Source organism: Vipera ursinii (assembly GCF_947247035.1).
Source record: "Vipera ursinii genome assembly, chromosome: 2".
Lineage (NCBI taxonomy): Eukaryota > Metazoa > Chordata > Lepidosauria > Squamata > Viperidae > Vipera > Vipera ursinii.
In genome coordinates, this window is record NC_139513.1 from 55741448 (window position 1) to 56020829 (window position 279382).

General features: G+C 41.1%; 2 protein-coding genes across 2 annotated transcripts in view; both read right to left on the reverse strand.

The window, feature by feature from the left end:
• The window catches only part of CELSR3 (cadherin EGF LAG seven-pass G-type receptor 3), a gene marked incomplete at its 5' end in the record, with an annotated part of 105128 nt that extends 58372 nt beyond the window's left edge, over positions 1–46756 (reverse strand). The window contains 2 exons of the mRNA XM_083353345.1: positions 14740–15372; positions 42652–46756. Coding sequence (XP_083209471.1) covers positions 14740–15372; positions 42652–46756 — 4738 coding nt within the window. The remainder of the gene's footprint in view (positions 1–14739; positions 15373–42651) is intronic.
• Positions 46757–79630: 32874 nt separating this feature from the next.
• On the reverse strand, positions 79631–194069 carry NCKIPSD (NCK interacting protein with SH3 domain). The gene is made up of 13 exons (XM_083354318.1): positions 193812–194069; positions 131178–131290; positions 129972–130167; positions 123379–123466; positions 119995–120593; positions 105134–105304; positions 104375–104461; positions 103286–103424; positions 94150–94230; positions 92203–92331; positions 85975–86067; positions 82926–83098; positions 79631–81261 (listed from the first exon to the last, which is right to left on the reverse strand). The coding sequence occupies exons 1-13, from the start codon at positions 193980–193982 to the stop codon at positions 81058–81060; spliced, it is 2244 nt and encodes a 747-aa protein (XP_083210444.1). The 5' UTR covers positions 193983–194069; the 3' UTR covers positions 79631–81057.
• Between the last annotated feature and the right edge of the window lie 85313 nt (positions 194070–279382).

Here is a 279382-nt window from a genome sequence, read left to right on the forward strand (position 1 = left end):
AGACCTGACTCAGGTAATTCAAGGCCTGACTCATGTGGGGGGTCACACTCTCGACCTGGTGTTCCTGTCTGGACAGTGGTTGGATGATTTGGGAGGGGGTTTACTGGTTGTTACTCCCCTGTCATGGTCCGACCATCATCTCCTGCGGCTGGTCTTCCGTTATGCCACCCCCCCGCTGCTGGGCGGTGGAACCAACTAGATGGTTCCGCCCCAGGCGCCTAATGGACCCTGAACGGTTCCAGATGGCGCTTGGGTCTATACCTATTGCCCTCACAACCCAGCTGATACCTTGGTGGATGCCTGGGAAAGGGCAGCCACTGAGGCACTCAACTGTGTTGTACCCTTGCGACCTCTGACCTGGTGCAGATCCCGTTGGGCTCCATGGTTTTCTGTGGAGCTCCGGGAGATGAAACGTCGGAGATGGGGTCCAGAGAGCGGTTGGAGGTCCAGCTGTTCCAAATCTGACCGATTGCAGTTAAGAACCTTTATAAGGTCTTATCTTGCTGCGATGAGGACGGCGAGGGCTAATTACTTCACCGCCCTCATCGTGTCCGCAGATAATCGCCCAGCCGCCCTGTTTAGGGTGACTCGCTCCCTTCTTAACCAGGAGGTGAGGGAGGATCCCTTGCAGGGATGGGCCAAGGAGTTTAGTCATCATCTGACGGACAAAATCGCTCAGATCCGGGCCGGTTTGGACTCTGACTGTGGAGGAATCGGACGGTCTTGAGCATGTTATCTGGACTGAGTTCGATCCTGTTTCCCTTGATGATGTGGACAGGATCATGGGGAGGCTGAGCTCCACCACTTGTTTGTTGGATCTGTGCCCCTCCTGGCTGGTTTATGCAGCTCGGGAGGGGACACGAGGCTGCTTCCAGGCAGTAATAACTGCTTCTTTGAAGGAGGGTGTCTTCCCCGCCGCCTTGAAGGAGGCGGTGGTGAGACCCTTCCTCAAAAACCCTACCCTGGACCCGGCTGTTTTAAATAACTATCATCCAGTCTCCAACCTTCGCTTTCTGGCGAAGGTTGTTGAGAGCGTGGCGGCGCATCAGCTTCCTCTGTTCCTGGAGGAAACTGATTATCTGGACCCATACCAATTGGGTTTCAGGCCCGGGCACAGCACGGAGACGGCATTGGTCGTGCTGGTGAATGATCTCTGGCGGGCTCGGGACAGGGGTTGCTCCTCTGTCCTAGTCCTATTAGATCTCTCAGTGGCTTTCGATACCATCGACCATGGTATCCTACTGTGGCGTCTCAGGGGGTTGGGAGTGGGAGGCACCGTTTTACGGTGGTTCTCCTCCTACCTCCTGGGCCGCTTGCAGTTGGTGTTGACAGGAGGGCAGATATCCACCCTGAGGCCTCTCGTTTGTGGAGTTCCTCAGGGGTCGGTTCTCTCACCCCTCCTGTTCAACATCTATATGAAGCCGCTGGGCGAGGTCATTCGTGGTTTCGGGGTGGGGTATCATCAGTACGCTGATGATACCCAACTTTTTTTATCCACCCCGAACCAACCCAGCAATGCCCTCGCCGTGATGTCCCATTGCCTGGAGGCGGTCCAGGTCTGGATTTGGAGAAACAGGCTTCGTCTCAATCCTGCCAAGACTGAGTGGCTGTGCGTATCGGCATCTCGGGCTAACCAAACTATTCCACCTTTAACGATGGGGGGTGAGGTGTTACCCCCCGTTGATAGGGCTCGCAACATGGGAGTCCTCCTGGACTCACGGCTCAATTTTGAAGATCATATAGGAGCCATGACCAGGGGGGCTTTTGCCCAGGTTCGCCTGGTGCGCCAATTGCGACCCTATCTGGACTGAGATGCCCTATGCACAGTCACTCATGTGCTCGTGACCTCCCGGTTAGACTACTGCAATGCTTTCTACATGGGGCTGCCCTTGAGGACCACTTGGAGGCTTCAACTGGTGCAGAATGCGGCCGCGCGAGTTGTGATGGGGGTTTCCCGATACTCCCATGTAACACCTCTACTCCGTGAGCTGCATTGGCTTCCGGTTGCCCTCCGGGTGAGATTCAAGGTGCTGGTGATGACCTATAAAGCCCTGAATGGCTTGGGTCCGGGATATTTGAGGGAACACCTGCTGCCAGCATCAAGTTCCCTTCGTCCAGTGCTCTCGCATAGGGAGGGTCTTCTCAGGGTGCCGCCGGTAAAAGATTGCCGGCGGATAACACCCAGGGGGAGGGCCTTCTTTGTGGGTGCACCTGCCCTCTGGAACCAGCTGCCCGTGGAGCTCAGGACTGCCCCTGACCTGCGTTCATTCCGCCGGGACCTGAAGACCTGGCTCTTTGAGCTCTCTGGCCCAGGCTGAGAATTTTAACTGGGGTTTTATTTTCAGAGATAGTTTAATCTTTTTAATTGTCTTTTAACTTTTGTATTTTGTATTGGTGTGATTTTAAAATGCCCTGTAAACCGCCCTGAGTCCTTCGGGAAAGGGCGGTATATAAATCTAATAAAATTAAATTAAAATTAAATTTGTGAAAAAAATGATGGATAAAACAATGAGGGAGTTTTAAGTTGTTGGGTAGCCCTAAAAGGTATCATTTTCAAAGACAGTGCAGTATGACAATCATACTTGCTGACTGTATAAATGGTTTGATTTGTTTCTGGCACTGGCCATTAACAGTGATACACTCATTAAAAGCTCCACTGTAACTGCAATCTACAGACTTACTCTAAATATATAGCTTCTAGGGCAACTTTACCCTATGAAGTGGAGCTGTATGTGGTGGAGCTAGAGCTCCAGAATTCCTAGTCATGGTGGCTAAAGGAAACTCCAATATATCTGGAGGATGTCAAATTGGGGAAGACTGTGCTTGGATCATTTAGCCCTGGCTATATTGTCATTTGCCTAAACAGCCATGTGATGGCACTATTTACCATTCAGTATATGTGGAATTTGCAACCAAACCTTCAGCACTCACATGCAACATCCTTCTGACAAGCCAAACTCTTTATTATCTTCACCAGTATAAGATGTCAGGTTACCTTGCTATGTTTCCTTTCAATAGGAATCAGAGTGATAGAAAGGAATTTTCTCTTTGCAAGTGATGAATTAATTACAGTGTGCTGACAATGACTTATTTTTGGCCAACAGACAAAGTCAAGAAGGTGGCTTCATTTTGGCAGTCTAAACTTTGATCTAGACAGAAGGAGAAGGAGAAGGAGAAGGAGAGGAAAGGAGGAGGAGGAGGAGGAGGAAGAGGAGGTGGTGGTGGAGGTGGAGGAGGAACACAAGAGACTAAGGCTCTTTTATACAATTGAGATTTCATTCTTTCAGACCATGCGCTGGGAAGCTTCATTCAGCATCGTATAGGTGAGGTCAGAAAACTGTTTGAATTCCTAAAACTGAGAGTTTAGTTTTCTTTAATTAAACTTACATTTAACTGACTCAAACCCATGATTAAAAATAATCTACACAAGATAGCAAACACCTCAGATTCCTTGTCTCAGAACCTATATGGAAATTCAACACAGATCTAAATCCAACAGGGAGAGAGGGAAGAATGCCTGCCTGCCAGATTTTATCCTAGGAAGATCATCAGAGAGTAAATGCAAAAACTCTTCCTCTTCACCTTCCCTGAAGCAGATGGATTTTGCCCCATTTTACAACCTTTCTTGCCACAGTTGTTACGTGAATCACTGCAGTTGTTAGATATGAATGAACCTTTACTGTCAAAGCACAACCATGTATACATTGAGATTGGCTGAGCCTCCCTTCGTGCCCCCCCCCCACTCACAGTGACAACAAACCCACCATCTTGTTACACCATGTGAGCTAATTGCACAACACACCGGTCTCGCAAGTCAGTCATACATAAAATTATAAAATTATTTCCCGTTCAAGAGCCTAACAGCCCATGGATAAAAGCTGTTCTTCAGCCGGTTGGTATGGCTGGCTATACTCCTATATCTCCTACCCGATGGTAGGAGAGTAAAGAGATACTGACCAGGGTTAAGTTAGCAATACAGTTGTTTAGTGAATCTGGCTTCCCCATTGACGCTGCTTGTCAGAAAATTGAAAAGGGGATCACATGACCCCAGGACACAGCAACCATCGTAAATATGAGTCAGTTGCCAAGCAGCTGAATTTTGACCAGGTGACCAAGGGGATGCTGCAACAATTGGAAGAGTGAAAAACAATCATAAGTCAATTTTTCCAGTGTCTTTGTAACTTCGAACGATCACTAAATGAACTGTTGCAAGTCGAAGCCTACCTGTAGTTATGGAAAGCCTAACCACAATCTCTTGGTTCGTTAATGTATTTACTAAACCTTAAAAATCTCCTAAGAAAATCAGTTCTGGCAAATACTTAAGATGGCAGAGATAGGAATTGTAAGAAGGCAGCTGCAAATCACTTTCATATTCCTGAGAAGGAAACCACATAGACATGTCCACTGAGTAGTAAAATTAAGCTTGACTTAATGGAATATTAGAATTTGGAAGTGACTACTCACGATGACGTGAGATTTTTAAAGAGTCTTCCAGAGCACAGAGGCCACAACAGAAAAGGCTCGTGTATTTCCAACTGATAGGATATTCTCAGAAAATTCTCCTTGAGATATTCAGATAGAACAGGCAGAATCAACTTTGGCAAGGCTGTGCCTAAGAGTAATTAGGTTGGTATCAATTTGCAAAGAAAAGCAGCAATGGTAATGGGACCAGTTAATGTCCTGTTGATTAGCTTTTCAGAAGCACTTAGCTGAGAAACTGTGATGGACTAGATGGGCCTTTGATCAAATAATGCCGACTATCTTTCTCATGCCCTTACGTTAGATCATTTCTAAGCAACCTGCCCAACTCTAGCACCATATAAAGCAACCCAGATACACAGGCTCCTGGGGCTGCTGGGTCATAAAGCACAGCTCTTTAGGAAAGGTGGAAGAATGAGTGTAATAGCTTTCATTCCTGTTTTGTGCTTTTCTCATCTACAGTAGCTTGCCTTACTCAGCATGATCCCACTGAGGATAATAGAAAAGGAGCAGGTGATATGATCCAGAAAGGAATAGGAATTTATATGCCATGATTTTATTGTCTCCTACCGCTTAGCACATTAAAGATGTAGTAACATTTCCAATTTGCATCCTGGCAACTGTAAGAGTTTCCCTGCTGCCCTACAGCAATCCTTCCTGAACTGCTAGATCTTATTGCCGGGCTACTGGCGGATTCTCCCAGGCTTACAGAGCTGCAGGGTTTCAGCTATTATGGTACAGAATCAAAATAACAGAGTTGGAAGGGACCTCAGAGATCTTCTAGTCCAGACATGTCGAATTCGCGACGTCACGTGACATCGTGCAATATATCAGGACGGTTTTGATATTGCTGGCAATGGGGTGGGCGCGGCTTCTGGGCCGGCAGTTTGACGCCCTGTTCTAGTCCAACTTCTTGCACAGGCAGGAAACCCTGTATCATTTCAGACAAATGGCTGTTCAGTCTCTTAAAAACTTCCAGTGTTGGAGCGTTCAGAACTTCTGGAGATAAGTCGTTCCACTGATTAATTGTTCTAAGTGTCAGAAAATTTCTCCTTATTTCTAGGTTGCTTCTCTCCTTGATTAATTTCCATCCGTTGCTTCTTCTCCTACCTTCAAGTGCTTTGGAGAATAGCTTGACACCCTCTTCTTTGTGGCAGCCCCTGAGATATTGGAACACTGCTATCATGATCTTGGGATGGTGTTCGGAAGAGCTCAGGATTGCATGGCTGTGGCAATCCTGAATTTGTCTCAGATTATCTCAGCTGTGTCTACTGCAGCCACTTGTTAGAACTAATGTTTACTTTAGAGCAGATGGCACAAGATCTAAAATGGGAGGCATCATCACTAGTTCCTATCTGCATTCAGATCATTTGCTGATTAAGATGCACATTACTGCAAATTCTGATCTCTGCAAGGATGATGACCCTATTTGAACAGTCAGCCCCAGCTGCTTGATAAATCCAGATGGCTTTTTTTGAAAGTGCTTGGAGATTTTCTCAGCAGCCTGGTAAACAGTCCCACTCTGCATCTGGAATAAGAAGATGACTAGGGCATTGGATGTGATTGCTTCTCTCTTGGGTGACTGATCCTGAGGTGCAAACTGGGTTTATCAAGGAATTCTGGGAAAGGAAATAAGTGAAGAGATGATCATGGAAAAAAGCAGATTTCTTTCAGTCTGAATTGAGGCTTAGGAACTCAGTTTCCTCCATTTTGTTCTTGATGTCTTAAGTCAGGTCCACAGGGGACTGTCAGGAAGTGACAGGAAGGAAATATATGAGCCTTCCTCTATGCCCTGAAAACCTCTTAAGGGTTCATTATTGCTGGTTTGGTTATCGTTTCATAAGACCAGTACAGAGGCAAGCCTTTTCCTCCTGTCAGTGGCAATCTCAAACGTCCTCTTGACAAGGGGAGGTACAGTTTCAGAAAGTGGTCTCTTGTTTGCTGTTCCTTTCCACAAAGTGTATAATTTTTCCTTGTTTGCACAGTAAATATGGGAAATAAATTCCCAAATGATGCTTAGTCTGTTCAGTGATATCTCAGTAGGTTTCTCTGCAACTAACATCATTGAAATGTGCTTGCTTCACTTTCTCTAATTTTCAACAAATCTAGCATTTTTTCAGAATGCTAAAATGGAAGAAATTCTATCTTTTAAATACCCTATTATGTTATTATTGTATACCTTAAGCATTTTAAAAATATACATTTAGAATTAAATAGAATATAATTTAGAATGTAAGTGGAGTTTTTTTTGCATTTTTTATTTAAAGGCAACGAAATTTCATTTTAATGTATGCTGATTTGTGTACATTCAAAGTGATAATAAAGCTATTATTCTATTCTATTCTATTCTATTCTATTCTATTCTATTCTATTCTATTCTATTCTATTCTATTCTATTCTATTCTATTCTATTCTATTCTATTCTATTCTATTCTATTTTGGTTTTTAAAGATTTTTTGAAAACAAGTTCTATCTTTCTTTTGAAAAATATTTTATTTCCACAGGTTCGTTAGTACGGGATTTTTTGTTCTTCTTTTTCCTTACTATATCATTTTTTATATTAGGTTACTTCCTTAAAATTTATTTATATATATAAAATATTTCACAGTCTTTCAAATTTATGTGAAAACTGAATTGTCTTTTTAAAATACATTTACATATACTACAGTATTTGATTTTAGATTTTTTTATTAGAATATGCATTTTTGTAAAGTTTTTCCTGGATTTGTTCTTGCATTGTCTTTTTTAAAAGAATGCCTCCATAAAAAACTATGTATTTTCTTATCATATACTTGAAAATTTGTAATTTTGCAGGCATTTCCCCTGATACATGCCTGTTTGCAAATAATTTTCCCTAATACAGTATATGTCTTTTCCTATGCAATATATATATATTTGATGGGGAACTGCATTATAAAATACAATTTACAGAAGGGTGAAAATGGATGAATAACTGTATTGTATAATATATACTAGTTCAAAAAGTAAAAATTGTATGTGTGTTTTAACATGCAAACCAAATCAATTTTCCTTTCTTGCTGAAAAAACAAGTAGCCATATTAGCAGTATTTAAGTCAATTGATTTGAGGAGCTCAAAGAAAGACATATTTTGCTTCTATACAAATTATAACATAAAATGCCAACATAAAGATGCTCTAATCAAATTGTTGCTCTTCTCTGCACACTTTCTAGAAACTCAATGTCTTTTTTATATAATGGCAACCAAAACTGGATGCAATATTCCAAGTGTGGCCTTACCAAGGCATTATAAAATGGTATTAACACTTCACATGATCTTGATTCTATCCCTCTGTTAATGCAGCCTAGCACTGTGTTGGCTTTTTTGGCAGCTGCAGCACTGCTGATACATACTGAAGTGGTTATCCACTAGGACTTCAAGATCCCTCTCACAGTTACTACTATTGACTCCAGTATCCCCTATTTTATATCTATGCATTTGGTTTCTCTTATCTAAATGTAGAACTTTACTTTTCTCATCTAACAAAATAAAATTCAGTGGTAAGGCCCAGTGTTCAAGTCTGTCAAGATCACGGGTGTCAAACTCGCTGTTTCATGTGATGTGTTGTGACGTATCACAATTTTTTTGCATTGCCGGAGCTGGGGTGGGCACGGCCTTTGCATGATGCAACTGGCCCGCAGACCAGCAATTTGACACCCCTGGTCAAGATCCCTCTGTATCTTGGCCCCATCTTCTGGAATATTGGCTATTCCTGCCAGCTTGGTGTTGTCTGCAAATTTGATAAGTTCCCCATGTATCCCCTCATCTAAATTATTGATGAAGATATTGAAGAGTACTAGGCCTGAGTCTTAGGGTATCCCACTGCATACTTCTCTCCATGTAGATGCAGTTCCATTAAGGAAAGAATTTGCAAAGAAATTAAGAGTTAGTGATAGCTGTAGGGCAGTTTAGAGCTTGTAGGGAAATTAAAATCATGGACCTCTATTCAAATGAGGTTTCTCCTAAGGAGCAGGGAGGCAAAAACAAATTCCAGGAATTAATAAAGACATAAAAATAAGATGTGGAGTTGAATGCAAGAGACACATGCCTGGGTGAGGGGAAGGGGCAGAATGGAACAAAAGATATTTAGCCTGTGGCCACGATTGGGAAAAAGAGAAAAGGGTTTCCTTAGAAAGGACAGTCTATAAAGATCAAGTAAAAGAGTCGAAGTTGAGATAGCCTTTTCTCTCTCATAAAAATGGGAGGAAAAAAAAGTCTACTTACGAGTATGCAGAAGTTATAAAAGGCTCTCCCTGCCTGGAGCCTTCTGCCCAACCAAGGTTTCAACTATGTCTGTAGAGGTTGGGAGTGTCAGAATTAACCGCTTGAGGAACAGTGTGTTGTGATATAAATCACCCAAGGGTTGGGCTTCTATCGTGATGCTTCATCCATCTTCTTGCCAGCTCCTCCCCACCTTCTACACGGGTAAATGCTGCTTCAGGAAAGCTGGGGGGGGGCTACAAAAGAACTCAGGTATATTGCTTAGCCAATGGAGTGAGAAACAGGGGCTAGCAGGTTTTCACCTGTGAGGAAATTGCCCAGTAAATTGATTGGGGGAAGACTGATGCTTGACTGGATGAGACAGACTAGAGTAAAGGAGTCTGAATCCAGAAGGAAAGATCCCTTAAAACACTGCTGCAAGATATCTTTACACTACTGATGGGCTGGGCAGGAGAATTAATTGGTTTATATCTGTATTGTGTCTTTTGAGCCTTGAAGGTTCTAACAAGGGAGCACAGCCATTGTCTTATTTTGTTACTGAAGAGCATTTCAACCCCCTCCCATGACACTCTGTGGCAGACTTCAAAGTGGCCGTTTTGGAAAAATAGGACTTTCGAAAGCACCACGGAGAGAGAAATTGCTGAACTGACATACATTAAAAGGTTTTCAGGCAATCTGAGAAGGTCTCAAACACAGAGGACTTTATCAATTGTTAATTGATAAGATATTAGCGGTCTGCCTCATATGTAATCCACATGGCCAACTTATTTCTGCTTCCTAGTCCCGCCTCCACTTTCCCCATATCTCCTCGGTGCAGCCACTCCAGGCAGATGATGGCATGAAATGCAACTCGTGACAGCCAATGCCTTCTCATAAAACGTTGGACAAGGTATTACCAGACTTACTCACATGGGATTGCCACCGTGGACTAATATTGCTCTTCTCATGCCTAGGATGGTCATCCTCTTCCATTAAGTGCACCGTTTATGGAGCAATGGAGGGAAAAAGGGACATTGGCCTAGCCAGCCTGCTCAGCTGAATCAAGTCTGTCGATCAATGGAATGACAGATGTAGCAGCCAGATGACTGCCCCTTTAAAGAGACTGCTCAGTCTACTGGGGGGTGGGGGTGGACACGTGTGGGGGAGGGAAAAGGCTGTTGGTTTCTCAGTTTGGTAAGACTGTCAATGAATTCAATAATAGCTTAATGTTGTTTAGTTCTTTATTTGCCTGGGCTACGCAGCCTATTATATACCTGTATGTTGTTTGTTTTCTCCTTGGCTTACAACAGGCAGCTATATAAATATTTTAAATAAATGAATGCAAAGATTGAAGTTCATAATTAGAGCCTTGGGGTTTTTTCTTATTAGGTTTGCAAAGGTTGAGAGAAAAATTGCCCTCCAGCCTAGAGCCTCTCCCTCCAGCTGGAAATTAGATTTATTTTAAATCATCTGCAAAGAGGTTAGTTTGCAGATGGTTATGGGAGCCAGTTTACTGAACCCAGAACAGCTGTACCGTATTCTACAAACAAAGCAGGTTGCCCAGTTCTGTTTGGGCCTCTTTGAATTGCAGAATACATTGCCATAGGAAAATACATAGGTCAGACATTACCAGTGGTGGCAGAACCGGTAGCTAATTTTTTTGTTGCCCAGGCCCAGAATGGACTTCCAGAAGCAGAATCCACACAGAGAACTGGTTGTTCACATATTTGAATCCCACCACTGGACAATGCCCAGTTTCTGTGCCAAATGTCACGAATAGTAATTCCCTCACCCACCCGCCCTCAGAAAAATAACCCCACAGGATGAGAGGTAAATTTTGCTATATATAAAGTGTTTACTAATTAATTGCAGACAACAACTAGGGAGAGAAAATGGCACTTGGAGACTGCTCTTCAGAACCATCAGATGTTCGTTTTGATAGGCAAACAGGTAGATTAAAAATATATCTTGGGCTTCCTCTGCTGCTGCATGAGTTGTTGCGTCCCCTACAAACAAAGGTCAAGAAAGAGGCATCTACCCTTTGAAAAACCTGAAGCACAGTAACCTCCTCAGGGTGATCAGGCAGGCCATTATTGTTTATAGGTCCTACTTCCTTCCCATCACAGCTTACCTTTTCGCTTTCTTAAAATTTGGGCCCTGCTGCCCTTTTGCACTTCTACCAGCAGTGGCAATTCAACAAGTGGGCAAGTCTACAGGAAGGTTGTCACATTTTAAGCAGACTCCCTTTCCTCCCTTTTTGTCAAACAGCATGTTTGGCCCTGTTTTTGTTCCTCTTGCACTGGTAGAAGAAGATAGGACGATACGTAAAATGGAAAGATGGCCAAGATTTCTCTCCTCCCTCTGTGCAGGGATCATATTAGTTAGAATAGGCTACTATTCAAAAGTCAAATTCAGTGTAAGTTCATTATGAATGCCAATAATGGCATTTTTCCCGTTTCATTAGGAATAAGTATACAGTGAACAAATTGGTAAAAAAAAACAAGTTTATGCCAGAACTTAAAAAACTGTATAGCTAAAGTCTATACCCTTTTATGGATTACTGCCTTGTTGCAGCGAAGGGGCTTGCGTAACTCAATGAAGCTATGAGCTACGCCATGCAGGGCCACCCAAGACAGACAGGTCATAGCAGAGAGTTCTGATGAAAGGTGATCCACTGGAGAAGGAAATGGCAACCCACTCCAGTAACTTTGCCACGAAAACCCCATGAACAGTACCAAAAGGCAAAGGCCTGGAGAAACGTTGTCCATGGTCGGACACGACTTCACAACTAACAACAACAACAAAAGACTATACTAAGAGCTAGGCTGTTTTGGCCAAAAGATTCAACTAAAGATAGTCCTCGATGTACGACCATAACAGGGGTGAGAACTTCTGTTGCTAAGCAATGCAGTCACTAAGTAAATTGCAGTCCAATTTTACAACTTTTTTTTGCCATAGTCATGAAATGAATTGCCCTGATTATTATTAAGTGACTTTGGCTTCCCCCACTGACTGTGCTTGTTGGAAGCCCACTGAGGAGGCTGCAAATGGCATTCATGTCCCTGCAGGAATGGTGCAATGGTCATAAGTATTAGAACTGGCCATAACTCACTTTTTTAGCACCATCATAAATTGGAATATTCATTAAATGAATGGTTGTAAGTCAAGGACTATCTGTAATCCAATGTTCATTGACCTCATACTGTAGTGCAGTGATGGCGAACCTTTTAGAGACCGAGTGCCCAAACTGCAACCCAAAACCTACTTATGTATCGTTGGGTGCCAGGTGGGCATGGCCCATTGTGTTGGTGTGGTCCATTGGGTGGTTGTGGCCTATTGGGTGGGCATGGTCCATTGAGTGGGCGTGGCTGCGGTGGTAACGGCAGACTAGGTGGGACTGAAAAGTTCAATCAATCAATTCCAACTTTGTGAGATTTTTTTTTCCTGTGAGAAGTTGAAATTGATTGATTTTTTTTGCACACGGTGGCGGAGGGCTAAAGCAAAAAGGTTTTATAAACCCAGCTGAAGGCCTAGGACTGTGGTGACGGCGCGTGTGCCCACAGAGAGGGCTCTGCGTGCCACCTGTGGCACCCGTGCCGTAGGTTCGCCACCATGGCTGTAGTGGGTAGCCTGGTCCATCTGGGAAGTTCCAGGCATAGAGAGGAAGGAGGCTATATTTCTTCCAAGCAGCTGGTATATAAGGTCTGTGGAATGACCTTATATCAACTACCCATTGATAGTACTGCCTCGCTTCAGCTTTGCTCTATACGGCCACTACTCATTATTTTCCTTCCTTATTTCTAGTTGTATTCCTGAGAAAATATCACTCAACTGAATATTTTTTCCCCCCAGGCAAAACCATGTAAAGGATTAACTCAGCAAACAGAAACTAATTACGAGTAGCAGTTGGAATTTATATTGGCAACTGGCAGGTATTTTTGCTGTGAAAGATGAGACAGGTTGCCAACTGCTGAACATGCTTTCAAGGGAGACTTAGAAGTATGAATCTTATCCTGCTAACGATAACCTGAGTGTTTCTATTCCTCTGGTACTTTATTTTCACCCTTATAATAATGAAGTACTCAAGAAAAACACAGTTGCTAAGATTTTGAGTAAGGACAACTTTGTCTTTTCAAGTGTAAGGCCAGGGCTTTTTTGTCACAGAATCCTCAGAACGGAGTTCTGGCACCTTTTTTGGATGGAACCTTGTAAGGTAGGCAAGGTGGGTTGTATGACCTGTCTGAGTTCCGGCACCTTTTTCTTTTACGAAAAAAGCACTGTGTAAGGCTAGTTACTTTTCCAGATCACTGTTAAGTCCTTGTGTAATTTAACTACCAGCCAGCCCTGTTCTACCCACTGTAGTGATACGAGATGAAATTAACTTATTAAGGCAGATCTTATTGTTTGAATCAATTATAACAGCCCCATTTATTTGGATATTTTCAAATAAAAAATAGCAGAAATCTCAAATGATCATCATATCTGCTGATTTTAAAATGAGAACAATGTTATCTGTCAAGATTTGATATAACTGTGTTCCCCTATAGCCAGACAGTTAGAAGCCGCATGAAATGGATGCAGCTTTCACCCAGCGTGGCATTGATCTCATCCTTTACCCCAATTTCTCTTGCCATGCTATCTTGGACAGGAATTTTTATTTTATTTTAACAGATAGCATCTACAGAGGTCATGCAATCACTGATATATAAATTTAGTTTAAATATAGCATTAGCAGATAGATAGATAGATAGATAGATAGATAGATAGATAGATAGATAGATAGATAGATAGATAGATGATTGATAGATAGGTAGATAGATAGATAGATATAGACCAGGGGTGTCAAACTCAATTTCATTGAGGGCCGCATCAGCATTGCAGTTGCCCTCAAGGGGCTGGGTGGGTATGGCCAGGTGGGTGTGGCCTACTGGGTGGGCGTGGCTAGAGTGCGTATGGCCTACTGGGTGGGCATGGCCAGCTCTACATGGTTCGCATCAAGGGTGCCTATGGGGGCCTGGGCAGGAGTGGAACAGATCTGAGGGTCTCTGGCAGAAGGAGGGTCTCTGGGCCAGGGCCAAGGCAGTGGAGGCCGTTCCCTCACTGTTTCCAGGATGGCTTCGCGGGCCGCATGAAACCACTTCGCGGGCCGGATCTGGCCCCCGGGCCTTGTGTTTGACATGTCTGATATAGACAGAGATAGAGATATAGAGATAATACAACATAGGAGATAATATATTAAATTAAGATAAAATCATAATAGAAACACCACACTATGGAGCCATACAATTGCAATGGCATAGATGTTATAATTCAATATTTAAAGAAGCCAGCCATCTAACTGCTTCTGACATGGCTGCGCTGAGTTCATCCCAGGTGCCTTTAAATTTCCCGAGGGGACATTCTTGAACTATTGGACAAGAAGAAAAAACTAGTCTAGAAAGCAATCTGAAAAGTTTGCCCTAGTTAAAAAAAAAACAGTATTTAGTGAATGTGGCGCTTTTCTAGTAAGATGTAAAAAGCAGCTATGGACAATTGCAGAAACACCCAATAAGACTTTCTATACACAAAAACAAACCATTATGGAAAAGCAAAAGGAAAACAGTCCTGCCTACAACAACCGGGACCTGAAAAATTGTGTAACAAATGTTTAGTTAAGTTACAAATCTATCACGAGTGCTGAAAAATTTCTTGACATGAAGAAAGTGGTAGACAACTATGCTTCTTACCATGACTCCACATTCATCTTCATTACTACATGACTTAATTAGCTTCTGCTTATAGGTATCTGATGCACAGCAAAATCCTTCCCTTGCTAATGCATTTCTGACCCTCTCTTTCCACCAAAGAGGGGCAGAATTAGCTAATTGCCAAATTAGTGGTTGTAGAATTAGCATTGTCGGGGTCACTACTCAAAGCGAGCGGAGCCTCTCCTTAACAGTGGGTGAAGTCTCTCACACCCACATAGAGCCATGACATATGGAAGCATTTGAAAACACGGAGCCCATAGCCCGCCTCCAATCACAGCAGAATTAAGCCCTGACCTGTGAAGTGCTGGCGACAGATGCAGGTGTAACCTCCTTCCTTGCGCGTGCAGATTCCGCCATTGAGGCAGGGGTTGGAATAGCAGAGGTTAATCTCCATTTCACAGTAATCACCAGTGAAGCCTTGAGGGCAGCGGCAGCGCAAGCCTGTGATAGGGTGGATAGGTCGGAAGAGGGTGGACAGGGAGGCGATGAAAGGAAACGAGCTGTCGAACCTGAGCACTGAGATGCACTTCATATAGTTTTGGCAGGGCTCCCGAAGGCAAACATTGTCATCAAAGGGCAATACTTCCAGCATGGAGACTGAGGTTAGGGTCATGCGTTTCATGTACAGCTGTTCCTGAAGCTCTTCTGAACTAAAAAAGTGGCCGCTCCGGGGCGACATTGCCGAGAAACTGACATTCAGCACTTGTCCTCCAACATCTGTGTCATTCTGGATGTTGAAGATGAAGACATCCTCCTTGGGCGTGGCCAGCACAGTAGCCACGCCCTCTAGAAAGTTGGCGAGAAGAGGTGACAAGAAACGCTCCTCCCACATGTTCTCTAGGCGCACCGTGATACTGTTGGCTAACATGTCTTCTGTGATGATAATGACCCGCAGGACACATTGGGCTGTCACACTGTGGATCCCATCTGCAAAATGGAGAGGAGGGATCATAAAAATAGTGTTCTCAAAAATTTTATATTTTTATATTCCTATACAGGTAGTCCTCAATTTACAACAGTTCACTTAGTGACCATTTGAAGTTACAACGACATTTTAAAAAGTTACATATGACCATTTTTCACATTTAGGACCATTGCAGCATCCCCACGTTCATGTGATTTACATTCAAATGCTTGCCAACTGACTCACATTTATGACGGTTACAGTGTCCCGGGGTCATGTGATCACCTTTTGCAACCTTCTGACAAGCAAAATCAATGGGGAAACCAGATTCACTCAACAACCACATTGCTAATGTAACAACTGCAGTGATCCATTTAACAGATGTGGCAAGAAAAGTTGTAAAATGGGGCAAAACTCAACAAATTTCTCGCTCAGCAACAAATTTGGGGCTCAGTTGTGGTTGTAGGTTGAGGAGTACCTGTAATACATTTTAGTATACAAGAACATGAAACTATCATTTGTCATGCAAACAACTGAAACTTTTGTGTTAGTGTTCATGTGCTGAAACCAATCATATGGTGGGGAAAAAAATATTACGCTAACTCCAAGCTAGCCTCTTCCAGAGTGTAGAACAGGGGTCTTCAAACTTGGCCCTTTTATGACTTGTGGACTTCAACTCCCAGAATTCCTCAGCCAGGCACACTGGCTGAGGAATTCTGGGAATTGAAGTCCACAAGTCATAAAAGGGCCAAGTTTGAAGACCCCTGGTGTAGAACATTACTCAAACTCAACCATTTCAAAATTTTGGTACTTTTCTGATTGGTGATTATTGGAACTGTAAATGACTGATCAGGGCAGCTACCAGGTTGGAGAATTCTGGCATATGCTTGCATAGACAAGTTCAGCCAACGCATGCAATGATATGGACTTTATGGATAAAATGGTCAGGCTTTATAGTGTTGCAAAGTTGCTGCCCTAGGATAACTTCAATCTGACCTAAGGTTAAGGTTATCACACTACACTATTTCAAGGTCTTTGAACAAAAGACTGTTTTGAAGACTGGCTTACTATGGAGAGATACATATTCAGGGTGAATTGGCCACATCAAACTGAGCGGAAACTGTGATATGAAATTTCTTTAAAATGGGATCCTCACTGACGACCTTCTAAAGTCATTAGCCACTGTGCTAATATAGCAATAATGAAGATAGGTTTTATATCACCTCAATATAATGGTTGAGTGGTGCTAAAAAAAATGTGATCGTGTCTAATGGAGAAATTGCCTGTGTATAGAAAAACTAGTCAAAGAGACACTGGTTGAAGAAAAGAAATAAAAATAAAAATAAAAATATACACAAAAAGGGAAAGTTCAGAATTCTGGTGAGTGTAAAATACCACTTTTTCTGATTAGAAGGATCGCAGAGAGGAAACATATCACAGAAAATGCTTCATCCTCTCAAAGGAAAAAAATAATAATAATCATGAAACAGAATGCATTCTTCTACATAACATTTTGTGTGGATTGATTTTCCTAAATTTCAGAGCCCAGTATTATGTCCACTATAAATTGTTGGTGTTAAAACCCTTTTATGGTGCTGAAATTACAACCCTATCATCAAATGGGGAGGTGTTTCTTAGGACATGCCCCCCCCATCAAAATCTACAATTACCAGATCAGTGAATTGTTCGCTTTATGTAAGGTAAGCTATTTTCAATGATTTTTTTTTCTGCCCACCCACGGACAGGACTGTTGGTTCCAAGTGTCTACTTTCCTTCCAAAATACAACTCAATGACAATCTAGTATATAAGAGAACAGAACAGAAACAGTGAATTCCCAGACATAGACTAAAGGTTGTTGTCACCTATATAAGCAAAGAGCATTGGAATGAAGGATGGACAGGAGAAAAGAGTGTAAATTATTAGCAATTAATTTTACAGTGACCAAACTGTCAACCCAAAATAAACTGACCCTGGCTTGCTGGTCAGCGGCTAAGGGCAAATTCTACAAAAATTCAGTTACAAAAGTTTGTGATCCTTCAAGTAATTTAAATCCTAAGACATTTTTCATCTGTACCATTTTTCGTGGCTGGGATATATTTTATTGATTCTCAGCAAAGGGCTGGGGAAATTTACAGCACTATATAAATGTTTTACAGCAACCCTGCAGGAATTTGCCATTCACCACTGAACTGAGTGCTCCATCTTCAGACATAGTAACTTGTATGCAGTTTGTCATTTTGTCTTATATAGAGAATGGTTCTTCTCCTAATCGTATTTTCCTGCCTAAGGATTGCTGGTTGGAAATTATATTTGGGGAGGGGACATAGAGTGTGCCAGGAGAGGAAGAGCATAAGAAGTCACACTATTTACTTCAACACAGGCATTCCTAGATTTATAAATTAATATGCACTTTGGATACATTAATTCAAAAGTTATATATTGATTACATTTCAAACTAATGTAAAATGCAAATAATCAGCTAGATGGTTTAGTTCGGCAATCTCCAAATTAAGAGCCTATGTGATATACAGTAGTAGTAAAGCTAGCTAATGTATTAGATTAGGATCAAAGGAATGCATTTTCAATAACTGGTAGATAACGTTATCTCTGGTAATTAGTCATGGTAGATAATTACCCATGCCCAATTAGTTATTCCTTTGAGATGTATGATTTGAAATATTCAGGAACCTCACCCAACCATTTTTCGCAATCCTTCTCTAGTTTTATTATTTTTCTGAATGTACATTGATGTAAACTGATTCCTGTTGTTAACCACCAGGTCTGTTGTCAAAATAAAAAATGGAAAAACTAAAGTATATTTTTTCTTTGACTCAAAAGTGCTTAAAGATGTGGAAAATAGGCTTTGATAAAAAATAAACAAAACAGCAAGAGCTTAAACATTTAATTAAAGATTGTTTTATTTAAACATGTTTTCTGCCAGATTAACTTTGGGTAGAAATATTTAATAGAGGTGTTCAAAACATTTGCAGTTTTTCCATAAAAGCACACCTGTTTGTATATGTATGCAGGTGTGTGTGTGTGTGTGTGCAGGTGCACGTACACACACATATCCATATTGATATCTATATTGAAATTAATGTATTGTTGCCCATAAGCTCCACATGGCGACATTGGATTTGCTTAGCAGGTAAACAAATGAAAGGGAATAAGAATAGTAAACTGCAGCTGCACAGTGAATATGTGCATTGGAGATTGCTTCTATGCCATTTCTTTTGGGACCTTTACTAGCTTGCCTTCTTCAAGGAAGACCATGGAGTTGCGGGCTCTGCCTACTAGCCTATGCAACAGTTTATATAGCCGGGCTCATCAACACAATTATTTAGGAATCCTCCTAAGGTATGAGCCTTGGACTATCTCCGGGGTACCACTGGGTAGAGCTGGAAAAAAACTCTTTTTCTAAAACTTATGCAGAGTTTAGTGCTGGCCCCAAACATGTCATTGCTTGAGGTGGAGAAACAAGCTGGACATCTCCCTTAGCTTTTGGCAATGGAGTCACTTTTTTCAATGCTAGTGATGGGAGCACAGCTTTCACTGCCTCTGAAAAATGATAGGCTACGTAGGCGGTGCAAATTGTGTCAGATGGAACTGTCAGCTGGCGTCACCCATACCTTGCTTCTCTCTACCTGCATCTGCTGCTGAAATAGGGCAAGTATAAAGATAAGGCTAGTTCCTGGAGCAACCTTGGACCAGAGAGAAGGCTGGTAGTATAACTGGAACATTGGTTTTACTTGGTCTGAAACAACTTCTGATGTTCTTCCTTTTGAGTGGCTATGTGCACAGACGCATTGTGACTCTTTCTTTGCTGGGTCCCTCTCAAAGCTTTCTCTCTATGGCCATAACAATACCTGACATCAGTCACTGTGTGTGTGTGGGAAATAGGATGGGGGTGGAAATCCAGCTCCAGGATTGACATGTTTGTGATGGAACAGTCCCTCTCTGGGAAAGAGGTCTTGGAAGAGAAGATGTCAGTCTTCAGACCATATATATATTTACCTTCTTTATACTGTTAGTTAGACATATTCCTTTATTTTTTCCTCCAGCTGAGAAATGGAAAGATGTAGGTATTTATTATCAAACTGCTTTCAGCACTTTGGAATACCCAACTGGCACAAACGCTGCATTATCAGGGCTCTGCAATCCTACATACCAACAGCAAACTTACATTTCTTAAGTTGTGGTTTTTATGTAGCTAAAATGATGGTGTACAAGAGGGAGACATCTATAGGATTCAGAGATGGAAGGAAGGAAGGAAGGAAGGAAGGAAGGAAGGAAGGAAGGAAGGAAGGAAGGAAGGAAGGAAGGAAGGAAGGAAAGTCTGAAAAGCAGAGAGGAGAGAAATTCACTGAAGACCTGATCTATCAGATCTTGATTAACAATGAAAAGGGGGGAAAGGGGGGGATTGAAGAGAGAGGACAGAATCTGCTAAATAGACCCAAAGAGGAGAATATTCATTAGAAAGCCTTGCTCCAAAATAATGCACGGTAGATGTTAAGTCCAACATGTATGGGTAGCCCTCAACTTACAACCTTTCATTTAGTGACCATTTGAAGTTACAACAGCGCTGAAAAAAGTGACTTATAACCATTTTTTCACACTTACGACTGTTGTAGTCTCCCCAAGGTCACATGATCCAAACTCAGACCCTGGGCAACGTGCTCCTACTTATGACTGTTGCAGTGGCCCAGGGTCACCTGATCATCCTCTGCGACCTTCTGACAAGCAAATTGGATTCACTTTACAAAAGTGTCACTAACTTAACAACTGCCATGATTCACTTAACAACTGTGGCAAGAAAGGTCATAAAATGGGGCAAAACTCACATAGCAACTGTCTTGCTTACCAACAGAAGTATTGGGCTCAATTGTGACCATAAGTCAAGGACTACCTGTATAGGTATCGTCGACTGATTATAACTGAGCCTGAAATTACAATCATAAATCATGTTGGTCATTAAGTGGGTCATCACATGAATGTGCCCGATTTTATGATTTTTTCTGCAACAGTTGCTAAGCAAACATGTTGTCTGTTAAGCAAATGTGGTGGTTGTTAAGTGAACATCATTGCTGTTAAATTGAACCCATTGTTCACAATGGGCATTTTTTGCCAGAAACTGGAAGTAAATGCTGGTTTCTGACAAAAAAATGGTACAAATTGATGTCACATGACCACAGGATCCTGGAAAACAGCCATAAATGCAATCTGGTTGTGGAGCATCTGAACTGGGATCATGTGACCATGAGGGGCAGCCACTGAAACCTCAAAATTGGGTTGTAAGTACCTTTTTTATTTGTTGTAACTTTGAATGGTTGCTAATTGACTAGTCATAACTCAAGCACTACCTGTAGTTGTAAACTGGGTAGGTTAAAGCCACCTTCAGCGTAAGGTAATCTCACTTTGGCTAATGATATTTAAGGGCTGTTAGTCTGCCATAAAAAATTCTCATTAACATATCTATCTGTGTAAAATATCTAACGGGGATTAACAGTGGAATCCCTCTTAAAATATATATTAATCTTGCTGTAATATTCATTTTAATAACATTCATCTTACCCCAGAGGCTTAACAGAAATTTCAATCATCACGTTATTTCTACTGAAATTGCATCTACACACTTAACCCGTTTAATTCAACATATGGTGATATATTTCAGGAAAGATATAAAGCCAAGTATTTTACCGAATCTGTACAATTGTAAATCCTAATCTCTTGCAGTAAGGGGTAGACTGAAAATAAAGCACATAATTAGAATTTCATAAAAGTAAAGAATTAAGGCAACAATGAAAATAAATTCAAGGCAGGCAGCAGGGGAGAATGACCAACAAGACAAATGTGATTTTTATGCACACACTCTGAAGCAAATGAGGTTCTCAATAATTGTAACAAATGAAGAATCAGAATAACATACAAACAAACTTGCATCTCCTTAAACCGTGATTGATAAACTGCAAAAAAGCAGTGTGAAATTTTAAAGCATTTCTCTGATTAATTCCTAAAAAACGGCAATAGCTCAAGTCAACTAGCCTGGTTCTTACTCTGGGCAAGGCATAACTAACAATGCATCCTTTGCAGGCAGAGTTTTGTAGGCCTGGGGCAGAATGGACATGCCTATATAAATAGACAGGCAACAAAATGATCTATCATTAGTGGATATTTGAGTAGCTACCTTTCATCCTATGATGAGATTTGCTGTTATTTTAGCTCGTCGCATGCTACATTTTATTATGTAACATGTAGTATTGTAATTATTTTCTGCTTTGCATCCATATCCACATGGAAATTTGTTTCATTGTTTAGTAATGGATTTCCTCCATTTTGGTGAAGAATTTATGGCCATCTGAGAAAATCATGTGAGAGAATGAATGGATAGGAAGACCAGAATCTAAGGGTTTGGGTGTGCAGTATTCTTGCCTTGATTCTAACAGTCTCTGAATATCAAGCAAAACATTCTCTGCACTGCACAGCTGGAAAAGGCCCAAAGAAATTTTTCAAGTTTAATAAACATTTATGTTGAAATTAGTGTATCTAAGAATGAGTAATCAAAATGGGGTGGTTTTTTTTACACCTAAAACCTTCTAAAGCACATTGTTTTCAATCTACTTCTGCCTCTATCGGCCTCCTCTCTTCTGTCACCTTCCTGTCCTAAATTTTAGTTTATAAGATCTTAGGCAAGAATTTACAATCTTATTCTACGTTATACATTAAGGGCTAAATGAGCAACCATGAATGAAATGAATATGTTAATGCCTTGCTTCAACATGCAACATCGACATGCTCAATGTGTAGAACATCAACCAGAGCCAGTATGATCTAGTCTTTAGATGTTGGTCTAGGGCCTGGGCACTCAGGTTCAAAACCTTTCAGACACAGAAGCTCATTGGCGACTTTGGGCTAGTCACTCTCTCTCAGCCTAACCTATCTTTCAGGCTAGTTGTGGTAAGAAAACATTGGAGGAGGGAATGTTAGATATGCCATCTGGAACTCCTGGGAAAAAAGTAAGGTATGAATCCAACAAGCAAATAAATAAATGATTGTGATTAATAATCAAATGGGAATGGAAAGAATGGATGGTAGATATTGCCCACACTTTCTTTCTTTTTTTTTTTACAAAACAATGCTTCTGTGTACATTTGATTCTAACATACTAGGATGACCAGTGGGACTTCAAGGCATTTTTGGCAAGTTCATGGACAAGTCCATGCACTTTTCTTTGTCAACCATTTCGGAATATTTTCTTCCTAAAGCTGAGAGAGAGAGTCACCCAGCTGGCTTCACGCTGAAGGTTGGACAGGAAAGTCTGGAAAAGGTTCAAACTAAACACTGCAAAGTAATATTTATTTAGTGTGGGATTCAGAAACCAGTCATCACAGGGTGTCCAAAATGTCTGTCTGCCTATGCAGAGTTTATTACTTTTATACAGTTTTAACAAGCAGCAAAGAGCACACAGCAACAGTATTGTTATTGGTATATTCCCTTGTCAATCTTTAAGAACATCCCAGCTAGGGTAGAGTCTCACATATCTTGATGGTTCCTGGCAGTCCTTGGTAGAGCTACCTGGAGTGAGCTCATAGACATGAGGTAAACAAGATACTGAGGCATGGCAGTTTGCTGCACACGGCCCCTTAACCTTGACCCCCATCTCTACAATTTAGGAAATCATAACAGTGTATGTGCATTAGCTATGCTCTCCTTGTGTTTTAGAGATGAAACTTAGCAATGAAATATACCTTAAAAACTTAGCAATGAAATATAGCTTAAGATGACATCCTGGGTTCTGTCACCTATCTTTGTTTTCACAAAAGATTTGTGACTGGAAAAACCCTAGGGTTATGAGAGCAGAAGAAGGAATATATTCAGGGCAGCACAGCAGGTGAATCCCTTTAGTCCTCAGGCTGACCTTGTCTGAGCTCAGGTTGTAATCATGGTTAAGCCTAGTTAGTACATGGATAAATGACCTCTAGGGAACACTACAGCTAGGGGGACACTAAAGCAAATACTTCTGCCCTGGTTCTAAGAAAATCGCACAGACATATTCATAAAATCTCCAGAAGAAAAAGACCAAATGTGGAGGAGTCTTTACTTCAAATACGGGAGCTGCAGAATGACAAGGAACAATAAAGAATTTCTCAAACCTAAACTTTGAGGCAAAACACACAATTGTGTCCATTGGGATGAATGCTTTGTTGGTCACCTTGGACAGCTCCCTTTGGATCTGACTGGAGTTGCAAGAGAGGTTCCTCTGGACAAATTCAAAATACTTTTTCCCACAGCAATGTGTGCAAGGGCCCAAAGAACTCTCACACACTGTCCCCATGGTTTCAGAACAATCTTTTTAAAGCACCCTCTCCAAACTGGAGATGCGCTAACATTGGTTCTCACAACTTGACAGTCAGCCATCTGAAGATTACGGCTGGCAATAGAGACTCTTCAAAGAACGTCAGGTGAAAGAAGATGGTTTCTGATTAAGATTCTGTGATTCTGTTGTAGTCTGTGGTGGCCTTCAAATCAATGGAAGTTGTGAGAACTACTGTAACAAATTTGGCCCAAGACATGATGTAAGCCGCTCTCTACTACAGTATATTGAAGGATCTAGTGCAGACAGAAACAGCATATAATGATTACTTTGGGGCAAGGCAAGCCTAATAAGCAAGGTTGCCCCCCTTTCAAGTTCTGACAGGAAATGGTCTCTTTAGAAAAAGCTCCTTCTAAAAGAGAGAGGGAGAGGAAAGAAAAGAAACACTGACCCCATAACAGCCATGTCTTGCTGCGGAACATCCTTATATTATTATTATTATTATTATTATTATTATTATTATTATTATTATTATTATTATTATTATTATTATTATTATTATTATTATTATTATTATTAATTTTATTTGTATACCACCCTTCTCCCGAAGGACTCAGGGTGGTGAACAGGGCAGTATATGTTAAAAGACAAAATACAAAAATTAAAAGAGATTAAACAAAATGCCCACAATTCTTACAATAAGTTAAAACACATTAATAAAACCCAACCCCATCCCATCAGGCCAGGCCAGCTTCTGACTTAGATCTGATTGTCTCTTTTTCTCTTTGCAACTGCTGGGCCAGACACCACCAGCTCTTTGAATTTCTCCAGTAGTTTACAGAACAGAAGGATTTAATGATTGCTGCTGTTTCCCCCCCCCACCCCCCTCTGTTGCTACAGTTGTTTCTGTTTGATTTTTGTTTGTCCTTTAAAGACGAATATTTCAACCCTGCAAATATCCCTGGTGGTGACACCAGGGACACTGGAACTCAGGAGATAAGACTGGGGAGGGAGGAGAAGCAGAGAGAAAACAGAAGTAAGGACCAGTGTAATGAAACAAGAGCTAATCCCTTTAGTAGCAGGCTGGGCTGATGTGTGGAAACTCAGAGCATCAAGGACTCCACATTTCAACCCTGAGCTACAGATATTCTCTTCTATAGGCTGGTGTGCTTTGCTCTTTTCCATATTCCTCTTGGTTTCATGCCAAGGATTGAGTGATCTTTCTGGCTCAGGGACAAAGCTGGAATGTCCATATGTTTGGACCCAGAAATGGAATCAGCTATTATTCGCTCCTGATTTGTGCCTGGATTTGCCTGAATTTGATTCCAAAACCGCCAATTTTCAACCAGAGGCCCCGTGCAGTGGTGGGATTCAGCCAGTTTGCACCAGTTCGCCAGAACCGGTAGCTAATTTTTTGTTGCCCAGGCCCAGAATGGACTTCTGGAAGTGGCATCCACACAGAGAACCGGTTGTTCACGTATTTGAATCCCACCACTGGCCCCGTGGTAGAACATTTTAAAAACAGATTGAAGAATTTTTGAGCATACTCTTTAAATACACAGAGGGAGAAGGATTTTCTAATTAAAAATCAGCATTTTGTACATTTTAGATCACTGCTGTTTATTACGTTATTACCTCTTCTTTTTTGCAGCTATGGAGTAAAGTCCTATACATTGCTTGAAATGTGGGGAGTTTCCCAGGTCTGAAGCAAATGCTTTGGTAGGTGTTTGGCATGCCAGTTGCATTATTTCTTTTGTGTGAATTGCAGGACATTGGACCTTTAAATGCAACTGAATTATAACCTTTCACAGCCTCCACCAACATAACTAATAGGGAAAAAGGCTAGGACATGGGTTTTGATTGTATAGGGAGGGCCACATATTTTTTTGTACATGATAAAAGATAGTGTTCAGTACCAGAAGATTCACCACCACCATAATAAGGGCTCTATTACTACCAAGAGAACTTCTCAACTTGAATTTTATAACATGTGCTTCACTGAAGGCACTTTTGGGACTTTGACCTTAACAATATTTCAAAATGGAAGGAGCTGTGGTTAGAATGCAATATTGCAGGATAACTCTGCCCACTGCCAGAAGTTTGATTCTCACCAGCTCAAGGTTGACTCAGCCTTCCATCCTTCCGAGACCAGTAAAATGGGGACCCATATTGTTGGGGGCAATAGCCTGACTCTGTAAACCGCTTGGAGAGGGTTGTAAAGCACTGTGAAGGGGTATATATGTCTAAGTGATATTACTATTGCTAAAATTTTCAGATGACTCAGAACATGACAGCTGTTATTTAGGATCAACCTTATGGAAACTCTCCTAAAGTCTAGTTAGCTTTTAGGTTAAATTCAAAATTTCAAACTATAAATTCAATACAATACCATTATGCTTCACCAGAATTGAAGTGATTCAATTGCTAGAATGCTTGGTTTCTGTATCTTAAAAGGGAAGGGAATTGCCTTGTCATTCTTAGGCAACCAAATGACTTGACTTAGGTCATCACAAGCATGGGGACAGGGTTATAAGTGCTGCCCTCCATCTGTGGCGAACAAAGCCTTTTAAAAGAGAACATCTGATGTGGTAGGGAATTCAGGGCCAATGTCTCTTGCTTGCTGATTCTTTCTGAACCATCCATGACTAGTTCCTATCCTTTAAAAGTGCAAAGTCCAATCCCTCAGAGCAAGTCAATAGCAAGAGTTGTTGGAAACACATTTTCACTGTCAGGACATTTCAACAAGCCAACAATTCACTGTCTTATTTCATCTGTGCTTTTGATTAATCTGTTTCTTTATTGCTAGTCTATTTGATTGCTGTTTGTTGATAAAAAAAACAATTTCCCAAAAATATTATTAAGTGTAAATGCTGTACCTGAATTGCTTTTTTTGGTTTTAGAGTCTGTTCAAACTAGGAGGCTCCAAAAAAAAAATCAAACCAGGGTTTCTAACATTTTAGAGAAAAGAAGCTGTGAGATCCTGGCATTTAAGGTATAAAAAGTAACATAATTTATACTTATAATTGGCTAAAAGTAAGACAATTGGTAGATATACTGTAAATAAATGAAACTTGGAAAGCACCCAGACAAAGAAGAAAAAAAAGCACCTCAAGATTCAGAAGAAATTTTGATCCATCCAGATTTGAACTTTGGGCCCTGATACTGAAATTACTCACTATGAGAGAATGAACTGAAAGAGTGAGAGTTGTTTCAATTGATATTAGATCTACTATAATTGAGCTGCAAAAATCCGGTAGATCATTGTTGGCAGCAAAGCATTACGATTTCCTGTTCAGCTGCTGCCCATGAGCTGAAAGTGGAGGAAATTCTGTAACTCTGCTGTCCCATGTCTGTTGTAATCTGACAGCTGCTGTAAACCTCAGCAGGGGTAAAGAAGTGGTTAAAATGATCCATCCCAATGATCCAATGGTGTGTAATGAATCCAGTTTTCTAAATGCACTTGGGGAATTTTCTATCTTATCAGCTGACAGTACACTGCTAAAGCCTTGGCAATCTGCCGAGGAGGCCTGGGCAGTTGACATTATTGGTCCTCAGTGCCTCCTTTCCTCTTTAAAGAGCTCAGTTGCACAATGGTGTATCAAGGAGCTACAAGAGATGAGGCACATTAAGTAAAAGGCTAGCATAGAAAGGGAGGAACTCTTATGATGGATTGAACGTGGAATGGGCCCCTCTTAGCATCCTACACTGTCGTGGTAGGTGTAGAGAAAAGGGATACTTCTCTGCCTTCACTGTGTCAGCACAGAATAGGCTGCCAATACTTTTTTATTATGTGCAGTATCTCTTCCATCAAGATGCTGGAGGAGGGAGCCGGAACAGTTGGAAGCTCACTGTGAACAATTTATATCAATCAATCAGATTCAGCTTAATCTAGACTCCAGCGTTGGGTCAGGTCACAGGAAAATAACCTTGGCAGCTGCTTGTCAGGTTCATCTTAATTCTTTTCAGTTTGTAGATCTTATGGATGGAGATGGGGTACATGGAGAGAATGAAGGGCCATCATTTGCCTGCTCAGGCTTTACCCACCTGAGCTAATTTCTGGTACATTATTAAGGAAGGTGCTTGATATCTTCTTGAATGCAGGATGTGGCCCTGCATACCTAAAGTTAGCAGCTAAAAGATATCTACTGAAAAGGCCTTCTCCTGACCCAAAATACATTGAGATGGGCAGTCATATAAGTAAATTAATAAATAAATCTGCTACTTTCTGTTGGGACATGCTCAAAAGGTGTCCAAGGCATCCACTGTTTTACATTTAGGTGGTTGACCTAATTTTAATTTTAATTTAATTTAATAATATTTGTATACCGCCCTTCTCCCTGAGGACTCAGGGCGGTTCACAGGGCAGAATAAAATACCAAATACAAATGTTAAAAAGAGATTGAATGATTGCCCATGTTAAAACAATTGGAATAGAATTCTAAAACACCAAGTTAAAATTAAGACACCAAAAATAAAAAAACCCCACCAATCCCCATCAGGCTAGGCCGGCTTGTACAAACAGAAACGTCTTGAGATCGCGACGAAAGGAGCGAAGATCGGGCGCCATCCGGAGCTCAACCGGCAGCTGATTCCACAGCTCCGGAGCGCCCACAGAGAAGGATCTCCCCCTGGGGGCCACCAATCGACATTCTCTGATCGGTGGCACCCTGAGGAGGCCCTCTCTGTGGGAACGCACAGGGCGCAGGGAGCTTGATGCCGGCAGCAGATGTTCCCTAAGGTACTCCGGCCCCATGCCATGAAGGGCTTTGAACACCGTTACCAGTACCTTGAATCTCACCCGGAAGACAACTGGCAACCAATGCAGCTCACGGAGCAGAGGTGTAACGTGGGAGTATCGGGAGACTCCCAACACAACTCTCGCGGCTGCATTCTGTACCAGTTGGAGCTTCCGGGTGGTCCTCAAGGGCAGCCCCATGTAGAGAGCGTTGCAGTAGTCCAGACGAGAGGACACGAGCGCATGAGTGACCGTGCACAAATCATCCCGGCTAAGATAGGGCCGCAACTGGCGCATCAGGCGAACCTGGGCGAAAGCCCCCCTAGTCACAGCTCCTACATGATCTTCCAAGGTGAGCCGTGAATCTAGGAGGACTCCCAAGTTGCGAGCCCTATCTACGGGGGGTAATAGTTCACCCCCCATAGCCAGAGGTGGAATATCCGAATAAACCCGGGATGAAGGTATGCAAAGCCACTCAGTCTTGTCGGGGTTGAGTTGAAGTCTGTTCCTCCCCATCCAGACCCGAACCGCCTCCAGGCACCGGGACATCACGTTGAGGGCATCACTGGGGTGGTTTGGGGTCGAAAAGAAAAGTTGGGTATCATCAGCATACTGATGATACCCAACTCCAAAGCCACGAATGATCTCACCCAGCGGTTTCATGTAGATGTTGAACAGGAGAGGCGAGAGGACCGACCCCTGAGGAACTCCACAAATGAGAGACCTCGCGGTCGACCTCTGCCCTCCTGCCAACACCGACTGCGAACGTCCCTGGAGATAGGAGGAGAACCACTGCAAAACTGTGCCTCCCACTCCCAATCCCCTGAGACGCCGCAGCAAGATACCATGGTCGATGGTATCGAAAGCCGCCGAGAGGTCTAATAGGACTAGAACAGAGGAATATCCCCTGTCCCGAGCCCTCCAGAGATCATTCACCAGCGCGACCAATGCCGTCTCCGTGCTGTGCCCGGGCCTGAAACCCGATTGGTACGGGTCTAGATAATCCGCTTCATCCAGGACCAGAGGGAGCTGATGCGCCACCACACTCTCAACAACCTTCGCAAGAAAGCGAAGGTTGGAGACAGGACGAAAGTTGTTCAATACAGCTGGGTCCTAGGGCGGGGGTCTTCAAATCCTCAGCATGCTGGCTGAGGAATTCTGGGAGTTGAAGTCCACAAGTCATAAAAGGGCCACGTTTGAACACCCCTGACCTATGGTATCCCTCAGGACACTGTCTTGTCATCTTCTATGTTGCTTAACATCTAAATCAGACATGTCAAACTCGTGATGTCACATGATGTCGCACAATGTATCGGAGCTTTTTTTTGCCATTGCTGGCAATGGGGTGGGCATGGCTTCCCGATGATGCGTCTGGCCTGCGGGCTGGCAGTTTGACACCCCTGATCTTAATGAACTTGCTGGGTATAGTTATTTGGAGTTTGTGAATGGTGCATTATCAGTATGCTGATGACAGCTGGTTCTATTACTCTCTACTTACTAACTTACTTACTAAGGAAGCAATCAGTACTCTTAAAAATAGCCTAACTTAATAATGTGCTAGATGAGCACATGAGCAAGATGAAATTAAATTCAGGCAAGATGGAGGTAAAGGAAAAGCTGGAATTTTGGAAGTGTGGTAAAGCTCATAGTGTATGAGTTGTACTTTCTCAGAAAGAACAGTTGTCCAGATCTGGAGTGTTTCTTGGTCCTGAGCTGTCACTAGGTTTGCATGTGGCTGATATGGCAAGCTACATAATTATAGTTACTGCAGGAATTGCAATGGTTATCCATGTTTTGGTTACAACACTTCCAGACTACTATAAAATACATTGCATGGGGCTTGAAATATGCCTGGAAATAGAAGTAGTCACTAAGTATGGTGGCCAGGCTGCTGACTGTGGAAATTATGGTGTCACAGATATTTATATTGACTACCAGTTGCCTTCTGGCCTCAATTTGAGGTATTGTTGACCTTTAAAGCCTCAGATGGCTTTGGCTTGATTATCTCTATGATCATGTTTTCTACTGTAAACTTGTTAGCTACCCACCTGTCAATAGAAGCAACGCTTCTATTGCCAGAAGCTCAAATCTCTTTTATACAGAACATGGTTTTCTGCTGTGTGACTCCCAGGCTTTAAAATGCACTCCCTAAGAAATACGTTTCCCGATATGGTAACAATACATATCTTTCACCAAACGTTTATTTTTTTAATGATTATTTTAACAATACTTTAATTCTGGTTTTATTTTAACCTGTATTAAATTTGTTCTAGTTTGCAATTTGCATTTTTATTATTGTATGAGCCAGCCTGAATGTTGCATTAAACAGAAAAGGTAGAGAAGAAACAATAAATCCTAAACGTTACATTCCATACTCAGTGCAGAGTTTGCTGAAAGTTTTGGTATTCTAGAAGTGTTTATATGTTGAAGGGGCTGAGGCCAGGGCGTGTGCGTGTGAGAGCGGGAGACTAGAGAACGAGACATGGTGGCAACAGTGAAAAAATGAAAGGCTATCTGATGTGACTGTTAGCTCTCCTCCCTCTAAGGAAGCAGGCTATAGTTTTTACCAGGGGTCTTCAAACTTGGCCCTTTTATGCTGGCTGAGGAATTCTGGGAGTTGAAGTCCACAAGTCATAAAAGGGCCAAGTTTGAAGCCACCTGGTTTTTACTGTTACATTCCCAGTTCTTCTCCCCCTGATTTCTGGTTGTTTCATCTATTTTTGATTAGTTATGCTAGCTGGGTTATATATTCCTGAACTATTACTGCTTTCTTTGGATAAGAAAGGAAAATGTGCTTAGAGTTTAGTTTAGTCTGCTGTCAACACTCCTTTTTTGTACTATATGATTACTTGGTCAGTCTGAATTCTAAACTTGGCTTTCTTGTTTCATAACTTTATTCAAGGAAATGGTTAAGAACCGAGCTATCAAAGATACCAATTGTCCTGTTCTCCACATTGAGTGAACTGTGTAAATGCACAATAAAAGGTTTGCCATTTTCTTTGACCTGTCATTAGAATGTGGCTATTAAAACAAAATTCTTAACTAGGTAGCAGGTTGACAGACAAAAGCTCTTGTTAACTTTAAATGGAGAAGATGAAATAGCACATTTGGGAAACTCTCTGCCCATACTAAGCACTGCAAAATAGTAATTAACCATTTTCAGCAAAAGGTAGCATCTGACTGGCCTCAGACTGTGAAGCTAAGCAGAGTTTGGTCTTAGTTTGATAGGTGTCAGCCAGGAAATATCAGAGCTGTAGGCTAGATAGTCAGTTTAAAAAAAAACACCATAAAAGACAGCAGCTGCAAATCTCTTCAGTATTATCAAAAAGCAGTGAGGTTAGCAAAAATGTTTAAAACATATCTAGCAACTGTTGGAAATGTAGACAAAAACCAGGCACTTATTACCATCTTTGGTGGACATGCCCCAAAGCCAAAAGGTTCTGGTCAAGAATACACATATGGTTAGAGAAAATTACTAAAAACCATATAGATTTTAAGCCAGAATTATTTTTGCTAGGCATAATTGTAGGAAACTATGAGAAAGCGTGTATATATCTAATTTTACATGTATTAACTGCAGTGAGAATTGTATTCGCTCAATATTGAAAAAATGAAGGTTTACCAATGAAGAGTTAATTAAAAAAAAATTTCGATTGTGCAGAAATGGATAGATTGACATTGAAAATGAAAGAGAAAGAAGATTCAGTATATTTTAGAACATGGGATACCTTTTATCAATGGCTAGAAAAACGAAGTAGAGAGAAAGGAATTTAACATGTATTAATAAATTAAATGTTGGAAACCCAGACAATATGTTGCTGATAAAATATTAAGCATTTGTGATTATAAAAATGTATATAAAAGCAGATATAAATATGCCCATGAAAAATTAGGCATTGAATTTGATTTGAAATACTAATTGCAATTATACCGAGAAGCACCATAGTCACTGTTTTTTTATTTAGGGCCTGATGATCAAGGAGCTATTTTAATTGGCTCCCTGGAATTCTTAGAAACATAAACCATAAAACAACCAAGACTGAAACTCTTGTGATCACCTTCCATGGGGTTCAAGGAACCCAGAATACTTTACAGGTTCAAGAGTTAAAGGAGCATATCAAATGGGAGTTCACAGTCTTAAGAAGAAATGCTGTTCTTGCCTCTGAGAGTTGCCCTTTAAGTGAATAGAATAGAATAGAATGGAATGGAATGGAATGGAATGGAATGGAATGGAATAGAATAGAATAGAATAGAATAGAATAGAATAGAATAGAATAGAATAGAATGGAATGGAATGGAATGGAATGGAATGGAATGGAATGGAATGGAATAGAATAGAATAGAATAGAATAGAATAGAATAGAATAGAATAGAATAGAATAGAATAGAATAGAATAGAATAGAATAGAATAGCTGGAAGGGACCGTGGAGGTTTTCTAGTCCAGCCCCCTGCTCAAGCAAGAGAACCTATACCATCTCAGACAAGTGACTGTCTAGTGATGGAGTGCCCACGACTTCTGGAGGCAAGCTGTTCCACTGGTTAACTGTCCTCACCATTAGGAAGTTTCTCCTTAATTTCAGGTGATTTGGATATTTAAAAGATCCCATACTTGTCTAGTCCTGATGAGGGCAAATGGCTCACACAAAGCCACCCAAGGCATTGCATTCGCTACTCTTTTCTTTCTTATATTAAAACGAATTCACAGTATAGAATAGATGGAGAAACTTTACCTAGAGCAGATGAAATGAGATATTTGGAGGTAATGTTTTCAAACATTAATTAAAAAGTGCTATCAGTTCTGAATATTTTGGGTTTTTTAAGAAGTCTCCTGGAAGTCTCCTAGTCAGCATTGGGCTTGCTGAGATCTACATAGGGTTTTTTGTTGTTGAAGCAAACACCTTGATGTTACTGCTGACTGAAGAACATTGGCTAATGAACCACAGAAAAGAGTACTGCTACTGCTGCAATTTCTTAAGCTGATTACAATGCAAAAGGCATATTTTTCCCTTAGAGATTTGTAATATCATACCAAATATGTCACTGCACGTTTTTTTTTGTTCGTCAGAAAGTTCATTTCTAACTGTACATTTCCCCTGCTCTCTGCACCTGTTGTGATAACTTATCTGGTAACCATAGTGAATCCCATATGACTAGCTATGTTATGGTTTCAGTCTGTTTAGTGCGCATGTCTAGAAAAGGTTCTCACAGAGTTTATCTCTATTGTTCTTTTCACTTTGCTGTTACTGTCTGTTACATTAGGATGTAGTCAGCTAGCTCTCTTTATAATATATATTTAGTTTTTATATTTATTGTAATTAAAGGTATTTAGTAAGATTATGCGTCGTGTTTTTATTGCCTTCCTGCATGCACATCATGCATTCTCTGAAGCACGGTCCTTCGCCCTCTACAAAGGTGATTTTTACCTTGTCAAAATAAACTATCCTATTAAAAATATCAAGTGACTAACGGTGACATTTGGCTGCAACTAGGGGTAGCAAAATGAGAAGATTTGTTTCATAGGGCACAATCCGCCAGAAAGTTTTCCCACTGAAATACACTAGTTGTGTTCAAGAGTCATTGTGTACTGGATTTGCAAACTATGGTTCTCTCTATGTTGGTGTCTGTTAAAATGGCTATCATTCTTCTGCCACCAGCTGAGTGAAGAATTAAAATGGTAAAGGAAAGGCTACGTTAGAGCAAGAGAAGTCTCAGACTGTCCCACCAATGGATTATTCCTTCCTACACCAACAGGGAAAACAAGCATTCACTGCTGGAAGAAGCCTAGTGAAGTTACATTTTATGTTGAATTAGCATAACTTTATTAGTGTATTTTTAAGAACTTGTACCCCTTAAAAGAAGATATCATAACCCAAAAGCTAATCTTTACCTAGGAGTGTTTTGTTCAGCAAAATCTCTCTGTCATTTAGCATTGGCCATTATATTCGGAGTTACCTTTTCTCCCCCTAGAATACTGCTTTTTAATAAAATTTCCTTATTGTTTCTTCCCTAATCAGACAAATTCATGAAGTGAACAAATGACCTCCAATAAGGAGGAAAAGGTTAATATGGAACAACCTGCATCACCTTGGCTGTAAACACTCTTATGAAATGGGGATAAATTTGCCACATATTTATACCTCAACCAGGTTCGCCTGGTGCGCCAGTTGCGGCCCTATCTAGACCGGGATACCTTGCGTACAGTCACTCATGCGCTCGTGACCTCTCGGTTAGACTACTGCAACGCTCTCTACATGGGGCTGCCCTTGAGGACCACTCGGAGGCTCCAACTGGTGCATTATGCAGCCGCGAGAGTTGTGTTGGGGGTCTCCCGATACTCCCATGTTACACCTCTGCTCCGTGAGCTGCATTGGCTTCCAGTTGCCTTCCGGGTGAGATTCAAGGTGCTGGTAATGACCTACAAAGCCCTACATGGCATGGGTCCGGAGTACCTTAGGGAGCACCTGCGGCCGGCATCAACTTCCCTCCGCCCAGTGCGCTCCCACAGAGAGGGCCTCCTCAGGGTGCCACCAGTCAGAGAATGCCGACTGGTGGCCCCCAGGGGGAGGGCGTTCTCTGTGGGTGCGTCTGATCTGTGGAACCGTTTACCAGTTGAGCTCCGGATGGCCCCCGACCTTCGCTCCGTCCGACATGATCTAAAAACCTATTTGTTTGAACAAGCCGGCCTGGTCTGATGGGTTTGGGTTTTAATTATTGTTTTTAAGTAATTTGTTTATTGTATTTGGGCACTATGGCTTAATCTGTTCTTAATTTTGGTATTTTGGTATTTTGGTATTTATTGTCCTGTTCACCGCCCTGAGTCCTTCAGGAGAAGGGCGGTATACAAATTAAATTAAATAAATAAAATAAAAATAAATTTCTTTGGAATTCAGGGACTGGAAAGTCCTCCTTAAGTCTGAAAACTAATGTGCCGTGAGAATTATACTTCTCTACCTAGATAACTGATTTGTATACCAGACCTATGAGAGAGAGGGGGGAGGGAGGGAGGGAGGGAGAGAACCTTTCCTTGAAAATGTTTTTTAGTATCTATGATATCATCTAAAATACTTGCAATGCAATCCAAGCAATAGCAATAGCTTTCAAGTAACTCGCAATCTGTTCTGTAAAAGGGCAACAGATGGTTCAGAGAACGGCCCTTCCCCCTCCCCACCTTTCAACCTACATTCAAAAGGCCCCACGTTGTCTGGAAGCATCAACCCTCCCCCGCCCCTGCCCCCCCGCCCCGCCAAGAGTAATTTTAATCAGCTACTCTGAATAAGTGCAGTGCCTGGCAATTGATGAAGAGGTAGAGCTGGTGAATATTCACGCTCTCTGGTAGCCTGGAGATTTCCTCACATGTAGCTTACGAGTGATAGCAGCAGTTGGTTTGGCACATAACGGTCAGCTTGCAACTAGCCTATCCCTCTTCCACTATGAATACATTAGCGTGACAAAACATTCTGAGGCTTGTGGGCTATCCAGTTTAGAGTGCTGGGCAAAAAAGTCTATTTTGTGGCTCTTTGACGGCGTTTCTGCCAGGAAGGAATCTCTTCTTGCAGAAATAACATTTTAATCACATAGTTCATATAGTGTAGGATCCACACAACCAGCTTATTCTCCACTCTGATATCTCCAGTCAACTCTTGTGTCACGAGAGTTAACTGGGTAGGATCAGATGTATACCCAACTACCATTTTTAGCTATTTTCATAATGTGTCTGCGGCAGCTATTTTTTTTAAAAAAATCCAATCCAATCATCAAGATGAACCTCTGGTCATTGATTAGGGTGAGCCACCTGGCACATACTTCTTTAATGCAAATGCAGGGAGTAGCATAGAGGTCTTTGGGGTGCCTTTTATCATTTTGCTTTAGCAAAGCAAGTTGGAAATGTATCGCCGTTCAGCATCCTGACCAAAACTGTTTGGGAAGAGGCACTTGGGATATGCATATCTATTGATTGACCTGGAGGGCGCATCCAGGCTCCTCCAGTTTCTGTCTCAAAATATACACACATAAAAAATAAGAAAGGTAGTTACCTGTCAGGAGGGGAACAGGGCCTCATATAATGCAGGCTTCTGGGTAGATGACAATATTGTACAGTGGGATTGCCAGATCTCACCCCTCTGTGGCACAATCCCTTGTAGTCAGAGAGGGGAGGAGCTAACTCATGAGTAACACAAACACACCTGACATTTAAGATGTAGAAAACCAGCTAAAGTTTATTCTTCCCAGATCCTTAAGATTCCAGGTCAGAGGTTAACAACAAAGCACTCTTTGGAATGCCAGTAATCCAAACCATGAATACATAAGAATTTTATTTTTAAAAAAAACACAACCTAAAATAGAACAGTCAGCATAATTTGAGGCTTGATATCCTACTTCACACCAGTAGACTCAATTCAGTTCAATTCTGGCAGAACAATTGATTGATGGAATAGCTTGCCTCCTGGAATTATTTGTGCTCCATCCCTGGACGTTTTCAAAAATAGATAGGGATTTGATCAGGATGGTATAAGGTCTCCTGCCTTAAGCATTGGGTTGGACTAGAAGACCTCTGAGGTTCCTTCCAGCCCTATAAATTCTATGTTTAACAGACACCCCAGCCTCAGCAAAACAGTGAATGCCTCCTTGTTGAAACTCTAACCCTGTTTTTCCCCACACAAGGAATCCCAGGACAGGAGCAGTTCTATTTTATAATATTGTACAGTAGTGCGTGATAAATGAACTAGGTCCCAACCAGCTAGTATAGCCAAGTGGGGAATCTGTTTATACAGGTTATGTTAAGGGAATTTCCAATGTTTCCTCTGCAGGTTTGTCTTTGTCATTATGCTCTGGTATTTGTCATCTTTACCCATTTTCTTCTCCAACCCCCACACCTGCTTTTTAGGTACAGCAGCCTTTTAGCTTAGCCAGACCTAAGTCCACTGGCACTTACAATCAGGACCTGTTGCCTTACTTACAGGGAGGCTGATGTTCTCCCATAACTTCTCTCTCCAATAACACGCCCTTGACAACTGATGAACCCTGGCTACATCTACACCTGTATTGTATTTATGCAGCACAAGTTCAGTCACACGCCAAGCCTTCCTAAGGCATTCAGAAATAATTGCAGAGAAAAGTTGACTAAATTTAATCCTGTATAAATACTTGTACTCATGAGTTCCTTTCTCTGTAGTTCACATGCAATAGCAATAGCACTTAGACTTATATGCTGCTTCACAGTCCTTTACAGCCCTCTCCAAGTGTTTTTACAGAGTCAGCCTATTGTCCCCCAAAAATCTGGGTCCTCGTTTTACTGATCTCGGAAGGATGGAAAAGCTGAGTCAACCCTGAGCCGATGAGACTCGAACTGCTGGCAGTGGGCAGTCAGCACAGTTAGCCTACAGTACTGCATTCTAACCACTGCACCACCAGGGCTCTTGCAACAGTCATTTGGGAAATTCTAGTTTTGGGTCACCGAAATTTCCGTATACTGAATCTGGTAAATTATAGTTCACCCAGGACCATCTACATAGAAGTTTATTTGTGTGTTTATGTAAATATAAATTTTGCATTGCAGAATATCCAATAGTTTTTAAGACATCAAAAATCTCTGCTGAGAAGATTTATCTGGGACTACAAGCGTGAGCCTTAGGGCATAGGCTCCTCAAGCAATTTTCTTAATTACTAGAGATATCTGCCAAAGCCAGGTGGATGCAAATGAAACAAGAGCTACTTCACATCTACTGTTGTAGCTGCATTAGTTAAACAGGAATTGGATTTGGCCCAAGAATCGGAACCAGCCTTCCAGCTTTACTTGACCCAGCTAGATAGATGACACCAAAAGCAGAGTGGAGCTTAATTGGTATCACTCTTTTGAAATAGATCGATATACATATTAGCTGCTAACCATGGTAATTCTAGTTGGGTACCGGGGTGAAATTGATGCCATATGTCCAAAGCACGCCCAGAGGCTAGAATTAATGAAGGGATTAAAAAAACCACCTACATTCTCATATCAGTATTGCCTTTTAAAGGAAAACAAAAATTTGACTGCATCCTGTTTTGCAAGCAAATGTATGTATTTCTGTTACAATCTAAGACTGTCATGCATAATTGAGTAATGCAGTAAGGCTAGGATTTCCACCCGTTAGGATCCATTTCACAAACTAACCCCCCTTTCCTTTCTCTCTAAACCTGACTAATTGTTCATTGATTTCAACCATCAGGTTGGTCCTGCTTTCCACTGTATCAAATTAGAACAGAAGCTGTTCCATAAACCCCCACTGAATTAAAACATAGCAATAATAAGATATTTAAATCTGCAAAGAAATTGGTTGTTCTCTAACGGAAGGGCCAAAGCATCCCGAGTAACTATCAAATCCAAACAGAGGCACAGGGCTGCCCCCACCACCTATTCATAGCCTGAGGGGTGCTTTCTTTGCCTAATTCTCCTACATGCCTTTTGCCTTCCCGAGCTAAAGCTTTTCTTTCCTCATTTTCACACTGGAAAAATGATAACATCCTCATTCCGAGAGCTGTGTTGTTCTGAGTGAATTTAATGCAAAGCCTGAAAACGTGATTTCTTCCCGCCTTTGTGCAAGGCTTTAAGTGCATTCAGAGGTTGAGTTTACTTGAGTGCACCCTGGCAGACTCCTGGAAAGGTCAGTGTGGCTCCCCAATCATCAGCCTCCACGCCTGTCCCTCCTCCCCCCTCCCTGGGGGGAGGAACGAATATAATATTGCACTACCCTGCAGTTACAATTAACCCCTGAGGAACCTTAATCGAGCATTGAGCCTGAGTTGGCTACCCTGTACATGTCAGCCTGGCCTACCCCTATCTTCGGAAGGAACCGGGGCTTGCCTTTTCCCAACCATTTCCCCTTATTAATCTCATGGCAGGAAGAAAAAGGAGGCAGTTAACTAGGATGTGGAGACGGCTATGAATAATGCAAGACTCCCTAGAGACAGCTGGGTAACTAAGGCTGGGCGATATAGATGCAACCTTCTCTCCTCTTTCTCCTTCTAGAGGACCTCCTTGCACCTGCTTTCTTTAAGTCACCCTAGGATTTTTATTTTATTTTTTTTAAGCATCATTAGGGATAAGTTTTAAAACATGCCACTTATTTTTTTCCCCTAAAGTGACATTTCCCCTCACATTCTATACAACATCTCAAAGCAGCTAACAACCGAGCCTGCAAATTAAAAATGCAACAACATTTAAACTCTTACATGCTATTAGGCACCACGGTCACTACCTGAAGAATGCAAATGCTGGTCTCATCCTCCATCCTAGCCCAAAGCTTAAAGAAATAAAGGTAAAGGTAAAGGTTCCCTCGCACATGCGTGCTAGTCGTTTCCAACTCTAGGGGCCGGTGCTCATTTCCGTTTCAAAGCCAAAGAGCCACCACTTGTCCGAGGATGTCTCTGTGGTCATGTGGCCGGCATGACTAGACGCCAAAGGCGCACTGAACGCTGTTACCTTCCCACCGTAGTGGTCCCTATTTTTCTACTTGCATTTTTATGTGCTTTCGAACTGCTAGGTTGGCAGAAGCTGAGACGAGTAACAGGCACTCACTCTGTTATGTGGCACTCGGGATTCGACCCGCCAAACTGCCGACCTTCTGATCGACAAGCTCAGTGTCCTAACCCACTGAGCCACCACTTAAAGAAATAGCTAGGACTTAATAGCTTTCTGGAAGGGAAACAGGATATGAGTTCTCTACAACATGGGTGTCAAACTCACCGCGTCATGTGATGTGTTGCGAGGTATTGTGACGTTTTTTACATTGCTGGAGCTGGGGCGGGCACGGCCTCCATATGATGCAACCGGCCCGTGGGCCGGCAATTTGACACCCCTGCTCTACATCTTGGAACCACAATGGAGTGGTGCCCTTATAGGAAAGAACTAGAAGTCCTCAGGCTATTAGAATCCTATTATTGGTCTTGCATACATTTTCCCTGACTGCATTTGGCTATTGGTGTAAACCAGACATGTCAAACACAAGGCCCGGGGCCCGGATCCGGCCCACAAAGTGGTTTCATGTGGCCCACGAAGCCATCCTGGAAACAGTGAGGGAATGCCCCCCACTGCCTTGGCCCTGGCCCAGAGACCCTCCTTCTGTCAGAGACCCTCAGATCTGTCCCACTCCCGTCCAGGCCCCCATAGGCACCCTTGATGCCAATGATGTAGAGCTGGCCATGCCCACCCAGTAGGCCACACCTACTCTAGCCACGCCCACCCTGGCCATACCCACCCGGCCCCTTGAGGGCAACAGCAATGCTGATGAGGCCCTCAATGAAATTGAGTTTGACACCCCTGGTGTAAACCCTTCTGACGTAATGTAAGAAGTGGTTGTAACAGCTATTTCCAAAGTAAGCCAATTTTATAGAGATATATGTATTTACATCAATGCAGTGCTGATATCTTGTAAAGATAATCTAAAGTTCTAACAGCATTCCCTCTCCTCCCCCCCTCACGATAATTTGTTGGTATTTACAAGAAGTGGTATGTAAATCTATTTTCTAAATAGATTTTAGAAAAAATGGACAAGGCAAACCAACAAATGATTATTTTGCATGTAACGTGAAATAGAATCAGATGAATAGTGAGAGTGAGCAGAGGACAAGGAATAAATTATAGTCAAGACATAAATATTGACGTGCCATGGTAATCAGACTCATCACATTATTTAATGAAAAAGGGTTAGTTCAATGAAATCTAAGCAAGAAGCCAAACCTTGCTTATGAGATAGTTGAGGCCTGGGCTAAATCTGCTAAGAAACCTAATGGTGGAAACTGTTTCTTTCTTGCAGTAAAGAGGAGTGATAATTCAAGCATTTGGCTCACTGGCTGAATCCATTCAGTCATCTGGAGGGGGGTGTAATCAAATTATCTTGCTTTTTTGGAAGATAAGATAAAATGAAAGACAATGGCTTTTGAAAAATGCACCTGATACAGAAGCTTTAGATACATTTGGCAGATATATCCAGCACTTCATTCTTAAAAGGAAATGCACTGGAGCTATAAATGTGCCTTGAAGTTATGTTCCATGTTCCAAAAATCTTTGCTCCTTAGGGAGAAGAAACTGTTGAGACATTATCTTCATTATGAATTTATGTTTTGGGGCTCAGCCTTTCTATTTAAGGAATTTAATGCAATGCATTAAGCTCAGAACTGTTCAGCCAAACTCCCAAACACATTGAATAAGTGGCAATAAATGTGTAGTATATGATCATGGGAATACATTGCATTAATTGCCTTGAAGAGAAAGAGCAGGTTATAAATGGTTTTAAATTGATAAATCCTTTCATGCCACCCAAATACTTCAGGGGTGTGTGTGTGTGTGTGTGTGTGTGTGTGTGTGTGTGTGTGTGTGAGAGAGAGAGAGAGAGAGAGAGAGAGAGAGAGAGAGAGAGAGAGAGAGAGAGAGAGAGAGAGAGAGAGAGAGAGAGAGAGAGAACATAACATCTAAGAACAAATCGCAAGGTTTCAAATCTATATCAAGGCGTCTTCCCATCCAGACAAGGAATATTTAATGATATCTATCTGCCTGATATCCATATGAAACTCTGATCACCTTCATATTATTGGCTAGTCCAGTGGCAAAATAGGGAAACATAATCCAAAATGGCAATTTTAGCTTAAAAATACTTGTTAATACTTCCCCCCCCCTCAGAGTAATTCTTTTTGCCTTTTCCGGAGTTCCAATTATCTTGTAGGCAGAGAAAACTGCAGTCAAACGCCCAGTTTCATCACTTGTTGCTAACTTATGCTTCCTCTCTAGCTCAAAAGCCACAGAGGATCATTATAACTTTCCAAGTGTCCATATTTGGTTTGACTATATTGCTATTGCATGAAAAGAAACAGAGAAATGAAGCAGGAAGCATCTCCATTCTCTTCGCAGCAGGCAGGTTTAACTTATCAATTTACAGCCTTTCTCCCTTCCTTTGTGTGCACTTTAATCTAATTTAGACTGAAAACTCTTCAGGGCAGGAACTTGGCTCTGTCTAATATATTATGAAATGAGTCTGCCATGAGATAACAGGAAGCAATCAAATCTTGCTTTTTTGGTGCCCACTGAATTATTACACCCTAAAGGAAACTAGGGAAAAATAAATAAAAGATCTGCTAACATAATTATCGAAGTCACTTTACTTGCTTTTTCCTATCTCTGGCTTCCATAGATTTAGCAAAAGCAAACAAGCTGTTTAATTTTTATAATTCAAGGTAATCCAACTTGGATACAATATATTGAAAAAATGAAAATCATCTTTACCTGTGACAGTCACCAACATGGAGGCCACTAAGGGACGATTGTTGTCCAGTTTACGGTTCAGTCTGAGTTCCCCACTAGTCTGATTGACAATTAACAAGTGCAGCTCATTTCCTCGTTCAAAGGTGTAAAACAGTCTATCAGACACATCTGGGTCATAGGCAGGGATCTTCCCTATTACACCGGAAGGAAAGGTGTTGGATTTGTTGGAGATATAATTGTTGAAGAGGATCTGGAAATTTTTCAGAATGGGACTGTTATCATTCTGGTCAATGAGTTTGATGTGGACTGTAGCTCTGCTGACAAGAGGGGCAGAAGTGGCATGAACCACAATGACAAACTCGGGCTTCATCTCATAATCCAAATCAATGAGGGCAGTGAGCTCACCCGAAAATATGTCCATCTGGAAGATTTCAGGGATATTGCCTTCCACAATTTGGTACATAATCTGGGCATTGGGTCCTTCATCTGGATCCAGGGCTGTGATCTGGGCCACGACAGAACCCACAATGCTGTTTTCCTTCACAAAGACTTCAAACTCCTCGGCTGGAAAGACCGGAGCGTTGTCATTAATATCTTGCACCGACACTTGAATATGGACAGGGGTTCTTTGGGGGGGCATTCCCCTGTCCACAGCATAGGCAGTAAGTTCGTAAACAGGAATGCTTTCTCGGTCCAACCTGCGGATGGTTCGAATAATCCCAGAGGTGGGCTCGATAATGAAATCCCCATCCCCGTCCTCTCCATTCTGGAACGTGTACTGCACCCGTCCATTGGCATGGGCATCCCTGTCAGTGGCAGAGATCTGAAGTACACTTGTGAAGGGGGGGCTGTCCTCTGAGATGACACCTTGGTAGTGACCACTCACAAACTGAGGGGCATTATCATTGACATCATTCACCATGATTTCCACATAGGTGGTGTCTGCTTTCTGGGGGATCCCATTATCTTTTGCTGTAATGGCCAGTGTGTAGGTAACTTGGTCCTCATAATCCAGCTCTGCCTGCAGGGTGATGGCACCGGTGTTTGTATCAATCCGAAACTGGGGGATATTGTCTTCCAAGTAGTAGGTAATCCTGGCATTTTCCCCAACATCATCATCTGTGGCACTGATGACTACCACTGTGCTACCAATTGGACGGTCCTCATTAACACTGACTGAATAATGGGCACTCTGAAACACTGGCCTGTGAGTGTTGGCGTCTGTAATGTTGATATGAACGTGGCAGTTGTCATGCAGGGTCCTATCAGAGGCTGTCACTGTTAACACAAACCGCCTCTCTTGTTTGTAATCCAGGGGCAAAGAAAGGGTGATTAATCCCATTCCTCCTTGAGTACTGATAGCAAAACGGTTCCGTGTATTCCCACCTGTTATCTGATAGCTGATGGCACTATTCACATCCCGGTCAATAGCTGTTACACTAAGAACACTAGTCCCCACAGCAGCATCTTCATTGAGGCGGATAAAATATTCTTTCTGGGTAAATTCGGGTCGGTTATCATTTACATCCATGACAGTGATGGTGACACTAGCAGACGCAGATAAAGAGGGAGAGCCGTGGTCCCGGGCTTCCACCCCAAAAAAGTAGTGCTGCACAGTCTCTCGATCCAAAGGGCCACTCACAGTAATCCAGCCCGTGGCACTGTTCACTACAAAGGGCGTATCAGAAGAGACGCCAGCGAGCTTGTACTCAATGCGCGAGTTCTCTCCATAATCTGCATCCACCGCCTGGATGTGTATTACTGAATGGCCCAAAGGGGCATTTTCCAGTACAGATATTTGAAAGGGGGTGCTGACAAAGATAGGAGCATGATCGTTAATGTCCACTACTTGGATGCTAACCATGCCTGTGTTATTGGACAAAGGAGGACGTCCTGCATCCTGGGCACGGATCCTCAAGGCATATTCTCGCTCAACTTCAAAATCCAAAGGAGCTACCACCTGTATTTCCCCAGTCACACTATCAATTGAAAATTGCCCCCTACTATTGCCGCTGATGATGTTATAATGAACTAAAGCATTGTTGTCTTTGTCTAAATCAGTGGCAGTAACTCTTAAAATTTCTGAATGGGGCCTTATATCTTCTCTTACCTGGACTATATACCGCTTTTCACTAAATTGTGGGACATTGTCATTTTCATCAAGAACTGTTATATACACTCTAACTGTGGAGGATAGAGGGCCAGGCTCCTTACCTTGATCATTTGACTCCACCACCAAAGAATACTTCTCCATTTTCTCCCTATCTACTTGCCCACTTGTAGTGATCAGCCCTGACCGTGAATCTATCTCAAAGACAGAGTGAGCAGCTTGTTCATTTACAAATCGATATCTGATATGGGCATTGGGTGGAGAGTCCACATCGGTGGCCCTCAGCTGCAAAATGGGATAGCCTTCTTCTACGTTTTCCCGGATTGTCTCTCTGTACTCACTCTGCTCAAATACTGGATTATGATCATTTCTGTCTGCAACTGTGATTGCAACCATGGTGGTGGCAGAAAGACGGGGAATCCCATGATCCATAGCAGTCACTCGGAAGTAGTGTAGGTCCATATTTTCCCTGTCTAAAACTTCAGTGGTACTGATGAGGCCATTTTGGGAATCAATGCTGAACAGTTCCAGAGATCTGCTGTTCATCAGAGCATCCATGGAATAGGCCAGCCGCCCAGCTTCCCCGGAATCAGAGTCTTGGGCTGCCACCGTTATCACTGGCGTGCCCGAAGGCTGGTTTTCAGGCACCTGGACTTGGTAGTTATACTGAGGGAAGAGGGGGTGACGATTGGCTGCCCTCCGAACCCTCAGCAAGGGCAGAGGCGCCCCTTGTCTTCGTCTCCTTTTCTTGGCACACCTGGAATCGGTTATCTCACTCTGCATAGCTGGATGAGTGGGTTTTAACGGCAGGGAGGGAAAGAATTCCGGGATTGACGGACTCCTAAAATTCACCTCAAAACAAAGAGTTTGTAAACAGCCTTTGGTAGAGTCAAAGGGATGGAAAGAAAAGAGGAGATCGCGCCTTCTCCAATCTACGTTGGGATTGGCTCCCAGAAAAGCACAGGGAGCTGTCCGGGCTCCTGAAACGGCCGAAGCAGCTCTCGCCCAGCCTTTTCTGGTCCAGGTACAAAGGCAGCATTGCTCTGGGCTGCTCCCACGGCACTCGCCGGCGCAGCAGCTGAGGGAAATTCCACGGGGCGCCGGTTGCCCCAGGCAGAGCTGAAGGCAGGTCAACAAGGTGAACCACCTGCAGAAAGGCGGACGGGCTCCCGGGCGGGAAAAGGAAGCCAGTCGCATAATCGGGAACCAGGAAGGCATGGCGGGACTGCCGCCTTTTCTCCTAGCTCTGGCGGCGGAGCGCTCGGAGCTCCTCAGTAAGGAGCGGTCGGTGCAGTTCTGCAGGCGGCGAAAGGGCTTCGTACACAGGTGGACCCGCTGGATGCAGACCGCAGTCCTGTTCAAAGGGGCTGGGTCCCGGCGATTTAGGGAGGGAGCCTTCCTCCCGCTGGGCAGCCCATTGTCCGGCTGGCTCGCCCCCCTCCTAGGGCGTTGATTGGAAGGGCTTGAGTAGACGCCCATCTGCGCGGCATCCAGCCCAGCCACAGCCAGCCTCACGAGACATGCCCAGGTAGTCCGCGCACGGCTTTCTCTGAGCCTGGCCGGACTCGGGGGATCCGGCAGAAGTGCGGAAGCGTTGGTAATCCACGAGCAAGAGGAAGCGCTGCCTGGATCTCCCAGGGCGCCAACCGGGCAGCGGATCGTCCTCCTTTCCCAAGGTGGGGTCAGGGATCCACCAGGAGAAAAGCTGTCCTTCTTCCCTTGCCCCGCCAGGGCTTGCGAGTGGGAGCCCGCGCAGCCCCGATCGTCCTCCTCCTGGACACTGGCGGACGGCGAGCTTTCCTTCAGTTCCCCGAAGAGAGCGCAGCCCGGCCAACCACCGCTCGGCTTCTCCGGCTTCGCCCGGCGGACGCAGCCCAAGCCCCCTCTGCCCGCTGGCTTTCCCAAGCTGAAGCGAAACAAAGGGAGAAGCAGCAGCAGCAGCAGCAGCTCCAGGCGGCGGTCCTGGCGCGGACGGCGCTGGTTCGGTCCCGGAGGCGGAGGCGGCGGTTCAGCCATGGTCCCTCGGCCCTTTCCCCGCCCCCCTGCCCGGCTGCCCTGGCCTGGCGCTGCTCCCCCGGCCCCGCCTCGCCTCGGGCTCTGCCGCCTTGCCAGGTTCGGCTGCCGCCACCATCTATCTAGACGCGGCGGCGCTGCTCTCTCCGCGGCTCTCGCTGCTCGGTGGCGACGGCGGAGGCAACAGCATCGCCTCCTCCCGCAGCCTCAACATGGCTCCCGGCTGCCCCGGTGGTCCGTTCCGCCCTCCTACCCCCCTTCTTGTCGCCCTGCCGTGGTAGCGCCCGCCCGTTTAGCGTAGACGGGTGAAGCAAAGCCCTCCGCCATCTTCACTGTGGGCAGGTTGGGTCGGGAGGAAAGAGGCAGGGAGGGAGAGGGTCGGTCGTCTCGCTAGGACTGGCGAAGGGACGGGGGATTACGAGAGGATCGCGCCTGGATTCAATAGGGGCGTTCGACAGTGGAGGGAGCTGTCCAACGTGTTGATTTAGAACTCCGGGATCCAATCAGGGATGCCAAAGCAGTTGATGGCGAATCGGTAGAGGAAGGCTGTGCGATCATCCAGGAGGGTGTTTGGTCGCATGGGCGTGTCCTAGAGAGCCTACCCAGGCCTCTTAGGTAGGCCCCCTTCCAGCTGTGGTAGTAGCACAGGTACCAGAATCCGCAGCCAGCATGGTTGACTTAGTCCTCTGGAGGAAACCCAATGGAGCGACGCTGCTTTAGCGCTATTTATTCAGTTTATTTTGCACACATTGTCAGGTTAAAGAGAGTTCCCCTTTCTTTAATGTATACATGTGGGCAAAGGAGCTGAATTTTATACAGTAAATTAAATTAGTAAGGATTTATAGAAGAAAAGGGTTGAACTATGGGGTCCTTGGTGCTCTCTGAGCTTGGCTGTTTTCTTGCAGACGTTTTTATTACCCAACTAGGTAACATCATCAGAGCTCCTGTAAGGATTCAATTGAGAGGTTCTTACTCCTGTTTTAGAAGATATAATTTTTACCTCCTGTAGGTGTTATACTGCTAATTACTTGTTAGAAAACAATAACTATTATATCTTCTATTTATTCAAATGCCTACATCTTTTTTTTCCAGTTTCCATATGAGCCCCAAAAAGGGATGATGGTGAAGATGATGATTCTAAGGGTTGTGTTGAAGAAGCATTGTTTTAATTATTTGTTTTGTTAAAGCAAACATTTTTTTCTGCTTCACACAAAAGCTGGAAAAATGACAGGCTACTGTAGTAGGAAAGGTGCAATGTCCACAATTGGGCAAGGTCTAAAATTTTTTTTTGAAATAACATTCAATGCTTGCATACTTCATTTGGTTCTGTTTTATTGTGTGTTCTACTAGCAATAGTAATTCAGGTTCCAGGATTTGATCAGGGAATCAGCATACTGAAAACAAAGTGCAGTTGATATGAGTTGTTATTAATAATGTTGATTAAATGAAGCAACAGCGCGAAGCATAGTATAAAACATGGAAAGTGTAGAATAAGCAGCTTAATCTGACTTGGATTGTTAGAAACCTCAAACAGCAACTTCTCTTTGATAAGTTCTGCAGATCTTAAGCTGTCTCCTCTAAAAACACTCACTTTTTCAGGACCCTGGATACTGAACTCACTCACAATATTTCTAAGGACATTAAGAAGTAGTAGCTTACTCACAATTTGCTATTATGAGTGAGCTACTACCACTTAACATCCTTAGAAATATTGTGACACCTACTTCAAAGGAAGACAGAGTCAGGCTGCAACCCTTCTAACAACATTAGGTTTGTATTATCTGCAAAATACAGATAAGGTTATAGCAAGCATGTATGGGTTAGGATGCTGAGCTTGTCGATCAGAAAGTTGGCAGTTTAGCAGGTCGAATCCTGAGTGCCGCGTAACAGGGTGAGCGCCTGTTACTCGTCCCAGCTTCTGCCAACCTAGCAGTTCGAAAGCACGTAAAAATGCAAGTAGAAAAATAGGGACCACTACGGTAGGAAGGTAACAGCGTTCCGTGCACCTTTGGCATCTAGTCATGCCGGCCACATGACCAGGGAGACATCCTCGGACAAGCGCTGGCTCTTTGGCTTTGAAACGGAGATGAGCACTGGACCCTAGAGTTGGAAATGACTAGCACGCATGTGCGGGGGAACCTTTACCTTTTAAGTAACACATAGAAGGCTGACAAGAACATCTTTGCTTCTGTCTGAGTTAATCATATGGTCTGTTTTTTTCTTTCTTGTTTGTTTCCAATATTAGGGCTATCTGCTGCAGGTTGAAAAAGTTTGAATGGCTACCACATGATAGCAAAGGAACTTTCATCTCTTCAGATCTGGATTTTAGTAGCCCAGGTCTGACAGTCTTAGTAATATTCCTGTAATAATTTTTCTCTGTGGCTGGGAAAGAGGGAGGAACTGTGGAAAATATTGAAGGTTCACCACATGTAGAAATTCTTCCCTTATCTGGTACATCTCTAGCTGCATCACCTATTCATCAAAGAGAATGAAAAGAACTCCACCCATGTAAACTTGGAGATAAAGGGGACTCTAAAAATATTTAATTGTCAATGGTATTTATTTGTGTGTGTGGGGGGGGGGAAATCTGAAAGTGACATCTGAAAGATGTCAAGGATCCTCAAATTAGCGCAGAGGAGATAACAATCCTGATGTTAAGGCAGAGGAAGTAGAAAGAGGGACATAAGAAGATGGTGAAGAATAAATGTTCAGTGAACCAAACTGAAAATAGATGCTTCCTGGTCATGAGCTGTAGGCTATGGGTGTACCAAATCTTATTTTGGGTTACAGTGGCAAAATAATTTCAGTTCCCATTAAAGAATTAATTACAGTTCTACATTAAATTGTTTTTGCATCAGGAGCTGGGAATTAAGAAAAGGAACAATGAGAAGCAAAGGGGACAAGGGGGGAGTTTATATTGCTGCTTTCAGAAAAGGTGGTAAAATATATATAAAAAGATGCCGTGCAGGATGGAAATAGTCCTGAGAATATGAGTATAATTCGGCTAGATTTAAAGCAGACTAATTAAAATCAATCTATCACATCTGTAGACTACTCAGAATGACGCTGGGCAACAGTCATATTAAAATCATAAATAATCAATACAGAAACTAAAACCACAAAAAGGAAAAGATGCTCATAGAAAAAAGACAACAGATATGATCAAACAGCAACAACCACAAACAGCAAAATCAACCCACAATGGCTCTAGTCTATACCATACCTTAGCCCAATGGCTAAAGAAAGGTCCAGGCCTTAATGGTTATTTAAAAGAGAGCAGAGTCAACGCTCTTTGGATTTCAGGCCCACCTCCTGGGCCCCATCAGATGAATTGCTTTAATAGACAGCACTTGAAGTATGCCAACTCTCTCAGATATTACAGGATGGGTAGACACTATAGGAGAAAGATGGTCCCCCATGTAACAAGGCTGCATGTTATGAAAAGCTTTAGGTAACACCAGCATTTGAATTGTACTGTGGAAGTATGCTAGTAACCAGTGTAGCTCACAAAGCAGAGGTATTCTGGGGGCATATCATGACATGCCCAATACTGCTTTTGCCACTAGAACCTTCCAAGTGGTCTTCAGGGGCATCACTATGTAGAACACAGTGTAAGCTCCTCAATCTAGGCCTTAGCTAAGGATTTTTATATGTTAGTCTCTATTTTTTTTCTTTTGGATGTCAATCTTTGTTTTATAGTTTGTATTGTTTCTAATGGCACATACCACCCAGAGACTTTATGGAGTTGGTGTGCATCAGTTCTGTCTGGAAAAGTGCAACCCAGTAGACCTAAAAATGGAGTAACCCCTGGAGTGGGAAGTCCATGAATCTAGAGCCACTTTTTCTCCATCTGGAACTTCACAGCTTCCAAACATTGGGAGAAGACTTTGACAACATCCCTTGGTTGACCAAGAATCAAGATATCCAACTGAGGATCATCAGCACATTGATAATAGCTGACCTTGGTTAACCAATGCTAAGAATTTTAACCCTAGCCTTAAAGAAAATAGAATGGAAAGAAAGAATAAAAAGTTCAGGAAAAAAAGAGAAAGGAAAGGATATAATAAAGAAAAAGAAAATTATATAAAAAGTAATTTCCAACCTTCACCACAAGAAATATAAATAAATTTAGTAACTTCATCCCATGTAAGGTTAAAAATAGATATCCCTTCATCCCACAAATCAAACCTGGCCCTTTTATGATTTGTGGACTTCAACTCCCAGAATTCCTCAGCCAGGCACACTGGCTGAGGGATTCTGGGAGGTGAAGTCCACAAGTCATAAAAGAGCCAAGTTTGAAGACCCCTGCTTTAGTGGGCATATCTCACAGAGGGGAAAATCCTCTTCTGGTTCCACTAGGTCTTGGTTATACACACCAGGTTAGCTGTCTCAGTCACAATCAGATTATGAATTACAACAGAACTCAGATTCAGCTCCACCACTTCCTGTGATGCTCACCAAGGCTGTGTTCACATGCTGTGATTAGTCACAGCTTGCTGAACCAACGTTTGCTCAAGTAATCAATTTCCTGAGTTTACACAACATACATCAAGTCAAATATTAAGTACAGGGTCTGATTTCAAACAGCACTCTTGGTTAAAATAGTTGACCAGTTTGTGATTTAATATGCTGTGAGAAAACAGACCAGTATCTGAGGCTATCTTTTGCTATCTTAAAATGCCCAACCTATAGTATGGGTGTATGATTGTGGTGGTGTAGCAGTATATATGAGATGAGATGAGAAAACCATGGATGATTGGAGGAAAAATATAATAAAGGGGCTTCAAATAAATTCTTGTCGCACATAATTAATAAGTATTGCTCACTAGATCTAGAATAACATCAGACAGTTTTGTGCTTTCCAAATGTATTGGTCAACATCTTACATCATGGTGATGTGGATGATGGTGGAGGTTAAGCTGCTTTTCCTGCAGCAGCTAAATTTGGTGTATTTAGTATTCCATCCTTCAATTTCTCCCTACAACCATAATCTAAAGTCTCCCAATGGGCTTCTTATATCTGAAGCTGGATTTGAACCTGGATCTCTCTGATCCTTATCTAACATCTAACCTTATCTAACCACTACATCACACTGTCTCTCTGCCAGCACATTTCAAGAGCACTAACCTGAGGAGGGTAGGCACGGAATATCTTGATGAAACTTTAGCATCCTTAATCTGTCTTGAGTGCCTGCATGCTGCCCAGCTTATTCATTCCTCTCCACCACTCCTTTTTTAACCTTGTATTTACTTTTTGGCAAGCTAGCATGCAAGGAAGATGCCAGCCACTACCAGGTTTAGCTGGAGCTTCTCATTTTATAGTGCTGCAATTGGATTTCTCTTCAAAATAGATTTGAAGTCATCAGAAAAGATGGGGGCGGGTAAAAATTAACTTTCCAGGAAGCTCATTTTCAAATTAAAATAGGGAGGGAGAAAATTGCATTTAGAATGACATGTGTACCGTATTGATTGAATATAGGAAGCACGGTATTTTTTTTCACTTTGTTCCTTTTTTGCTTACTAAAATTTATATTCAAAAGTAGACTGAATTCAATTCATTTGGCATCATTTTTATATGTGCATTCTACAGTGAACCATCTTCTCTATCCAGAATGACGAAGGGAAACAAATACTTCCGCATTTAGTGCAATAAAGACACAAACAATTTCTGGGGCTTTTCTTATTGCTTACCTGTATTCAGGGTTTCTTATCCCTGATAAGGCTGATGTACATGCACGATTGTAAATAAATGTATACTTTAAGCCCCAAATGAGGAATATTAGATGGAAAAAGAATAGAAAAAAATTCAGTTACAAAACAGAAATGGGATATCAACCAACTTAGTGAGCAAGTATTCTTGCACCCTTAGACAGTAATTTAAAAGCAAGAAAATGATTTTCAAAGTGGTTATCATTTTATTGAGCTTGCCCAACATTTTTGGACATATACTCCTTTTTTATGGAGTTATTTTAAAAGATGACTGTTTCCTTCTTTTTTTGTTTGAGAACTGGACTCTATCTTTTTTTTTTTTATTGAAATATGAGCAAGGGGACTCCTCAGCATGGCTGGGGCACTCTACCTAAACTTCTGTTTAGCTTATTGACCACTGTCTGGTTCAATAGGTAAACAGGAAGGAAATTATATTAGTCTATATTTGTCTAAGATCCCTCCTATCCACACTGGCAACTAAATCTTCCTTTAGTTCTTATAATACCTTCCTTGCATTTGTGTGCATCAGATAACTAAGAAAACAAGATGTTTCTGTCCTGTATTTTGGAACTTCTTTTTGTCCTTAGCAAAGATCACCTCTTTCTGTTTCCCTCAAGTTACTTTTGACTTGGGGGTGGGGGGGGGGGAATACGCTTGTAACTGTTACACCCTCTCCTCATTTAGCCAATTGAGTTCTATTCTAGCCAATAACATGGAGGTGATCAAAGTTTCACATGGATATCTGACAGATTGATGTAATTTGCCTGGTACTTAAGCCATCATGGTTCCAAGCTAAGATGAAACAAAATCAGAACTCCTCAAAGAACATGTTTATTGGTTACAAAATATTAGCATGGTCAAAAGTGAAACTCTGAAATTCCCTCCAAAGAGTTAACACTATTACAAAGTCAAACTTCCCACTCCCGTGCTATGCAATTGGCTATATTCCCCAATATGATTAGGCGGCCTTTCTAACAAAATGCCCCGCCCTCCAAGCTAATTGATAGAATGACCTTGGTTTCCACAGGACCTAGAATTTAAACAATTCTAGCGAAAATACTCTGCACCCCCTCCCTTTCTTGTGGCAACCTAGAACGATCAAGATGGCTTCAGCCAGGTTCGTTGTAGAGTTGACATAAACATTCTTTGTCTTGATGGGAAGAAGCCTTGAAAGATTTGAAAACTTGCAATTTGTTCTTAGATGTTGTTCTCTCTCTCTCTCTCTCTCTCTCTCTCTCTCTCTCTCTCTCTCTCTCTCTCTCTCTCTCTCACACACACACACACACACACACACACACAGTATGAAAATCACTGGTAACTGCTGTTTCATTACAGCTATGATAGCATTATTCTTATTCTCAAGTGCATTTTTGTTAGGCATACAAAATTTAGTCATAAATGCATGCATTGGTTAGCAAATGATTTTTATTACGCATTGTATTTGCAAATCTAGGTGAGATAGGTGATATAGAAGACTAATCAATATACAAATAAATAAAAGCTGGAATCACATCTATATCTTATTAGTTACAACACCAACCTAGGTTCTTTCATAGCTATATGGCACTATGAAGAGCTCTCTTCCTTTTAATTTTCAAGAAGCAATATTCACTTGTTATAAGAATTAAATTTCAACTTTAAAAATCAGGAGCTTTTTCTGGAAGAATTGCCAACTCCCTCAAGGCCAGTGGAGACCAGTTTCATTTACTTGCACCTATCTTCTCCCCTTGCTCCAATCAGGAACTGATCTTGGTTAATGACCACATCTGCTGACTCCAGTAGAAGGGGGCTAATTTACGTATTATTCTGAGCTCAGGCTTCAGTGACATCAGATATCTCTTGAAAAAGGACTGTCAGACAAATTGTAGTATGAACATACCACCTCTTTTCACTCTTGTTCCTAATATGGAATTTCACTACTCTTTTGCAACAGTGCTAAGCGCTCATTTGCTAGGTGCCAGCAACAAAACTACAACAAAAAAGCATTCAAGAAAAATCAATTGAATAAAAGATGTTATATTTCCTGAGCCATTGTTAAAAATGAATCAAGCATTTGGGAAATCTCTTTCATTTATGAAATGTTCCACCTCTGAACAGTGATTCTGGTTTTATGCAGCCTGTGCAGCATTTTTAAATTATAAGTGGGGATTCTGTTATTTGAAGAGAGTTGGGTACTTCAAATTTAAGGGCAAGTCTATTGACCACAGTGGGACTTACTTTGGAATCCTCAAATATCTACTCAATATAAAACAGGTTTTGAAGCTACCTCTTCAAAAACATTCCTGGTGTGGTGACTGACAAAATCTTTGAATTTTGGATTTCCCATTTGGTAATTCAGATTCTTGTGGACCAGTTGCTGGATTGGGGCAATCAAGAGAGAAATCAGAAGGCGTCCTTCACTATGGATAGACATCTAATGGTTAGAAACAATCTATAATATTGCCATTAAATGTCTCTAACCTGCAGTTGAGTTGCAGAATTGCACAACCTGGATTTTTAATCAATTAAGAGACAAAAGTAATCATAGAAATCAAGAGATTTTACCTTCATTTCTGACTTAACAGACTAAATTTCCAATCATTCAAAAAAAATAGATATTTGGAAACATATTAGGAATAGGTATAAATGGTCTTCCGGTTTGGTGTCATGACAAGACGAGCGAAAGAAATCGGAGCTCTGGTTTCCTAGCCTGATTCTGCTCTGTCTGAAGACCATAAGGGGTCAGAAAGTTGCCTTGGAGAGGTGATGAAGAAGAAGGGAAGCCTTGGGATCTTGGAGCTGATAGCAGTTGGCTTTTTTCCCTCTTTCCTTTTCTCTTTGTGGATTTACAAAACCTGCTCTATTTAAAAATGAGTGCACCAAATCTTACTAAAATTACATCCTCTTCTGGAATATATAGTCCAGCAAGTCAGGGATCTGTTGAAATAATGTTACAATGAGAAAAAACAAACAGCTTTCAAAAAGAGACAATCCAAGAACCAATACAGAAAAATCAACTTTGATAAGGTAAATGAGCAAATGCTCAAAAACAGATACTTTTGGTAGTAATATATGCACCAAACAATAAACAAGAAGAATTTTATCAAAATCTTCATAGAAAAATAGTATAAATGGAATACTAAAATATTTGCTTAGTAGGGGATTTAAATGCAATAGTAGATGGGACACTAGACTATAAAAGTAGTAAAACAGGAAAACAAGGAAGAAAAAGATTATCTAAGACTTTTTTTTAACATGACAGAGAAAATTGGTGTACAAAATACTCGGAGAGAAACCAGCCCAGAAAAAATATAAATTACATTCTACTCAAATAGCCACAAATCCTGGTCTAGAATTGACATGATTTGGATGGTGCCTGAATTAAGAACTAACATGCAGGAGGTTGAGATAGAATTAGGCACTTGGGCAGACCATAATCCTTTAAAAATGACGTAGAAAGAAATTAAAAAAAAACCTAAGATGGACTTTGAACCAATCCATACTAAAAGAGAAAGAATTTATAGAATTTAGCAATGAAAGAAATGGAGCTTTTTAAAAAAGAAAATTTAAAAAGATACAACATTATAAAATGTATGGGATATAGCCAAAGCGTACTTTAGAGGTGTAGTTATAACACACATGGCGAAAAAAATAAATGTAACTAAATAAATAAAAATAAAGAAGAGAACAACATATACTGTTAAGGGAAAAATTTAAAAAACTAGAACTAGAATTACAAATAAATTCACAAAAGAAAATACTGAAAAGACAAATGGAAATAATAAAACATAAATTAAATTAAATTAAAAACTGGCACAGCAAATTAAAAGAGCAAAAGAGAACTTTTTTGAAAACACAAATAAACCAGGAAAATGGCTAGCTTATAAACTTAAAAAACAGGAGGAGAAAAAAAAGATGAACAATTTACTAGATGAAAAAGGCTGTTTACAATTCAAAAATGAAGAAATAAAAAAGATAATTAAAAATATTATGAGAAACTGTATGATATAGAAGAAATTTCATGGGAGAAAACGATTCAATATATGGAAAAAAATAATTTACCAAAAATCTCAGAAAATTGTAAAGGAAAAAATAACAGTGATGGAATTGTTATAGGTTATAAGAAGACAAAAAAATGAAAAAACACCAGGACCAGATGAGCTCCCGTACAAATGTTTACAAGATACATTAAGTGTACCGTTGAAAGATGTGTGTAATGAACTTTTTTTGGTGGCTAAACTCCCAAACACATAAACAGAAGCAAAAATTACTTTGATACCCAAAGGGGACTCAGATCTGACACAGATAAAAAATTACAGACCGATATCATTACTAAATGCGAACTATAAAATCTTTACTTCAATAATAGTGGAAAGACTGAAAAGATTCCTAACTGAATTTATACATCCAGATCAAAATGGATTTCTACCAAAGAAACAAATAAAAAATAATTTAAAAGTTATAATGGACATATTGGAATATTATGAAATGCATCCAGGGAAACAATTGGCACTAGTATTTCTAGATGCTCAAAAGGCATTTGATAATTTTTCCTGGCAATTTATGACTCAACAACTAAAAGCAATGGACTTTGGACAAAATTTTATAAATATGATTGAAACAACAAACAAACAGCAAAAATGATTGTAAATGGGGATTATACAGAGAACTTTGACATAAGAAAAGGCACAAGACAAGGATGTCCACTATCTCCATTGTTATTTATTTTAACTTTGGAAGTTTTAAATAGAAATATTAGACAAGACACAGAAATTAAAGGACTAGAAATAAAAGGTGAAACTTAGACATTGCAAGCATTTGCAGATGACCTGGTATTCATCTAGAGCAGCGTTTCCCAACCTTAGGAACTTGAAGATGCATGGACTTTAACTCCCAGAATTCCCCAGCCAGCTATGCTGGCTGGGGAATTCTGGGAGTTGAAGTCCACGCATCTTCAAGTTCCTAAGGTTGGGAAACGCTGATCTAGAGGAACCTTTAGAGATGATTCCTAAATTACTGGAAAAAATAGAACAGTTTGGAGAGATAGCAGGACTGAAGATAAACAGAGAAACAAACTAAAATGATAGTCAAAAAATTTACAGATAAACAAAACAAAAATCACAGAAAACAGAATTACAAATAGTCAAAAAGGTTAAATACTTGGGAATGTACCTGACAGCAAGATGTTCAACGATAAAATAAGATAACTATATAAAATTACTGAATCAAATAAAACTTGACTTGGAAAAATGGAAAAACGTGCAACTGTCGATGCTAAGAAGAATTTGTTGTTGTTGTTAGTTGCGAAGTCGTGTCCGACCCATCGCGACCCTATGGACAACGTTCCTCCAGGCCTTCCTCTCCTCCACCATCCTCCGGAGTCCATTCAAGCTCACACCCACTGCTTCAGTGACTCCATCCAGCCACCTCATTCTCTGTCGTCCCCTTCTTCTATTGCCCTCAATCTTTCCCAGCATTAGGCTCTTCTCCAGTGAGTCCTTCCTTCTCATTAGATGGCCAAAGTATTTGAGTTTTAGCTTCAGAATCTGGCCTTCTAAAGAGCAGTCAGGGTTGATCTCCTCTAGGACTGACCGGTTTGATCGCCTTGCAGTCCAAGGGACTCGCAGGAGTCTTCTCCAGCACCATAGTTCAAAGGCTTCAATTCTTTGGCGCTCAGCCTTTCTTATGGTCCAGCTTTCACTGCCATACATTGCAACTGGGAAGACCATAGCCTTGACTATACGCAGTTTTGTTGACAGGGTGATGTCTCTGCTTTTTAGTATGCTGTCTAGATTTGTCATGGCTTTCCTCCCCAGGAGCAAGCGTCTTTTAATTTCTTGGCTACAGTCCCCATCTGCAGTGATCTTGGAGCCCAGGAAAATAAAATCTGTCACTACCTCCATTTCTTCCCCATCTATTTGCCAGGAATTGAGAGGGCCAGATGCCATGATCTTGGTTTTCTTAATGTTTAGTTTCAACCCAACTTTTGCACTCTCCTTCTTCACTCGCAACAAGAGGCTCTTTAGTTCCTCTTCACTTTCTGCCATTAGAGTGGTGTCATCTGCATATCTTAGGTTGTTGATGTTTCTTCCAGCAATCTTAATTCCAACTTTTGATTCATCTAGCCCTGCCTTTCTCATGATGTGCTCTGCATATAAATTAAATAGGCAAGGTGACAGTATACAGCCTTGCCGGACTCCTTTCCCAATTTTGAACCAATCAGTGGTTCCGTGTCCAGTTCTCACTGTTGCTTCTTGGCCCGCATATAGGTTTCTCAAGAGACAAATAAGATGGTCTGGTATGCCCATCTCTTTAAGGACTTGCCACAGTTTGTTATGATCCACACAATCAAAGGCTTTAGCATAGTCAATGAAGCAGAAGTAGATGTTTTTCTGGAACTCTCTAGCTTTCTCCATGATCCAGCGTATGTTAGCAATTTGATCTCTAGTTCCTCTGCCTCTTCGAAATCCTGCCTGTACTTCTGGTAGTTCTCGATCCACATACTGCTGGAGTCTAGCTTGTAGAATTTTAAGCATAACTTTACTAGCATGAGAAATGAGTGCAATGGTGCGATAGTTTGAACATTCTTTGGCACTGCCTTTCTTTGGAATTGGAATGTAAACTGATCTTTTCCAATCCTGTGGCCACTGTTGAGTTTTCCAAATTTGTTGGCAAATTGAGTGTAGCACTTTTACTGCATCGTCTTTTAAGATTTTGAATAGCTCAACTGGAATACTGTCACCTCCACTAGCTTTGTTGTTGCTCAGCTTTTCTAAGGCCCACTTCACTTCACATTCTAGGATGTCTGGCTCGAGGTCAGTGACTACCTCATTGTGATTGTCAGGGATGTTAAGCTCATTCTTGTATAGTTCTTCTGTGTAATTTTGCCACCTCTTCTTAATCTCTTCTGCCTCTGTTAGGTCCCTGCCATTTCGGTTCTTTATCATGTCCATTTTTGCATGAAACGTTCCTTTCATCTCTCTAATTTTCTTGAAAAGATCTCTGGTCCTCCCTATTCTATTGTTTTCTTCTATTTCTTTGCATTGTTCATTTAAGAAGGCATTCTTATCTCTTCTAGCTATTCTTTGGAATTCTGCATTTAATTGGGCATATCTTTCTTTTTCTCTCTTGCCTTTCGCTTCCCTCCTTTCCTCAGCTATTTGCAAAGCTTCCTCAGACAGCCATTTTGCTTTCTTGCATTTCTTTTTCTTTGGGATGGTTTTGGTTGCTACCTCTTGTACAAGAAGAATTGCTATGGTGAAAATGAATATATTACTAAAAAATATTGTTTTTATTCCAAACGATACCTATAAAACTGGAGAATTTTTTTTTGAAGACTTAAAATTCCTTAATTTTGAAATTTACTTGGCAAGCAAAGAAAGCTAGAATTAAATTGAAAATGTTACAAGAAGCTAAGGAAAATCGAGGTTTTAGCCTGTCAGAGTGAGTTTTATATTATCAAGCATCAGTATTACCATGGGTAAAAGAATAGATAACTCTTAAAAATAAAAGGTTGTTGTATCTGGAGGGACATGACTTATTACTTGGTTGGCACACTTTCTTATGGTATGGGAAAAATAAAATTCATAAATATTTTCAAAACCACTATATTAGAAATGCACTGTTACTAACATGGGAAAAAATAAAATGTAAAATATACTTGAAAATTCCAGGATGGTTTTCAACAATGGAAGCATTTGTACATCCAAATTTAGGTAGTTTTGAAAAAATATGGACATATAAAGATATTCTAAATTCTGAAGGAAATTTAAAATCTAAACAAGAGATAGAAGATCAGGGTATTGATTTATCATGGTGGGCATATTTACAAATGCAAGTGAGATATGATAAAGATGTTAAATTGTAAAGATTTTACAAAGAGCAGATCTTGTTTGATCAGATATTATTAATCTCTATGAGAAATTAATTAAGAAAATGTATAACTTTTTACTGAATTTGAAAGTGGAAAATGAACAAGTAAAAGATACAATGATAAGATGTTGAGACTCTAGAAAGAGCACAGAGAAGAGCAACAAAGATGATTAGGGTACTGGAGGTTAAAACATAAAAGGAACGGTTGCTGGAATTGGGTATGTCTAGTTTAATGAAGAGAAGGACAAGTGGGGGGGACATGATAGCAGTGTTCCAATATCTCAGGAATTGCCACAAAGAAGAGGGAGTCAAGCTATTCTCCAAAGGAATGGATGGAAACTAGTCAAGGAGAGAAGCAACCTAGAACTAAGGAGAAACCTCCTGACAGTTAGAATAATTAACCAGTGGAACAATCCAGAAGCGGTGAATGCTCCAACACTGGAAGTTGTTAACAAGAGACTGGACAGCCATTTGTGCGAAATAGGGTTTCCTGCCTGAGCAAGGGATTGGACTAGATGACCTCCAGGGTCCCTTCCAATTATTATTATTATTATTGTTATTGTTATTGTTACTGTTACTGTTATTGTTATTATCATTATTATCGTTATTATCGTTATTATTATTATATGGGCAAAAAATTGGATATAATATAGATTTAGGAAAATGGCAAAACTTGTGAGAAAGAAATTATAAACTGACAATGTCAACCTGTTACAAAGAAAACTTATATAAAGTGTTTTATAGATGGCACTTGCCACCAGCAAGATTAGCAAAAATATTTAAAAATATGTCAGATGTTGCGAATGTAAACACAAGTCAGGTACTTATTACAATGTATGGTGGACATGTGTAAAAGCAAAGGAGTAGGTATAAATCAGGCATGTCAAACTCGCGATGTCACATGACGTCGTGCAACGTATTGCGACTTTTTCCCCATTGCCAACAATGGGGTGGGCGCGGTTTCAGTATGATGCATCTGGCCTGCGGGCTGGCAGTTTGACATGCTAGGTATAAATGATTCACATACACACACCAATGTTTCCCCACAAGTGCAAGATCTGTTCCCTCCCTCTCACCCCTGAATCAACAGGGTGATGATCCATTGGTTGAAAAAGGAATTGACAGACCAGCTTGTTGCTGAGTGTTGTGGGCAGAGAGAGAGAGAATGAGTCACTCAAAGACACCCAGTCAGTTTTCATGTCTAAGGAGGGACTAGAACAGTGATGGCGAAACTTTTAGATGCCGAGTGCCCAAACTGCAACCCAAAACCCACTTCTGCGTTGTCAGGTGTCGGGTGGGCGTGACCCATTAGGTGGGCGTGACCCATTGGGTGGGCATGGCTGCGGTGGTACCAGTAGACCGGGTGGGACTAAAAAGTTCAATCAATTCCAACTTTGCGAGATCTTTTTTTTCCCTGCGAGAAGTCGAAATTAATTGATTGATTGAACCTTTTTTTCCCCACACAGCAGCGGAGGCCTAAAGCGAAAAGGTTTTATAAAACCCAGCTGAAGGCCTAGGACCGGGGTGACAGCGCGCATGCGTGCCCCTACGGAACTAGAACTTACACTCTCCTGGCTTCTAGCCTGGTGCCTTAAACACTAGGCCACACTAGCTCTCCTTGAATAATTCACTGTATATTTTAAAAAGAAATATATTTGCCTATAGGCCTCAAATATTGATCTTCTCCAAGTCTGTATTCAGTGGAGTATGGTTTAGATGGTCACAGAATCACCATCTTATATACACTAAAGAATGTAAGGATTACAGGAACATAAAACTACAGACTGAAAAGTGATTTCTTCCTTTTGACTGAAAAGTCTCCCTGATTTGAACGGAGCCAGTCAGAATTTTCCTTTGCCATCTGGCCCTCCAGATATACTAAGTTACAAATCTGATCATCTTTCTTGCTGACGGAAGCTATAACTATTTAAAGGGCACCAGAATGGGAAACAATACACCTGCAGCTAAATAACACAAAATCAGAAGAGTTCAGACATGCTAGGTCTTGGGCACTGAATCCTGGATCTTTTTATAACCTCAACATTCCTGCCCCTCCCTGGCTAAGGCAGCTGATGAAATTGGATTCTGCCATGCATGAGAGGGTTAATATTCCATTGCCAGTTTCAATGATGGCTTCCAGTGGTACAGCCCTGACAACCCCTGGTTATGCCCTGTGTGTGGCATGAGCTCAGCTGGCTAATCAGATGCTGCTACAATGATTTAATAGAAGCTGAGCTTAGAAGAGAATTCCAAGCAAAGATTTATTGTCCCCATTCCGACTATGGAAGGGCAACTCTCAGATGCTACTGTTTGCAAAACCGGGATCCTTCAGTTTAAGGCTGGCTATTATTGCAGACACCCAATCATGTGAAAAGGCTTGCAGGTTAATTCTCTATCATGGTCACAGACAGGGAGAAAACAGGCTGCCTTCCCAGTGGCATGTGAACACTACAAAACCCAGGCAAGCTTTCATCTTGGCCACAGTGGCAGTAAAAATCTAATTATTTGCTCAAGTGAGATAATATTTAACAGGTCTCCAGCCTATTTAATACTAGTTGCACTATTACTTTGCATTTAGATTTCCGTGTTTGAATAATGGGGTGATCTTACCAACTTACAAAAATCCAATTACAGGAGCCTGATAGAGATTGCTCTGCCAAAGGCTGGCCAATTAACACCGCACAAAGTTTAGCACCTTTTTAAACAGAAGGTCATTCAGAAAAGCAGAAGTCTATTGGAACTTTTCAAATGAAGAAAGGGAGCTGCTTTCCTTATTTCAAACAAGAGGAGAGAGAGCTAATCTGCAGGAGCGACTTCCCAAGTAGAATGTGATGGAAATAAGTTCTGGCACAGTCTGACTGAATGGAAATAAGGTTAAAGATGTCGAAAAATTACCCCAACCTCAGTAGCCGATAATAAAACACAAATGTTAACTAGAGTTTATTTAGCTTGCAGCGCCTTGTGCCTTGCTTACGGCTAGCTGCTTGCAGAATTGAAGCAATTATATGATGATAGACAAGGAACAGACCTTACTGCTAGGTGATGGCCAGAGAAACAGGAGGGAATAAATAATTAGAAGTTGGGAAGAGTTAGCTAAGAAAAACCTGAAATGGGAATTCAGAAACTATGCCACAGGCACAGAGCTAACACAAATGGAAGGCAGACTGGTGCTCATATATGTGAGAGATGAGAAATGATGAATGTAGGAAATGTAGATCAAAATCATCTGTGATGGGACTGGAGAGTAGACATGTGGGGTGAGGGAGCTGTGGCTTTCCAGAACCTCAGCTTTTATTACTTTCAGCCCATTTACCCAATAGTGAGAAATGCTGGGCATTCACAAAATCACACCAGATGATTTTGTAATCCAAGAGCAGAAGGCTACAGCTTCCCTGGTTCTGATAATTACCCTCACTAGTCATATCAAAGACAAAATGATGCTGTTCTAAACCACCCAGAGTCACTTAGATGAGATGGGCAGTGTAGAACCAATAAATAAATAAATAAAATAAATAAATAAATAAATAAATAAATAAATAAATAAATAAATAAATAAATAACAATAGCATTAGTTGAATTAATTTAATTTATTTAATTTAATTTATTAATATTTCTATACCGCCCTTCTCCCGAAGGACTCAGGGCGGTGTACAGGGCAAGAATAAAAACACAGAATTACAAAAGTTAAAAAGTAATTAAATACATGCCCACTAAAAACAACTAATACATAGTAAAAACCCCAATAAAATTACAGTAAAAACCCCACCAATCCCCCCTCAGGCCAGGCCGGCTTGTTCGAACAAGTATGTTTTTAGATCGCGGTGAAAGGAGCGAAGATCGGGCGCCGTCCGGAGCTCAACCGGTAACTGGTTCCATAGTTCCGGGGCGCCCACAGAGAAGGATCTCCCCCTGGGGGCCACCAATCTACACTCTCTGACCGGTGGCACCCTGAGGAGGCCCTCTCTGTGGGAACGCACAGGGCGGAGGGAAGTTGATCCCGGCAGCAGGTGTTCCCTAAGGTACTCCGGACCCCTGCCATGTAGGGCTTTAAACACCATTACTAGTATAATGTAATAGTTTTATCTACATGTATAGAGAATCGGTTTGGTGTAGTGGTTAAGACATCAAGGTAGAAACTGGGAGGCCATGAGTTCTAGTCTTGCCTCAGGCACAAAGCTATCTAGGTCAGGGCTTTTCAACCTTATCACAGATTGTACCACTTTTAGGACATGACAATATTTGAGTACCACCAGTTCTTAGCAAGGTGCCAAAACTTGGTGACTAAAAAAAAGTGGGGGGGGGGATTTTGGGTTTTACTGATTAGATTCATTTGTTGTTATAGAAATGGCTAGTTTATAATATTATGGAAAAGTAAAAAGTTGAGGTTCAGTGTTAATGCTTCCTTCTACTGCAACAGAGGAAGTCTGTTCCTTTTCTCTTCTACCCCTTACTTTCTCCCCCTTTTTCCTCCCCACTGTGTCCTACTATTTGCTTTTGCATTTTTGTATTTTATTCTATAATCTAATAAAATATTACAAACTGTAGGAAAAAAGTAAAAAAAGTACCAGTTTTAATTTCTTTGGTGGCTGTTCCTTTGCTGAATCACTTTCCATTTGCACTGACAAATGTATGATGAATTTATCCATTATTAATATGCATCACTACCAGCTAGTTCAGGGGTCTTCAAACTTGGCCCTTTTAAGACTTGTGGACTTCAACTCCCAGAATTCCTCAGCCATCATGGCTGGATGAGGAATTCTGGGAGTTGAAGTCCACAGGTCTTAAAGTTGCTAAGTTTGTAGACCCCTGAGCTAGCTGGTTGGCCCTTCTTAGCTCTCCTTCCACAGTGTAATAAGAATGCACCCCCCAATCCCTTCCCTGCACCCTTAAAGACACATGAATCAAGTGCAAAGCAAGAAAGGCTCACAAAATAAACACATAAACTCCTTTTTTTTCTTTCTTTAAGCTGCCTCTTGGGTGTCACGTGTCACAATGTTGCAATGCAAGACTGAAAGGCTCTGGCAATTGCAAAAAGCTTTAGCTTTAAAATTAAACCTGTTTACCTTCAAAGAAAACTTTCTAAAAGCCATAGACAGACTCAAGATAAGGGGGTAAAACTAATTACATTTATTTAAAGGGATTAAACCTACAGAAGTCAACACTTTGGACTCATTGTTAGCCTAAAATACAGACTAAAATATTCCAATAACCAAAGCACACAAAGGAGCCTCTGAATTACAAAACGGTGTAAAAACTGTACAAAAATCCTTATGGTAACCCAATCAAGCTGCCAGCTGATCCAGAACTAAATAAACCCACCTCCTTTCTGACATGCCGGTTTTTCATTTCATCAGCGCTGATTGCATTCTCCTGGCTGTAGAAAACAAACCAGGGGACCTTTTCTTCTATCAACAGCTGCTGCTTCTTCTCTGTCCCTGTTTCCTCCATGCTGGCTGACCTCTCCTTCTCTTTCCCTGTTGTCTTCCCCCCACCCTTTCCTGTCCAAACCTTCTCCTTTTATAGTCTCTTCTCTGCTCCCCCCCCCCACTTTTTCTTCAGTTCAGCTCCAGCTCTACGTTGCTTCCGGAAGCACCAATTAGCTGGAGCCCTGCTGGCTCCTGGGGCTTCTGCCGAGCCCAGACAGTCCTGCAGCTGCCTCTCCCACTCCCTCTCCCTCAGGCTTGGCTCGCTTCAGCCCATTCCTCTCCCCTGCTACATTTGGCTAGCAGTCGCATACCACCTGTCACGTGGCAAAGTACCACAGGTGGTACGCATTGAAAAGCCCTGATGTAGATGACCTGGGGCCAGTCACTTTCTCAGTCCTGAGGAGAGGGCATGGTAAACCACTTCTGAAATCTTGCCAAGAAAAATGCAGGGAGTGGTCTAGATAACAACAACAATAATAATAATTTGGAAGGGACCTTGGAGGTCTTCTAGTTCAACCCCCCTGTTCAGACAGGAAACCCTATACCACTTCAGACAAATGTTTGTCCAGTCTCTTCTTAAAAACTTCCAGTGTTGGAGCATTCACAACTTCTGGAGGCAGGTGGTTCCACTGACTAATTGTTCTAACTGTCAGAAAATAATTGCCAGAAGTCAACACTGGCTTGAACGCACTTACTAACCAACTAAAAATCTCTTCATGTAAAAGTCATTCTCAAGCTGAGATATTCTTCATCACAGGTTACTTGAAACAATTATTTACCATTTAACATTCTCTACTCTTCAAAAAGGGATGCGGTGGCTCAGTGGGTTAGGACGCTGAGCTTGTCGATCAGAAGGTCGGCAGTTTGGCGGGTCAAATCCCGAGTGCCGCGTAACAGAGTGAGCGCCTGTTACTCATCCCAGCTTCTGCCAACCTAGCAGTTCGAAAGCACGTAAAAATGCATGTAGAAAAATAGGGACCACTACAGTGGGAAGGTAACAGCGTTCCGTGCGCCTTTGGCATCTAGTCATGCCAGCCACATGACCACGGAGACATCCTCGGACAAGCGCTGGCTCTTCGGCTTTGAAACAGAGATGAGCACCAGCCCCTAGAGTTGGAAATGACTAGCACACATGTGCGGGGGAACCTTTACCTTTACCTTTTACTCTTCAAAGGTACATATACTTTTTAAACTTCTTAAACTTTCAAGTTTCAAATAGGTCTTGGCTATTGTTTTAAAACTAAATGTAATTTCAGCTTCTTGGTGGTAGCAGGCATCAACTGCTTATCTAGGGATCATTTTGATTTGCATATTTGAGCTTTACGTTATTAGGCAGCTGATGGTAAAGACAAGAAATATCTGTTTGCTGTCAGTCACATGAAGCAACTTATGATCAGCAGAAAGCTTCTTCTCTTGAGAAAGGAAAAGATGCCAAATCTCAAGGATCTCTTAACTTTTAGCTCCATTTTAAACAGTGAGATGGGTGTGTGCACATTCATATAAATGGCTTTATAATTTTACAAATTTGATGGAACATCAATTATAGAAGCACTTAGTAGCATATCTCTTTAGGTTAATCCATATTTTCTTTTAACTAGATTTTATCTCCCTTATAATGGCTGGTCTAGCCATTTTTGCAGCAGGTTATATTTGCAGATAATAGTTGTGTTTGTTCTATTATTTGTATGTCTTAATTGTGCTTATTCAATTAATCCAATTTTCTAGGTTCACATAACTTAACTATATGGACTAAATAGGTCAACAAGACTGGACTAAAAGGTCATTGCCAAGTATAGCGTGATCACAGCCAAGATGTTAAAAACTGCAGACATACAAATTCCCTGGAGTATCAGTCTCTCTCAAAAGCTCATGGAAAGGAGAAATTCAAAATATAACTAAATTGGTACAGACATGGATTGAATACTATTTGTACCTATTCCTTCTCCTGCCGCTTATCTTCTGTTTTAACCATCATGCCTGGTGAATAGTTCTTGGAAGTTCAGTAAAAAAAAATCTGCTTTCAGGCAGCTACAAAAGATACTGCCTTAATTTGAATTCTGGAAAGGATGTAATGCAGCAGCATTTCTTAAGATGGGAAAAATTACCAATTTGCATCCATTTGGTTTAAAAGTGCAAGCCAGCCGACAGCCCTATATATAAAGATTTCCTTTCCCACTGTCCAGCAAACTTTTGTCATTAGAGATATATTATTTGGCTTCCCATTATATCAGGTTAGAGAGTTTGAGAAAATGACTGTTTTTTTGGAACAAATGAGACTGTGAAGTTTATTATGCATGACCAACCGCTGCCTATCAAACCAGCTGAATTGGAAAAAATGAATTTTAAAAAATCAAATATTTACCAATATTAAAATGCATGTTCAGTCCACTGGTCTCCTTTTGTTCAACATTATTTGTCCTCTAAACTATAAACATCAGCAATTATAACAAAAATGTTTCCATTTTATTTTTTAAAATGCCAGACTTAATAGAAAAGAAAATGTCATTTGATCACACACTTTTAAAGATAATGCTGCTATTTGCACACGGATAATGGGGGAGGGGGAAGGAGAGAGGTCTCACTTAAGACACACAATAACCAGGCTTAAATTACTATATTTTGGACATATTATATGAAGAACCCGCTGTCTTGAGAAGTCTACGATGCTGGGAAAAGTAAGAGAGAAGAAGATAACCAGCAGCAAGGTGGATGGCCTTGATTGGAGCAGAACTGGCTCTGCTGTTGGAAGAATTGAAGGACTCGGTTGGGGGTCAAAGAAAGTATTTGGTTGCTAAGAGCTGACACTGATTTGATGACACCTAATAGCAATAGCACTTAGACTGATGTACTGCTTTACAGGGCTTTACAGCCCTCTCTAACTGGTTTACAGAGTCAGCCTATTGCCCCCAACAATCCGGGTCCTAATTTTATTGATTTCAGAAGGATGGAAGGCTGAGTCCACGTTGAGCCGGACAGGATTGAACTGATGGCAGTCGGCAGAATTAGCCTGCAATACTGCATTTTAACCATTGCGCCACCATGGCTCTAATCAAGCAAGCAAGGCTGGAGGAAGCAATTTTAGGTTTTTTTTTACTTGACAGAGTGTGAGCAAAAAGCATTAATACCCAGAATGGCTTTTCAATGAGCAATGTTCAAAGTGTCCCTTCACCACATTCCTATCCTATCATCCATTAAGTTGGCCAACCAGGAGTCCAAGCATTTCATTCTGCATTATACCCATGCCCACTTTGACATTACCCAGTGAGAACAGGAAAAGTCATGTGAACGGATGGAATTTTGTCAAGGTAAAAGATAGCACACTGGCTCCAAACTTTCGCTCTAAGGGAGTTTATAGCTGTATTCATCTCACTGAAGTCGAATAGTGCTCTAGTGCAAAATCTTGATGTTTTCCTTACATTTATATGAACTCAAAGAAAACACTCAGCTTGGATTCAAATCAATGCACATCTCTGCATTGTAGTCCTTGCAGTGTCAGGGCATGTTGGCTGAGACTAGGGGGGAATCCCAGATCCACTCTATTTGAAGGGTATAGATTCTTCATAATTTTTCAAGAACTATGGATTTGGGGATATCTTCCATATATATATGGAATCTCAGATAAAAGGTATGACTGACTGATGAGAACATAAAGAGTTTGAAATGATCATCTCAGCCTCCCAAAATTCTTTATTAGCAATTTGAATAATTTGCACAAATAATGAGCTGTCATAAGTTGACTATATCCTGTGGATAAGCCTTGAGTCAGGCCAAAACAGGAATGAAAGAGTTAATTAGCAAGGTACATTCAAAAAGCCTTGACAAATACTTAACACACAAACACACACACACACACACACACACATATGTGTGTGTGTGTGTGTGTGTGTGTGTGTGTGTGTGTGTGAAATGCTTGTTAACTATTTAGATTACCTTGCTAGGCCCCAAACATGGGACAAATCTTTATTTCCTGTTTCAGCCTAACCGAAGGCCATCGACAGGCAGTAGTCACAACAGTGACAGCTCATATTTGTGTAAATATATTATTTATTTAATTGGATTTATATACGGCCCTTTCCCAAAGGACTCAGGGCAGTTTACAGGGTATTTAAAACAAGAAATACAAAAGTTAAAAACAATTAAAAATAATTACAACAGTCCCTGAAAAAGTAAAAAAAAAAACAATTAAAATTAAAATTAAAATTCTCAGCCTGGGCCAGAGAGCTCGAAGAGCCAGGTCTTCAGGTCCTGGCAGAATGAACGGAGGTCGGGGGCAGTCCTAAGCTCCATGGGCAGCTAGTTCCAGAGGGCAGGCGCACCCACTGAGAAGGCCCTCCCCCTGGGTGTTATCCGCCGGCAATCTTTTCCTGGTGGCACCCTGAGAAGACCCTCCCTGTGGGAGCGCACTGGACGAAGGGAACTTGATGCTGGCAGCAGGTGTTCCCTCAGATATCCCAGAACCAAGCCATTTAGGGCTTTATAGGTCATCACCAGCACCTTGAATCTCACCCGGAGGGCAACCGGAAGCCAATGCAGCTCGCGGAGTAGAGGTGTTACATGGGAGTATCGGGAAACCCCCATCACAACTCGTGTGGCCGCATTCTGCACCAGCTGAAGCCTCCGAGTGGTCCTCAAGGGCAGCCCCATGTAGAGAGCATTGCAGTAGTCTAAACAGGAGGTCATGAGTGCATGAGTGACTGTGCGTAGGGCATCTCAGTCCAGGTAGGGTCGCAATTGGCGCACCAGGCAAACCTGGGCAAAAGCCCCCCTGGTCACGGCTCCTATATGGTCTTCAAAATTGAGCCGGGAGTCAAGGAGGACGCCCAAGTTGCGAGCCCTATCAACGGGGGGGGGGGGTAACACCTCACCCCCCATCGTTAAAGGTGGAATGGTCTGGTTAACCCGAGATGCCGATACGCACAGCCACTCAGTCTTGGCAGGATTGAGATGAAGCCTGTTTCTCCCCATCCAGACCTGGACCACCTCCAGGCAACGGGACATCACGGCGAGGGCATCGCTGGGTTGGTTCGGGGTGGAAAGAAAAAGTTGGGTATCATCAGCGTACTGATGATACCCCACCCCGAAACCACAAATGATCTCACCCAGCGGCTTTATGTAGATGTTGAACAGGAGGGACGAGAGAACCGACCCCTGAGGAACTCCACAAACAAGAGGCCTCGGGGTGGATCTCTGCCCTCCCGTCAACACCGACTGCGAGCGGCCCAGGAGATAGGAGAACCACCGTAAAACGGTGCCTCCCACTCCCAACCCCCTGAGACGCTGCAGTAGGATACCATGGTCAATGGTGTCAAAAGCCCCTGAGAGATCTAATAGGACTAGGACAGAGGAACAACCCCTGTCCCGAGCCCACCAGAGATCATTCACCAGCGCGACCAATGCCCTCTCCGTGCTGTGTCCGGGCCTGAAACCTGATTGGTATGGGTCCAGATAATCAGTTTCCTCCAGAAACAGAGGAAGCTGATGCGCCACCACACTCTCAACAACCTTCGCCAAAAAGCGAAGGTTGGAGACTGGACAATAATTATTTAAAACAGCCGGGTCCAGGGCAGGCTTTTTGAGGAGGGGTCTCACCACCATATATATATAGTATACATACAGGAAGAGTGATGGAAAATGATTATGTATTTGGTAGAGCTGTATCCTTAGGAACAAGTGTGGGTAAAACTTTTTTTAAATGAAAATGACATGTTTGACTATACTCTCTACTTGCCTAGTCCAATTTACTTTTCTTCCCTGCATTCCCCTCTCCCCACAAGTTCTGGACAGATCAATAACTTTCCACTGTAGTTGCTTCAGAATGAATCCTTTTTTTAGGATTAAGCTGGATACATCCTAGAAAGAAGCCAGAATATTTACTTCCAGCAGCTCAGAGCCTATACTTGAAAGATAATTATAAGTTCTGCATCATATCAGCTGCCTTGAAACTGATGTTTATTGCCATTAGGAGCTGGGGATTGGGCAGAAGATGTGCATTCTCTCTTCTTCCAGCTGTTGTGAAGAAGCACCTGGTATTTGGCACCCTAGTGTTAGGAGAATACTTCTTAAAAAAGATAAGTTAGTCCTTACGGCTTTCACCTCCATGCCCAGGAGCATTCAGAGTATTTCCATGTGAAAAAACACAGATCCAAAGTCCTTCTGTGATTAATCCAAAACAAGATAAACTGAAGGAGAGGAATGTTAATACAGACTCTTGGCATCCTTGCCATGCATGATTTGGCTTATATGAATGCAGAGCCTTGATTTTTAATTTGATTTATTCTCTCCAGGGAAAACAACAGCCACATACAGTATATTGCAACAGTGTCTTCAGCTATCCTCGATCTAGGGAAGATGAAATAGCAGAAATGCTACAAATTCTTAATTTGGGGGTTGGAGAGGAGACAGCAATATTTTTTAGTATCACAAGGTGAATCACAATGTTCTCATGACAAAAAGCCACTTCAGTATTTTTCTATAATAGAAACAGGAGCTTACAGCCTTATTCAGATTCAGTATTAGTTATCAGAAGACAGTATACTATCAAGATCCTTAATAAAATTAAAGAAATGATCCATGACAGGACAATTGGCTAATCTGTGAAGCAAGGGAGAAAAATTTAGAAAAAGCGATGAGGTTAGAAACATGGAGGAAAGCTAATGTAGAAACGGGAAGGTATTATAAGAAAGCATTTTGTAGTTGTGGCAGTGTGAAACAAAGACATGTTAGAGAAAAGTAACAAGCTGGTATGAGGCTTGTAAGTGGATGGGAGTCGAAGTTCATGGCTGCTTCTTGCTTTCCTTTCTAAAGGCGGGCAGGACATTTGGAACTGCCAGCTGGGATAATAGCGATAGCTCTGATTACCCCTTCTATTCCCATCTTTTTACATTCAGCACTCGCTTTTTCCTAATAACAGGCAAGCTTTGCCTTTTGTCTGAAATGCTGGGTGATGGGTGAGCTTCAGAAAAAAAAAACCACTAGCTCCAAAATATGCAGCAATTTCAGTGAGAAAAAAGAACCAAGGGATTGTGACCAACTTTCCCCCCCCCCAGATGCTGATTGTATCTTATGGTCTATTAATTAGTTTAATGATTTTTAGACTCAGAGGAAGATGGATATATAGTAGAAGATCTTGTAGCAGAAATAGTTCTTGAAAAAAAGGATTTTTTTTTAAAAAAATATATCAGATTTGATACATTACATTAAAAAGGTAAGCTGCTAAAAAGTTTAAAATGTAAAGATATTATAACGTTAAAAAAATATTTAAAATTCTTCCATGTATCTTCGTAAAAATCAAAGCCCCCTCATTAAAGAATACTAATGAATCTGAACACAGTTCAGCATTGAACAGATTTTACAAGTGTAATAGAGAAAATGCAGCTTTTAGTTTCTAATTCTACCTCATCATAGATAAGAAACAATTTAGATCCTCATAATTGCTTTTTTTTTTAAAAGGCTTGTATACAATTTAGGGAGAAAAAAATACGAATCAGTGTCAATGATTTACACTGGAACCAGGACTAGGGGTGATGATACTACAGTAATTGGGATCAGAAATTCCCATCATTAAGTGATGCGGCTGTTACTCAAGGACCCTTCCCTGTCCAAGCCATTCTGTACTTGGTCCCTCCCAGCCCTGAGCTTCAGTTCTTCTAAGGTAAGGAACTGCCTCTCCTCAATTTCCCCCTAACTGCCTATTCTCCCAGCCCCATCTCTGCCCTTTTGGCTACCCAGGACCATGCCTTGTGGGACAGTAAGCAGCCCCACAACTTGGGGGGAAGCTCTGGGGCTGTTTGCCACACTGTAGGTCAGGGGCTTCTTGGTACACCCTTGCTCAGGGGCTACAAGAAGCTCCTAAGTCACAACACAAATCTACAGCTGCCCATAGAAGCCTCAGCAGCCCCAGGCTGTCCCAGAAGCAGGGTGCAAAGAAGCTTCTTGGAACACCATGGCTCTGGACTGCAGTAGCCCATAAGTTGTAGCACAATACCCTTTGTAGTGCAAAACGCAGCCTGACTCAGCAGTGTAGTGCAAAGCCACAACTACCTCATTTCAGTTTCAGCCAAAGGTGCCCTTAAACATCTCACTCCGAGGCCCCTGCCACCCTGAGATCTGCTGCCCCCAGCTGCCCTTTACTGTCTTTTGCACCTGCTGCTGAGCTATGACTGGCCTGGCACTTTGTGAGGCAGCTGCTGGCTTTGGGTGGCCATTTTCCCCAGGTCTCACAAGGAAATCACCATGCATGATCTCAGGAAGAAAACCTCATGTGACCAGCAACTGCCTCACATAAGAGCCAAGCTAGGCGGTGGCTCAGTGGGTTAGGATGCTGAGCTTGTCGATCAGAAGGTCGGCAGTTTGGCGGGTCGAATCCCGAGTGCCGCGTAACAGAGTGAGCGCCTGTTACTCGTCCCAGCTTCTGCCAACCTAGCAGTTCGAAAGCACGTAAAAATGCAAGTAGAAAAACAGGGACCATTATGGTGAGAAGATAACAGCATTTCGTGCGCCTTTGGCATCTAGTCATGCTGGCCACATGACCACAGAGCCGTCCTCAGACAAGCGCTGGCTCTCCGGCTTTGAAATGGAGATGAGCACTGGCCCCGAGTTGGAAACGACTAGCATGCACGTGCAGGGGAACCTTTACCTTTAACTTTAGGCATGCTTAGTCAGCAAAGAGCAAGACAGGAGTAAGAAGGCCAAGGTCAGATAGGCTGGCAGGGGCTGGGAAGTGCAGGGGGCTAAAAGGGCAGAGATGAGGCGAGAAGTTGAACTGCCCATGTGATCATTAAGTATGGATGGGCTGCCAATAATATAAGACTGTGAGAACTGCAATGGCTGTGAAACTGGGGACTAATTGTAAGTTCTTTCATTCAGCACTGTCATAACTTTGAACAATTTGCTGAAACAAATGATTGTAGTTAAGGACTTACCCATACATCCTTGAGGAAATGTATCTGACTCACCTATAAATATCAATCCAAGTACAAATTTTTTCTGGAGACTCAGATAACAGAGCAGGCTTAGTCCACTGACTACTAATATATCAAAAACTTCAAAGTGACAAACTCCTTTCAGACAAAATCCCTGCATTTTGTACATTAGAACCAATGTTGTCCGTGCTCATTTAGCACTTCAAGAAATACCCAATGTATAAAAGGTACAAATTTTGCAATGACAAAAAGGAAATCAAGATGTAATGGTATGTGTGAATGACCTTGGAAGATAGGAAGAAGAGCTGAACAACAACTGAACAATCGCAAGGAGGTTGAGGATTTGGTGAACTGGTGTAAGGAAAACAGCTTAGTTTTAAACACTGGAAAAACCAGAGATCATTGTCAATTTCAGAAAAGATAGGCACAGCTACACTTCTCTGTGCATCAATGATTCACCTGTGGAAATGGTTACCAGCATCCAATTCTTGGGTGTGCAGTTAACAAGTAGGCTGGCTTGGTCACTCAACAGTGAGACACTGGTGAAGTGGGCACAGCAGCACCTGCATTTTTGGCATCGCATGAGAAAAGCAAGCACATCTTCCTTCCGCTGTCCTTACCACTTTCTACAGAGGGATGATTGAGAGCATCCTGTCGTACTGCATCACAGTCTGGTTTAAAAGCATCACTGCTTCAGACCGGAAGGCGATGCAGAGTGGCAAGGATGGCTGAAAAGATTATTGGCACTTCCTTCCCTTCCATCCAGGACATAGCACAGAAGCGTTGCTTGAGCAGGGCCCATAAGATTGTCTGGGACACTGCACATCCTTTTCACAACCTGTTTTCCTTGTGATCTTCTGGGAGGAGGCTCCGTGGTAGAACATCCAGATTCAGCCACCGTTTTGTTCCATACAGTATTAACCATGCGAACTCTAAAGCTTCCTCCTTCCGTTATGTGTTCAAGATGGGCGGTGATTAATATTTATATGTTACTTATATGTAAGGGTGTAGGTCTATACATATGTTGTATACAGTATGTTTAAATGTGTGTTGTCTATGTGTACACTTTGAGAGCAAGCAACTAAATTTCATTTTTAATGTGTGCCACTGTGTCCACAGTAAAAAATGACAATAAAGGTTATCTATCTAACTAACATGTAAAAGGTATTTCAGCTCATAGGTGTAGGAAGCATTTCAGAAGGGATGCCTTCTAGTTTCCCAGAAAGGAAAGCGGGAGAGAAATGCTTCAAACTTGCAAGTTTTTGTTAAAGTTGGTACTCATTGTTCTGCTTCTTGTCTGTACTTGCTCAAAGAGCTAACATCAAATGACATAAAAAGGCTACTTTGCACATATGCAGGCTAAATAGTGGCTGAAAAACACATACAGAAATATATGAAGGCACCTTTACACGGACAACCTTTAGTTTTCCTGTATCTCCTACTAGGAAATTCACTGAATTTCAGTGAAGGGTCAACAGCATCTCACAAAATGCCGGGCCTGCTCTGTGCCAATCAAATTGTTTGGCAAGTTGTCTCCTTTGCTTTCTAACAGTTACAAAAGCATTTATCAATACATAAGCACTTGGCTGAACCTTTTCATTCTCCTGTACAATATCCTGGAGGAGCTTTATCAGGCACTTTGGCAATAATAGTTCTTTCTCAACTTGTTGAAAATATTTCACAGGCATAGAGAAACCATATCTGGCAGACAAGCACTGCGGATCTTAGCCAGTTCTAAGTGCTTAAAGAGAATAGAGGCAGGAAAAGGAAAGATAGCAGTTGCTAGCTACTCAGTATTTTATTTATTAAACAAACTTATACTGTCCCCCAACTCACACACGGTGATTCTGAGTGACATACAGCAATGTAAATCCACAGTTTAAAACCCCAGCACCTCATCTCCTCCCCTCCCCATGGTGTCAAACACAAACAAGCCATTTGATTGGCTTTGTATCAACCCAGGGTCCCCAAGCCCACTGACAGAACTATGCCTTCAGGGCTATTTGAAAAAGTAACAAAACAAGGACTAATCTTATGCCTGGGAGAATGTTTCATAGATAGAGAGCCTCTAGAGAAGCCTCTTCTTCTTGGCCCCAGAGAAGTATTTCCTTAATAGATAGGACCCACAATATGTCCTGCACTCTGGTGGGCTGGGTAGATGTAACTGGGGAAAGGCTACCTTTTAAGTAACCTGGCCCCAAGACATGTACGGCTTTAAAGAGGATAACCAGCAGCTTGAAATGCACTCAGAAGCAAAGTGGCAATCTGTACAGTGCCTGTAAAGGAGGTGACACATGCATAAATTTGAGCTTTGGCAAAACTATCTGAGCTACTGCATTTTGAGCCAACTGAAGCTTCTGGATACTCTTCAAGGTCGGCCCCATGTAAGTGGGAACATAATGGCCACAGTGCAGGTGACTTGTGAGAAGGACCAGTTGGTTCAGGAACATGCACACAACACACAGTTGTGCAAAAGCCCACCTGGACGTGATTGCCTCCTGCTCCTCAAGCATGAGTTGAAGTCCAGGAGAACCCCCAGATTAAGCACCATATCTGCCTGAGGCAGTGCAATTGCAAACCCATCTATGAGCAAAGACGGTAATTGCCCACAAGCCAAAGCGCCCCAACACCCAAAGCCAATGTGTCTTGCTAGGGTTCAGTTTTAACCTTTGCTCCCCATCCAGACCTCAACAGCTTCCAGGCACCGAGAGAGGGCGACTGCAGTATTGCTTAACTCACCATGGGTAGAGATGTACAATTGAGTATCATCAGCATACTGATGACATATCTCACCCCAGGGTGGTGGATGATCTCACCCAGCAGTTTCATGCAGATGCTAAACAAGAGTGGAGAAAGCACTGGTCCCTGCAGGTCTTTTGCTCCTGATCAACAGCCTTGGAGGAAGGAAGTAAACCGGAATACTGTGTCCCCCACTTCCGGCCCTCAAGCTGTTCCAGAAAGATACCATGGTTGATGGTATCAAGAGGTAGTTAGAAGTCAAGTAGACCAAGGACAGATGAACTACCCCCATCTTGCTCCTGCCAGAGATCATCATACTCAGTAGTAGCTGCTAACATCGTGAGCCAATTTCTTAAATGGAAGAACTGACATCACAGCAATGGAAGAATTGGCCTGGAAGCAAAAAGGCAAATGCTTGAAATATTATATTTTGAGCAACCAAATTTCAAAGGCAACAGGTGTAATCATAGCTTTATTTCAGGATTGGTTCATGTTGAGATTGTCGTCAGTACATCTGAATAAATTTGGGAGGAAAGGCGAGGAATGGAGCACTTCATTAGTACAGTAACCTCTTGCAGATCTAAGCAGTTCCACAAGGATCTAGATTAATTTCTGCCAGGCAAAATACTGGATAGGTCATTAGTTTGATTCATGGTGACTCTTTCCTTGCATACATTGAATTTGTGCAAGGGAAATGAGGAATTCTTTGGACTGGAACAAAATAGTATTCAGGATACATTATGCTACTCATATAATACTGGTATTATGCTGTCCTAAAAATGTAAAAGTGAACCAGTTTGGTATCCTGGTTTAGGCACTAGGATAGACACTGGGAAACTGTGAGAAAGCACAAAGCCAGCTGCATGACTTTAAGCCTGTCACTCACTTTCAGCCTGAGGAAGCAGGCAATGGCAAACCACTTACAAAAATCTTGCCATGAAATTGCAGGGACTAGTCAAGGCTGTTGCCAGGAGTCAACAACTGACTCAATGACACACAAACCCACATTCAGTAACAGATCTTTTCTGACTTGATTGCTATACACTGTCGAAAATCGCATTGTTTGTGCTGGATGGCCCTATAAATCCATTAAATAAATAAATAAGCTCTCATCTTTAGCTATATATGATGTATCCAATATAACTAATCACCTTCAAAGAGTGTGTTGTTTTCTTGCTGCATTCACACATTTCATTACCTGCCAAACTGCTCGGTGTTTTCAAGAGTAAATTTAGAAAGATGGAAAACCACATGGAAATCAGCCTTATCTTCCAGACTCACAAATTATTCCTTTGCTATCAGGGCTATCAATTACATAGCTACAGAACATGGCGCAAATCTATTTCATCTTATACACTGATAATATGTTTTGAAGAGTAAGTTCAAAACACATCAGTTTTTTGCCTCGATTTGCAATCTTTAAAAAACCTCACATAACATTTCCATGAGTTTTTTTTATTCAGTTTTCTAACCAGGTTGGATTGTCCTGTAGGACATTGCTATTCCACATTCACTTTTGCCCAGGCCATGCTGAATGAATCTTCATACTGTTATTTCTGGATCAGAATTCTAACTGAATGAAAAACTGGCCCTTCACCATTTTGCTCCCCCTTGTACAAACATTGCTGGGGATGAGAAGAAGAGAACAAAGAGGGGATTATAACAGAGCTTTTCTTTTCCTAGGATGAAATAAGTCTAGGTTGCAGTCTCAGTTCACAAAGAGAGCTGCCCCCCAAATAAACAGTGCTGATGTGAAACTTCTTACAAGGCCGGCTCTTCTTAAATTTTGCCAACCCACATTCCTGTTTAAAAATAATTCAGTACCACAAACTCCCATTCTGTCGTTTCAGGTGGCTTAAAAAATAAAACTATGTGGCCTAACATACTTTTAAATAGGACAAAAATGGAAGGGAGAGTAAGGCGATGGCATGCATCTAAATAAGTAGAAGTTCTGTTTTCCTCTTGCTGCCTGAAGTTCCAAATAAAAGTCTAAATGGTATAGGGTTTCCTGCCTGAGAAGGGGGTTGGACTAGATGACCTCCAATGTACCTTCCAACTTCAACTTCTTCTTCTTCATCATCATCATCTTCATCATCTTATCCACAATGCTCATGCATTAGGCTAGCCAGACAGTAGTATTGTAGTAGAATGTAACCATTCATAATACACACCCACAACACCCTGCAATCCAGAAACACTCTAAAATGAGACAAGAATGAGGAAATGTTTTTCTCTGTGGACTACATTTATTTGATTCTATGAAAATACAAGTCCCTTTCAACATTCACAAGGAATTTAATTCTATGAAAATACAAGTCCCTTTCAACATTCACAAGGGGCTGCTTGTTTATTCTGGATGGCACATGTATTGATTCTCTACTTGAAAGACAGAAAATGGCAGAGGCTCCCTAGATGGAAATCGTTGTCAAATAGACGCCTTATCCTAAGGAACTGTTTCAAATTTATTCCTGCATCCATTAGATTTATAGAGATTATCCAAAGTTTCCAGTTTAAATTCAGGCTACTACTACAGCAAGTTGCAAAGCTCTTATTTACCCACTATGAAGAGCTGTGGCAGCATGCAAGTTTATTGAGATAGTACAGCCCTAGTCTCAAAGGCTCTCAATGGGAAACGGGGCAAATCCATTTCGCAGCAGATCTGAAGGAATTAGATAAAGAGGACTTCTCTCAACTTCTGCAGTAGCAGACATCAGCTTTCGAACATAAAAAAGTAAAGCTAGGCAGAACCAATTGCTACTAAGCTCAAGGCAAAAAACACCCGCAGGCTGATAGCGCCCTGTGCGTTGCCACTTACACACACTCCTCATACGTGCAGTGCCAGAGGCAAAAAACCAGCACATACCAGGAAAGAAGCAATGTTTTTCAAAGAGGGTACGCCTTAACGGTGAGACTAAGTAGCAGGCTTTTTGAAGGATCTCTTGCTGCAGTGCCTGGACAATCAGTATTCTTGTCCTTGTGCAAGAAACTCAAACGTAAACACTACTGCGTTAAGCATTTAAGACGAGCGGGTGCTTGCTTGGATTAGGGTCATGAATGGAGTTTGGCATGTTGAACCCATACAGGTATATATGGGTCAGAAAACTCACTGGGCACATTAGGCGAAGCAAGTAGTTACTCCTTCACTAGCACAATAGCAACTTTGCACTAGATGTTGCAGACACAAAATTACTGAAGCATGTTCAGATCATTCGCCTACTTCACTTTGTAGCTAGCTGCAGGACAACAAATGCTTGGAGAGACAATTATGACAGAGACGTCTCATTTTGCAATCCTAAAGACAGCATGAAGTTATTTAGGTCACCCTTGTCCTTTTTTTAGTGCAAAGATCACCAGGGAGATAATAATAATATTCTCCTGCTTTCAGTCAGATCCTGCCAATGGCACCTAAAAAGCCAAATCCCCCTCTAATCTGTAAGGTCTCCCCCAACCCCAGTCACAGGCCTAGAAAGGCCATCTTTAATGCACTTCCCGCTAGTGGGCATCTATGTGGAACCTTCCTTTGTTGGGCCTTTTAATACTCCCTCGAAACTCCAGGGCTCAACTGAAGGTCTAATAAGGCAGGAGCTCTAGTGGAAAGGATGGGAAAGACGTAGCCACAAGAGGTATTTCTATTCCATACTACTCTTCCCTTCAATCAATTAGCTGGCTTCAGGAGCTATCTCGGGAAACGCTTTATAAATCTCTTGGATTATCATTTTGTCCATCTGGCACTGCTGACTGTCCTCCTCTTCCACCATGATGCGCTGCAAGGTCCCCTGCAGGTCAGTTACACGGTGTTTATGCTGCAGGTATGGGGTAGTCCGCATGATAGCGTGCATCAGAGACAGGTACTCCATTCGCAGCTGTAAGAGCAGAACACAGTGGAAACATTTTTGAGAAAGGAGAGACACTGAGGTGGGGGCAGCCTTCTGGAATGGCAAATACTTTGGAAAGAGTCAGTCCTTGTGAAGGGCAGGAACTCCCTCAGAAGCTATTAGAACAGACTTGAAAGAGTTCTTGAGCTGTCCTTCTTTTTATGTTCATCTAGATAAGTGGGTGTGTGTTTTTTCTCAAAGCAGTTTGAGGAAGCCATTTGGCTGGATTGTTTTTCATAATATTTACTTAGGATGTATGATAAAAAAAGGAACTAAAAGTTATATTGAGATTTCCCTTTCAAGCCCTTCACTCTCTTTGAAGGAAAAATACATGGGCTCAATGTCAACTCCCCATTTCCACCCAAATCCAGATTTTGAGGAAGCTGATAATCCATAAAGGACAGCTGCAATCCTCACGGTTCACCTGTCACAGGGCAATCACAGAGTGAACTCCCAAAACATAGCAGTTAGTCTCTTGCATTTGTTAACACTAGAAATGTAGACCTTAAAACATTTGAGCTGAATCTGTCCCTTAGAATGTACATCCTTCAGACAATCTTTAAAAAAATATTCCAAATCATTTTATTTAAGATGCACAATCATACCAGATTCATATTCCCTACAATGAGACTGAGAATCAAAGACATCTGTACCCATTCAAGATTTGTTTTGCATATGCTATCAAGAAGTTGGGTGATTTCAAATGCAGTATTCTGAGCTATAACATCTTTAAATCCATTATGGCTGAACCTACATCATTAATGTAATTCTATATACTATTACTAGTAGAAAAGGTATTTCTGATACCCAGCAAGTGTAACTTTAGAGTACTATTATTTGTAGGCAGTAATTCCAAGATATAAATAAAAATAAATGTTACTGGATATTTCATGCAAGTTAAACATGTCATTGCTTTAGATAGATTGCAACTGCCCTTGATTTTTACTTTAAGAAAAGAATACAATGTATAGGATTGCATTGGTTAAATGCCCTTAAAGTTGCTTTATTATATAAATTTGTTTCCTTTAAATAACATTTTGAAAAAGGAAGAAAAAGAACAGTTTGCTTATATGTTCAGCAAGAAATTGCATCCCAATAATGCCTCCATGAAGCAAAGGAAAATCTTTTGGCACTGAAGGAAATCTCTTCTTGTTCTTTTTATTTCCTCTGTCTCGGCTACATGGGAAAATTTCAAGAATGGAGCAAGCAATTAAAACTTCCTCTCCATGTGCAAAGTGGTCCTAATTTGAATCAAAATCCTGTGCATGTCACTTTAGGTAATTAGGCACATAATTAATGCCATTTGTAGCCTGACTATTGCCTACTATAGAAATTTAATTTAAATCTAAATGAGATCTTATTAATCTATTCAATTCTGTAGATATGAGACTACTATACATGCTTTAGAACAGCCTCTGGCTCTCCAGATGTTCCTGAACCACAATCCTCCCTTCTTCATCACTGATTGTGTTGACTAGGGCAGCTGGAGTTGTAGTTTAGTGATACTGGAGGCCACTTATTCCTTTGCTACTTCTATAGCAATAAGATCAGAGAAGAGAGAGAAGCTTCATTTATGCCCCAAACATTCATCTCGTAATGTTTTCTCTCTTGAGGAGAAAGGTGTAGAATTACCTTTCCTCCTGTAGGTTTACCTTTTCTCCAGGGGAGAGATCCGAAATCTGCCGCACAATGATGTCAATCATTACCATCATGTCTGTGTGGTAGAAGATGTTCGCAGTGTCCTTGCAAGCAAAGATGTCTTGAAGAAATTTCAGCACAGAATGTGGAGGCTGGGGCTGATGTTTAAAGATGCATATAGGATCATCTGGTAAAAGGATAGAAAGGGGGAGATATTCTGTCATGCGCTGCTACTTCGCATTTAGGTAAAAGGGAGCCATTTACTCCATATAACACGGTACAGGCATTACGGTAGCATTTGTTCAGACCAAGCCAGCAAGGATTTGGGAAGGAAGTGTGTGCATGAATGAGCAATGCAGGCAGATCAAATACTTCCAAGCCACAGCTTACATCCTTTTATTAAAGAAAATTATTCCAGAGAGGAAACATTAGATAGAGTTAACTGACTCCAGCTACAATGACAGCAGATGTATCAATAAAGCATAAAATTTTGTGTGCTTTTTAATTATCCAGGTTAATTGTCTGAAAGAGAACATTTCGGCTCATGAAACTCTTCTCATATTAAAATATTCCGGTGGAAGAAGCTACATTTACTCCAGTTACTTCTTGTGCAACATCTCCTTTTCCCGTCAGAATCTCCTTGAGTTCTTTGACAATTTCTGGGGTCTTTACTGATAGCCAGATGGTGGGGTGAAAAGGGAGAGGGTTTTTTGTTTGTTTGTAGCGCTAAGCTTTGGAGCAACTAAAGAAAATGTATTTGGTGTTGTCTTTGTGCATTAAGCTATAAGGTGAACAATAAATAAATTTAATACATATTTAATAAGTAAAGTAAGTAAACTATCATTTTATGTAGTTGGAGAATCTAAATTTTGGGCTAGGAAACCTTCCTTTGCTTCATTCACACACTTTCTAGCACTTAGATCGGGGCATTAAACAAGTGCAGTGGGAATATAAGAGTTACAGGCAAATCACAGGAGACTGTGAGTTCTAGACCCGTGGTAGGCATGAAGTCAGCTGTGTGACCTTGGGCCAGTCACTCACTCTCAGCCCTAAGAAGGTGGCAATGGCAAACCATCTCTGATATCTTGCCAAGGCCTTGACCAGGGAGTCACCAGGAATCAACCCTGATTTTAAAGCACACACACAAAAAGGTAATTGAAATTTTTTATTTTAAATAATTTTAAATGGGTCACTGGGATGCCTTAATTCAAATTTATATTCTGTTCTACAACATATTCCACAACATATTTATAGGCTGTCAATCTTTGCCTTTCCTGGCAGTAAAACTATGTTCATTGGCCTCTCTTTCTGATACATAATTTTCTACAGCCAGGAGCCTGAGCTTTCCTCAAACCTGTCCTTCAGTTCTTATTTTTGAAAAACCTTTTCTCCTCAGCTCCTCTTCCCATTTGAAGCATAAACTGGAGATGCTCTGAGTTTTCAATACCAGTTCTGGAGTACAATAATCATGTAGGGTGCTTGGGTTTTTCACAGAACCTAATTTAGAACTACAGTATCTTTCTTTTTCCTACCTAAAATGATGGGAATCCACAGTACTGGTTTAGTGTAATTTTGGCCACTGAAATCTAATGCCAAAATTCTCTTTCTCACTGAACCATATTGGTGTAAGTGGACTACTAAGATGTGTAAATGGGCAAAAAGTGGGTACCTGGCCTTTCACTGCAGAAAATCAGTCTATCTTTTAAGATATGGAGTGAACAGCTGCAACATTTTATTTTCCCAATAATAGTTCCTCAATAGTCCATTTGCTTTCTATATGAAGAAATATGAAACCAATGTATATATTCCATGATGTTAGAAAACATGAATTTTTTTCTACTGGGGAAGCAAAACATCACTAAAGAGGCTTCTATAGAAAAATTTAATTTGCTACTCAATATTCAGTGGGTTCTTCAAAGAATGGACATTTTGGTAATGGAATAAATTAAAGCTCTGTGGAGTAATATAAAACTAAAACCAGCTCTTGGCTGACAATACGAAAAGAACACAATTTTCGTTTTGAAAAGAACTTAAACCAGAAATAAAAGAACCTATTAATCTTCAAACAAAATAATTTGTTTTAATTTTTCCTTTTGTTTTAAAATGAATATACACTTATCTTTTAACACACAAACAAATATAGCCTTTCTGCTCCTAAAGGCATTGAACTGCACAAAGCTTGGTGAGGAAAGCATGGATACAATGGTATTAGGCTGTCTAGAAATAAGGCTTTCCAGATTTTAAATGAAGTGCTTTTCTATAGGCTCTGTAGATTCAGGAGATTTAACACAGTGCTCACTGCTGGAAAAAGTAATCCGTGGTTAAACTAATTGAAATATGAAAGGGGAGGATTGGGTGGGGAAGAGAAAAGGATTCTCTAAGAAGCCAAACTGTAGCTTTCTTATGGCATACAAAGCGTATATGGGGAAATAAATCAAGCTATCACGCTGTTCATTTCCTGGACTGGGAAATTTCACTGGGTGTAGATCTTTATCTTCATTGGAAGTCAATGACCAAACTTGTCTGGTAAAACTTATGAAGGAAGAAAGCAGAATGTAGCTGGTTTTCACGACCATCAGGTGTTCAGGAAGAACAGATAGTCCTCTTTTTGGTTACACATGTTAAGAACCATGATCCCAGTGTTGCTGGGTTGAACTCTACAGAGACAAATGATTTAGGTAGCCATAACTCTAATTGGGGTCCCAGTTTGTTTTTTTTACTATTGTTTTTTTTTCACTATTGTTCATTCTGTATACCTACCTTATTCTGTACACCGCCCCGAGTCCCTCGGGAGAAGGGCGGTTTATAAAAACAAATAAATAAATAAATAAATTTAAAAGCAGACAATTTTAATGGAAACCAAGCCAGCATTTCAGCAGGTTACTGTCTGGAGTGTAGATGCTAGATTCATTTTCCTGACCCAGACCTTTTAAAAAGCAGAAACCTCCTGGAATTGAGAGGCTGTTTCCCAATCTTTCTCTGCCTCTATCTAGTTTCCTAGATCAACTCTCCCATTAGTTCTGCCTCAAACTGGACAAATAATAAAACAGCAAGAGACCTCACCTCCACGATTCAGAAGCAGTAGCAGCTTTTCTGTAAATGTTTTGATATTAGAGTGTTTCTTCACAGTAACCATGATCACATTATGCTCTGGAACTGAGAAACAAGAAGAGGGTTTATTAGAGATATCTTATCTGTCTGCCTGCTTCATTACTTCAGTTGAGTGAAGCACATCCTGGGCTGAGTCAGATCCCGAGGTTGTTATTCTCAAGGAAGTAGATGGGGTTCCTAGATCATCTCAATGTCAGATCCTTATCTCTCCAGGCTAGTCAAAGCTGCCTGGTGAAACCTGTGATTTGGTCTAGATGGCAGTCTTTCAGATCTGCCAATTAAACTTTGAGAAGGGTCAGTTTTGTTATCCCTTAAGGAGTCAGCAGTCTGCTCTGTCCTCAAGAAGCCATTCCTAGAGTCAACCATTTTGGACAATTCGCACCCTGGACTGACTCAGGATAGGTGGGGGTAGGAGTTGGGAACATGGAATTATGCTAGTTCTTCTCTTTCTTCCAGGATCTGCCCCATGAATCTTCTTGTGTGGGATGCCTCAGGGCTTGATGTTCTCCTCATTCTTATTTAATATCTACATGAAGTTATCAGGTGAGGTCATTCAACAGTACAGAGTAAGGTATCATCAATATGCTAATGATACTCAGCTAAGTATCTCCATCCCTGGCCAGCCAAGAGATGTTGCTGAGGTTCTGTCTCAGCGCCTGGAGTTTGGGGAGGTCTGAATGAGGAAGAACAGGCTTCACTTCAAACCTAGCAGGAAGAAGTGCTTTGGATCAATGATTTTCCATCTTTAGTTTGGAGATCCTTCTTGACTCCTGTTTGAAGAGCAGATGGCAGCCATGGCCAGGGGTCCTTTATAGTACTTTGTATTGTGTAACAACTGCACTCTTTCTTGAATCAGTTGATTGTTCATACTTCGGTCACCTCCCAAGTGGATATGCACGGTATATGGGTCTTTAAAAAACAACCAACTTAATTATGACTAAGTTTAATTATGATATCCCTCTATGGAACCAGCTCCTGAATCCCTTATCAGCCTGGAACACATAACTGCATCTATTCTTTATTTGTACAGCTCTACAAATCAATAACAGCGTTCTGTGCGCCTTTGGCGTCTAGTCATGCTGGCCACATGACCATGGAGACGTCCTCGGACAAGCGCTGGCTCTTTGGCTTTGAAACAGAGATGAGCACCGGCCCCTAGAGTTGGAAACGACTAGCACGCATGTGCGGGGGAACCTTTACCTTTACCTTACAAATCAACATTACTTTTTTAAAATGTGCATTTTTGTCATTATTGATTCCACATTGATTTTATTTACTGAGGAAGTTAATTGATACATAGAACCTGAGCATTATTCTCAAAAAAACAAGCAGGTAATTGTAAGTTGGAAATGAGATGAAACAGAATATTATAAAATAAATTTTATAATGAATAAATAAAAAATAAACCTTAACTCTCATTTTAAGAGTCATAGAACAAAGCACAGAAAACTAAACTACAGACGCTTTGATAAATTAATGCGAAGGGCTTGGGTTTCATTACTGTTTTAATTTCAGAACAGGCAGCCTGGTTGTACCATGTTCATCAGGACTTACTCAGGACTTTTCCAATCTGAATATGCTCCAGCACATTTTGCACTACCATAATATGCTGTGGAACTGTACGTGAAGACTTAGATCGTGACAAACGAGCTGAAATTTCTCTAACTTTCCAGTCCGAGTCAAAGTTATTCCCCCAAATATTTTTAAAAATTAAGAAGCTGACCTCCTCTTTTTTTATTGCAGCTAGAAAGAAGTTTGCAGAAAGAGCACAGCCAATGCCCCACAGTGGTGACCCACTGGTATTGCTTCTCCTTTAGGAATCTATCTTGCATCACACACCCTGGGCATGGTTTTTACAGAACCTGCACAAAGATATAGACTGTAACAGATGACGGTATGCTGGGCAGTGCCAGCAGCCATCCTTCCTTTCTGTAAAATACTGTTTTAAGTGTTGTTCTTGTTTTGCATACCATCTTAAAATCAAAAGACTAATGCTAATGATATTAAAGAAGAACCAGCAAGATGGCTTTCCCTCACCTTAGTCTGAGGGGAAGATTTTTAGCAGGATTTTGTTAAGGTTCAGCTTTGTAACAGGGTTTTGTGTGTTTTATTTCCTGACAATGCCCTGCCACTTTTTAAAACTGCTTAAATAAATATTTATATTTTCTTGGTATTTTTAATACATTTATGGGTAAGACTCTGATGATGGCTCATTTTGATTCAGCATTTCCTTCATTCTCTGTATATATGCATTCATGGGCATACTTATATAGCACAGAAACCTTGTGTTTGAAGAGAGACTGATAATTTGTTACTGATCTTTTTTTTTGCTATTAGAATTTGCAATGTCCCCCAGATATTTTAGGCAGACATTTCAAATACATCTTAATTAAATACTGTGCTTCCATCAATCAGTCAGAGTAAGATTACAAAAGCAAATTCATGAGACCCAATATATCCTGTATACAAAGTCCAAAGTAGATCACTAAAAATTCTGTCAAGGAAGTCCATGTACCATCCTGAAGTACCTGGATATAAAGCAGACTTTTCAGGGATTAAAATGGATTCAGAAAACTCAAGATAGTGTTTTATTTAAACACTAACACAATGGACCAGTAAAGAGAATAAGCATCTTTTAATGAGTACCTAATTAGGAGAAGTTTCAGTTTTCCACTGTATCACAAACAGAAAAGAATATTTCCCAAAGCTGTGTAGACCTGCAGATGTGATTGGCTAATTGCTAATTAAGATGCATAATGATGGAAGAAAGATAATGAATAAAAGAGCAAAGAAAGTGAACTTGATCAGGTCACATGATTAATTCTGTATGTCAAGGAAAAACCCCCAAATACTAATGATGTTTTCCTTATCTATATGACAAGCTGATGAGTATAATAAGTGTCTTTTTAATTCCTTCCTCCATCAAAATGATGCAATGTGGGATGGAATCATTTATAAATGCATTAAACAATTAAGATATGACAGCAAACATGTGACAGTATAAGAACTTGCCAAATTACTTGGGATTAAGATATAAAACGACATCAGAGCATAATGTCTCTCTCTCTCTCTCTCTCTCTCTATATATATATATATATATATATGTGTGTGTGTGTGTGTGTGTGTGTGTGTGTGTGTGTAAATTACTAACAAAGAATTAAAGGGAAAGTAATTTACACAAATATATGAACTGTCCGGTGTGACTACAGCCTGTTCGATGGCCTTCAAGATAGGCTGAAAACAGGAGATAAAGATTTGCCCCATGTATATATATATATACACACATACACACATACATACATACATATGTAAAAGATTTTTGGCTTTTTTTTTACACAAATATGAGCTGCCACTGCTGTGGCTACTGCCTGTAGATGGCCTTGGGCTAGGCTGAAACAGGAAATAAGATTTGTCCCGTGTCTGGGACTAAGCAAGTGTATTCTGAATGCTTAACAAACATTTAATATGTATATGTATATGTATATGTATATGTATATGTATATGTATATGTATATGTATATGTATATGTATATGTATATGTATATGTATATGTATATGCAGGGCTTTTTTTCTCATAGAACTCTCAGAACGGAGTTCCGGCACCTTTTTTGGATGGAACCTTGTAGGGTAGGCAAGGTGGGTTGTATGACATGTGTGAGTTCCGGCACCTTTTTGTTTTACAAAAAAAGCACTGTGTATATGTATCAAGCTTGCGATCACTACCAACCAGAATAAGTTAAGCTGCTTCCCAAAAGGTTTTCAGCATGGCCAGAATATGAAAGAGCAGTACTTTCCAGCAGAAAGTACTATCCAACAGAGACTCCAATGCTTCTACAGTTAATGAGATTCACAAGGCACAGCAAGGGATAAGCAGAAAATCTGCCACTCACTAAAAGGAGGAAGATGCCTGGTTAACTGCAGAATTATACTGACAAGAGTCTTGTGAAGTGCTCTCTCCCTTAAAACAGAGGTTACTGAGGTTTTAACTCATGCAACTCAGGCTTTTTACACACCAGCAGGACTGTGAAGTGGTATTATAACATGGAAGGTGGTCCCGTGATAAGCAGAACTGAAATCTTATCTCACTGTTATAACTCTGAATTTCTAGTTGCAAAAGCAGCAGAAGCAAAGGGACCTCTGATTCAAGATGAATCATTCCTACGGGATGGGAATGAAATGATTGCGCTGTAATACATTAATGAGGGTACAGCAGTACACAATAGCCTGTCAAAAGGCTAATTAAGAGGTGACATGACAGGGGCTCATAAATAATCATGTGAACAATTAAAATAGAAAACGCTTCTTCACCCTGCCCTCAAAATACTAGAACATAAATTTATTTCATGAGTGCTGGAGATATTCAGATTAAAGATATAGTGCTTAATTTACAATATAGTTAATTGTAGAATTGTAGGGGAAGAAATGGAGGTAGTGACAGATTTTATTTTCTTGGGCTCCAAGATCATCGCAGACGGGGACTGCAGCCAAAAAATTAAAAGACGCTTGCTCCTTGGGAGGAAAGCCATGGCAAATCTAGACAGCACAGTAAAAAGCAGAGACATCACCCTGCCAACAAAAGTGCGTATAGTCAAGGCTATGGTCTTCCCAGTTGCAATGTATGGCCGTGAAAGTTAGACCATAAGAAAGGCTGAGCGCCAAAGAATTGGGGCCTTTGAACTATGGTGCTGGAGAAGACTCCTGCGAGTCCCCTGGACTGCAAGGCGATCAAACTGGTCAGTCCTAGAGATCAACCCTGACTGCTCTTTAGAAGGCCAGATCCTGAAGCTGAAACTCAAATACTTTGGCCACCTAATGAGAAGGAAGGACTCACTGGAGAAGAGCCTAATGCTGGGAAAGATTGAGGGCAATAGAAGAATGGGACGACAGAGAATGAGGTGGCTGGATGGAGTCACTGAAGCAGTAGGCATGAGCTTAAATGGACTCCAGAAGATGATAGAGGACAGGAAGGCCTGGAGGAATGTTGTCCATGGGGTCGCGATGGGTCGGACACAACTTCGCAATTAACAAAGAATATGGTGGCTGCCATAGACTTTAATGGATTCAGGTGAAGTCATGCTACCTAGTTATGATGGGGATGTAACCATATTCAGAATTAAAGGCAGTGTGCTTCTTTGGTTCCTTCTGCCCAATAATTTTTGTTTTAATTTTGAAGCCTGGGGAAGGTATAAATGTGCAGCCTCTACACAAGGAGAAATTCTCTTTCAAAGCAATTTTCTATCTCTAGATCAGGGGTGTCAAACTCAATTTCATTGAGGGCCGCATCAGCATTGCGGTTGCCCTCAGGGGGCTGGGTGGGTGTGGCCTGGGTGGGCGTGGCCTACTGGGTGGGCATGGCTAAAGTGCGTATGGCCTACTGGGTGGGCGTGGCCAGCTCTACATGGTTCGCATCAAGGGTGCCTATGGGGGCCTGGGCAGGAGTGGGACAGATTTGGGGGTCTCTGGCAGGAGGAGGGTCTCTGGGCCAGTGGGGGCCATTCCCTCACTGTTTCCAGGATGGCTTCGGGGGCCACATGAAACCACTTCGCGGGCCGGATCTGGCCCCCGGGCCTTGTGTTTGACATGTCTGCTCTAGATAAAAATATTTTGGGGGAGAAAAGAGGTATTTAGGAATAGGAGAGGATGGCAACAATACTCTGAGTGGGGAGGAACAGACTCAGGCTCAATTCTGCCAAGACTGAGTGCAGTGGCTGTTTGGACTCCTAGCTTCTGAATTCTTTTTTCCACTTTTTGTCTTGCATGGGGTGGGACTTCCCCATTCAAGACTAGCATGTAACTTGAGGGTGATCCTTAAGTCACAGTTATTGCTTCAATAGCATTATAAAGGTGCAGTGTGTTTCTCCCCTGGTTTACGTTTGTACAAATAGGATTACATGGGAGAAGGTCTTTTAGGAAACAATTCCAACCATGTTCACCATTGGGACAATTTTTCAGATGTTCTGTGGGCACTGTGCTGCCATCCCCAGGAATTGGCTTAGGAAAAAAGTTTGGCCTTCCTTAAGAGTATCTGCCCTCTTACTATTCTGAAACATAGAATATCCCTTATCTTACAACATGTGCAATTTGAGGCTGTTTTCAAGTTAGCATGTGACAAGGAAAAGAAGTTCCACATTAACTGAAACCCCAATATAATCTCAGCTGGGAAAAACTTCCACCACTGACCTGGAATGTGAAGATTAAAAGCCAGAAGAACATTAATGAACAGATCAGGCAGCTGGTCTGTACTATCTGAGGGCAATCCATCTTCAATCACATGTAATAGGAACTGAATAAATTGGGAATTGAGATGCTCTGTGGAAAAAAAAGGACATAGACATTGCATTCTTACACAGAAAGGATTAACTCTAACGTGAGATGAATGTTAGCCTTACTGGTTAAAACCGGCCATTCTCGAAGCTAGTTGGCGCTTGATTAAGGTGGTGAGATGTGTAGGAGAGAAATTCCAGTTTATTTGTAGACCTATACCGTGAATTCCTGTGGAAGATTTCTAAAGTGGTGGGTGGGAAAAGCAGAGTTTGGAGGGCAGAATGATATGCTTAGAGGGAAGACTTGTTTATTACTGCTTTCCTTGTATCCCCAGGCACAGCTGTAATTCCCAGTATCTATTTTTCAATTTGAGAGGAAAAGGATTTGGGGAGATTGAAGGCTCAGTGAGTTTTCCCACTGTCTGCCTGAAGGACACACTCTAATCCTGTTACTGAAGATTCAGCAGATTCCCACTCCAAAATCTAAGGCTTCACTACTAAGGAGCACACTTCTTGAAAGCTAACTCTATGCCAGGGGTAACTCTCTTTACCTACTACATCACAAGCACTCGTAGACTTATTTACCTGTCCCACAATAGTTAGTCTAGTTACAATTAAGCCTAAACATTGGCCACTCATCTTTGTTTGATACATCGATTATGAAAGCTCTACAGCTTATGTGAATAAACTGATCTTACAAAAACAATTGTAGGATCACACCAAGATAAAGCAGCAAAGTCTTTGTTTACTCTCCTTATATTATCCAGCTCGGCAAATGTTGCTCCTAAAATTCCAAGGGAATTGACATCTTCTTTAATACTTCCCTATTGCCCCAAAGCTGCTATCTGTTCTGCTAGAGAAACAATAGTTTGAAGGAGCAGGGCTATCTGGATCAGTGCTTGGAAGATAAAATTGATGATTTATTGCTTTTTACTTATTGGTGGTGAAAAAAAAGAAAGAAAATGCAATGTAGATACTGCATCAGTTTCTAGTTTGGCCTTAACACCCCCCCACACTTATTTCTGTTGAGCAACTTGTCCTACACAATAAGCTACCCTTTGCTCTTTCTAAAGTATCTCCCAAATCTACTGCGGTCTTTTTATATCTATTCAATGCAATCAAAAAAACCTTTTAGTTCTAATACATCAGAAATGTATTTTATTTAAAGTTCTTTTGTGCAGCTTGATAGCCTAGATTCTCTTGATGTTGTATATCAGAATGTTTATTATATTGATAGATTAAAAATAACACATATATTTGAAGTACAATGCAAAAAGTTAAAAAACATTGGGATCTAGTCTATAGTCTATTTAGCTTGCTCGAGAAGCCCCGAAGCCTACCAGTTAACCGATTGCTGTCGCAACTTTGTATATTATTATTATTTTATTTTAATTCCATTTATATCCCGCCCTTCTCCGAAGACTCAGGGCGGCTTACAAGCTTAGCAGTAGCCTTCATTCTATGTATATGCCTGCTTATTAGGGCTTTCACACCCCCCCCAAGCGGCATTATTACAAAGTCAGCTTAATTGCCTCCAACAATCTGGGTCTTCATTTTACCTACCTCGGAAGGATGGAAGGCTGAGTCAACCTTGAGCCTGGTGGGATGCGAACCTGCACTAATTGCAGGCAGCTGGTGTTACTTAAGGAGGCATTAGCCCACTGCTCCACCAAGGCTCTTAATAGTTTCTATTAAGGACTTAAGTATTTTTACCATACCTTGGGTAGTTTCCCAGTTAGTAAGAGAGATCCAGAAATACAACAGAAGTAAGTTAAGAGTAAGAAAGATCTAGAAGTATAAGGACTCAGTCCTATTAAGTGGCTGCTTGCCGTCTATTTCTCCCTATGTTGGAAATCATTCTCACCATAGTGATGGTACGGCAGAGGTTCTCCCATACAAAATATCATTGCCAGCACCAGTGCAGAGTAACACATCTTCTGATGGTCTAGGAGGAAAAACACAGAAGCTCTAACAATAGTGCCATGGTAGAGTATCATGTATTCACAGTCTCAGAATTTACCATATTTTTCTGTACAGAATCTCTCTTCTATGTTGGACATCTATATAGCCACAACTGAAAAGCACGAGTAACAAAAGCATTAAAACCCCCCACATATGGACATTTCATATTATTACATATCTCAGTATGAGGAGACAGTATGCACCGTACTAGCGCACAACAACCACCAAGAAGCCTTGAGTGTAAATGTTCTACAACATGCATCAGTTTAGAGCTGATGTATATCATCGTCTTCTCCTAATTTGGTTAAAGCTTCAAAGACATTTCCTCTGCTTGTTGAGCCACAGGAGTAGCTCCTTTCTGATACATTAAGAAGCACTGCTCATTCTAGGAACTAGCAATGTTTCAGATGTTTAATACTAGCTTATGCTATAATAAAACCAATTATTGTATGCCTTTTTCTGACACTCTTTTCTTAAGTATACAGATGGCATATTTCTGTTTTGAACTACCCTTCAGGAAATCTGAAATCCAAAAACTGACAAGGCTGGCTAAACTGTAAGGTAAGTTGACAGATTTATTACATGGCTAAGCAACCAGGCCATATTCTAACCCAACCTGCAAATACAGAATAATTAACTTGTTGGCTGAGCAGAAATTGTGGCCAGTTGAATGGTTGCCTCTTTCCAGATGTATCTTAAAGCTTAAAACCCTATAAACTTATGCACAATACCTTTTCAAAATAAGGTAGGGGAAGTGGAGGAAGTTAATGCGCTGGACTGCACTCCTGGGGACGATATGTTTTATGAAGACCTGGCTCTTTGAGAGGTGATTCTGAGCATACGTTATTATTATTATTATTATTATTATTATTATTATTATTATTATTATTATTATTATTATTATTATTATTATTATTATTATTATTTATTAAATTTATATACCGCCCTATTCCCGTAGGACTCAGGGCAGTTTACAGGGAAAATTAAAAGCATAACATACAAAAATTAAAACCAGTTAAAACAATTAATTAATTCAAGTCCCCAAAATTTAAAACTAAAACCCAATTAAAAATTAAAAACCCTCAGTCTGGGCCAGACAGCTCGAAGAGCCAAGTTTTCAGGTCCTGGCGAAATGAACGAAGGTCGGGGGCAGTCCTAAGTTCCGTGGGAAGTTGGTTCCATAGGGCCGGCGCGCCCACAGAGAACACTCTTCCCCTGGGAATAACCCGCCGGCATTCCTTAACCGGCGGTACCCTGAGAAGGCCCTCTCTGTGGGAGCGCACAGGACGATGGGAAGTTGATGCCGGCAGCAGGTGTTCCCTTAGATAATCCGGACCCAAGCCATTTAGGGCTTTATAGGTCATTACCAGCACCTTATGGGATTTTATTTCACTCCTGCTGATAAGAACCACATCCCCCCCGACAATGTTAGTGTCCACTAACATGGACTGTTGTTGTAACATGTTGACTGTTGTTGCCTATTTTCAAACTGTTTAACTTCTAACAGGAAGAAAAACACAATTAAAAATACAAAAAAGAATAAAAATAGAACTCCATATAAAGTACATTTAATATAATACAAATGTATCCTCTAGCTATAACTGCAAGGAAAGATTTTCTATGGAAAAGATCAGTCTAAGCAAATGTGAGTAGAAACCTTCTGAGATTCAGTAACATTCCAGGTGTGCAATTTTGCTTCCCTTCCAAAGCACACAAGGATCTCATGCATCAACCTGTCCCAGAGTCTCCCACTACAGCATAATTTTCACTTGCAGTGTCTATACGTGAATGCTCCACAGAATCACAGCCGCTGTCTTTCCTGAATCTTAATTAGTTGGCAAGTTCCAACAGGGGTTTATGTGAGAAATGCAGCATGAGAGGCACATGGCCAGCACAAAACACACTTTGTCCTATTTATTGTAGATGCAGAAATGTACGAAGTGGTATTATATGCAATAATAAATGATCCAATGAAAGCCATTTAAATAAAACGGACACTTTGGTTGTCCATCTTGCAAGATGACTGGCATAAATTTATTTGATATTAGAAGAAATTTCTCCCTTTCCTATCCATGTCATTTTGTTTCACTCTGAGATGGCATGATTACCACTCTCCATCAGTTGGTACTACCAGTCACAGAAACATATACTACCTGGAAATTAATAATTAGACTAACTGGACTTTGGAAAAAGTGCAAAAAAGAGCAACTAAGATGATTATAGGCCTGGACACAAAAACATAGGAAGAACAGTTGCAGGAATCGGGTATGGCCAGTCTAGAAGAAAGAAGGACTAGGGGTGACATGATAGCAGTATTCCAGTATTTGAGAGGCTGCCACAAAGAAGAGGGGGGGGGGTCAGCTTATTTTCCAAAGCACCAGAAGGCAACACAAGAAACAATGGATGGAATCTCATCAAGGAGAGAAGCAACCTGGAATTAAGGTCCTAACAGTGAGGACAATTAACCAGTGGAACAGCTTGCCTTCAGACGTTGCGGGTGCTTCATCACTGGACGTTTTAAAGAAAAGACTGGACAGCCACCTGTCTGAAATGGTATAGGGTCCCCTTCTTGAGCAGGGGGTTGGACTAGAAGACCTCCAAGGTCCCTTCCAGTTTGATTCTGATTGACTGAATCAGGATTGACCTAACATTCTTGAAAATGTGAAAAGAGGGCAGAGAGGTCCATGCTTTGGATGCATTCCCCTTGCTCTTATATAAAACAGAATAAGGAAACATGCTCTATAAGAGTGTTTTTCAAGCTAGACAACTTTAAGATGGGTGGACCAACTCCCAGAACACCACAGCCAGCATGCTGCCTTGGGAATTCTGGAAGTTGAAGTCCACACATTTTGAAGTTGTCAAGCTTGAAAATCACTGTATACCATTCACCTACTCAGTACAGGATGTGCATGCCATTTTTTAATTGTGACTCAAGAGCTGAGGGAAGGACTGGCCCAAATTGCTTCCAAGCCTAAAGTGGGACTAGAACTCACTGTCTCCTAGTTTCCAGCCTAGTGCCTTAACCACTAGACCAAACTGGCAACCAACTTTCTGGAAGACTGCATCCCCCTCCTCCTCCTCCTCCTCCTCCTCCTCCTCCTCCACCACCACCACCCCTGTGCTGAATTTGTTTTCCAGCTTTAAACCTACACACTTATCACTGTAGCAGCTGTAACTGTTTTTCAAAGGGAATGGATGACAAGTGGCAGCTGACAGATCACATCTGGTTCTCTCTGACATCTTCTCTGAGACCTTCACCTCTTATGTTCATCTCTACAGGCAGATTGCTTATAGAGATGAAAAACCAGGAGTAACTTTGAATTCTACTCATTTACTCTCCTGGCAGAGGAATGAGTGTAGGGAGCCTTTGGGCAGTTAACAAAAGACTGCCAGAATTTTTAACTTATGGAGTTCATGCTTTGTTTAGAACAAACCAGGCCTCTATGAACAAATATCCCATGCTACAAAAAAGCTAATCTTCTCCAATGTACAGCTTCAAGCTTACTGCTTCCAGTGTAAGGCAATTCAGGTATAAAATATAACATTACATTTTGCTACTATCTAACAAAGGCCAGTAGCTGGTACTTGCTGAAGAGGGAAAGACCAGGAATAATTAAAGATCTGCAAGAATTACACCAAACCATTAGAACTTCAAAAGATAGGCAGCAGATAAGGCAGCGTAATTATCCCATAAATGCATTACTATAAAATTACAAGATTTGTTTTAGTTACTTAAACTAAAGGAAATAGAGTGTCATTGTTGTACCACAGCAATGTATTTTTTTAAAAAAAAGGAAGTTACAAACAATTCTGTGGAGAAAGCAACAATCAACTGTATTCATTCTGAAGTTATAATACTGCAAATCTCCAGGGGACTGCAGCTGATGGCAACACACAAACACACACACACACACACACACAGAGACACACACACAGTAAGCCAGTTTTCAGAAGTGTTTTTCCTACAGTTTTGGGTCAACATCAACATTTTATGAACTTAACATTAAGGTACATCTTATTTTACTTTAAATACTGCAAAAGAAAGCAGGAAGGAACAGAAGGGCAATGTTCAAGAAAGCAGGATTAACAATAAAACTGTGTACTGTATAGTCTACACTGGGGGTCTTCAAACATGGCCCTTTTATGTTTTGTGGACTTTAACTCCCAGAATTCCTCAGCCAGGCAAGCTGGCTGAGGAATTCTGAGAGTTGAAGTCCACAAGTCATAAAAGGGCCAAGTTTGAAGGCCCCTGGTCTACACTAACTTGGGCTAGTTGATGTAGAAATCAGATTACAACTGTTCTAGTTAACTGGGCCTTGCCGTATCTTATAAAAAGCTTTCCAGAAGGACACTTCAAAGCTCTACAGCCAGATGTGTGACAGCAAAGAAACACTGTGGGGCAAATTAACTCACAAAGGAAAACCGGGCAGTCATAAATGCCAGTGTCAGTGAAGGTGTTGTATGGTTTCCTCAAAATCATTTTGAATCTAGTGTTTTAGCATCTTGTATTTCTCTTTAAAATTGGGAAGCTAAAATTGGGACACTATGGAATAGCTATTGCAGGCTTGGCACCAATCTTAGTTGCTTGAGAGTAAGCAAGGATTACCCTGATCTCTGCCAGCCACGAAAAAGGATTAGACACTCTGCAATCTATCAGAAGATGGATCGGCCTCAGTTCCCAGGTTGCTAGCATCAAAATAAGCTTCCATAACTATACCATGCAAAGTCATTTTTCATGAGAAATCCTGTTTACAGTTCTTTGACAGCAACAGGGGAAAAAAATCATGCAAGCACTGAGTTACAAAATAGCTCTTAGAAAGGAAGGAAAGCAGTGCAAAGTGTTTGCCATCTTTTGCCGCTTATTTGTTGCTGTAGTGTTCGCAGTCCTCCTTTGCCAATTGTTATTTTAAATGAACTGCCATTTGAACATCAACGAAAGAGCCCTGATGTTTTGGTCATCAAAGAACACCTGCCAATCAATGCAGAGTCTCTAACACATTAGCAGTGACATGTATGTAAGATATACAGTATATAACTCATAGCCATGAAAAAGACAAGCTTTGATTGTAAAATATGGCAAGGAGCAAACAGATAGACACATTTTTCTGAAACAGTAGTTGGACATATTTTAACCTCACATGCCCCTCTGCTAATAGACTTGAATTGTTGGACTTTGAAAAGAAAAGCAGAATTAAATGTAAAAGTAATAGCAATAGTAAGTAGGTAGAAGTGAGTATAGTGCCGATTTAAGTTCATGCCATTTAGGAAACAAATACCAACCACAAAACCAGAGTCTTCCTACCTACAAGGAAGTATCAAGAGACAACACAATTGCAAAAACACCAACACAACGTGCATATTTTGTGTGAGTTTAACTGGAAATGCTTGGGCTTGGAAAGAGAGGAAAAGGGGAAAGATAAAGACACAATGAGATTCCCTAGTCATCTGGCTCCCAACAAATACAATTGTAAAAGAATATAAACACTGAATGGTTGATGGCAGGAATTTCTTAGAGGAAATGACTGAATATAGCAGAACATAATACACTGACATTAGTGAGAGACAGAATTGAATCCTGCTGTTTAGATGGCAGCAAGCCAGCACACCTCTTGAAGCAGAGGCAAACATCCTGCTAACATGAAGTGTCAGCAACATTTTGAAGCTCCACTATCGAGCTGCAGAGAGAAATAGCCTCCCCAAAGTTCTGCAAACAAACACAGAAATATTTGGTCTTCTGACATGGCAGACAATCAATAAACTCCTGTGATAAAAAGAAAACTAGTCTGTGAGTATGTGTACACAGGCAAATCTCAAAAGGACAGGCATGAAAAATTCCATACCCAGTACCTGGATCAGAATGTACCACAGAGCAATGGAATAGTTATGTGAAAAGCTGGTTATTATAGCTGCATAGGATTTCGTATTCAAAGGATGCTTTAGGATGCATTACATTTGGCTGACAATTCTTCAACCCAACAAATCTTCTCCCAGGGAAAGGTACGGCTACTTCAAACAATTGTACCTAGGTGCTACATTCATGCCTGAACCCCAAAGCACCTGTATGTCTTTGAATAGGAAGCACTGCATATCCCTACTAATTGATTTCCAACATGACTTTGATACTTATTCAGGATTTCCCTTTTCATTTTGTTAAGGTTGCCTGCCAGTTGCAGGGAAAGAGTGTCTTGATGGTCACATTCAGACCCAGATAGAGCAGGGTTTTGTTCAAATGTAAAATGTTCTCTAGCTCAGCCACTGCTTCTATCATATTTTTCTGTTTGCGATGGAGAAAGACCATCTTAATGTCTTATCAACTGTCTTTGGTATTTAAGGCAAATGCACACTAATGTATTCTCTTAGAAAGTTTTCATCTTAAAGCTTTTTCTTAAAAGGAAAATATACTAAAGCAGTCAATCATATTTATTAACATGATCTATTTAAATCCTAGATAGAATTGTCGTTCCTACTAAACCAGATTTTTTTTAATGATATATCATTGAAAATAAAGGTAATGTAACTAATTATGAGATTGAGTGCTTTTTTTGTCTTGCCATTAAGACAATGTCCTTGGTCAAACTGGACTTTTGTCAACTGCATGCATGAAGTTTTCTTGGCAATACTATGAAGTGGCTTGTCCCTGTTTTCCAGGATGTTTTTTCAATCTCTTCATTTATCCACCAAAATTTGAGTTCCAAGGGCTTTCTTATTTAAGTGCTATCCAGAGCGGAGCCTACTTAGATTATGGCAATTTTTCCATGTTTTTTTCATACTGCCAATAAATGTTCATCAGTGTTGTATGAATGTTTCTCCAAGCGCTGGTCAGCTATGATCTGTCTATCAAGTGCTAATGATGGCTCTTGCTTTAAAAGCTGAAGTCCAACGTAAAAGTTATTCAAGAGTATCAGAATCCCATCTTATGGCAGACTTCCAGGGAAGCAATGGCAGACTCATTTTTAGAGGAACCAATGATCACGGTGGAAAATGAAGCCAACAAAGAAACTGACTCCCTGAATTCCTGTCTGTATGAAGGAGAGGACCTGGGATCACCCAGAATGTCCTTACGGATGCTGCCATGAAGGACTGTAAAACAGCAAGAGCTCTGGGAGTTGGAGAGGTAGTTTTGCCCAATCCATGGTTCTTTTTTTTTTAAATACCTGTCTCAAATGAGAGAGAGAAAAGAAGCTTGTGTTCTAGCCAAATCCATGCCTTCATCTTCATTTCTCCACAACAGTACGTAATTGTCACGCAGCCATGAGGGAAACAGAGATTCCCTTTAAAAATTGCTGCTAAAACTGATTACCACCCAAAAATTCATAGAACCGTAGAGTAGGAAAGGGCCATTTAGTCAAACTTGCTGTCCACTTTCGGAATCCAGAACAAAGCATTTCTAACAGATGTCTCTGTCTGAACAAATTCAGTGACTCTGGGTAATTGATTTCATTGTCCAGCTGCTCTTAATATTACAAAGGTTTTTTCCTAACATTCTACCAGAATCTATCTTCTTTTAACATAACTTAATCCAGTCCCCTGCACCCTCAAATGTTAGATAATAGACCTTGACCTTCTATGAGATATCTTTCCAGGTATTTGGACAAAAGTATCATTTTCTTCATCTCTCTTTTTTTAAAAAAATATTAAACATATCACCAATACAGCTGCTTTTTGAGGAAGACAGGTGGTTTAGAAATATGAAATATAAATAGTCTTAGTTTGTGGTTGCCAGTTATCTTCATTCCCTTTTTCCAAATCTATGAAAGTTTTTCTGTGTCATAGTATCCAAAAAGAGATATGATCTTCAAGGTAGGATCTGACCAAAGTAGAATAAAATGAAAAAAATTACTTCTTATAATTGTACTTTTGTTGGTGCAGCCAAAATTAGCATTTTCTTTTCTGCAGCCATATCATACTACTGGCTGATATTCAGTTTATTACTCCAAGAACTCTTGCCTAATAATAATAATAATAATAATAATAATAATAATAATAATAATAATAATAATAATAATAATAGTAGTAGTAGTAGTAGTAGTAGTAGTAGTAGTAATAGTAGTTGGAAGGGACTTTGGAGGCCATCTAGTCCAACCCCCTACTCAGGCAGGAAACCCTATACCATTTCAGACAAATGGCTGTCCAGTCTCTTCTTAAAAACTTCCAGTGTTGGAGCATTCACCACCTCTGGAGGGAGGTTGTTCCACTGGTTAATTGTTCTAACTGTCAGGAAGTTTCTCCTTAGTTCTAGGTTGCTTCTCTCCTTGATCAGTTTCCATCCGTTGCTTCTTGTCATACCCATTTAGGTATTCCTAATCCTATATCTACACATTTGGTTTTTATTTCTTAAGTGAACTCTGCATTTGTGTTTTGTTCTGTTATTTTCTGTTCAATTTTCTAACTCACGAATATTGTTTTGATTTTTATTTCTGTCTTCTAGGATAGCCAGTTCGCTCAATTTTATATAATCCACAAATCTGGTTATGTATTCCACCCATTTCTTTACCAAATCATTAATGAAATCTTGAAGCATAGAAGACCCAGAACTGACCCAAGTCAATACTTCTCCCCAAACTAATGAGAAATCATTGAGTAAATAGCCTTATCTTTGGAAATAAATTTCAAACCAGCTACTGGTATATATCTTCTACATTTTCATCCTCCAGTTCAACCTTTACACAGTTTGCCATCACCATGTTATGGGGTATGTTGTCAAATACTTCAAGATACATCTACAGCATTCTGAGATTCTATTAAAGAAGTTACCATCATAGTCTTTAATATAATTTTTCCCCCTTACTACCTCTATCAAGGATTCTCAAAGAAAAGGAAGAGGTTATAATTGATAACTTTATTACTACATATTAGTTAAATCTATATCCAGAGTTTCCACAAAATCATGTTCAACACAGAACATTGCTTCAATTACTGCAATACAGCTTTGGAATATATTCCTTAAGTCTCACAATGTAGTGACATACCATCAGGAGAAGAAAAATTTATATTCTGTCAGAGCTATAGGAAGATTTACTGTATAAAATATGCCTCACCTTGGGTATGAGTTTGCATATCACGGGCTAGCTCCATTGGCAGAACAGAATTAACCAGAGCAGAAATAATAGCAGCATCCAAATTACACATTGCTCCAAAACATTTCAGAAGCAGCAGGCGTAATGGAACTCTGTGCTCCTTAGGAAGAAAATTGTTTTTAATTAACAAAATACCCAACTATAAATAATGCATGTTTCTTTTACTTGCTATTCAGAAAGTGAAGCATTCCAGGTAAACTCGGAAAATAATTATTCTATGCTGACTGCAATAATTTCAATAAGCAAATTATTTTATTTATTTAAAACATTTATATTGTATGGTCGCTCACCTTATATTAAACTCTGGATGACTCCCAATCAACAATTAAATCAACATAAAACCATATTAAACTATTAAACCTGTAAACATTAAAACAAAACCTGGCATTAAGTCCCCTGATGCTATCCCAGTGCTTTGGGGGGAAAAGTCAGGTCTTCGGTACTTTTCGGAAGGCTAGGAGAGAGGCCTGCCAAACTTCAGGGGGAATAATGTTTCGTAGGCTGTGGCTGCCACAAGAAAAGGGCTGCTTCTTAGCTCTGTGGCAGTGGTGAAAGGAAGGGACTAGGAGCCTGCCCACTCTATCTAACCTGGTAGGATGGAGAGATGTCCTTAGGGAAATGCCCTCCTGAAGTTAACCCGGACTGTGTGAATATAGAGCTTTAAAAGCGATAACACTTTGAGCTGCATTCTGAAGGAAGTTGTAAGCCAGAGCATCTCACACAATTGAGGTATTACACGGGTAAACCTAAGGACACTCATCACTATGCATGCTGCCTCATTCTGGACCGGATAAAAGATTTTGGCCATTGGTTCATACTTCAGCATAGGGCTGCTTTGCCTGCTATTTTTATTAATTAATCAGACTGATTGGAGATACACCTAAAAGAAGGAGATTTAGAGACTGGGGGGGAGGGCAAGAGGTTGGGGAGAGAAGAGCATCCTTATAGCTATGCTGTCTTATTTTTATGTTCAAATTTATTAATATACGAGGAAGAATTAAACTATTCAAGATGCGGTCAAACTTATATACCCTAAATGTAACGTCATACCATCTGATAATATGTCACAAGAGATAACACTGATTCAAACTCATTCCTCCTGCACATCTTCTTGCATACTTCTGGATCTGCATCTGTCTGTAAAAATGAATGGGGAAAAAATAAAGTTCAGAATAGAGCAACAAAGGCCAAGTTATTCCAAATCTAGTCTATTTCCAATGTGGTAATGCTAAAAGTATATGTACATTAAAACAGACTTTGCCCAGCAGAATGAAGAATGTTTCTTTCCCTCCCTCCCTCCCTCCCTCCCTTTCTTGGGTAACACTTCTATTTTATATAAGTTCTTACAGGAAGGAATACCTAAGAACCTCTGGAATAAACTCATAAACAATTTACTTGAAAAAGAGCCAAACCCAGATAAAAGATGAATGTTATTATTCACTTAGAGAGGATTAAAAGTTATCTAATGAGCTTGACAATTACTGGAACATTTATTATGACTACACCTGAGATGAGTTAGCCCAAGAGACAAACAACATAATATTTAAGATCTCATCTAACTTGACTGTAGCGTTAGGAATGTTATTATTATGTTAGCTAGAAGGTAACGTTTACTGTTCCATTTGAGAATTTTAATCACCTGGTTGGCACCAAAAAATTTAAACTTCTCTTGACCCCAAGGGCCTCTATTTTGTGATCTGCCCATCTAGGCATTAAATTATCTTATCACTCACTTTTCATTTGTAATAATCAAAGTGCTGATCAAATGAACTTTATAAAGAGCCTGTTTCTGCCAAAGCAACAAATTACCAGAATCTGAAGCAGTTCCTCCAAATAGCAGCAAATTACATTTTCATCTTCATAGAGGGCCCAACTGCGCTGTTGGGCATCATCTTTGTGCCGGGCCAGATCTGTAAATATCACCTTCAGTCTCTCTTCATCGTGGCAAATCTGACCAGAAGGCAAACCTGAACAGAGATCCTGCAAGAATAAGAAATAATGCACCATCTTAACAGGAAGCATTACTGCAGATGCTCCAGTTTTCAAATAGTTGCTAATATCTGACATATGTTCAATACTATCTAGCAATAAGGTGCATTTCTTTTTAATGGAAGCAAATTTCTTTTGGACAATATATAGTTTTCTAGACTTACCGGTTTTCTGAAATACTTACGTGAATGCTGAAAAGGACAAAGTGTCTGATAACTTTATATGTAAATCCTAAATTTGCCTCTTTGAAATATGGTCCTCTGTTGTCATAAACAACAGTTTATGAATTTCTATCCCTGTGATACAGGTAGTCCTTGACTTATGACCATTTGTTCAGTGACTGTTTAAAGTTACAATGGTACTGGATTTAAAACTGGTCCTTGAAGTTTTAGCCTTTAGAGCACCTCCCTCCTTCCCCGCCCCCCTTTGCTTACTCACAGCCAACAACACCCTCCTTCCCTGGGGCCTCCGTGTGCTCATATGTACGTACCTTGGACCTTCTTTTCTTGGCCACAGCATGCCTTCTTTCTCAGCTTCACATAAATGCCCTCCACGTCTCTTTCCCTGGCCTCCCCCAGCTTGCATTCATGCACCCTGCACTCTCTTTCCCCAGCCTTCCTGTTCACATGCTTCTAAAACAATGATCTATGATATAGGATAAAGGATAAAGGTAAAGGTAAAGGTTCCCCCGTACATGCGTGCTAGTCGTTTCCAACTCTAGGGGCCGGTGCTCATCTCCGTTTCAAACCCGAAGAGCCAGTGCTTGTCCGAGGACGTCTCCGTGGTCATGTGGTCGGCATGACTAGACGCCAAAGGCGCACTGAACGCTGTTACCTTCCCACCGTAGTGGTCCCTATTTTTCTACTTGCATTTTTACGTGCTTTCAAACTGCTAGGTTGGCAGAAGCTGCGACAAGTAACAGTCGCTCACTCTGTTACGCGGCACTTGGGATTCAACCCGCCAAACTGCCGACCTTCTGATCGACAAGCTCAGCGTCCTAATCCACTGAGCCACCACGTCCCTTCATGATATAGGATAGGATATAGGATAATCTATGAGAACTGAGGGGATAGACTGCTGGACCTGAAGGCTCAGGGATCCAATCCAGCAGGGTACTGCTTTCTTAGTCTTAATCACCAGGAAAACTTAATGTATCTTTCAACAGAAGTTCGCTAGCTCCTTAAACAAAGGAAGATATTTTTTTAAAGAAAATCAGAATCATTATTATTCCCTAGAAATTCAGCAAAAGGAATAATAATTATATAATTATGAATTCAACAGATCGCAAATTCCTTCTAAACTGCATGTGATTCCTAGAGATAGAGAAGAAAAAAAAAGACAATTCTTTACCACAGCGCACATTTGGTAGCATCAATTGTGCCACTGAGAAGCTTTTGCCATACTCGTTACTTCTGAGGGAAAAAGATAGAGGCAGACTACTCAGGTGACCTTGAGGACATAGATAAAGCTCCAAGTGACCTCAAGGACTCTCTAAAAGAATACAAATGACCAGCTGTCTGCAAGGAATATAAATTCTTCCATTCCCCACCATCCAGTCAGAGCTGAAGAAGCTTCTTGGATGAGAAGCAAAATGTTTTCAAAGAAAAACAAGAAAGCCCAGTTGCCTCTTGAAAAAGCACCTTTGGGACAACCATGACCTGGATGAATGAGAATCTCCAAAGACATTCAGGCTTCTACAGAAGAACCAAACAGATACATACACAAGATTACTAATTAAACAAGTAGGGAATTAAAGATTTTGTACTTTTAATTTTCAGATGCAATTGCAACCACTACCCTGATTAGTCTTGCCAATAATTTACCAACCTACGGAATTTTGTAATGTGGGAAACCTGTGACTTTTCCATCTGTGGCAACTCTTAGGTTTATCAGCCTCAAAAATGGGGGAAACCAAGAAAAATGATCCTAACAATTAACTAAGTCTTCCCTCCTATTAGCTATAGTTTTTTTTCATTTGTATGATACCACTGAAATTAATTTAGAAGATCTTACAAAATAGTCTTCAAGCAATTTGCTTGCACAGATGCTCCTCATTTAGTGACTGCTTCGCTTAGCAACCATTTACAGTTATCACAGTGATGAAAAAGTAACCTTATGACCAATTCTCACATTCACAACCTTCACAGGTTTGTAAAACAAAGGAAAGCTGAAGCACAGTCACAGTCTGCTCTGTTTAATAACGGAGTTCTCAGTCATAATTGTGGTTACTAAATTGTCAGGTGTGGAAATTCAAGCCCACACGTGAAGGTTCAATTAAACTGATTTATTGCTAAAGCCTATAGACGGGAATTTTCTCATTTAATGATGAACACCTGGTTAGAGTTAGATAAGGGACAACGGCACTGAAGAGGGGTTGGACTTAATTTGCTTGTAGCGTAAGGATTCTAGGCTGATCCCTCTTTTCATTCCATCCTCAGGTTCTGCCATTCTTTCTCCTACATAAACAAATATTATCTGTACTATAATCAGTGTTCTGCTTTGGAGTTTCTCAATATGAAAGTTATTACTGTAAGCAATTATCTTATGCTGTTATTTGGCATTATATTTCACACAGCAGCTATTATCTTTTTCTCCTTATGTCTGGTTTTCAATAAGTGTAATATTTGGAGGTGGAGAGGGATTTTTTGCATTCCAATTAATTCACCTTGCAAAAATACTTTGCATTTGCCTTCTGAGAATGCTTATGATCAACTAAATCTTTTCTGGAATTACCTGTTGATGGATGATATTTCAGACAGAACCAACTCAAATGAAAAAAAAATAAATTTCAAATACATTACCTGCTTTACAAACATCCCCCTCTCTCTCCCTCCCGTCTGGCCACCCCTTTCATAATTTTTTATCTGTATCTCACCTTTATTATTTCTACAAATAGGTGGCGAACATATCCAACCATTTTCCTCCTGCTATTTTTTTTGGTTTACAAAGATTCCAAATATCTTCTTTTCTTTTTTAAAAAATCTGCAAATATGTTAATTTAGACCACAGGAGATCAGAACCGCATCTTGAACCGTAAAAAGCTGTGCCAAATCCACTTGGATTACTGTATGATGATGATGGCTACTATTATCAGGTATTGCCTTTCTGCACAATATAACAACCAAAGAAGTTGATCTTTTTCATCATCACTCACAGGTATCCCTGGAGGCTGAATGAGGTTAATATCACTTACAGAACACCACAAGAAGTATCATTTACAGTAGTATCCTGAAAATAAAAACGCCCATTCTATTCAGAATCCTGGGAAACGGAAAGCAAACAATAATTCCTGTAAGATAGATGGCAATTCAAAAACCTTAAAACTGATAGGGTTCTGCTCCTACAGCTATATTTATAACATGACTAAACAAATGAATTCACGACTGCAGAAGAAGTGTAAACCCATTATTAATTTCTTGTAATTAGGTCAGCCTGAAATCTCTTTTTCCCAAGTTTGGGTACTTCCTGTTTTCCCATAAAACATGAAACACTAGACTGACTTTTCTCAGCTTGCACAATGTAACAACAAAAACAACAACAACAACATTAATAATAATAATAGATCTTGGAAGTCTTCTAGTCCAAACCCCTGCTCAGGCAGGAAATCCTATAACAGTGATGGCAAACCTTTTAGAGACTGAGTGCCCAAACTGCAACCCAAAACCCACTTATGTATTGTTGGGTGCCGGGTGGGCGTGGCCCATTGGGTGGGTGTGGCCCATTGGGTGGGTGTGGCCCATTGGGTGGGCGTGGCTTTGGTGGTAAGGGCAGACTGGGTGGGACTAAAAAGTTCAATCAATCAGTTCCATAGGTTTGCCACCACGGCCCTATAACATGAAAATCTAATTAGAAAAAGGTGCAAATGTTTTGCTGGGTTATTTTTAAGGTTTAAAGATAATAAGAACCCTTTCTTTTATCACTCTAGTCCAGGGGTCCCCAATCCCTGGTCTATGGACTGGCACCGGACTGCAGCATGCCAGAAACTGGGCCGCACAAACAAGCAAAGCCCCATCCGCAGGATGCAGGCAGCATGCAAAACCACCCCTTCTAGTCTGCGGAAAAAAACCTCTCTCCACGGAATTGGTCCCTGGGGCCCAAAAGGTTGGGGGCCGCTGCTCTGCTCTAGACATTTTAATGTGCAAAATAAACAAGACACTGTTATCTCTGTATTTGCTTCCTACCTCCTCCATTTGTTAGAGAAGAGACATGGTACTCGAGATGCTGAACTGTAGCACTGGCATTACTTACGATAATAGTTTTACTTTTTAATGACAGATACTTCCTGTTTGGGGGGGAAGAAAGCGCTATGCTTGCCACCTTGAGTTCCTGATAGAAGTCTGGGATAAAAACAGATAAACAGCTATCTAGTATGCACTTTAACCCTGTCCTTATAAAATATGATCTTTTAGCAGAAACAGCAACACATTCTTGCGGTTTTCCATGAATATCTTGGAAACTGTCACCCAAAGAATGAACCCTGTACTCTAATCAAGAACAAGTCACAGGTTATGATAGATGGGGAGAAGATTTATCTCTGACTGACTTGTAAGTCAGTCCTTGCTAGCCTTTTTGCCTCTCTTTTTTGAGAGTCAGAATAATATGAGTTTGACCTCTGGTGGCTTCACGGAAATATCTTTGAAAATGAGGTGGAGATTTTCACCTTCTGAGGTGCTTCCCAATCTAACACACAGATCTGGGATTTCCTGGCAGTCTGCCATTCAAATATTAACCAAGTTCAAGCCAGCTTAGTTTTCAGGCATCTGTTAACATTACAGTATTATGAAAACAGCAATAGAAGGAGCCAGCCCATTATCCTAAATTATATTGCTGGAATGAAAAAAAACAACCACCCTTGGTATTCAATATAACCAATTTAGGGATGCCTTGATAATAGTTCTTGCAGAGAAGGGCAGTGAGTTCTGTTTAATTCCAATCCTCAAATAATTGCTTGTCTTATAATTCTTTTCTAAAAATCAGAATTTTCTGCCAATTGTCACACTGTACTTTGAATAATGTATTTCAAAACACAAGATACAGTATTCAGCAAGCTTGAAATTAGCCTACTTTTGATTTACTAAAAAAAACCCCTGCTGCTTTCAATAATCATATCGGCTTGTTTCCTTTTAACATTCCCTTCCTCGTTTGCTATTGATTCCAAGTATTAAATGAAGCCTGATGTATAAATAAAAACATATGCCAAATACTTGGGCTTTGTCAAAACCTTGATTTTTATAATCAACCTTCATGGCTTGCTGAAAGAGATCTAAATGGAATTTTACACCATGAAGATTCAATCTGATATCATTTAAAGTATCCATATTCATTTTTTAACCTAGGATGATGCTTTATTTATACATTCATCTGCACAAAACACTTACCCATAACTAAGGAATGATGGCCAGATGTTAGTTTTACAAACTGCCATGTAGCAATTTTTCAGCCGAAGCAATTTACCATATTTTAAAATAACAGTTGATCACTGACATATTTGCTACAGGAATAGAATTTATTTCTCCAGCTCCATCAATTTATATGCATTAGGAAAAGCGAATGATAAGCTAACTGCAAGATTCATTGTGAAAGACTGCTAGATAAGTCCGCTTCTCAATTTCTTCAGATGTTTGTTCCAAAAAGAATGATTATTTGGGCACTGCCACCAAAAATAATAATGTGCCAATTTGCTTATAACCTTGCTAACACTATCACAATAAGTTTTGATTTCATATAAAGTAAGTTTTGTGGAAGAGGGTGCTCATGATTATCTTCATGGCCATTTTTGATGATTAGCTGTGACAGGTTTTCAAAATAATTGGGTGCCTTATGAAATGCATTTGATTCAATTCCAAATCATTGTACCAGAGTTGTTTTTGTTTTAAAGATTTTCAGGAGCACTCTTAATAGAAGAATTTTATTCATTACTAGAATCACTTTAAGCTTTATATGTTAACAGCTTCCCCCAAGATCTGGAGGGCTCTTCCTCCAGGCAATAGGCCAGTAAGAGAATTGAGAGATGCTCACCTATATTTGGAATGGTACTCATAAAGCACATTGGAATTGGTTGGGTTGGTGTTTTTTTGCATTTTGGTATTTTTGCATGTTGGTATTATGAGTTTATGCTAAGGTTATGTTATATGATGGGTCAGCCATACAAATCTTTAATTTAATTTAATATTTAACTTATATCCTGCTACAATCTAAGCAGATTCCCAGGGATCTACACCATGTGACAAAGTAGCAGCAATCAAAAATACAGAAATTTCCAATCAAAGACAAAAATTGTTATCTCAGGATTTCTGGTCTTGCGTCATAGTGACGAGGCAGAGGGATTGTGGAGCTCCGCACCCCATGGCTGTCTTCACCCTGCCAGTGGATCCTAAAATAGGTCTAAAGTCTCCCCGGAGAGGCAATGAAGGAGCCCCCCCCCCCGGCTGATTGCAGATCGACCGCGGTTGATCTGTTTGTTCCAGGGTAAGTCCTTCAACCCAACAGGAGAAAGGCTAGCCACACCTTGGTGACTAGCCCAAGGCACCAGCAGCCGAAGGACAAAAGCACTAACCAGAACAACTGTGAATAGCATGCTTGGAATTGGGTGAGAATATTGAACTTCTCTCTCTTATTTTGTAACTGATTTCCTGGAAAAGATCCCAAAGAAGTAAAAAATCCTCCAAAACTGAGAAGGGAAGGGATCATATCCCCACCCTTCCACAGACGGAAGCGGCAAATTAATGTATATGGGGGACAGAAATATAAAATGGTTAATAATACTACAGTCTGGATAAATCTGAAAATTATGAAAATTATTAAGATTTCACATCTGAAAGAGTATTGATGAAATTATAAGAAAATAATTCTTTGTCTTAAAAGTTGGAAAAGGAGTAAGTACTGACATCTAGTGGAGGAATAGACTATAAAACTACAGCAGCATTGATTCAGAAATTGGAAAGACACCCAGAAATAGAGAAAAACTTGTTTCTTTGAACCTCAGTGACTTTTAGCCAAACAAAAAACAGCGGCACAGAAGAAAGAAAATACACTGGGCTATCTACTACAGAGTGAGAACTACATTTGTTTTAAAAACTGCTCTGGGTTTATCAATACTTACTGAGCTGTGATTTCTAAGCTCAAGAATTGTTTGCAGAGAAAGAAAAACTTTGGCTTTTGGCTAATCTTCTAGGGGGGAATTTACTGGAAAGCTCTTAGGTGACTAAACATTCTGGATTGCAATTTTGACTGGTTGATAACTGGAAGATCCCTGAGTAGAATAACTGTTATAAAACACTGCTTTCAATGGTGCTTTGATAATTGGAAAGACATTGGATACAAAAACCATATATAAAGGTAAGAACTATGTAAGAGTTGGTTGTTTGAATCTTAAGATTGGCTGGTTTGAGAAGGCTAATTACAGAGACTGGTCCTAGTGAAAGACTACCTGGAGGGGGGAGACAAAATGGATGTTGCATCTCTTAACTAAAAGCGTCAGGAAACCACACCACACATTCCCTTCTGAAGGCCCCAGCCTGGAACATCGGGGATCTGCAGGAGCAATACAAGGCAAATACTTTCTAGGAGGAAATGTATGTAATGCTGTGACAGATTCAAATGACAATTGTTTCAAACCATGATGAGATTAAAAACAACTTTGATGACATAAATGAGCACATCTCCAACCTAAACTTACAATTAAAAAAACTCTCAGAAAAGGATGAAAAAGAATGAACAAACAAATCAGATAACAGAACATAAACCACAGGAAAGTGAACCCAAATGGGGAAGTTACAAATGAAAAGAACCACAGCTTAATACAAACAAAAGAAAATCTGCAAGATTTTGCCACAACAATGAAAACAGAAAAGATATTCTATCCTTCAGGACTTCAAAACAAACTTAAGGATAAGAAAGTAGATCTAACAAAATGGATTATAGAGCTGCCAAGAGAATCATTAGAATTTGGAAGACAAAAAACGTACATTCTACTTAACTTGTCTTTCCTATTTCCAACAATATTCCCAACAATATAGGAAGAATCCCCTGGCAAGTGGAACATACCAACATGGAAAGCTATATGACAAAAGAAGAAGGCTAAAGTTAGATTCAAGAGACTCGATTCAACTTACCAGATGGAGTACTATATGATTAAACACTTGTTTGAATATGTTAAAAGAATAGATAAATTTTGAATATAAAGGGGCCCTAAAGTAAGAGGGATAAGATATATTAGTAGTATAGTATTTTTTATAATATAAGAGATGTAAAAATATTGGGATAGTCTATCTGAATGAAAAGTGTGGATATTTAAAGGTAATTAATTTTGAGAAAATTATGACTGATAAGAATGGTCTGAATACTGAGGGGAAATTAAGCTTAAATAAGAATCTTGAAAACAGGACACATAGTGACTCAATAAGATGACTTATTAACTGATATCCCAGGCAGCATTTAGCATCAGATCCCAAATGTCTTCCAGAAGAGCTCCATTTTCATCTCTTTCTTTAAGGAGACTAGAACTGGAGCCCAAAGCGCTTCCCACAGGGGGCAATTGCAGAGGGCCTGCCTGACCACAGAGAAACAATATTTCCGAGTTTCAGCCTCTGGACCTCTCCCCAAATGGGCCATGACCATCATTCTTCACATATTGTTCAGCTTTTTAAGACACCCCATGGTATTTAATATGAGAACCTGGTATTGTGTTTGCAGATATTCCTCCAACTTTAAATTAAACAAATATATATCACTTTTAAATCCTTTTAAGTCATAAAAATGAAAGAGTCATTTGTGGACTCACATAGAAGATTATATAATTGGAATGTTTTAATTTCTCAATACGAGCTAGTTTCCCTTGATGACATTTCTAGGGAAAAATATAGTATCTTTCTGTGCCACTTTTATATTGCTGGAATTCTTGGTAACAGAATATGTCAGAACAGGAAAAACATAAAATATGGTTTGAAGATGTTTCACCTCTATATGAAGCCCAAGAGATGATAAAATCCAATATTCTGCAAGAGTATGGCAGAAAATACAATCTTACACATCCCTGCAAGTAATTTTAGGAATCTAACAAAGGATAGTTGAAAACTATCTGTCAGCAGAAATATTTAAAAAGTAGGAAACTAGGATTTTTAAAAGAAACATGTTAGGCTTTTAAAACCAACCTTAAATCTTTTATTAATGTGTATGAACCTTAAGTGGTCATCAGACATCCAGCATCAAAATTAATTAATTAATGTATGGCTTTGATGATGATTATTTAGAGGGAATTAAAGATGAATTTGAATGTAATAACTCCATTTATAATTAATTAATAAAATAAAACCTGGATTAACATTATAAGTAAGGTTCGTTGCTTTGTTAGTTTTGGGATGACTATTCTCATTCAAAACTATTTTCTTGTTATCCCTCATCCATCAATTTTCTAAAATAAATCCACCCAGAAACAGTCTTAAACAATATCATTCTATTAGCATGCTTTCTTTTCTAACTGCTGGCATATAATATTCCTTAGGGCAGTGGTTCTCAATCTGAGATCTGCGGACCCCTGCGGGGGCCACGATGTCATCACAGGGAGCCCACGAAGGCTTGAAGAAATGCTATGATTTAAATCTTGAGTTAATTCTTGGGAATCCGTGGCCGTGCTCCATGGCCATAAAAGGTATTTAAAGGGGGTCCCTGGGGAAGGAAAGGGCTTTCCTTAGGGCTTTGTTTCTCAACCTCAGAAACTTTAAGATCTCTGGACTTTGACTCTCAAAATTCCCTGGGTAGTTGGGGTCAAATCAAGCAGCCGGCAGTTATTTATAGTTGCAGATCCCAGGAATCAGAATACGCCTTTGGAAGTATATTTAAGGTAACTAGTTAAAACACCAGGGACGCGGTGGCTCAGTGGGTTAGGACGCTGAGCTTGTCAATCAGAAGGTCGGCAGTTTGGCAGGTCGAATCCCGAGTGCCGCGTAACAGAATGAGCGCCTGTTACTCGTCCCAGCTTCTGCCGACCTAGCAGTTCGAAAGCACGTAAAAATGCAAGTAGAAAAATAGGGACCACTATGGTGGGAAGGTAACAGCGTTCTGTGCGCCTTTGCCGTCTAGTCATGCTGGCCACATGACCACGGAGACGTCCTCAGACAAGCGCTGGCTCTTCGGCTTTGAAACGGAGATGAGCACCGGCCCCTAGAGTCAGAAACGACTAGCACGCATGTGCGGGGGAACCTTTACCTTTACCTTAGTTAAGGCACCAGACTAGAAAGCACATCTGCCTAACCCAGGTGCTTGGGAAGTACTCAATAGGTGGAGAAAAATGCCAAATCCAGTCTGAACATCTGGCTGACTGTGCTACAAACTATAAGAAGAGGTAAAACCAAGATCTGTCTTGAGCAATCTTGGGTACGCCTTTCTTCATTTGGAGGGGAAAACAATATGCTGGAAACAATCCATCTTATTCCCCCCCCCCCCGAAAATATGATTATTTAGGGAATGTTCTCTCTTTTCATTTTCAGTACTAACAGATGGAATGCTTCTTCCATTGTGCCAAGCTGTCTGTATTCCTGCAGAAGTTGTTCTACGTGTTTTTCTCAATCTTCTTCCTCATTACTCCAGAAGGCTAAGGAGCATTTTAAGCATGAGCATCTTTTTACAAATCTTTAGAAGAAACATACAACTGGAGATACTTCCAACAAGAGGAATTTAAGAATGGGCAGCATATGATTTCCTTCTTTCTCCCTCCCTGCTGACATCCACATCACCAATGTGTATGATTAAAGCAAGAAAAGGTGCCTTCATCTCATTCCAACCTCAAGCCTGTAGCACAGCTTAACAGTACCATGGCAGATAGACAGACAGTTAATTCAATTTACTGAGCTTCTCTCTAGGGTCATTTCTTTGAAAATTCTATGTAAACAGGATGGAGTAATTACAGGATGTTTCTCTTCTACCTCTGGAATTATAACTATTACTGAATAGCAGACGTGTTATACAGAACAATGCTGCAAATGCTTGCAGAAAGCGGCAGAATTTGAAAGAATGAGACCCTCCTTGTCTACCACCATCTTGCTATGTTATTATGCTTTCTTGATTTTCATGCATTTTTACCATCTTTGGGACTAGCAATCAAAATTTTCCCCAGATTTACTGGACAATAATCACTCTTGGTTCATTGCAAACCTTCATCAATGACTTACAAGCACATACAGCTTTTCTCCTTTGTTGAGCCACAAAGTACCTGCAGGTAAGAGCAGTTCAATTGGGTATCAATGATTGCTAACCCCAAATGTGTATTGCTTTTTGCTTCAAATGTGGCAGCCCTGACAATCACTCTTATTTAGAGTGGCAATCTATAATAGGTATTTCCTAACATGTTATTTGTTCAATTCCAGGTCTGTTTGTTTTCCTTCCATGCAGGCAGCAATGCTCAGAAGTATTCTAACAGGAATATTTCATAAGAACAGAATAGTGCATGAGCTGCAATAAGGGAAGCCTGCCAGTAATGCATTATTATGACTTTGCATTCAGCTCCACCCAGAACTCATAGATTTAAATGTTGCATAGAAATAGAACATTAAAGACTTTCTCAAAAGAGAGTTTTGATGCAACTTCTGCATAATTTATTCCCCAGCTGAAATAATTGCAAGTGTATTCCATATTTTAAAGGAAAGGATAGCAAAGTCTACTGAGCTTAAGTCGAGTCTTGGCTGTGCCTTCCATGCCAATCTGGATAGCAACCAACTTTTCTAAGATGAAGAAAGCAACAGACTTTGCAAGCAAAGGGACTGTTGGGATTACATAGAGGAACAATGATCAAACTTATAAAAGGGGAGGCAAAAGAATTAATATGAAATTGGAGAAATGAACGTTTCAAACTCCATTCAAACATTCAATAAATACTAGTTTCTGTAGATACATTTCCATCCTACCTCCAGATATATGTTAGATACAGTACACAACCAAAATACTAAGGATTGCATGCAACTGTAAAAGGTACAATTTAAAAGGGCATTTATTAAATGGGGGATGGATGTAGGCCTAGCATTTTTAGCTGACTGATGGGAGATGCCTTCTTATGTGTCTGCCATATTTCTGTATTAATATGAAAAGTGTGGAGGCAGGAGGATAGGCACACAATGACACCCAGGCTACCACCCCAAGAATTTATTTCATGTGTTATTAGACCTTCAGCCCCTTGTCATGATGTGGAACTCCATTCTCCTTACATCAGCCACTTGGGACTAAAATGTTACTGTAAAAATCAATGAAGGAGATAAATAGAAGCCCAAAACATTGGGGAAAATTGGTGTGCTGGAATTTTGTTCCTATATTCTTGTCATACATCAGAACTGAATATCTTCGCTAGCTCGTCTTCATCCCTGCCGCATTTAAGGTGATGTATGTAAATTAGAGAAGTAAAGTAATAATTCCACTAGAGAATTTGTGCTAGGTACCCTAGCATACTACACACAGCATTAGAGATTGGAATGTATTTTGTACCCCTTTATCTTTCTAATGCATGCACAGAACCACCAGGCAAATCTTGAGCAATTCATCCTTCAAAAGAGCACACTGGGAATAAGTCTGTAGTAATGGATTTTAAAATTGATTTAGTAAAGTAGCGCTTTGACTTTTAATTTAAAGTAGGAGGACAGAATAAAGGGATACAAGTAATTAAAGAATATAATATGATTCTCTAACATAAGGTGAGAGATTTAGTTCAAAGGAGAGAAAAGCTTTAATCAATGATGATCTCTTATTTCACTTGGAAAAACAGATTAGAAATATTTTGGCTCTCATTCTGCCCAGGGCAGATTTAACTTACCTGTAAGGAAAAAGTATTCTGGGATGACAATCCACACATTGCATGAATTTGAAAAAACAAAAAACAGAAATTTACTATTTAAAAAAAATCAGAGCATCTTCATGACGGTGACCTGGCACCAATTGACCTATTGTGATCATACAACACTGCTAAGCCCTGATCAATTATGAGAGATATTTCATAGTATGGTAACTACTGTGCTACTATAGGTAACCTATACAGCACCATATACATAATCCAGGATTGAGTCTGGATTAATGTAAAGTAGAGCAACATTTTTATCCCAATACAGATAAAAACTACAACGACTAAAGGCATGAAGGCTCTTCCATTTCTATTGAGTTGATCAGATGAGAGGCAGAGTGTTGGCTGAAGAAAGGAGCGACTCCATTTTTGATACAACCTTGACATATAAAGCTTCACAGAGATTACAGGCACTATATCAGGGGACCCCAACCTCTGGTCCATGGACTGGCACCGGGCCGTGGCATGCCAAAAACTGGTCTGCGCAAACAAGCAAAGCCCCATCCGCGGGATGCAGGCAGTACATGAAACCACACCCCCTCCGGTCCGCAGAAAAACCTCTCTCCACAGAACTGGTCCCTGGTGCTCAAAAGGCTGTGGACCTCTGCACTATATAATGTCTTACACTGAACTAACAGCCACCACAATCCCCTTAAGTAGTGAAGATCTTATTCTACTATCACTTCCTCCTCCTCTTACTTTTTTGTTCCCAAAACCATCAAGTGACAATCTTTTTCAGCTCATTTCATATCAGCTGAGGAAAGCAAAACAAAACAGAAACTTTCTCTAGAATATAATATGGAATTACATACTAATGTCGCCCAAATTTTCCTTATGCTAGGAAAATTGCCTCTTTTCTTTCTTTAGGATAACTTTGAGCATACGAAGAAAGCAGAAAACAACTTATATCAGGAGCCATATTTTCTAGGTCTACAATGTCATATATTCCAAGGGTTTTTTCCCCCTAAGCAACCCATTTGTTCATCTTTCCAGGTTGCAGAGCAATTCCTAAACAATCCAAATTGGCACTGCTTTATTTATTTATATATTCTTTCATTCATTCATTTTCTGTAGCCACCCATCTCAGTTAATGATTCTCGATAGTTTATAATTCAAAAAGAAAAAAAATACAATTAAAAATACTAAAAACATTCTAGGTAAAGGTAAAGGTTCCCCCGCACATGCATGCTAGTCGTTTCCGACTCTAGGGGCCGGTGCTCATCTCCGTTTCAAAGCCAAAGAGCCAGCGCTTGTCCGAGGATGTCTCCGTGGTCATGTGGCCGGCATGACTAGACGCCAAAGGCGCACGGAACGCTGTTACCTTCCCACCGTAGTGGTCCCTATTTTTCTACTTGCATTTTTACGTGCTTTCGAACTGCTAGGTTGGCAGAAGCTGGGATGAGTAACAGGTGCTCACTCTACAAACATTCTACAACAATACAAACAGCAAAATCACTAAAGACACGAGGAATATCCAGATTAAATATACATAGGAGCAAGACACTTGGTCAGTTGGCAATACAGCCAGGAAACAGGGCCCTTAACACAGGGGTCCCCAAACCCTGGCCCAGTACTGGGCCTTGGCCCGTTTGGAACTGGGCCGTGGAAGCAGCAAGCAAGCGCATGTATGTGCACAGTTCCACTTGTGCGAGCAGCAGAGTGTGCGTGTGCACAAAGCTCCATTTGTGTGAGTGGTGGGTATGTGTGCCCTCCGCTTGTGTAAATGTAGCTGCATATCTGCTTGCTTGCCCGTTGTTTGCTTGGAACCATTCCCCCGCCCCCCGGTCCAGAAAGCTGGAAAGGTTGGGGACTGCTGCCTTAACATATATTCTACGGAGGCAAAAAGAAACATGTCTCCTACCTTGCTTTCTACCAGTGAGATGAGAATCTGCTCCATGATGCTATTAAGGGCTGGAACAGAAGTTTGAATGTGCCCAATTACTACCCCTATGGCAACTCTGGAGAGCTCATAGCTGAGATTTGTGTTTCTGCGGATCAACTCAATCAACTCAGCCCCTATCGTCTTTGGCACGGTGGTTACCAGGCCAGGTGATTCTTGCTCCACCTCCTCTACACTGGCTGCCTTCTTCTCTTCCAGGCAAAGAGAACCAATGTTTTCTACCCCTGTAGATGTGGCTGGTGTGGCCTTCTTTGCTTCTGAGGTCTTTTCGCCACCTGCATCTGAAGCCTCCATTTGGGCAGGAGGCTGTGGAGCAGCCCTTTTGGTCTGGGGGGATTTGCTTGCACTCCCATGTTTTCTTTGTACTGCAGGACTAGTATCTAAGCTGGAGGGTCCCATGGTGAGGGCACTCCTGCTAGGAACAGGGGGAGGAGTATTGCTGGGGCTGGGCGTAGCAGTAGGGAGACCTGACTCTGTTGAACCCGTGTACAAGGTATCCAGGGAAGTTGTGCTTTCGGCAGAGGCGCTAGAAACTGACCCAGAAGGGATTCCAATTGCATCTGAAAGGAAACAATTGACATATCTTAGCAACAAAATCAAAGGAAAAGAGAATGGTTAAAAAAAAGATACAACTGCAGCAGCAGAGTTCATTAAGAATCTTAGTGTGGAAGCTTTCAGAGTAGTTAAACTACCTTTCTTGGTTCCTTTATCTCAAAGCAAAATTGTATTAACTGTCTCTTGAGTGTTCCTGATTGTCAATCTTTTTGTAGCAAGGGAGAAGTCTATTCCATAGAAAGGCGTTTTCATGCTTTTCTAGGAAACTATCCATGCAGGAGTGGAGTTTTTTAGGCAATACTTTTCATTTTATTCATACAGATATTGTTTTTGAATAAAGCATCATTTATTAGACATTAAAAGAGAGAGAAGAGGCCTATTGCTAAAAATATATCTCGATTCTTTATGCAACTGCCTTCACAGAGCAAGGAAGAAAATAGTACACGGCCTGCCTAAAAGCAGAGGTTCACATCTGGCTGAAAGCAATTGACTCCTTTTCCTCATTCATCTGACCTTAAGACTTAAAATCCACATGTCCCCTGACAGCTGTGGCTCAGATGCTGATGACCCATTCACTCCCAGGAGAGAGAAATGATAAATCCAATTCTTCAGCACTCATCAAGTACAGATGAGATTTCTTGTGAATGTAGCTGAAACATAAACTCATGCTGACTTGTTGCATTGTTTTAATTACATAGCCCAGTTAGGCAACCAAAGCACTTTCAACAACTTCTGCAGAAAAGTGAACTTTTAGCTACAGCAATTATTGCTGCAAAGACTAACCAAAGAATACATCTGGGAAGAGCTTCATTCAGATCTGGCTGTCAGTCCTCCGAGGTAGAGCAGACAGGAAATGCAGCCAGAAAATCTAACTGTACTTTATCATAAAGTTACATTAGGGGTGTCAAACTCACAATGTCACGTGACTTATTGTGACTTTTTTTTTTGGCACTGCCGGCAATGGGGTGGGTGCAGTTTTGCTATGATACAAACTGTGGGCCGGCAGTTTGACACCCGAGTTACATTAACAGAATCTTGCAAGTCTAACCTTCCCTTGGTGTGTCTCTTTGTCTTGTCTTTAAGGCCGTTCCTGCTCACCAGTACAAGGAGGGAATGACATTCTTCAGGCTTTCCAGATCCTTTCCCATTATTACTGAGCCATGATTACCAATACTACACCAAACCCATTCTTCTCTTTCCTTGAGCTCTAAATGTCTGCATTTACATGGCCAGCATTGTTAAGGAGTGGAATTAATCAGTGAGAACTTTTGCAGTGCATGGACAATGTGCCTAATAAATCAAAAGTTAATGAATTAGACTTCTACCATCTATTTCCTTCAGCCAACTTGAAGAATACAGCTTCCTTATTGTATTTTGCAACAATAAATTGCCATATTTGCCAAACTCCAAGTAAGCAGTGCTTATTTGTGCACACAAGCTAAATGCTGAACTGCCTTATTTAAGACTCTGTCTGTGTTTCCTGTGTTTTATTCCTTATCTTCCCATCCCACCAAATATTTCTCTCAGCCAGTCTTTCATAGTTACAAGGGAAATTATTTAAGGCAGAAAAAAAGATACAGTTTGTTTATCTGCAGAAGAAAAAACCCCTCTGTAGACAAATGCCAACAATACTGATTCTAACACTTGATTAACTTTGGAGTCATTCTCATGTTCTCCTGCCTGCAACATGAATGGCCCCTGTACAATAACTGTTTACATGACATATCCAGAAGCACAGACCTCATCTGATCCTAAACCAAAGGCTCCTTCTATTTCGCTGTTCCAACGTTAGTGTTCTCCATCTTCTCCCAATGCAGTTTTACTGTGAATGTGATGTAGGACATCTTGTCAACAAGGTGGATAATGATGTGGACAAAAGGTTCTGAGTTGAGCCCTGATCTGCCTAGAATGGTTTGGCCAAATTTGCAAACTATTGTGTGCTCCTAATCCTGTACTTTTGGTTTTATACAAGAATATGGATGTTTTTGTATCATCTTTCACCTCAGATGAAATCATACAGGCATCTGCGTCAGGTTCCTCATTTGGGGTAGTTCGATACTGTGGACTTTTATCTTCTATTTGCTTTCTCCTAAGTGCCAGAAGGCCACATTAATTGAAAGTTGGAACAGCAGCAGTTCCTTCTATCATTTATCTTTGAAGAGGAAACAGAAAAATGTGTTTTTAATGACATTTCCTCTCAGATGCTTGCTCCTAGATATGCTGTGACCAATTCTGGATCGTGAAAATAAATTTCAGGATTGCATTATCAGGTTGTGCATACAAACAGGAATTTCTATTTTCAGGAAAAAAAGTTTAGATTTTTCACCTGATCAGCAAATGTACAAAATAAAATGGAAGCTTCAGCCTGACAGCCTGAGTTTATGCATCTTTATTTAGAAACAAGTTCTACTAAATTCAGGAAAAAAAGATACGCCTAAGACACATTACTGATCAGACTGTAATGTAATTTAATTAGAACAATTGTAATTCCAAAAAACTCCACTCTGCATGTGTTATTTTGAAATGTACAAATTTTAAGAATTGTGAACTTTTCTGCTGGAATTCAGTAACATCTGAAAGACCACAGGTGGCCCATCTCTGGTGAAGTTCCATTTCCTGCCAATTCGCTAACTCACAACATAAAAACAAAACCCAAGTATATTATTTAATGTCTAGTATTTTTGTCTTTGTCCTGAAGAGCACAAGGAGCCACTTACTGCCAAGCCAGTAAAGCTCAGATTTAGCATTCTTTGATCCTCAATATCACCAACTTGCAAGACAATTTCTTACTTTTAATGGGCGCAGTTCTCTGAACATTCTTGCGTTTCTCTGGTGGGGGAGGAATAAGAGGAGTGGTACGGCAGGGCTGTGTAGAAATCTAGAAGAAAGCATTTTAGAACAATCCATGTCATCAACGAGAGCAATGGTAGCGTGTCAAAAACATTCTTTTCTAGGCAATAGCAAATTTGTCCTAATAGCGCTCTTTTCATTTCTTAAAGATGCCTCTAGAGGATAGCATTAATAATCAGCCTCCTCTATGAGCTTAGCAGAACCTAGGAATGTGTGCTGCTCCCTCCCTCCTTTAAGACAGAAAAAGCAGCGTGTTTAATTGCTATGTTCAACAAAGCACCACACTCCTGTTGCACTGAACTGTCAAACACATACAATCTCTATCGCACTCAGCCCCTTTGCAGAGGCAGCAAGCCATGTGCACATTAGAGGCACTGGGAGTGATCCAGGCAACAAATTATCCTTGTGAAAGGATAAAGGACAAAAGCTCGATTTGTGCAGGCTTCCTTCACGTTAATGCATCCAGAGCCATTTTATTATTTAGACTGAGGAAAGCATCTCAGGGTAGGAAAGGCCATTTACGATTGCATCGTTCCCTGCAGAGGCTCATGACAAGAAAAGCATCCAGTGGTGTGCAGCGCTCCCTCTAGTTACTCCACTTCTCAAGCCTTATACTTTTTCTAGAAGCAAAGAGGGATGGGAATACTGACAGCAAGGCTTTCTCTCTTATTTTGGAGGGAAGGGATGACAGCAAGATGGACTACCATAGATGTTTCTCTCTGGCACTACATAAACATCTTAACACTGGTGACAGTACTGAAGTTTTCTATTCACCTTCCTCCGTTCTTCAAATCTCTGTGCCTCTTTCCCCCCCACACACACACTTAGTTCCATGGCTGGCTCAGGAATTCTGGGAGTTGAAGTCCACAAGTCATAAAAGAGCCAAGGTTCCCCACCCCTGATCTAGGCAATCCTTACGTCCCATAGCCAAAGGTTATGCTTATCCCAGCATCTCCTTCAGTTAATCCTTTGTCCTTTCAGCACCCAGAGGGTAGACCAGAATTTTGTTTTTTACCCTCAGATACAAAGTCCTCTGCCCCCTTAAAGCAGCCTGATTCTTTTGAGTTACCACACACACAAATGCACACATATAATCTTGTGTTGGATGGTTTTTTGAGAACTAGAAATCTTGGTCCCATGCATACAGCTAATCATACATAGATTTTTAATGTTGTGTTTGCCAGTCCTCTAATGTTGTATTTGACTGGTGTGTTCTCTTAAATTAGGGAAGCTAGGTATATTTTTGTTGTCATGAACAGATCAATCTTTGTTTGATTTTATACTGACAGTGCTATAAATCTCTGCTGAGTTAATTAATTAATTCAGATGGTCTAACCCAAGTGGGTTGATGGATCTAGAGACTTTTCTGAAGGCAGCTTCACAATTTCCAGCCTAGTCTGTCATCAGTACTGACAAACATGGCCAACCATGAAACATGGAGTTCCTTGGGTACACGCGTAGTCCTCGACTTATGTCTGTAATTGAACCCAAAATTGTGGTTGCTTTAGCAAGACAGTTGGAGTTAGATCAGGGGTGTCAAACTTGCCATGTCCCGTGACATATTGGGACTTTATCGCCTTTCCTGGAGCTGCGGGTCGGCACTTGACACATTTGCCCTGCAGTTTGACACCCCTGAGTTAGATGGTTCCTAAATGCCCTCTTCCCTTCAACAGACCTCACATGACATCTTGGCTCAGCAGACTGTGAAAGGGATGAAGCAGACGGATAGTAGGCTGGAGTACTGTTGCAGAAAATCTGGGCACAATTTGATTTTAACGTGGATTTGAGTCCTCCTCAGGGCCTCCTTGCAATCCTATTTTGTGACAGTGTATGTGGCAGAGAGGGCTTACTTCTTCTTTTCCTCTCTTGCATTTGCACCAAAGAGTTCTGCAAAGGCTTTTCAAAACCCTTCTTCCCTTAAGATGTTGAGGGAAGGGAATCAGAACAGCTAGAAGCATGCTGAGAGCAATTTTCCATCATTTTTTGTAGAAAAGACTGAATTTGCTACAAATTCTAGTGTTGGGGCAGATTATAGGTCCTGTTCATATGGATGTTTTTTTTTCCAATTCCTTAATACATCTTGAGAATGTGGACAGAGTATGTGGAAAAGTTAAGGCCCACCATCTGTTTGCTCAACTCTTTCCCCACCTGGCTAACTAATTAGTCACACTGGAATCACACACGGTTACCAGAAATGATTAATGACTTTTTCAGCCAGGAAAGTCTTGCCACTTACTTAAAAAAGAAAGTTATGTGATCTTTATTGAAAAGTCCTCTTTGCACCTCAAGGAGTTTTGTAATTATAAGCCAGGTTCTAATGTTCCATTTCTGAATAAGATGGTTGAGAAAGCTATAACTGTGCTGTTCAAGGTGGACAATGAAAGTGATTATCTAGACCAGGGGTGTCAAACTGCTGGCCTGAGGGCAAGATGTGTCACACAGAAACTGCACCCACTCCAGCTCCGGCAAGGGGCAAAAAGTCACAATACATTGCGACACGTCATGTAACACCCCTGATCTAAACCCACTTCAATTAAGGCTTTGCCCATTCCAGTGAATGAGGTACATTGGAAACCAGGTGAGGAGAAATACAACACTGGTGTGGAGGAATACTGAGATAGCCCTGAGGAAGATAGGTAGCAGCCCTTGGGAAAACATGAGCCTGGCCATGAAAAACAGGACGTGATGAACACTCAGGATTGCCCACCTTGATTCTCTTGGGTATAAGAGAGAATGAAAGAAAAATTCTGTCAGGCTTTCTGTTATCTTTTATAACAATAAAGAAGACTTCCAGTAGTTCCTGTTTCCTGACCTGGCCTACTATGAAGGACTGCTATTTGCTACCTCTCCTGGATTTCTTGCCACCTTTCAATACTACTGACCGTGGTATCATTCTGAGGGAGTTGGACATCTGAAGAATTTGGGCCTTAGGGAAATTGGTTTGCAGAGATTCCAGTCTTTATTGCCAGGACTCATTCAGATGGTGGTGTTACGGTGTCCCATAAAGCTCTATCATATCCTCTTGCTCGACATCTATCGGAAATTATTGGGGAGATTATTTGGAACTTATTTAGAACTTGGCGCAGGGTGCCATCACTATATTTGACCCACCCAGCTCTACTGCTTCTTTTATCTAGTTCCACAGGAGCAATCACCACTTTTCAACACATGAGCAGGATGAAGGATAACAACAACAACAACAACAAAAATCAGACTAAGAGTGGTGCTGTTAGTAAGGAGAAAACTGGATTCAGGGATGGATGTGAGGCTTACTTTGGATGGAGCAGCATATCCCACATGAGAGCCCTATTTTGGGACTTGACTCTGGCTGTCAAGATTTACAAATGATGGCTGGATCAAAAAGCCTATCTACAAAACTATGGTGTGTGTGTGTGTGTGTGTGTGTGTGTGTGTGTGTGTGTGTGTGTGTATTTGGGCTAGGCATGTTCTGGTTGATTCTTTCCTATAAATGCAACTCCTATCTAGAAAAGGATGATGTGTGCCCCCACTAATTATTGGATAGGTATAGTGGATGTAGATGTAGTTTTTCTTCATGTCCCTGATTTAATGTTGGATTTTTATTGCTTTTAATCTTCATTCCTCAGATGCTACAGCTGGTCCAGAATGTAGTGGTGCAGGCAGCAATGGGTGAGCCATAGCATGCTCATGGGATCCCAATGCTTTATGAACCATACCGGTTGCTGGCTGGCTTCCTTGTATAATTCAAAGTGTCCCTATAAGCCTTCATGGCATAGGGCCTAGTTATTTGAAGGACCATCTGTCTCCAATAGTGTCTGCCTGTCCAGTAGCATTGGACAGAATGGGTATGGCTCCAGGTGCCTTTGATTAAACAGGGTCACCTATCAGCTGCCTTCTCTGTTGCAGCACCTGCCTTCTGAAACAGCTTCCCCCAGATATCCATATGGTTGTCACTCTGCTGATATTCTGAATGGCCTTGAAAACCTGGCTGTTCACCTAGGTCTTGAGGCAAAATGGCCCATGTTGGTTATTTTTTTGCTTGCTTGCATGTTTTTTTCTGGACAGATATGATTCTTTTTCTAATTTTTAAAGCTTTTTTAAAGTTTAAGCTGTCCATAATCATCCGGAGTCTAAATTTAAATTTTAACAGAATAAATTAATAAAAAGAGGAACACTAGAGTAGAACAGTGTTTCCTCCTGTCCATTTTCTTCTCCTTTTATCAACCTGGTCTAAAAACCTTCATCTATGAGACCAGATCAAGTGGTCATATTCTTGAACTGCTGCAATCCTAAGAATGTGTAAACTTAGGCTGATCATGTCCCTATGAGCCAGAAAGGCCTTTTGGGGAGAAAGTGTGTGTGGGGGTGGGTGTGTGAGGGAATGCCCAAATGTTCCCAGATATCCAAATTGTATTTTGCTGAAGCCTGAATGCATGCTGATCAAAAGTATTTGCATTTTAAACCTTAGTTCCCCAACAGCACCTCTCTCTTGCCTGAGAAAACTGCCCGGTGTGTTATCAAACTATCTGGAAACAAGCATTTGCCTCAAAGGCTACACATTCTGTAAGCACTCAAAATTCTTCGAACCCTACTACCCTGACTCAATGATTTTAACAGAAAGAGGGGATTTGTTGTCCTTCATATTCTTTTCCCAGAAGCAAATAACACTTAATCAGTTTAATCAGAAACAGGCTTAGAAAACAATCACGAAGTTTAAAAGTAAAGCTAGGAAACCACTTTTCAAATTAGAGTGAAGAGATTGAAGTTTAAAAATTATATCATCCACAAACACACCCACCCACCCACCCCAAATACAAATATATTTCACCCTGATTCTGAGTACGTCGTCTATTTATCATAGTGCAAAGCACATTCTATTTGCAATATACTGAAAAGAGATTGGCCATAAATCCTTCACAAATTGGATTATAGGTAATGGTCTTCCCATTATTTGTCAATGCACTTTTGCTATGCTAGTTTCACTGATACAAAAGGATCATGACAGGGAATGGAGATGGGCAGACGAGTTATGCTATTCATTTTTCTTCCCATGAAGAAATCTATCTAGCTTTTATCTTCTTTTCCAAAAAAGCCCAAAGGCTAAATGAGTTTATTTCTCTTGGGTGCAGATGTCAACACTCAAAAAGAAGTTATTTTGGAAGGCGACAGGTCCTGTTCCATCAATTTCCATCAACATTAATTTCCCCATTCCCCTGTACCTCCAATCATAAGAGCTGGCCTTCATTTAACTAAGATATAAGCTTGTCCCTTGGAGGGACTGATTTCCCTGCTATATCATTAGCGTCAGAACTAACGAATACATATACGGAAAATAATGTTCATATAAAACTCTGTCATTTATTTATTAATCAAATTTATATAGATGCCCATCTTACCAAGGGCAACTGGGCGGGACACAACAATAAATAAAACAACTAATATAAACAGATACAAATCTAAAAACAAAAAAGAATCACAGCAGTAAATAATATTAAAAAAACAAAAATACTAACCCTGGGTGAAGGGAGGATAGAAATGGCCGCCTCAGCTACCAAGACAAATTTCTGGTTCCCGGGGAACCCCAGGCCTCGCAGGAAAAGCAGGTCTTGATTTGAAAAATCAAAAGGGGAGGCAATCTAATTTCAGGGGGAAGGATGTTTCTTAAGAAACATAGCAGAGAAGGCACATCTCCTGGGATCTACCAGGTACAGATCCCTAGCCAATGGTACTTGCAATGTGCCTTCTCCTGAGAGCTAATGGGACTGCCTGATGTAACTGGGGAGAGACGCTCTCCGTCTCACCTTTTCTGCATTCAGTTTTTAGTTGAATTTTAGTTTACTTTAACATTCACAACAAAACGTATATCGGGCAGCGTTTCCCAATCAGGTGCTCTCAGATGGGCTGGAATTACTGCCCTCAGAATTCCCACTCAGTCAGCCACACAGTTATACTAATGAAGAACAGATAAATCAGTTAAATTCTTCACATTTAACTAAGACTTGGAGAGTATTGGCAGAAGACAATGAGACAATAAGCAGTAGCATACTACGTAAAACATTTATTCCTGCAACACACTCAACTCCTTAAAAGGGCATTGTGAGACTGCTGGCTATCCTGATCAGCGCTGACAAATTCCAATCCTGGAGATACGTAAAAAAGCAGTAATTAAAATTCTAGACCACCCCAGCCTAGTCTAACATAAAACAGCCATTTTTGCAAAACTCATCATCTGCAATAATCAAAACGTAAGAAGGCATCATTGCTACCATTCATTTTTGACTGGTCTTAGACTGTAAGACTAATGAAAACACTATTCTCCATTAACGCTCAAAACAGGTAGTCAGTAGGTGAAATGTCCCCAAAGAATCCATGGGGTTCAAGATATACAAAATGTATTAACAGATGTTCACTCCAGTACATAAAATGTAGTTTTTACTCGCTCCTTTTCTTTATTCAGGAGCAAGAAAAGAGTACATCTTAATACCTCTTAAGTCATTGGTTCTGCATGCCTAGAGCATGCTGGAGAAAACTTATAAATATGGCAAAGGCACTACCTGGTAAAGGTCACCTTCTTCATCCTGGATGTCTTTGTTAGGCAAACTATGATGTCGTTCATATCCAGTTCTGCAGACACCATTGGGCTGCCTGGCTAGGTCCAGATGGTGATCACTAGTGGATGGAGTAATTCCTTGAGTGGACGGTGAATGGCCTTTGCGGGAGACTGTTTCCTTTCGATGATGGATCAACTTTCTGATAACATAACAAAGAATCACACTTGAGAAGGTAGGTTTCAAGAATGTCCAACATATCAGCGATACAATGAGCTGAAATTTGTATACATAATAAGCATCTTTTTTTTAATTCAAGGAATAAATCAAGCTTTTTCCTTTACCTATATGAAGTAAGGTATAGGGAACTAAGAAGCTCCTTATTGCTCTATGAGGAAATTCAACTACAAAGGATTAATGCAACAGAGATGGAGACAATCTGGTGGTTTTTTCAAATGTTACTAGATTCAGTCTCAACCAACATGCCTAATAGCCAGGATTGATGAAGACTTTAAAAGCATTTATGGATCACAGATGCTTTTAGCTTTAGAGAACCACTTTTAATTTAGATTACAGAGCATTTAGCTCCACTGTAAGTCATCATGTTCTCAGTTAAGAGGATTTTTGAATTAGTGGTATCATAATTTAAATAGTCACCTGAGAAGTTTATTTACAGCAAATTTGATTCTCGAAGAGCTTCACACTCTTCTGCTGTATCAATGAATCCTCTGTATGTTGAGTTTTCCTGCACTTCATTTTTTTTCTTTTCTTCCATACCTAGCCTTTAATCTCATTTATCTCTAACTTTCTTTGGTTGTATTTCCAGCGTACTACTGCTTTCTCTCTTAGATTCATTCATTCATTCATTCATCCATCCATCTTAATCTTCAATCATTCCCTTCTGCTTTTCCACTCTTCCAAATTATGCTGTGCCTTCACAAACCTTAACACTGGTCTGCAAATCAATATTCAATTCTTTGGAAACAAAGGTGCTCCAGGGGGGAAACCAGATGTTAAAAAATAGAGACATCACCATACCATTTGACTTCAATAAAGTGCTACATGGAGAAAAGATGAATGGAAGAAAGAGAGCCAGCTCAGTATCTCTTACAATACCTAACATAGTTCTAATTATGACAATATAAGATTTAATTGCATTTTCTTTCAGATATATTTTCATACTGTGATGAATGTCTTGTTTGTTTTACTTACTGAAGAACATCCCTCTGTTCCAAGTTGTATTTCCCTCCATTCTTCATTGCCTCATTATGAATGGCTTCAATAGCTCTGTCAATAGATTGCAGAACCACATCTTGTTCTAGCACCTAAGGAACACAAAATTTGTCACATTAAGCATATTCATCTTCCCATCAAGGTTTATAAATAACAATATGGGATTGTCAAATATAGCCATCTTAAATCTGTCGCACAGGCAGCCTCTGAAATAGGCCCAATCTTTTTGTAGTTATAATCCACAGTATTCATTTATAACAAAATCCATTTCCATTTACTACTTGATAAAGGTATTTGTTAGAAATTCTTTTGAAATAAACCGAATGAACGGGGTGGTTTTTTTTCAGTATACAAAATGGATTTTGTCTGTCTAAGATTTATTGGTAGAATAGAAAAAACATTTGTTCTGACAGCAGTGGAATATATATCACAGTTCTACTCACACATCCTAGGCCCCGGAGTCCCTGCAATTCATTACATGAAGATCAATACCAAAACTTCAGAGGTACAAAGCAGCTCTGCAGATCAATTTCACATTCAAATTGCCTCTTCTACATTCATTGTAAGATAGGTGATAATTTTATATTTACCTCTTTTTGCTATCACTGCTCACTTTTGGAAAAGCCAAAGGACTAGATTCCCTCCATATCCTAGCCAAGAAAGAAACCTAGTGGCTAGAACTGTACATACTTTCAGCACTGGAGAGCGTAATAACTATTCTCAGAAGCAAGCCATTTAGCTAATGTAATGTTTATGCAACACATTTTGAACCAAATTATTATTTACATTTCAAACTTATATTGAAACAATAAACAGTAATTATTCTTTATATTGCCCTGAAGTAACATTGCAAATCTTAATCACTGAACAGCCATGGCCTATCATCAGCCTTCCCCACTTTGGTTTCACATAGATAGGTTCAATGCACACAATTTCTAGACAGTAGGGTTTTATGAGTTACAGTTCAATACATCTTGAACTGAATTAATGACAATCCTGTACACATTCTTAGACTAACTGTAAATGATGATACCCAACTTTTTCTTTCCACCCCAAACCAACCCAGCGATGCCCTCGCCGTGATGTCCCGTTGCCTGGAGGCGGTCCAGGTCTGGATGGGGAGAAACAGGCTTCATCTTAATCCCGCCAAGACTGAGTGGCTGTGCATATCGGCATCTCGGGCTAACCAGTCTATTCCATCTCTAACGATGGGGGGTGAGGTGTTACCCCCCCGTTGATAGGGCTCGCAACTTGGGCGTCTTCCTGGATTCACGAGTCAATTTTGAAGACCATATAGGAGCCGTGACCAGGGGGGCTTTTGCCCAGGTTCGCCTGGTGCGCCAGTTGCGACCCTATCTGGACCGAGATGCCCTACGCACAGTCACTCATGCGCTCGTGACCTCCCGTTTAGACTACTGCAATGCTCTCTACATGGGGCTGCCCTTGAGGACCACTCGGAGGCTTCAGCTGGTGCAGAATGCGGCTGCGCGAGTTGTGATGGGGGTCTCCCGATACTCCCATGTAACACCTCTACTCCGCGAGCTGCATTGGCTCCCGGTTGCCCTCCGGGTGAGATTCAAGGTGCTGGTGATGACCTATAAAGCCCTAAATGGCTTGGGTCCGGGATATCTGAGGGAACACCTGCTGCCGGCATCAAGCTCCCTTCGTCCAGTGTGCTCCCACAGGGAGGGTATTCTCAGGGTGCCACTGGTAAGAGATTGCCGGCGGACGGCACCCAAGGATAGGGCCTTCTCAGTGGGTGCGCCTGCCCTTTGGAACCAGCTGCCAGTAGAGCTTAGGACTGCCCCCGACCTCCGTTCATTCCGCCGGGACCTGAAGACATGGCTCTTCGAGCTCTCTGGCCCAGGCTGAGAATCTGAATTTTAATTTTAATTTTAACTGGGGTTTTATTTGTTCAGGGATGGATATAATTTTTAAAATTGTTTTTAACTTTTGTATTTTTGTTTTTAATCACCCTGTAAACCGCCCTGAGTCCTTCGGGAAAAGGTGGTATATAAATGTAATAAAGTAAATAAATAAAATAAAATGTAACTGCTTTGAACTTGAAGATAAGGTTGAAAGGAAACAATGAGCAGTAAACAATATTTGGAAAGCAGTATGCAGTATTGATGTAACATTATTTCTCTTACTTGAAAGAAATTATCTAAAACAACTTTCATGGAAAATATACAAAAAATATTGATTGATATGCCGTTTTCATCTAAAAAAAATTCTCATGTTGCTTATAATTCATCTTTCAACACCATTATGAGATTCCATAATTGTTCCATGAAGACCAAGTTCAAATTATATGCACCATTCTCCAGAACAATACAGCAATAGCACTTAGACTTATATACACTTCACAATGCTTTACAGCCCTCTCTAAGTGATTTACAGAGTCAGCATATTGCCTCTAATAATCTGGCTCCTCATTTTACTGACCTCGGCAGGATGGAAGGCTGAGTCAACCTAGAGCCAGTCAGGATCCAAGAAATCAAACTCTTGGCAATGCGAGTAGAGTTAGCCTGCAATACTGTGCCAACACGGCTCTATGTAAGTATATGTATGTTTATCAGCTAAAATAACCAATTAAGAGATTCAAAATATCTATGTTAGAGTTCATTTCATGTAGATTTCCTTTGGTTCTCCTACTATCTCTCCTGCAGTAATTCATTCATTAAATATTTCAACTGAAATTTCCCTGAGCTGTGTTTCTGTGACACATTGCAAAATAAGTGCCACACAATACTTCCAAAGCTACTAATATAACATTAATACAGTGCATCTTTTTAAAAGATATTATTTTTTCTGGAGACGTCCTCGGACAAGCACTGGCTCTTCGGCTTTGAAACGGAGATGAGCACTGGCCCCTAGAGTTGGAAATGACTAGCACGCATGTGCGGGGGAACCTTTACCTTTATACAACCCTGTGACTTGTTGGGTCATTCTAAGATAGAAAAGTAGTACAGTCTAATATGACCAGAACCTTCTATCTCTATATTATTAAATTCTCATTGTGTTTATCTGTTTGTACCCACAAGTTAATCCAAATGGTGCATTATACTTCAATAATTTTTTAATCAAAATATCTAAAATCCATCTTAAAGAATGTATAAATATGTGGGACCCATCACTCCAGTGGCAATAACATTTTTATAACATTGTATTTGCAAAATTGTGGCAGATGCAGTGTTCCTATATTCCCATTATCATGATTTCCAATGCTCCCTGCAGCTTCCTACAAGCAAAGTCAATGGGAAAGCCAGCAGGAAGTCAGAAGTTGCTCCCACTCCCACTACTTTTTTGCCTGCCCATGGTTATTTTGTGATCTTAGGTAAGTAAATATTATCCTATTATTAATGTTCATTTGTCACTACAATTATTTTTCTATTTATGATATATACTCTTCCTAGCTTATTACAGGAGCATCCAGGATTGGGGTAAAAATAGTAGGTCAGCTTAAAATTTAATGTTCATTCTGGTGACATTATACTGCACTACCTTTCTCTCAAATGATGACCCAACAGGTCATAGGATTATCTAGTGCAATTTAATACTGGAGTATTGGAAATTGCAAAGGTGGTCACTGGTTAATAATATGAGTTGACATGATGTCATGGTTCCGATGCTAAGACCAACAAAATCAGAACTCCGAGGCTAGAGGTTTCCTCAAAGAACATGTTCATTGGTTACAAAATATCAGCACAGTCAAAAATGAAACCAAGTCTGAAACTCCCTGCAAAGAGTTATACTATTACAAAGTCAAACTTCCCACTCCAGTGCTATGCAAATGGCTACATTCCCCAATAGAATGATTTGGCGGGCTTTCTAACAAAATGCCCAGCCCTCCAATCTAACTGACAGAATGACCTTGGTTCCCATGGGAGACAGAATTATTTAGACTAGCAAAAAAAAAACAAACCTGCACCCCCTCCCTTTCTTGTGGCAACCTAGAATGAGCAGGATGGCTTCAGCCAGATTTGTTGTAGAGTTACACATGACTTTCACTGAATTTATAGAGACCCTATTCAAGTGCACTTATACATTAGTTATGTTTTTTTAATAGGCCAGCATAGGTGAAATTGCAGAAATGAATCAATTTTGAACTCGCCTAACAAAATATAGTAAGAGGAAACAAAATTCTTTTGTCCCTAAATCTCCACATTTAGGTTTTTGCTTTAGACTATCACCAAGAAGATGAGGTTCATTTTCTGCCACCTAAGAGTTTGTCTTTATCTTTATCTTTATCTTTCTTTATTATATTTGTATACCGCCCTTCTCCCGAAGGACTCAGGGCGGTGAACAGGGCATATATAAAAATACAGAATACAAAAATTAAAAAGAATTAAATAGTAGCCCAGCTAAAACAATCAATAATAATATAAAAATCCCCATTAAAACCCCAACACATCCCCCATCAGGCCAGGCCGGCTTGCTCAAATAGGTAGGTCTTCAGACTGCGTCGGAAGGAGCGAAGGTCAGGTGCCATCCGGAGCTTTATAATATTGATATCTTTTCAATATAACCCACAGAAGCATTCAAGGTGCTCCTCAATGTTTCTGAAGAAGCTATCTTCATCCTTCATCCTAAATCAAATCCTCCTTCCTCTTGCAGTCATTGCTCACAGCCTTCAGACTACAGATGATTCAGATTTTGATACTGTTCAGGAAAATAGTGTATTTTCTTGAAGGGAAGATTCCCCCCTCCCCATTACCTTTTAAATGGAAAACAAAATTGTCCCAGTTTTGCTGACAATATAGTAAGGGAGGTAGCAGCAACTCAACCTAAATTAGGGCTGTCTTGCTTCAATAGACATATGCTATTTGGCAATAGCAAAAAATTTTCTACAACCCAGCCCCCAACCATTTTTCTCTTTTCTATTCCCTCCTTCCTGTCAATACACATAAAAAAATTACTCCTGCAGAGTACTTCTCTAAATGTCATTCTTCAAAACACCATGGTTGTTTAAATGCCAGTCACATAAAACAACTTGTTCAGCAGTCTAGAATAATCATATCTTTCAGAAAAGCATTCTTCTAGACAAATGGGATCTTATGGGCTGTGCTGACAGAACCAAAGACGGATGCAGGCATGCACTCTGCATGTAATTTACATATTTAAGGCAATGGGCCTATTGCAGATATGACAAATCCCTGAAAAATTTACCTTTCAAACCAAGTTTTCCTTTCCTTTGGGAAGGCCAGATAAAACACAATAATATTCCACTTCTTCCTTGTCTCTCCCTATTTAGAGGAAACAGCACAGACCCAAAATTGTTTCATTTCAAAGGTCACGTAATGAATTAAAAGCAAGATGCTTCTTATATTGGGGAAAGGGTTTTGCAATAACGTGCCACACATGTCAAGAACAATTTGAATGTTTTCCCTGACTAGCTACAGCAAGCAAACATCTGGGTGGCGTTTTTTTTTCTTTTTTACCATGCCGTCCTGTGCAGACATAATATTTAACCATTATCAGTTCTAAACTTGCTTTGCTGTTTTAACCCCAATTAAAATTTAAATCAAAGTGGCAAAGATTAAATGAAACATTCCGTTTATTGCACATTACAAAAATGGGGCTTTATCCTATTAAATGCCACTTCCTTCAGTGTTTCCAGTTAAAAGGTACCAGAATTAGATCACCACAGCAGATCAAAAGATGAGAACATTTTCCAAAATCACATTGGCCTGGTTCAGGGGTAGGCAACCTCAGCTCTTTTATGACTCATGGACTTCAACTCCCAGAATTCCTGAGTCAGCTGCCCAGTTTAAGTTTATTTTTTTTATTTTTAATGCAAAACATGGTCACTTGAATTCATGATTTCATATCCTTTTTGTTTTGATGTGCAACACTGAAATGATTTAAACAGAGAGATAATGTAGAATAGCCAAACAAGCAAACAGAAGCTGTTTTTTAATGGCTGATTTTTAAGCATATTATAGGCAGAGACAACATTTAATGCTAAGGAAACTAATCGCAGTTAAAATATCACAAATGGTTTACTGCAACAGGCTTCTGAAACAAAAAGGATTTCCATCTCCTAACTTGTCTGAGAAAAGATTAATAAGAAATTAGTAGTATACGGAAGGAGCTAGCATTTATCTTCATGCATGAAATTCTACTTCTTTCCTGTAGCCATTACCTCAACAGTCAGGGCGGAGTCAGTCACTTTGGCCAATATGAACATGTATTCAGAAGAGAGTAAGAGTCGTATAATCAAGCTTCTTCTCTTATGGGGAAATATACCATTGCAGTGAATAATTATTAAATATTAATTTAAACTGGAATATATTAAAATACCAAGCTGTCCCTAGTCACTGTTATGATAAACTGGAGGCAGAAAGTGCACTGTGTTAACTTACGAGGGCAATTCGGAAATAAACCTCTGTTTGGTTATCAGTGACAGACAATCGCAGATACAGAACTTTTATTATACACATTAGAAAACTGCAACATTACATTACTTTTTGACATAATCACCATTCAAATTGAGGCACTTGTCGTAACGTCTTATAAGGATTGAAATTCCTTAATAGTAGTCGCTCAGCACCAAATCTAGGCTATGGGAGGAGGAGGAGATCAAAAACATCCCAACAGGACTGCTGCAAAAGTTCTTGGATGCATCTAGTGGGGTGCGGGTGAACATTATCGTGAACCAACACCACACCGGAAGTCAGCATGCCCCGACGCTTGTCATGGATGGCTCATCTTGAGTTTTTGTAACGTTTCACAGTAGACTTCTGAACTGATGGTCGAAACACGCTCCATGAACTTCACACTAGCAGTACTCCTTTGGCATCTTCACATTTGGTGGGATTTTCTATGGCACCACTTTGTGTGTTGTTGGTTCACGACAATGCTCGCCTGCACCCTACTAGGCACACCCAAGAACTTTTAAAACAGTTTCGTTGGGACGTTTTTATCACCCCCTTCTATATTCCAAATTTGGCGCCAAGCGACTACTATTAAGGAATTTCAAACCTTATAAGACGTTACGACAAGTGCCTCAATTTGAATGGCGATTATGTCAAAAAGTAATGTAATGTTGTAGTTTTGTGCATAATAAAACCTCTGTATCTGCAAGTGTCTGTCATTGATAACCAAACTGAGGTTTATTTCCGAACTTTTCATATAAACTGAATGAAATATATTTGACTTTTCTTTTGATAGGTTGATGGTTTATTTATGTAGTTTATGTTGTTGGATCTTATGAGAGCCATACATGCTTATCCCCTCAGTTGTGGTAGTGAGGTCAGGTAGATATTTTACCTTGCTAATCCTGACTGATAGTAAACAATTTTTCAAAAACTCTGTCTTGAAATAAACCTAGATAAATGCTAACATTCTGAATTAGTGAACTTTTTTCTTTCTGTGGCTGTCTGGGTAACACCAGCTAGAACCATATGGCCAATAGCAAGGATGACATTTTAGTTGAAAAGTCACTTTGGCCAGGTTCATTAAACTGAAGCTCAAAGAAATGAGTAATACTACCTCCATTCAAACACAGAAATGCTTTTAAATCAAAATGATATAAATCAAAATCCCAACATGATTTCCATCAGCCCTTCTAAAAATGGGGGTGCCTTACATATCAAAGTCCCCAAATTCTCAAACAATATATTTAAACTGCTTTTCTGTACTCTGGTTACAGAAAAGCAATTTAAATATTATTTCAACATCCCCCATCCAGCTCCTGGAAGAATTAATCTTAGTAAATGGTAAACAGTAATAGTAAACCTGTTACTTAACTAAAATATTTTATGCTGTCTTCTACTCACGTTAACTAAAAGATAAAATTATTCATTTGTTAGACTTACATTCCCCTCCTTTCCTTCAGGATATCTACAATACATCTTACCATTTCATATAATATAACAGCTTCTATGTAACCTATTAAAACTAGTATTCTGCACTTAGATTAAATCAGATGATATATAAAGCCTCCTACAGCTTCCTTATAAAGCCACATCTTCTTTTTCTACTCCATCATTGCATGCAAATTAAGAGTATGGATGGATACACAGTAAGCAGAAGCATATATTATTTTTCATTTTTAGCAGAAAGAGGAAGGATGCAAAAGGCCATACTAGCAGAAAAGATTTCTTTGCAAAACTGTGGTATTTGCCCCTTAGACAGATGCATGGACTTGACAGGAAAGGAAATGAGAGGAAAAATAAAATGACCTCACTCTCTAGCTGAAACTTGGCTTATTGCTTGATCAATAGCCAACATCAACACATACTTATGAAAGAAAAGCTGCCTGCCATCACACAATCCCCTGTCAGCAACCAAAATGGCCAGCTGCAGAGGCAGGCATTGGAGAGAAAGGGATCAATGAAACCAGCGGCGAGGCTGGATACTTGTGAAGAGTCCCCCGTGAAGAAAGCAGCAATATACCATTTGCAAGTTATGAGGTACATAAGTAAATCTATGTGTATTTTAATAAAGCACTAATGACGGAAAGGCACTTTTTTGTCACTCGGGACAAACACAAAAGGAAGCGCCACTAGTTACCTTTTTTTTCCTAGCTAGATGTGAGAAAAAAAATTTACAAAGAGAATGGTAAACTAGAGATCCGAATCCCAAGGATTCTCTTAGCAGCAAGCGGAAGAGAATTGAAGGGCTCAATGGAGCAGTCTGCACATCTCCCTACAAAGCTGTCATTGTAAAATTTAAAGATATCAGCACAAACTTTAAAGAAACCTTGAGATGTTCTCTGAATACATTTCATTCTGATCTAAAGGGCACAGTTTTGCCTTCTCCTAAAATACACGACTATGTTAACTAAGGAAATGTATGGGGTTATTCCCTGAAAAGGATATTATTCTGGGACTATCACTTTCCAACAAAAATGGATGCAAACAAATTATTCTTAAAAGTAATTTTAAAATGCATTTAGAAGTAAATCTTAAATCACAATCATCATGTGTCTGACGCCAGAGATTTGGCGTATCATATTTTTGCCCAGAAGCAGAACAACTATGTGTGTGTGGGGGAGGGGTGTATTTGAGTGAGGACCCAGATTGTTGGGGGCAATTAAGCTGACTTTGTAATAATGCCACTTGGGGTGTGTGTGTGAAAGCCCTAATAAGCAGGCATATACATAGAATGAAGGCTATTGCTAAGCTTGTAAGCCGCCCTGAGTCTTCGGAGAAGGGCGGGATATAAATGGAATTAAAATAAAATAAAAATAAAATTTGCAAAAAATATCCATATTAGGGATGTTTTATACCAGACATAACCCAAAATGGACTGTTTTATTTCAGGTGCAGATGGAAACATAGTTGTTCTACATAATTCAAATTGTTCTTGTGTAATAGTTTTGATCAGAAATTGTCTTTTATTACAGGAGGAGTCTTATCTTTTGAATCTTCCTATCTGGTATAATGGGGGAGATTGGTTATTCTGTTATTTCTTGCTTGTCTGACTGTTAACCTATGTATCTACCTATCTCTTCTGAATATCACCAGATCAGCTCCAGAATTTTGGCAGTTAAGAATAACAATTATAAATAAATATCCATCATACACAGTCATAACATGGAAGGTAATCTCCGGGATATTAATAATTGTCATTGTGTGGAAAAAAATTCTCCCCTTATAAACCAACCCTATGCATTTATTTATTTTTCTCTCAATACTGCATATGCACATTATAAGCACATACCCATGCACAGGTATAGTATAGGTGGTACCTTGCTCAATAGTAGTAACTGTGAGAGGGATCTCAATCCTAGTGGACAATCACTTAAATATGAGCCAGCAGTATGCTGCAGCTACCAAAAAAGCCAACACAGTGCTAGGCTGCATTAACAAAGGGATAGAATCAAGATCACGTGAAGTATTAATACCACTTTACAATGCCTTGATAAGGCCACATTTGGAATACTGCATCCAGTTTTGGTCACCACAATGTAAAAAAGATGTTGAGACTCTAGAAGGAATACAGAGAAGAGCAACAAAGATGATTAGGGGACTGGAGGCTAAAACATATAAGGAACGGTTGCTGGAATTGGGTATGTCTAGAGAAAAGCAACCTAGAACTAAAGAGAAATTTCCTGACAGAACAATTAGTCAGTGGAACAACCTGCCTCCAGAAGTTGTGAATGCTCCAACACTGGAAGTGTCTGAAATGGTATACAGACTGGAAGTGTCTGAAATGGTACACAGCAGGAGTGTCAAACTGCTGGCCCGTGGGCCGGATGCGTCATGCCGAAACTGCGCCTACCCCATTGTCAGCAATGGAAAAAAAGTCATGATACATCACGACACATCACGTGGCATTGCGAGTTTGACATCCCTGGTATAGGGTTTCCTGGTTGGACTAGATGATCTCCAAGGTCTCTTCCATCATTTATTATTATTATTATTATTATTATTATTATTATTATTATTATTATTATTGTTGTTGTTGTTGTTGTTGTTGTTGTTATTGTTATTGTTATTGTTATTATTATTTATATATTAGAGAAATGGAGTTAAAATGGTTACAGTGATATCGTATAACTACTAATTTTAAATGTCTTTATCTCTGAAATACATGAATGAGCCTCAAAAAGAAAATATGCCCTTTTGTAGAAAAATCAGACACAGAAGCTACTTCTTTAACTCAGAAAAAGCACTTATTTTTATTAAATACCAAGCTAGCATATTTCTCTGGTTTTTTTTTAAAGCTTGAAAAGTAATTTTCTACCCATCCATTTTCCCATCCCATTTATTACATTATTGATTTCTTTAATCTATCCTCCTGAGTCTCATATTTCTCAAACAGGCCACTTATCCTTTCTTTGTAGTTAGTCTATATTTGAAAATACATATGGTCTGATTTCCGGAGAAGAAAAGTCGAACTGAAAAGCGGAGCCAATGACCTTGCTGAATGAAAAACCAGAGATTAGGCTGGCTCTTCATAATTCTTCTCCAGCCAAGAATCCAGAAAGTGCTCACAAGGGATCTACAGAATTTGCTCCTGTTGAGGAACAATGCAAAACAGCACACTTCACACACTCCCTTTTCTAATCACTTTCAGATGTTGCTTGTTAACGGCTTTTCAACTATGAGGAAATTTTGGATCCACAGGTTCCAAAATAACTTAGTTAAAAACAACTGTTAAAATACTGTACAAGTGTAAAAACTTTAAAAATTGGGATAAACAACAAAAGGATGATTAGAATGCTGATTCTGGAAAAGTTACAAGTGGACTAAGGGGTCAGATGGATCTGAAGTAAGAGTTTGGAATTAACTGTAAGAATTCTTCCAGTGGTCAAGTGCTTTTGTTTTGAATTCCCTTTAAAAAAATTAGAGGATGAGACTTTGAAGATTTGACACTAGACAGAACTAGAAAGAACTACACATTACAATTAAAGGAGAACACTTAAATGTAAGTGACTGTAGGTAGTCTTCCACTTATGATCACAACTGTGCCCAGAATCTCAGTTGCTGAGAGTCGTTAAGTGAGATGTTATATGGCTGCTTCTCTCAATGACTGCAAACCTAGCTCTCCCAATGTGGACATTAACTAACCCCGCAGGTTGTTAAACAGAGCAAAGGGAGACGAGGCTCCAGGCTTCCCAGGCATGATGGGGTGAGGGAAGCGCCTGGGCCTCCCACACCTAGAGGTTCAGGCCCTCTCCCAACCTCATCACACCCAGCTCCATCTACCTTTGCGTTGTTCTACAGCTGCTAACTAACAAAGACCACTTGCTCCACCCTGCAAGTGGGCCCAATTCTCATCATGGCTTGGAAAATTTCTTCTTAAAAACATTGAATTTGGAGAAAGGGCCTTCCAAACGATTGCAAGAACAATGGTGTTTGCTAGCATTTTTACCAGATCTGAGGTCCTTTCCTTCAGCAGGAGGGATTTCTCCTCTGGAGAAATTTGAGAAATCTAAGCCTTTCATAAGACTGGCATTTTTCTGCATTCTCTAGCATTTGGGGAGGGCAAAACAGTAGTGAATGCCAGACTTGTGAAAGGGTCAGAAGGCTGGCACTTGATAGCATTTTCACCAGATTTAAGATCTGTTCCTCAAGTGTGTGGGAGGATTTCTCCTCCCTGCACAGAGAAAAGGGGAAATCCTACAGCACTGGGGGAATAGACCTCAAATCCTCCATCTCTTCCACTTGTAACCTTCTCTGCCACTGACTTTCTAGGGAAGACTGCAGAGGAGACTGCAAATATTGATCACATGATTGCAAGGCATGTAACAAGTGGTTATATGTGAATTGTTTGCCAAGAGCCCCAAATGCAGTCACAAGACTGTAGGGGATAAATATGTGTGACCATTGACACAGATCATTAAGCTATTTCTCAATGTCTATTAGCATGTAAGGCAAAAATTGATACCCCTATGGCTGAAATTCTACTTTTTAAAAAATAGCTCTAGAATTCCACACATGGGAATTAAACTGGGCATATATTACTCGGAAAAGATCAACAGTAAAACACATGCAAACTATTGTACGGGCTACCAGTTGAATAGCTTATAGATCTTCTTAGCACTAACACCAAAATAGATTGTCCTAGTGCAGGGGTCAGCAACCTGAAACAGCAAAAGAGCCACTCGGAACCGGTTCCGTCACACAAACAAAAAAGTGGGAGCCGCAAAATGTGTGCGCGTGTGCGTGTACGCACACGCATGCGCAGAACAAGCAAAAACATGCACCACCCTGATGCCCGGCCTTCCCAAGGATCCCGCCCGGCCCCCCTCAGAGGCAACAGGCCCTTCCCCGGCTGAAGGAAGCCTCGTGAGCGTCTCCTGCAGCGCGGCTCCCCCAAGCCGGGAGGCACCTGCACGATGGCGGCGCCGGGTCTCCCTGGTGACGGGCGCTGGGCTGCGGCGGCGCCTTCAGCCCGGGCACCACCGGAGCCACCAGAGCGCCCTGCCCCTCCCCTCGGGACCTCCAAACCTCTGCGTCTGATGAACACAGCAGCTCTCCAAACGGGGAGGCGGAGGTTTGGAGAACTGCGCAGCTCTCCAAACCACCACCGCCCCGTTTGCAGAGCTGCTGCATTCCTCCGTGTTTGAAAGAAACATGGACGAACGCAACAGCTGTGCAAACGGGACGGTGGCAGTTTGGAGAATGCACGCGCACCTCTCCAAACCTCCACTGTCCCATTTGGAGGTCTGCCGCGTTCGTCAAACATGGACAAACGCAGCAGCTGTACAAATGGGACGGTGGAGGTTTGGAGAGGTGCGCATGTACCTCTCCAAACCTCCACCGTCCCTTTTGGAGGTCTGCTGCGTTCATCAAACATGGACGAACGCGGCAGCTGTGCAAATGGGATGGTGGAGGTTTGGAGAGGTACGTGCGCACCTCTCCAAACCTCCACCGTCCCGTTTGGATGTCTGCCGCGTTCGTCAAACATGGACGAACGCGGCAGCTGTGCAAACAGGACAGTGGAGGTTTGGAGAGGTGCGCGCACACCTCTCCAAACCTCCGCCGCAGGCAGCAGCTCTGCAAACGGGGTGGTGGAGGTTTGGAGAGCTGTGCGCAGCTCCCCAAACCTCCGCCAGCAGAGGACTGGGAGCCACAAGAGAGGGCTTAAAGAGCCGCATGCAGCTCCGGAGCTGCGGGTTGCCGACCCGTGTCCTAGTGCAATCATTTCAAATGTTGAAAAAATGGAATTTGGAGAATTTAAACTAATCTATTTGGAAGGCTTTCCAGAATGTTTTGCTGGTAGAAGTTAGGAATTCTTAAAATCTAGCCACATGAAACTATTACCTTGGATGATTTAAAATCAGGAAGAATCTGGTAACAGAGAACCAACCTAGAACTAAGGATAAACTTCCTGACAGAACAATTAACCAGTGGAACAACCTGCCTCCAGAAGTGGTGAATGCTCCAATACTGGAAGTTTTAAAGAAGGGACTTGACAGCCATTTGTCTGAAATGGTATAGGGCAGGGGTGGCCCATGGGCTGGATGCGTCATGCCAAAACCGTGTCCACCCCATTGCTGGCAATAGAAAAAAAGTCGTGATTTAATTTTCTCAAGCTTATAATTGTCATTTAAAGTTGAAGTGACACTGACTTTCTTCATAGCTAAGGACGCAGATAAAGGTCACAATGGACTTTACAGATCTGTTGAATAGCACAAATTCCTTTGGGATCCTAATTTATTCTGGATCTGTTTTATGAAATATTCCTTCCCCTCCCCCCCCCCACCGACATGTGCTCTGTGTTAATTTTTCCTGTCTATTTCCAGTAATTGTGAGATACCTCTATTAGTTTTTAAACCACATTGTAATCTTGATAATATTTCAACTCTTCCATCTCATTTTTCATCAAACAATATAAATACATGTGACGTATTAGAACAGGGGTGTCAAATTGCCTGCCCGTGGGCCAGTTGCATCATGCAGAGGGCGTGCCCTCCTCAGCTCCAGCAATGCAAAAAAGTTGCGATACATTGCAACATGTCACGTGATGCGGCGAGTTTGACACCCGTGTACTAGAAGGAAAAAGTGAGACTGGGATAAAATTACAAAAATGTGCTGATTACCAATGAGCTGATCTACTTGAGAAGGGGTGGGCACTACATCTATTCTACTTCCAAACTGTTAATGAGCTTTCTGTAGCCTTCCCACCCAGGTGACCAACAACAAAAGTGTAAAGATTCAATCAGGTCCTATGATTTCCAGCTAGCATGGCCTTTGGCACTAGGTTAGGGAAGGTCAGCTTAGAGAAGATAAAAGACATTTGCTTCATTTGAAACTTGACAGCAATTATTACTGCTGTTCTTTGTACTGTTGATTAAGCTACTTCACCAAACAGATTTTGAATGGAAAGAGGCAAGTCCTACAATTGTACAGGCTACAGTCCTCTCTATAATTATTCCAAACTCCTATATTTTTTTTCCTTTTTAGTGGTAAAGGACCTTTACCTTATACAAAGGGATGCAGTAATAGAAATAAACACGGAAAAAAACCCATGAGATGAGTAATATATGAGAAATTATTGTATGTTGTATGTATTAAATGGCTTTCCCACATGGAATGATTCACAATAAATTTATTCATAAAATGTGCAAGATATTATATATGAACAACCAAAATATAATTGTGCAACCTTATAATTAAATTCACCAACAAATGGGGGAAATGTTTTTTAAAATTCTTTCTTTAGGCTTATAAAATCAGCAACAGAACCTGGCAATTAATTAGAGGAATGATTAGTACATTTGAATGTGTACATTTAATTTCATAAATGAATCTATGTTTCTTCATTTATGATCTCAACTCATAAATTGTGATTAACTTAATGATTATGTTCTCCTAATAGCAATATATAGCAAGCAGTAACTTTGTATATATTCAAAACATGGATGTTTGACCAACCAAAATATTGCATCACTCTTTTACAGCATCTAGGCACATTAGTTTATGGAAATATTTCACAAGAACTAACATCTATAGTTCAATTGTAAAGCATACTTTAGGTTCTCTATCTGCAGACTTTGGATCTAAAGAAGTAAAATAAGCAATCAGATACATATTCAAATAATTCAGTTAATACAAATCCACTGAGTGCTGAGCCATTATTCCAGTCCCTTATTTTTAGCAATCCACATTTGTGTGAAGACTGCACTACAGACACATATCCTATCTGCTCTGGCAGAGAAGGAGAGAATAAAAAGGCAAGGATACAGGTAATTGAGAGAGGAGATAAATACAGTCTAACAACACCTAGCTTCTCAATGATAATTTCCATAAAAGCCACACAATAGAAAAACAGAACTGCCAGAAGAGAGAGCAAAGACTGTTTACTCCAGTGACAGATAAAGAAAAATGTATGGGGAAAGAAACTTTTCACAAAGAACACAGCCAAAAGGATAAATGTAATATGGTCCACTCACTGAAAAGTGCTATCAAACATATCATTGCTCCTGTGTCTTCCCTGATAAAAATTTCTCACCTTTAAAAAAAAACGGGGCAAAAAAAGAATTTTTGCATCATGAACAATCCCACCTTCGGTTCTCTTAGAAACTATTTTACAGTTCCACCTATGACACAAACAAAAGAAGAAAAAAAGAAACACCAAGAGATTGTAACTATTTAGGCAAAAGAAAAAGAAAAACCAACATTTCCTAACGGTGCTCAAGTCTCCCTCAATCTTACATGAAATACGCTATTTTACTTAATTGATTTCACTTCCTTGTAAATCAACTTTCCCCCTTAAACAATGCAAAGGACCTTTCTTGCATTTATTTGGCAGCAAAGCCCATTACAGCATAGAAGCAAGTCAAAAAATGTTTAGCACATTGTTATATAAAAGCAAGTCCTGTTCACAGCTGTGTAATAAGTGGTAGTAGCAAGTCTGGTGTGAACATAATTCACCAATATAATCTGATGATGCCTGAATAGGGAAAATGGAGTCACATGGACTGAAAAGTTAAGAATTAACTTGTCAGATACAGAAGGGAACAAGACATGGATGAACAGATTGGGTAACTTTGAGAAATAGATTATTAGAGTTGGAAGGATATGACTTGACATTTAGGTGGCTAGCTATTTATGGTATGATAAAGTTAAGATTAATGTAGATTTTAATAATCACTTCATTAGGCAGGCAATACTGAGTTTGAAATAGGTATAAAGCAAGATTAATTCCCAAGATTCCTTTATGGTTGTCCCCTGGAAAAACCTTTTTAGTAAAGAAAAGATATTTACACAAACTTGGTTGACCTATGCTGACTTACAGTATTGACTATTTTTGAAGGAAAACCTAAATTAAAATCAATAAAAATCAAGCTAACAACTGGAAATGGAAGGTCATACTTTTCAATGATTTGCTCATGTTCAGTTGACAGAAAAATTTAATTGGACAAGAATTATGGTTTTACAAATGAGAAAACTGACTTTGAATTGGATTTGTGTACGAAAGATGGAACATGTTATTGATAAGATGTAGCAGCCACCCAGTGATAAGTGAGAAGGGTGGTATATAAATGTAATAAATAAATGAATTATACACTTTTATTGAAAATGAATATGGAAGATGAACATATTAAAAACTGTATGATCAAATGGGTCCACATTTCTGGATACATTATGATTATCAATGGGAGATACAATCCACAACCAACCTTTAATGCAGGGGTGGGCAATTAATTTTTCCAAGGAGTCGCATGAGAAACGGACTGTTGTGGAAGGTCAAAGCAATAGGGCTGTGAAGGCATGTAGGCACGCATGCAAACACAGACATAAATTGGGGGGAAAAAACAGCAGTCACCTTCAAAATAAAAACTATGCAACTGTATTGTGTGCATGGCATACACTTATTTATATTTGATTTCTAATTTCCGATTTACCTCATATGGGCTGGAAAGGCCCTTTCCAGCCCATATGAGATTTTTAAAATGCTTTAATGGAATATGCTTTTTCAAATGCTATGTTTTTAAATAAGATATTGACAAGTATAGTATTATTTTCATTTTAATCTTATACTATGGGATGTCCTTGAGACACGATTGTATTGGAGTCTGCCCATTATGATTACATGTTGTGATGATGGTTAGGTGAAGCATCTGACCCAATGACTCCCCCCCATCCCTGCTCTACCCAATGAATTGTTAAACAAATGCTCGGACCATTAAGCGGAGCAGAGGAAGCCTCAGGGTGGAGGAGGCCCTTGAAGGCCTAGCACAGGCCCACCTACCCTGGCCCTCCCAAGGCCTTCTTTCACCCTCCTCTGAGATGTCCTGAGCTCCACTTTCTGCCACTTGGGTCCCCCCAGCATTTTACCATTTCCACCCGGTCCCCACAGCCTTTTTCCAACTCCCACCAGGTCCCACCAGGCCTTAGGTCTCATACCCACCCACTAGATCAAATACCATCCTCCTCACCTTTTGAAGAGCTCCAAGGCCTTTCAGAGCACTGGAATGGGTTACTTTTTTGTGTGGCCACATGGTGCAGTTCTGGAAGCGGCTGCCATTTTGCCCTACCCACAAAATGAAACCTGCATTTAGACTGAGATGAAATGGCAGCCCCCAGACGAACTGTTTGATTACACTGTCTTAACAGGATCTACACAGTGCTACAAAACTTTTCTACAGCATTCAGAAGCTTCTGCAGCACTGTGCAGACCTCATTAAGGCAGCAAAATAAAGTAGTTTATCTGGGGTGCCATTTTGTCCCTGCCCACAAGAAGGTGGGACAAAATGGTGCTGCATTTGGGTTCCCTCCGCTCAGCCCAGGAACACATGGCCTGCCCTCCTTCCCCAATATGAAGTCCAGAGAGCTTCAAAAGATAAGTGCGATGGATGACAGGAATGATGGGCATGCGGGAATCAGGACCAAGCTCTGCAGGGTCCCATCAGGTGGGATGGGGGGGGGGGGGAGAGAGGCAGGGGCTCTGCAAGCATCCCTGTGGTTGATCATAAGGTGAAAGGCCCCAGGGCGTTGTAGCTGTCATAATTTTGAAACAGAGTCATATGCAATTTTGGTGTCTGTTGTAACTTTGAATATTTGTTAAGTGACCTGTTGTATCTTGAGAGCTAGCTAAATTACATCTAAATAGCCTCCATGGTCCCACAATTTGGCAAAACCTGTATGTCATGAGTAGCATTTAAAACATAAATTGCTATGAAGCCCCTATAAACATATATGCCACATTTTTAGCTTTAAACCACAGGAAAGATATACAAATGTGCTTTCTTTATGGAGTCATTACTATATATCCTTGTTCACTACTACAATGTTTTAGGGGCCACTGCTGTGCAATGTAAAGGCTTGATCTGATGACCCATAGGAGTATCCTTCTTGTAAAGAGCATTCAAGGTTGTGATTGGGCCAGGTTGACAGCAGCAGCTGTTCTATGACTTACTTTAGGTCTTAAGAGATCATGGTGGGAACTGGCACACAAAGCATCCTCCGAAGGAGAACAGGCTAGGTAGGCACAAGCCTCATCTGCTGTCTCCAGGCTGGATGGATTCCTCAAGATACTGGATAACAGCTTTTCTTATTACTCTTTCTACAAAAATTATGCATAGATCCTGTATTCAGGATAGGAAAAAATACATATCGGCATCTATTTCAGGTAACCCTCATTCTGACAACATAGGAGCCTCCCTCCAGAATACCTTTATTACTTCTCCTGGAAGACTACATTTTAATAAATGCTAACCATCAGAAGGTCGGCAGTTTGGTGCCGCATAGCAGAGTGAGCACCTGTTACTCGTCCCAGATTCTGCCAACCTAGCAGTTCAAAAGCACATAAAAATGCGAGTAGAAAAATAGGGACCACTACGGTGGGAAGGTAACAGCGTTCCGTGCGCCTTTGGCATCTAGTCATGACCACGGAGATGTCCTCGGACAAGCGCTGGCTCTTTGGCTTTGAAACGGAGATGAGCACCGGCCCCTAGAGTCGGAAACGACTAGCATGCATGTGCGGGAGAACCTTTACCTTTACTTAACTATTTCAACAAACACTGCAGCAATCACATTCCTTTGAATGCCTTCTGTTTCAACAGAGCACAGGGAGGGTTTGCAATTCCCAATGTCACGACAGAACTTAAACATTTATAAAGTTTTTGTAAAACAATGAAACTGAGATGCAAGTGTTATCTAACTTGCAAATATTCATTCAAAGATTTTTAGGACAGGACCCAAGAGAGCCAGAATTAAACTTAGATGTATTAATCTTCATGAATATTAGTCAAGTTTACAGTATTTCAGGCAGATGAAAAGTAGTCAAGTTCTGAATGATACTTTGCAGTATGAAATAAATTATTCTGACATTGCCTCTTCCCCAGGCTGCATTAACGAGTTCTCCTTCCCATCTTTGAATCAGGAGGAAAATAAAACAACATTAATAAAACCACCACCACAGCCTACATTTAATACACCTCAGCATTAGAGTTGGACAGTGTTGCTGTCTTCATAAAATTTACTGTAAGGCAGGAGTGTCCTTGCTGGGGAATTCTGGGAGTTGAAGTCCACACGTCTTAAAGTTGCCAAGATTAGACATCCCTGCTGTAAGGAATGTATGTATTTGAATTTTTATTTATTTTTTAATAAATAACTCAAGATGGCAAACATACATAATAATTCTTCTTTCTCCTATTATTTTCAAACAACAATTCTGTGATGTGGGAAGGGCTGAGAGAGAGAGAGAGTGACTGGCTGTCTGGTCACTGAATTGTCTTTCCTGCCTAAGGCACAGTAGCCTTCTGGTTTCTAGGCCAACACCTTAACCACTACACCAAATTAGCTCTCAGGGCAACAGTTGGTTGATTCCCTGTTTTTCTTTTCTTTCCCAGCTAGAGTCACTTTCTGTGACGGGATGTCTACTGTCTCCTAAGAAAATGGAAGAGGAAACAGGACTAGGGCAAAAGAGGCACATCAGTCCTGGGAAAGGGGGAAGTGTCAGAAAGAGATTCAGAGCAACTCTGCCTTAATTATGCCAAGCATGAGTATAGTAAGGAAATTACATTGACATGCTTTCAAGATGCTGTAACACTACTCTACTAGCAATGAAGAACTTTCCAGAAACCCAAGTGGTTCTTGTTCCCCGAATCTGACAACCTTACAGAACGTGAAACCTCTCTGCAGGAAAACAGATCATAAATTATTCTCTTGAATAAGCAGTGGATGGAGTCAAAGCCACAATTTTTAGTTATTTGTTTAGCTTTACTTTTTATGAAGTATGGTACTACATGATTCCATAGGCCTCTCAGAAAAAAGAAAAAAAATCAAGATACCTATCCTTAAAATCTCCCTAAGCGATTGGCAGAATTGATCTGAATACAAAGCAAAGAAGGCCAAACAAGAAGCTTTCAGAGTCTTTGTGCTGAGGTATCTTTTTTCCCCCTGTTCTTCCTTATACATACACAAAAAGGGTCAGAACCTGGCCAGTGGGTGCTCTCAGTCAGTTGCAGGACTGCTTTGAAACCACTGACTGGAGTGTATTTGAAGAACAAGACCTAAATTCATATACAGATGCCGTACTCTCTTATATTAGAACATGCACTGATAGTGTAACAACGGATAAGTGCATTAGAGTTTACGGGAACTGTAAACCCTGGATGACTGTAGAGATACGAACACTCCTGAGAGCCTGGGATTCTGCCTTTAAGGCAGGGGACAGGGACAGATACAGAGAGGCCAGGGCAAATCTCAGAAGAGGCATTAGGATGGCAAAACAACAATACAAATAAAAGGTGGAGAACCATTTAGCGAACAACGATCCGAGGCAAGTATGGCAGGGACTGTAGCACTTAACCAACTATAAGGGCAGCATGAGGAGCATGGCGAACACCGATGCCTTTTTGGCTGCGGAGCTGAATATCTTCTTCGCCCGCTACGGGGTTAAAAGACCAGACCCCGTAGCCTTTGCTGGCCGGCCTTCTGACTCTCAGCCACTCACCCTGTGTGAACACCAAGTGAGAGCTGTATTGAAGGCTGTGAATCCCAGCAAAGCCGCAGGTCCAGATGGGGTGCTGGGGATAGTGGTCAGGAATTGTGCTGATCAATTAGCAGGGGTCCTGACAAGGATTTCTGACATCTCCTTGCAAACGGCATGTGTACCATCGTGCTTGAAAGCAGCTACCATTGTCCCAGTCCCCAAGGAAACTGCAGTTGAGTGCCTGAATGACTACAGACCTATTGCATTAACGTCTGTAGTCATGAAATGCTTCGAAAGATTGGTTCTCCAACATCTTAGGACATGCGTCCCCCTGGACTTTGATAAACATCAATTTGCCTACAGGGGAAATAGGTCGACAGACGATGCCATAGCTACTGCTTTACACTCTGTAGCAAGTCATCTCGAGAAACCTGGAAGTTACGTCAGGATGCTTTTTGTTGACTACAGCTCGGCTTTCAACACCATTTTGCTGAGCATTCTCATCGAGAAGCTGACTGACTTGAAATTCTCCCCCATCTGCGATTGGATTCAAGACTTTCTTAGGGATCGGTTACAAAAAGTGAGGGTCGGGTCTGCTTTGTCCACCCCCCTGAAGCTTTGCACCGGCACGCCACAGGGCTGTGTGCTTAGCCCCTACCTGTACTCTTTATACACTTATGATTGCGTATCATCTAACCCATCCACTGCAATAATCAAGTTCGCAGATGATACAACTGTGGTGGGTCTTATTACATGTGGGGATGAGACAGCATATAGGGCGGAGGTACAAAAACTATCCATATGGTGTAGTAACAACAACTTGCACCTAAACATCGGCAAGACGAAAGAGATGGTGTTAGACTTCCGGAGAAAAAAGGAGGAACCTGCCCCACTTTACATCGGGGAGGACTGTGTAGAGAGAGTTTCCTCCTTTAAATTTCTGGGAGTCTACCTCTGTGAAGATCTGACCTGGAAAATTAACACAACCCAGGTGGCTAGAAAGGCCCAACAGAGGCTTCAGTTTCTTAGGGTCTTGCGGAAGAACAGGGTAGAACAACGGCTAATGACCCTCTTTTACTGGTCTACTATAGAGAGCGTCCTCTCGTATGGTATTGTGGTTTGGTATGCTGGTCTGACAGCCGCGACAGGAAAGTATTACGGAGGGTAGTGTTCTGTACCAGCCTGCTACCGGCCTTGCAGAAAGGCAACCCCTGTACAAACGGCAGAGGCTGGAAAGCGTCTGAGGCTGGAAAACGTCTGCCAAGTTTAATACACAAACAAACAACAGAACATGAAACAAGATACCGGAACTTTGATCCTCAAACGGAGCGGTTGCTTTCAGCAACCAGCCCATCCCCAAACACTCCCTTTATTAGAGTTCAGGGCGTGGCCTCCCTGTGCCTCCTTCCGAGGAGTCCCACAGCCTTTCTCTGCTTGCTCCTGCTTGACTGCCTCCTGCGTCGGGCGTCCTTGAACAGGGCCAGCTGTGGGTCATCATCATCTGCACTGTCGGGCTCGCGCAGCTGAGTCTCCACCAAGTAAGAGGGGCCTGGCTGGGGGCTCTGCGAAGCCTCCAAGCCATCATCAGCAAGTTCGTCTTCAACACCCTCCTCCTCCCCCTCATCTGAGTCATCCGAGTCATCCGACCCGGCTGCCGGACCCACAGGCTGACCCTGAATCACAACACTATCCCGCACCGCAGGGCCCTTCCCCCGGGGCTGCCGATCCGGATGCGGTCGGGATGGGAATTGTTCGTGAAAAGCAGTCACCAACGCAGGGGCATGAACGGCGGTCGCGTCTTCCCAGGTGAAGTCCTCCAGCCCGTAACCTTTCCACTCGATCAGGTACTGGAAACGACCTTTCAGCCAACGGGAATCCCTGATGCTGGCGACCTCGTACTCGGGGGTGCTGCCTCCATCACGAGGTCCTGATGGGGGAGGTTCCGCTTGACGGAGTGGACAAGCCGGTTGCTCGGGGACCAACAGAGACCGAACAGGGCCAGCTGTGGGTCATCATCATCTGCACTGTCGGGCTCGCGCAGCTGAGTCTCCACCAAGTAAGAGGGGCCTGGCTGGGGGCTCTGCGAAGCCTCCAAGCCATCATCAGCAAGTTCGTCTTCAACACCCTCCTCCTCCCCCTCATCTGAGTCATCCGAGTCATCCGACCCGGCTGCCGGACCCACAGGCTGACCCTGAATCACAACAGGTAGCGAGCACAGCACAAGACATTGTGGGCTGTTCCCTGACACCAATGGATGACATCGCCAGGGCTCGTTGCCTTGGAAGAGTGAGGAAGATTCTCAGGGATGACTCACACCCTGGACGGTATCTCTTTACTTTCCTACCATCCGGTAGGAGATATAGGAATATAGCTGTATCAACAGGCTGAAAAATAGATTTTATCCGTGGGCTGTTAGGCTTTTAAATGGGACATAATCTTATGCAGAATTGACTTGGGAGGCTGGTATGTGGTGTAGTTGGTTCACATGGTGTGGTAGGATGGAGGGTTTGTTGTCACTGTGTGTTGGGGGGAGAGAGCACGGGGGGAGGCTCAGCTAATCTCAATGTACACATGTTGTATTTTGACAATAAAGGTTTATTATTATTATTATTAAACAGCAGAATTCCTGGCTAGCAACTCTTTTGAGTTCAATATTACAACATAAAGAGAAAAACAGCAGGTGCCCAGTTGACAGTCGAAGCCAAAATAGTCACAGAAATGCTAGTCCAAGGAGCAGATCACTGCCCTACACTGCCTTACCATGGTTCATTCCTCCACTGATCATATGGGAAGTTTCAGTTCCAAACTAGAATGTCTAAATATGTCTCTAGATTGTAAGCTGGGGATGAGATAGAAGCAACATCTTAAGGATTTGTCCCTCAAAAACTACTACTATATTGTTTACAAACAGAATTTCTGGTCTGACGTCATGGCGTGACGGATGCAGGAAGACAGGGCTCCATCTTCTGCGTTTGATTTCACCCCACTGGGGACCCTAAAAAGGGTCGAAAGTCACCCAGGAGAGGCGACGAAGGAGGGGACCCTCATTGATCACAGGAGGGTGGCAGCCCTTCCGTTTGATCCAAGGAAGCCCTCCAAACTGGTGGGGGAAAGACTAGCTACATTCATGTGGCCAGTTAGAAGCTACTGCCAACCAAAGAAACCAAGCACTAACGAGCAACCTTCAAGCAATGTGGATGGAGCTGGGTGAGACCCTATCCTCTTTTTATGACTTTTAAGACTTTCTCCTGGGAAAAAAACACCTAAAGCAAAGAATCCTCCCCGAGGAGAGAGGGAAGGGGAATTTCCGCTTCATTTTCTCAGGAAAAGAAAAGCAGCAAATTTATTGCTTGGGAGAAAACAGAAAACTACAAGATTAATTTAGAATCAATACACACATATACATAGCTTTGAAATTTTGGGACTAAAAGTGCTTTTGAGATTTTTTTTGTTAAAAAAAGAGACTAGTAAAGCTTGTAATATAAGTTTGGACTTAAAAAGCTGGAAGACGGCATCAATGACATCTAGTGGCAAACCACAGCACTACAATTTATTATGTTTAAGGGAAGCGTGGCTTGAAGCCCAGACCCAGATAAGACTTTTGTTGTCTTTGGAAACTTTCACTTTTCTAGATTGCAGCTGGGAAAGGGGGAGAAAAACTCTTGGGCTTCTTATCTGTGTGGCAGAGATGATAAACTATTTTGAAACTGGCCTGCCTGAATCACGAATATAAATACTAACTGACTTTTAGAGCTGTGTCGTGGAGTTATTTACCTGTAGAAGAAACATGCATTATGGATTGAGATGGTGGAATACTTTGGATTATAAACCTTTGACTGATGAACAACTTTTAATTGCTTTTTTCTCTCTGGACAGAAAGGACATGTTTTCATTAGACAGAAAAACTGGCATTTTGCTTATATTTGCTTAGGGGAGGCTTAAGGATGGACTGGTAGGCTGGTTGGATAACTTGAGCTCAAATGACAATCTATTTAAATCCCTAAATAGATTGGACTATAGAGACCACATATAAAAACAAAATGGATCTTCCATACTCAGTTTTAAATGGTAAAAAACCATCTCTAAGACTTATCTCCAAAGTCTCCAGCTTGACATATCAACAAGAAAATGTTGACGAAGGTCAGAATGAAATTTTTTCTATGTTAAAATATATTGTTTACAAGCTATAGCAAGCAAAATATAAATCCGCTAATTGCTTTATCAACATAGTTATCTGATGTTTCTTATAACAAAATGAAAGTGCATAAATATTAAAATGTCTAAGGCATAAAATGAAAAAAAAGAAAATCATAAATACTTAAGAATTACCTTACCCCATTTCAGTACAACACTACTTTTACAGTAGTTAAAGAGAAGCAATCTGGAATTAAGGAGAAATTTCCTAACAGAACAATTAACCAGTGGAACAGTTTGCCTTTAGACGCTGGAGTTTTTTAAGAAGAGACTGGACAACCACTTGTCTGAAATGGTATACGGTCTCCTGCCACAACAGGGAGATGGACTAGAAGACCTCCAAGGTCCCTTCCAGTTGTATTCTGAATTTGAATTTGAAAGAATATTGCAGGCTATGACCACAGTAGTACTATCTTAGTCATACTCTCCAAACTAATATTTAGAAACATATTCCTTTTGATAACGGAACTGAAATACAGCCACCAAGATTAAATTAGTCCAGGCCTCATTTATAACTGTCCAAGTTGATGGTCATCATTACATTCTAGTAGCAAATGCAATTGCCTATAGCCTGCAGCTGCAAAAAATAGTGGCACGTACAACCACTAGCTGCCCCATAAACTTTCTAAAGCTCAGTTGGCTAGCAGAAAACACATCACTCATCTGTCTGCTAACAGCAGGAAGAAGTCAGTAATATCCAGCAAGGTCATGGAAAGGAAGAAAAGTCTCATCTCTCTCCCTCTTAGCAATTTGTTTTGATTTTTGCATTGTTTCCTCTACTGATGTATTTATTAACATAGAGTTTAAGACTATCCAATAACTGAGTGCTTTACATTTTGGAAAGCTAGTAAAATAAAGGAGAGAGGCAGGAAGGGACAGAGAGAAAAAAAATGAATATGCATTAAAAAGAACCATGAAAATACCAAACCAAATCTTACAGCGTTTCACCACCACTCTGCCCCAAGACCTGGGAAAATAATCCTATTTCCAATGTCTATCAGAGTTTCATCAGGGTGGAAGCCATGCAGATCATTTTGTTTGCAGATATGTGTACATACAGGCACCAATATGATCCATTTTTTTTGTTTGGGACACTAACTATTTCAGTGTTTGAGATTGGACAATTCATCTACTCCTGAGTTGCAAAGTTGGAGAAGTCCTGTATGTCTACGGAGATTCTCAATCATCCAAGTCATGATTGTCCCAAAGGTATTTTTTCCAAAAGGCAACTGGACTTTCTTAGTTTATTCCCTTTAAAAATGTTTCACTTCTCAACCAAGAAGCTTCTACAGTTCTAACAGCTTGTGCAGGTCTAATAACTAGAACTGAAGAAGCTTCTTGGATGAGAAGTGAAACATTTTCAAAGGGAAAAAACCCAAGAAAGTCCAGTTGCCTTTTGGAAAAAGCACCTTTGCAACGTCCTATTCTTTCATCTAGCTTGAACTCATGAAGCTTCAGTGGATATGAAAATGGCACAATCATCTTCTGATTATGCATGCCTCCCCCTTTTTTCTGTGCAAAGAATCCCAAATATTTTCACAACTTCTTCACTGGGTGTTATTCCAGTGCCTGAACATTCTAATTGGCATTTTCTACCAAAGGCACAATATAATTTTTGAAAAACCATGAATGGAACTATGGGTTAAATTCCAAGCATCGCTGCATCCCAGATTTCTGAAACTGTTTTCTAATCAGCAAACATATACCGGTAATGGTTTCCTTACTATAGTAGTTTACTGCCTTCCGCTGATGCTTGAAACTACTGCAATAATTAAGTATCAGGTATCTGCCCCCACCCTCCCCATCTGTAATTGGATGACAGCATTTGCGGTTATTATATGTGCCTCCAAGTCAGTGTTGGCTCCTGGCAACTACCTAGGTAAATCCTTGCAATTTTCTTGCCAAAACTTTGGAAGTGATTTGACACTGCCCGTTCCTAGGGCTGAGAGAGAGAGAGAGTGACTGGCCCAAAGTCATCCAGATGGGTTTGTGCCCAAGGTGGGACTACAACTCAGTCTCCTGAGCTCTAGCCTGTTGCCTTAAACCACTACACCAAACTGATATTATGTGTGTGTGTGTGTGTGTGTGTGTGTGTGTGTCTGTCTGTCTGTCTATCTATCTATCTATTATATTTACATATAAAAAGGAAAAGGGTAAAAAAAATCCAACTTCTGTTTTTCTTTACTTTTCTTCTTAACTAGTGAATATCTAGGGAAGGAAATTTTCCAAAGAAAGCACTCTGCAAATTACAAATACGTTATCTTAATGGCAGCAAAGACCACGTCCTTCAGCTCATTATTGAACAACTCATTGGTTAGTCCTTAGATAGGTATACAATAAGACCCTGCATGGGTGTTTTTTTATTAAAGAGTTTTACATAAAGTTTTTTTACAGAACATTCCCAAAACCCACCTGCCCCAAACCACCCCCTTCCCCCCCACTTCCCAGAGCTCAATACAGAGTCATAAATATAATAATCATATTCTAACTAAAATTATCCATTATAAAATTAACCAAATTCATAATGTGCTTTAACTCCCCTTTAACATTGATACATAAAAACATAATAATAACAACTTAAAAATATAATCAATACTAATACTAAAGTTAATAAAAATCTAAAATCTACTCATAAGCTAAATGGAACTTTTTAGTCCCATATTTATTCTGAATATAATCTATCCATCTCCTCCAAACTGAAATATATCTTTCTTGCGAATAATCCTTCAAATAAGCAGAAATCTTAGACATTTCTGCAAGATTCGATACCTTAAGTACCCATTCTTCTATAGTAGGCAAACTATCCTTCTTCCAATATTGTCCCACCAGTAACCGTGCTGCTGTTATCAAGTTCAACATCAAATTAATTTCTTTGGTATCACAATCTACAACAATACCCAATAAAAACAATTGCGGAGAAAACTTTATCTTTCTCTTAAAAATCTTTTGAATGTTCCACCAAATTTTAATCCAAAAAGCTTTTATATTTCTGCAAGTCCACCACATATGAAAATAAGTAGCATCTAAACTACCACATCTCCAGCATTTAGACTGTAGGTTAGGATACATATTAGACAACTTTTTGGGATCCAAATGCCATCTATAAAACATTTTATAAAACTTTTCTCTTAAATTTTGAGCCTGAGAAAATTTAACATTTCTAACCCAGATTACCTCCCAAGTATCCAACGGAATTGGTTCCTGGATGTTTTGTGCCCACTTTATCATACAATCTTTAACTAATTCCGTTTCCAAGTCCAATTCAATTAAAACGTTATATATCCTCTTTATACGTGCACAATTTAGATCTCTAATTTGTTTTACTAAGTTTTCATCTGTAATTGTGATGCCAACCTTCTGGTCCAGCTTCCACCTAGCTTTCAGTTGGGGGTATTGGAACCAAGAGTAACTTATATTTTCTTGTTTTAACTCATCCAATGATTTAAGTTGCCAATTATTCCCTTCCAATCTAAGTAATTCCTTATAGGAAAACATATCCAAACTCACTCCCATAGATACACCTTCTATCGCGTGTCCGGGAATTCCCCAAATCGGTATTTTATAATTTAACTTATAATAATACTTTTTCCAGACACGCAGCAAGGCACTTCTAAGAATATGAGATTTAAAAGCCCTGTCTACCTTTTTATCATAAAGCAAATATGCATGCCATCCATATACCAAATCCCAACCCATTCTGTTTTATTTTAATTCCCTTTATCATAGAAGACTCTCGAATTTTAATTAATAAAATCTCTAATGTCAATACAAACAGCAATGGTGATAGGGGGCATCCCTGTCTCGTACCTTTTTCAATTTTAAACATCTCTGTTTAAAGAGACCCTGCATGGTTTTGTCACCAACAAGTAAAATTAGACTGACCTTTGCTTCATTTTTTGACACGACTTTACTCAGCTTAATATATTGGGGAAAATAATATGGCAATAGTATACATCAGGGCTTTTCAACCAGTGGTACAGGTACCACCTGTGGTACATTGGCACCTGGCAGGTGGTACGCAACCATCCTAGAAAAGTGGTAGCAGGGGAGGGGAAGGAGCTGAACCGGTTGCAGCACTGCACAAGCCTGAGCGAGAGATGGCTGGAGCTGCAGGGTTCAGCAGAAGCGCCAGGATCAGCGACAGGGTCCAGCTGGAGATCGGCGCTGATCCTGGTGCTTCTGCTGAGCCCAGAAGAAGCGCCGACCAACTGGAATGTTGCAGCATCTCCAGGGTCTTGTGATTTACATTCAGATGCTTGGCAACTGATTCATATTTATGAGTCACAGTCTCCCAGGGTCATGCAAAGTGACCAAAACCTGCTGCAACCACCCAGCAGAGGGAGGGGGAATAAAAATCAAACACCCCTCACCCCACCCCCACTGCCAATCCAACAGAAATGCTCACAACAATGAAAACCTCAGACAGGAGGAAGAGCGCCGCCAGGCGGGCAGGCAGCCATCTTGTTCGGCTGTGGCTTGGGGGGCACTTTTTTTCAGTGCCATTGTAACTTCAAACAATCACTAAGCCAACTGTTTAAGTCGAGGACTACCTGTACTTCATCACTTTTTTCCTTTTTCTTGGTCATCAAGTTTTTGACACCTTACTAGGTGACTTGTGGTACTTGGATGTTGCCATATCCTAAAAGTGGTACAATGGGTGAAAAGGTTGAAAAGCCCTGGTATATATTAACTTCAGTAAAGCACTTGACAAAATCTCTCATAGTATTAATAAAACATTAACATATTGGCTCAATGATACCCATTTATCAAAGAGTTTAATAACTGGCTGAATGGTAGCACCCAGGGAATATTAATTGGTTCTACATCAATTTGTAAATTGTATCAAGTAGAGGAGCATACAGCTCAGAAAGAGAAGAGGACGACAGAATGATTATCTATTTGCAGATAAGACAACATTCTAAAATTCTCTTCCCAGAAGAGAAAGTTGAGATTTTTTAAAGATTTAGAAAAAGATGACTGAAAAAGTTCTGCATCTGAGGAGGAAAAAACAAAGTATAGGATAGGAGAGAATTAGTTTGATAGCAATTACACGTGAAAAGGATCTGGGCATTGTAATAGATCACAAATTGAACATGAGCCAACAATGTCATGCAGCTGCTAAAAAGGCAAATGTTGATTTGCAACATATTAATAGAAACATAAAGTCCAGATCATGGTAAATAATTCTCCCATTCTATTCTATCTTGGGCATGCCCGATTTATAATATTCCAAATATTGTGCTGGCATTGCAATGTAAAAAAGGGTCTGAGAAACTGAAGCAAATTGCAGGAGAGATACTAAGATGGTGAAGTGACTGGAAACCAAGTCCTATGAGCCATACTGTAGTTAAAGGAAATGGCTAGGTTTTTAGCCTGCAAAAGGAAAGACTGAAAAGAAATATAGTAACTGTCTTCAAAGATCAAGAGTCATTCTCCTTTGATTCTCTCATTCTCTCTAGAGCAGGGGTGTCAAACTCAATTTCACTGAGGGCTGCATCAGCATCGCGGTTGCCCTTAGGGGGCTGGGTGGGTATGGCCCGGGTGGGCGTGGCCTACTGGGTGGGCGTGGCTAGAGTGCGTATGGCCTACTGGGTGGGCGTGACCAGCTCTACATCGTTCACATCAAGGGTGCCTATGGGGCCTGGGCAGGAGTGGGACAGATCTGAGGGTCTCTGGCAGAAGGAGGGTCTCTGGGCCAGGGCCAAGGGAGTGGGGGCCGTTCCCTCACTGTTTCCAGGATGGCTTCACGGGCTACATGAAACCACTTCATGGGCCGGATCTGGCCCCTGGGCCTTGTGTTTGACATGTCTGCTCTAGAGTTATTCTCTATTGTTCCAGAAATCAAGATCAGAACCAGTAGGCTGAAACTATGAAAAGTATATTTAGGTTAGATATTAATGACGAACTCCCCAATATTAAGAGCCATGAAGCAGTGGAAGTGATATGCTTCCACCGGAGGCCTTCAAATAGGGGTAGTATGTTCAAGTAGAATCATCATCAAAATTGGGGTTCGGTAAATTTCCTAAGAGGCAATTGATGGAACACAGAGCTACAACAAATGGTGATATCCAGTGTTTTAATGAGCCACAGAATCATAGAGATGGAAGGGGCCATTTAGATCAGTAGATCGTACTCCCCGCTCAATTAAAGCACTCCAAATAGAGAACTGTTGGGCCTCTGCTTTAAACACATGGAATGATAGGTGACCCACCATCTCTCTCGATAACCAGTTTCAATGTTAAACTGATCTTAAGAGTTATGATTTCCCCCCCCCCCAATCTTCAGTGAGAACCTTTCTTCTATAACTATTATCCTGTCAACAAGAAAGGAAAAGTCTTGATCTGCTTTCAGGTATTTGAAGGCTGTTATTCTAAACTCCCTGAGTTGTGTTTTCTCACATTGTCCATCTCTAAACATTTCTAATTTCTCTGTATCTTCTTGAAGAGCTGGAAGGGATAATGGGAGAAAGGGAAGGAACCCATCCCAGTCCCACTCCCCTCCACCAGAGACTCACGGATTCCCCCCCCCCCCACAGGCACCCTGCAACCTGAGTGATGAGCTGGCCACGCCCCCTGGGCATTGATCACATGACCCTGGGACACTGAATGGTATATGAATCAGTTGCCAAGCATCCGAATGTAAATCACATGACCCTGGGGATGCTGCAACAGTCATAAGTGTGAAAAATGGTCATAATTCACTTTTTTAACTGCCATTGTAACAGTCACTAAGCGAATTGTTGTAAGTCGAGGACTACCTGTACTTTATCATTTTTTCCCCTCTTTTTTTTGCTCAAGTTTTTGACACCTTGCTGGGCGACTGGTGGTACTAGGATACTGCCTTATCCTAAAAGTGGTACAATGGGTGAAAAGGTTGAAAAGCCCTGGTCTAAAAGAACCTTTATCTTCCTTTTGCAGGTATATTCATACTACTGGCGTGTATTCAGTTTGCAACCAACTATACCACTGAGATCTTCTTTCTTTTGTATGTACTATTTATTTCCAAGCCTTCTGGAGTAATCATGTTTTACAAGATTCCAGAAGGACATGATTATTTATTTAAAAGATTTGTATGACTGCCCATCCCAAACAACTCTGGGCAGCTTATAAGAACTACTGGAGCCACCCACTGTCTTGAGGGGCAAGTTGTTCCAGTGGGCAAGAAGTGCCACAGAAGATGTCCACTTTTGGGCCCCCTCCCACCACGCTTCTTCAGCAGGCAGATGCTGACAGCAGACAGAGAAGTTCATTCCAGATTGGGAAGGGAGAATCTGTTTGGGATAAACAATCTCATAGATACTCAGACCCTGAGTCATATAGGGTTTCACAGCCATCATCTTGAAATACACCATTTTTCCATTTTTTGTTTGTTTGTTTATAGAACTTGTATATCTATCTTATATACCGATTCTAAGCAGTTTACAACAATCCATAAAAACAAAGATTAAATCAGAAGTACTTGTCCCCCTAGGTCTCAGATTAAACAACTTCCCAGCTCAACCTCCATCCTGCTCTTTATGGCCTTCTCGGAGACTAAAAGATCCGCCTCAGATCTCAGGTGGAGACTACTCCAAAAGGATGGGGCAACCAACGAGAAGGCATACCTCTCAGGTCCCATCAAGTGACAACATTTAAGGGAGAGAACCTGGAGCATGCCCAACCAACCTAATAGGACAGGCTGTCCTACAAATAACCTTTCTATCATATAGGGCAGGGGTGTCAAACTCACGACGTCACGTGACGTTTTGCGACACATTGCAACTTTTTCCCCATTGCCAGCAATGGGGAACTGCCAGAACTGCCCCCGCCCCTGCATTCCAAACCAGTTGCATCTTCCGGATGGTCTTCAAGTCCAGCCCAATGTGGATGTGTTGCAATAATCTAATGGGAGATGAATAAGGCATGAGTGACTAACAGCAAACAATAAAATAGGCAATCAGCACTTAACACAACAGATATTGCAAATGAGTGTGTTCTCGCAAGCATTCTAGCAATTGCATTTTATATAAGTAGAAGTTTCCTGATGGTTTTTAAGGGAAGTCTCGGGTAAAAGGGCAGTATATAAATTCAACTAATAAATAAATACTAATAAATAAATAAAATGAATTACAGCAACTTTTCTCTCCTAAATGACAAACCTGACACCCTATTTCATTTCATTTTGTTATTTTCAGACCATTTATCCCACCAAAATTGTTTAGAATTCTGTCTTCCAGGGTATTAGTTGTCCATTCAAACTTAATGGCCCCAATCTCTTCATCCAAATCATTAATGAAAATACTGAAGAGCTGAGGACCCACATCTAATTCTAGTGAATATGGCACCTTTTTCCTATTACACTCTTTATAGGAGTGCCAGCTATATACTACCAAAAAGCCTTTTTAAACTTAATCATGAACAAAATCTCCAGATTGACAGGTCTTGTTCTGTCCCAGCTTATGTACATCCTTGTTAAATGCACAAGGACAAAACCCCTTTTGACAAGTAGGCTGGAGACTCAGAAGAAAACAAAACCCCTTTTAATATTGGTAACAAACCTGCCAAATGGTCCAAAAACAAAGGTAACAAAACACAATCCAAACGGAGAAAATTGTCCACATGAAACACAATGGAAAACAGAGAATTATTCACTGGCAATACCAACAGAACATGATGCCATGAAGTACTTTGCAACAGTTGCCTTCAGCAACCAGCACCGCCCACACATTCCCTTTTTGTAATTCAGTCCTCAAGGCGTGGCTTCTCAATGCCTTCTCCCCCTCTCCCGGAGTCGCCCCATTGCCTCCCTCTGGCCTACTCTCCTGGCCTGTCTTCATTTGCGGGCATCTCTCATGTCCTCCAGCTGTGCGTCCTCCAAGTTCAACCCAGCCTCCCCACATAGCTGCGTCTCATCCTGAGCACGAGCGGAAGGGCCAGGCTCCTCACTGGAATGTAAGTCTTGGAGCTCATCAGAGCCTTCTTCTGACTCCGATGGCTCCCCAGGCCCCTCCTCCTCCTCCTCAGATTCCCCAGACTCAGCTGCCGGGATCACAGGCTGGCACAGAATCACAACAGGTCTTTAAATACCAATCCCTGAAAGGGATGGCGCTCGTTATTATAAGCCTCCAAAGCAACACATGGATATTTTTATGAACCAGTTTAGATGAATCCTTGGCCTGATCCAGCAAGGTGTTTGGAATGTATGGAGATGCAAATATGTAAATGTGCATCTTCCTGGGATTGTGCTGGAGCTGGGAAGGCAGAGAGGTGGCTGAGAGGTATTATGTGAGTACTGTGTAGTCTGAAGCAGCCTTCTGCAGCTGAATTACAAGGCACTGCAAGCTCCACCCTTGCTGATGATTGTTCTATTTTTGGTTAAGATGTGTCCAATAGCAGCAAAATAGTGGCATTTTAGAGTAGTTCCATTTTTTAAAAAAGTGACAACAGGCACACAAGCCGAAAATGATCACTTTATCTTCACAATCTCACTGGAGCAAGTTATTCCTATATATATCCACAACAGTCTGCTGTGGGTGTGAATTTCACAGATTGCTTGTTGGCAGACTATTTACTCTCAATTCATTGCATGCCAGGTTATTCTTATGTGAACAACAGGCTGGGAAAGAGAGCTTCAGCTATTCTGGCACAGAATATTTTAGCTCCTCTGTTCAGATCTCCTTCCCTGCTATGCCATCCCAACTGTTCAAATTTCTGTCAACATCTTTTCTGCATCTATTCCTTCATTTTTATGTTACCACTCTTAGTAATCAGCCAGGTCATCACATTTTCAGAGATCATTCTCCAGGTCTTCAGGCTTCCTTAGTAACTATTTATCAAAGATAAAACAGGATAAATTGGGTTACTTTGAGGAATGCCCCCTCAACTTCAACCTGTGGATTTTATCATTCTAGTAATAGGAGACCAATGCTGCATATATATATATGCATATGTATATGTATATGTATATAATAATAATAATAATAATAATAATAATAATAATAATAATAATAATAATAATAATAATAATAATAATAATGTTGGAAGGGACCTTGGAGGTCATCTAGTCCAACCCCCTGCTCAGGCAGGAAACCTTATACCATTTCAGGCAAATGGCTGTCCAGTCTCTTCTTAAAAACCTCCAGTGTTGGAGCATTCACCACCTCTGGAGGCAGGTTGTTCCACTGGTTAATTGTTCTAACTGTCAGGAAGTTTCTCCTTAGTTCTAGGTTGCTTCTCTCCTTGACTAGTTTCCATCCGTTGCTTCTTGTCCTGCTTTCAGGTGCTTTGGAGAATAGCTTGACTTCCTCTTCTTTGTGGTAGCCCCTGAGATATTGGAACACTGCTATCATGTCATCCCTCACCCTTCTCTTCATTAAACTAGACATACCCAATTCCAGCAACCGTTCCCTATATGTTTTAGCCTCCAGCCCCCTAATCATCTTTGTTGCTCTTCTCTGTACCCTTTCTAGAGTCTCGACATCTTTTTTACATCATGGTGAGCAAAACTGGATGCAGTATTCCAGGTGTGGCCTTACCAAAGCATTGTAGAGTGGTATTAGTACTTCACTTGATCTTGATTCTATCCCTCTGTTAATGCAGCCTAGCACTGTGTTGGCTTTTTTGGCAGCTGCAGCACACTGCTGGCTCATATTGAAGTGATTGTCTACTAAGACTCCGAGATCCCTCTCACAGTTACTACTATTCAGCAAGGTACCACCTATACTATACCTATGCATTTGATTTTTCCTGCCTAAGTGTAGAACCTTACTTTTTTCACCATTGAATTTCATTTTGTTAGATAGTGCCCAGTGTTCGAGTCTGTCCAGATCCTTCTGTATCTTAAGCCTATCTTCTGGAGTATTGGCTATTCCTGCCAGCTTGGTGTCGTCTGCAAATTTGATGAGTTCCCCATCTATCCCCTCATCCAAATCATTAATGAAGATATTGAAGAGCACTGGGCCCAGAACAGAGCACTGGGGCACCCCACTACACACTTCCGTCCATGTAGATGCAGTTCCATTGAGGACCACACGCTGAGTACGGCCTGTCAGCCAGCTACGAATCCATCTGGTGGTAATGCTATCTAACCCACATTTTTCTATCTTATCAAGTAGTAGGTTGTGATCTACTTTATCGAATGCCTTACTGAAGTCCAAGTAAATTATATCTACAGCATTCCTCTGGTCCATTAGTTTTGTCACTTGGTCAAAGAATGTAATAAGATTTGTCTGGCATGATCTGTTTTTGACAAACCCATGTTGACTTTTAGTGATGACTTTGTTTGCATCAAGGTGTTTGCTGATTTGTTGTTTGATTATCTTTTCCAGAATCTTCCCAGGTATTGAGGTCAGGCTGATAGGTCTGTAGTTTCCTGGATCTATTTTTTCCCCTTTTTTGAAGATTGGAACTACATCAGCTCTTTTCCAGTCCTCTGGTAGTTCCCCAGTGCTCCAGGATCTTTGAAAAATATAGTTCAGTGGTTCTGAGATCACGTCTGCCAGTTCCTTGAGAACCTTGGGGTGTAATATGTATGTATATATATGTATATATAAAATTCCCACACTCTCTTGACATTATACATGGCAGATAGTTTAAAAAAACTCTGCACTGCTGCTGCAGATTCAACGTGAGCTGCTGTCTGTGAGAGTGTGCATTTTGGGGGTGGTTTTTCCTTGCTTTTCTTTTTGTGTGCCCTTATGTCTGTCACAATTCTTGGCAATGTCTAATCCCTACAGGTTTTTTGGCAACATTTTTGGAAGCGCTTGTTGCCCTTGCCTTCTTTCTAGGGTTGAGAAAGTGACTAACCCAAAGTCAGCCAGCTGGCTTCATGCCTAAGGCAGGATTAGACCTTACAGTTTCCCAGCTTCTAATCCAGTGCATTTAATCACAACACTAATCTGGTTCTTTTTTTCCTTATGAAAAATTCTTCTTTTAATATATTCTGTTTTACTCTGTTGTATATTATCCAGAGTTACAAAAACAAGCGGAGATTAATTCCTGATGATTACAAGAAAAAAAATCCATTCTTCAATATGGAAGTAGTATGCCCCTGCCTTCTTCTGGGATACAACATGACAAGGCACACAAAATAGCTTAACAATGAAGAACATTTTATAGCTTTGTAATTTAAAAAAATGAGGAAAACATTGTGCTGATATTCAATAATTAAGTTATACAATCTAAAATTTAGGACCATGACCAGAAACTAATAATGATGCTAAGAAAATCTTCAGTTGTTATTTTTTAATAGAAAAAAAAAGTTTGATTATTGACTTTTAGAACAATCTTATATATCCTGGAGGAGACCAGCCAATTTTTCCGGTATCTCTTAAATAAGTCTTCATAGGATCAATGTGACAGATTTCATTTTCCTGGGCTCCAAGATCACTGCAGATGGGGACTGTAGCCAAGAAATTAAAAGACGCTTGCTCCTTGGGAGGAAAGCCATGGCAAATCTAGACAGCACACTAAAAAGCAGAGACATCACCCTGTCAACAAAAGTGCGTATAGTCAAGGCTATGGTCTTCCCAGTTGCAATGTATGGCAGTGAAAGCTGGACCATAAGAAAGGCTGAGCGCCAAAGAATTGAAGCCTTTGAACTATGGTGCTGGAGAAGACTCCTGCGAGTTCCTTGGACTGCAAGGCGATCAAACCGGTCAGTCCTAGAGGAGATCAACCCTGACTGCTCTTTAGAAGGCCAGATCCTGAAGCTAAAACTCAAATACTTTGGCCACCTAATGAGAAGGAAGGACTCACTGGAGAAGAGCCTAATGCTGGGAAAGATTGAGGGCAATAGAAGAAGGGGACGACAGAGAATGAGGTGGCTGGATGGAGTCACTGAAGCAGTAGGCGTGAGCTTAAATGGACTCCAGAAGATGGTAGAGGACAGGAAGGCCTGGAGGAACGTTGTCCATGGGGTTGCGATGGGTCGGACACGACTTCGCAACTAACAACAACAACAACAACAACAACAAAGGATCAATGAGAAAGGGAAAGTTTCTGATGAGAAAAGGATCTTATTCATTTCATCTGAAAGAAGAATGTTAACTGTCTTACTATCCAATTTTAACTCAAATGTTTTTGGTCCTCTTTTTGTACTGAAAAGCTATGTATATATGTATGTATTATTACAATAGTAACAACTAATACAAGCTGAACTTAGGGAAAGAAAATAGAAAGAAAAAATAAATATTGCAGAAAACAGATTAAGAGTGAGTGAGTGTGTGTGTATCTTCCAACCTTCATCACAACACATATAAACAAATTTAACAACTCTACCTAAGTTTCAACTGCCGGTTTAATAGAGCTGTCAGAGCCGAAACTGGATCTTGAGAGGTTTTGATCAAGGTAGGAAGACAGAAGTAGGAGAGAGAAGCCTTGAAATTAGATTAATAAACTAATAATAAGGAACAACACCATATTACTGTGCACACTCTTTTCCTTTATCACAAAAACCCTTCCCTTCTGAGGGAAGATTAGAGTCTGGGGTATAATAAGGCAGAAGGTACACAGCTTAAAAATAATCACACAAGAGTATGAACTAAGCTAATTAAAAATCGTATCTCCAGTCTGAAAATCCAATGAAAAGCCACCAGGGTGATCTCTCCCTTCAAAAAATACTCTCTGATTAAGATATTGGAAACGAGCCACAGATCTGAGTGCTCGCTCTCATAACTCTGTTTTCACCTCCAAACACACTTCTCTTTCATTGCTTAACTTAACTCGCATTTCTGCATATTTGTTCATAAATCAGTTTATGTGACTTACTTTAATTAATTAATTAATTAATTAATATTTGTTATTATTTATTTGCTGCCCATGGGGCTACTCTGGGTGGCTTACAACAATAAAATGGGGGGGGGGGGTTGGAATGACAAAAAAATGTAAACCTAACAACAAAGGAATAAAACAATAAAAATGAACAATGGAGACACAACAATATGAAATTAAAATGCTGGGTGGAAGGGGAGCAGGAAGCACAGGAGGAAGGTGGGGTCAACTACCTTCAGTGATATATTCCTTTACTGGGTCCCCAGGCCAACCAGCAGAGCACAATTTTCAGGCTCTGGTGGAAGGATAGGCGGGTGGGGGCAAACCTCACCCTGGGTGGGGGGCAGGATGTTCCAGATGGCTGGTGTTACAGCTGGGAAAACTTTGCTAGAAATCAACCACAGGCAAAGCATAAGTGATGTATTTTTTTAAAAAAAACCACACACAACTCTCCCTCAAATCGGACAACTAATTACAAGAGCTCATCTTCAAAACTGACTTAGCCCTAACAGGCTACTATATAATATTGCCTTCTTCTAGATCTTTTTCAAATTCCCTGATTAATACTCAGTCCTGGAGTCCTCGGTGGTTTCTATCTGAGCATTAACAACTGGGCCCAATCCTGCTCACCACATTTTTTTAGGCTAAGAGTTAGTTTATCTGCTGCCATTACATTGTGGACAAGAAACATATGCCTTGACTTTAGTCCTCAAATCTAATCAGGTTCTTTCTTGACCAAATGAGCAGATCTTAATGGAGAAGGACTGACTAAACAGAATATGCTATCTAAACAGAATTTATATTAGAGGAAGAATTACAGCTTCTGGGACATCAATGCATTTATTCTTCTGTTGGGAGAGAAAGAATACCATTATCTCTTTGGAAGAAAGTGACAATCAAAACAGATGACATATTTTGTAGAACTCCAAGCTTTCTTTCGTTGCATTCAAAACTGAGTACTGTTGGCCAGATCCTATATGTCCAGGAAAGCAAAGACACAATGATAAACATACCTGGATTTAATCAAAACTGAGATGAATATGCCTAGTTTTTCAAATGGCTTGACAATGCTGGAGCATCTATTCTGCTTAAATGAGAATGCACAAGCATAAAGGAGAATGCACTAGCACAAAAGGAGAAATTTTCTGATAGTAAGAGCAATTAATCAATTGAATAGCTTGCTTCCTGGGGTTGTCCACGCTCCATCACTGGAAATTTTCAAGATAACTATTTGACTGGGATGATATAAGGTCCTGCCTTGAGTAGGGGGTGAACTAGAAGACCTCTGAGGTCGCTTCCAGCCCTATCACATTATGAAAATAACAGTAGCTAGGACAAGCAAACTACAAATGTTGACTCGTTTCCCATTCAGATCAAAACTATGCTTACCATCATCTGGCCATTCACCAGAGAGAAAGACAGTCCTAATTGTAGGTGGAGACAAATATGGGGATCAGCCTCACAGAGGCAGACAAATCCTTGGTGCTTTGCAGTATCTCCCAGCCTTACCCCCACAATGAACAATTTTTATGGTAAAAAAGATGAGGCTTGCTACAGGGACATTGGAAAACAGAGAAATGTTATTGCTTTTAGAGTGCCTAACCCTAATCCTAACCTAGTGATGGCGAACCTTTTAGACACTGAGTGCCCAAAAACCGCCCTGCCCAACCCACTCCACCCCTGCTCCGCCCGCCCACAGGACCACCTACAGCCTCCACGGCCTGCCGCAGATTGCCCAGGCGGCCCTGCAGTGCCATGGCAGCCACACCCTCTGCCCGCACCCCGCAACATCATCTGCATGCAATGGGGCACAAGGGCGGAGTCTTGACTCCACTGCCCGGCTGCCATGTCCTTGGTTGCGCTGCTCTGCACGGGCCACGCCCGGAGGTGACTCTCCTCTGGGGTGGGCTGCTGGTGAAGAGGGGACCGCAGGGGGAGGCGGGGCTGGGGCGATGGCTTGTGTGCCCACAGAGAGGGTACTGAGTGTTGCCTCTGGCCCGTGGGCCATAGGTTCGCCGCCATTGCCCTAACCCTAACCCAGACAATATGCTAAATATGCTAAATATGCTAAATATTAAGAATGTTATTTTTTAAAAAACCCAACCCTAACCCTAACCCTAATAAAATATATACAAAAAAGTGCCTCTGAAATGTTCCTGAAGGCAGGAAGTTTTACTGTCTCATCTTTCTCCAAATCTAGAGAAAGTACTCTTAAATGACACAGATTCTTGCCACTTGTGAAACCTTCCTGAAATTCCTTTAGCTAGTGAGAGGTATTGGGTCCTGCCAGTAATAACAGCCCCGAGGCATCCCTAATTGATTGTAGACTCATGTTTTCCCTCATATTATTTGATAATGTTTATGTTTGTGAAAGAATGGGAATGCTGAGGACAGATTGCAGCCAACTATTGAAACATTGTAAGCAAATACAAAAAATGTTGGGGGAGAGAATTGAGAAATCTCAGTTCATAAAGCCTTGAAGTTTACAAACTACCAGTTGTGGGAATCTCCAGCAAGAAGAATAAAGGGCAGCAGGGTCAGAATGATGCAAACTGGACCCCTTTTGTATACGCATTGTGATAACACATGTAAATATGAAAGGAGCGGAGCTTGCCATACAATGCATGCTCTTGTCACTTGATGAAAGAAGTACAATCCTGCTGTCTTGCCAGTCTTGCCCTCATTTTACAATAAGAGATCTCTCTTGCACTGAAACCATAAATAATATTGTTTTGGCTACTTCCATACAGCACTTATTAATATTTAAAATTCTGTCCTATTTTTAAAACACAGCATTCCCTTAATCCAAACCTTGTCTGAAATCAAAGATTTTTTCTTCAGTTCTTAATCTCTGAAACTAAACTACATACAGAGTGTCTGAAAATAATCATCTTTCAAAGACTCTTCCTACACCAGATGCAACACCAATTGAAAGTGTAGCATGAAATACACATCTGAAGCTGCTGCAAAGAGAATTGAAATTGCTCAGGACACACAGATCTAACAGCTATTGTAAAACCACCTAGAGATCTTGATTTCAAAAGAGCTGCAATGACAGAGTCACCTATAATGAGCCACTGGATAGCCACGTCTTCACAGAGTAGACAAGAATAACCAACTTTCATTTTCCCATAACACAATGAAAAAATTACAGAATCAATTGCTTTCACATGAATTTCCTTCCATATAAAGTTGGCCTATAATTATGTCACTGTTTGTACATATGTGATATACCGTAGACTTTCAAGGCAAATGAACATTCTCCTGTGCATTTCTCCTGACCGAACAAAAGAGATTTCTTTGAGAGCTATATTAACTTATTTTCATTTAATTCTTTATGACAACAGCCACGGCAGGCAAAAGCACAGTTTTTTTTATCTTCCCCCAAATATCAGAAAGAATATATTAATAGTCTATAAATAGAAAAGCATATACATTTTCCCACAATCATCTTGCAAACAGATGCTATATGCTGACAGTAAAATAAAACTCCACTTCCTACAAACGCTGTCCCAACCAGGCACTTTCCAGTTTAAATGTACATGAGCATCAGAAGGAGGGAGGAAGGGATGGAAGGAAGGGTAGATATATGAACAATGGAAACAAAAAAAAAAACTCACAACCAGCATGCTGGAATCTGTATTGCCAACATTTTTGGAGGGTACAAGATTGTTAAAGATTAACTTAAAATATGAAATTTGGAACAGATCCAATTTTCCATTTAGTAATTACACGTTTTATTATTAAGATAATGTATGAGCTGTTTAACCTAAAGATAAGACCCTCATTTGTTACACTAGATTTTCTTTCATATTCAGCAACTGTTCCCTTTCTTGACACAAAGAATAAATCCCTTTCTCCGAAGGAAGCTTTTAAATTGATTTTGTTATTACTTCATATATAACTTTAGTCTCCTACAATACATTATTCTGTCTCAGATAAAAGCTTCTATTGCAGTTGACCTCCAGGGGAGGTACAGTGAACTGAAGACAGCTCTGTGAATCCAATATCCACAGCAAAGACAAAGGAACCAGTTTGATCACTTGGAATCCTTGTGGATAAGAAAGGGCAGGAGATTGCCTACACGGGCTCTGGATGGCTGCTTCTTGCAAGGAGACTGCAGGACAGCAATTTTCCAAGGCTTTGATAACCGAATTAGCAAACTACAGTGGAGCATTTTAAAGCACGCTAAATTCACAAACCTCACTTTCTAATCACCTTTGCAAATTGCCCATTAAGAATTTTTAAGCTATTAGACCTTTAGAATGATAAGTCTGAAAAGTCTTCATTGGGTGAATTTATCTTCAAGTATGAACAAAAGTCAAAATTAAATACAAGCTTAAGAACTTAAAAGAATCTGAAATAAAGAGCTAAAATCTAAATAAGATTTTGATCTTAGAAAGTTATAAACAGACTAAGGTACCAGATAAATTTGAATAGTGAAACTTTTACAAGGAGATTTGGTAATTAATTATCAAGAACAAGAGCTTCTTGTGGGCCATAGATCTGTTTTGGGTTTTGGAAGACATAAAAGATATAAGTAATTTCATGATTTATAAATTGGACACTAGAGAAGATTAAAGATTTAGTCTTTAGTCTGCCTATCAAATACAAAATGTTATAACAATGAGAATACTGAAGGAGATATTTGAAGAATGGATTGAAAAATTAGTAGCCACATATCAACTATGTCAGCTGTCATGTCCAAAAGCCGTTACTGAAGAAATGACACATGTAGAATAAATTTTATCTGACAAGTTAGAGATAATATGAACAATAGATTTACAATTGACAAGCCAAGATAATGACTTAGAAAAGGATACTTTACTGGATCTACAAAAGAAATTGGCTGATGTTTTAAAATTCAAAAAGCAAATGCAAATGATAAACATTTGTAACTTGGAAAATGTTTTCCTATTGAGTTTACAAAAGAGGCTTGTTAAACCTTGAATAACTCCATGCGAGGGGACAAAGAAGAAAAGAAATCAAATCCTACTACAATATTTGAATGAACTAGATCAGGGGTCTTCAAACTTGGCCCTTTTATGACTTGTGACTTCAACTCCCAGAATTCCTCAGCCAGGCACGCTGGCTGAGGAATTCTGAGAGTTGAAGTCCACAAGATTGTCAAAAGTAAAAGGAAGGAATATTAAGTAGGTTAATTTCATCCAAGTTAAAACAAAATAGTTACTTCTGACAACCCCTATGAATTTTTTTCCTGACACAAGAACTGAAAAAATTAATATTTATGGATTTGCTTATAGATAAAGGATGGAATATGTAATAAAGAAAAATATGGAATGAAGAGATAATAGTTTGTAACTTTAGAGAGGGTGAAGACTCACCAAATTTGTTTTGACTTGTGATGAAGATTGGAAGTCACTTCTCTATATACATTCTTTTAATTATATTTTTTCTTTTTTCTTGTAACTTTTACTCTATTTTTCTTTTTAAGTTCAGTTTGTATTGTGTTTTACTATCATAATCAAAACTCTTAATAAAAAATTATGTACCTAAAAAAAGAATTTCCATCGTAGTCAATGAACTTTTTGCTGTTCTCAATCTATTTAAGTATCACTTTCACACGCTTCTAGCAACTGGCATACTCCCATTTATTCAGAAGCTGTGAACTTCTTAGGCTACTTTTGCTACCACAATATCTGCATTGCATTAAAGGGACTAGAAGCATATTTAATGAATGACTTCAAGCAATTAACTACGGTAGATGCTAAAGCCAAGGTCACACTTCATAGCCTCGGCAATAACATCTGTTAGCTCCATTGTTCCTTCCAATACCAGTTGCATCAAATCCTGTATACAAAATCTTGGCTAACACTTCAGGCACAAAAGGCTGCCTTTAAACATTAAACATTGGCAATATTGCTACAGCTGGAGAAATGTAGTTCATTTTATGGTATTTGTATAACTCTTTCACCTCAACTATTTTGCTGAAGGAAATAAAAATTCTATTTTTATCTGTTTCTAAAGATGCGTATCAGAATGGGTGGGAAGGTGCTCTTGACTAAATCAGCACTGTTGGAAGAAAAGGAGGCATTTATTCTCTCCCTAAACTATAGATATGATGAAAACAGACCCTATGAAGCTGGAATCTGCCCCATGGGGAAAGTTGCTAATGCTTTCCCTCTTGAAACAAATACAGTTTAAGGAAAAGCAATCGTTCTAGGAAACTGAATCCCTTTATTCAGTTAATTTTAATTCACAGTATTTAATGAGATAATGCTACAATTTCTTAAGATGTCTGCTGGAACCATGTCAACAGCAAAATACTGATGTGCCCAATTTTGCCCTGAAAAAGAAATATATAGATCTCAAAACGCCTGATGGAATACAGTATCATAATGGCTCAATCATAATGGCTCAATCATCACACTAAACCATAGCTCATTTATAAAATGCATGATTAAGAACGAGTTGCAACAAGTCACGCTCCATCTTACTAAGGAAGGAGACATTCAGATTATTTTGCACTCCTGTAAACCACATATTACTGTTTTCATCTAGGCTTGGAAATGTAGTGAAGATAATCTATAGTTATTTTAAATAAGACAGACTTAATGACTAAAGTTAAAGTGGTTTTCTGAAGCATTGCGAGCCCTAATTATAGTTGCAGAGTACAGAGAACAAACAAGTGCAAGAGGAAAGAGGGTGAAATAGGAGTCCAAGGTTTACTGTGCTCGTTCCTGCTTGCCTACATAGTGAGTGATATATATGGATGCACTTACTGTATAGTTGCATATATTGACAAAAGATGCTCCATCGTTTTTTTTTACTTGAAGCTAAGAATGGAAGAGGAACTAGGAAACTACAGACTAGCAGGTGCCTGTTTAAATGATGGACATGGCACCAGCAGACAATGGTAGATAGTTCTTGAAATGCCTATTGACCTGTTGTGTTCTAAGTACATCACTCCAACCAGGACATTCAGCATTCGATTGCTTCTCTCACAAAATGTGGCTTTCACTTGGAAGCTGTCCTGCACTGTTCAGTTGCACATTTAATGTTCTTTATCCTGTGGTGAAAACTCTATCTCCCATGACACTGTCACTAATATTAGATGGAAAGTACTGTGGAGGAGCACAGCAATTTCAATTACCTTTCAGTGTTTTGCCACTGGCTAAGATTAAATTATTGAATATGATGCATTCATATTTACCGAATATGATATTTTAAGGAACAGCACGCAGGCTGTCGAAAATATCTGGTTAGCTTGCTGATGCTATATGGATCTCATCACTTTAACATCAAGTGACTCAGAGTTACGTTACTCATAACTCAAGCCAGTCTATCCAATCCAATGGTCTCCAAAAGTGTTTGGATCAACAGTACCCAGAATTCCCCTCTAACATGGAGCTGCAAGTCGCTTTAGGAGTCCTAGTTTGAACCCACCGGGGAAACTCCAAATAGGGAAGGCAAACTCAAACAGTCCTTTCAGTCTTGTCTTTACGAAATAGGGTGGTGCAGTGGTTAGAATGCAGTTGTTGTTGTTAGCTGCGAAGTCGTGTCCGACCCATCGCGACCCTATGGACAATGTTCCTCCAGGCCTTCCTGTCCTCTACCATCTTCTGGAGTCCATTTAAGCTCACGCCTACTGCTTCAGTGACTCCATCCAGCCACCTCATTCTCTGTCGTCCCCTTCTTCTATTGCCCTCGATCTTTCCCAGCATTAGGCTTTTCTCCAGTGAGTCTTTCCTTCTCATTAGGTGGCCAAAGTATTTGAGTTTTAGCTTCAGGATCTGGCCTTCTAAAGAGCAGTCGGGATTGATCTCCTCTAGGACTGACCGGTTTGATCGCTTTGCAGTCCAAGGGACTCGCAGGAGTCTTCTCCAGCACCATAGTTCAAAGGCCTCAATTCTTTGGCGCTCAGCCTTTCTTATGGTCCAACTTTCACTGCCATACATTGCAACTGGGAAGACCATAGCCTTGACTATACGCACTTTTGTTGACAGGGTGATGTCTCTGCTTTTTAGTGTGCTGTCTAGATTTGCCATGGCTTTCCTCCCCAGGAGCAAGCGTCTTTTAATTTCTTGGCTACAGTCCCCATCTGCAGTGATCTTGGAGCCCAGGAAAATAAAATCTGTCACTACCTCCATTTCTTCCCCATCTATTTGCCAGGAATTGAGAGGGCCAGATGCCATGATCTTGGTTTTCTTAATGTTAAGTTTCAACCCAAGTTTTGCACTCTCCTTCTTCACCCGCAACAAGAGGCTCTTTAGTTCTTCTTCACTTTCTGCCATTAGAGTGGTATCATCTGCGTATCTTAGGTTGTTGATATTTCTTCCGGCAATCTTAATTCCAACTTTTGATTCATCTAGCCCTGCCTTTCTCATGATGTGCTCTGCATATAAGTTAAATAGGCAGGGCGACAGTATACAGCCTTGCCGGACTCCTTTCCCAATTTTGAACCAATCAGTGGTTCCATGTCCAGTTCTCACTGTTGCTTCTTGACCCGCATATAGGTTTCTCAAGAGACAAATAAGATGGTCTGGTACTCCCATCTCTTTAAGAACTTGCCACAGTTTGTTATGATCCACACAATCAAAGGCTTTAGCATAGTCAATGAAGCAGAAGTAGATGTTTTTCTGGAATTCCCTAGCTTTCTCCATGATCCAGCGTATGTTGGCAATTTGATCTCTAGTTCCTCTGCCTCTTCGAAATCCTGCCTGTACTTCTGGTAGTTCTCGATCCACATACTGCTGAAGTCTAGCTTGTAGGATTTTAAGCATGACTTTACTAGCATGAGAAATGAGTGCAATGGTGCGATAGTTTGAACATTCTTTGGCACTGCCTTTCTTTGGAATTGGAATGTAAACTGATCTTTTCCAATCCTGTGGCCACTGTTGAGTTTTCCAAATTTGCTGGCAAATTGAGTGTAGCACTTTTACTGCATTGTCTTTTAAGATTTTGAATAGCTCAGCTGGAATACTGTCATCTCCACTAGCTTTGTTGTTGCTCAGCTTTTCTAAGGCCCACTTCACTTCACATTCTAGGATGTCTGGCTCGAGGTCAGTGACCACCTCATTGTGATTATCTGGGACGTTAAGCTCATTCTTGTATAGTTCTTCTGTGTAATTTTGCCACCTCTTCTTAATCTCTTCTGCCTCCGTTAGGTCCCTGCCATTTTGGTCCCTTATCATGCCCATTTTTGCATTAAACGTTCCCTTCATCTCTCCAATTTTCTTGAAAAGATCTCTGGTCCTCCCTATTCTATTGTTTTCTTCTATTTCTTTGCACTGTTCATTTAAGAAGGCATTCTTATCTCTTCTAGCTATTCTCTGGAATTCTGCATTCAATTGGGCATATCTATGTTTTTCTCCCTTGCCTTTCGCTTCCCTCCTTTCCTCAGCTATTTGCAAAGCTTCCTCAGACAGCCATTTTGCTTTCTTGCATTTCTTTTTCTTTGGGATGGTTTTGGTTGCTACCTGTTGTACAATGTCGCGAACCTCTGTCCATAGTTCTTCAGGCACTCTGTCTATCAGATCTAATTCCTTAAATCTATTTGTCACCTCTACTGTATATTCAACAGGGATATGATTCAATTCATACCTGAGTGGCCTAGTGCTTTTCCCTACTTTCTTCAGTTTAAGCCTAAACTTTGCAAGGAGAAGCTCATGGTCTGAGCCACAGTCAGCTCCTGGTCTTGTTTTTACTGACTGTATAGAGCTTCTCCATCTTTGGCTGCAGAGCATATAGTCAATCTGATTTCTGTGTTGACCGTCTTAGAATGCAGTATTGCAGGCTAATTCAGCTCACTGCCAGGAGTTCGATCCTTACCGGCTCAAGGTTTATTTATTTTATTTATTTATTTAGTTACATTTATATACCGCCCTTTCCCTGAGGACTCAGGGCGGTTTACAGGGAATTAAAAAATCCACCATACAAAAGTTAAAAAACCAAATTAAAAAATATTAAATTGACCCTGTACACTTAAAACCCCAATTAAAAATTTCTCCTCAGCCTGGGCCCGAGAGCTCAAAGAGCCAGGTCTTCAGGCCCCGGCGGAATGATCGGAGGTCGGGGGCAGTTCTCAGCTCCACCGGCAGCTGGTTCCAGAGGGCAGGCGCTCCCACTGAGAAGGCCCTATCCCTGGGTGTCACCCGCCGGCAATCTCTTACCGGCGGAACCCTGAGCAGACCCTCCCTGTGGGAGCGCACTGGGCGAAGGGCGTTTGATGCCGGCAGCAGGTGTTCCCTCAAATACCCCGGACCCAGGCCATGTAGGGCTTTATAGGTAATAACCAGCACCTTGAATTTCACCCGGAGGGCAACCGGAAGCCAATGCAGCTCACGGAGTAGAGGTGTTACATGGGAGTATCAGGGGGGCCCCCATTACAACTCGCGCGGCCGCATTCTGCACCAGTTGAAGCCTCCGAGTGGTCTTCAAGGGCAGCCCCATGTAGAGAGCGTTACAGTAGTCCAAACGGGAGGTCACAAGCGCATGAGTAACTGTGCGTAGGGCGTCTCGGTCTAGATAGGGACGCAACTGGCGCACCAGGCGAACCTGTGCAAAAGCCCCCCTGGTCACGGCTCCTATGTGGTCTTCAAAAGTGAGCCGTGAGTCCAGGAGGACGCCCAGGTTGCGAGTCCTATCAACAGGGGGTAACACCTCACCCCCCATCGTTAGAGGTGGAATAACTTGGTTAACCTGAGATGCCGATATGCACAGCCACTCAGTCTTGGCGGGATTGAGACGAAGCCTGTTTCTCCCCATCCAAACCTGAACCGCCTCCAGGCACCGGGACATCACGGAGAGGGCATCACTGGGTTGGTTTGGGGTGGAAAGAAAAAGTTGGGTATCATCAGCGTACTGGTGATACCCCACCCCAAATCCACGAATGATCTCGCCCAGCGGCTTCATATAGATGTTGAACAGGAGAGGCGAGAGGACCGACCCCTGAGGAACTCCACAAATGAGAGACCTCGGGGCGGATCTCTGCCCTCCTGTCAACACCGACTGCGAGCGGCCCTGGAGGTAGGAGGAGAACCACCGTAGAACAGTGCCTCCCACTCCCAACCCCCTGAGACGCCGCAGCAGGATACCATGGTCGATGGTATTGAAAGCCGCTGAGAGATCTAATAGGACCAGGACAGAGGAGCAACCCCTGTCCCTTGCCCTCCAGAGATCATTCACCAGCGCGACCAATGCCATCTCTGTGCTGTGTCTGGGCCTGAAACCCGATTGGTACGGGTCCAGATAATCAGTTTCCTCCAGGAACAGAGGGAGCTGATGCGCCACCACACTCTCAACAACCTTCGCCAGAAAGCGAAGGTTGGAGACTGGACGGTAGTTGTCTAAAGCAGCCGGGTCCAAAGCAGGCTTCTTGAGAAGGGGTCTCACCACCGCCTCCTTCAAGGCGGCAGGGAAGACACCCTCCTTCAGAGAAGCAGTTATTACTGCATGGAACCAGCCTCGTGTTCCCTCCCGAGCCACATAAGCTAGCCATGAGGGGCACGGATCCAACAAACAGGTGGTGGTGCTCAGTCTCCCCATGATCCTGTCCACATCATCAGGGGAAACAGGGTCGAACTCAGTCCAGATAACGTGCTCAAGACCGCCTGATTCCTCCACATCAGACTCTGCCCAGTCAGAGTCCAGACCGGTCCGGATCCGAGCGATTTTGTCCGCCAGATGATGACTAAAATCCTCGGCTCGTCCCTGTAAGGGATCCTCTCTCACCTCCTGGTTAAGGAGGGAGCGAGTCACCCTAAACAGGGCGGCCGGGCGATTATCTGCGGACGCGATAAGGGCGGCAAAGTAGTTAGACTTCGCCGTCCTTATCGCCGCAAGATAAGACCTTATAAAGGTTCTTAACTGCAATCGGTCGGATTCGGATCGGCTGGATCTCCAACCGCTCTCTAGACCTCGTCTCCGACGCTTCATCTCCCGGAGCTCCACAGAGAACCATGGGGCCCAACAGGATCTGGTTGACTTAGCCTTCCATCCTTCCAAAGTAAAACGAGGATCCAGATTGTTGGGGGCAATATGCTGAGTCTGTAAACCGTTCAGAGAGGGCTGTAAGGCACCATGAAGCAGTATATAAGTCTCAATGCTATTGCTATGTGTCCACTGACTGACCCATTTTCTTAAATGTCAAAAATTCCTCCTCTTCCTTTTTTGCCATAATCAAAATCAAGCCAGAAACTGGCTTCAAAAACACCACTTCAGTGTGGTTCAAGATTAAACTCCCCCCAAATTATGAGGTCATGAGACACTCCTAAGAAGCAGGTAAGAATTAATTAAAAGCCAAGTGAAAGGAAGAGACTTGCCTCATGGTGAAAAAAAATACTTTTTGTCCTTACCCAGGCTTCTTTCACTCATGGAAAAATTGCAATAGCACTTAGACTTATATGCTACTTTATAGTGCTTTACAGCACTCTCTGGGTAGTTTACAAATGTCAGCATATTGCCCCCCCCCCACACACAATCTGGGTCCTCATTTTATCAACCTCGGAAGGACAGGAGGCTGAGTCAATCTCGGGCCCCATCAGGATCAAACTACTGGCAGTGGGCAGAGACAGAAGAATGTGCCCCCTTTCAGTACAGGTAGTCTTCAACTTATGACTACAATTGAGCCCAAAAGTTCTTTTGCTAAGGGAAACATTTGTTAAGTGAATTTTGCCCCATTTTATGACCATTGTTGCCACAGTTGTTAAGTGAGTAACATGGTTTTTAAGTGAATCTGGCTTCCCCATTGACTTTGTTTGTAAGAAGGTCACGAAAGGTGATCACATGACCCCAGGACACTGCAACCGTCATAAATATGAGTCAGTTGCCAAGAGTCTCAATTTTGACCACATCATCATGAGGATGCTGCAATGGTCGTAAGTGTGAAAAACAGTCATAAATCACTTTTTTCAGTACCACTGTCATTTTGAACAGTCACTAAACGAACTATTTTAAGTCAAGGACTATCTGTACTCCTTTCTTTCTGGAGGGAATATATTTTCTGAAAGTAAAGTATTTGCTTCAAGTTTTGAAAAATAGTAACATATCTACTCCATCAAGTAACCACAGAGATGTTAATTTAATTCTAGCCTACTCCCCTTGTGCAATTCACAGCTGTTTCCAAACTATAATTTTGATTTTGACTTATCAAGTTTCTGTCCCCAAGCTTTTCCATTTACCCAAAACAGGCCCTACAATCAAACTTGATGCACCAACAAACACACATTTAACAGGCTTGTCTAAATGTGCAGTATATTTATTTACTATAATTAACATTACATTACAGCAGCTGGAGTTTTAGAAGTTGAAGAGAATGTAAACACCCATTCAAGAAAACAATGTCAAATATCAGCAGTCAAGTCACTAACAACTGATCACAAATTTCAGATCTGCTAGGTATTTTTTAACAAATATATCCTGTGTTGATTTAAAGCTAATAGATAGATAATTTCACATATCCTTCAAGACAATTATCATACAACAAAGAATGCTTTGATTAATATTACACTGAAAATATTTATTACAATATATTCTTCTGAATATTTTCTGGATGGTAAGGAAGATAGTCATGACTAAATTAATGAAGTACATCAGCAAGCTCTTGTTAAAGGATTAAATCATATGTTAATATAAAATGGACCAGAATGATTGTGCTTCTGGAGCTTGAACCTCATAACATTAGGTTCCTTCTATACTGAAGACTAATTATATTAATTTCTTAAATTTATAGGTGATCTAGTTATAGAAGCAGAACTAATTATTTGAAAATGTATTATTGTGGCTTCCAAGAGACCTCATCCCTTTAAAACACAATACTGGATATTTCATTCAGAAATAAAAGTGTTATGGATGAAATTAAAAAAAAAATGTAAAGATGGGACAAAGTGCAATTGTCACTGCTGGGGAGATTTCTGTGATTAAGATGAATGTTTTACCCAGAATCAACCAACACAACATACGTGCACACTTCAAGCCTAAGAATACACTAAGGCAGAAACTTGTCCACCCCAAGGATAAAACACCCAGACACAAACTGAGCAACGTGGTATAAGCAGTACAATGCAATGAGCCATGTTCAGATCTGTACACTGGGGAAACGAAACAACTTCATAAACATATGGCACAACATGGGAGAACAATCCCATCAGGACAAGAGTCAGCAGGCCATCTGCATTTAAAAGACGAAGGCCACTCTTTCGAAGACAGCAAAGTCCACATTTTGGACAGAGAGGACCACTGGTTTGAAAGAGGGTCCAAGAGGCCATCTACCGTATGTCAAAATTGAACAGCCCTACAATGTACAAAGGTACTTTTAATCTTTGCTAAGAAGGGACATTTTATCATGTTTGGTGGGCAGGTAAAAGCCAAAACATTTTGAATACAATATATGCATTAATTCAAAAGATTTTAAATGATTAAAGTTTTTATAAATTATATTTATATTTATGGTTAACTAGAAACCCCTTGTACACTTTTTGCATGAAACAGAAAAAGTAGTACACTTATGATTTGTGCACAATGGGATAATAAAAATGTGAGGGGGATTTTTGTAATCAGTATAAGAACTTTGTAAATGTACTGACATTTACTATGAAGGAAATTGGAAGTTTCTATTTTTTTTCCAATTCTTTTTTTTTGTACTTTTGCTTTTCTTTATTGCTTTTTTATGTGTTTAACTTTAATAACAAATTTATAATAAAAAAAACAGGGGAAAAACCGTTACAGACTAATCTTGTGGAAGATCATTTTCTGTCTGAAGGAAAACAGATAAGAAATGCATTAAAAATGGCATCCAAAGCTTGATAGAAAAGAAAGCTAAAAACAAATATGATGTGCAAGATGCACATCAAAATCTAGATCAATTTTAAGATATTTGAACATAAAAATAAGTGATGGCTTTGAAACACTGGAAGTTTTTAAGAAGAGACTGGCCAGCCACTTGTCTGAAATGGTATAGGGTTTCCTGCCTGAGCAGGGAGTCGGACTAATGACCTCCAAGATCCCTTCCAACATCATCATCATCATCATCATTATTATTTACTTAGCACACCCTTTTTCCTATGCACAATTGTATCCAAAATTATGATCCCTATGATCCCCATCCAAAGTATCTTGGAATAACATTGGCCTGGACTCTTTCCTACAAGATACACTTAAGAGAATATGGCAGCAAAAATCAATACTAGGCTAACATACTCCAGAAATTGTGTGGAACTAAATGGGTAGCTTCAGGGTCAGTCTACTCTGCAGCAGAATACTGTGCCCCTGTATGGCTTAACAGCTGCCATACTCGTAAGTTAGACACCTAACTCAACAACACCATGAGGATTATAAGTGTATGTATTAACTGGCTGGCTTCCTGTTCTTAGCTGTGTAGCACCGCCAGCTTTACGAAGGCAAGATGCACGAGTGAGAGAATACAGAAAAATTATGAACAACTCACTCCTGCTGACCTACCCCATTTATCAGTTGGAAGACTCAAATCCAGGAAGCTCCCACAGACACTTGCACAACATCTGCCCAATTTAATATCTATTCCCAATGGAAAGCCAAATGGGTCACTGAATGCCCAAACATAGGAAGACATATAAATGACTCCACAAAAAAAGGTGCCAGGCTTTGAACTACCACATCAGCAATGAACAATCCTGAATAGCAGGGGTCTTCAAACTTGACCCTTTTATGACTTGTGGACTTCAACTCATGCCTGGGTGAGGAATTCTGGGAGTTGAAGTCCACAAGTCATAAAAGGGCCAAATTTGAAGACCCCTGAATAGGATTCATACCTCATACTGCATCTGCTGGGGCTCTCTGTATAAATGGAGCATCCCACGTCCAACTGTAGATCATATGGTGACTGACTGTAAGCTGAGGGCATCTACCAGTATCCAGTATCTTTTTTTTAATATAAACAATGCTGCACTTTAATGGTTAGATGGCCTAGACCAGGGCTTTTCAACCAGTGGTACGGGTACCATCTGTGGTACATTGGCACCTGGCAGGTGGTACACGACCATCCTAGAAAAGTGGCAGTGGGGGAGGGGAATGAACTGAACTGGTGGCAGCACCGCACAAGCCTGAGTGAGAGATGGCTGGAGCTGCAGAGCTGTCAGGGCTCAGAGGAAGCACCAGAATCAGCGCTTCTTTGGGGCTCTCAGGGCTCAGAAGAAGCACCAGGATAAGCGCCAGGCTCCAGCTAGAGCTCGGCGCTGATCCTGGCACTTCTGCTGAGCTCAGAAGAAGCACCGATCAGCTGGAATGTTGCAGCATCTCCAGGGTCTTGTGATTTACATTCAGATCCTTGGCAACTGATTCATATTTATGATGGTCACACTGTCCCAGGGTCATGTGAAGTGACCAAAACCTGCTGCAACCACCCAGAGGGGGGGGGGATAAAAAACAACCCCCACCCCACCCCTGCTGCCAATCCTCAACGGAAATGCTCACAATGAAAACCTCGGACAGGAGGAAGAGTGCCACCGGGCAGGCAGGCAGGTGTCTTGCTTGGCTGTGGCTTGGGGGCACTTTTTTCAGTGCCATTGTAACTTTGAACACTCACTAAGTGAACTGTTGTAAGTCGAGGACTACCTGTACTTCCATCACTTTTTTCCTTTTTTTTTGGTCATCAAGTTTTTGACACCTTGCTAGGCGACTGATGGTACTCGGATGTTGCCATATCCTAAAAATGGTACAATGGGTGAAAAGGTTGAAAAGCTCTGGCCTAGACACTGATATTTAAACACAGATCTTTTTAACATTTATATTTTATTGTATTTTACTAATTTAGGTTAATATATATTGCTAATCCATATATGATATGTGTTATGCTAAATAAATCTAAAATTATAAAACTATTCACCAGATGTCATGCTTATCAAAATGAGTTCCTATTAACTACAGCATGATAGGATAAAACTTCCTCAACGTCAAAAAGCAAAAGCTTAAACTGTGGCCTGCCAGATGTTTTGGACCTCAAGGTCCATAATTTCTGCTCACTGCCTGTATTGGCTGCAGCTTTTATAGAATTAGGTTACCTTTTTTTAAAGAGAACATTTTATTTTTAATAAATTTTCAAAGAGAGGAACTTTAGTCTGGAGGGTATGGGAGAGGAATCAAAATATTTTTATTCTGTATGGTTATTGGATAAATTCCAACCAATTTTTGATTATACAGTAATCTGTCTTTGTTGAGTTTGGCACAGATGCTCTCAAGGAAAATAAAGCAAGATTTTTAAAAATTGTTCTCCTCACAAGGCTGGCTATTATTTTTCCATCTCTTATCAATTAAATACAGTGACAAAAGTGTTCATTATCACAGGAATTCTAAAAAGCCTCCCATAAGGTGACACCAACTGTGCATTTTTCACAAGGGCCTTAAATCTATAGAATCTATATTTTTAAATTCAACCTCTGCACTGCTAGATTTGGTGTTCATACAAAATTCCATGCTTACATAACTATCTTTTGTTTCTCTGAATTGATGATAATGAGCCCCAAACAAGCACATAGAATATATAGCAATGGCCTTTTTTCAGAGTGTCCATATTTCATTTGTTTTTCTATTTTAAAATTATCATGTTTTTTGCATGTCTTATGGAAATGTAAAAGCATACAAACTGTTCTGGAAGAGTTCCACATTCAAAAGGCCTCCACTTCAAATGAGAAAAAAAGGAACGTGTTCTGAGATTACAACAGGACCAGGATACTTCCTATGAAGTCAAAGCAGCAATTTTTAGTCTCAAGCAGGAAATTTCTAGCCCCAAATGCTTTGCATTCAAAACATTTTGCACATCTCTGCAGAAGTGGATCCAGGCAACAATAACTACAGATAAAATGTGGAGAAAAAAGAAAGCATGCTAATAAGTAACAGATAGCTAATAAAAACCAGAAATGAAAGTATAATGGAAGAGAACATTTCTTCAAGCAACTAGCATGATGTCAGAAAAGAAAATAGAAACCTAAAGGTTACTAAGGTAGGTCTGGCCAGGAAACAGTCTCCACTAGAAATACCAAATTCTATCAATATAATCAACAAATCTTGAAAGCCTAACAGCATTTCCCCTTCCTTTCCTCATATGTCAAAGAGAGTCAAGGTCAAGCAACATTGAATTTCTTTCTCATGTTTTTCTGTTTTCCCAGGCTAAGCTGTGTTCTAATGGTTGCCATATATTTTTGTCAAGGCCATCTCTGAACTCCTTACATCAAGTTGGGGGGACAGGAATGTTTACAACTACAAAAGAAGGATTCTCTTACATTTCCATCAATCACTGATTTGAAAACCTTGAAATGTTATCAGCAAATCTTGAGAAGCACTTAGATTTACACAGAGCGGAGACAAACTAAGGATTATATTTAGGACTATCACTATGTCTTGAATTACACCCCAAAACGAATGACATCCAGTGTAACTAAAAGCTTAAAAGAGGAACCTAATAATAACTGAAGCATATTGTGCCAACTGAAGTTTTAAATTGGACATAATATACAGTAGCTCAATAATTACATATCTGATGTACGTGCAATCATAACCAGACTGAACTATATTAAGAAAGGTGTAATTCTAAGGCTGCTTAAACCTCCTGTGGTCATAGCTGCCTTATAGGCATCTAATAATATGGCTTAGATCAAAAGAATTCTTAAATGTGATGCATTATTGTTTACAATATTTAAATGAAGCAACTTGGGGAGATACCTAAGCCCAACTTACAAGATGGTTAACAGCTGGTTAAAGCCAGCAGTTTTATAAAATTTATTTGGGACTAAATGTAAATAAACTCCAAAGATATGCATACTTCTATTATATGCAAAAGCTGTCACTATGGCAGATGGTATTACAATGGGGATGGGAAAACACTAACAGTATACCTGAAGCAAAGCTCTAGAATTCAAAACTTGAAAATAACAGAGTGAGGAAAAATGCCAACTAGAAATATTTGTTCAGAGGAGAAGCTAACACAAGCTCATATCTAGGATAAATTGTCATCCAAATTGGAAATAAGCATAGACTGATAAATTGCCAGATTAGTGTAGTTCTAGGCAGAATGGAATGTTCTGTACATATTCACCAAAACTTCAGAATTCTTTTCTAAGAATTTTTTTCTAGAATTTTCCACCAAGCATGGCTCTTGAGCTGATGAAAGTTGCTCATTTTCTTGCTTTGGATCAGTTTTCTCATTACTCCAGCTTCAAAATTGCAGAAAACTAACACTTGCCTCAGCAATAAATTTAAACGGCCTCAAGGAATAACAAAACAAAAACCAAAAAGACAAAGAAAAGAGGAATCGGGTGCAAAGGTTATTCTCTCCTTTCAAAACATAAGCAAATATGTATGTTATATTTCTTTCTAGGCAAGATATTTAGATGCTGTATTGTGCAATTTAAACAGCCGGACAGTGCCATAGCTCCCTTTGCTCTTCAGTTTTCCACACCAACACTCCAACTATTGAGTTAGTGAATACTGAGGGCCATAATGCTCAACCTTACCTTTTTTTTTCTCTTCTCATTCATGTTCATCTACATAAACCTCAAAACAAGAGTAGTTGTTTACCTAACTCAAGGCTAAACTGACAATGATGCTCATGGTGTAGTTTGCTCATGCATGAATGATTTTCTTTTCTCAAACATCTGCTATGTGGGAGGCAGTGAACAGGATCAGCACTAGAGCAGAGAGAAGAGCTGGTCCTGGTGTAGCTTCACACCAAAACTGCCAGTTATTTGTGGGAAAGAAGGACCACCTGCAGAAAGGCAAACTGTGCTCTTCAATTAAGACCCCTCAAATTCAGAAGAAGCACATCCAATTTCCAGCAATAGGACAAAACACTTTAGCCCAAAGGGTGCCTGATGCAAAGGAAAAGCTCATTTCCATGTTTATGCTTTCCTCAGAACAGGGGTGTCAAACTGCTGGCCCAAACTGTCCCGATACATTGCGCAACATCACGAGACGTCGCGAGTTTGACACGTCTGCCTTAGAACTTCTTTACTAAATACACCCTCACATTAACAAGAAGGGTGTTATCACTCATCACTCTGATTCCTATTTGGGCTGAAGCAATCTGTTCTTTCACTTTCCATAATTGCAAACTTGTCTGACTTGGGTATAATTACTGCCACTATTGTTACAACATTTGTTCATGCTTAGCCGACTGGCCCCTTCATCAGCAGTTGAGCAGGCCTCTTATTAGCCTTTTTCTATTATATTTTACATTGGAGAAATAGATTTGCTACAGCCAAAGCGGCTCGCCCATGCCTCCATTACGTTGTACTATATCCACAGATGCATAACAGCTGCTTCAATAATCTTCCCCAGACAAATGCCAAATTATTGGTACATATGAACATACATGTACAGGGATGTATATTCAGCAACATAATCAAGTAATGCAAGCAACATTCAAGTTATGTTAGAAATTGGTGATGGAATATATCAAGAGTAAATGATATGTCCTGCCATCATTCTTTTTCTTTTCTTTTCTTTTTTGTAGATCACCAAGACATTTTGGTAGTCTCTGGCATAAATAAATATTTGGTTTTGTTTCACCCATATATAAGCTCCATTTGATGATATTAAAATGAATATCTGATTCCCCTTGTGCAGGAAAATCTTGGAGTAAAACCTGTATCCTTAATTTCACATGCCGCTAAAATAATGCTTAGGATCATCCACTGCAGATTAGAGCCCTACATAGAAAAAGAGATGCCAGATGTACCAGCTGGCTTTAGAAAAGGCAGAGGATCACTGCTGATATACGCTGGATAACTGAGAAAGCCAAAGAATACCAAAAAGAAACCAGCGTGTGTTTCATTGATTATGGAAAAGCCTTTAATTATATCAATCACTTCAAGCTGTGGAAAGTGCTCAGAAAAATGAGAATCCCAAAAGTTCTTGTCCGCATAAGAAACTTATGTACAGTGTGGCAAGAACATGGCAAAAAAAAAAATTAGCTCCAGATTGACGAAGGAATTTGACACCACTACATGCTCTCTCCTTCTTTACTCAATATTCTAAAAGTCAAAGAACACAGTGAAAATATGGGACTAAATTAAATATAAAGAAAGTAACGACAACAGGTAGAATAAACAGCCTTAGAACTGACAATGAAGATATCAAAGTAGTGGATAACTTTTGCTTTTTAGGATCAATCATCAGTAACGGAACAAGCAGTCAAGAAATATACTACAGAAGGGGTTCCCAACCCCCGGTCAGTGGATTAGTACTGGTCTGCAGCATGCCAGCAACCAGGCCGCACAAACAAGCAAAGCCCCACCCGTGGGATGCAGGCAGCACACAAAACCTCCGGGCTGTGGACAAACCTTTCTCCATGGAACTGGTCCCTTGTGCCCAAAAGGTTGGGGACCTCTGCACTACATAGTAGTTCATGGAACAGCAGCCATAAAGGCCTTGGAAGAGATATTCAAATGCCATGATGTGCCTATATCTACCAAAATCAGAATCATGCAAACCATGGTATTTATTCCCTGTGACATTTTACTGGACCGAAATGGACTTTAAAGTTAGACTTTAAAGACAGATAGGAAGAATACTGACACATTTCAAGCATTGTTGGAGAATGCTATGGACAGCAAAAAACAAAAAAACAAAAAAAACCACTAAATAAACGGATCATTGAACAAATGAATCCAGAGTTCTCACCTGAGGCAGGCACAAATAATCAGGCTGGAATTATCCTATTTTGGACATATTATGCAAAGACCTAACTCTCTAATGCTGAGAAAGGCAGATGGAAAAAGAAGGAAGATGAGCAAGAAGGTGGATGGACTCATGGTAGCAATGGATGCACAATTGGGAGACCTGAAACACCAGTTTAGGACTAGATCATTGTGGAGAAAATCTATGTGGTCACTAGGAGTTGAAAATAACTTGATGGCACATAATCAAAATCAATCTGTTTTCCACTGCATTCTCTTTTTCTTCCTTATATGCCCAGTGCCAGCATAAAAATTTCAACAAGTTTCACCTCTCATTACAGTTTTTAGAAAGAATTAGAGATGTTCCCATCTCCCTCTATTTCTTTTGGATACCAATGCAGTCATCAAAATAAGGTTGTGCAACATCCTCTACACTTTAAAACAGGGGTCCCTGGTCCCTGGACCAATACCAGGCCTTGGCACGCCAGGAACCAGTCCCCACGAACAAATAAAGCCCCATCCGCGAGATGCAGGCAGCACACAAAACCACGCACTCTCTGGTCCATGGAAAACCTCTCCACGAAACCGGTCCCTGGTGCCCAAAAGATTGGGGACCTCTGCTTTAAGACATTTGCTTAAACCAAAAAGCAGCTCATTGTTCCAGGAAAACCTATATGGGAAAAGTGTATCCCAAGAACAAGATAACTTCAGAAAATCTGTAACAGAGTACTGGTAGCAGAGAATAGTGGAGAATTTACTTCCCAAGGAACTGGAATATAAAGCAGTCTTTCTCCCTCTCTCAAAATCACCTTTGTGCCTCCTTTTACTTGAGTCTAGAGCAGGGGTCAGCAACCTGAAACAGTGAAAGAGCCACTTGGAACTGGTTCCCTCACAAAAGGAAAAAATGGGAGCCGCAAAAAATGTGTGTGCATGCGCAGAACAGGGTTTGACTGAAGAATGGAGCCAAGGCGAGACATGCACCTACCCTGCATATTTGAATTGATTGGTTGAAATTTTTTAGTCCCACTTTTTTGGGGGGGACTGCACATGGCAGAGGACTGGGAGCCGCATGCGGCTCCGGAGCCGCAGGTTGCAGACCTGTGGTCTAGAGTGTAAATGCAAGTAATTTATCTCCCCTGAAAAAGGTCTGTTCCTGTTAAAACACCTCCAAACAGTGCAGACATTGCCTGGCTTCATATGGGGGGGGGGTTTAAACATTTTCTATGACAGCTGTCTGAATTTTGGAAGATGCACCTGTGAGATAGCAAGTGCCTACAATCGTTGTATTTCTCACACGTATGTGACAAGTTCCACAAGATCTTCCCACTGATTATCATCTGTTGTCAACCACACCAAATACAGTACCTACGCCACTGCCTGGCTGTACCTTACATGGATATGGAAATGTGCAATGATTATTGATGACCAGGCTCAGTTCCGTTTCCCATACACAGAACCGTCCTCTCGGAACAGGGTTTTTATTTATTTATTTATTTATTTATTTTTTAAAAAGCCGATGGCTAAAGCAAACCCCGCTAGCCTGGCAAAGTCCCAGCACGGCGCCTCACCGGCACCGAGTCTTGGCCTCGGACCTACTTCCGAGAGGCGCGCGCGTTGCACCTCCAGAAAAAGCGGCAGAAACCTCCAAGTCTTGTCCGCGGCCAACGCCAAAGGCCGCCGAGCCCGCTGCTGCCCTCGCCCGTCTTTTGCCCCTGCCTGACCTGTAGGCGCTGCAGGTAAGAGGCCGGCACGTAGCCCGTCTCTCCGGAGCCCGCCCGGGTCACCAGCCACCAGTGCTGGTTGCTCCGCTCCAGCAGCAGGAAGGTCTCGCCAACGGCGAAGGCCAGAGAGTTAGGCTCGGCCGACCGGAAGCCGTACAGGGCCCGGTACATGGCGCTGGAGGGGGACGGAGGAGGGCCGGCGAAGAAGAAACTAGCCGGCAAACTCCAGTCGGAGACCCCTCCAACCTAGTGGCGGCGCCGGCGGCTCCTGCTGTAAACGCCACTCTAAGCGCTCCGCCCCCTTATCCCGGGCCTGCGTCACCCTCCCGCGGCGCCAAGACGCAGCCTCGCCCCCTTCCCTACCGCGGTGCTCCGGCGCCATCTGCCGTGGCGCCGTTTTCGCAAGAAGCGCGGCTTGGTTCAACTTTCCGTCCCGGCGGGAACGAAGGTGAGTGAGGTCGGTGGAAATCCGGCAAGCAACTCGTGTTGCCCAGGCTGCCTTCTTTGACTCGCAAATCATCTTTGACTCGCGAGGTTGTTCAGCTTGGGAAAGGTTCTCGGTTCGAGCATGCAAAGCAGGGGTCTTCAAACTTGGCCTTTTTATGATTTGTGGACTTCAACTCCCAGAATTCCTCAGCCAGCATACCTGGCTGAGGAATTCTGGGAGTTGAAGTCCAAAAGTCATAAAAGGGCCAAGTTTGAAGACCCCTGATGTAAAGCTAGAAGCATGTAAGCGGAAGTAAAACCCATTGACACCCCTTGTAGAAATTTAGACAACGCTCCTCGGTGCTATCTGAGCTTGGTTGTTTTCTTGCAGACGTTTCATTACCCTAACTAGGTAACATCATCAATGCTAGTAAGGAGTGTGCTGGTGGGTGGGGGCTGTCCACCAGTGATCAGCACTCAGAACAGCATAGATTAACTCCAAGGTCAACTTCAGCCCAACAATCAAGCAATACTCCAATCAAGAAACTGCCAAAGAGCCATTAATAAAGATGGCCCCCACCCACACAGACAGGAAGACACCAGAATATAAGCTGACAGCAAACAGCACTCCTTACTAGCACTGATGATGCTACCTAGTTAGGGTATTGAAACGTCTGCAAGAAAACAAGCAAGCTCAGAGAACACCAAGGACCCCTCATTTCAACCCTGAGCTACAAATATTCTCCTTCATTGGTTATACAATGCAATCAGCTGACAATACTTTCTTATTTAACTTTTGTCTCAGTTATAAATAAAAACCTTTGGAGTACCAGTCAGAACTGGACAAAGATTATTCAAGCCACAGCTTCCACCTTCTTGAGCAGAAGGATCCCCGATTGTGAATCTGTTCCTTTGGAGGTAGTGCTTGCCTGTCTATACCTAACACTGGTGTTGGTGAAGAGTCTCAGTGTACATACAAGACTTCCATCTTGCTTGGATTCAGCCTGGAGATGGATGTATGCTATGAACCAAAGTGATAACAGAGGAAGTAGCCTCCAGGCATCTCTGTCATGAATATTATGCTGGCGTTGAGTTTTGTAAAAGTTCATTTATTTTATTTATTTATATATTAAATCAAATTTACATGACTACCCATCTCATAGAAAGTGATTGGGCAGCATACAACAATTCGATAAAAGAATAAATATAAAACAATTGTCACCTACTATCATTATAAATTAATAAGAAGCATTAAAATATGAAAGCAGAACTAAACAGGAAATAATAGAAGGATGTGAATAATAATGGAGGTTTACTTGTCCCCCTGGGGTTCCTAGGCCTGCTGGCATGAACAGGTCTTGAGAGACCTTCATAAGAGTGATGAGACCAACCACATCTCTGTGGGGGTGGGGGTGGGGGGGAGAGATTCCCTAATGTGAGCATGACAGCAGCAGAAATTATTATTCCAATTATTCTTGAGAAAACTGTCAGCTTCACAGTAGTTTCACAAGGGGTATCCTGACTTCATGATCCATCATACTGCATTTCCTTCCTTTTTAATTTTTTAGGTGCTAACATATCAGTAATAAGGAAAAATATAGGAAAAATAAGGGCTAAGAGAAAGCAACAAATGGAACAAAAGAAACGAAGTTTCAGAGCACTAATATGCAAGTCAGTGTATAAATTTACAGAGAGCAAAAAGTTTTGAAGCACTTTTTTAAAATAAATCTATGACAAAATACATAGCATAAGTTACAAGTGAAGATAACCTGTTAGGACATAGCAAAAATAGGTTAAAAAGGAAGGTCAGATCTGATTGACACTATTCCTAATTGAAAGAGTTTTGTTCCCAACCTTTTAAAAGTCATGTTGCTTTTTCAGCCACTGTGACTTCCCATACTCAAACATGTCATTCTTCTTCCTCTCTTTGTATTTTGTTTTATTTGTTGCATAAACATAAATCAAGATGTTTATGCAACAAAATGCCAAAAGATTTTAAATACATGCTCGTCAATGTCATTTGCAGCATGACATTGCTCGGGACATTAGGGGAGAACATTTCAGAAAATTTTGAATTTAAGCAAGGTGAGTTACATTAAAAAAAAAATCTGAGCCTAATTGCTGAGGACAATATGGAGTTAATAGCAATAGTTCTTGTTGTCCCTATCAGATTAATAAGGGTACCTGTAGCACAATGGGATTTTTTTTTCACAGATAGCACAGTCATCACTCTGTCCTCTTTTCCCTTAACCCAGGGATAGGCAACCTTGGCTCTTTTATGACTTGTGGACTTCAACTCCCAGAATTCCTGGAATTCTGGGAGTTGAAGTCCACGAGTCATAAAAGAGCCAAGGTTGCCTACCCCTGCCTTAAGCCAATATCAACTAGCTTCCTCCTTCATGCTAGTCTCACTTGCCTTCTTCCTTTATACTTCAGGTGGAAAAGATAAAATAAGATAATCTTTATTGTCATTTTTTTTACTGTGGGCACAATGGTGCATATCAAAAATGAAATTTAGTTGCCCGCTCTCAAAATGAGACACATAGATGACACACTCCCAAAACATACTACATACAACATATGTATAGACCCACACCCCTACATGTACATAAAAAAATAAAATATTAAATACTGTCCAACTTGAATATATAATGGAAAAGTTATGAATAATCTCTACTAATCAACTGCCTATTGGTCATAAACTGTCTTCTTGGGCCACTGAAGTTCCATCACAATTTGTCAGGCCTCTGGAGGCACAATTTTTAGTTATCTTCTATTAAAGGATAAAAGGGACGCAGTGGCTCAGTGGGTTAGGACGCTGAGCTTGTCGATCAGATGGTCGGCAGTTTGGTGGGTCGAATCCCGAGTGCCGCATAACAGAGTGAGCGCCTGTTACTCGTCCCAGCTTCTGCCAACCTAGCAGTTCGAAAGCATGTAAAAATGCAAGTAGAAAAATAGGGACCACTACGGTGGGAAGGTAACAGCATTCCGTGCGCCTTTGGCGTCTAGTCATGCTGGCCACATGACCACGGAGACGTCCTCGGACAAGCGCTGGCTCTTCGGCTTTGAAACGGAGATGAGCACAGGCCCCTAGAGTCGGAAACGACTAGCACGCATGTGCAGGGGAACCTTTACCTTTACCTTTATTAAAGGATGAAAATAATCCCATGACAGATTACTCATATTAATACCCTCAATCATCTAATGATTATTATTGAAATATTGATTATTTATTCATCTATTGATGATTGCTTATCAATTATCTATTGATAATAGGACTAGAAGACCTCCAAGGTCTCTTATTCTATGGTCTATTTTATATTTTTCTGCAGTATAAACAACACACACACTCTGTTGCTGCACTTCATCAGTGTAACAAGTAGATATAATATTCTAGCAAGAAATATATGGCTTGGTGTTACTGTAAATGACCAGCTTGGCATTTTGCTCATGAGATATCGCAACTCAAACTTGGTTTCACAAAGTTCCCAGTATTTCAACAATATCTAATGATTCATAACCAAAAGAAAAAACAACATATGCACCCCGCCTACGTAATTTATTGCCCGTAATTATTATCTGGTTTAATTATTAATGAACAGCAGGGGGCGCTCCTCACACATAAAATAGAGCTTTATAATTGCCAACATACGCTGGATCATGGAGAAACCTAGGGAGTTCCAGAAAAACATCTACTTCTGCTTCATTGACTATGCTAAAGCATTTGATTGTGTGGATCACAACAAACTGTGGCAAGTTCTTAAAGAGATGGGAGTACCAGACCATCTTATTTGTCTCTTGAGAAACCTATATGTGGGCCTAGAAGCAACAGTGAGAGCTGGACACAGAACCACTGATTGGTTCAAAATTGGAAAAAGTGCCCGGCAAGGCTGTATACTGTCACCTTATATGCAGAGCATATCATGAGAAAGGCAGGGCTAGATGAATCAAAAGTTGGAATTAAGATTGCCGGGAGAAATATCAACAACCTAAGATATGCAGATGATACCACTCTAATGGCAGAAAGCGAAGAGGAACTAAAGAGCCTCTTGTTGAGGGTGAGCATGCGGACCTGGCTTGCATCACGGAGACTTGGTTGGGCCCAGAGGGTGGGGTCCCTTTGGTTGACCTTTGCCCACCAGGCTTCCGGGTGCTACACCAGCCTCGAGCTCAAGGTAGGGGTGGGGGTGTGGCGGTGATCGTTAGGGAGACCTTATGTCCGCGGGAGACCACCGTTCCTCAGATAGTCGGGTGTGAGTCTCTCTTTATGAGATTTGGTTCTGGGGCGCTTGCTGCTCGTGTACATTTCGCCTAGTCGCATAGCGGCAGCCCTGCCCGAGCTGCTCGATATCCTCTCGGGGTTGGTGGTTGAGTTCCCCAAACTTATAGTTTTGGGGGACGTCAATCTACCATCCCTGGGAGGTTCATCTGAGCTTGCTCGGGAGTTCATGGCTTCCATGACGGCCATGGACCTGACGCAGGTAATTTCTGAACCAACTCATGAGGGAGGCCACACCCTTGACCTGATTTTCTTATCTGGACAGTGGTTGGATGATCTTGGTGGGGGCTTTCCATTTATTATGCCCCTGTCATGGACCGATCATCACCTCCTGCGGCTGGTCTTCCATTTTGCCACCCCCCGCCGTGGGGGTACGGAGCCAACTAGATGGTACCGCCCCAGACGCCTAATGGATCCTGATAGATTCCAAGCGGCGCTGGGGTCCCCACCTGCCTCCATTGCTCACAACTCGGCGGATGCCTTAGTAGAAGCCTGGGAAAGGGCAGCCACTGAGGCACTCGACCGGGTTGTACCCTTGCGGCCCCTGACCCGGCGCAGATCCCAGCGAGCTCCATGGTTCTCCGCGGAGCTCCGGGAGATGAAGCGTCGGAAACGGGGCCTAGAGAGCTGCTGGAGGTCCGGCCGATCTGAACCCGACCGATTGTGGTTAAGAACCTACATTAGGTCTTATCTCGCTGCGATGAGGGAGGCGAGGTGTAATTACTTCTCCACCCTCATCGCGTCCGCAGATAATCGCCCGGCCGCCTTGTTTAGGGTGACTCGCTCCCTTCTTAATCAGGAGGTGAGGGAGGATCCCTTGCAGGGTCGTGCCGAGGAGTTTAGTCAACATCTGTCGGATAAAATCGCTCGGATTCGGACCGGTTTGGACTTCAGCTGGGCAGAGTCTGACGATCAGGACACGGGCGGTCTTGTCAATGTTATCTGGGAGGAGTTTGATTCTGTGACCCCTGATGAAGTGGACAGGATTATGGGGAAGCTGAGTTCCACCACATGTTTATTGGATCCGTGCCCTTCTTGGCTGGTTTATGCAGCTAGGGAGAGGACACGAGGCTGGCTCCAGGCGGTTATATCTGCTTCTTTGAGCGAGGGTTATTTCCCCACCATCTTGAAGGAGGCGGTGGTGAGACCTCTCCTCAAGAAGCCTGCCTTGGACCCAGCTGTATTGAACAACTTTCGTCCAGTCTCCAACCTTCGCTTTCTTGCGAAGGTTGTCGAGAGTGTGGTGGTGCATCAGCTCCCTCTGGTCCTGGATGAAGCGGATTATCTGGACCCTTACCAATCGGGTTTCAGGCCCGGGCACAGCACGGAGACGGCATTGGTCGCTCTGGTGAATGATCTCTGGAGGGCTCGGGATAGGGGATATTCCTCTGTCCTAGTCCTATTAGACCTCTCGGCGGCTTTCGATACCATCGACCATGGTATCCTGCTGCGGCGTCTCAGGGGACTGGGAGTGGGAGGCACGGTTTTTCAGTGGTTCTCCTATCTCCTGGGACGCTCGCAGTCGGTGTTGGCAGGGGGGCAGAGGTCGACCCCTAGGACTCTCGCTTGTGGAGTTCCTCAGGGGTCGGTCCTCTCGCCTCTCCTGTTCAACATCTATATGAAACCGCTGGGTGAGATCATTCGTGGTTTTGGAGTTGGGTATCATCAATATGCTGATGATACCCAACTTTTTATTTCGACCCCAAACCACCCCAGTGATGCCCTCGCTGTGATGTCCCGTTGCCTGGAGGCGGTTCGGGTCTGGATGGGGAGGAACAGACTTCAACTCAACCCTGACAAGACTGAGTGGCTGTACATTCCGGCTTCCCGGGACACCTGGGATGTTCCATCTCTTTCTATGGGGGGTGAGCTTTTACCCCCTGTGGATAGGGCTCGCAACTTGGGAGTCCTCCTAGATTCACGACTCACTTTGGAGGATCATATAGTGGCCGTGACTAGGGGGGCTTTTGCCCAGGTTCGCCTGGTGCGCCAGTTGCGGCCCTATCTGGACCGGGAGGCCTTATGTACGGTCACTCATGCGCTCGTGACCTCTCGCCTAGACTACTGTAATGCTCTCTACATGGGGCTTCCCTTGAAGACTACTCGGAGGCTCCAACTGGTACAGAATGCGGCCGCGAGAGTTGTCTTGGGAGTTTCCCGGTACTCCCATGTTACACCTTTGCTCCGTGAGCTGCATTGGTTACCAGTTGTCTTCCGGGTAAGGTTCAAGGTTTTGGTTATGATCTTTAAGTCCCTACATGGCATGGGTCCGCGATACCTCGAGGACCACCTGCTGCCGGCGTCGACTCCCCTCCGCCCTGTGCGCGCCCACAGAGAGGACCTCCTCAGGGTGCCTCCTGTCAAGGAATGTCGACTGGTGGCCCCCAGGGGGAGGGCCTTCTCTGTGGGTGCTCCGGCATTATGGAACCAACTGCCGGTTGAGCTCCGGACGGCATCAGACCTCCGATCCTTCCGTCGCGGGTTGAAGACCCATTTATTTGAACTAGCGGGTCTGGCCTGATGGGGGTACATGGGTTTTTTATAGGCTTGTTTTATTATTCTTGTTTTAACTTGGGCATTGATTTAATTGTCTTTTAATTTTTGTATTGTCATTTATGTTTATGCCCTGTGAACCGCCCTGAGTCCCTTTGGGAGAAGGGCGGTATAGAAATCTCAATAAATTAAATTAAATTAATTGTTGCGGGTGAAGAAGGAGAGTGCAAAAGTTGGGTTGAAACTTAACATTAAGAAAACCAAGATCATGGCATCCGGCCCTCTCAATTCCTGGCAAATAGATGGGGAAGAAATGGAGGTAGTGACAGATTTTATTTTCCTGGGCTCCAAGATCACCGCAGACGGGGACTGCAGCCAAGAAATTAAAAGACGCTTGCTCCTGGGGTGGAAAGCCGTGGCAAATCTAGACAGCACACTAAAAAGCAGAGACATCACCCTGCCAACAAAAGTGCATATAATCAATGTATGGCTGTGAAAGTTGGACCATAAGAAAGGCTGAGCGCCAAAGAATTGAAGCCTTTGAACTATGGTGCTGGAGAAGACTCCTGCGAGTCCCTTGGACTCCAAGGTGATCAAACCAATCAGTCCTAGAGGAGATCAACCCTGACTGCTCTTTAGAAGGCCAGATCCTGAAGTTGACACTCAAATACTTTGGCCACCTAATGAGTAGGAAGGATTCATTGGAGAAGAGCCTAATGCTGGGAAAGGTTGAGGGCAAGAGAAGAAGGGGACGACAGAGAATGAGGTGGCTGGATGGAGTCACTGAAGCAGTAGGCGTGAGCCTAAATGGACTCCAGAAGATGGTAGAGGACAGAAAGGCCTGGAGGAACGTTGTCCATGGGGTCGCGATGGGTCGGACATGACTTCGCAACTAACAACAATTACCCTTTCATAAAACAGCTTATTTTTCATTCTGTGCTCTGGGTTTTACAGGAACTTAAGGGGAGAAGTTGTATTGTTCGAGCTTAAAACAAAAAACAAAAAAAATGGAAATGCATATGTAGTGCTATGAATTCCTGTAGAAAATAAGTTGCAAAATTACAGTGACTTTTTCATAAAATAAAAATGGGCTATGGGTAATACAGTCTACCCAGTGGTGGGATTCAAATAGGTGAACAACCAGTTCTCTGTGTTGATGCCACTTCCGGAAGTCCATTCTGGGCCTGGGCAACAAAAAATTAGCTACTGGTTCAGCTGAACTGGTGTGAACCGGCTGAATCCCACCACTGAATTGAATTCTACCTGAATTGAAAAAAGAGCAATTAGAGATAATTTAGGGCATAAGTACATACTTGAAGCACATACTTGAAGTACATGGGTACTTGGTACTTTAGAACCTCTTTGGATAAGGAGATCACCAACATTTGCTCCAGATAGTGTCGAGCCCCGCGGGCCCGGCGTTCAACGAGGGGTGGTGTGCCATGCCCTTGGGTCCCCTCCGGCACACACATCCCTCCCAGCCAGCTGACAAGTGGCTCCGACGGACGAGGAGGCGGCCCGGCAGTCGCTGCCACTTTCGGGCGACTTACGTGCTCCCACGCTGCTCCAGACGTTTGCCAGCATCCCCGAGCACCTCCTGAAACCGTGCCTGCATCGGACAGTTGGCGGCGTCTGCAGGCACGTCCGGAGACGGCGCCGGCGCAGGGAGGCCTGGCAGGTCAGGAGGCCGGTTTGCCTGCCACTCAGGCATCTTGTGTGGCCTTGAAGACCACGCTTGCACATAAGGACCCCGTAGACCAGGTCATCGGCTGCTGTGAGGACTTTTGGCTATCCACAGACGTTGTGTCTGCGCAGAATGGCCCTGCTGGCGAGGGGGCCGGATCGGCCAGCGCCGCTATGCCCGCAGGGGGTTTTACCAGCAGGTTTTACTGGCGCATGGACATCATTCCGGGACCCCTTCTCCCGCCAACGGATGGACGTCCTAGACATAGGGGGAGAAGCACACCCACTCCCTACTTACATATGGCTTGCCGCTGGGGCCTTTTGGCTGGGGGGGGTGAGGGGACGATAACGGGCTATGGGGGGGCCAGGACCTAGGGCCATGAGGGGATCGGCTTTAGGTGGGAAATAGCTAGTATGGGTGAGGAATGGAAGGGATACGTACCTGGAAGGACAGGGCATGCTGTGAAGCACCGAACAGCAGATGCAAAAAGGGAATGGGAGGGGAGGAGCGGTGTACATATAGGGAGGTGGGCGGATGCTTGTTGGGCGTGGTGGCGGTTACTGTATCGGTTGGCCATATAAACAGCGTTGGATGCAATGAGCAGCCAACGCTGACTTTTTTCCTGCCTTGGTTTGCTGTATTTCGAATAAATCGCATTTCCTTTGTGGGTCGTCTCTCGTTCCTGCTGCAAGTATCGTTACCTCAACTTCTACAGGATGGGTTTGTGACAGATAGATGCTACAGGTAGTCCTCGACTTGCAATTAATTTATTGACTGTTCAAAGTTACAACGGCACCGAAAAAGTGACTTATGACCATTTTTCAAACTTACGACCATTGCAGCACTCCTACGGTCACACGATCAAAATTCAGATGCTTGGCAACTGACTCATATTTATGATGGTTGCAGCGTCCTGGGGTGATGGGTTCCCCTTTGGTGATCTTCTGACAAGCAAAGTCAATGGGGAAGCCAGATTCGCTTAACAACCCTCTTACTAATTTAACAGCAGCAGTGAGACGTTTAACAACTGTGTCAAGAAAGGTCATAAAATGGGGGGAAACTCACTTAACAAATGTCTCACATAGCAACAGAAAGCTGGGCTCAATTGTGGTCATAAGTCAAGGATGACCTGTACTTGCAAGAGATTGCAGGACAGTGAGTCAGAGTGCTGGGACACAAAGGGATGAATCATCAAGTACACAACTGCAGCTAGGACCTTACACTAGGTTTGTTAACCTAGCTTCTAATCACTTTTGAAAATGGCTTATTTAAATATCTTAAGGCTATTAGGGATTGTTGGAATGACAAGTCGGAAGATCACCTGAAGAGTGTACCTTTATTTCTGAACAAAAGAAAAATTAAGTATATTTTTAAATATACTATATAACATTTAAACTGGAAATATGAACAACAGTAAAAAGTGTGGATTACAAAGTAGAGAAGACCCAAGTGAACAATCTTGATATGGATTTTTTACTGGATATACAAAAGAGGTTGGTTAAGGCTTTGAAAAAATCAAAGGAAAAATACAAAATCCCATGCAATGATCTGGATAATAATTTTCCACTGGATTTATAGAATATGTTTGTTAAAAGCCTTGAAGAAGTCTTTGCAATGATTAAGACTGCATACCAATGAATTAAAGATCAAGATTGTTAGAAGTAAAAGAAATGAATATAAAGTTGTTTTGTTTGATCAAGGTTAAAAAAGAACATGGTTTTATAAAGCTCTGGTAACCCTTTACAGAATTTTTGCTGACATCAGGACTGAGAAGTTGACAATTTTGTGGTTTTGCATATCGAGGCAGGGGTTGTGGGAAGAAAAAAATATTTGTAACTTTGTAGAGGGTGATCAGTTATTTTGTTTTCACTTATTGTGATGAACACTGCAAGTCACTCCTTGACATATTTCTTTTTTTCCTTTATTCTACTTATCTCCTATTTCCTTTTTTTTCTTTTTGTGTCTTTGTTCTTTTTATTCTTTTTCTCCATCTTTTTTCTGAGTTTGTATCTGCTTTAATTATTGTGTTTAAAATCTTTAATAAAATTTATATATGTATATATTTTTAATGGAGATTAGGTGGCTTGCAGGACCTGTTTCGCTCTTATAATCAACCTGTGAAATATATATAAGGTAAGAAATAGAGACCGGCCTGTGATAACCAAACAGCTTTCTTTAGAAATCGGAATTGAGATGTTCTTTGTTTTGCTTTGCAGCTTCCTGTTTGTACTAGCTCCTGAAGAGGGCATATGCAAGAGAAAACTCCATGAAATGTTCTAGTTTTGATCCAACACGAGGAGTGAGTATAGGTAGCTGCTATTTTATATGCTTGTGTTCTTTATTCTCCTAAAATGGAACACAGGTATCACTTAGAAGGGTTTTCTGTTTTTTTTTCATGCCCATTTTCTGTAGAAGACACCCATTCTGAAGGGTGCTATAGAACAAAAATCAGTGAGTTGGCAAACCAGATTTGTTTCACAAATTCAAAGTTGAAGGACACTGAATGAGAAACAACAGCCTTTGGCAAAATCAAATGCTCCTCTCTTACTGCCACCCCCTCCCTTTACCATTCTGCGAAGTTGTCGATGCAACAGAGGACATTGTCCTCACACTACATCATATGTAACAGAGTGTATTTCAGCAGCATTGTTTCTCCTCCGGGGAGTTCCATATTCTACAAAAAAAAAAAAACAAACACAAAAACACCACATAACAAATGGCCCAATGCAGAGAGGAAGAGATATGCTGGATCACTCAAGGTTACTCTATTAGCAGAGATAAATTTATTTTATTTATTTTAATTCCATTTATATCCCGCCCTTCTCCGAAGACTCAGGGCGGCTTACAAGCTTAGCAGTAAATGGTCATCATCAGACAGCAGTCCAAATGCAAGTTTTCCAATGTGTCCCGAAGAATTGAATTCATCAGCTGGCATGGTTCTGTAAAACAAATCCCATTAAAGCTGTTGCCAGATCACAATCTAAACATTTCCTCAGCGTAGTGGGAATAGATCATCAGGTCACTGGAGATTTTCCCTTAGATCCACCCTTTGCGTGTCCTTTTCTTTGCTTTTTGTGCTGCAGATCTGGAATCCTGCTTGCTACCATAGGTGAACAAGAAAGGCACACAATGGCCAGGACTAAATAAACAGAAAACAAACAAGCAAGCAAGAGGCTGAAGGTCTATCATATTGTGCCCGGTTGAGGAATGGAAATTTAGTCCAGACTACCTGGCAGTCCTTTACATCTTTGATTAAATCTGAAGTCTAATCATCTTTCATTTTAAAAGTAAATTATATCCTGCATGAGGATTATGTACAGAATCTATGCCAGGTGTGTAATATTCCATATGTGATCTGTGTTGACATCCTGTTGAGAAAGCTGGTTTATGATTTTTTGGACTTAGACTTTTATACACTACTATTTTGCAGCTCTATAAATGTAAAAGACAGGTTTGGGATATGGGAAGGGCACGGTTGTAATTTGCAATAACATCCATAACACAACTTGGCTGAAACAAAGGTAATAAATAAAGAGGAAACTCCAAAGTATAAAATGCCCAATTATTTTTTAAAAAATGACTTGTCAGCCAAGTAACTGACACAGGAACAGTCAAAAAGTTAAAATAAATATATCCAATTCAGATGAATAATACACTATTTTCTTAGAATGCTGTATGTTTTTTTATTTCCTCTGAGTTGTCATAGCACTTTCCAGATTACATCCAAGTGTGAATGATGCAATTTATTTCTCAGAAAACTTAGGAACTTCTCAAAAATGGATTGTATAGCAAGGCCACACATAAGTAGCATTATTTCTTATGCTTAGATAATATTCTTGGTGCAAACTTTACTCTTGCTCATCAAGACATACTGCATTTGGCTATCTGCAGTTACTGAATTGTCTAGTGACTCTCACACTAACACAGGCAACAATCCTCTGCATTTCTGGTCTAGGATGCAAGTTGTGGAAACATTAATGGAAAATTACTGAGTGATGGCCATAAGGATATTGTACAATCCAACATAAGCACTTCCCATTTCCTCTTGTTTTGGGGATGCTCCTATGACTACCTGGCTGGCAAAAATGACAAAAATGTCCTAAGATTGTTGAAGTCTAAACCTGGAAGGGAGGGCCTAATGGGCAGCCGAAGTCAACGTCAACAGTTCATCTGGTGATGGTGACAGCATATGTAAAATTGTGACTTGGGATATGAGAGCAGTAAGTGGTAAAAGGAAGAATGAAAAAAATGAGGGAAAGGGGGAAAGTATCTTATGTTTGTGAAACTAGAAAAAAGGTGAAAGATGTAAGGTGTCAGAATAAAGGTGGTCTGATCTTGTGGAATGGACTTACATGCAAGGAATTGAAAATTTAAGTTTAATAGCAATAGCACTTAGACTTATATACGACTCCATAGTGCTTTAAAGCACTCTCTGAGTAGTTTACAAATGTCAGAATATAGCCCCAAAAATCTGGCTTCTCATTTTACTGACCTCAGAAGGATGGAAGGTTGAGTCAACCTTGAGCCAGTCAGGATTGAACTCCTGGCTATGGACAGAGTTAGCCTGCAATACTGCAATCCAACCACTGCATCACCAGTGCTTTGAATGAAAAAATTAAGAGTTATGTCAGAAAGTATGAACTGGTGTTAAAGGATGATGATAGTGTGTATTGTGATGATGATGATGATGATGATGATGATGATGATGATGATGATGATGATGAAAGAACCAGGGATGAGTTTGGGGAAGAATTGCGCAACTCTCCAAATGAATAAGAGCCAGAGGAAAATTATTCTGTTAGATGATGTGAAGGGAGAAATGGAAATGAAATTAGGTAATACAGAAAAAGTGGACCAATTCTAATACTGAAGGCAATTACTGGGGTTTTTAAAAGTTAATTTTAGAACTTCTGCTAAGGACACACATCTCTTCAGATTGACCACATTTCAATGATTATATCTCAGATTAATAAACTGGGACACGAAGAATGATCTGGCTACCCATGTAATTCTTCTCTTCGCATGAAAAAGCCTTAAGTAATTGTATTAACAGTATCTTTCTCCTTTTTTTAGTCTGAATTGGAAATTATGATTAACAAGTCCTGAGCAAGCCAGGTTGTCAACAATGGCTTCAAACCAAGGCATCATTTCCAAACTCTCTTAATGAGCAGGTTTCCCTGTCACAGATAGAAAAAGTTAACTTTTGACTCCCCAACAGCTCTTCCCAGGGGACTGTAGCTCCTCCCATGAGACTCTAATTTGTTTAGTGCAGTGACTTAGCTTTTTCCAGAGTTTAGCGCAAGGATTGTATCCTTAATTTGACCTCTTTTGTTAGAGTTTCCCCACCCACCCCCCATTCCAAGTGCATGGACAAAATATTTCCCTTGGATTTTGTTTGTATGGTTTGTTTGTTTGTTTTTTCATTTGGGGTCTCCGTAAAAATAATTAAAAGGGTGACTTATGTCTAGCAGAAGGTGAAAGAATCATTTCATCCCTTGTCCACCAGTTGGTTCCACTCAGTGACAAATCATGGATTTTTTTCCCCCTGACATGTTCTAAGAGGAATAAGTCAGATTCCTTTGTTCACCCAGCAAAATTAACAAACCATGGATTAATATATCTATGTCTACTCACAGGAAAAAGCTGTTGTGCTGAGGTAGTCTATAATCAGATTCTTGTAATGGGTGAACAGATTCAGGATGACTATGAGAATCAGATTTAACCATCATAAATATTCTTAGCAAGACACATAAACAACTAGCAAAATGTTATTTTAATTTTTTCCCATAGCCATATTTTTCCTCCCATCATTTCTTGAAAGAGTTAAATAAGACATATGATGAAACAATAGCCTGAGGGGCACTTCATATCTTATTTGCCTCCAAAGGGAAATGAAATATTGTAAAGAACAGGTATCCCATTCATCAAGAGGACCCTTTGAAAATCTCTGTGTGTTTGCTTTTCTTTTTCAATTCCTGTTAAAAGTTCACCAACCTTTTGGGCACTAGGGACCATTTCCGTGGAGAAAGATTTTTCCGTGGACCAGAGGGGGCGTGGTTTTGTGTGCTGCCTGCATCTCACAGGTGGGGCTTTGCTTGTTTGTGCGGACCGGTTGCTGGCATGCCACGGCCCAGTACCGGTCCATGGACTAGGGATTGGGGACCCATGCCTTAACTCAACTGACACCCAGATGAGAGGAATATTAGAAATGAAGATTTCAAGGACATACTGCTTATTTGTACAATTCAAATCTTAAAGATGTTCACCTACTGTACTTTTCCACACTAGGCAAAAAATGTACTTTAATCACTATTTTATAGTGATCTAGATCTATGTTCCAGCCTCAAATTAATTGGGACTAAATGTAGACCATTTCTGCACAGAAAACAGAACGGTTCTGTGACGTGTAACATGTTGTTGTCATAATTCCAAGAAAAGAGGTCAACATTAATTAAAGGAGGCTGAAAGTTGGAAATAATATCTAGAATAACTGGAGTATTTGGCTTAGTGGTACAAAATAAAGAGATAAGCCTAATAGGGCTCTGCTAAGAACATTTAATATTTATAATAATTTTATAAATATTTTGTATAGTAAACATTCTTCCAATAATTTAAAAATTAGTTTATACACTGATAACACCAGATGAACAACAACATCATTTTGACTATAAACTTCACAAGCAAAGTTGGAGAAATTCTATTCAGACAGCAAAACCCAAAACCTGAAGTAGCCTGGTCTTCTGTTCTTATCTAGCTAAACAGGTGTGAACCAAATGCCTGCAAGGAGGATTAGAGTGCAATTACACACTCATGCCTGTGTTCTATGTTCTCTAGTCTGGAATTTGAGGATTTGTTGCATTTATAGTCTGGTACAGGAGCAGAATTCCTCACATTAGGCATGCTATCTAGAATTCTGGAAGTTGTAGTTTCTAATTATCTAGAGCCACTGAGTTAGGAAAGTTTACACAATCATCATAAAAAATAACTGTTATCTCATCCCAAAAGTGACCAAACAATTTAAAGCATGGCTCTTATCTGATTCTTCCATATGTGTTCTGTCTTCTAAAGAGTAGCACACAACTGTTTTACTGCCAGTCTTGAGAAGTACTCAGTGTTTGTGCTCCACGTGTCACCAATGCATAGTAACATTCCAAGACACTTCAACATACATTGGCAAGAGGCTCAAGTATACTTGCTGTTCCTCAGTAGAGGTAAACTAACCTGTACTATATTCCTACAGTGGAAGAAAAGGAACAGAGACCTCACCTTGGAATCCAAAGGATTACTTGACATTTCAACTAGTGAAAGAAAGTCTTTCTCTATAAATGAAAAATGGAATAAAATGCATGATCATGATGTAAATAAACGAAGGAGTGTGGTTCAAACACCTAAACTACACCATTTAAGTCAGGGGTATTCACTAGTTCTTTTATGATTTGTGGACTTCAACTCCCAGAATTCCTCAGTCAGGCATGCTGGCTGAGGAATTCTGGGAATTGAAGTCCACAAGTCATAAAAGGGCCAAGTTTGAAGACCCCTAGTTTAAGCAATTGTTTTCAAGTCTTAAAAGCTATACAAGTAACTCAACTGAAAATGGTCTTAGCAGGTACCAGATCAGTTACCTAGACCTTTTAAACTAATTTCCTAAACTTTGTTTTTACAACACATCTGTTTTGCTTCAGAATATGTATGTGCAGAAAGAAGAAGTGTTTGGAGCTATAGATAGTGTTGCCTCCCCAAATACTTTTCTTCTTCTTGGCCTTAGTTTGCAGCAACATTCACCAAACTAATATTCTTTAAATAAACTGCATTACAATGCCTGTTATTCACAGCCCTGCCGTATTGTCATCTGTCTACAGTGCTTGTTCTTGTCTGATTCATTCCAAGTATAAAACTGGTCTTCTGCCCAGTTATTTCCAGTCTCTGGGCTGGCCTTCAGGATTAACACCAATCTACCCAGAATTCTTTGTGACATTCTTTTTCTTCCTTAAATCTGCAAAGTTGTATTTGTTACCTAGCCAAGTCTTCCAGATATCTGGATTGTTCTATCAGGCATGTTTGGTTTTTCTGAGTAAGGAATTGGTATTACCCATCTCAATAGTGCAGAAAAATTGTCGTGTGCATTTTTCCACCAATTCTCACAGACTTTTATGAGGCAAAATGTGCTTTAGAAATTATTTCAAAGGAAAAGAGAATTTCAGGAAAACTTCTTATGGTTGTTGTTCTTACACTGATTTAAATTTCAGGATGTGTATAAATCTCATGCCTTTCATTAAATAGTTATCTCTGGCAATCTGAAACTTCCCTGGCTTCTCATAATACCATTCCCATGACACCATATCAGCCACTGCTATTGGAGAGTCCTGGGAGAAATCTTTGTCAAACTTCTCCTTTCCTTGGGGGAAAAAAATCCAACCAACTACATTGGCAGAAATATAGAAAAAACTATTCCTGGATCTACTTCAATAAAGCACTAGTTCAGAGAAGACTAGTCTCAGCTGATATGGTCAGCTCTGCTTTTGACTCCAACAGGATCACTATTAATGACTTATAGCATCTTCTCAAATTATATAGAGCCATCATTGCTGAGCTGACAGTAATTCAGATAGTTTTGTATCACATGCATGATGGTCAGGTGACATGAGAAGGTGCTTTAAGTCATTAAAAGGAAAATGGCTCCTGGACAAATGACCCAGGTAGCTATCTGCTTCAGACTAAATCTGTTAGAGAATTCAACAGATAAGTCTGCACCAACAAATCTTCTGTCTCTTCCTCCCAGGCTCCTCTCCATTCTGCAATCACTGTGCCAATTTCCTTGGCTGTTTTGCATCTAGTTTGGCCTCTATTCAATATTTCCAGAACTAAGCAACAGGAGAGCCTGGCTGCCAGGTGTGCCTGGAACTTCTTTTGTTCTCTGGACTGTATTCAGCTGCTGTTTACACTTCAAGCCATTCAGCCATATTTCCATGAAGTCAGCAGTGCAAAAAAAGGCCACCAGGGAAAGACAATACACTCTCTTGCAAACTGCAGGGCCACAGATGTGGCCAAGGTTTCTCTATCCTTTGCTTGGCCTAGAGCCTAATGGTTTGTTGTGTGAAGAAGGCAAAGCAGGTGGTGCCCTGCGGTCCCCTTTGTTCCGGTGCTTTCGAGAATCATCTCTGCACCAATATTGCAAAGCCAGTAAATGAGAAAATGTCTCCTTCCAATTGAACAGCTGGGCAAACATTTAGGCATAACTGCATGGTGAAGTCAGCACAGCCACAGCAAGCAAAAAGCATACACAAAGAGTGGGCCTGTCAGGGTGACCACTTTAATTAACAAGCTAGTCCAAGCCAGTTAATTACAAGACAAAAAAGACACTCCTCAGGCCAAAATCCCTTCTTGAAATCTGGGGAAATTATTGCACTGCAGAGTAAATAATAATGAATGACAGGCTGGGTTATATTGTCCTTTGCTTGGTTTTAGTGTTTTACATGAATTATGGTTTGTAAACCATGGTTTATGACTTAGCTAACTGTTTGACCAAATAAATTGTGGTGTAACTAGTGATAACTAGCACATCTGAAATAATGCACCACTTCCCTTTGAATCTATTATTGGCAATGAAACCACTATGTACGGTAATTGAAAAAATATATATATATATTTGCATTCATTACTGGATGGTGCCCGATTATTCCTGAAATCCTGTACATATTTCAACATGGATTTCTAAATTCTCCTTTACATAATCCTTAAAATGATTTTATTACAGATAGAGCAAGATACATAGATCAGTCATTCTTCAATGATATATTATGTAAACAGAAATTTGAACTGCTTCCTTGTGCCACTGAGCAAGTTGTACGTATAGCCTTGATAAGTCTTGATAGGATCGAATTCACTAGGGCTAAAGTTTGAAAATGCCAGCAAAATGTTTTCTGATTTCTAATGAATTCTAATTCTGGGTCATGATTGACTTGAATGGGCATGAAGAAACTGGGCAAACTATAGCTGGGCATAATTGTCTCATAGCAAATTGGAGGATTTGTCCAGTCCTTTTGGATTATCCCAGTTGTCCCTAACCTAGGAATTGGCCAGGGATTATCAAAGTCCAACAGGATTGAGTCTGTTGGTTGGGAGAAAGTCCCGCTCTTGTTCCTAGCAGATTCTCTCTCCCTGCTCTTTTTAAAAGCCAGGGACTGAGGCTTGGATCTTCTACATGCCAGCCAGGTGCTTTGTCACTAAGTTATAAAGATTCCACCCTCACCCACCCCCATCACTCCATTTCATTCCAACAACTGCACTGGCTGAAAACGTAGCATTCTTTTTTTAGAAAGTACCCAACATAAATCACCTAATGTAAACAAGGAGGTAGCAGAGAAAGGAGATTTTACTTTTGCATTTTCCCCAGGGGCCTCTCCTCTTCTTTTCTCATCTTACAGTTCAAGCATGTTTCCTTGTGCTCAGCCTGGCCTTTTGCTTCCTTTCCCCTCTTGGAATGCACTTGGCACAAGCTGATGCCTTTATAGAGCCACCACACAAAAAGAAACAACAGCAGCCAACAGGCGGGAAAGACAATCCTCACTCAGTGAGAATAAATCATCTCCCTTCCCTCTGACTGAGGACGCCAGGCTCCGTTTAGCACGGCGGCGCTGTTAAGGCAAGCCCGAATGACTGCCAAGAAGGAGAGCCCGCAAACAGAAAACAGCCCGGCCCCGTTTCTATCCAGCAAGTGAGAAGTAAACAAAGCCCAAGGCAAAGGGCAGTCTGCATCTGGGTGGCTTGCTGGAATTGTTGGTCTTTGCAGATACAATGGGGCGTTGTTGCTGCTGCTTGCTTGCTTGCTTGCTTCCCCTTTTTCAAAAGAGCCGGTTATATAACCTGTTGTGCAGAGAATTCATTCTATGGCCTCCTGGCTGGGCCCCAGAGCCTCTCCCTTGAGGTTGCAAAGAAAGAACATTTTGCCACTGTCAACAGCTGGAGTTCCTAGAAGTGATGGAGGAAAAAGAAGACGAAAAGATCACACAAGGAACAGGAACAAGACAAGCAACAACATTTTTTTTAAAATAATAATAATAATAAAAGGAGCTAAGCTCTTAAAAGTTATGGTGGGGAGGGGATGAGGTAGAAAACATAAAAAAGGGCCCTCTGTCTACAAAGGGACTTCAAGGCCAATTGTCTCAAACCGTGAATATATCCAGTTTTGATTAAAAATTTTTCCCTTCCTAAGAGAAGAAGGTTTCAGCGACTGTTGTGGCTTGCTGACTAAGCATATACTGTACCATTTGTTATTTTCTTTCCTGAAGGAATTCTTCCCCCAAAGTTTTGCTTCGCCCTCCCTCCTCCCACCCCTTACCTCGTTATACTTAAAGCATAGATGGTGCTTTCAAGGGCTGAAAGGAAGAGTTCTGCCTTTCTGCGTGCGCAATTCAGGGTGAAAAAAGGTACCTTTCTCTTCAAACGCAGTTCCGTTGAATCGAATAGAAGATTCGTTAATACTTTAGTAGTAGGCCTTGACCTACAGCCACAACTCAGCCCAAAATTTCTATTGCTAAGTAAGACAGTTGTTAAGTGAGTTTTGACCCCTTTTTTTACGATCTTCCTTGCCACACTTGTTAAGCGAATCACCCTACTTGTTAAGACAGCAACATGGTAGTTCAGCGAATCTGGCTTCCCCATTGACTTTGCTTGTCAGAAGGTCACAAAAGCTGATCACACGACTCCGGGACACCGCAACTGTCATCAATACATGCCAAGCATCCAAAATTTTCATCACATGACCAAAGAGATGCTGCAATGGTCGCAAGTGTGAAAAATGTCATAAGTCACTGTTTTCAGTGCCAATGAACAGCCATTAAACAAATGTGTGTAAGATGAGGATCACCTCTATATTAAAATGTTAAGAGCAATGCCAGCTAGAGAATTCTGGGAGTTGGAATCCACACCACTTAAAGCAGGGGTGTCAAACTCAATTTCATTGAGGGCCGCATCAGCATTTTGGTTGCCCTCAAGGGGCTGGGTGGGTATGGCCAGGGTGGGCGTGGCCTACTGGGTGGGCGTGGCTAGAGTGCATATGGCCTACTGGGTGGGCATGGCCAGCTCTACATCGTTCGCATCAAGGATGCCTATGGGGGCCTGGGCAGGAGTGGGACAGATCTGAGGGTCTCTGGCAGGAGGAGGGTCTCTGGGCCAGGGCCAAGGCAGTGGGGGCCGTTCCCTCACTGTTTCCAGGATGGCTTCGCGGGCCGCATGAAACCACTTCGCGGGCCGGATCTGGCCCCCGGGCCTTGTGTTTGACATGTCTGACTTAAAGTGACCAAGGTTGAGAAACACTGCTCTACAGATTTCCCTTCTTTCCTAGTAATGACTTCTCTTCAAGATAATGAACGGTACAGCCTAAAACATTTCACGCACCTTAAGGCCATTGTTGGACATGTTGCAATAAGATGGAAAATGTTTTAAAACAGATAAATAGCAAGACCTTGCAATAGATGAGAGTAGAAAAGCTGAAGAAAGAAGCAGAGGGGATAATTCTGGCTGCACAAGACTAAGCCTTAAGAGTTTGTTGTAATTATTTTTGTCCCTAGCATAGTGTTTTTATATATATACCATTGTCATCTTCTCATATTGTGATGCTTTTAATTCTCTGTTGGCCGCACAGAATCATTTGGCAAATAGACAGCTATGCACATTGAATAAATAAATGTTATTGAAATTAAACAGGAAAAAAAGAAAACGTTTTATAACATTCAGCTAACATTGATTTAAAAATATCATAGTGCCTCTCTCTGTCTTGGCAATAACTTTTTTCTAGGGTGTTCCTATAATGTTGTGTTTGTCTTTTCTCCAGCCCATGAATGAGATACATTTAAACATTCTTAACTGCATTAATGTTAAAATATCATTTCAATAGCACTTACACAGGATGTACATCAGTTCCTCTCTGCCTGTCACCATTACTGAAAGCACAGTCAAGTAACCAGTAGTGGATGGGATCAGAGTGTGGCTTATTGGACATTTTGGTTCTTTAGACCCTGTTCAGCCTTAGATCTTGCCATTTGGGTCTTTTTTCTCTAAAGCTGCAGCAACTCTGTGCAGCTGGCCTATCAAAACTGTATAACACTGGAACTGTTCAGCCAGCAGTACCGCAAGTGCATCAACCCTGTGATCCTTACCAGTCTAGAAAAAGGCTGAAATATCATAAGAGTGGAATGATGGGATTAATTTTTTTTCCCTGACTGTGTCCAGAACAGAGCATGAACAAATATAGATATCAGCATAGGAGGAAGGGAAGGAAGGAAGGAAGGAAGGAAGGAAGGAAGGAAGGAAGGAAGGAAGGAAGGAAGGAAGGAAGAGTTTAAAGAAAAATATTACTTGTGACTGAGTTCCCTACTTGACTCTGACCACTACATTCTCCTTCTCCTCCAGCTTCTCCTTCTCCTTCCCCTTTTCCTCATCCTCATCACCTTATGTCAGGATGGAGGCAGACAGCAAAGAAAATGGCTTAGATGTGATGGAAAAATCCTGATGAATTCCTATCCCAATTCTCCCACTGTGCTGTGTTGGTGTATGTTTTCCCCCACCACTGGTGATGCACAGAAGAAGAAAAAACAGCAAAACAAGGGGGCAACAAACAACCTTATTGTTTATTACATGCTGCACACATTAAAAAAAAAACCTGTTCAGTCAAAACAGATAGAGGATAATGATCAGCAATGCGGGCAGCAAATTTCATGCTGGCATTATTTTTTGCCAGCTCAACATTAGGTGGTTAGCACTTAACTCAGCAAAAGGCTAGTGATGAGTTAAGGGCAATGCCATGGGTCAAGGGGGAAGATATGTGCTCTTCAGATACAATTGTCTTAGTTTAAGTGGAAATACTGTAAGCACTTTCACAGTCATCCTGAAGATAGTTTGAATGGTTGACTCCAGGTCGTAACCTTGCAAGACATGGAGAAAAACTCTTTCCAAATTTTCCACAACATGATTTTATATACTGTATCGCTGTTATGTCCTCCTACCTCTCTGCCATTCTCTGCTTATAAAGGGTTAGGGTTAGTTAAGACTAGTAGAGGTGCTTAGGATTGGTTTGTGGTTCAGAAAATGTTGATGTTAATCCCTTTGTTTTGGTTTGTTCTTGTGTTGCCAACAAGAAGATCACAAAGAAAGTATTGCAATGTGGTCCTATACAGAAATTAATCTCATTAGATTATATAGAACAAAGTGCCATTTTAAATTGAAATTAATCTATTGTGGCACAAGCTTTCAAAGGCGAGGTGTGATTATATCACAGGAGCCTGAACAGCATTTTTAAGAGTAGTATATGGGTTTTAAAAATGAAAATAATAAATACACATAGTAAGTTCTGGAATATACTATAGATATAGTGATCATATTTTCTGGGGAAAAATAAAGGACAAACCTAAAAAAGGGCAAATCTGAAAAGCGTTCATAAAGATACACAATTTTAATTGTTTAAGTTTATAACTTTTCTTTACAAAGGAAAATTTAAGAGCAAAACCAAGAAAAACTGTAAAAAACACATATTCTAATAAAAGTTTTCAAAAATCAAATTGTATTTCTAAATCTGTTTTAAAAAGATAATTCAATTTCCATACTTTTCACATGTGAATGTTTGTGCATTAAGTGGTTCCATTTATACGATAAAAGTTAAATGACCAAATAATGGAGAAAACTGAATTTTTGAAAAGTAAATAAATCTAAAGGACAGCTTTCTAAAATAAAGGATATAGAATAGAACAGAACAGAATAGAATAGAGCTGGAAGGGACCTTGGAGGTCTTCTAGTCCAGCCCCCTGCTCAAGCATGTCATTTCAGGTAAGTGACTGTCTAGTCTTTTCTTAAAAGCCTCCAGTGATAGGGCACCCACAACTTCTGAAGGCAAGGCATTCCACTGGTTGATTGTCCTCACTGTTAGGAAGTTCCTCCTTAATTCCAGGTTGCTTCTCTCTTTGGTCAATTTCCAACCATTGTTTCTTGTCCTGCCCTCTGGTGCTTTGGAGAATAGTTTGACCCCCTCTTCTTTGTGGCAGCCCTTCAAATACTGGAATACTGCTATCATGTTACCCCTGTTTCTTCTTTTCTTTAGACTAGCCAAACCCAACTCCTGCAGCCGTTCTTCATATGTTTTAGTCTCCAAGCCTTTGATCATTTTAGTTGCTGTTCTCTGAACTTTTTCCAAGGTCTCAACATCTTTTTTGTAGTATAGTAACCAAAATTGGTTGCAGTGTTCCAGGTGTGGTCTTACTAGGGTGGTCTTACTAGGGTTTTATAAAGCAGTACTAATACTTCACGTGATCTTGATTCTATGCCTCTTTTTTGGCTGCTGCTGCCATAGTCAAGATATTGTCCACTAGGACTCCAAGGTCCCTCTCACAGTTGGTGTCTTTGAGCCAGATCTCGCCTAATCTGTACTTATACCTTTGATTTTTTTTCCTGCCTAAATGTAAAACTTTGCTTTTCTCCACACTCAAATTCATTTTGTTGGATAGGGCCCATTGTTCAAGTTTGTCAAGATCTTTTTGGATCCTGAGGTTGTCTTCTGGGGTGTTGGCTATTCCTGCCAGTTTAGTGTCATCTGCAAATTTGATAAGTTCCCCTTCTATTCCCTCATCTAAGTCATTTATGAAGATATTAAAGAGTACTCGGCCTAAGACAGAGTCTTGTGGTACCCCACTGCTTACTTCTCTCCATGTGGATGTAGTACCATTGAGGACTACTCGCTGAGTATGGTTTGTCAGCCAGGTACAGATCCATCTGGTGGTGATGTTGTCTATCCCCCCTTTTTCTAGCTTACTAAGCAGCAGTTTGTGGTTTACTTTGTCAAATCCTTACTGAAATCTAAGTTTACTATGTCCACAGCATTTCGTGGTTTACTAATTTAGTCACTTTATCAAAGAATGAAATAAGATTGGTTTGGCATGATCTGTTTTTAACAAACCCATGCTGCCTGTTAGTTATAACTTTGCTTCTAATTGTTCACAGATCTGTTTTTTTGTTATCTTTCCCAGGACCTTCCCAGGTATTGATGTTAGACTGATTGGTCTGTAGTTTCCTGGATCTGTTTTTTCTTCCCTTTCTTGAAGATGGGAACCATATCAGCCCTTTTCCAATCGTCAGGTACTTACCTGGTACTCCAGGATGTTGGGTCCAGTTCTTTCCTGTAAAAGGAATTGCTTCTGTCACTCAACTCATTGCTGTATTGTGATATTCCAAAAGAATGGCACTTTCATGGGAGTGTTAAAAAGTTGAGTTAATAAAAAAGGGAACAAAAGACCATCAGGTACTCTTTATTAGAAACGCTGATACAATGTATTAAGAGCTCAGATCTATGTTTTAAGGACTTGTAAGGTAATAAGCCTTTGGGACAGTTCATTCTGTTGTAGCTCAGATTAAAATCCCATTTGATTTCCTCCCATCTAACCAATGATTTAACTCCTCTAATGCCCTAATCTTTGTTTTAAGTTTGATTTACTAGTCATGGAAGAATTGGGAGGCAGGAGGACTGTCCTTGGACACAGAAGGGAACCAGATCTCTTACCTTCTTCCTTTTTCTGGCATTAGCACAAAATGTTCCAATTGTTTTCAGTAATGTTGCTTTCCAAATTATCAGGTAGCTTCACTCTCCTCTATCAAATCTATCAAATCGCTACACCTCTGCCAGTCCTCCTCTTTTTTCTGTCTCCTTCAGTAATTTTTTGTTGTTGTTAGTTGCGAAGTCGTGTCCGACCCATCGCGACCCTATGGACAACGTTCCTCCAGGCCTTCCTGTCCTCCACCATCCTCCAGAGTCCATTCAAGCTCACACCCACTGCTTCAGTGACTCCATCCAGCCACCTCATTCTCTGTCATCCCCTTCTTCTATTGCCCTCAATCTTTCCCAGCATTAGGCTCTTCTCCAGTGAGTCCGTCCTTCTCATTAGGTGGCCAAAGTATTTGAGTTTTAGCTTCAGGATCTGGCCTTCTAAAGAGCAGTCAGGGTTGATCTCCTCTAGGACTGACCGGTTTGATCGCCTTGCAGTCCAAGGGACTCGCAGGAGTCTTCTCCAGCACCAGAGTTCAAAGGCCTCAATTCTTTGGCACTCAGCCTTTCTTATGGTCCAGCTTTCACAGCTATACATTGCAACTGGGAAGACCGTAGCCTTGACTATACGCACTTTTGTTGACAGGGTGATGTCTCTGCTTTTTAGTGTGCTGTCTAGATTTCAGTAATTGCTTCAGCCAAAAAAGCATGTGCCAAGTTGCCCAAGTGCACAAAAGTACTCTGAAAATTATGTCCTAGCTACCTATTGCCCTGTAAGAATATTGCTCTCCCACAGCCAAAGTGTTCTTCCCACCTTTCGCCCAGGGATTCTTCTCTGACCACCAGATCCTTAACGGGGTAAGGTCACTGGTTCAAAAATGAAGGTAAATACAGAAAAGATGAGTGCAGACTTTGCAGACTGATCTAATGATATCTCCTGGGGCCCAAGAGGGTAATTTTAAGGCTTTGCCCTCATAGCTCACAAGACCTGACATTCCACTTCAAAAACTTTCACTGAAGGGGTATAAATTATACTTCATCATGAAAGAGAGAAGGGATAACTAATTGGAGGGTGCTGAAGAAGATTGTATAAACACAGGCTCATAGAGGTGGTATTTTTATCCTTCAAATAATACACAAAATTATTTTTACTGTGCTAGAGCTAAAAAAAAGTCAAACAAACCTCCCCCCCCCCCGGTTCTGGACATGAAATAAACACCAGAGCATTTCTATTTCCATCTAGTCTTCCCTGTATGTTTCACTCCACTTCAGTTGGCATTAAGAAACTAAGACAGGCAGGATTCTAACACACTAGCATCTTTCAGAATGCCAGGCTGTCCATAAGCATCTGAGAGTGAAAGAAGGCTGAAATGTCCCAAGAGCTTTATAAAATGTTCTTTGCATAAGTATTTTGAAAGGGTGAGCCCAGGAGGAGGAGGAGGAGGAGAAGGCAACTCGCAATTTCCTTGTTTGCAAAAAATAAAGTAGGAGTGGCTGAGGGGCAGTGTGCTGGAAACAGCAGCACACGATACAACAGCATCCCCTAAATCAGAAAGACTTAATAAACAGAAGGCTTTAATAAACTTTGGATGAAAAACAAGAGACTCAGCCAAGATTAACCCAGCAATTTTCATAGAATGACATCAGAAACTTGCTCTGTAGTAACTGCACGCAGAAGATACATATCTCCCTTCAAATTATGGGATGTTCTTCAGGCTACCACAGACATAATTCCCATCAGAGAGTGGGATTCATCTCTGTTGCTGCAAGCAAGTTAGCCCAATCCTTCTGCATGTCTGCTTTCTCTTTAGAAAACATAATTGGGGTAACTGATCCAATATTTGCTGCCATAGTAACATAAATATAAGAAATATTATTATTTGGCCAGTTTGTTTTTACTTATCTTTCTGTTTTATTATTTGTTTGTTTGTTTGTTTAGCATATTTTATAGCCTCCTTTCTCATGAAAACGTGACTGGGCAATTTAAAAATATAGCAACAATTAAAACTACATGACAAGCTAACATAAATAAAAAAATTTAAAAAGTATAACCCAAAACCATGGGAGAACAACACTCATCTTACCTCACTCAGCCATCTTGCAGGCTTTCCATGGGATCTCCAAGGCTGATGGAAAAGCATGTTTTTATTGGGTTTCCAGAAGACCAGAAATATGAAACTACGTCAGGAGGAATATTGTTGCTTCAGTGGGAAGGAGTCACAGCAGATCACAGCAGAAATGGCATGCTGCCAGATGGAGCTTATTTGGAGATGAGACCCACAGCATATCCCTCCTACTGAGCTTAATGGAATGAGTAGATGTAATTGGAAAGAAGCAGTTGTTCAGATAATTTGGTCCCATGCCAGTGGTGGGATTCAGCTGGTTTTCACCACTTCGGCAGAACAGGTAGCTATTTTTTTGTTGCCCAGGCCCAGAATGGAGTTCTGGAAGTGGCATCCACACAGAGAACCGGTTGTTCACATATTTGAATCCCACCACTGTCCCATGCTACAGCCCTTAATGACACAAAATAGGCCTTAATAGCAGCTCTCATTTGTGTTTGATCTCTTCCATTGGTGTTCTAGACATCTCTTCTCCCATGTCTTCTCCCTCAGCTCTTCTGTAAACCATAGAGAGTGATGGATTACACAAGAAGGGAGAGGTTTACATGGGCACAATCCAATCCAAGGCCTCAGCTGTCTGCTCATTCCAAATGATGGTCAAGGCTTTAATTGGATCATGCGGCCATCAGGAATAACCCCAAGCTACCCTCTGGAACCTATCACAATCAATCGGTCACTGGGGTTGCACCAATCTAATGGGTCCCCCCCCTTCCTGAGACCTAGACAGTGCTAGAATGATATTAGGGCATGATCTGACCATTATAAGACACTAAGGATTCCTCCAATTCTAGATTATGTTGCCACTGTTCTGGCAAGAAAACTCTTGCATCATAGATGTTTAAAACATTCTTAAGATTTTGGTGACTTTTCACTAAAAAAATAAACAAATAGAGCATCAACAAAGCCCAAATTTTGTCAAAGTAGAGTCAAATAAAGATAGGTAATTACAACCTTCTAAATGTCATTGACTTACCACTGTAATCAGCCTTAGACATCATGGACAATGGTGGGAGATCTCTCAACTCCAGCAAGTTGAGCAACATTTAGAAGGCCGTAGGTTCATGATTCCTGGATTACAGAAGATGGCATCCAGATCCTTTGCAGATTTCAAAAAGATTATCACTTTCTATTTGTCACCTTCATCAAGACAGGTGATGACCTACACTCACTAACTGGTGCTGCAATATTTGGGAGTTCAGAACGGCTGTAATCTTTTAAAGTGAATGTATACATAGTCAGAACCATAAACATTGAGACTACTTATACTAGGATCCAAATAGTTTGGCTTGCTCACATCTCACTGACAAAATCTATAAAGTGTACCCTTTATAGGTCAATAAAAGTTACTTTTAATTGCTTAGTCTACGAATGACTCTAGCTTACGTCAACAGCTCTTGAGGATAAGGGCAATTCATAAATGGTTAATCATTAATGCAGGGATTGCTTAAGATTTTCATGCCAAACATTTGAAAGAGTCAACCTCACTCCAGGATAACTGAAAAAAAAGTGCACTTGTGTTGCCTGGTGATGGTGAAATTCTTGCCTAATATTGATCAATATTTTATCAATGTATGTTTTTATTCTGTAGTGTGCTTTTTATCATTCTGATGCCCTTCCAGGATGCTGGGGTTCTAGAATGCTCAGTCTGCATTTTATGGGTTGCAAATAGACATTCATGGAGCTATAGTCCAAGAAAATTAAATTGGGGAAGACTGGTTTAGTGTAAACCTAGTCAGGAAAGCATCAGAATCCAGTGAAAGGTCAAGCAGGGATCACTTCTCTTTAAGTGACCTGCACATATATCTGCAAGTTCCATCTATAAATAGTTTAACTTTCCTAATTTTCTCCCAAGGGAACTCTAGAAATGGCTGTATGCTGGAGCTAGAAATTCTATAGTCACAGGGAACTCTTAACATCCCTTAAATAATATCACATGGAGAAACTATGCTGATGCCAACCAAACCAAATGGACTTCAGTGTAATATTTACAATGTAAACGTTAGGAAATAATAAGTGCTATTTTTTCTACTTTCTAGTAAATACTATCACTGCTCATCACTGAATGGATACTGTAGTTCCTTTTTTTTTGTTTCCAGACTACTTTTGATACAGAAAACATGCAGGATATGAAGTGTGGGATCATATTTTAAGTCCCCACTTTCTACATTTTAGCCTTCTGCATATCATACTTATTGATTATTATCCTTGTTGAGAAGCTGTTTTTTTATTTCTGTGCTTACAAGCATCAAAGTAGGTAGGAAGGAATGCATGGTTTCATAAAATGAAGTTTCCAAAGGAGTAGTTATATGTGATGACTGTAGCAAAAATGAAGTCTCATGATCCATTAAAGTTAAGTTTATTATGATTTAAGCTTTTGTGGACTATATCCATCAAACACACCCTAAGTGCAGCCATTATTGCCATTACTCAGGACATGAAACCAACACAAAAAGTACTCCTACTCTACTTCACAGAATATAATGCTTTTAATGAATATTATTGATTGTTTCCTTGTTTTAATCCCCTTCCTTTTGACTCTGCATACTTCTGGATGCTTGATTTATGTTTATCTCCAAATAGCAGTTGTCTGGAACAAACTTTAAGCACAAGGGTTAGTTACTAATCAGAAGGGCGTATTTACTTTTCACTTATTTTCATGATTATATACTTTGCAAAGTATTTTGGAAGTTCAGTCTTAGAAGCAGAATGCCAGTTCATTTCTTTCTTTCTTCTCCCCCCCCCCTTTTTTTTTTAAAAAAAAAAGACCACTTATGAGTTTAGTTTGAAGTTACTAGTATGAGAAATGGTGGGCTGCTTCTTAAGATCCATTGGTTGGTTAATTGTTGTATATTTATAATTATTTTTAAAAATCTCTTTATAAATTTGCAAGTCTGTGTGAAACCTCAGTTATATACATTTTGGTTTTTTTTTTTATTTTTAAATCACTGGGATATATCATGTCCTTTTGCACTAATCCTCAAAAACTTATTTATTTATTTTTATTTTATTTATTTTATTAAATTTATATACCGCCCTTTCCCGAAGGACTCAGGGCGGTTTACAGGGCATTTAAAACAACCAATACAAAAGTTAAAAACAAATTTAAAAAGATTAAATCATCCCTAGAATTAAAAAACCCAGTTAAAAAAACTTACTCTATTCCATGGCAGCTCTTTGGCACAAACAACCTAGAAAGATCTATAAAGTGAAGCATAAGTCTGGTTAAAACCTCAGGTCATATTTGCTTACCACATTTTCATTAATGAATGCTCAGGAATCTCCTATGGTAGGTTTGCAATTTTAAGAGAACAGCCAGCTTAGACATGGTAATAGTTTTCCTGAGATGGTTCCCCAGAAATGTAATAACATCACCAACCCAGAGACTATGATGGAGAGAGGTCCACTTAGCCTCAAATACGATGTCAGACCAAGGGAAAATAAAGACTATCTCATCCGTTTGCTCACAGATATAGCAAAACAGATTACCAAAACAGCAAAGCCTACATCAAACATAAGAAGTAAACAAAAGCTACAATTCTAGAAATGGCAGCCTATCAAACCAGTTCAATGTTGGAAAAATATCCTAAGACATGATCAAATCATCTGATTTTAGAAGTCTATGTGACTTTTCATTTCCTGATTTATCTTTGCAAATGACAGTTTGCATTTTCAAGTGAAAGTGCTAGCATTCTCTCTGCCCCACTCTTTAAGAACATTTCTTCTGGCTATAAACAAACATAGTATGACATTCAAAAATACAATTCTATAGGATCATGTATTATCACATATTATACAAGGATATTATGATTAGAAGATGTGAGATTAAATTTCCGAAATTATGATGTGATATTTCCTTTTGATTGTCTATGGCAGGGGTCCCCAGAGTACTGGGTCCCCAAGTACTGGGCTGTGGCATGCCAGCAACTGGTCTGCACAAACAAGCAAAGCCCTTTCTGCAAGATACAGGCAGCACACAAAACCACACACCCTTCAGTCCGTGGAAAAACCTCTCTTGACAGAACCGGTCCCTGGTGCCCAAGAGGTTGGGGACCTCTGGTTTATGGGACCTGACTTTTGATACACCATGTAAAGAATAATCTTCTCACTCCCATGGTTGGTATGCATATTTCTCAATCTCAGGACCTCTACCAGAGACCTTGGAGTTTGTGGGCTCTGTGCAGTGTCTTAGCTGTTCCTAGCATTTACTCTTCTGGACAGAGCGCTCTGATGTTGATCCTAGAATCTGTTGGAGTCACTTTCCCAAGTGCTCCTACCACCACATCTTCTCCAGTTCCTACTTTAGGCCCTGGTACTTCTCCAGCTTCTCATGCTCCTTCTTTCAGATGTTGCTGTCACTGGCTATCACTACTGCTGACTTCTGTTCCTTGTCCTCTATCATGATGTCTGGTTAATTTGTCATTACCTGCCTGCCTGTTTGGATCTGAATCTTAGCCCTGTTATTCACTACAACTTTCTGTAGAATCTTCCATCTGGACTTGGGAGGATCTAGCTAGCCAGTACACTGTGCAGACGTTCTTGTACACAATACTAGTCATTTGATCATGCCATTCAGCTTATGTTATTCCTGCCTGCATCTTAATTAAAACCTGGACTGTCTCTGAAGCCTCTTTGCCTAGTCAGCACCTCAGGTACTGTCTAGTGTGGTACAAGCCTTCTTCTGTAGAGCTGATCCTTAGGATTTTTCTGCTGCTATGACCAGTGCCTCGGGGCTACCTTTCAGCCCACCCCTTTCCACCCATGGGTAGGATTTCCCAGTGTCTGCCAACTCATCTATCTGTCAATGGTACAACCCACATGGGCTTTTGTCTTGCCATGGCATTGCCTCTGCTTGATCTTTCTCCCACACCTGCTGCTGCCTCAGGCATTCTCTCAGCAGTTCATCTTTGGGTGCCCTCTTGCTGATGTATTCCTGGATGCTCTAGGTTTCATCCAGGATTACCTGCTTACTCTCTTTCTGACTGGTGTACAGTGTCTGGGTATGACACTTGCAATGGAAGCCTCTGTACATTGTGAGAAGCTTACAGATGTTCACAAGGTCAGTTCCCATATCATACGTTGGCCAGCTCACTCTATGGGCAGGATATCTTAATGACTAGCATGTTGATGGCATGGATCTTCTTCTTCCCATTAAAGTTGGCTCTTCTGAACCTATATTATCCTTTAGTGGTACTTTGATGTTACTGCCTTCCTTGCCTCCTCATTGAGGTATCCCATGTGATTGTGGGATATTAAGGTACTTGTAGCTGGTCTGTGTGTCTGCTTTGTGGCCTGATGGTAGTTCTACATTATCAATTTTTAACTACCTTTCCTATCTTGATAACCATCTGGCCACACTACTCCAGTCTGAATGGCATTCCAGTGTTCTCACTGTAAATCATTGTCAGGTGGCTCAGTGAGTTGGTATCTTGTTCACTCTTTACATACAGCTTGATGTCATCCATGTAGAAGTGGTGACTCTTGAACATGTATCCATATCCAGTCCTTGTGATTACCTGAGTGAGGGGGTTCATATATGTGTGTGTATACACACACACACACACACAGAGAGAGAGAGAGAGAGAGAGAGAGAGAGAGAGAGAGAGAGAGAGAGACATACACTACACAAATCTTGGACTACTTCATTATTGGAGTGGAGGGTGGAAATGAGGGCAGAATGTCAGGAGTATATACTCCCAGCAGGGCATTAATTTAATTTTTTAGGTGCCGCCTAGTTCCAGATGATTCCAGGCAGCTCAAAATACAACAATAAAATACAATACAAATAATAAAAAAGAACAAGAGCAAGATGGCAGTCTAGCTAAGCACACATACACACACACAATCCCACAACAGGCTTCATCCACCCTATCCCAAGGCCTGAAAGAAGAGCCAGATCTTTAAGGCCTTCTCAAATATCATCATGGTGGGAGTCACATTGATTTCAAGGGAAACCTCATTCAGGAGGGCAGGTGCCATGACAGAGAAATCATGTTTCCCCAGGTCACAAAATATACTGTAATACTGTCTAATCAAGGGACCTAAATCCTACTGGCCTTTTCAGATACCATGGAAGATAAGCAGTCCCTCAAATAACTAGGCCCTGTGCCATGTAAGGTTTTATAGATCATAACCAGCACATTGAGTTCCACCCAAGCGACCAAAAATATCATATGTGGACACTGTGGCATACCCATCACTGCCCACCAGGCAACATAAGGAAAAACAGTAAAGGTTCTAATCAAGCAATGCCAGAAAATCTGGATTTTCAGATTGAAAGAGGCCAGACAACATGCCAATAATAATAAAAAAGACCAACTATCATACAATATGCCTAATTTCATATGCTTGCAAAATAATGTAGATTAGGGAGACTTACTTGGAAAGGGAGATGCCAGATGTTCAAGCTGGCTTTGATGAAGGCCAAGGAAGATGAGACATTATTGCTGAAGCATGCTGGATAATTGAGAAAGTCAAAAAACAAAAAGTAAATATGTGTTTTATTGATTATAGAAAGACCTTCTCACAAATACAGTAAAGGGATAAGGCAAGGGTGTATCCTGGCCCCAATTATTATTTAGTTTATATATCAATGACTTGCCAGAGTTCATGAAGGAGCCCATGGTACACATGCTGATGATCCTAAATACTTACTGTAACAGCTTGCTTTATGCTGATGATATGATTTTTTTTAATCATACTCACAAGTAGGATTAGGTAGGCTATTAAGAAGATTCAGCTCTTATTGTCAGGATAACTCCCTAATCATTAGCAAATCTAAATCAAAAATAATGGTGTTTGGAAGACACCATCAGAGACATAAGTGGCAATTAGATGGTGAACCAATTGAACAGGTTAACACCTTTGTATATTTGGGCGTAACTTTTTCTAAGACTGGACCTTGGGCTTGCCATCATCAATGGAGTACATTTAGAGCAAAAGCCCATTTGAATTTACTGCTCAAACTAAAGAACCATAGTTACCCAGGGTCCCTAGTCCCATTAATTAAGGTTTATAAGGCTAAGGTTACCACTATGCTCTTGTATGGAGCAGAAATTTGGGGTCTTTACTCAACCACAGTCCTAGAACAAACACAGTCGCAGCATTTGAGATGTATTTTGGGTGTAGATTCAAGAACATATGCTGCAGCAGTGAGAGTTGAATTGGGAATTCATACAATTCATACATTATCCAAAATTAGAGCATATAAATATTGGTGCAAAGTTAATGAAATGGAGACTGATAGACTCCCCAAGTTATGTCTACTAGAGCAAATAAAACTACAAACACAAATCTCCTGGATCACCAAACTAACAAATTTTGTAAGAAGCCTTCCTGTCTCTTGCGTAACAGGAGAGCAACCCCAAAAAAGAGTTGCCCAAAGAATTAAGGATATAGAAGCACAAAATGATATAGTTATCCTTGGTAAGGTGGGTAATTTGAAATGGCTTAGTAAATACAAACGTACTGTACTTTTCATGTAGACAGTTATTTGAAGTTACAACTGTCAAAACATCTTAGAGAGATACTTATGCGAGCGAGATTCGAACAGCTTGACACAATGGTCAGATATGGAAGATTTCATGCTATACCCTACAATGAGCGTCTCTGCATTTGTGGAGCAGCAGAGGTAGAAGACCTGGCTCACATTCTATTTGATTGTTGCCTGTATAAGAGGGTGAAAGACAGGTATCTTGGTCTATATACCAAACGAATGACCCATTGGGATCCCCATATCAAAACAACTTACCTTATGTCCAGTCAGAAATTGAAAATAACATTTAATGCAGCACAGTACTTAAACAAAATGGTTCGGTTGAGATCTGCATATGTGGGACTGATTGGGGTAGATTGCAAGGGCGAATCCAAAATATAATTTTATCATATTTTATCTATATATTAAATTATTGTACACTATTACAATTTCATTTTAGATTGTATTTTATTCCCATTTCATTTTAAATTGTATTTTATTCTAATTCCATTTTAAATTGTATTTAATCAAATTCCATTTTAAATTGCTTTGATCAAATTTTTGTAATAATTTGTTGCTGGAACTTTGCACTTTGATATGGCCCAAGGGCTAATCAATAAAGACTTATACAACTAGAAAGACCTTCAATTGTGTTGACCATGTCAAGCAATGGAGTGTCCTTAGAAAAATGGATGCTTCAGAACCTCTCACTGTCCTCATGCAAAATGTACACACCTTAGGAAGCTACAGTACAGCGGGAACATGGGAAAACAGATTGGTTCCAGGTTCCAGGCAAAAGTTGTATACTTATTTATTTAATCTATATGCTAAATATAGATTAAATGAAGCTGGATTGGAAGAAGATGAGCATGGTTGTAAAACTGGAGGAAGAAATATTGTATTGGTATGCACTATACTGATGACAGTTTTCTGATACTTTAACTGAAAGGTCTTAGAAAAGGTATACAAATGCTGTGATGTTTCTATTATCCCTTGATCCTTTGGCTTATTTAACAAGCCAAATCTCTCTCCAGGGCTTTCTCTAAACCTATCCCAACTGTTGAGTTGCAAAAATTGTCCTCCACCCATCCTTCCAAGTCAACAGAAATCTACCTTGGCATAAAATTTGCCACCACCTTCCCACTTCAAATCCCGATCCCTCCATTGCTGCCTCTGTGCCCAGTCGCTACTTATACTTGATTTCATTCCAAGGCAGTAAGTGTCTAACAGATTTTAGGCAAGCTGAGGTTGCTCTTGGAGAATGTCAGCATAAGGTGAAAGACTTACTTGAACACTGGTTACAGGAGGACATAACACTGTCTTACTCTTGGGCTAGGGATGAGATAAAGGCAATATCATGGGGACACAGGACAAAAATGATGTAACATTTGTGTCATGATCAGATGTAAATGGGGATGTAGCTTCTGTCATCTGGCTGGACAAAAGATTCTGCTGATCCATAATATTTATTCAAGGCACTTAAAGATTTTCCAGATTTGCTCCCTGAGCTTCACAAACTGTCCAAGACAAAATCCTCTGAGAAGTAGATTAAAGGAACACAGTTACATAAGGCTCTTTATACTACTTATTTAGGGCTGCTGCCATTAATACCAGGCTAGCTTATTACTAATTGCTGACCCAGATCTCACCTTTGCTGTGCCCGCTCATACTTTCCATTCTGTTCCAAAGAATGGCTGCCCCCAGCCTGCCTACCTTCTTTCTTTCCTCCCTAAAGTTTAGGGATTCCAACTTCCAAAATTTCCAGACAGATCAAACACATCCAGAGGATGCTCAGTTGGAGGAAACTGCATTAAAGTTTCTTCTGTGGGCAACCTTGTTTTATTTCTTTTGTGGGAAGAATCCAAATTCTTCTTGCTTTTCCCAATATCTGTGTGCAGTTAACACTCCTTGAGGAAAGAACTGTAAAGGCAAATGTGTCAACCTGCACCCACCTACCTTTAACCAGCTTAGAGAGTTGTTTAATTGTTTTTATGGGGACAAGGGAAGATTTCATGAGACAACTTTTGTATGTGTGTATGTGTGTGTGAGGGGGTGAATTGGCATGCTCAGCTGAAGCCTAATGTTATCTATCAAAGGTGTCCGCTGAGCAAAGCTAAAAAAGTCAAGATGGTGGCTATGAAGATATGATCGAAATTGTCACACACATAAAAAGCAGGCATAGCTTTTATAGTACCATTACAATCACCATCTTGATTTGTATAACTGCTCTTTGTACATACTTTCTATTATCTGCAGTAATTTATTCATTATTTTGCTGAAACAATGTGGAAAGTAGAACACAATTTTTTAATGTCTTGATATCAGATTTTGGCAGTGTGGCAAGGGGCTGGAGCCTGCAGATAGGGAGCTGTAATGACACCACATGGAGAGACCTGCGTGGTGGATTTGAAGTGAAGGTTGGAGTAGACTCCTGCTGCACTGCACTGCATGGAATGTATGCTTCTGTTGTTCAGGGACAGTTGCATAGGTGTTCTTTTTATACATCATTGAATTTTAACATCATTTCCTGCTTGAATGTGCCTTGCCTTCTAACTCCTCCCAGCAGGAAGTTGGAGCCAATCAAGATGCACACCTCTGCACAACACATGTTTAGGATTTGGGAGGTATGCATGTTGGTCCATCTGCAGCCCTCTGCAATCTTTACTTACCCATCAACCCCTTCACAGCAAACGTATGCAGCAACGGCTATTGGCAGTTGCGGCCAACCCTAAATCGGCCTTTCAGAGGCCACATAACAACAGACTATTATGGCTACCAATACATCTACAGAAACATGAGCAGTGAGACTATATTAGGATATTTCCCTACCAGCTGGTTTAAAAAGATTGTCTCCTTGAGCTGAATCGTGGGATTTCTCGGGTATGTCATCCATCTTAGTGACAAGAAAAGAGAGAAACATTTCCTTACAGTGTTTCCTCAAAAAATTTCACAAGGCAGCTTCAGTTTTCTTGTGGGCTGTGTGATACCATTCTTCTCCTCTGGCTTTATCTTTACATCATGATTAACTCAGCCCAAAGCCATTGAAAGTATCCAAGAGAACTCAATGCGTCTTTTGTCATGGATGCATTTAAGCACCAAGCAGATAGAATATGTGGTACAAGTAGAAAAAGGTCAGCCTATCAGTGTAGGACTCTGGAGTCAAAAGAACAAAGGATCCCACATGTAACCGGGTTAGCTTTTACATATTGAAGGAAGCAAATAAGATTATTTCAAAAACACCAGCATCATCTTAATCTACCAGAGTAAGAAAATCACTAACTGCATCATAGCTTCTAAGTTCACCTTCTGCTTCCTCCTTGTGGAAGGAGAATTAAGGAGTTGGCTACCTTAATCTACATCCGGCAAACTTGGAATTCATTGGAACTATCATGCCCAGAACTACATGTGGCATTTTCTTCAACTGTGAGGGTAGAGAATTCTGGGAATTGTGGTACTGAGATATCTGAAGAACACTGTGATGGAAAAGCTGCTGAAAGGATAATTTGGGCACTTAGTCCTAAAAAACTAGTGTGAGTTTTGCTGTCCCTGGCAAAAATAAGATCTGGAGAAAAGAACTTGTTCAGAACAGTCAGAGGACATCAATTTAAAAAAAACCACACACAAAGAGAGCTAAGGATTTATTTCCTGCTTGGGATACTCCATCACAAAATAGCATTGTATTTCTGAAACAAAAGTTCAGACTTGTTTAAAGATGATGTATTGTTGTTGTTGTGCAGTCACTAAGACTTGTCCTACTCCATGGACCATAGCACAGGCTTCCCTGTCCTCCCCTGTCTCCTGGAGTTTGCCCAAATTCATGTTCATTGCATCAATGACACTGTCTAACCATCTCATCCTCTGCCATCCTCTTCTCCTTTTAGCTTCAATCTTTCCCAACATCAGGATCTCTTCCAATGAGTCCTCTCTTCTCATTGGGTGGCCAAAGTAGTTGAGATGATGATATGTATGTCACTAAGCACAATAGCTGCTAGAGCACGGCTTTTCAACCTTTTCACCCATTGTACCACTTTTAGGATATGGCAACATCCGAGTACCACCAGTTGTCTAGCAAGGTGTCAAAAACTTGATGACCAAAAGAAAAAAAAAGGAAAAAAGTGATGAAGTACAGGTAGTCCTCAACTTACAACAGTTGCCTTAGTGACTGTTCAAAGTTACAATGGCACTGAAAAAGTGCCCTCCAAGCCACAGCCGAGAAAGACACCTGCCTGCTCGCCCGGCGGCGCTCTTCTTCCTGTCCGAGGTTTTCATTGTTGTGAGCATTTCTGTTGAGGATTGGCAGCGGGGGTGGGGTGGGGGTTGGTTTTTATCCCCCCCCCCCATCTACTGGGTGGTTGCAGCAGGTTTTGGTCACTTCACATGACCCTGGGAGACTGTGACTGTCATAAATATGAATCAGTTGCCAAGCATCTGAATGTAAATCACAAGACCCTGGAGATACTACAACATTCTAGCTGATCGGTGCTTCTTCTGGGCTCAGCAGAAGCACCAGGATCAGTGTCGAGTTGCAGCTGGAGCCTGGCGCTGATCCTGGCACTTCCACTGAGCCCTGACAGCCCTGCAGCTCCAGCCGTGTGGTGCTGCCATTTTCCTCCCCCGCTACCACTTTTCTAAGGATGGTCATGTACCACCTGCCAGGTGCCAATGTACCACAGGTGGTACCCATACCGCTGGTTGAAAAGCCTTGTACTAGAGTACCCATAAGGCAACTATGTCAATACAGTGAAGGGACCCTGATAATAAACCATTCCCTATTACTTCTTATAAAATAAGTAGGTTTGATTTCAACATCCCATGTTATCTTACAAAGAAGAAAGACATGTGTCCTACTACGTAATATTGCAGGATAGGAAACTCTTACTCAAAATTTCACCAGCCAGTCAGGTATCTGCGCCTTTCTGCAGGATATTCCATTTTACTCTTTCCCCACAAATACTGTATTTCTATTCCCACCCAATAGTAATTCAGAATTGTGTAGCATTGGGCAGTTTGCTCTTATTAGACTTTGCACTTGCACACGCGCACGCACGCACACACACAAACACACTTTTCTGTACTCACAATCTGGAGATGTCTCCATTTTGTGCGTACTATTTTGACTGTTACATTGTCTGGAGTCCTTTGGCACCACCAAATTGAATAGATAGATAGATAGATAGATAGATAGATAGATAGATAGATAGATAGATAGATAGATAGATAGATAGACAGACAGACAGACAGACAGACAGACAGACAGACAGACAGACAGACAGACAGACAGACAGATAGATTATATTCCTTTGTAAGGATTTGGTACCCAAAGATTGAATACAAAGTTAGTGCACATAATATATCACCTGTTTTCTGAATACAAAGTACAGTTTCAGTCGTCAACAGCAAGTCTGGAAAAACTCTTAACGTTCTATGAAGTTTGATGAGACTAAGTTGACTGTTTAATTTTCTTGCCATCCACAACAAAAATCACAACCAAAAAAAGTTCAGAAAATATAATCAAGCCTTTATGTTAATGAAATTACTTTTTCTAGCATCAGAAAGACAGATTTTTGAATTGCAGTATTTTTCCAACAAATCTTTATTTTCAAGAACAGATGCTAGCGATGATATAGAATTAAGAATGCTGCAATTTTCAATTTTTTTCCATAGAAACATAATAAAAGTCATGTGATCTGCAGAGACTGTAGACTTGAAGGGGATGGATTGAAGCTGATTGCTGGACTCAGGAAATAACTTAAATAATATAAATCTAGGCTGCTGAGGGAAAGAAAGAAGCAGACAATTTACAAGATCACAACACATGAACGTTCAAATGACTACTGCTGTGAAAACATTTTAAAAAAAATCCCAAACTCCAGGCAATATTTTATTTCAAAGCTATTTATTCATTTATTAAATTTCTCACCAAGACGACTCTAAGCATAAAGCTATGCCTACCAGACAGACAGGACAGACCGAAAGACATGAGGATAAAAAGGAGAACATGTCCTCCTTTTGCCAGATGTCTGGGGACTCTAAATGAGATGCATTTCATACTAAGCAAATTATTTACACTATGGTTTAAAAGCTGGCTATTCAAATGCATGAACTGGTTCCTGTTCTTTCTGATCTGCTGAGAAATTTGGTTGAGCATTATGAGATCAATAACCTGACCAACATGATGGAAGCTCCTGATATCATGACCGATGAAGAACAGTGGGGAAAAAGTGAAAATGTGTAATCAGTTGCATGTTCAATTTTTGGAGTGCACTAACTGGTATTACAGTATACAAGATGCTCTTGAGAAGCTTTTTGTCTATTAAACTTACAACAGAAGTGAGATCTATTAGGAACAAAGGACTAGAAATCTATTCCTCCTGGGAACATCAATCTCTGAAAGTAAATTCTTGTGATTTTTAACTGCTGGTTTATCATACCTTTAATATAGTTGCCTAGAGGGTCGGCAAATAAATCTAATAAATAAAATAAATACTACTTTTTCAAGTAACTGCCAAATTGTCCCATATGTCTGTGTAACCTATTTAACTCCCCTGTGTTCTTCTAGAGCACAGGTCTGCAACCTGCGGCTCCGGATCCACATGCGGCTCTTTCAGCCGTCTCCTGCGGCTCCCAGTCTTCTGCTACGTGTAGTCAAAAAAAAAAAAAAGTGGAACTAAAAAAGTTCAACCAAGCAATTCAAATATGCAGGGTAGGTGCATATCTCACCTTGGCTCCACTCTTCAGTCAAACCCTGTTCTCCGCATGTGCGCATGTACACGCATGCGCACACATTTTTTGCGGCTCCCAGTTTTTCCTTTTGTGAGGGAACCGGTTCTGAGTGGCTCTTTCACTGTTTCAGGTTGCTGACCCCTGTTCTAGAGCTTCTACATCAAACTGAAAAGGAAGATGGGCAATACATACAATAATACCTCTTCCATATCACCTTCATTAAATGTGATCAGCTACCTGGATCTTTACGCTGCATTATGCTACTAATAAAGCTAACTTAGGACCATCTATGAGCACTCTGCAGCAGCTTTCTGAGAAAAAAAGGTCTTTCCTATTCCTACAAGTTACAAGTATTCTCTTTTGCCCTGCTCTCCGTGTCTTTTTAGCTCTGCTTTCCAACTTAAGCCCCTACCCAATGAACAGTAGAGAGCTATAATTAGTATTTTTAAAATTCCAAGGAAAGGTTTTACAGGAAGGTTTTCTAATGATTCTACTTTGATTTTTTTTTTCAGTTTAGTATTTAAAAAAAACATCTTAAAAACCAGGACTGTCAAGCAAAGCTATAGTACTGATACAGGGATGTTCACCTTCTGTTTCCCCTGAAAAGCCCGTAAGAAAATACAGTTTGCCCCATTATAGATTTTTTTCCCCTTCAGAATCTCAGTTGGTATCCATGAGGCTCTCTCTTAATATTCTCCACCAAAATAAGAGCATAAGGTAGTTTGTGTTGAGAGAAAATAAATGGATAGCCTAAAGTTATCCAATGAATTTTAATGGATCATGAAAAAACAGCAAGATACTACACATCTCACTGGTCATCCCCAATCTGGTGACATCTGGACTGTGTGACTTGCAGCTTCCATAATCTCCAGTTGTCATCTCTACTGAGATTTTATGGAGAATCAGGAAGATAGTTTCTACCCAAAAGAGTTAATGAAACAAGATTTTCTGAGACCAGAAAAGCAGCATTTTAAAAAAAGTAGCTGGAAAACAAAAACAGTTTTCATCTTCTGTATGATTGTCCTTGATCCAAAGAATTTCTAAAAAAAAAAATGAATGTACCGCCATTGCAGATCTTCTGCAATGAATCAAAACATTTGCTTGCATTGATGTAACTTTAGGACATTTTGTCTTTATCGTTTCAAATAATTAAATATGTTATTGTAGAAGAAGGGTTGTGTTAATCTATGATATCAAAAGATGAGGAGTCTGGTATCATCTTTTCTGATAAACATCCTTGATTAAAATTTTTATTAAAGGATAATAAAAATTAGTTTGTTGGGGGAAAAAGTGCTACCAGACTCATTTTACTATTTTAGTAAGCTCACAGGTGCTATGTTGTCAGGTAATCATCTAACTTTCACAATAACTTTTGTGAAAGGACATTCTTCACCCATTGGCTGTGTTTTCACCTTCTGATTTCACAGCATATTAACTTGCCTTACTTCCAGCTCGTTATGTATAATGAAGAGTGGTAACTGAGAAAGGTACAACATGCATATGAGAAAATTGCTGTCATAATAAATGAACTATTGTTTAAGGTAATGAAAGACTCTTGCTAGTGCAGAGACCCAACGGGGAAAACAGAGCAATGATTCTCCTGGTCTCCTTCAATGACTTTGTCCCAGTTCGACTTGTTCCATAGAAGCCTTCTTGCCTTTGGCTGCATATTCACCCTATTATGTGGATTACAAATCCAAGCATTGTAGCTCAGCTCACTGTGCGTCACTAGTGTGGGCACTCGGTAAGAAGTGACCTGGAGGAGCTGTACCATCTTGGCAGATGGGTGAGCACAGACTCCCACCCAATTCAAAGGAATGCTGCTGTTTTCTTCCTCTTGGCCTGCAGCGGAAAGAAGCCTAATGAGCAATTCTGCTGACCCAGCAAAAGTTAGCACAGCAGCCAGGAAGCTGGGGAGGAGGGCTCCTGGCCAAGATGAAGCGGAGAGAGGAAAAGAGACAGAACCAGCTGAGTCTTTGCTTGGGAAAATCTATCATATTGGAAGGAACTGAACTTCAGGAAAGTTGCCAAGGTTTCCTTTCTGCCTCGGGATATTATGGTTTAGCAGTTCAAATAAACAAACAAAACAGCAGCGGGGACAAAACACTCCACAACCATATAATGTGGGTGATGAGCACACCACTTGGCTTTGTGTTGCAAGGTGCAAAGGGAGTAAAACAGGTTGCAAATGTATTCTGATACTTAATTAGAAAGTTGTTTACCAAAGCTTACTGATATGCTCTCTCCTTCTACCTGAAGAAATGTTTAAAGGTGGACATTGAGAAGGACGTGTGAATCGGAACTGCTTTCCTTATTGATTTTCCCCGCAGCGCTATGTTGCCAGCATTGCCATAGGGCAGCCTTCCATAATCATGTATCCCTTGCATGCATTGGGATTTTAATACCAGTTTGTGCAAGCTGTCATTTAAAATAATCCCACTTTGTAGCAGTGTCAATCATTAGAAAGATCTGAACTTCTGATCAAGATTTGATGCAAGTACTCTACAGCATCCTAAACAGAATGTTGCTTCTTCTGTAGAGTAGAGGCCTATGCAAAGCAAGTTATGTAATACAAGGACACCATGATAATTGCATGAGTATAGCAGAACAACCTTATGAAATACTTATGTTCTCTTAGCAGCGAAAGCAGTTCAAGTTAGGACATGAAATATACACCCCACCCAGAACCTACACAAAACCTATTGTCTTTCTTGTTATACAACGTTTCTGATGGAAATATCACAAACAGGGCACACCCTTGCAGGGGAGAAGAGCAGAAATATTGGCACTGAACCAAATTTCTTATTTTGATGGTAAGTAAAAGACCATAAACAAGTGGATTATCAGAGAAAAACAATGTGACATTTATCAGAATTCTGAATGGATTTATCTGGAACAAATCGTGCTAGAATAACTTTGTCTCATTTTTTGATCATATAATTTTTAGTAGATTGTGGGAATTTTGAAGATATGAAATACTTTTACTTCAACAAAGCATTTGATAATGTTTAGCAAGTCAGTTAAGTATGGGCTAGATGAAGTAGACATACATAGAAAACTGGCTTAAAAATTATACTTGAAGAATGTGCATTAATTGTACCTCATTGGATTGGAGAGATATATCCAGTGATGTGCCACAGAGTTCACTTCTGAGTTTCTACAATACTTTTATTAATGACTTGGATGGGAATTGCTTATCAGTTTTACAGGCTTCACAAAACTGGGTGTTCTAGAATATGAAATAAAATCCATGCTTACCTTGATACATTAGAGCAGTGATGGCGAACCTTTTAGAGACTGAGTGCCCAAACTGCAACCCAAAACCCACTTATTTATTGCAAAGTGCCAGGGGCACATCAGCATTGTGGTGCCCTCAGGGGGGGCAGGGAGGCACTTTTGAGTGCCACCTCTGGCACGTGAAAAACAGGGGCGCAAAAATGGGCCACTGTGCTGCAAGGCGCAAAAGCAGCTGCCGCCACACTGCACGGTACAGATATAAGGCGCTGCACCATGCAAGAACAGGGCAGGGCTAGTTAGTATGATGCATGTACTAGCCCTGCCCCATTTGCAGTGCGTGAATGCTTGTGACCCTGTGCACGCACGCATGCATGTAAAATGCTTCCCCCTTCCTTTTCTTCCAGTCCACCAATTGGCAATGGTTGGTGACCTCTGCTCTACCACCTCTATTCAAGCTTGTAGTTGGCCGCTTCACCTCCTTTGTGCTGGGCAGGGCTCCTGCTCTGGGCGGGGGTGGTGGCCTGATGGACCTGCTGCTGGTGGTGGCAGCGGCGCGCATGCCAACAGAGAGGCCTCTGAGTGCCACCTCTGGCATGCGTGCCATAGGTTCGCCACCACGGCATTAGAGTGATTCTTTAAAAGTAATAGAATTTAAAGGGCAAGAACAAAAATCTTAACCCAAGGAACAAATAGAGCATAGGGAGAAACGTGGCTAAGAAATGGTATTTGTGAAAACTATATTGAAATAATAGTTGATTGCAAATTGAACATGTCAACAATGCACTATTGTGCAAAAAGGCAGTACAATTTTAGGCAGCATCAACAAAAGTACAATTTCCAAAGCATGTGGAGTCATCCTTTATTCTAGTTTGGAGAGACCCCACTGAGTACTGTATCCAGTTCTGAGCACCATAATTTAAGAAGGATTCAGAGAAACTGGAACAAGTTCAGAAAACGAGAGTAAGGATGCACAAGGGAGACAAACAAATTCCTGTGGAGCTAAAATGGAGAAATTAAAAAAAATGCCTTGGGGAGGGAAACATTGCATTCTTCACATATCTGAAAGGATGTCCAGATATTTCCTCTCTCCAGGATGTCAGATAATGGACTTAAGTTACAGCAAGGCAGATTTCAAAGAAAAGTGGAATCCATTAATCAGGAAAGTGGTGGGCTTCTCCTTGTTGGAATCATTCAAGCAGAGGCTAGATAGCCATTTGTCTGAGATGGTTTAATCTGAATGTTGCACTAAGCAAGGGGCTGGATTTGACGGCCTAAATTGCCCAGAGGTATTTTCTACAAAGCTCAGTCTGGTTTCCATGAAGCAGTTGTCAATTTGTTCCTATTCAACTCAGCAATGTTTGATCAGGGTTAGCAGCTGCCATCAGCAGCTGCACCGAAGCTGCATGAGCTAACAGCCATATTTTGTGTCTCAGACCCACCTCCTTTTCAGAGAAGCAGCATAAGTCATCATAGAGTCCCCATTTCTGCCACCTGCAACCCTCAACTCTGTTTTCCAGATTGGCAAGCTGCTTGACATGGGCTCGGTTAAAGGAAAACAAATATTCAACCAACAGTAAAACAATCTGCCGCAATGCTTTCATCAGACTGACCCCATTGCCCCTTTCCACCACCACCCCAGGATTCAGAACCTAATTTGGCATCTTTTTTTCCCCCTGATCAAACAAAAGACAATAGAGACAAGCGTGGATGTTTGGGGGGGGGCTTATTTTATGGAGCTTCTAAAAGAACTGACTCCAATGATTGATTATGTGCCATCAAGTCAGTGTCAACTCTAAGTGCCCAGGTAAATAGATTTTCTCTGTGATAATCTGACCATAACGTGGTCTTTTGGCTCTTCCAGCAGTGTACCATTGCCCCTGTAACTGAGTCTGTGCTGGTGGTCATACTCTTCTTCTCTTTTCTTCCCCCTTTTCCAGGATCAGCGCTTTCTTCAAAGAGCTAGGATGTTGCAGAAGGTGTCCAGAGTAGAATAATACAAGCCTGTGTCAATGATCCAGCAGAATTGTGCAGTTAGCATTGGACTGCTCAGTCAGCATTATTTTAAGGCTATAACCCTACATTTTTTTTACTCATTTAGCACAAGGCTAAAAAAAAGAAATCAGTAGAATGGTGGAAATTCCGCCATCCCTAAAAAAGAAACAAGGAATCTGAATGTCAGCATCTGTTGTCTATATAATGAAAGGAAAGCAACCGGAGTGAACTTCTAAATAAAAAGCAACACTTGTAACTCAGCTCATTGTATGACTTCAATCTGTCTTCTGCTTTAGAAAAAAAAAAAGCTTTGTTCTTAGAAGAGGAGCCCAGAAAGGAGCCAAGAGATGATGGACAGAGCTCAGCCACCAGTTCTGCCCATTATTTCCTCTGGCATTGAAATAGGTGGAAGAATCAACTTGCTTATCACGTGCTGCACAAGCAAAATCAAGACAGCATCATTCATTATATGAGCTTATGATTATTTCTGAGCAGCATCTCTTTTCTTTTAATTTTAATTGGGGCGTCCTTCAATAGATTTATGATATTTTTTTTATTTTCAAAACATATGTCCTAAATAGCTGGGAATGTTAAACAGGCCTCCTCCTATAATGTGACCATTTAGTGAAAGAACTTTTTTTTCTTATTCAATCTGTTTGCTTTGTTTTTCCCCAGAGCCTCTAAGACAAAATGTGGTGGGCCAACCTCTCCCGGGCTGTTTTTCCCTAGCTATATTAGGTTAACTAACTTCAGAGGCCAAGTGGCTGGAAGGGAAGGAAATTGTATCTAATACATCTAAAGGACTGGGGGAAATTGCTGAAACTCCTCTGTCATCTGAGCTGTGGAAGTGGAAAAAGGACCTTTTGACAGCGGCTGCCTGGGATCCAATACATTAGCAGGTCCAGAGTTAATTTAAAAAGGCCTGATCTGATTTCATTATTTCTGCCTTATGGTTTAGAAAGAAGAAGCAAAACAGGGGCAGTTACTTGCTCTTTGTCCCTGCTCCTTCATGTTACCTATAGAACTTCAGTTTCCATCTATTCTCCACTGTGATTTCAGCCAAGAATAAAGCGGAAGGTAAGAAGCTGTATTGTGCGAAAGAGACTGTTGTAAGCATTCAGTGAAAACATGTGCTGTATTAAGGAAGCAAGATCGAAATTCCAGGCCCCTGGTATAAATAGTGAAGGGTCCTCGGTACTCTGAGCTTGCTTGTTTTCTTGCAGATGTTTCATTGCCCAAACTACGGTAGGTAACATCATCAGTGCTAGGCATCAGTGCCAGCAAAAATCTGCAAGAAAAATCTGCAAGAAAACAAGCAAGCATAGAGAGCATCAAGGATCCCTCATATAAACCCTGAGCTACAAATATTGATATGCAGGTTCTGAGGTTTTGCTGGTAAAAAATACAGGAAACCAGAAGCTGCCTTCAAGCTTTATGTTTTTATTCAGCTGAACAAAAAGATGGGCTCCTCTAAATCAGAGCAGCCCCAAAAGACAAGAAATCCTTGTATTTATTGTTTCTGGTTACATAAGCAAGCCATCCAGCAAAGCTGACACGCATATGATAAAGATTTCACCCAGTAAGTCTGGCATACTGTAGATAAGAGAGCAGAAGTAACAAACTTGTTCCCTTTTGGGTGTTTCCCTAAAGATATCATATGTTCTTGGGTGGGTTAGGACATTGAGTATTTTCCTTGCTGGCCTTTCATGACTCTGCATCCAGGACTTTGCAAGAGCCCAAAGACAGTAGGGCTATCTACACATTCACAATTGATATTTCCTATACTGTCCCCTAATTCCGGGTCAACATAATCCCCCCCCTTTCATACTTAGAGCAGTGCACAAAAGTATGACCACAGGATAGGCTTCTGTAGTATGCAGGCCACATTGTTGAGGACAGGCAGAGGTGAATAGGGGCAAGCAGTGAATGACACAACAGGATACAAGAACAAGGAATACTACAAAGAGAATACTAAGAATAATTCCCTAAACCATCCCCATACAGCATCAGTAGAAATCTTCAGAAGCTCTGTGCCCATCCAGTGCATATTGTGAGAAAGAGACTATTGTAAGCATTCAGTGAAAACGTGTTGTATTAAGGAAGCAAGATCGAAATTCCAGGCCCCTGGTATAAATAGTGAAGGGTCCTCGATACTCTCTGAGCTTGCTTGTTTTCTTGCAGATGTTTCATTGCCCAAACTACGGTAGGTAACATCATTACCTAGTTTGGGTAATGAAACATCTGCAAGAAAACAAGCAAGCATAGAGAGCACCAAGGACCCCTCATATAAACCCTGAGCTACAAATATACTCCTTTATAAATAATTTTGTATATAGATTAACTCTCTCTATATAGAGCATTTCTATCCTATTATTTAGTTTAGTGCAGGGGTGTCAAACTCAATTTCATTGAGGGCCGCATCAGCATTGCGGTTGCCCTCAAGGGGCCAGGTGGGTATGGCCAGGGTGGGCGTGGCCTACTGGGTGGGCGTGGCTGGAGTGCGTATGGCCTACTGGGTGGGCATGGCCAGCTCTACATCCTTCGCATCAAGGGTGCCTATGGGGGCCTGGGCTGGAGTGGGACAGATCTGAGGGTCTCTGGCAGGAGGAGGGTCTCTGGGCCAGGGCCAAGGCAGTGGGGGCCGTTCCCTCACTGTTTCCAGGATGGCTTTGCGGGCCACATGAAACCACTTCACGGGCCGGATGCGGCCCCCGGGCCTTGTGTTTGACATGTCTGGTTTAGTGCTTTTCAACCCCATGGTATGCGTACCACTGGTGGGTCTTTGGCACCTGGCAGGTGGTACGCGTATGACGGGTTGAAAAGTACTGTAAAAAAAAGTGTAAAGAAAGTGTAAAAATGTAGCGGGGGATGAGCTAAAGCAGTGTCAGTGGCACAAAGGCCTGTGGGAGAGTCAGCTGGAGCTGCAATGTTGCCAGGACTCTGCTGATTGGCACTTCCGGAAGCAGCGTGCAGCCTGGGAGAAAGGAGTCAGATGGAGTTGCACCAAAGAGAAAAGGAGGAGGAGGGAGAGAGGAGAGGATGTAAAAGGAGGAGGTTTTGGCAGCAGAGGGAGGGGGAAAAAGACAACAGGGAAAGAGAGGGGGGTGGAGAAAGAGAGAGGGGGAGAGGAATCAGCTGGACTTGCCCCGAAGAAAAAAGGAGGAGGAGGGGGAGAGAGGAGAGGGTGTAAAATGAAGAGGTTTTGATGGGAAAAGGAGAGAAAAAAAGACGACGGGGAGAGAGAAGGGGACAGAGAAAGAGAGACAGAGGAGAGGAGAGACTTCTTTGAGACAAGCAGAGGGAGAGAAGGGGGTAGAACAGTGCAAAGATTAATGTCAGAGAACAGGCACAAGTTTCCCAATAAAAGTGTGGTAAGTGGGTGTACAGATAGTCCTCAGCCTACAACCACAATCGAGTCCAAAATTTATGTTGCTAAGTGAGGTATTTGTTAAATGAGTTTTGTCCCATTTTACAACTTTTCTTACCACATTTGTTAAGTGAATCACTGCAGTTGCTAAATGAATAACACGGTTGTTAAGCGAAACTGTTTTCCCCATTGACTTTGCTTGTCAGAAGGTTGCAAAAGGGGATCACATGACCCCGAAACATTGCAACCATCATAAATATGAATCAGTTGCCAAGCATCTGAATGTAAATCGTGTGTCCCTGGGGATGCTGCAATGGTCATAAGTCACTTTTTTTCAGTGCTGTTGAAACAGTCACTAAGCGAACTGTTGTAAGTCAAGGACTACCTGTACTTTATCACTTTTTCCCCTTTTTTTGGTCATTAAGTTTTTGACATCTTGTTAGGCAACTGGTGGTACTCGAATATTGCCATATCCTAAAAGCGGTACAATCTGTGAAAAGGTTGAAAAGCCCTGGCTTAGTTGTTTAAGACAGTGTAATATTTTCCTAAGTAACATTGGCCTCTTACCATATGGATCTATAGGTAGATTCTTTTTTTTTCTCCCATGGAGATTATCTACTTTGACAGTCTCCTTTGAAATAAGAATGTAAAACTGGGTAGATGTACTTTAACAAATATCTCTGCCCTAGTTTGCTACTTGGCCTTCTAACATAGTAATGTGTGCACAAACCCAACCAACCAAAAATTGGATTGCGTATATTAAAATGGTACATGATATCATTGCATGCATGAAACTGAAATAAAAGCACTTGAGTGGTTAAGTGGTTAAGGACAAAATAATATGTGTAAATGTGGGTGTGTTTGTATAGATATATAAGATAAATGTGGGTGTGTTTGTATAGATATATAAGATAAAAGCTAGGAAGTATTCAACTTCAGGGTTTTCAAATATCGTTCCATAGTGATCATTACCACTGTGAATTTTTCTTCTTAAATTCCCAGCATCCAATTGTCTAATCTCCAAAACCAATTCAAAAGCAGAAATGGGGAAAATCCAGCCCAGGTTCCTCCCAGGCTAAATAGGATGATTAGGTGGATCAGTTCTGGCCCATAGATGTAAAATGTAAATGTCCCATCTAAAGAAGTGGCACCTTATTCAGATGTTTAATTACATTCATATCCAAGCAGCAAAAAGCAAAATGCATGTTGGATTGTTCCTGGGTACAGAGATATTGCTACCAGTTTTCCAAATGCTTTTTAAAAGAGAGGAAAAAAAACAGTTTTGATGGTCATGCTATAAATATACTAAAGGTAAAGATAAAGGTTCCCCTGCACATTCATGGTAGTTGTTTCTAGGGGCCGGTGCTCATCTCTGTTTCAAAGCCGAAGAGCCAGCGCTTGTCCGAGGACGTCTCCGTGGTCATGTGGCCGGCATGACTAGACACCAAAGGCGCACGGAACGCTGTTACCTTCCCACCGTAGTGGTCCCTATTTTTCTACTTGCATTTTTACGTACTTTCGAACTGCTAGGTTGGCAGAAGCTGGGACAAATAACAGGCGCTCACTCTGCTACGTGGCACTTGGGATTCGACCCGCCAAACTGCCAACCTTCTGATCGACAAGCTCAGCATCCTAACCCACTGAGCCACCGCGTCCCATAAATATACTACAAATACACAAAAACACTATTAATATCAGCTGGCATCCTGCTCTGATTCTCTTTTGACTGTAATTCCTGTTCAAGAGTAAGCACGACCTGGACAAAGGCTGAGAAGAAGTGGCATGTGGAATATTTGTCCAGATTATTTTGCCACTGATTTTAATGCCATTAATTCATACAGTACAAATAAATTGCAGCATAGAGAAAAATACTAGAACCAAATGCCATGCAAAGTATTTTATTCCGACGTGCCCTAAAAGTTGGAGCTGTTCGTTGTATCTCCTTGTGGCTGCCACAAGGGAGTATCGCTGAGAGTCTGTGGTCACTGGCCTGCAGGTTATCATCAAAGTGAACTTTGTTCATGAGAAAGAAGGCAAGAACCACACAGGGAGGTGTTTTAGGTTTTACCAGCTCTTGAAGGGCATTTTATATTGGCTTAGCAGAGGCCTTCTTTCTTGTTCCAGATTTATTGAGAAATGACCAATTTACACACTAAAGGATGTACGAGGGAAAAGACAACATATGTAGGACACAATGAAAGAAGAGCAAAGAAAAATAATAATAATGAGTTTTGGCTACAATCCCAACTGATAGCTCCTGACATAAGCAACCTAGAAAAGCAAGTGTCTGAAAGACAAACAAATGTGAGGTAACTTTTCCCTCCTACTCCAATAATAATGTTGTTAATCAACTTTCATTCCACAATATCATGCTATTTGCTCTGCTCATAAACATCTTTACAACTGCATCAACCATCCATACTTATCTATTGGTCAGTAGCTACAGTAACAGAATCCTGTTACTAGAATCACCTCTAGTTCCAGAAGGCATATAATCCAACTTTCTCTTATGCAACAAGGGGAGATACTGTAGAACAGTGTTTCTCGACCTTAGCTGTTTTAAGATTGATTCTAATCTTCTTCTTTAGATAAATTTAAAATTAATGCTAGCGTGGTGACTAAAAAAATCTGGGAGGTCTTCAAATGGCCAAAGTAAATATTTCAGAGGAGAGAAATTATGTAAGTGTTAGTACACTCAAAATACATCCTGTGAAGATTTAAAAATGTGAAGATTCCTAGTCACCTTTTACGAACATATCTTCCATATCAAATTGTCAGATAGAACAATTAGAGAAGAGATGGTAATAAGAAGGATTTTAGGGAATGGGAAATCTTTCTTTTTGATTTGAAAACCAAACAAGGTGAAAAGGGAATAAAGGTTACTTGCTCTACAACCTGCAATCAAGTAAATATGATCAGTGCTTACTGAGATGCCTAATGCAATGTTGTGGAATGCAACCATTACATATGACTTGAAAACTGAACAGGTATACTGGTTCTGCTCACCATAAATGGGACTTGATTTTTTTTAATCAGGCTGAGAGTAATAAATTATTGAACTCTGTGTAATATTCATTTCATGTCTTGTTGTAATGAACTTCTTTTTCCCTGATAAAGTTGACTGATTCCTTCAGCAGCAGTGCACCTTCAGGAGACCTCAATCCACTGCAGAGAAGCAATCTGAAATCCTCCTCATATTTTTAATTACAGTACTTATTACCTCAATCCAACATAGTCAACAGTCAGTGACATAGCCCAAAATCAAATTCTCCTAAACAGTTCCATGAGCCCATGGCTATCATATCAATTTAAGTGAACTAACCATTGGTCCACTTTTTAAAAACTAAAACAGATGTAGTCATGAAACACATACATTACACACAACTCAATAGGGTAGTCCAGACAGGTCTCAACAAAGAGCATTGCAAAATTTAAAATCATCCTGGGGAATGCCAAGCCTGCCTTTTCTAAGCATGACTCGCCAATGATGGGAAGGAGTGGAATCCCCCAGAAAGCCTGATTCAGTCCATGATTGGACTAGCTGAATCAGTTACCTGACTTAATATAAGGTAATAATAGCAATAACACTTATATACTCCTTCATAGTGCTTTATAGCCCTCTCTAAGCGGTTTACAGAGTCAGCATATTGCCTCCATTTTACTGACCTCAGAAGGATGGACAGCTGAGTCAACCTTGAGCCCATGAGGATTGAACTCCTGTTCACATAACATGCCTAAATACAATTTGCACCCATGGCTTGTATTACCCTTACTACACTGTGACTCCAAACTGAGTTGGTGGCATGGTTTCTCTACAGGGAGAAAGAGTGATAGAAACAGAATCACTATAGTTACAATATCCCTGTTGTTCCCAACTTTTTTAACATACAGGAGATGAATTATGGAGAACTGGGTCACCACATTATTGTTTATTTTAAACCAAATATGTAGAACAGAGGAGTGAATGAGTCCAAAGTACCAGCTGAATTGTGAAATTTGCTAAGATGTCTGATGAAAGGAAATGAACCTGATGGTGGTCTGCTCTTGTTTCACCAGGGGAATACTTGCTGGTTGAGATTCTTAAGCATGATGAATACTGAACATGACTTAACTGGTTGTGTAAGCTTGTGCAGTGCCACTCACATCTCTGGGTTCGATTCTGCCAATCTCTAAGGACTTCCAAAGCTGAATACCTTATTGCCTTTTTGAAGCATCATTCTTATGCTCAACTAAGGAGGAATCAGATAGTAGACTCAGTGCTGGCTTCAACTTCCCTGTTCATAAGCATTAGACTGTACAGCAGATTCTCTACATTGTCTCAGTTGTATTGTTGTGTTGGTTTGGACGGGTATTAATTTTCTCCGATTCTAAGCCAAGGGTGCCTGCATTGTCTGAGAAACATGTTGTCTGACAGATGCTTCCATCATCATGTGGCCAGCATGAAAATATGGAATGCAGTAACCTTCCTGCCAAAATTGTACCTATTTATCTACTTACATTTGCATGCTTTTGAACTGCTAGGTTGGCAGGAATTGGGACAAGTAATGGGAGCTCACCCCAACACACAGCGCTTGGGTCTCAAACACGGGCTGTCAGCTTTTCACCTGAGCATCTTAACCACTGAGCCATTGCGCCGCCCCTTAAATTTGAAATGAGATTTTGGAATTTATTACAAGACTCCTTCCTGTGGAAAAATACTTTTTGTTTTGAATTCTTTAAAAAAAAACATTACAGGATGTGACCTTGAATGTTGGATACCAGGGGGAATTAGAAGGAACTAAGGTTTTCAATTAAGGAAAAAGAACACTTAAATTTGACTTAACAATGTAGAATGGAACAAAATATTTTAACATTCAAAATACTAAAATATATTTTTGAACAGTGGACTCAGAAGTTAATTTTAAGACTTGTTAAAGTTTTGAACACTTTCCTGAAGAAAAATGAAAAGAAATCAAGTTCTATCTAGGACATTATTGGAAGGGACTAAAGATCAAGATTGTTAAATGTAAAAAGAAGGAATGTAAAGTCGGTTTATTTGATCATGATTAAAATAAATGTTTTCTTTGGTAACTCTTGATGGGCATTTATTGATCAGGACTGAAATGATGAAGTTTTCAAGGACTTGTTCATAAATAAGAGTTGGGATATGAAAAGAAGAGGCAATTTGTTTTATTTTAAGAGGAGGTGATAATTTACTAAAATTATTTATACCTGTGATGAAGGGAGAAGTATTTTCATTATATATTTATTTTTTCCCTTTATTATAGTTTTATTTTTCTTCTTTCATTTCTATTTTTCCTCCCCTTTATTTTTTCTTTTTGTTGTTTAGTTTGTTTGTTTTTTAACATTTTAGGCTTTTTATCATTTTCCAGTAAAATTACTATTAGAAAAAGAGCTTCAGTCATTTCAAGGGGGCGGGGGGAGTGAATGAAGTGGCATTTTCCTTTACTCACTATGTGTGCCAAGCTCAAATTGAAAGCCTAAAAGGTGTAAATGACCTTGCCTCAAGAAGATCTGGAAAGTCACCAAAGAGGAAAAAACACAGAGAACAAAATTAAGCCAGTGTAAATATTTGATCCCCAAAGAATAAGATATATGGCACATTCTCTAGAAATGATGCTGTAATAAGCAATCTTAGAACACCAGTCAAGTCGTTTTCCATGTGGTGATCTGCATTTCAGAAAAAGCATATGGGCACTGGGCATTGATCACAAAGCATTGTATTTCAAAATAACAGAGCAAACCCTTTTGCGTGTCCTTCAGAAGTTTTTCAAAATAGTTTGGGAGCGTTGATGGGCTGGCATGTAGGTACATGGTGATCTGTATACTTCGGAATAAGTCAAAGTGTAGCTGGCTTTACGTGGGCAAAAAATAGAATGCGCTGGGTTTGAAAGCCAACGGCTTCATTTAAATGCACTTTGTAAACAATATGAAGCAAAACTGCATTCCAGGTCAGCATTGCTAAACCTGAACTCAAAGAAAAGATGCTGTCCTATACCAAGCTGCCTTTCTGCACTTCCCTGGGGCTCTGGTAGGCCCACGACATAAAATAATCTGCTTTGCTTGGCTGGTTACCCTCCTGAGATACCTGAGTGTTTTTTTTCCTGACACCCTTGACTAGCTCTGGGTCAGGGGTAGGCAACCTCGGCTCTTTTATGGCTCATGGACTTCAACTCCCATAGCTGGCTCAGGAATTCTGGGAGTTGAAGTCCATGAGTCATAAAAGAGCCGAGGTTGCCTACCCCTGCTCTAGGTCACCTTCTCACCACCTTCTTTTATCACCTGTTCCCAAGGAGAGCTTATTAACTGTCCTTTATGATTCTACTGCCTCAGTTACATAAGTGTCTTCTCCGCTCCTATTTGAGTAAAACATTTGTGACCCCAAGATGTACAAAACAACAAAACACAAAATTAAAAAAATAAATAAAACAAAACCCCTGGTACCCAACAAGTTCCTCTCAGTTTATGTAGTTGCTATATCCTGTATAATCCTTGAATGTTCCAGAATATTCAGTGCAGCCCATGTTCATCCCCACCTTCAACATCTTGGAAGATAGTCTACCCTTTGCAGAGACAATCATTACCTTTCAATGGCAGCTCTTCGGGGTTCCTTCTGATTTCAGAAGGAATGAAAAGTTTTGGGGATCCATGACCTTCCATGACCTCAGCCCTATGGACTTCAACCTAGGCATTCAGTTGACACCTGTTAGGAAACACCCAGCCAGGTAGTGGTGGGGGAGTTCCAGCATGGAATTAGCCTCAAATCCTTGTGTAGCTGCAAGAGGTCCAGAACTGACACTACCACCACCCCTAGCTCCACAGAACTTATCTATTCCCAGGTTACGAATGGGGAGATTCTTGTATGACAGACTGAATATAATAAAGTGGCAAGCTTGAATCTTAAATGTGTAGGTCTAATTACTTGTGCCTGACAACACCAAGATTCAAATATTTGTCATCTTCTTTGAATTAAAAAGTGATTTTTAAAAAGGTATTAGCACACCACAAGAAATATGCTTCCTTCCTCAATATTCAGCCACAGCTATCTGTTAGGAGATCATGCTTTATGGGAACTTAGATTTCTTCTTGTTCCTTCATAGGTAAACACAGAACCAAAATAAACCAGTCTGAAGTTTATTTTTAACCATTATAGGTACGTCCAAAGCATTGCTTCATGTTTCATTCTTCTCACTTCCTTGAGCAGCAGAGGAAGTATGTATTTGTGTAAGAGAGAAAGAGAGAGACAGAAAAAATCTGAAACTTACCTGATTTCTGTAATACTCATGACACAGAATAGATGGGAGAAGTGCAGACAGCTGGACTCAAAATCATAATTATTTTCAGACAGGTTTCTCAAACTTCATTCCACCAGTCAAAATCTACTTTGCACTGTGCTCTTCTGCTCTTCCTGCCCACTGTTCCTTTTGACCCAGATCAGGGTACATAGTAAGTGACATAAATTCCAACAGCTTGAAAGAACCTACTGGCATCCATATTCTATTAATGGAACATATTGACCACCTGCCAGTTTGCTATATGTCTATTTTTACTACTTGCTTCTCTTAGAATAGATAAGTAACCTATAATTGAATTCTATGCATACTCAGCACCACTCAGTGTGATGGGAGATATTCCCAGATAATGGTGCCTATCTGCCATCCCCAAACTGCTCCCTTCCAAATATTTTGAATTCAGCTCCCAAAATTCCAATCAATAACACCGGTGGTCCCTGACCACTCTTGTGGTGACATGGTATTTTTAGAGATCCTTTCAAAGAAGGAGGAGAAAGATTTGGAAGAGGAGTTGCTCACCTTTTGAATGCAAAACATTTGTACAATGCCTGAAATTGTTCAGTCATAAATAGTACAGCTGAATTGTATCAGGAAAAAAAATCCCAGGTTCAATTGTCCATGTGGAGCTAGAAAACTGTTGTCTAAACCCCTGGATAGCTGCTATAAGTCAGCTAGAGTGCTGCTAATCCTAATAATAAACTAGAAAATTTAAAGCAGTGTTCCACACAACTATGAATTAATGATGAATTCATTCTCAAAATGATGCTTCTTATGCAGCCAAAATGGAAATATTCTAAGCAAAAGGGGTGGAATCAGCAAGTTTGAGTTTCTGTCAACATCTGCATGAATAATAACATATACATTTATGGGATGGTGATAATAAAAGAGCATGGGGAGAAATCAAAACAAAGCCTATTGTGAATTAAATGTGCTTATTGGCATATTTAGGAGAAGCAAGATGACATGGATAAAAATCATGTATACAAGGACTTACAGGTGTCTTCAACAAGTGAAATATAATGGACACCTGTAAGGACCTCACTTCTGGAAAATTCTCTCCCAGTGAAATAGACTTGGCACTCACAGATTATCTTTTGGGGTTACGCTCCCTGTTCCTAAGAATTGCTATAGATTTCTCATCACAATTTTAAGTTAATCTGGGATATAGAATTATTTTACGATTTCTACATCTTCTGTGGTGTTTATTATTGATGTTTTAGCATTCTGCTCTGTTACTGACTTTGGAAAATGTTTTCACTTACTTTATGATGTGCCCTGAGAAGTTTAGTTTTTGGATGAATTTGCCACACAAGAAATAAAGGTTCTTGGCTGTTTGGCAGTCTGACCAAGGCAGTCCAAGCTAGGATGTTTGTTACTGGTTCCTGCTGACCTGTTTTGGATATGTAAATTTTGAGACACTACACAGTACACAGACTACCATTTCCTACACTCCAAACTTTGAAGCATCTCCTGAAATTGTCCTGGAGATAATGATGGTGTTTTCTTTGTACATCTTTAATCCAAAGAACAAACATTCTCTTGTCTTACAAATCTGCAAAGATAAGCTGTTATTTATTATACGAATACATTCTTTCACTTAAGTGTAATTATGTGGGTTGGGCAAGGACAGAGAACAATGAACAATGATCCTTGATATATGATTAAGAATCCTACCAGGTTGCTGCCAATTTCACTTGGGATAACTTGGCCAGTCCGTAACACAAATAAACTGAATGTATTTCATGAGAATAATCACTTCAATTTTCTGCTCCAACTTGGTCCCTTCCATTTGACCATAACTCCCATAACCTGTGTCCCAGACTTGTTGGGAATTCTGGGAATAGTAGTCTAGAATGCCCAATAGGCCTAAGCAAAGCTGAGTTTAAAATATCTTGATGGTTGTAACTTTGTGAAAATGCCAGCTATTTTTATAGCTGTTCACTCCAACAACATTTGTTGTTTCCCTGTTTTTAACATTCAAGTTGCAATCCTAAGCATATACTAGACATATTCACACCACACACTGACCCTCTAGAGATAAAGACCTGTATCTGCATTCATGCAGCATGTTAGCTTAAATTTGGCTGCTGTTAACCAGTTTGGTTTCTGGCAGCTCATCAAGTCATGGAAACAGTCTTTTTGGTTACCTTATAGTTCAGTACATTGGTCAGCCCAGAACATGGATTCATTCATTTGTTCAGTAACTGGCCTAAGATGTCAAATAAATGCAGCCATTGAGTTAAGATAGTTAGGATTGCTCTGAATTATCTAGCCAAAGAGAAAAAGAGAGCATAAAGGTATCAGTGTCCAGCCAAGCCAATCATCTCTGGCCATGATGCTATCACTTGGGTCCTCTCTGCTTGGAGGGGTGGGAGAGTGGGGAGGCTGGCCTTTGCAGTTGCTAGCCCAGGAGAGTGGTCAAGGGCAGGGAGCCCCTCTCATCCCATTGAAATCTTGCTGCAAGAAATCTTGCCTATTATTCACGGGTTCAAGAGGGAATCTTCCCCTCTCCTGGTGCTGACCAGCCCTACAGCTTCCCTGTTCCATTTTGTTTCACAATACAGCAGAGGGGAACAAGCCATCGGTTACCTCAACTTCCCTTATTAAGCAGCTGCCTAGACAAACATGTTTTTTGCTCCTGGTGCTTTGTACCAGACAAACAGGTTAATATTTCACTCAGGCTTGGGCTAATGAGAGAAAGCCTCTCATTCTAAGACAATACAGTCTACAGGTTCCTGCTGAATCCAGCAGTTTCCACAGGCCAAATATCACAGGGCAAATACCAAACAGGCATCTGTAGTGATCTGTAGATTCCCCTTACCCCATTCCTGGAACAGATTAAATACATTAGCATTGCCCTTACTCCAAGAGACTAAAAGAAATTAATAAGAAAGTGGGGAACACTACAAAAACACTGTTTGCTACCTTGGCAACCCACCTTCATGTACATATTAAAAAATGCTAGCACCGTGAAACTCGACTTCTGGAGCATCCCAAAGGGGAGAAAATAGCAAGGCACAGTCAGCATACTAAGCCTTTCAGAAAGAAAGAGCTGGAGTTTGATCACTGGATGAAAAGATTTGGCTTCTAGTTTGGCTTTGAGCAGTGGTGTCCTCCTCATGAGAAGTGTCCTGGCTGGCAGCACCTACCTAGAGTTGTGTTATCTTAGAAAGAGGTCACTGGAGATTAATGACACATAGGTTTGGGGTTTCATAGTATTCAAATTCTGGGGATTCCTGCTGTTCATCAGATGTCTTGATGCTTCCCATAGTGCCTGTGCCCAGGAATTATTTGCATAGGAGAGCAAATTCTTGTCCCATTTCAGACCAGGTCTGTATTATACATACAGCTTCAAAGTCACTGTTTAGGAGTGTATATGATAGCCATGTGTGGATCATAACAAACTGTGGCAAGTTCTTAAAGAGATGGGCGTACCAGACCATCTTATTTGTCTCTTGAGAAACCTACATGTGGGCCAAGAAGCAACAGTGAGAACTGGACACGGAACCACTGATTGGTTCAAAATTGGGAAAGGAGTCTGGCAAGGCTGTATACTGTCTCCCTGCCTATTTAACTTATATGCAGAGCACATCATGAGAAAGGCAGGGCTAGATGAATCAAAAGTTGGAATTAAGATTGCCGGGAGAAATATCAACAACCTAAGATATGCAGATGATACCACTCTAATGGCAGAAAGTGAAGAGGAACTAAAGAGCCTCTTGTTGCAGGTGAAGAAGGAAAGTGCAAAAGTTGGGTTGAAACTTAACATTAAGAAAACCAAGATCATGGCAACCGGCCCTCTCAATTCCTGGCAAATAGATGGAGAAGAAATGGAGGTAGTGACAGATTTCATTTTCCTGGGCTCCAAGATCACTGCAGATGGGGACTGCAGCCAAGAAATTAAAAGACGCTTGCTCCTCGGGAGGAAAGCCATGACAAATCTAGACAGCACACTAAAAAGCAGAGACATCACCCTGTCAACAAAAGTGCGTATAGTCAAGGCTATGATCTTCCCTGTTGCAATGTATGGCAGTGAAAGCTGGACCATAAAAAAGGCTGAGCGCCAAAGAATTGAGGCCTTTGAACTGTGGTGCTGGAGAAGACTCCTGCGAGTCCCTTGGACTGCAAGGTGATCAAACCGGTCAGTCCTAGAGGAGATCAACCCTGACTGCTCTTTAGAAGGCCAGATCCTGAAGCTAAAACTCAAATACTTTGGCCACCTAATGAGAAGGAAGGACTCACTGGAGAAGAGCCTCATGCTGGGAAAGATTGAGGGCAATAAAAGAAGGGGACGACCGAGAATGAAGTGGCTGGATGGAGTCACTGAAGCAGTTGGCATGAGCTTAAATGGACTCCAGCAGATGGTAGAGGACAGGAAGGCCTGGAGGAACGTTGTCCATAGGGTCACGATGGGTCGGACATGACTTCGCAGCTAACAACAACAACAAAATTATAGCCATATGATAGCCAAAGATGGTAGAAGACAGGAAGGCCTGGAGGAACATTGTCCATGGGGTCGCAATGGGTCAGACATGACTTCGCAACTAACGACAATGATAGCTGTAATGTATTGGGATTTTTACTTGAACTGATTCACATGTCTGCTTAAGGTTGCTTAATTGGTGTGTCTGTGTAACGGTCACACACTAAGCCAGACTTGTTGTCTCCAAGAAGATTATTGGTTGATTTGGGGCAGGAATGGGTTCCTTTTAAACCTATTTGCCACTGCCTAGTGGTCAACCGTATAAGTAGCTGCGCAGCAGCCTCTGTTTTCAGTTCTGTTCCAGTTTGCCTAAATAAAGCATGTTCCTGTTTGCAACCTTCTATCTCGCTTATTGCCTGCAAAGAACCGGCTACACAACACTGGTAACAAAGGTGGGATCCTGCTTCTTCACAAGAGCCTGAAGACACTAGGGGGTCAGGCCAGCTGAGCGCCTGGCAGGAACTGCGTTTTCCCCCCCTCAGTCTGCCTAGCAAGCCATGCTAGAAACCACCCGCCCTGAGGACCAGTCCCAGGGCCTACAAAGAAGCAAGCAGCACGAGGCAATGCGAGACATGAGCCGTGAAGACTTCTCACCATGTCGAAGGTCGGAAAGGTCGAAGAATTTGATGTCACACACCCGGAGAGATGGTTGTTCTACATTTCAAGAGTGGAGAACTACCTCCGAGCAAACCAACTCTCTGAAGATGGCCTGAAAGCCACAACACTTCTTTGTGTCTGTGGGCCTGCAACGTTCGACATCACGGAGAACTTAGTCGCACCGGCACAGCTGGAGTCCATTGCTTACGTGGACCTGAAGAAACGGCTTGGTGACCATTTCCAACTGAAGCTGTTGGGTATAGCGTGGAGGCATGCTTTTGAACAGCGAGTACAGCAACCTGGCGAGACAGCCACAGAGTTCATCACGGCATTGAGACAAGCTTCACACCTTTGTCAGTTCACGGACTCTGAAATGTCAAAGTCTCTGAGATCGTCTTGTCTGTGGACTCAGGAGTAGAGAGCTCCAAAAAAACCTTTTCTCTCACTCCAAGAAGCCTTAAAAGAAGTTATGGTGGATGAAGCCGCCAGCGGGGCCATGAAGGCATTGCAGCCCACCAAAAGCACTCCACACGAAGAAGCCATCCACCACGAGGGCACCGAGCAACAAGAAGATGCCGACTCTGACCACAAAGTCGACAAGATTCAACAGCACCAAGACAAAGAACAGAAGCCTCTTTACAAGGCAGTTCCCTTCCTTCAATGTTTGGGATGTGTCGGATGCCACCAACGAGTGGACTGCCCATTCCGGTCAACCATGTGTCGGGCCTGTGGAAAATCCGGCCACATCGCAGCCATCTGTAGAGGTCGCCAGAAGGACCATCAACCAGATGCGCCATACAGGAAAGATACCAGGGCCCCAGGGCAGCATAGAGTAGGGTTCTGCTCCAGCCACAGAAGTCCCTGCCGCACAGGAGCTCGCTGTCTCCTTAAACAAAAACTTCGGTTTCAAGTCAAGCTGCAAGGTGTTCCTTGCAGGATAGAACTGGACACTGGCTCAGCTGTATTCATTATTTCACTTGAGCCTTTCCGGTTCGTGTGCAACCGCAGCAAGAGGTGGGCCAAGATTAGGCTGTCCGACATCATTCTAACTGACTTCCAGAATTCCCAAGTGGCCATCAAGGGCGAGGCCACTGTAGCTGTAAAATTCAAGGGGTTTTCGGGGGGCCTAGACATAATTGTGGTGGAGGGCCAGAGAACGAGCTTAATAGGGTTTGATTGGTTTGATGCATTGGGCATTCAAGTAACCAGGATCCACCAGACACAAGCAGTGAACTTCGTGTCAGTATGAGAGGAATTTGCAGATGTTTTTGACACAGGCCTGGGAGAGTACAAGGGCCCTCCGATAGCCTTTAAGCTTGACCCTTCCATAACGCCCATTAGGATTAAGCACCGTTGAGTGCCATTTGCACTAAAACACAAAATCGATGCAGAGCTGGACAACCTAGTCAGTCACGAGGTACTACAGCCTGTAGATGGGGTTGAATGGGAAACTCCCATAGTCACGCCACTTAAGGCCAACGGGGATATCAGGATTTGCACTGATTTCAAGCGCATCATTAACTGGGCACTGCAGCAGCACGCATACCCAGTGCCAGTCGTTAGCCACATTTTGGCATCGCTGCAGGGGGGTATTGTGTTTGCTAAGTTAGATTTGGCACATACCTACCAGCAGTTACCAGTGGATGAGGCCACAGCAGCCGCACAAATAATTGTGACACATGGGGGGCTTTTAGAGTCAAACGCCTCCAATGTGGGGTTAGTGTAGCCCCAGGAATCTTCCAGGGAGTCATGCAGTGTACACTCAAGGGTATTCAGGGGGTCTGCCCCTATTTTGATGATGTACTCATCGCTGGTGAGTCCACTGAGGTGCTAGCAAGGTGGCTCAAAGCCGTCCTTCAACGGTTCTGCACAGCTGGACTCAAGTTGAAGAGGGGCAAGTGTAAGATTGGGTTCCCTTCCATTGAATTCCTGGGGTTCCATATAGATGCTGAAGGCATCCATCCTGTAGAGTCCAAGCTGAAGGCAAGTCAGCTGGCACCTAGCCCCAGATCCAAAGGAGAGCTCCAGGCATTCCTGGTGTTATGTACTGGGCTTTTGAGGGAATACCACGTGGGCTGCTGGAGCAGCTAACGGCTCTCCAGCAACCCAGACTACAAATCTCCTGTGCTGCAATTGGCTATCTCCAGGCAGCAAAGGTTGATTCAAACCTATTGGCTGCCGCCTAGGGGCTAGACTATATATTGCGGCTAGTTGCAGCCATTCCCCCAGTACAGTCATTACACGAAATAAATGATGAGTTACCCTGTACTCCATTCCGCATCTTCATTCCTGCACCAAAAAACCCGCTATTTAACACCTGGGTCTCCTGAATTTTTACCATTCGTTCCTTCCTAACAAGGCCACAGTGGCAGAGCCATTACACTGGCTCTTAGACAAGAACACCTCGTGAAAGTGGACTAAGGTTCAGGAAAATAGTTTTAAGGCAGTAAAATCACTATTGTCCTCAAATTCAGTGCTTACGCACTTTATTGAAAACTTGCCTGTATGCATTGCATGTGACGCATCCCCTTTTGGGGTGGGGGCTGTACTAAGCCATTTGTCAAATGATGGGACTCAAGTCCCCATTGCCTATTGTTCAAGGACATTGTCCTCGGCTGAGTGCAATTATGCTCATATTGACAAAGAGGCTCTGGCTATTGTGGCCGGGGTGAAAAAAATCCATGACTATTTGTATGGCCGGGAATTTATTTATTTATTTAATTAATTAGTTTTCTATACTGCCCTATTCCCGAAGGACTCAGGGAGGTTTACAGGGCAATATTTAAAAGAATTCACGGTCTTCACTGACCACAAGCCATTGTTGGGGTTAGTTACCACAGATAGGCAGACGCCTCAAATACTTTCCCCTAGAATGTTAAGGTGGTCCATTTTTATGTCAGCCTACAGCTACAGGCTGGTTCACAAACCCGGCAAAGACATGGGCCACGCAGATGGCCTTAGCCGGTTGCCATTGCCACACGTGGAGCCAGATTTGGCTCCAGCAGCACACATCTTGTCAATTCAAGATTTGCCTGAAGTTCCCCTCCATGCTGGGAATGTAGCTGCGGAAACTGCCGCAGACAGAATTTTAAGCAGAGTGTTGTCATGGGTTCACACAGGGTGGTTGGAAAATAGCCCCGGACCAGAGTTCCAGAGCTACTTCACATATAAACATGAGCTTTCACCTCACAAGGGCTGCATTCTATGGGGGAGCAGGGTTATTGTCCCCAGTTGATTAAGGCACCATGTGCTCCAGTCTCTGCATGAGGGCCATTCGGGCATAATCCGGATGAAGGCATTGGCATGGAGCTACCTATGGAGACCAGGGTTAGATAAGGCTATCAAGGCCCAAGTACACAGGTATTACATGTGTCAACAGTCCAGACCAGAGATGCCACAGGCCCCTGTCCACCAATGGGAGGAGACTCATACACCATGGTCAAGGATTCACACTGACTTTGCTGGGCCCTTTCAGGGACAGCTGTTTTTGATAGTGGTCAACAGCCACTCTAAATGGTTGGAAGTAATTCCTATATTTACTATGACTACTGCTAGGACCATCCAGGTACTTAGAAAGCTTTTGGCCACACATGGGCTGCCAGACGTCTTAGTCTCAGACAATGGGGCCCAGTTCATAGTGGCAGAATTTCAGGCCTTCTTGAGGTCTAACCTCATAAGGTATGCAACGTTGGCTCCTTTTCACCCCTCAACTACTGGGCAAGCTGAACACATGGTGCATATGACGGAGTCACAATTCAGGGGATTGCCACCATAGGCTGGATGATTTCTTGCTTTGACTGCACACCACACCTTGCACAGCAACGGGCAAAAGCCCAGCAGAGCTTCGCTGGGGAAGAAGATTAATCACAAAATGGACAGGTTGCATCTTGACCGGGTAGCAGCAGACACCACACACCCAAAGGCTCCAAGGAGGTTGCAACTGGGTAATGGGGTGTGGGCCTGGAACTACAGGCATGGGAACTTGTGGGTGCTGGGTAAAATTGTTAAAATCTTGGGATCCCTTTCCTACAAGGTGGCTCTGGATGGGGGGGGGCGAGTTGTTCACCAACATATTGATCAACTGCGAAGGCGTTTTGCAGAATGGCCACTAAGTGAGGACCTCACTGCGGGTCCGCAACCAGAGCCGGCAACCGGCAGCCTAACAGAGCAGTTCACATGCTCTGAGGATTCATTCAGTCATTTCAACGGGGAGGTGCTCATAGATGGACACAGTCCAGGAGTGCAACATGGGTCTCCTGACGGGAAAGGTCAAACCGAACAAGGCAGCAGCTTCGCTGACACAGCTACCTCATTGGACTTTGGTTTGGGCCTACCAGAAATGCCAGACAAAGGAACTCAAGTCAATCCAACTCACGTGAACACAAGAGTCCTGGTCTACCCAGCCCAGCGGGCAAGCTGGTAGACCGGGAGCTGCATGGATCCCCCAGGCATTCTGAACGGTCACATAGACCACCACAATATCTACAAGATTATATTCTTAAGTAATGTGTGTACATTCTAGTGGGGAGGGGTGTAATGTATTGGGATTTTTACTTGAACTGATTCACGTGTCTGTCTGAATGCTGCTTAAGGTTGCTTAATTGGTGTGTCTGTGTAACGGTCACTGACTAAGCCAGACTTGTTGTCTCCAAGAAGATTATTGGTTGATTTGGGGTGGGAATGGGTTCCCTTTAAACCTATTTGCCACTGCCTAGTGGTCAACCGTATAAGTACCTGCACAGCAGCCTCTGTTTTCAGTTCTGTTCCTGTTTGCCTAAATAAAGCTTGTTTCTGTTTGCAACCTTCCGTCTCGCTTATTGCCTGCAAAGAACCAGCTATACAACAATAGCCATATGTGTGAAGGGTAGAGGAGTAATGCAGTGATGTATGGTGCTCTCTTGCATATGTTCATGAGTGCCCTAATGATGTTACCTAGTTTGGTAATAAAAGTCTGCACGAAAACAAGCTCAGAGAGCATTAAGGACAACCTGAGCTACAAATATTCGCTCTTCTATCAGAATTTGCAGTGTTGAGAAAATACTGCAAATCCAAACACAATTGCTAGGTTCTTTGCAGGAGATCCAGTTCAATGGTTTTCAAAAGAAAAATAAACAACAAATGCTCTGGTTCTAATCCTGAATTGTTAAGTTGATTTTAGCAACTTTTTGTCATGCATCAAGAGTTTATGGTTTAATATCTACAAATCTTACTGGGGTGGGGTTGGGGAAGACTTCCATAAAATACTTTTGTGACTTCAGACCATCCAAATGTCAACAATGATCTTCTCCCTTTTTATTTTTGTTTCAGCAATCGCTGGTGATGAAGCAACATTTTCTTGCAAGCTAATAGCACAAAATAAAAAAGTAAAAACAATAAGGTTTGTTTTGCTTTTGTAGCTTGGCAAGAAACCACATGGACGTAAGTTATAGGGAACTGAATAGTAATGCCTTGTGTTTACAACAGGCAACAGCTAAAATAATTGCACAGACACATTTAAAAAGCATGCATGCATCATCAGTAAAGGATTGCTGCGGTTTCAGGATAACATTATGTAAAGTGAAAACTCAGTGTAATGTTCAAGCAAATCACATTACAAATGAAGTTAAGGTCTATGCAGCTGCAGATACATTTCTCATTCTCTCCTACAACCCTTTTCCCCTCTCTTCCTCCCAGTTATTGGCTGCAGCTTGCAGGAATATTTAGAGCATGATAAGATCAGATCCTGTATTGCTATTATTTACTCTTACCAGGAAGACCTCCAGGCAGGGCAGGGGAGGAAGATTATTAACAGCCACAAATGTCCTTTAAAATGAGAAAACAAAGTAAACATGCTGTGGAGACTGTAAGTCTGTATTGTGGCTATTATTCAAAGGCACAGCTACTTCTACTTGGATTGCAATGATTCTCAAGCCCACCTCTCGGTTCTGCTACCTTAAATAGTCCCGTTGTTTCTCTCCCCCAAAATATTAAAGCTCTTCTCAGCCTCACCCAGCTGCTTGTCACTCTCACAAATGCTCTCAAAATCCATATGGAGAGATTTTGTCCCTTCCACAGTTTCAGGGGAAATGAACCTTTGAAGGTATTCACTCCTGCAGAATTAGATTAACACAAGGATGACAGACTGTATGGCACAGGTATTAGAAACGGGAGTCAACAACATCCCTCCCCAGAAGAGCAAGATACAAACCATTGTGGTTATGGCACAGTCTTGGGGTTCTGTTGATCCCCTTTGCTCCCACACTTTAGAAAGTAGATATCAAATTATTCCCAGGGCACAAGGAAATGGGTGGATTGGCATAAATATCATTGTCCATTCTAGAGAAAGCAACCTGGAACCATTCTGGGCTGTCTGAGAGAGGGAGGGGGGAGCCTTTGGCCTTGATGGAGGCAGGGGTGTACTCGTTCCTCAAGATGTCATCCTTGGATCTTGGACAATTATCAGCTTGTCTCCAACCTGCAGTTGCAGAGGACATGGGAGGAAATGTATTATTATTATTATTATTATTATTATTATTATTATTATTATTATTATTATTATTATTATTATTATTATTATTATTATTATTACAGTTGGTTCCACAATCAGCCAGATGTTTAGTTTGGATTTGGCATTTCCAAATCCAAGTCCTTCCCAAAGACTAGGAGTAGGCAGATGTGGTTACTTTTAAAAATTAAAAAAATATCAGCACAGGATGGAAGATGTTCCAAATAAAAATAACCTTTTGCAATTGGTTGTTGGTGATTTTGTTAATGCCAGTAATATTCAAGTGGGATTGCACCCAAGGCATTCATTACTATTGGTACTATCGTTGCTTTCGTTTGTCATAGTTGTTCTTTTATTTGCAGGTCTTTGTATTTTATAATTTCTCTCTAGTTTGTTTTTTTCTTCTGTTCTGGTTTCTCCAAGTACTGCAACCTCCACTATGCAGTTTTTTTTATCTTTCTTATTGACTATTGTTAAATCTGGTGAGTTGTATGGTAGGTGCTTATTTGTTTGAATTCTAAAGTCTCAGAGCACTTTGGCAAATTTATTTTCTATTGATTGTCTATTTTGTGGTCCCAGCAGTTTTTGCATGCATTATTTTTTGCAGACGATGATCATGTTCATGATTATGGTCCTACGGTATTTGATGTAGGTTTATAACATTGTTTTACAAATGAATGATGAGTATGCTATTCTGAGAACAGTATGAACCTCAATTCAGGAATTCCAAACTTGAAGAGAAAATAAACTGTTTTTCCCCACTTCTGCAGTGGGGAAATACCTCAAAAATTCAGACTTTACATGTTGCTTCTAAGGAACTCAAATTTTAAGGATCAAAAGGCAGAGAAATGCATGTTTATTCAACTCCCTCCCCAAATCAAACAACACTAGAGAATACAGTCCTATTTTAACCCAAGACAAAGAACCAATTTGAGAAAGATTCCCTAGACAAAAATAGAAATTAATGACCTGGTAAGCTCATGTAAGAAATGGAGATGTCAGTCATAGTAACCAATGAGAGTCTAGGCTGCACAGAAGAATGTTGGTGCAAATACCTACATAGCAATCACACCTGGTGTGCTAAGCAGTGAGCACAGGTGTGCAAAATTTTATTTTGCACCCTGAATTTTGATGAGAAGTGTCATTTGATTCCTAAGGCAGCTGAGCTTTATAAGCTTGATAAAACTGCTCTCTGAACTGAGTGAATATGCTGGCTTTCAGTATGCTCTCACATTACATGGTGTTCATTTTATTCCTAGATTTAGAATTCAGGAAAGATCTCTTTGGGGGGGGCAATTTTTTTTAATCATTGGGACAAATTAATAACTTGTTGATGGATTTTCTTGTGTTAATTCACAACCCCCCCCCCCCCCTATTCCCATCTTCTTGGGCTCTTTGACATTTCCTAAAGTGATGTGGGCAGTTTTTCTACAACTAACCTAGTTTTCCAAAGGTGCTTTTTCAAGAGACAATTGGACTTCCTTGTTTTTCTTTGAAGAGGTTTTGCTTTTTCAGAGCTGAAGAAGCTTCTTGGATGAAAAGCGAAATGTCTTCAAAGAAAAACAAGAAAGTCCAGTTGCCTCTTGAAAAAGCACCTTTGGGAAAACAATGACCTGGATGAATGAGAATCTCCATAGACATTTAACCTAGTTGTATACAAACTACACTTGTATGCCAACATTTTGTGGTTAATCCTTTCCTTCCAGAAAAAAAATATTGGTGAACATTCTATAACATCACAGAAACTTTGCCAGGAGCCAAGCAAAACAGATAGTATCTGTGTGCACATAGACTCATGTGTGTATGTATGGAAAGTACTAGCACTCCCACATCACTAACCTGTCTCCCATTATTTAGCCCTGAATTACACTAATAGGAAATTAGCATTTGCCTAACTTACTGGCACCTAAAAAGTTTACATCCCTGAAATACTAATAAATATGCTTTTAAAAGATAACAGCTTTAAAAGCTTCATTAATCAATAACATCAATATGCAAACATGTTTATATTGTAAGGGAAATATTGGAAATCTTTTGAAATAATTAATGAAGTTATGATAAACTACCTGCAGGATCTTACTTCAGAAACATTAAGCAAAGATCCAGTTTGGATCTGGAAAAGGCTCTAATAAATAATAATAATAATAATAATAATAATAATAATAATAATAATAATAATAATAATAATAAACCTTTATTGTCAAAGTACAACATGTGTACATTGAGATTAGCTGAGCCTCTCCCCCCCCCCGTGCTCTCTCCCCCCAACACACAGTGACAACAAACCCTCCATCCCACCACACCATGTTAACCAACTACACCACACACCGGCCTCCCAAGTCAATTCTGCATAAGATTATGTCCCATTTAAAAGCCTAACAGCCCACGGATAAAAGCTATTTTTCAGCCTGTTGGTACGGCTGGCTATATTCCTATTTCTCCTACCGGATGGTAGGAGAGTAAAGAGATACCGTCCAGGGTGTGAGTCATCCCTGAGAATCTTCCTCACTCTTCCAAGGCAACGAGCCCTGGCGATGTCATCCAGTGGTGTCAGGGAACAGCCCACGATGAAAGGAAGTTGAAGAAGAAGATCAACAAGCAAGGTGGATGGATGGACTTGGTTACAATGACACTGATTGCATTGTAGGAAGATTTGAAAGAACAGCTTAGGGATAGATTATCTTGAAGAAGTTCTGTCTATGTGATCACCCAGTCAAAAACAACTTGATGGCACATAATAAATCACACACTTTATTATGAACTCTGATAGGCTGATATTTTATTACAAACTTAGTTTCTCAGACAGTATATTTGCTTTATTGTGTTTCCTTAGCAATTCCATAGTGTGAGAGTTTGGTCCAAAACACTGGTACTCAAGTATGAACATGCCCATCCGATAGAGGATTCTTGCTGATTTCATGGAATTTCAGTGGTTCTCCTTGCTGAAATTAACAGAACAAGCTTTGCCTATGTCAAGATGTATGGTGGGCTTGCATGTCTGCGTGCAATACAAAATATTTTAAAAGTGGCTCGCATGTTGTGGTGGCAGGTCTGCCTGGGGTCCCCAGAGCCACTCCAAAACTGTCAATAGGTAAATTTTTATGTGAAATGGGGAGAATATTAATTATAGAGACAGTTCACTTCAGTGAAAATGAACTATATTAAAATATATTATCTAATATCTTAGACAGATGTTTTTGTCTTATCTCTTCCATGAGATGAAGGCAACATGAGCAGGGTAAGTGGGGAAAGGTCCTTAGTCAAAGCACTTATGTACTGTTATTGTTCTTGTTGCTTCCAGGCTTAAATAGTACAATCTTAGGTGTCTCTCTTGTAATAGAACTTTCTGTGAAATAAATATCAACCATATTTCCTACCATCTATTCTGCTGATTTAAAAGTATCTCCTTCCCTGAGCTCTTGCAGCCACTCATATTTTCCAAATTTTGACATTTAGCGAAGGTGAAAATTGTAAATTCCATTGCCAATATTAAATTATGTTAGTTTACATTCATGTTTCCTAAACTTGGCAATTTTCAGATGTGTAGATTTCAACTCCTAGAATACCTCAGCCAATAAGGTCATTGATTGGAAAACACAGTTCTGTATTAATCAATCTCCTTCCAGTGTTTAATCATATCGAGTTCAGTGATGAGAAGAAGTAACAATGATGTGAAAAAGTAACTTTAAAGAAAATAAAGTTCACACACATCCCCCTTTCTCACTCATGAAATATTAGAAGATGTGGGCATGAAACTTGGGAATGTGGGTTTATCCACAAATATGTCATTTCCTGGGGAAATCAGTCTTGGCTGTCATATATTAATCAACTTCTTAAAGATGGAATATTCAGGCTGCAAATTCATACTTCACATTCTGAAGTTTCAATTGCTACGAGGAGAGATGTTCTGTCACATACACAAATAAAAAGTCCCCATTAGTATTATTGCTTCTAGTTTTTTATTTTTCCTGTACACATATAGCATTCTGTGTAATATTTGGCTGTGAACAAGATTTATTTTAATTTTTTATCAGCTTCTGAGCTGAAATCGAATATGAATGCAGAGATCCTGCCCTAACAATGATAACAAACTATCACCATTTTGCAGTCTGTTGAAAATATTGCATGTGTTTTGTAAATCAAATTTCATATATCTTTAGCTTATTTTTATTTAAATACTGTTTCATTTAGTTTATTTCTTGTGAGAGTGGTCTACCTTCCCAATGTCAGGAAGAAGTTCTGGTTCTTCTAATCACATACATTTTTATTATAGGGCCAAGAGGCTCTCCTATAGAGACTATTTATTTCCTTTTTTGATGTTACCCTTACATACTCTAGAACAGGGCTTTTCAACCTTTTCACCCATTGTACCACTTTTAGGATATGGCAACATCCGAGTACCACCAATCGCCTAGCAAGGTGTCCAAAACTTGACCAAAAAAAAAGGGGGGGGGGAAGTGATGAAGTACAGGTAGCCTCAATTTACAACAGTTTGCTTAGAGACTGTTTGAAGTTACAATGGCACTGAAAAAAGTGCCCCCCAAGCCACAGCCGAGCAAAACACCTGCCTGCCCACCCGGTGGTGCTCTTCCTCCTGTCCAAGGTTTTCATTGTTGTGAGCATTTCTGTTGAAGATTGGCAGTGGGGGTGGGGTAGGGGGGTGTTCGGTTTTTATTCTCCCTATTTGCTGGGTGGTTGCAGCAGGTTTGGTCACTTTACATGACCCTGGGACACTGTGACCGTCATAAATATGAATCAGTTGCCAAGCATCTGAATGTAACTCACAAGACCCTGGAGATGCTGCAACATTCCAGCTGATTGGCACTTCTTTTGGGCTCAGAAGCATCGGGATCAGCACCAAGCTCCAGCTGGAGCCTGGCGCTGATCTTGGCGCTTCCGCTGAGCCCCGACAGCCCTGCAGCTCCAGCCATTTCTCGCTTAGGCGTGTGCGGTGCTGCCACCAGTTCAGCTCATTCTCTTCCCCCGCTACCACTTTTCTAGGATGGTCGCATACCACCTGCCAGGTGCCAATGTACCACATGTGGTACCAGTACCACTGGTTGAAAAGCCAGGCTCTAGAAGGCCACTACAGGTTGTTGGAGCCTTATATCTTTCAGACAAGGTTAGGAAAGGATAGAAGACAAAAATTATTGCTAAACAGCTACACCAGGACAGAAGTTAGAATCAGAGAGTCTAGACCCAAAGAGTTTCTGGGAAAGAGGTTTGGAACCTCCAGCTTTTCAGTTTCCAGGCTCAAGCCTGCTACTTCTCAATCCAATAATTTAGATTAATTTAGTGTGTAACATCAGATATAGTTTAACTGGATAGACTTTCCAAGCCCAATTTTGTGCCAACTTAATTAACATCCAGTTTGTTTCTGGATGCAGAGTAATGGGCAAAACGGATAATGCTGTTCCTCAAAGTTCACTTCTGTATTCACTACTTGAAAGAGTCCCATTGTTAGGAATGTCAACCTAACTGCACATCTCCTCTAATTATACAAGTGTTATGTCAAAAATAAGAATAAGAATGTTTAGACATTGTTGAACTACAATTCCCAGCAGTCCAAATTAGTCCAAATATCTTGAGCAACAGAGTTTCTCCATTCTCTCTGGCTTAGCATTTCTGGGAATAAAACTCTCAATTTAGTAGAGAGTTGGCAAGGGCTTTTTAAGACTTAGCAAAAGGGCAGCTGCATTAATGGTATCCTGATCGTGTACGTGTACATACACACAACTACAATATAGAGAAAAGAAATGGGAAGATCTGTGAGTAAAAAGAAGCAATTGTTTTTACAATTGGTGCTGAGAAGGAAACCAGTTTGGTTCTGCAAAATATTTAGGGTGTTTTCCTAGAAGTTATGATGTGGGGAAGTGATGTTGTTGTTAGTTGCGAAGTCTTGTCTGACCCATCACGACCCCATGGACAATGTTCCTCCAGGCCTTCCTGTCCTCTACCATCTTCTGGAGTCCATTTCAGCTCACGCCTACTGCTTCAGTGACTCCATCCAGCCACCTCATTCTTGGTCGTCCCCTTCTTCTATTGCCCTCAATCTTTCCCAGCATTAGGCTCTTCTCCAGTGAGTCCTTCCTTCTCATTAGGTGGCCAAAGTATTTGAGTTTCAACTTCAGGATCTGGTCTTCTAAAGAGTAGTCAGGATTGATCTCCTCTAGGACTGACCGGTTTGATTGCTTTGCAGTCCAAGGGACTCGCAGGAGTCTTCTCCAGCACCATAGTTCAAAGGCCTCAATTCTTTGGCACTCAACCTTTCTTATGGTCCAACTTTCACAGCCATACATTGCAACAGGGAAGACCATAGCCTTGACTATACGCACTTTTGTTGGCAGGGTGATGTCTCTGCTTTTTAGTATGTTGTCTAGATTTGCCATGGCTTTCCACCCCAGGAGCAAGCGTCTTTTAATTTCTTGGCTGCAGTCCCCATCTGCAGTGATCTTGGAGCCCAGGAAAATGAAATCTGTCACTACCTCCATTTCTTCCCCATCTATTTGCCAGGAATTGAGAGGGCCGGATGCCATGATCTTGGTTTTCTTAATGTTAAGTTTCAACCCAACTTTTGTACCCTCCTTCTTTACCAGCCACAAGAGGCTCTTTAGTTCCTCTTCACTTTCTGCCATTAGAGTGGTATCATCTGCATATCTTAGGTTGTTGATATTTCTCCCAGCAATCTTAATTACAACTTTTGATTCATCTAGCCCTGCCTTTCTCGGGGCAGTGATATGAATCCTCATTTTATAACACTGATATTAATCCCTCTGACTTCTGCCAAGAAACTGGTACTAACGTCTCACTATTACTTAGAAATATGGTAGAGGAACATCACACCAAACAGCCGTAATATCACCTTCTTCCTGTATGTGTATCTGTGCTGAGCAGTGTGTATCTCAGCTCTCAGTTATTACCTCATGATGACAATACAACCCATCTGTTTTTCAAGCTTTGGATGTGACACTTCCTGTAAGTCCATTTTGGAGATTGGTAGGGTGACTCATTATGGTAGCTGATGATGTCCAAGCAAAAGCCGAATTTAGAAGTTAACTTTTGGACTGCCAGCATCTGAAATACTAGGTGCAGCTGCTTCTTCTGCTGTTTCAAATCTACCCTCAGGATTGGCAAGCTGAAATGAGTACAGTATCTGTGCTTGCAGCTAGCCCTGACCTTTGTGAGTCTTTTGTCTCTCTGCTTTCAGTTTATGTTAGCTCTGCCTGAATTCTTTCCCAAGGGGAATAGATGTTCCTTACTTAAATGCCCTTCCAACAGCTGGGCAAATTAAACTACATCTAATTCATGTATCTCATCTGCAACATCTAAGAACAGTAAATAGAGAAAAAGAAATGCTTCTTAAGCAGGCCAGCCCTTGTTATGGCTGTGAAACAAATATACAAATAAATGGGATAACCTTTGAAGACAATATACAAACCATCCACATCTTGTACAGCTACATGGTTGACTTTGGTCAGAAGGAAAGCCATAAAGTGGGGGGTGGGAGTTTCTATGAGAACAGGTATTGCAGTCATATTCTGATTTATGGAAGCCCTTTGCAAACTTTTCCAGCTGATACAAAACACTGTGTATATCAGCATCCATAGGACATGGACTTACACGATCTCCCCACCTCACCCACACACCCCCAGCATAATCGAATGGTACTTTCCTGCTTATATTTTATTTTTGGACCTATTCCATTATATGAATCACATTTGCCTTGCAGTAATTTCATGTCCTCTGCAGTGCTTCCAGTGAGCAATTTGATAGATCCCAAGCAAAATATTTCCTTTTTCTTCCTGTGCAAAGAATAGATACAGGTAGAATGCCCTGTATAAGGATTTTAACAAGGTCACAAAAGTTTTAAAAGTTATTTTGTTGTTTAAATTAAGCGGTCATTAGATAAGGGGACAGGATCTCCCACAGATTGGGAAATGGCCAAAGAAGAGGAAATGAAAAGTAGAGATTCATCCAATGTGCTGATAACTAGAGCATAGTAACCCTTTTAAAGTAATTTTATTTATTTAAAACTTTTGTATAGCTACTACCAATCTTAAACCAAATCTGGGTGACTCCTAATCAAAACTAAAACGGCATGTAAAAAATAAAGCCCAATAAATAAAACCAATAACCCAAAAAACAGAAAAACCATAGTCACAATCTCCTGATACAACCCACAGGTTTTCTCCACACATTTCCACAGGCCATTCCCACGTTTATATTTGTTTAAGTAGTATTTTCCATCTTATACTGTCACAAACCTCATATGGACACAATTTATTAAGTTTCATTGATGATGTTGGAGATGACACTTCCAGAGGTCTTTCTCAGCTCTTACTGGCCCCTTTCAGCTCCAGTAGGCATGTCTCCTTTCTTCCAGTCACTGTGCGCTGTTCCTCATGGACATTTTGGCTTAGCCTGCAGGTATGAGAGGTAGACCTGGAAAGATGGAAAGTGACAAATCAGGACGGGAATAGCCATCTTTGTAAATAAACTGCAGGTGGAAGGTCTGCAAGCAATCCATTCCCCCGTTCCCGTTCCCTCCCTCAAAAAAATAAAAAATAAACCCAGAATAAGAGACACAGGATATGAAACTTGGGGAACACATATAAATGCAATCAGATTCCTACTTGTTAAAGCTTCTATTAATTTTTTTGCAATTTAATTTAATTTAATTTATTGAATTTATATACCGCCCTTTCCCGTAGGACTCAGGGCGGTTTACAGGGTATATAAAACATCGATACAAAAATTAAGAACAATTAAAAAAGATTAAATTAAATCCCTGAAAAAATATAAAACCCCAATTAAAACCCCAATTAAAACTCATCCTGGGCCGGAAAGCTCGAAGAGCCAGGTCTTCAGATCTCGGCAAAATGATCGAAGGTCGGGGGCAGTCCTAAGCTCCATGGGGAGTTGGTTCCAAAGGGCAGGTGCCCCCACAGAGAAGGCCCTGCCCCTGGGTGTTATCCGCCGGCATTATTTTACCGGCGGCACCCTGAGAAGGCCCTCCCTGTGGGAGTGCACAGGATGAAGGGAACTTGATGCCGGCAGCAGGTGTTCCCTCAGATATCCTGGACCCAAGCCAAATAAATAAATAAAATAAATAAATAAATTTAGGGCTTTATAGGTCATCACCAGGACCTTGAATCTCACCCGGAGGGCAACCGGAAGCCAATGCAGTTCGCGGAGCAGAGGTGTTACATGGGAGTAACGGGAAACCCCCATCACAACTCGCGCGACTGCATTTTGCACCAGCTGAAGCCTCCGAGTGGTCCTCAAGGGCAGCCCCATGTAGAGAGCGTTGCAGTAGTCTAAACGGGAGGTCACGAGCTCATGAGTGACTGTGCGTAGGGCATCTCGGTCCAGATAGGGTCGCAACTGGCGCACCAGGCGAACCTGGGCAAAAGCCCCCCTGGTCATGGCTCCTATGTGATCTTCAAAGCTGAGCCATGAATCCAGGAGGACACCCAAGTTGCGAGCCCTATCAGCGGGGGATAACACCTCACCCCCATCATTAAAGATGGAATAGTCTGGTTAACCTGAGATGCCGGTATGCACAGCCACTCAGTCTTGGCAGGATTGAGACAAAGCCTGTTTCTCCCCATCCAGACCCAGACCGCCTCCAGGCAGCGGGACATCACAGCGAGGGCATCACTGGGTTGGTTCAGGGTGGAGAAAAAAAGTTGGGTATCATCAGTGTACTAATGATACCCCACCCCAAAACCACGAATGATCTCGCCCAGCAGCTTCATATAGATGTTGAACAGGAGGGGAGAGAGAACCGACCCCTGAGAAACTCCACAAACAAGAGGCCTTGGGGCGGATCTCTACCCTCCCGTCAACACCGACTGTGAGCAGCCCAGGAGAACGGTAAAACGGTGCCTCCCACTCCCAACCCCCTGAGACACCGCAGTAGGATACCATGGTTGATGGTATCAAAAGCCGCTGAGAGATCTAATAGGACTAGGACAGAGGAACAACCCCTGTCCCGAGCCTGCCAGAGATCATTCACCAGCGCGACCAATGCCGTCTCCGTGCAGTGCCCGGGCCTGAAACCCGATTGGTACGGGTCCAGATAATCAGTTTCCTCCAGGAACAGGGGAAGCTGATGCGCCACCACACTCTCAACAACCTTTGCCAGAAAGCGAAGGTTAGAGACCGGACGATAGTTGTTTAAAACAGCCGGGTCCAGGACAGTCTTCTTGAGGAGGGGTCTCACCACCGCCTCCTTCAAGGCAGCGGGGAAGCTACCCTCCTTCAAGGAAGCAGTTATTACTGCCTGGAACCAGCCTCGTGTCTCCTCCCGGGCCGCAAAAACCAGCCAGGAGGGGCACAGGTCCAATAAACAGGTGGTGGAGCTCAGCCTCCCCATAATCCTGTCCACATCATCAGGGGAAACAGGATCGAACTCAGTCCAGATAACATGCTCAAGACCGTCCGATTCCTCCATGTCAGACTCTGCCCAGTCCGAGTCCAAACCGGTCCGGATCTGAGCGATTTTGTCCATCAGATGATGACTAAACTCCTCGGCCCGACCCTGTAAGGGATCCTCCCTCACCTCCTGGTTAAGAAGGGAGCAAGTCACCCTAAACAGGGTGGCCTGGTGATTATCTGCGGACGCGATGAGGGCAGCAAAATAATTTATTGCATGATTCTGCAATAAATACCTTGTCTAAGCTACCTCTCTGTTGAGACTCATTGCCTATAGGGGAGCTGAGTTCCAAAACAAGGATTATATGCAAGGGCCAACTATCTGAAAGCAGGAGAGATTGAATGTCAGGCATTCAGAAAGGGATCTACCTGAGTCGTGCTTCAGAAATTAGTGGTCAGGCAATGTGCAGGTTCTTTATATACATATTTGTAGCCCCCTCCCTTTTTTTTTGAAGAACATTAGAAATGTGTCTAGAAAACAGGACTAGATCTCTTGGGAGATCTTTAGACTTGTATTACATAGACTTGTATTATATAGGAGATGTGGTTAAACCAGTAAAGAGTTGCATTCTGTTATCTGTGTGCTGCTGATTTGGTACTAAATAAATACAGCTTTCCTGCTTCTGACAAGGAGCCCTGACTGAGCACCCTTACAACCATTAAGGACTTTTGCCTTGAGCTAGACAAATGACAGGCCTCTGACTGGAATTCAGATATCAGTCGTATGCTTGATGGTTCTTTCTGAACCTAAGTGTTCTTTTTTCATTTCATACCCACAAACACACACACACACACACACACACACACACACACACACACACACACACTGGTTTAGTGTTGTATGCTGCCCATAGTAACTGTGGAGCTAGGTAACATTATAAATTTGATCTATACTATAACTTACTGTACTGTACTGTACTATACTGGTAGTCCTCGACTTACAACTACAGTTGAGCCCAAAATTTCTGTTGCTAAGCAAAGCAGATGTTAAGTGAATTTTGCCCCATTTTACGACCTTTCTTGCTTGTTAAGTGAATCACTGCAGTTGATAAGTTAATAACATTGTTGTTAAGTGAATCTGGTTTTCCCATTGACTTTGCTTGTCAGAAGGTGGCAAAAGTATGATCCCAGGACACTGCAACCGTCATAAATATGAGTCAGTTGCCAAGCATCTGACTTTTGATCACATGACCATGGGGATGCTGCAACGGTCATAAGTGTGAAAAATGGTCATAAGTCACTTTGTTCAGTGCTGTTGTAAGTTCAAATGGTCACAATTGTAAGTTGAGCACCATCTGTGTACTGTACTGTGCTGTACTGTGCTATACTGTACTGTACTGTGCTATACTATGCTATGCTATGCTATGCTATGCTATGCTATGCTATGCTATGCTATGCTATGCTATGCTATGCTATGCTATGCTATAGAAATAATAGAAATAATTTTCCTTATGCTATCCCCATAAATTTAGGCTCCAGATGAGATAGGCTTTGGACCTGATCTAGGTAGCTAATTTTTTTTTTGTTATGATGGAGTACCCTGAGGAGAATTACCTATTTTCTTCTCATTTTTCTTGAAAATTAACCCGTTTTCTCAGAAAACTGATCTTAGAGCCAGGCATGATAAAGTTGCTTTAACAGGGGAGAAGGAAAGACTGCCATTTTTTTTTAAAGACTGGCAAAGATGGGTGGGGAGCTAAGTGGAACTTTCCACTCTGCTGTCCCTTCAGAAGGTTAAATACCATGAAGGCATGAGAGATTGGGGCTCTTAGCCAGAGCCAAGCATTCTCAGGAGCTTAGCACTAACAGCAGTTGCCAACCAGAAGTTCAGATTACCACTCATAGTTGTTTGTGGATACTAATATTTTTCCTCTTTTTCTTCCATTCCCACCAGCTAATTGATAGCTAGTTCTTTTCCAAACAAATTGAAAAAAATGGGCTTTGCCTTGTTTTAGCTATGGCTGTATCATATTCCATCCGAGAGGGACCCAAGTGAGCTTGTCATCAATAGAAAAATTGGTAGACCAACAGGAAGAATTTACATAAATGCCGGTGCTTGTAGTTACAAAGTCAGTGGATGATATCCAATATTCTACCTATGAATAAGACATACCCCTTTCAAGGCCATCAATAGACTAAGGCATGTTGGCTGGGGGATTCTGGGAATTGAAGTCCATGCATCTTAAAGTTGCTGAGGTTGAGAAGCACTGGTCTACTCTAAGACACAGAATTTGGCTATACTATTCATGGAATATGTCTGAAAGTGAATGTACAATATTTTAATTGTTTGTTTTTTTGCCTTATATATGCCTATGAAACACACACACACGCCTACATATAATTTGCTCTGGTACCTAAAATTCAAAGGTGGCTATCTATATATTGATCCCTGGCATGAAGCCTAATTAACTATTCATCATGGCACAGCAATGGAGTTCTGGTTTATGATCTGGAACAACTTTTGTTAAAAGGTTTCCATAGCCACAGAGCTAAGTCACAGAGCAAGCCGTTCTGTTGAACAAAACAGTTCCAACCAACACACATCCTTCTTCACAGGATGATTGCAAGAATTTGAACACCTACCTTTGTTGACCCTCAGCAGAGAATAGGTGTGGCATTAATTTACCAATGAAGAATCTAATATTAAAATAGATATCCAAAGAGCCCGAGTACAACTTCTCTTTGGTCAGGTATTTCTAACTTGCACTTCAGGTAGCAGGCCCCATAATACCTGAGATGCTTCCAGAGATAATATGTATTTAATCAACTTGATTCATGTCTGTGCTCTATGCAAGATACCAATCCCCATGCTGCTCAGATGAGCAGCTGGTGCAAGAGACTCATCAATGACACTAAATCCCTGTGCTAACTGGCATCTCTTTCATGACAAATTTCATCCCTCATATGCCCAATGAGAGCCACAAACATATGAATGGAAATGGGCAACAGTGAGCAGCCTGGAAGCGTGATGAACCATGCTTTAAAATTCAGCTCTGGATTTTGCAATTAATTAGAAAAGGTTAAGCAAATGAGAATAGGTGAGTTGAAAGAGGCGGTGGGAGAGCCTTTGGTCCAAAGACAAGAACTGGATGCCAAGAAGGGAAGGCTTCCAGCCTAACAGTGAGGACAATTAACCGGTGGAACAGCTTGCCTTCAGAAATCGTGGGCACTCCATCACTGGAGGTTTTTAAGAAAAGAGTGGACAGTCATTTGTATGAAATGGTATAGGTTCTCCTGCTTGAGCAGGGGGCTGGACTAGAAGACCTCCAAGGTCCCTTCCAGCTCTATTCTATTCTATTCTATTCTATTCTATTCTATTCTATTCTATTCTATTCTATTCTATTCTATTCTATTCTATTCTATTCTATTCTATTCTATTCTGTTCAGTGGTGTGATTCTGAGAAACCATGTAACCTCAGTTTCCTCTCTTTTTGTTAATCTCTGTTATGGACTTGTCTCTCTCCTAAGATATTCTTCCCTTTAAAAAGCTGTAGTGCAACAACTCTGAGGCTTATGTCAGCTCTGTCTTTCAGATCACTCCCTTGTGAAAATCTGGTAGCAGAAGAATTGAAGTACGGAGACCACTCAACAAGAGACAAGAAGGCTGAGACATTCCCAGGTTGCTTGTTATCCAGCATTCCTTAGAAGATAGGACAGCCAGAACATTGTCTTCGAAGCTGAAGTTGAACCATATTTTGATAACAAACCAAACATGTTCTCCTTAGAAGATAGGACAGCCAGAACATTGTCTTCGAAGCTGAAGTTGAACCATATTTTGATAACAAACCAAACATGTTCTCAGATTTAAACAATGTTTGTCATGGATGGCAAATAGTTTCTGGATCTTTATGATGGGCCAGACAACATGGCAAATCTCGAGGTTGAAGAACCAGGTGTGTTGATTGTAGCAGTTGATTGTGAAAGCGAAATGTCTCTGTGTTAGTAATTTGACAACCACATTCTTTTTCCAGTAACTGTCATCCAGGGCTACCCCTTGCTACAGCAGCTGGCTGGCACAGAGGGTGGGATGGGGGTGGAGGGAGGAGCTATATTTTAACTCATACAGTACAGGAAAAGACATCATGTTGGACCTCTCTGGGGGAAGCGAGCAGAAGAGACAAGAGTTATGTCTCGTTTGAATTTAGGAGTTAGGAGGCAGTGTATGGGAAGAGTTCTCACAAATGCAAAAATGGACTACTCACAAAGTTTGCAAACCAATCAAAATAATAATTCAAAAGAAAATGCCAGTTTTATTGTGGTTTCCAGTAAACTGACTCAGTTCATAAAGTAAGCACATCATGAGTTTTGTCAGGCCGCTAGATCATATTCTGAAGAAATGCAAAACACAGATGTGGAAGTGCTGTGAACACTGTATTTCATTTTACTTCCTAAAACTATGGGATCTGTGATTGCAAACCACGACTTCCAGTCATTGCAAAGAAAGATTGAGTTCATCCACATTTTCTCTTCAAACATCTCACTGCTCACCTGGGTTATCTGAGCGTTCTGCTCCAGTTCCCATTTAAATCCTGTTTCTACCTTTTAGTTCAGGGGTAATAGCTTAAATCCCAAACTGTTACCCTTTGGGGCCAAATGTGACTATTCTTCATCCTTGCCAGTGAATCTTCTTGTTTCTTTTTTTTAAAAAAAATGGACAATTGTGGCAGGATATGAATCATGATCTATCAACTGATAACAAATGGTTTTGTTATTTGATATAATACAATTTGGAAAAGCAGATTTGGCTGTGGGATATACCCATTCAACAAATCTCCAGCGTGGGCTCCCCCCCAGAAAAAATGGCACCCCATTTTTGAAGGATTCAGACTTGAGGAATACCAAGCTGGTTTCTGTTGAGTCAAAGTATGAAAGATGGAAAGCAAAGGGAACTGAATCCTAAACACAGCAGTTCTAAACCAAAGGTACACAGTCCAGCTTTCCTGCCTTTCAGCAAGTCAAAGTCCCACGTAGAACTTTAAATCTCCCAGACAGCTTTATTGATGGGCTGTAATGCAAGTGGCTGTGGCCTGACTTCACCTTTGCAGGCCGAAAAGATAAGCCTTCCCTTTTCCTTTGCAACCGATGATGTGCACCTGACACAGCAGTTTTTTTTATCTTCTTCCTCTTCCCAGGCTGTGATGTTGTTTTCACTAGCAAACAGGCCCTTGGTACAGCATTAAAATGAGCCTTACAGGGAATGAATAGTCTTGCCTTTCGTTGCTCTCTTGCAGTACATACAGTATGGAGACTGTGAGATAAGGCTGTGTGAAAATATGGGGTGGAACTGAGATAAGCCTGCATCATGCAGGGTTGGGGGAATAAAATTGGGGTGGCTAGGTCTTTTCAGTTACACCATCAAACCTAACAATATTTGGTCCCAAATATGAGCTTAGAGGGGGAGTGGAGTTGAATGAATGTCAGAAACACATAGCCATCAACAGAATGATCAACTTGCAGTCTAAGACATTATGAATACAAGAAGTTGGAGAAGGGTGAATTGCCTGCCCAATTTTGTAATATTCAAAGCTTTCTCCTATTTTGGAACTGTTTACAAATCTGCTTTGTTGCAGACAGATCCTTGGAGTGGAATTTTCCCATTCTGTCTCCAAAGTTGCCTTCAGGCTGCTGACAGTTGATACTCATTTGCTTGGAACTCAGTATCTCATGAATTATCAACCAGCAGCTAGGAATCTAACCTGCCATTTATAGTGACATGTAGCACAGAGGCTGGTGCTGGGAATAGGATTAGAGACCTGTCATCCAGAAAGATGCCAGGCCTAGAATACGGATAAGGGTTTTGACATTCTCCCTCTAGCTCCACGTATTCTCTTGGCACAAGGTATGGGCAATGATGTGGTTGCAGCTACGTGAGCTGAAATGAGCTCCCTCCCAAATATGCAATAGGAATTATTGGTGCCAAAAATGCCTGAAGAGAGAGATGGTAGCCCTTCATCCATT

Coding starts and splice junctions, on each gene's coding strand:
- NCKIPSD (XM_083354318.1), bottom strand. CDS start 193,982: ATGTACCGGGCCCTGTACGGCTTCCGGTCGGCCGAGCCTAACTCTCTG. Junction 130,168..131,177: donor GAACAGAGGGATGTTCTTCA/GTAAGTAAAACA, acceptor TTATGTTATCAG/AAAGTTGATCCATCATCGAA. Junction 83,099..85,974: donor ACTGCTTCTGAATCGTGGAG/GTGAGGTCTCTT, acceptor TCCTTTTACCAG/ATGATCCTATATGCATCTTT.